Source organism: Candoia aspera, chromosome 3 (genome assembly GCF_035149785.1).
Source record: "Candoia aspera isolate rCanAsp1 chromosome 3, rCanAsp1.hap2, whole genome shotgun sequence".
Lineage (NCBI taxonomy): Eukaryota > Metazoa > Chordata > Lepidosauria > Squamata > Boidae > Candoia > Candoia aspera.
Window position 1 is genome coordinate 9382727 of NC_086155.1, and position 238173 is coordinate 9620899.

Consider the following 238173-nt stretch of genomic DNA (forward strand, 5'->3'; position numbering starts at 1 on the left):
ACAGAATAACATGATTAATAAAATTCTGGTGGTGAAAGAATGATAAAGAGGGAAACTGCCTGGAAAAAAAACCCAGCATGTGGATGGCTAGAGCAGGAGTTTTCCAAGTTTTTCAGGCCGTGGAATCTGTCAAAAAAAAAAAAAAAACTTTCCCGAATCCCTGATTGAGGGGCAAGGCTCTAATGATAGAAAATTGGCTGTGTTGGCATGATTTTCTCCCTTAGTCTCCTAGAGAAGCCCATCAAGGTTTTCCAGAACTCTACAGGGACGCGGTGGCGCTGCGGGTTAAACCGCTGTCGATTGGAAGGTTGGCGGTTCGAAACCGTGCGGCGGGGTGAGCTCCCGTTGCTCGTCCCAGCTCCTGAACACCAAGCAGTTCGAAAACATGCCAATGTGAGTAGATCAATAGGTACCGCTTTGGCGGGAAGGTAACGGCGTTCCGTGTCGTCATGCTGGCCACATGACCCGGAAGTGTCTATGACAACGCCGGCTCCAAGGCTTAGAAACGGAGATGAGCACCGCCCCCTAGAGTCGGACACGACTGGACTTTACGTCAAGGGAAACCTTTACCTTTACCTTACAGCTCCACGGAACACTGTCTGAAAACTCTGGGCTAGAGGACTGTGGGGCAGCTGAATACCCCCCATGTTCTGGACCCCTTGATTTGTTTGCAGTTCACATACACACAATGAGAGACAACCAAAAAGGTTTCAATTTTATTTTCAGCTGCTTCATGCTTCTCCAGCCTTGGGTCATGGAAAAGGGTGTCCTGCAGCAAAGCTTTCTTTCCCCCCTGCTTAGCACAAACTTCAGCTCTTCCAAGTGGTATCAGTGTCACCAAGCGTTTTATTTTTTCCAGAAGGAAGTAACACCATGAATGTCATTTAAAAAAAAAAATCAGTAGAAGGAAATATAAAACCGTACCTGCAATCTGCTCGTAGTCTTCATAGTGAACAATGCCTACGTGAGGATTCAAGGTTGTGAATGGGTATGGAGCCACAGCGGGTCTTGCTCTGGAGATAGCTCGCAAGAGTGAAGATTTCCCAGCATTAGGGAACCCTATCTGGAATAAAGAGCCCAATTTGAAAGGGAGGCAGCTTTTGCCTTCAACCTTACATTTAATTCTACTGGAACAAATATTTAGCAGTTTTTTGTTTTTTCTAGTTTTGTCCACTGGAGTTGGGCAGCCAATACAAACAAACAAACAAACAGGCTAAACTTGGCTAAACAAGGCAAGGCCACCCACCTTCTCACTCCCAAGTTTTCAGGTTCTTGTTAGCCCAATCATCAACAATCTGTAAGCCAAGAATTTCAAGCAACACTCAAGCAGATGTCATTGATTACGTGCCATCAAGTCGCTGTCGACTCTTAGGGACCACACAGATAAATTTTCTCCACGATGACCTGTCCTTACCCTGGTCTTTCAGGTCTTCCAATTTGGGGGAGGGGGCACCTAAGTATTCCAAGTAGTGTATTTTTTAACATGCATACATCTCCCATGGTCCAACTTTCCTGACTTAACATGAAGGTTTGTTTCTTCGGAGTGAAATATACTGAAAAACAAGCAAACATACTCACCATCCCTGCATGGGCCACAGTCTTGAGCTCCAAGTGAAGAAACCTTTCTTGACCCGGTTCTCCTGAAGTAGCAGTTGTTGGTGCTCGGTTGTCATTAGCCAGAAAGAAACGGTTGCCTTTCCCCCCAGCTCCACCATACGCTGCAACGTATTCTTCACCGTGATGGTTGAGATCAGCTACAAGGTTGCTGCCTTCCTTAACTATGGTACCAATGGGAACCTACAAAATAAAGATAAATTTAAGTAAAATACAGCTAAGGGTTTACAACCGTTGGCTGTTTGCTCCATCTGTGGGCAAAGAGGTGCTCAGCAGATCTTCCAAATGCGGGACATTAGCCATTCAGCTAAGACTCAACATTTTGACAAAAGGATGTAAGCTAACAAGGATCAACAACTTACCTTAATGTAAAGGCATCTGCCAGCTGATCCATAACAGTTTTTGCTTCCCCCCCTTTCCCCACTGAAACCTTTATAAAATGGATGGAGGTAGGCCAAGGATTTGACTTGCTGATCCACTGTAAAAATAAAATATATTACAATTCAAGATGCTAAAGATGAATTTTTTAAAAAAAAAAACTGTGCTAATTATGAATTGACAAACTGTTTTCTGGATGAGAGCACACCACAAATGCCAAACCTTGTGTTTTTATTTGGTACCAGATGCTGATATATTGGGAGCAATCTGCAGCTGTTCCTTTGCCTAAATGACAAAAGCGCTAATAATATACGTATGTATGTATGTATGTATGTATGTGTGTGTGTATATATATATATATATATATATATATATATATATATATATATATATATTAAAAAAAAACTTTGCAAAGATAACTTTACGACACCAACTTTGAAATATTTAAATTTTAGGCAAATTGCAATTAATATTTTATTGTATTTGCTAGCAATTCTCATTATTTTCAACAATAATATAATTACAGTTCTTCATTGTCCCATTGTTTCAGTAGTTAAATTCTCAACATTCATTCTTTTTTGTGTGGGAATTAAACCAAAGTACGTGCTTTACTACATACGTTGATTCGTTCTTTTATTTTACCTTACTTACCTATTTATATATTTATAAATATATAGAGGGCTTATAGGCCACTCTAATCAGAACTGACTCTGAGCAGTTTTATTATTTGGATTAATGGATTTTTAAAATCAGGCCTCCTTTTTCTCATCCTGTTTTATCTTGCCTTTTTGTAATTCATCATGTTTATTGTGGGGGTGCAAATATGATCATGCTATTTTCGTTTGAATTATTTGCTTTTATAATTTTTTAAAAATTTCACATTCCCTTTCACTGATTTGGATCCCAAGAACTTTGTCAGCAGAAGGCACTTCTATTCCCATTATTGATATGTGTTTCTGTGTATGGTCCACCTCCACACTCAGAATGGCAAACTTAAAACTGGCTCCAGAGGATTGAGGGAAGCTTGAAGGAGATGCTAGTATATGGACAACAGATAACTTCAAATGATTTTGCTTGATCTGCCTATGTTAAGAATCCACAAATCAAGCTCACAACAACAGGAATGGTTGCCACTGCCTTCTTCCAGGATAACTTTTGACTTCCCTATCTAACTAGAGTCCAGGGATTCCTTGGTGGTCTCCCATCCAAACCCAGAAAGGCCTGTACTCTGATTTCTGAAAAATATTCTACAAAGTCTCCCCATGAGATTTTAGTAGAGAATAGATGGCAAGAAACAGGCTGGAACTATGCTACTATTAAATAGATGCAGAGCTGCTTATATGATCACACTCAACAGATACATGCTAATGGATTCACACCAGGTTGGGAGTTTCAAAGTGGTGTACCACACAGGGCTCCACTGTAGGCCTTGTGCTATTCAATGTATTAATAAATGGCTTGGACAAAGGAATAGAAAATAGGATTATCAAATCCGCAGATGACACCAAGATAGGGGTTAGGGATAGCTTCGAGAACAGGATCAAGATTCAGGACAGAAACCAGCAACCTGATTTTCAACAAGGACAAAGTGCTACATTTGGGCAGGAAAAGTTAAAGGCACGAAATAGAGGAGGGGAAGAGGGAGCTTACTGTTCAGCAGAACATGCAAAAAGAATGTATTAGCATGCAGTTTTGATCCTTGAATGTTGGTATTGAACAGAATCTTCAAAAGGGAGAACTTTTGGAGGGGAATGAAGAGAGGAGATCCCTACTAATAGCTGACTGCCAGTGCTCAGTGTTCTCCTTGGCTTCCTAAGAGCTATCACAGAGCTGATAATTCAGAACAGTTCAAAGGATGGGCATCGATATTCCATTCCTTTGTCTGTTCTGGTCCCAGCTAATCAGGGGAAACTGGATCACTCTTCCAAGCTGTGAAATCCATTTCAGTAGGTTTGCTTCAAAACCCAGGATGACTGTGCTACCAAAAGCCTTGGAGTGCAATGTACTTGAAGAGTTGGGTTCAGCTCCTATAAGATCCAGCAATGTCACTGGAGCTGTAACTTTAAGTTCAATTCAGTGGAGGACTCTAACAGGCCTCTGTCCACTAGCACTCAGACCAGCTGAGCTCAAGTCCAGCCCATGAGCAGATCTGGCCTTAAAGGGTCAAAGGATTTTCTCTCTGTAATAAGAAAAAGACTGACTAGTGGTGGCAGGAAGACCTCCGGGTTGGCTGACTCACTCTGTTCTTCTGTGTGACTTCGGCTCTTGATGGAGAGGAAAGACTTCAAGTGAGGCTTGCCAAAGGTTTCTAACCTGAGCCGAAAGTATTGCTAGTCTAGATAGGTCTGAGAAAAATGGGAGCCAAAATAGGTAGACTATTTTAACAAAAGAAAGCCAGGAAGAGACAAAAAGGAGAAAAGATTAGAACACATAACTAGGTTGGGTAAATAGCTCTCCTCCTGGCCTGAACAAATTAAGTTATCAAAAGATTGATGACCCCGAAAAGGCTTCCCATACTCCTTTTGATTATCAAAATAATTTTGGAGGCAGAGCTGATGAGGCATTAAAAAGTATATGCTTATTGCTCTGAGTAACCAAAGGGAAGAGTTCATTATTCTGGCAACATTACTTTATGCAGATATGCTTTTGCTACCTCCACCACTGTTTTACTAAGACTCAGAAAATAAGCAATAAAAATAGCAACAACTGAGTGGGTCGCTTCCGAAATCTTAGTTTAGAAAGGACATCCTGTGGTGGCCTTATCAGTTTACTACAAAAGGGAAATATTTCTTGCAATCAGTGTTTGTGAACTGTTAGTTTAACCACACTGAAGTTAGCTTTAGGGTAAAATTTAACAAGAGGAGCAAATCCGGGAACACTAAGCACCAAACAAGTAAATGAAACTTAACATGCTTTTTTTTTTTTTTTTTGCATATAGAACTTTATTATTTTTTCAAAATATAGTTAAGATACAAACCAAAGAGAATATAGAACAGATAGAAAACAGAACTAAAGAAAAAAGAACAAACCATAAAAGTGTCAGTAGAAAGAAAAAAGAAAAGGAAAGCGACTTCCGACTTTCTCCGATACAGATACAGATGAGTTTACAAATCTAATCTCTTACAATTAATTAACCTATCTTAACATTATTTCTATTAGAGCAAACCATTTAATCTCTGAAATTTAACATGCAATCTCAAGTGCAGGCAGGCATCAACTGTACGGTATTTCAAGATTATTGAGTCAAAGATACTTCACTGAGTCAAAGTTACTTCCTTATAGGAATAAAACACCGAACGGTCCAAAAGCACTATAATATACAAAACAAATGCTTTAACAGATGGAACGTAACTGTTTTGATCTATTCTGTTCCCATTTTTTAAGAACACATATTTTAAGAGCTTCTTTCAGAAGACTTGCCTTGCTAAATTCAGCTAGTAAAACCAACATGCAGCTACCAGACTCTTTTTAAGTGTGTTCAGAATGGAATCTTATGAAGATTTGTTAAATTTAGGTACTTATGCCATTCTGAACTCCAAAGTGTACTCTCAAGGTAAAATGAAAGATGGAGGAATGTTATTGACTTCCATGCAAAACAAAGTTAGAGACAAGATATTTTTCTTGTAACCATTTTCTAGCGTTTCTACAACTACAGCAAATATAACCAATTCAATATTATTCTCACTGTTATTAATTTGGATCAGGGTTTCTCAACCAGGGTTCCATGGCACCCTAGGGTTCCATGAGAGGTCACCAGGGGTTCCCTGGGAGATCGTGATTTATTTAAAAAAATATTTCAAATTTGGGCAACTTCACATGAAAGAGGTAAGCTTCATTGTTTATTTTTAGCTTAAGAACACTGTTAGTGCATATATACAGGCCTACTCGTGAAACAAATATAATAATTTTGTAACTTCTGGTCTATATTTGAGCCTGAATGTGCAGGGGTTCCCTGAGGCCTGGAAAATATTTCAAGGGTTCCTCCAGGGTCAAAAGGCTGAGAAAGGCTGATTCAGGTACTATCTTCTTTCTTATAGTGATATACCCCAAATAATACATACTAACTTGCACCTTGCCTACAATTCTGATATTTTGCTTCAAGTGTTAACAGCTGCTCAGAGATAATTACTATTTCATAAGACTACGATCACTATATAATACAATTACAGAATTATAGAAACATAGGAGGATGATGGGACTGATGGGCTGCTTGTCAAATTTGCTCATGACAAAAATGGTGTGGCAAACATCCAGGATGATAGAATGAGATTGTAGTCTAATGTGGACAGGTTAAAAGACTGGGCTTAGGGGAACAAGATGTCCTTCAACAGGAAGAAATGCAAAGTATTATTATTATTAATTTTATTTTATTAAATTTATGTAAATTTAAATTAAATTATTTAATACATTTATTTAAATTAGTTACATTTAAAAAAGAAAAACGTCAGGGATTCATGACTTGAAAGGACTGAAAATTCACTTGGCGTGGTCACTGACAACAAGCTGAATATGAGCCAGCAGTTAAGACAGCTGCTTGATGGGCTATTGCAGTTCTGTGACGTGTTAGAAGTGGCACTGTATCAAAGGCATGGGAGGTTCTTATTCCCCTCCAGGAGTCTCTCTTGGCACAAAGATATTTATCTTTTTTTACATATAAACTTTATTAAAAGTTTTAAAGAGAACATAAAAACTAACACAAATTAATACAAAAGAGAAAGAGAAAGGAAAGAGAAAAGAAAAAACAAAAGTGCAATGAAAAATAAAAAGAAATAAAGAAGCTTCCAATTTCCTCTGCAGCAAATATATTTACAAAGTTATCTCTTACTCTACAACTAAAAAAAAACTGTTTTCTATTATCCACTTTTTTTCCTAATCATCAAAAGTACAAACCTAAATGCATTTTTTCCCGTTTCATGAAAAAAGTCTACAAGGGGTTTCCAGTCAACCATAAATGTAGTTATTTTTTCTCTGATCCAGGAAGTTAATTTAGCCATCTCTGCAAGCTCCATCATCTTCACCAACCATTCCTCCAATGTAAGGTAAAGGTAAAGGTTTCCCTTGACATTAAGTCCGGTCATGTCCGACTCTAGGGGGCGGTGCTCACCTCCGTTTCAAAGCCGAAGAGCCGGCGTTTGTCCGTAGACACTTCCATGGTCATGTGGCCGGCATGACTACACGGAACGCCGTTACCTGCCTGCCGAAGCGGTGCCTATTAATCTACTCACATTGGCATGTTTTTGAACTGCTAGGTTGGCAGGAGCTGGGACTAGCAACGGGAGCTCACCCCGTCACGCGGATTCAAACCGACGACCTTCCGATCGGCAAGCTCAGCTCAGCGGTTTAACCCGCAGCGCCACAGCATCCTCCATTGTGGGTAGGCACAAACACATTTATCAATTCCATTACCCAAACTCAACTTGCTGCAGGAGAGGTTAGCAAAGAATTTAGACAACTCTCCATCTCATAAAATTGTCTTAAAACTGAAAAGGTGTGTACGAGATATAATAATCTTACCTTTAAATATAATATGTCCCCCATCTCCTCCATCTCCTCCATCGGGACCTCCAAATTCTTTTCTAGGTTCACTGAGAAAACAAGCAATTCCATCCCCTCCTTTCCCTCCTACCACATGTACCTTTCGATGATCGACAAAATATCGACTCTGAAATGGGGAGAAGCATTATTCAGAGAAGCTAATTATTTGTGAAATCCGAAGTTTCAAAGGCTTTCAGTTCTAAACATACTAATTTCTGTTCAATTCTAGGAGAAACATGTAGGGTTCATTCTGGGGATTGATCTGATGAATACTGTGATCCAGCTTTTTTATTCAGGAAAAATACTTAAAGTTGAGAGAAACATACTGTGGTGGCCTGCAATCCAGAGGTAGTTTTGTCTTTCTCCTGAATTCTACCAATTATTCAGTAAGAATAAAAGCTGCTATCACTTTCCATTTTTCTGAATTCATGAGTACAGCTTGCTTTTTTCCCCATACAGTACCCCTGGGAACAAGCCTCATATTCCTCACAAAGGATGTGCACAGCCTTATTTTTAAGGCATAGTAATTGGGCTGTGTACAAACCCAAGCCCTGACTTGTCTTTTAAAGGAACACAAAATCATTTAAAAGAGGACACAGTGATCCCAAATAAGGATGACAATTTTTTTTTTTCATACAATCTTGCATATTACTTATTCAATACTAAACATTCCTCAAAAACCCATCCCTACCTTTAGGTTCATTCTCCACCCAATGTTGAGAAATCTAGTGAAGTTGAAATTTCAATATTAATCTCAGGTTCAATACCTGACATCTCCAGATAAGAACTCCCTAAAACTAACCCTGACCATTTAAAAAACAGTAAAAAAAGCCCCAATATATTCTCTCCTAGAAGTAACAAACACTAGCAATCCCCAAAACACTGAAAAAATGGTTATGATAAAGACACCCAGTTTGTTCCTGCTTTCATTTTCAGCCCTTCTACCTTGCTACAATATAAGAAAAAAGTCACTTCTGAGGTGTTTTGTTCCTTCTTTAAAAAAAAAAAAAGCTGAACCAGCTCAGTGTTTGTTAACATGACAATTAGACAAAAAAGCTGCTGAAAAATTCTTCTGGATTTTTAAAAGAATGCTGGCTTGTCACATGAACAAAATACAGATGGCCAGCTATATGCTTCTGTGATACTTTCTAAGAAATATCTTAAACATAACCTTGAGAAAGTTTGCATAGCATCACCACGTGGTTACACTGAAAATTGCTACAGCATACAGTATTACCTAGAGCAGCGTTTCTCTACCATGGTTCCGTGAGAGGTCACTAGGGGTCCCTAGGAGACCACGATTTATTTTAAAAATTATTGCAAATTTGAGCAACTTCACATTAAAGAGGTAAGTTTCATTCTTTATTTTTAGTTTAAGAACACCGTTAATGTATGTATACAGGCCTACACAGGAAACGGATATAATTGTTTTGTAACTTCTGGCCTATATTTGAGCCTGTGAAGGGGTTCCCCAAAAATATTTCAAGGGTTCCTCCAGGGTCAAAAGGTTGAGAAAGGCTGAAGAGAGGATGCAAGAAATACCTCTTTGGTGTGCTTGCTGTTGCCAAAAGGATTTATAAAATAACGATCTGAAACCTCTCATATAAACAGAAATTCACTAAGAGACCTCTCTCCTGAGAAAGAGGGGATTTATTTAGTAATAATTTCCATTACCTCAGGACTCAGAAGAGATGTTTACATGTACTATCAGAAGGAACTAGTACTTCTTCTGACTAACAAATTTTATTAAAAGGCATAAGCTCTGAGACTGAATTGCAGCTCACAAAAGCATGCTTTTTAATAAAATGTGTTAGTTGGAAAAGGTGCTACTGTACTTCTGATTTTTGGCTACCACAGACTAACAGCTCTCCTGTGATATTCCGAAAGAAACAAACTTAGATTGTGAGCCAGCTACTTATTAGTGGATCTTATAAACCAATCACACATTCCAGCAACTAGAAGGAAAAAGTCTGACACTGATTTTTTACATTTCTTTTTTTTATATTTGAATACAAAAGCCAGGATATTATAGAACACTGTCAAGAAATGTTAACTGAATGCCAGATGGATAAATTTAGGCCATTCACCGTTACCCTATCTATTCTTTCATAATACTGCTGCAAGATTACAAGGAAGAAGAGAATATTGCATGTTACTCTGAGTTCCAAAGAAAAAGTATAGGATGCAAATTCAACAAATAATATTTAACACTAACCATTTTTATTCAAAGAAAAATCCCAAATTCAGTAAAATGTATTTATGTATGTGTAGAATTGAAGCCTTAAGTCTATCTACACAGTTCTACCATTTAAACACAGAACATTTGCATGCAACAGAGATATTGAAAAAACATGTCAGAATTCTCACCTAAATTCTTAAATCTTAATTCAATTATTTTTGTATTTTTTCTTAAATTTGTGCTTTCAGGAAGAGGAACAAGAGATTTTAAAGTAATTAAGAAAAGTCTTGCAAAGACATACAGTTCACATATTATTTGCAATTAATCTGAACATTTGTTTACTTTACCAGCTTCTTCTCAGATATATTTGCTTTACAGCTTCTCCGCTGAGATTTTGAACATTTTGTGCTGGTTATGCTAAGGCTCCTGTGCCAGTTTTTAACCTGCTTTTGTAATAAGCAGTTATGTATTTGGGAATACGCTGGCCTCCAGTGAATTTCCAACCAAGCTCTGACCATTATTTGTAACATATTTGCCTAGAAGAAAAAAGAAGATGGAGCAGACAGTGAGATGACTAAGATATGCCAAAGAGCATACATATTCAGTGCATAAGTAGCATGCCTGGAACAAAAAAAGAGCAGAGTTACTTCTTAGAAAGATCAGCTGCTCCCATTTTTGACCTTCAGTGGTTGTAAAAGGATTAGAAAACTTTTCAGAATGCATTCTCAACACTATTAATGTTATTGTTGTGGAAGTTCACATAGAAAAAAAACCCAGGCCTGCCATTCTGTGTGTAAAATACATTTTTTAAAAAATCCTTTTCATACAGCTCAAGAAGTGCATAGGATCAAATTTATGCTGGACATAATAAAGTCTTATGGAAGTGGCAAAAGAGCTGCTCCAATATTGTCACTTCTGCATGGGACCAAGCAGCAGAAGCTGTAACAGAGAAATGAAGATAAATGGACAGATTTGACTTGAAGTTCGTTGGTTCGAAAGGAGAAAAGCAGGTTTATTTCTCACTTTGTGGTGTGGGTCAAGCGAATCCCTTTTTTCCCCTCTCATTCACATGTATACTATTACTAGGTGACAGGGCTCTAGGTTCCTCAGACAGATTATTTCAGCTATGTTTACAGCCCTACAAGGTAGACCAGTGTTTCTCAACCTCAGCAACTTTAAAATGTGTGGGCTTGAAGTCCATCCATCTTAAAGCTGCTGAGGTTGGGAAACTCTGATAGGCCAATGTTACTATGGTCAACCCAGGGAGCCTCAAATTACAGAAGAGGCTGCCTCTAAATTAAAACATGGGGGATTAAGCGAGGCCGAGGGGGAAGCACGCGTCTGACAGCTTCTCACCTCCACACGCGCTGCCTCGTCCCTGGGACCCCTGGACACCCGAAACGAAGATTCAGATCCTGCCCCCGCACCCTTCCCTTGGCTTACTAGAGCTACTCTGCCTTCAGGGCCTCAATTTCTTTCCCGCTCCCCCCTCCATAGGACGTAGGGGGGGGACACGAGACTGCCAACGTAAGAAGCCTCATTCACAGGCAGCGCCTTCTTGCCCGCTGCAGGGTTCGGCGTCGCGCGCCCTGACGTCACAGTAGGGCGCCGAGGAGGAGGCAGCGGCGGCCCAGAAAGAGAGAGTCCGAGCGGCGACCTTAGCGGCGCGGATGTTTCTGCGCAGGCGCAACCCCAAAGCACTCGAGGAAGCGCGGCCCTGGAGTCGGTATAACGCGTGCGCAGGCGCGGCTCTCGGCCAAACGTTTCAAACGTCGCGCGAGGCTGCCTTTCCTCCTTCTCTTCCCCCGCCTCTCTGGGGGAACGGGATTGGAGGGCAAGAAGCAGGCGCGGCGTTGTGAGTGGCTGAGAACGCATCGGGGGTGGGACTAGCAGAAGTGAGGAGGAGCTTTTTCAAGGTGGAGGCTGGTTATTTTGCTTCAGGAGGGGAATCTTCGCGGAAGTAGGGGGATTTTAGTAGCAAAGCAAACACTAAGCCTTTCCCATTGATTACGTACATTTGCCTATTTAATTTTTTTGTGTATGAATACCTTTAGACACTCCAGCTAGATGGCACACCGTTGTGACCTAGTTGTGAGAAAGCTAGCAATTACTTGGATAGGAGACCACCAGGAAATCCCAAGGATGGGATTCCCCTACACAGGGAAGTCAGTAAATATCCTGGAAGAAAGCAGTGGCAAACTACTGACTTCCTTGCAATGGAGTGCCTTGCAGATATTTTGGACCAACTCCCAAAATTCTCATGCTACATCCACAAACTAGCATGTTAGGTGAAGGCCACCAATGTTACTTTATGGTTCAGAGGCTGTATTTGGATAACATGCTAACCTGTGGTTAAGCAAGATGTACTGAACTCAACCTAATTGATTGCACTAATTATACTTGCTGGGTTTGCACAAAGACACAGAGCAGCATGTAATCAAAGTTAGTTGTCCAGGAACTCAAACAACACAGCAAGCACCCCTTTCGCTCATTTGGAATTAGCAGATGGTATGTACTCTGCTCTTCAGCAAAGGATCGTTACCTTGTTGTGGTGCTGGAGCTTGAGCACCTCAATGATGCCATGAGCTAAACTATGAAGGGCCACCCAAGACGGGAAGGTCATGACAGAGAGGTCAGACTAAATGCGATCCCTGGGGAAGGTAATGGCAACCCACCTCAGTATTCTTGCCGTGAAAACTAAATGGATCAGTACAACCAGAGATATGTCGGTATACCATCGGAAGGTGAGACCCCCAGGTCGGAAGATGGTCAAAATGCTACTGGGGAGGAACAGAGGATGAGTTCAACTAGCCCCAGACGTGATGACGCAGCTAGCTCAAAGCCGAAAGGACGGCTAGCGGCTGACGGTGCTGGTGGTGAACAGCGAATCTGATGTTCTAAGGGTCAACACACCATTGGAACCTGGAATGTAAGATCTATGAGCCAGGGCAAACTGGATGTAGTTATTGGTGAGATGTCAAGATTAAAGATAGACATTTTGGGCGTCAGTGAACTGAAATGGACTGGAATGGGCCACTTCACATCAAATGACCACCAGATCTACTACTGTGGACAAGAGGACCACAGAAGAAATGGAGTAGCCTTCCTAATTAATAGCAAAGTGGCTAAAGCAGTGCTTGGATACAACCCAAAAAAAAATAGAATGATCTCAATTCGAATTCAGGGCAAGCCATCTAACATCACAGTGATCCAAATATACGCCCCAACCACAGATGCTGAAGAAGCTGAAGTAGAGCAGTTCTATGAGCATCTGCAGCACCTACTGGACAACACGCCTAAAAGAGATGTTATTTTCATCACGGGAGACTGGAATGCTAAGGTGGGCAGTCAAATGACACCTGGAATTACAGGTAAGCATGGCCTGGGAGAACAAAACGAAGCAGGACACAGGCTGATAGAATTTGGCCAAGACAACTCACTCTGCATAACAAACACTCTCTTCCAACAACCTAAGAGACGGCTTTATACATGGACTTCCCCAGATGGACAACACTGAAATCAGATTGACTACATCCTTTGCAGCCAAAGGTGGTGGACATCTATACAGTCAGTAAAAACAAGACCTGGAGCTGACTGTAGTTCAGATCACGAACTTCTTGCACAATTTAGGATCAGACTAAAGAGATTAGGGAAGACCCACAGATCAGCTAGATATGAGCTCACTAATATTCCTAAGTAATATGCAGTGGAGGTGAAGAATAGATTTAAGGGACTGGACTTAGTAGATAGGGTCCCGGAAGAACTATGGACAGAAGTTCGCAACATTGTTCAGGAGGCGGCAACAAAATACATCCCAAAGAAAGAGAAAACCAAGAAGGCAAAATGGCTGTCTGCTGAGACACTAGAAGTAGCCCAAGAAAGAAGGAAAGCAAAAGGCAACAGTGATAGGGGGAGATATGCCCAATTAAATGCGAAATTCCAGAGGTTAGCCAGACGAGATAAGGAATTATTTTTAAACAAGCAATGTGTGGAAGTGGAAGACAATAGAATAGGAAGGACAAGAGACCTCTTCCAGAAAATTAGAAACATCAGAGGTAAATCCCAGGCCAAAATGGGTATGATCAAAAACAAAGATGGCAAGGACCTAACAGAAGAAGAAGAGATCAAGAAAAGGTGGCAGGAATATACGGAAGACCTGTATAGGAAGGATAACAATATCGGGGATAGCTTTGACTGTGTGGTCAGTGAGCTAGAGCCAGACATCCTGAAGAGTGAGGTTGAATGGGCCTTAAGAAGCATTGCTAATAACAAGGCAGCAGGAGACGACGGCATCCCAGCTGAACTGTTCAAAATCGTGCGAGATGATGCTGTCAAGGTAATGCATGCTATATGCCAGCAAATTTGGAAAACACAAGAATGGCCATCAGATTGGAAAAAATCAACTTATATCCCCCATACCAAAAAAGGGAAACACTAAAGAATGTTCAAACTATCGAACAGTGGCACTCATTTCACATGCCAGTAAGGTAATGCTCAAGATCCTGCAAGGTAGACTTCAGCAATTCATGGAGTGAGAATTGCCAGATGTACAAGCTGGGTTTAGAAAAGGCAGAGGAACTAGGGACCAAATTGCCAATATCCACTGGATAATGGAAAAAAACAGGGAGTTTCAGAAAAACATCTATTTCTGTTTTATTGACTATTCTAAAGCCTTGGACTCTGTGGACCATAACAAATTGTGGCAAGTTCTTAGCGGTATGGGGATACCAAGTCATCTTGTCTGCCTCCTGAAGAATCTGTATAACGACCAAGTAGCAACAGTAAGAACAGACCAGGGAACAATGGACTGGTTTAAGATTGGGAAAGGAGTATGGCAGGGCTGTATACTCTCACCCTACCTATTCAACTTGTACGCAGAACACATCATGCGACAAGCTGGCCTTGAGGAATCCAAGGCTGGAGTTAAAATCACTGGAAGAAACATTAACAATCTCAGATATGCAGATGATACCACTTTGATGACTGAAAGCGAAGAGGAACTGAGGAGCCTTATGATGAAGGTGAAAGAAGAAAGTGCAAAAGCTGGTTTGCAGCTAAACCTCAAAAAAACCAAGATTATGGCAACCAGCCTGATTGATAACTGGCAAATAGAGGGAGAAAACGTAGAGGCAGTGAAAGACTTTGTATTTCTAGGTGCGAAGATTACTGCAGATGCTGATTGCAGTCAGGAAATCAGAAGACGCTTAATCCTTGGGAGAAGAGCAATGACAAATCTCGATAAAATAGTTAAGAGCAGAGACATCACACTGACAGCAAAGGTCCGCATAGTTAAAGCAATGGTGTCCCCCGTAGTAACATTTGGCTGTGAGAGCTGGACCATAAGGAAGGCTGAGAGAAGGAAGATAGATGCTTTGGAACTGTGGTGTTGGAGGAAACTTCTGAGAGTGCCTTGGACTGCAAGAAGATCAAACCAGTCCATCCTCCAGGAAATAAAGCCAGACTGCTCACGTGAGGGAATGATATGAAAGGCAAAACTGAAATACTTTGGCCACATCATGAGAAGACAGGACACCCTGGAGAAGATGCTGATGCTAGGGAGAGTGGAAGGCAAAAGGAAGAGGGGCTGACCAAGGGCAAGGTGGATGGATGATATTCTAGAGGTGATGGACTCATCCCTGGGGGAGCTGGGGGTGTTGACGACCGACAGGAAGCTCTGGCGTGGGCTGGTCCATGAAGTCATGAAGAGTCGGAAGCGACTAAACGAATAAACAACATGCACTCTGCCAGTGTTGTTTACCAACCACAAGTAAACTATGGCTTAGTATCAGATCACAGTTTGATAAACCATTATAAAACAAAGCATGGCTTGGCATGTTGTATGAATACACCCACTGATACTTTTCCACTAGGTATATTGGTGAAGGCAAGAAAAGGCAGCTGAAAGCAGCATAGGATAGAGATCTTGCATTTCAACAACCTGGCTGGGGCAGATCTGCAAATATAGTGGGAATTGTAGGCTGCATAAAGGACCAAAGAGAGAAATCCTGATCATTCCACTTCACTCAGCACTTAGGGCTGATCCACAATTGCCCCATGTGAGGACAGCCCACCAACCATTTCTCGAGGGGAGGAATGCACAATTGGCCTCAAACCACCCCCAGCCGACTGCAAAGGCTATCTCCATCTTTCTTCTATTGTTTTTGTTGTGCCGCATCAGATGTGCTGTTTGCCCACTTCACACTTCACTTGGCCTGTCTCTGAGGAACTGCTGGAGGAAAAAGTTTTCTTTAATGTTCGCAGGTGGCTGCCCAAGAATGCACTGAGCTGCTCACGCAGTAGTTTCATCAACTGGGGCTGTATTTGAAAAAGATGGATCACTCCCGTACTACGCCTCCCAGCTGGGCTAAGGTAATCAATCTTTAAAAGAACAGTTGTTCCAGTATGTGTTGCCAAGATCCTAGTATGAACAAGGGCAATTTCTCGAACCTACCACAATACTGCTTCCAGTTCTCCTGGTACTGTATGAGTATCTGCAACGACCAGGTGATCTGCAGGAAAACAGATCTATATGAATTTAAATTGATGACGACAACCATCCATTCAACCCTGTAATGAATTAAGACCCAACTGGCAGGTGACAAAGGCCATTATGGTTATGGACTAGAATTCCCTCCCTTACTCTGCTTAGACACTACTCTTACAAATCAGTTGTGTTCTACAATCCTTTCTATGTATCGTTCTTACTCCTACATCCTGCCTTAAGACTTCTTCCTCTGGCACATCTTCTACTTTGATCATTCTTCAGCAAGGCCTTTGGACAGTTTTTATACACGAAGGCAATATATACAAATAAATCAGTTAAATAATGCAGAGAAAGGCCCTTCACACCAGTGTTTTTCAAACTTGGCGACTTTGAGATGTGTGGATTTCAACTCCCAGAATTCCCCAGCCAGCACACTAGCTGGGGAATTCTGGGAGTTGAAGTCCACACATCTCAAAGTTGCTGAGGTTGAGACTGCTTTACACCAAGTGCAACCCCATGGTCAGTGCAGGAATCAAAGCATCCCAAACAGCTATCTGTCTAGCCTCCATTTGAAAGAATCTTACCTTTCCCTGAAAATATGACTAGTGATTCTTCTGTCACTGTGCAGAGATATTAAAAATTCTTGAAATGCAATTTTTCTATTCCAGATCACACTTCTAAAAGTTATTCTCACACAAAAGAGAAATGCTGAAGCCTGACCTCGATAATTACAATTTTACATTTTGAAAAGTGACATTAATGCTTTTTCTCATGCAATGATCTTTACTTGAAATATTTCTCATTATAAATAGAATGTAGTTTATGTATCATTTTCATTAAACCTGCAATTTAAAAAACCAAAACTAAAACAGACTTCAAATACGATTACACCAGTCCTTTTAAAAGTCTTTCCATCATATGAAAACGTGCCATTCCTTGGCTTAACAATCAAGTCTTTTTAACCTAAAGTGTATTTTAACATTCTGTATTACAAAACAGAAAATATGGTACAAGGAATGAAAATGTTAAAATGCTGGCATTGCCTTGTTTTCACACCAATACATAAAAATCACCACAGGTTAGATATCTTATTATTAACAGTTAGAAATATTAACACTAAATATCAAGTATAAATTAGGAAATAATGTACAAACTATTTCCAAAGCGCATTTTCAAATACAATTTATATACAACATTCAAGAAATTCTTAATGTAAGACATTTCCAACAGATGCTATGTTGCTGTTTGTAGACGTTAAAATGCTGCTGTGGCTTTTTCCAAAATGATTTTCAGCGATGATTAAAAAAAATACCCATAGAAGAAACAAATATCAAAGCTGGTAAAAAGCAATGTGGGGTGCATCCTTCTGGATATCCACAACTCCAACGTAAAGGCAGCCATGTTCCTACTATTCCCCTGGTGATATTTAAGAAGCATAGTCCACAGCAGTATTTCTCAAACTTGGCAACTTTTAAAATGTGTGAACTGCAGCTCCCAGAATTCCCCAGTCAGGCTGGCTGGAGAATTCTGGGAGCTGAAGTCCGCACATCTTAAAGTTGCCAAGTTTGAGAAACACTGGTCCACAGTATCAGGCCATCTCCACTCAAGTGGTGGTACCTACCCAACCTTGGCTGATCTTGAAAAATTAAGCAGGGTTGGACTTGAGTAGTACATGGAAAGGAGAGGACCAGAAAATTCCAGGCTGATAATCTATACTGAGAATTTGATAAAACCATCCTGAAAGAAGGCAATGCAAACACTCCCATATGGTTGCCAAGAAAACAACATGGAGCTGTCCATGAAGTCATCCAGAATTTAGCTCAACTGGAGGAGTGCTCTGTTTTGACTAAATAATGGTGCAGTTTTCATCCCCTCCCTTCAGTACAAATACCCAAGACAAATGGTAGCAGAAGCTGCAGGTTACTACATTCAATTGCCTTTTTGAACAACTTTTAGAGGGCACTGCCCATGGCTAGGACAGTGCAGCAATTGCAGTAGAAGGAGCCAGGTGTCATCCACCCAGTTTGCGTATATAGCAGCATACAGGTAGTCCTCGTTTAATGACCACAATTGAGGCTGGAATTTCAGTTGCTAAGTGAAGCAGTCATTAAGCAAATCTGACCCAATTTTATGACCTTTTTGTGATGGTCATTAAGTGAATCACTGCGCCCGTTAAGTGAACGTGGTTCCCCATTAATTTTGCTTGCCAGAAGCTGGCCAGGAAGGACAAAAAAGTGGCCACAGGATGCTGTGACAGTCATAAATGCCAACTGGTTGCCAAGCACCCAAATTGTGATCATGTGACTGTGAGGACGCTGCGATGGTCATAAGTGTGAGCACTGGTTATAAGTCAGTTTTTTCAGCACTATTGTAAGTCTGAACCATCACTAAACAAATGGTGATTAAGTGAGGACTACCTGTATATTAGAGTGTTTCAGCTGTCCCTAGTGGAAACTTATTTTTTAAGGGTAGGAAAAAAAATAAAATAAAAATTAGGAACACATTATTCCAGCTATCAAAATGTCAGTTTTCTTGGGGGTTTATAGTTTTTTTTATATGTTTGATTTCTATTAGTAGCACTAGATATACTGGAGTTCTTTTAACTGATGAGTTTTTAATTGGTTGTTAATATATATATTGGTCCATCCTTATTTTGTAAGCTCCTTTGGCTAAAAAGGAGAGAAAAAAATTGAACATTTGGCAAGGGCTATCTTGCACAGCACCTTTACTTAGTATCTGTATAAAGAGTTTTGCCATTGACATTCTTAACTGCAGATGCGTCTATAACATCCCATTGTTTCTATAAATGTTTAAGTGTTGAGATTTTTGGGGGGGGGTCTCATCTCTATTTTCTGAAGATTCATTTTTTTCCACGTACCTTGTGGCACAGTCTAAAACACCCAGAGATGTAAATGAGAGCATACTGAAAGTAAGGCTTTAAAGAATATGATGGGCTACATTCTTCCACACCAAGTGAGCAAATTTGGCCTACCTGTAGAAACAGATTTTTCACAGCACTGGATAAACCAGGATACAAAGATTATATATGAGAGATAAGTGATAATCAGTAGTACAGCAAGTCTGGATTATACTGCATCTCAGTCTGTTCTGTTATGTAGGTCTGTTCTGCTTCCTTGTACCAAGCTGGCCAGCAGGATGGTGGGTATTGTAGTCATCCTGGCTGGGAATTTTGGAGCTGCAGTCCCAGGACAATTGGAAGACGTGACAGTGGGGAAAGCTGGCGTGCCATGGTTCTTCCTACGGTTCTCTGGATGTTTAAATTAATCTCTATTGAATTAATCTCTTAATTTAGCAATCCCTTTGGGACAGTTCCAGTCACTTTGAATGGACTAGTTAAGTATCTCACCCACTTTAGGAATGTAACTAGTTAAGATAGGGCACCTAGAATCAAGTCACAGTTGCACCATAATGCTAGGATTATACGATGGGCTGAGCAATGTCTGGGGCAGGGTACATGGATGGTTGCCTTTTGAACATGAAGGTGAAAAGGCGAAAATGAAAAGGTGTTGCAGGAGAGGATGTGTAGCCACTATAGAAAATGTAGTTATTCACCCAGAGGCTTTTGGTGTGCTGTGAACTATGCAAGTTGATTAAAGAGACTGAGATTACAGAACTGGTTGGGTCCCTCTAAACCAGTGTTTCTCAACCATGGCAGCTTGAAGATGTGTGGACATCAACTCCCAGAATTCGGCAAGTCACAGTCATGGCCTACACACTGCATTAAACCATAATGTGTTTTATTTAATAATTTACCATAGGGGTGACCCAAGCCATTGTGGTTTCCTTAACAAACCATGGTTGAAAGAAACATAGCTATGCAGTCTTTTCCTTCAGCTTTAGCCTTTAATGCAGTGTTTTTCAACCTTGGCAGCTTGAAGATGTGTCAGCCAGCAAGGGGAATTCTGGGAGTTGAACTCCACACATCTTCAAGCTGCCAAGGTTGAGAAATGCCGCTCTAGAGTGGCAGTCCCTATTCACTAACCATATTGTGTTCACCTATAATGCTAAGCCACAATTCTTTAACCATGGTTTGTTGAACCCGCTTCGTATGTCTTCTGAGGGTACAACAAACAAACTACACTAAGCCAAATTTATATATACCAGTTGACGACTCAGTTCACCCACTACGCTAAACAAAGGTTGGGCAACTTTTCTTGGGTTGGGGAGCCATTTTTTAAAAAACTGCATTTTGGCCTCCCAGGGTTCAAAAGATATGTTCTGGTGGTATCACTGGCTGGCAGAAAAAAATTAGTGGGGGGTTTTTTGGGTGGGGTGTTATCTAAGGTGAAAATGCATGTGGTAGATGGCTTAACAATTTTAATTTGCTGGGGAAAAAAAGCCAAAATCACAGTACTGAAAATCAAGCAGTCCTTCCTAGAGGTTCAATATACATTCCTCGTAATGTTTGCCAATGTTTCTGCAGATAAACGCTTCCTTGGTATTGACCTGTTATGAGCTATAAGGCCATCGTACATCCCATCACCGGGTCTGTTCCAATGTTAATTCAAGAATAAATTCCAGCTATCAAATAACAAATAGAGGATTAGTTACTGCTGTGCAAAATTCCTGCTGCACATAAAGAATATTGAGCAAATCTCAAATTTATATCCCTGCATCTCCGTAGCTGTGGTTCAAATCATAAATCAATTAAGTATATTTTTAAATACATTGAGGCCAGTTAGGATCCAATGAAGACCAATGCATTTCAGAGGAAGTTCACCCAGATTAACTGAAACACATCTGGGTTGGGATCTTCCAGTGCCAAGCCAGCTGGGTGGGCAGAAAACAAAAGATATATTCAGTTACATGCTTGGCATAGGACCCTCTTCAGAGAAACACCTTCCAGCTGGGTGGTGGTGAAATGTGACCTCTGTTGATTTCTAAAATGAGTTTAATACATCAAAAGAGGAGGTGGGAACAAGTGACGGAAGAACCTCTGGAAGTATTATTCACAGCACCAAAACGTACCAAACCATTCAAACGTTGCCTTGTTACCAGGAATGCACTGTTTCATATCCAGCATGAAATGAATACTATTTCACATACAAACGCTTCTTTGTGCTACAGCGGTATCCAACATCTTATGATCCATCCATCAATCATTTAAAAAAAAAGAAAAAAAAACTTGCCCATACATCCAAGTTCCAAAAATGGACATAAACATTGAAACAAATCTGACACAGGCGCTTGTCATTTTATTGCTGATAGTTTCCATACTGGCCCTGTTAAACAATGGGAAAGGGAATAAGAGAGAAAAATTAATGTAATAATTCATGCCTACACACAATATAGAGCATGGCTTCCTTTTTCCATTACAGAAGTCAAGGAAGCTGGAGGCAAACTTTTGAAAAAATTGTCAGATCATCCCAGCAACAACCAGGACTGGAGAAGAAGAGCAAAGACACAATCCTCTCTGAGCTTAGATGAGTAAGATTAGGAAAAATATTGGAAGGGAGAACAGAAGAATTCCAGCAAGGAACTTTGTTTTCAAAGGTGGAGCCTATTTATAGGCAATTCAACACCATTAGCCATTCTGGCTACCTTCCTCCCTTGTTTCAGGGGCATCCACAGGAAAGGAGTCAAAGTCAATGCATGTGAAAATGAAAACGTGGCAGAGCTTCAATCACATGGTTGCAACCCCCAAGTTGACTTTTTTCAACTCATCCCTATGGATGCTCCTCCTTTTGGTACATCACAGAAGACAGCAATCTGTTCTAAGGAGGTGGGCTAGTCTGCCCTTAGGTTTAATTTACATAATGGTTACTAGCTATGTTATCAGCGTTAAGGATGATCTTTCTCCACTACTGTGCTAAAGTGCCATCGGCTGTTGTGGCAATGCAGAAGACCATTGTATTTTGAGGAGTTTAAGTGACATCTCCTGCATATTAAGAAGTTCAGAGCTCATTCTGTGCTATGTTTAACCTGCTTGTTTTTCCCTTTTGCTTGAAAAGTGGGGAGGCTTCTTTACACAGTGGTGGGAAGACCTCAAGATGGTTTAGGATAGCACTGTCTTATCTGTATAGTTCTCAAACATTCCAGGGTTTTATTAGTTTGCATGATGAGCAGGTGTACCATCTAGTCAAGGTCAGGTCCTGCAGCAGTGGTTCTCAACCTTGGCCACTTTAAGAAGTGTGGACTTCAACTCCCAGAATTCCCCAGCCAGCTTGAAATCCACACATCTTAAAGTGGCCATGGTTGAGAAACACTATCCTGCAGTCTCGGGACCAGGGAAACAGGATTGTGAGGTTTGATAAAAACCTTAAGATTGTCTCTTGAGTTTTGAGCTTGGGCACAGACCTAGCACTGGGTGCTGTGCAAAACTGCCTTGGGGACTCTCCACTGTTATTCACTGGGGCTCCAGACAGCTGAGGTAAGATTTGTTATCATCTGGCTTGGTATGTTGTGCTATGTTTTCATGTTTCTGTTTAATCTGCCTGCTAAAGTCCTCCTAAAGAAGGAGATATCTTCTGCATCTCCTTACCTACTGGTGTGTTCACTGTCTCTGGATTCTAAAAGAACCAATTGTTCTAAAAGAACCTGGACACTTGGCAAAACATCAGCACATCCTTAGGTTGGTCTAAACCACTGCTGGCTTAAAATTTGCTGCCCAAAATTTGCCAATCCCTATGTCGACTCTACTGTGTCTGTTCCAAATCACTGCCAAAAAGGTGTTGCCCTGACGTGTTCCTCTGCCACTCATTATGGACAAAGTCTTTGGTCTTCTGCTCTACCTTTGCTGTGTCCACATTCAGTATGTTGACAGCCAGAAGCAAAACAATCCACCAATCCGGACACTGCAGCATGGATGTGGAAGGACTGAGCTTGGGGTTTTTCCACGCTGATTTGCCTCAGCCAGCACCGTAGTTGAGGAATCCCCAACTTAAAATAATGTGAAACAAACAAGCTTATGGGAAGAAGACACCAAAGCAGAAACGACCCAAGAGAGGAGGGAGGCAGATGCTGCTATAATTATGCAAGCAAGTGCCCACAGAGTGGGAGAAGTGAAACCAACTAGCTGTTAAATAACCAGCATTCTCTAACTTTAGAGCAGTGTTTTTCAAACTGGTCAACTTTAAGATGTGTGGACTTCAACTCCCAGAATTCTCCAGCCAGCATGGTTGGCTGGGGAATTCTGGGAGTTGAAGTCCACACACCTTAAAGTTACCAAGTTTGAAAAACACTGCTTTAGGAGAAGAATGACAGAAACTGACAAAGAAAGGGAAACTGGCAGGTAAGCAACAAAAGCAGAGCTCAGCATCTCTGGTTATTTTCTGGTCTCTGCAGTGAGGAAAAACAGGCTGCTGAATCTTGAAGGTACATTTCAGAATACGGTTAAAGTGCGCTAATGCAAAAACTCCTCCTAGTCTTCTTCCAACGGATGGAATAGTGGAGATTTGTTCTCATTACCTTGTTGGAAATCTGGAGAGAAGCTGGTGTCAGAACAGAAAGCTCGGGGGAGGATGTTCAGGAACTAAACTCCAAAAACTCCGAAGTGCTAAAGGAGAAGGCAAATTTTGCAGTACCAATGGCTGTGGTGGGGGCAGACTGGTGACCAGACCTGGACTTGTAGATCTGTACTTCCCCTGTACTTCCCCACATTCCCAAAACACACCTCAGTCACACCCAAAAGAGGCCATCTGATGTCACTTCCAAGATAATAGATAGCAAAGAATCGCAGATGTTATGCAGCTTGAAGTTGTATTTGGATGGTGTTGGAATAAGGAAGAAGATACCTCTTCAATAAAATACAGCTAAGAATGACTCAAAGCTTTCTCATTCCTGGGCTGGGGATGGGACAAAGGCAATTTCATGGGCATAAGGGGGGAAACTGGGTTGCCAGAGCATGACTGGGCCATAGTTAAGTGCAACTGAGGCCAGGGCCAAAGACATCTAATACTGGTAATTTTTCAAATACCAGGCTTCATCTCTGATGATACATGTGCCGAAAAAGACATTTTTTTTACTTTAAAAAAAATACTCAAAATGTCATTAGAACTTGGTAATTCCTTTCTCAAGAAACCTCGTATGTTTTCATCCATTTTTATTTTCTAAGAAGTATTTCTGGTTTAGTTTTGGAAGCTCACAGACCCCCTATTGGACTATGGTGGGTGCAGTGCTGTTGACCCCTGACTAAATTTCACTAAATATTTCAGAGGAAACATGGGATTACCTTAAAAATACAGTAGAGGTGCTCACAACACAGATTCTCTGCCCTGAAAACAAGCAGTTCAAGCAAAGATGTCTTATTTCCCAACCATTTCCGTTCTGGAAGAAACTCCCCGTTCCTGGAGCCTTCCCAATGCTTTTTGGTCCATGATTCTCATTTTGCCCAGCCCAGTGTTTCTCCTGTCAGCTCAGTACCTTCCCAGCTTACCTGCTCATAGCCATAAGATCTCTGTTGCTGCGCGGCTGGTCCAGTCTGTGAAGCCCTGTAGCTTCCATACTGTTGGCCCTGTCCTTGTTGGTAACTAGAATACTGTGATGAAGTTCCTTGGGCAGGACCTGGAAAAAAAACAGCGGACGTCTGGGCAAGAGTTCAGAAGACAGAGATCAAATCCCAGCTTGTGTGTTCTTGGTTTGCGGGTTTCCTGCGACCAGGTTTTACGTATTTAGCAATCAGGAGTTTAGCAGAAGGAAATGGACAGTCTTTGATGGCCAGGAGTTTCCCTCCAACCTTTGAAATAGGTTGAGTGTAGGGCCAGGGAGAGGAAAGTTGAAAAAAAGGAGAACATTTTAGTTGAAGCTGTAAAACTGAAGCACTCTTTACTTGGCAGGAAACAAAGCAGAGTCAAAGTTGGTTTATACTTACTCTTCTGTTGCAAAGAAAACCACCGAGGCACATCTATGGTGTCCCCGAAAGTTACGCCTGACCTGAAGCCTTCTTCAAAATTTAAAAATGTTAGAAACCCCAGGGCAAGCTTGTCTGTTGTCCAACGCAACCATTTCCAGAAGACAGCAGTGTATAATCTGTTGCTGTGGGTCTAACGAAGAGTCTTGTGCACTCTTAAAGAAATGGACTTAGGCTATGGAAGGAGGTAGTATGTTTGTACAGCTTCAAAACAACACAACACCCTTGCTCCAAATCTGATAGTCTGCTTTAAATTGATCACACGGCTTTATTACACCGTCGTCATTATAATGAGACGTCATACAAGGCAACACCCCCAGAACTCTCAGCTAGTATGCATATCGGCTAGGAATTCCGGGAATGTTCGTACCGCTTCTTCTTGAGAGCACCGTAATGGAGAAGGCAGGCTTCCCATGCTGCTTTTGTGGTTCTCCGTGAATTAATGGATCCCTGAGAAGAATGCCTGGATGGTGCCACGTTATGGTCTCCTCAGATTCTGAACCCGGAGGGGAGATTCTGGCGGATTGACGGGCTGTATCTGGAGCCCGCTAGGACTGTTCCTAATGCCTTAGACTCGGTGCAGGTGGATGCTGACTCATATCAGAGGCAATTAGATTCTGGCCCTGACTGAGGGCCAAGAACTAAACCAAGACAGTTAAAAACAGTGAGCAGAGGAGAACGGTGCATCCCAAGAGGAAAGGGTGTACAGTACACAAAGCCAGAACTCTTGCTCCTTAGGAGCATCTTCTTGCTGGAAACAGCTCTCCTGCTTCCTGACCTGTCTTTCTTCAGCTCCTAGCTCCTCTTGTGGAGCCATCCCTGGCTTTTGATGGCTGGCCTGGATTTCAGCTCTGGAATAATGGACTTCCTCCTATGCTCCTCAAGCTGTCTGCCCTTCAGGCTCCTCCCAAAAATTTGACATGCTTTTTGTTCCAGTTGAGGAAATGCTACATTTTTAACTTGGTTTTTGCATCTAACTATTACAGCGTGCCTGAAAGCATCCTAGATATTGGAGACTGCTGAGATGCGCCGAACTCTTAGAGACCCCTTGCCCTCTTTTACAAACTGCGGACTCATTTTGCGTGAAAGCCTCTGTCTGAGTTACATCCATTAGCTAGTGTGTTAACTCTCTTTATGTACTGGACTCATTCACAGCCAAGCTGTCATGACCTCGTTGCAAGGCACAAAGAGCCTCACAACGTAGATCATGATCATCAAGGAATAGAGGAAGAAGATAATCAGAATAGGGATTAAAACAAGCACCCAAAGCACCCACACCCACGGACCCATATGCAGCTGAAAAGAAGGACATCGGATGAACAGAGATAAGCCGCACCTGGTGCCCTGGAGGACACACCAGAATCGAGAAGACAAGAGAAGACACCGGGAAAACGCCCAGGCAGCAATCAAGGGTCCCATCAAGAGGGATTGGGACAATGAAGGGTGGAGGAGCCCGGGGTCATACAAGAGGGTATAAAATGGGCACCTCCACACCACACACCCCATTCCCGTTTTTCGTTCTGTCAGCCATCATTCCAATAAACCAGAAATCCTTAATACCCATTAAGTGAGTCTGTCTTATTGGGAAGCGAGACTGACCCTGACACAAGCTAATTACAGCAGTTAGAACCAATGTGCTAATTCACTTGCGTCTGGTCACCCCTCCGCCTTGAACTAAAAGTGCAGTAACTAGGGTGTTTGATTTAGTCTGACTGGGGTGGAAGTCCCCACTCAGGTACCAGTCTTCCTGGGTAACCTGCAGGCCAGTTGAGATGGGATGAACCATGGATTATTGAATACATCACCATTGGATAGCAACATGCCAAACCACCAAGAAACAAACCACATCTGAATCTGGTCAGCCTTTTTCAGCACCATCTGGTGGGAAGACACAAGGGTTCTGGGGATAGATCCTGCTCAGAATTTCTCCCAGCTCCCCACCCCCCCAAAACTGAAACATTTTCTGATTAGGAGACCAACAAAAACCACAGGGTAGAGATGTTCTCACCATATCCTTGCTGTTGTCCTGGATAACTTTGTTGGTTTGAGTATTGCTGCTGGGAATATGTTTGCTGCTGGGCAGCTCCTTGCTGGTATCCGGCTTGCTGCTGGCTGTACTGAGAATTCCCTAAAGACCACAGATCAGCACAATGGATTGGCAGTATTATAATATACAGAAGGGAGGTTAGAACACACTAACTTAGTGGTTAGTACACACTAGAGCAGGGTTCCTCAACCTTGCTGGCTGAGGGATTCTGGGAGTTGAAGTCCGCACAGCTTAGAGTTGCCAAGGTTGAGGGACTCTGCACTAGGGGGTTGGACTAGATGACCTCCAAGGTCCCTATGATTCTATGATAGACACATTCTTTTTCTCTGTTGCAACATAGGAAAGTCTATTTTAAATATGTTGCATTTTAAAAACAAATGTTAGGGATGTTTGCCTTGGGTGAACTTTTATTCTTTTCCCACTTATTTAAGGCATTTACGCATGCAGGAGAGAAGGGTAGTGTGGCATGTAGCTGTGGACTGCCCACCCCTGCAACATGGAGAAAATGTACCTTCATACTGCTAGTAAACATGTGCATGCATTTTTCCAAACTTGATACGATTTGCAAGATCACTCATCCCCATACCTCCTTCGTAGTAGTGCTGTGTGGAATCCTCAAATGATCGATCATAGCTTTGCTCAGAATAAGACGACTGCTGATACGCATAATCACCATGGCCTATTCTCAGGTCGTGAAACATAAAAGACAGCTAGGTCAGAAACAGTTTAAAGAAAACAATATATGCATTACAGGCAGTCCTCACTTAACAACCATTCATTTAGTGACAGTTCAGACTTACGACCTTGCTGAAAAAGCCAACTTATGACTGGTCCTCACACTTACAACCGTCGCAGCATCCCTGCAGTCACATGATCACGATTTGGGCACTTGACAACCAGTTCACATTTAGGACCATTGCAGTGTCCTGTGGTCACGTGATTGCCATTTTCGACCTTCCTGGTCGGCTTCTGCCAAGCAAAATCAATGGGGAACTGCACGATTCACTTAACAACCACGGTTCACTTAACGCCCACTGTGATTTGTTTAATGACTGCTGCAAAAAAGGTTGTGAAATTGGGTCGGATTCACTTAATGACCACTTAACTTAGCAACAGAAATTCTGGTTCCAATTGTGATCGTAAAGTGAGGACTACCTGTAGAAAAGAAAGAGAAGTGTATCGCAAACAGTGTAAAACGGAGAGGGTACCCTGAATGCTACATTTTTATCTTGGTTTTTGCATCAAACTATTACATCTTGCCTGAAAGCATCCCAGACATTGGAGACTGCTGAGATGCTTCAAACTCTTAGAAGCCCTTTGCCCTCTTTTACAACTGCCGCTCTCCATAGGAGAAGGAAAGGTTGCACCTTAGGCCTGAAAGCCGGCTGGGTGACCTTGGGCCAGTCCCTCTCTCTCAGCCCAACTCACCTCACAGGGTTGTTGTTGTGGGGAAAAGAGGAGGAGGAAGGAGTATTTAGGTATGTTCCCCACCTTGAGTTACAGTATTTATACAAATAATAAAGGCAGGATTAATTTTTTTTAAAAAAAAGCTAATAAATTCCTCCAGTTCCGTATAGTGAAATGACCAAGGGATACCTGGATGAAACCACTTTGATTGGTGAGGAAAAAGATAGCAGATCCTAATTTCTGAAATAAGGCGTGTCAGAGACTTCAAAGTGATTTTAAGTGTCTGAATTTTAGAGTGGTGAAGTTCACACCTAATGAGAAAAAGTTTCCCTTATGAAATCTCCAGGGGCAGAGAAAATACAGTAGGGCAGTGTTTCTCAACCTTGGCCACTTTAACATGTGTGGACTTCAGCTCCCAGAATTCTCCAGCCAACATGGCTGGCTGGGGAATTCTGGGAGCTGAAGTCCACACATCTTAGAGTGGCCAAGATTGAGAAACACTGCAATAGGGCTGTTCCTTATAGGTCTCTGCCCCTTTTTAATCAACTAGACAACTTCACTGCCTCCAGTGCAATTTACCCACATTTACTTTCACCAACTCAGGACTGTGATGCACATTAAAAGGGCAGGACTTCAATCACATGGTTATGGCCACCATCTTGACTTTTTTGGTCCCCTCCCTGCAGGCACCCCATACCCACTCTGCATGCATCATAAGAGATCACACATGATATTGCATGGGATAGGACTACTCAGAGGAGGTGATAAGGTGCTTTCCAGGGAGGCCACGCAGTCTCCGTATCAGACGCCATGTCCCTAACCTAGCACCTTCTAGATGTGTTGCGACAATTCACAGTCAGGGATGTCTGCAGCAAGCTGGAATTTTGTGCAGATCACTAAATGTGCATTGTGACGTCACAGTGCAAACTCCATACTTGCATGTGATGTCATAACCCAAGTACAAAGGAGTGGAGCTCCTTAATTTAATCGAGGATTAAAATTTTTGAATACTGGAGTCCACAGGGAAGGTGCGGGGACAAGTAACAAAATGTGCATTTTGTTATTTGCCCCCGCACCTTCCCTGTGGACTCCAGTACCCAAAATCCCCCAACTAGCACGGCCAATGGCAATTTGGGGGATTATGGGAGTGGATGATTAAAAGAATACAGAAGTTACGAAGGGAATTAAATGTGCCATTAAAATCAATGATATTTCAGTCACATAGCTAAAAAGATCATTTTGACTTGGTGGAAGTTTTAATTGGTTCCACCTGATTTAAAATCCCGGTTTGATGTATATTCACTCCCTAGCTACATGTCTGTCCATCCTCCTGAAATTGCTGAGTAAAGCCATAACCAGGAAGTGGGGATGGTGGTACAGGTTAACATACTGTATCCTCCGTGCTGGTGACCTCTAAGTCTGTCAATGCACAAAGTTTAGATTAAAATCAGCAATATTGAGGTCAAAGCTTCAGAGCATGAGAACTAGCTTCTAGGTTATCATTTTGTTTTAGATGTCCAAAGCCTCTTGAAGTTCAGTGGCATGTGGGAATATGTCTCCCACTGTTCAGCACCATTACCATCAGGATAATATTGCTGGTTCATGGGTTCTGATGACCCTTGTCCATGACTGTATTGCTCACTATAATATTCCTCCTGACCCATGTACTGCTGAGAAGAACCTGAAAAACACAGAAAATATGGGCAGCATTAGCAGCACTGAAAATTCCTTCATTTTGGTTACCATAGTATTGAAAAGAAATTCTTACAGCTCTAAACGTAGCCTATTTTTGTAGACAACTGAAGAGGATTGTTAAGTCAGATGATGGAACTTTGTGAGAAATTTGGAATGAAGAGTTGACATATCCTGTGGTAACATAAATGGGTTAATGGTTTTAAAACGGTTCAATGCATGACTTAGAACCTTTAGATGAGATTGCGTTTACAAAATATTATTTTTCAAGTTTATTGGGCATCCAGGAGGATGTTCAGGAAGGGCTTGATATCAGATTCAGTAAGCTGGAAGTATAAAATTAGCCAGGGAAATATAGGACCAATGAAGCGACTCATGATCCAGTTCTCCCATCTTGGTCTAGGATCCTTGAATTTGTTAATATGGTGTTGAGGTGTTGAGTGATACATCAAATTCAATCTATGTATGAAAAACGTCGGTTATTAATGCAGCAGATTGTTTTACGTTGTTTGTGGAGGTGAGCAGCTGTATACATTTCATTAATAAATAAATACATTTATAAACAGACTGTGCTTTTATCATGCATTCATAATCCCCCAGCTGGCATGGCCAATAGCAATCCGGGAGATTAAAGAATACAGCAATTTTGAGGGGAATTAAATTAAGCGCCATCAAAATCCCATGTATTAGAGTTATGGCTGGAGCATAGCTAAAAATATCATTTTAAAATTTGTTAGAAATTTTAAGTGGTTCCACCTGATTTAAAATCCTGGTTTGAAATGTATTCACTCCCTAGCAACAGTCACATAAATATAAGTGATATAAGTGAACCTAAGCTTCTCCACGCTGTTGACCTCTAAGTGTGTCAGTACGATTTTGATGGTCCTAATTTGCATGGCTATACAATGCTGGTTGGAGTTGCAAGCTAACAGAATGGAGGGCATTGCTCTCCAATACAGTGGCCTTAATCTGAATGTCACCTCTCTGCAGCGGCAACTGTAGTAAGCAAGCAAGTACAGGTAGTCCTCGCTTAACAACCATACAATGCTGGTTGGAGTTGCAAGCTAACAGAATGGAGGGCATTGCTCTCCAATACAGTGGCCTTAATCTGAATGTCACCTCTCTGCAGCGGCAACTGTAGTAAGCAAGCAAGTACAGGTAGTCCTCGCTTAACAACCATTAGTTCAGCAGCTGTTTGAAGTTACAATGGCACTGAAAAAAGTGACTTGACCAGTCCTCATACTAACGACCATCACAGCATCCCCACAGTCACATGATTGTGGTTTGGGCACTTGGCAACCATCGTGCATTTACGATGTTCACAGCATTCTGTGGTCACATGATCATTATTTGTAACCTTCCCAGTCAGCTTCCAACAAGCAAAGTCAATGGGGAAGCCAGCAGGCAGTCGCAAGTCGCAGTCATGTGACATCTCGCTTAACGACCATGGGTGATTTGCTTAACAACCACAACAAGACTGCCGGAACTGCCGTCACTAAGCGCTTAATAACCGCTTCACTTAGCAACGGAGTTGCCGTTCCCAATTAGAGTTGTTAAGTGAGGACTACCTGTAAATAAATAAACATTTTTTAAAAAAGCACGCACAAGACTTTTTAGCAGAAACCCATCCGATCTAGTTGAAGTTTGAAAGAGACCTATGCTGCATTGTGTAAGTCCTTACTGTCAAGCCTCTGGGCAGCTGCTCGAGCTAAAAGTGATTCTTTTCAAGTACGATTTTCAGAGTATTCTTTAGCAAGATTTATTGAGATAAAAGGGGTGAGGTCACATGAATTCTGCCAACCGAACCAATCAATACATCAGACTGTCTGTTATTTTCTTTCCAACAGCCTTCCTGTCATGCACTGCCTACCGCTGAGTAAAGCACAGACACTGGTTCGGTTGAAGCAGGTTCTGTTTTATTCATCACGTAGTGTCAGTTGTGGAAAAAAGCTGAGAGTGAAGGGAGCGCGTCGGTGCGGGGTTTAAATACCCCGCGCCCGTCAGCGCCCCCTCTCCTTAGGTTACGTCACCCGCCCTTTGTCCTGCATCCTTTCGTGCCGGTAGGTGTAGGGTTGCAGGGCCCCTGCGGGTGCCCCGGGATCACCCATCATCGGTCTCCTCCTTCAGCCGATGATTGCTGTCTGCTGGGTGATCTCCGTGGCGCTCCTGCTAATAGCTTGGGTGTGCCTCGTGATCCGCCTTGTCTTTGTCTTCTTTTCCTTCTCTTTGTGTCGTGATGGCTTTGCGTGCTATGCTTATTTTGTGTCCCTTCCTTCTGCTTCCTTGTCTTTGTCATGTGTGCCGATGTGCTGATGTCTTCAGCTCATCGGCACTCATGACACTTCCTGTGGGCTGGCAGACAGGGGTCCTCATGGGTAGCTGAGAAGCTTGCTGCTTGCTGTTTACACAACAGTCTCTTGGATCTTTATCAATCTGGGAACCAATTCTTACACTCACCTTGCTGTGAAGCCCGATAAGTGCCCATTGGCCGCTGCCCCATGAGGCTGTTTCCTTGATTACTCTGGCTCATCATGGCAATGGAAGACTGCCCTTGGTAATGTTGTGTTCCTGCTTGTGGAGAGTTGTAATGTGATGTTGCTGCTTGTTGGTGAATCATGGAAACTGCAACACAAAAAATACAGGTTGGGTTCCCACGACATGCTTCACTTGGCTGCTGAATTGACCCAGTTTCTGAGTTTGCACAAAATCCCAAACCATTAACTAACACCACTAATTAACCAAAACAGCCTGGGTTCACCAAACATGTTAAGCCCCAGAGAAATGAAGCAAGGTCAATATTAAGGAAGCCTAGTAGGTTGTGTCAGTGGTCTGCTAGAGCTTTACCTGACTGGCTATGACACATGTAAACATAATCATGCATTCTCCTGTTTTCCTGAAAGCTTGCGTACAGCCTGCAGAGTCCTTCTCAAATTTGCCACCCCACTGTAATTTTTAATGTGATCGAAGAAAACATGATTACACACATGGGGAAGCAAGCCTATCAACTGTGTTTAATTAATTTGAATTAATGTAAATGAAGTGAAACCAAATTATCCTGGTATTACTCTTCCCACCTACTCTTGAGTGTCGTTATCTTTGAGGGCCTGGACTCAGAAGAAGCTGGGCCTCCAGGCTCTTTGGGACTGCTCGCCTGAGCCATGAGAAAATAAAATAACTACATAAAATTGAAGAAGAATAAAGTCCTAATATCTTCCTGCAGCTTTCCCCAGATTGGTGCCCTCCAGAAATGTTGGACCAAGCTTGCAAAGTTATCATGGGAGGCGACCAGGTTGGGAAAAGTTTGTTAACTAAGTAAATAATTGCATGTGTTATGCATTTCTAGTCCTCTTGTCTCTATTTCTATCAGTACTATTGAAGTATATGTGTACCTGTACTAAATAAATAAACAGTGAAAACATCAGTATGCAGACTTTGGAGTTCCTCAAGTTTCCTTCAACAGTCCTGCTCCAATGTTGATTCCCTAGTAGTAATGACCTCCCTGGTCCTGAATCTGTAGTACAAAGATCAGAAATATGGTACGTGGTATCTATGGACACCAAAACATCTAAGATACCCCAAAATGGAATCCATAAATTTTCAAAATAAAAAAAAATGGTACAGGTAGTCCTCGCTTAATGACCATTTGTTTAGCAATGGCTCAGCCTTACAACAGTGCTTAAAACCCGACGTGTGGCCAGTCCTCACACTTATGGCTGTCACAGCATCCCCGCAGTCACGTGATCATGATTCAGGCACTTGGCATACAGTTTGCATTTATGACAGTCGCATGATCACCATTTTCAATCTTCTCAGCTGGCATCCAGCAAGCAAAATCAATGCGGAACCATGTGACTCGCTTAATGACCACGCAATTTGCTTAAGGGCCATGTGATTTGCTTAATGACTACATCGCTTAGCGACCAAAATTCCAGTCCCAGTTGTGGCTGTTAAGCGAGGACTACCTGTAGTAATTTAAAAATGGCAGAAACGTTGCAAAATTACCACGTTTCAGGTGAAAGTGTGGCATGCAGCCTACCAGTGGTTCAGCGCAAGACTGCCAAACTGAGATCAATCACATCAGATCAATCACTACTGCAATAGTTATCCATCTCTTAATAATCCAGACAGCTTTTTAAAAAACAGGAAGGAGTTTTAAAGGTGGGCAGTTCACTTTGCCATTCTCTGCTATAATGAGAGCCTGAAGACCAAGGTAGCTGCTGACACTTGATACGAGGGCAAAGGTTAAGTCAACTGTACCTGGGTTGGACTGCATGCTGAGATTCGCTCGCGAGACGTAGTTGCCGATCGATCCCTGGCCTTGCATGGCGACGCTCTGAGATGCAGGCACTGTGTGGCTATAAGTGGGCCCAGTTCCATGGCTACTGAGACTCATGCTCAGGGAAGTCGTGGGCATGGTATTCTGGCCCGACTGCTGCATAGATACATGGTTGGGACCTAGGTAGAAAGAAGCAAGAAAAGGATGCTCCAGTCCGCAAAACATGCCCTTTGATCAATCACAGTGTCTGCAGAGAAGAGGCCAACAAAGTCTTGACAGCGTTCACTACCATGTGGTCAAAACCCTGCCTTTCCTTCACACGCCTTGCGATGCACATAACTGTACTCAAATGTTCTGCTGAATTGTGTATGGTATGGAATGTTGATCTGTGGCCCCCAATCAATAAGGGATCATTATATAATATCAGTCATGAAAGAAAAATCAGGCTACCAAAGGATATTAGATGTTATGCTCATTTTCCACCTTTGGCATTTTTTAAAAGATTTTTTTATCCCTTATTTGAGTTATACAAATAACTCAAGGAAGGGAATAGACCTAATACTCCTTCCTCCTCCTATTTTCCCCACAACAACCACCCTGTGAGGTGAGCTGGGCTGAGAGCGCGCGACTGGCCCAAGGTCACCCAGCCGGCTTTCAGGCCTAAGGCGGGACTAGAACTCTCATACCACGCCTTATTGGTTCTTGGGCTGAGAGTGAGTGACTGGCCCAAGGTCACCCAGCCGGCTTTCATGCCTCAGGCGGGACTAGAACTCTCATACCACGCCTGATTGGCTCTTGGGCTGAGAGCGGGACTGGCCCAAAGTCACCCAGCCAGCTTTCATGCCTCAGGCGGGACTAGAACTCTCATACCACGCCTGATTGGCTCTTGGGCTGAGAGAGGGACTGGCCCAAGGTCACCAAGCCGGCTTTCAGGCCTAAGGCGGGACTAGAACTCTCATACCACGCCTGATTGGCTCTTGGGCTGAGAGAGGGACTGGCCCAAGGTCACCAAGCCGGCTTTCAGGCCTAAGGCGGGACTAGAACTCTCATACCACGCCTGATTGGCTCTTGGGCTGAGAGAGGGACTGGCCCAAGGTCACCAAGCCGGCTTTCATGCCTCAGGCGGGACTAGAACTCTCATACCACGCCTGATTGGCTCTTGGGCTGAGAGAGGGACTGGCCCAAGGTCACCAAGCCGGCTTTCAGGCCTAAGGCGGGACTAGAACTCTCATACCACGCCTGATTGGCTCTTGGGCTGAGAGAGGGACTGGCCCAAGGTCACCAAGCCGGCTTTCAGGCCTAAGGCGGGACTAGAACTCTCATACCACGCCTGATTGGCTCTTGGGCTGAGAGAGGGACTGGCCCAAGGTCACCAAGCCGGCTTTCAGGCCTAAGGCGGGACTAGAACTCTCATACCACGCCTGATTGGCTCTTGGGCTGAGAGAGGGACTGGCCCAAGGTCACCAAGCCGGCTTTCAGGCCTAAGGCGGGACTAGAACTCTCATACCACGCCTGATTGGCTCTTGGGCTGAGAGAGGGACTGGCCCAAGGTCACCAAGCCGGCTTTCAGGCCTAAGGCGGGACTAGAACTCTCATACCACGCCTGATTGGCTCTTGGGCTGAGAGAGGGACTGGCCCAAGGTCACCCAGCCAGCTTTCATGCCTCAGGCGGGACTAGAACTCTCATACCACGCCTGATTGGCTCTTGGGCTGAGAGCGGGACTGGCCCAAAGTCACCCAGCCAGCTTTCATGCCTCAGGCGGGACTAGAACTCTCATACCACGCCTGATTGGCTCTTGGGCTGAGAGAGGGACTGGCCCAAGGTCACCAAGCCGGCTTTCAGGCCTAAGGCGGGACTAGAACTCTCATACCACGCCTGATTGGCTCTTGGGCTGAGAGAGGGACTGGCCCAAGGTCACCAAGCCGGCTTTCAGGCCTAAGGCGGGACTAGAACTCTCATACCACGCCTGATTGGCTCTTGGGCTGAGAGAGGGACTGGCCCAAGGTCACCCAGCCAGCTTTCATGCCTCAGGCGGGACTAGAACTCTCATACCACGCCTGATTGGCTCTTGGGCTGAGAGAGGGACCGGCCCAAGGTCACCAAGCCGGCTTTCAGGCCTAAGGCGGGACTAGAACTCTCATACCACACCTGATTGGCTCTTGGGCTGAGAGAGGGACCGGCCCAAGGTCACCAAGCCGGCTTTCAGGCCTAAGGCGGGACTAGAACTCTCATACCACGCCTGATTGGCTCTTGGGCTGAGAGAGGGACTGGCCCAAGGTCACCAAGCCGGCTTTCAGGCCTAAGGCGGGACTAGAACTCTCATACCACGCCTGATTGGCTCTTGGGCTGAGAGAGGGACTGGCCCAAGGTCACCAAGCCGGCTTTCAGGCCTAAGGCGGGACTAGAACTCTCATACCACGCCTGATTGGCTCTTGGGCTGAGAGAGGGACTGGCCCAAGGTCACCAAGCCGGCTTTCAGGCCTAAGGCGGGACTAGAACTCATGATCTCCCGGTTTCTAGCCTGGTGCCTTCACTGCTAGATCAAACTGGCTCTCTTAAATGTTTCAATCTCAAAACACCCAATTTCAGCTTTGAAATAGCTTTTCTCATCTTACTAAAAACCTTCTAGTGCTGCCATAGCCATTCCATGAGTGTTTCTTAGTTCCAAAAGGCACTATTTTTCACTCAGAATACTTCCAAAGTGGTTGGAGCAATGCTGGAGCAGCTGAGGTAAGGCTGGAAATATATCTGCTTCAGGCTTGAAGAGTTTGAAGCATTCTCCACACTCAAGCCCAAAGGCACCGTTTTTTGAGAGTAACGCTCTGTGAACAAGGGCAGGATCTACCCTTAAATCGATCTGCATCATGCCAAATGTAGCTTTCCTGTTTTGAATGGAGTTGTTCTTCTTGTAAGTTAATGTTCAGTATTACAAAATGCTATTGGCCCCCCAGCATACATTTAGCGGGATCTAAGTCTCATGGAATTCAGTGAAACTTTCTTCAATGAGGGTAGCATTTATGTGCCCCACTCCCTTAATGTCACAACTAACGTATAGGAAAATTATTAGTGGAAACACTCAAAGCTTCTAGGATAGGATAGGTGAAGAGATCCTTATTTTTCAGCACCTACCAGGTATGAGATACCTTTAGGCATGGGGAGAGTGACTTTGGAATAAATAGTACTGGTACTGTAAAGAGGAAAAAAAATAGCTTAACGATCTCTATTTGGGAATAAAGTGCAATAAAAATACTGGCTTTGTTTGCAATTATACCAAGCCATGGTTTGTTTAGTCATGGTTTAATTAAATAGCCCTGACTCTATTGATTAAACTTTCACTGGCTATGTTACGCACACCATGCTAAGCCAAAACAGTCCATATTATGCCCTTATTATGTCTTTGTCTGTTGTGTGAACCCAGCCATTAATTCATACCTACAAGTAAGCATCGCTGTGTTAGTCCTTTGAAGGAAAATCAAAAACCTTGTGTCACTTTCTCTGGATCTGCCCCAATTCTTTGTTAACTCAATCCTTGCTGAGTTGAGGGACCTAACCTCACAGCTCACTTTTTAAAAGCCCTTAAATGCACATCTCTTAGACAGACTTATAATTATTTGTAATCTAAATGCATTCTTAATGTTCTTAGTTGCATGATTTTATCTTTTTATTGTAAATGGCAAGTAACTTGGGTAGACATGTACCCAAGATGTACATGTCTTCTTCCTTCTTTTGTTTCTTACTTTGTGATGTTAGATGTCCAGAGTTGTTTGGGAATTGGGAAGCCTCTAAATCCAACCAATAAATAAATAGTAATAACAACAAAACAGTGACAATAACATCCTATGGCTGTGATCCATGAAAGCTTATGCAATAACAAATTGTTAAACCTTCCTAATTTGATTTGCCACCACTTTTCTTCCATATTACACACACGCTTTCATGAATGTTCTTTCTGTCTTTGAAAGCTTGCAATGATAGGAGAAGTGGCACAGCACAGATTTGAGGCTGGCTCAACATTCCCAGGCTTAGCTTTCCCCGTTCTGGGCATCCTGCAACAATGGGAAAAGTCATGGTTGCAGAATCCTAACAGCTGCAAACAACATCCAAGCTTTTTCCCTGCTTTTTCCCATGCGTTAGGCTCTAAACACCCAGCCCTGGTTAGCTTTAAAGCCCGCTCCAAGCATCCGTGATTCAGTTGCCAGGCAACCGTGGAAATCTTACCATTGCTAATCTGACTCTGCATGAGAGAGGAAGGTGGAAGCCCTGTGCTGATGGCATCACTGAGGTTGCTCTGCGAATGGAGGGACTGATTGGAGGCACTCTGACTCATTCCAGCTGGGCCGAGGTTCATGTTTTGTGTTGGTGGCTGTGAGATAGGAACAAGGAGACAAGGTGTTTCTTATAGGAGCAGATGTGTTTTCTTTCTGGATGGATGGAGGGACTGATACAATTGATACAGCTGCCCATCTCACCATAGTGACGCTAGATGGCTTACAAAAAAATTAAAGCCAAAAGAACAAAACAACAGTGTAAACAATATACAAACCATCATCACATTCTATTTTTAATTTGTGGTCAGAAGAAAAGAAATGTGGGCACATCCAGATCTTTAGCAGCTTATGGAAGGCCAACAGGGTCAGGGACCACCAGATTTCAGGAGGGATGCTGTTTCACAGGGCTGGTGGGGCAACAGAGGAGGCACCACTGCTATGAGCCACTAGATGGCACTGTCTAATAGATGGGACCCAGAGCATGTCAACTGACAGTTCTGGTGGGGCCAGCAGAGACCACCATAGACAGCTGGTCCTGCAAATAACCTGGTTCTGGGCCACATAGGGCTTTATAGGTGACCACCAGGACCTTGAATTGCACCTGGAAGCCAGTGCAGCTCACAAAGCAGAGGTGTTGAACAGTTATATTGTGAAGTGCCCATCACTGCCCACCCCTGCTCTGGACCATCTGCAGCTTCTGAATGTTCTTCAAGGGCAGCCCCATGTAGCCCACACTATAGTAATCTAGCCTGAGAATGGGTTCAGGGGAATTCCAGACATTATTTTTATTAAGAAGAAGTATTAGTACAAATACTACTTTTAATTCATGAATGACAGGCGTCAAGAATGAATTAACACAGTTTTGGTAGCAGGGGTCACCATTACATCTTATTGTAGGAAGAGAATAATCACTTTGGGCTTTTCTTTAAAAAAAAAAGGTAAAAGACAGAGGTATTTTGAAAACATTGGAAACCAGATTGGAAAGTTAACCAATTGAACTGGGAGAAATTCTAAAGCCTGTTGAATAATGATACTCTGCTACTTTGTAATCTATTTTAATTAGCAGTCAGCTAATCAGGGAAGTCTGAAACAAATAAACCAGCATTTTCCTTTTTATTTATAAATAAAACTAATGCCAGAACACCATAAAACAGCTTTAGGGAGTAATTATCAGAAGTAATCCAATATTAATTACATAAAAATATGTTAGTGTGCTAAATAAAAGCCTGAACTTCATCTTCTGGTGAATGGAATTTATTCTGTTTAGAACCAATATTTTCCCATGACCAAATTCAATACCGGCCAGGCTCAGGTTCAGAATATGCATCTAGCATAAGCTTATCAAAGTTACTGTTGTAAAACTCACTTAACAATGCCAAGGATATTATGGTTTTGCTTAGACACAGCATAAAAGATATCTTGCTATCTTTTATACTTTATTGATTTTACTGTAATTTCTTTGTTTGATTATTGTGAGCTGCCCAGAGTTGTTGGGAGTCGGGCAGCTCATAAGTCTAATAAATTATTATTACTACCATTATTGTATCTTATCATTCAGTTAGGTTAAAAGAGAAAAGTCCCCCGAGACCAACTTTGCATCTTTAATTAAATGATACCTGTACCTGTTAGTAAGCACTGATAATGTTTTACTAGGAGTGGAAGTCTTACTATGCATTCCCCATCCAGATCTAGCCTAGCAGCTATCCACTTTGACTTAGGAAATGGATTCCATTACAGTCTACTCCTTATCTGCAAAACAGAAAGATGGGCCACTGGGAAAGTTACTCCCTTATTGCTACAGCGATCTAAATTAACTCACTCTTATCTCCCAAACGGAGCGAAGCGATGCTAGAGGGACAGGACATAAATATGAGATTAAGTCAGCCTTTCCCGGAGTCCTTCTTCCAGATATGTTGGACATCAGTCCTTACAACCTCTGCATATCTCAAAGTATTGGGTGGAGAAGTTGAGCCTAGAGCCCAAGACTGTTATTGCAGCAGATAGGTCCTTACTCTATCTCAAGAATACTGCTTTCCCCCAGAAGTCTTGCGAGGAAAAAGGAAAAAAAAAAAAAACGAAGAAAGGAAATCTTTCACTTCCCATTTAAGAGGTTCAATTTTAATATAATATTCTAGAGCAGCTCAGGCCCATATGGAAATGTTATTCTGGAAGCCCTTTCCTTCTAACGGCACATTAAGTCTACATCAGTGTTTCTCAACTGCAGCAACTTGAAGATGGGTGGATTTCAACTCCCAGAATTCCTCAGGCAGCCACGTTGGCTGGGGAATTTTGGAAGTTGAAGTCCACCCATCTTAAAGTGGCTGAGGTTGAGAAACACTGCTGTGGAAGAATGAATGAATTCTAGATGGTCTCCTTTCAGTTGCAAGTTGCGAGACAAAAGTGTTAAAACTTTCCTCCATGCAAAACACAACCTCCCACCTCCCAAAATCAGATTTATTGAAGGGCAAGATTCTGCTGTCTTACTACCACCCAGTTTTTTAAAATAGTACACCATTCAGAAATGTAATACCGTGCCTGCAGTCTACGTTGGAAATGTCGCCGTTTGCTGGTATCCAAACCCTACACCATTTCTTCCAGTTTCATCCTGATGCAGGTAAATGGTAAAGACAGTTTCTCTCAGCCCTGTTTCTCAATCTCAGTGACTTTAAGATGTGCCACTGCAACTCCCAGAGTTCCCCAGTCAGCATGCTTGGGAATTCTGGGAACTGGAGTTCACACATCTTGAAGTGGCTGAGGTTGAAAAACACTTACCTGCACAATATCACAATAAAGTTTTCCTGGAAGCAATAGAGAAGTGGGTTGCTATGCCTTCTCCAACGGGCCAAGTTCAATTGTGTGCTGTCAGCTGCTCCAATTTACAGGTGTAAATCACTCCCCAAATGTCTTCGTCCCACAACACAAAAGATCAATGCCAGTCCAACCTATATCAGATGAGTTTCTGGTTTCTTTCCCCACATTCACACCTCCCGTAAAGCACCACCAAATGATTCTGCTCAAACTAATGGACTTCTTTTAATTGGCTCATTCAATGTGCAATAAAGTAGGTTTGATTTACATGCAGATACTTACAGCAGGCAGTAAGGACTGCATATTCTGATTAGAGTCTGCTATGGTGGCCAAGTAAACCAGATTTCTGTGTAAGATTTGTTGGTATCTGTAGACAAAGGAAAATAGCATATATCTGAGAAAAAGAAACTGTGTTGGAATAATATCTCCTTTTAAACCTGCATCTGATCTGGGTGCTTTCTTCTGTAAAATCCCAAACATTTTTGCAGCCATCAAATCCGAGGTATCCCTTACCTACTTAACTCTAATAAGCAGCAATAAGGTAGCATTTATTCTGAAACTGCTAAAATGTTGCTCCAAGAACCAAAAGTGTAAGGTGCATTTTTGATGCTTGCAACACCTTTATCCTTGCACCAAAACTGTTATCGGACACACATCCTCCTCTTGCATTGCATGGCATTAAAGCTACAGAGCCAATTAATAAGGACAGACGTTGCCTTGCACCAAATCAGACAGAGCATTGATGCATCCACTTCAACAGCCTTTTCCAAAATACATTGCATTTCAAGAGTGATTCAGGGTTTAAAAGGGGGCTGAATATTCCTGGATGATTCCAGTCCCTGGAATGAAATCACTGGGTGTGCGTGCATGCGTGCGCACAAGGAGGACAGGAAAAGCACCAGAAATTTCTGCAGTTTGAAAGATGTAGGCTTTGGTCCCTGAATGGGATGAACCAGCTTGTCTCTGTATTTATTTACACTGCACTTTGCTGTCTACTGAACCCAAGTGGAATTTGCACTGCCTCTTAGCCTAGCCCAATGTTTCTCAACCTTGGCAACTTTAAGCTGTGTGGACTTCAACTCCCAGAATTGGAGGCGGGGGAATTCTGGGAGTTGAAGTCCACACAGCTTAAGGTTGCCAAGGTTGAGAAACACCGGGCTAGGCTAACACTGGGTTGGGCAGTTAGGGGTTCAGCTTTGGTTGAGAACTTAGTTGTTGCTTTAACATGTTGGGTGACCCAAACTCTCATGTTAAAGCCTGAATTTCATTTACAGGGGTGGCATGAATGCAACACGAGTGTCAGGCTAAGCCAGTTTTAGGGTTTTGTGAGTTGTGTGAACGCACTCAAGATGTCCCCCCAGATAGGAAACCAGAAATCAGAGAGAAGAGGCTAGCTGTCTTCTACCTGATATGATGGTGTTCAAACATGTGAGCCCATGGTACAGTTTGGCAGGTTTATCCCCTCAAGAAAAACCTGGGGATTTTCACCTGTGGCAACTTTCAGATGGGTGGACTTCAATCATGCTGGCTGGGGAATTCTGGGAGTCCACTCATCTGAAAGTTGCCAAGGTTGAGAAACACTGCTTTAGAGCTAACTTTCTTTGGTTGATGTAGGAGCTAAAGGCTGTGTACAATACATTGTGCTCTCTCCTATTTTTCCCCACAATAACCCTGTGAGGTAAGTTGGTCTGAGAGAGAGTGAGAGGCTTGAAGGCCCCCAGGGAATTTCTGTGGATATTGGTGAGTCCCTCTACTCTTAATCCTGCACCTTCACCACCATACCACCCTGGTTATACCAGCATGAAATTTTCTATGCCCACTGACTCTCTTCTGCTTCTCTTCACAATCACTGTAGCTTCCTGACCTCTCCAAGGAAATGGGTAATAAAGTGTAATAGATTTGATACATCTTCAGACTGCCCTTCTATGGTGTTGGAATAAGAGGGAACATACTACTTGAACATGGACACAGCTAAGGCTGATTTAACTGGCTTTTTCATGGGCTAGGTGCAAAATGAAGGCAGTGTCACAGGGACAGAGCAGAGAAGAGATGGGCTTGGGCTGTAGTTATGGAAAAGTGAGAAAATGTCAGCCTTGCGAGGTAGTCCAGACAAGAAGCACACCTAGAAGAACTAGCTCTAATTTTATTGTAAGGTTACGTTAATAGAATCTTGCAAGTCTGAAAGTACATCTCTCCTCCCTCACTTTTACAATCCAAGAATTTAGGGAGGGTCCCTTTGGAGATGTTTGCCATGCCCACATTCCTTCTGCGGATGCAGCTGCCGCTTACCAGATGTTGCCTAGTCTGCAGCTCTTCCTCCTGTCTCCCAGGGTCTTTCCCAAATACCTTTATATAAAAACTCTTTGACAAAAATTGAAATGTGGCCAGGAGATGGGATATCATTCCTTTATTTGCTGTTATTAGGAACCTGATGTGGGATTAAAAATGGTCTCTCCTAAACTGACAATGGTGACAACATGGTTGAAAAGAAGACAGTGACTGTTAGAGAGAAATGTGTTACAGGCCAGGGGTGTCTGTACCGGCAGTAAAAGAAATTAAGATAGTTGCCATAGCATATATAAGGAATGGGGCTTTTATGATGTGGTTGCAGCCACCATCTTGACTTTTTGGACATCCCCCCTGCCTCACTCTAAAAGGAACAATGTGAAGATCCTGCCTTGAGACGAGGAAGCAGCTGTGGATGTTCTCCACATTACAATAATGACATGATTCTTTTCATCTGCTGGCAGTTGGCCAAGATATGACAAACTCAGTATATTACAGCATCAACCTATAAATTTATACTCACTGAGTACATTCTGCTGTTTTGCCCTTGCTCTGATAGTCCATAATGCACTGTATCAGATGATGATTTTCATCCAACATCTGGGTTTAAAAGGGACAAAAGAGATCAAGCCATTACTGAGAGAAAAGTAGCTGAGAAGAGTGTTCCTTCATCCCTCTGTTTGGTCCTGCTAAAACTTTTGATAAGTCACACTCCTTGCACACTCTTCATGCATTAAGTACTATGAAATCTAAACAAGCAGTTAGCAAAGGCAGTGGAATAATATATGCATCAGTGGAAGTGAAATGTCTCACCGTCCTCCAAATTAATTTTTATTTTTTTATTTGACTTATTCTGCTTTTATCTCTTGTCAGCTCAAGGCAGCGTGCATACTTAATGCTCCGATCTCCTATTTTCACCACAACAACCCTTTGAGGTGGGTTGGGCTGAGAGAGAGGGACTGGCATTTGAAGCATTCTCACTGCTACTGGTCAATAAGGCCTCACTAGGTCAGAATCTTCTCCAGGTCCTACAGTATGAGATCGTTTCAGCAGCAGATGCCAAAATTGAACCTAGGGTTGTTTTAAAGGTATGCTCCAAACTTATAGGCAAATCATATTTATAGGTCCTCTCCACCTTCCAAATGGCTCCTGTAATTTTTTTGCAAAATGCAAACCTGATTCAGAGGTATCTGCCGGGAGAGGGTCAAAAATGTCAGCATGGCGATCATGCTATCAAAACCCCACCCCTTTTTTATCAGCATCACGACGCATGTAAAAAAAAGGGGCAGAGCTTCAGTCGTATGGTGGTGGCCACCATGTTGACTTTTTTGTCTCCCTCCTGTGGACACTCGTGAACGCACTGATTATAGCCATTGTAGCGTGTCCTCTAGTTTATGGTTTGATGCACTGTACCTTATTTATGAGAGTCAGTTTGGTCTAGTGGTTAAGGTGATGAGCTAGAAACCAGGAGGCTGTGAGTTCTAGTCCCGCCTTAGGCCTGAAAGCCGGCTGGGTGACTTTGGGCCAGTCCCTCTCTCTCAGCCCAAGAGCCAATGAGGCGTGGTATGAGAGTTCTAGTCCCGCCTTAGGCCTGAAAGCTGGCTGGGTGACCTTGGCCACTCCCTCTCTCTCAGCCCAACTCACCTCACAGGGTTGCTGTTGTGGGGAAAATAGGAGGAGGAAAGAGTATTAGCTATGTTCGCCGTCTTGAGTTATTATAAAAATAATAAAGGCGGGATAAAAATAAAATAAAAATAAATAAAATATGGCTCAAAAAATGGTGATTTATCAGATTGTGTGACCTGATTTAAGCATTGCACCAAACCATGGTGAACAAATCACAATGGCTGAGTTCACACATTGGATTAAACCAGAGCCAAAGCCAACTACTAGATTCACTCATGGCCTTAATATCCTTTGTTTGATTTTGGATGGATATGTTGTAGGAAGTCAGCCAAATGTGTTAACCATGTTAAACAAGCTAAGGTTTAGCATAAAAGCAAAATGTATATAAAACACACCCCTAAATTGTTAGAGGGATGAATATGAATAAAATACAGAAAAAAAACTGCTTGAAGAAAGCAACCAGAATTCTTATTAAATCCAAGGTCATTATCCTAGTTTAATACAATGGCTGCATTCACAGGACACACTGAATAACAAGCTAAAGGTTTAGATTCCAGTATTTCAGCCTAGTATGTTAAGCTCCAGCTGAGGTGATTAAGTTACTGGGTGTTGTGTCATGGGAAGCAAGAAAAATGTGTTAGTTCCATAAATCATAGTTGAGTTAACCAAACAGGTCAGAGCAGTGTTTCTCAACCTCGGCAACTTTAAGCTGTGTGGACTTCAACTCCCAGAATTCCCTAGTCAGCCTTGCTGGCTGGGGAATTCTGGGAGTTGAAGTCCACGCAGCTTAAAGTTGTTGAGGTTGAGAAACACTGGGTTAGTGTGTGTGCAAACACAGCCTATGTGTATACCCAAACAATGTATAGTAATAATTGATCAATTTGCCACTTTGGTGTCATCCTTAAGAGCCACGCTTCCTTCTACTTTGATGGTCAACGGAGCTATTTATTTACATCCGAGAAAATAAGAGGATTCCCCTGGAGTCTTCAGTGGGATTGGGATGAGCTGTCCCCAGTGTCTGAGATGAATAGAATTCTGACCTTTTTAACAATACTCATTGCAATCTATTCATTTTGGCTAACAAAATGTGACTAAGGACACCTAGGAAATGAAGCATGGGCCTTCTTTATAATTCCAGTTCACACCTTCTGGGGTTGAACATGAGTGTGATAGAGTGTCAGACATTCTTGAGTCATCACCTCCCAAAGCATAGAAGAATATCCTTTACCCATATTTCAACAAAGCAGAGGTATCCAAAATGATTGATGCCAAAGAAGTAATTACTTATCTTTATTTGGATATATGTGTATGCCTTCAAGGTGGTGTTGACTCCTGGTTACTGCCTGGACAAATCCTGCAGTTTTCTTGGCAAGTTTTTGGAAGTGGTTTGCCATTGCCTGCTTCCTAGGGCTGAGAGAAAGCAACTGGCCCAAGGTTACCCTGCTGGCTTTGTGCCTAAGGCAGGACTAGAACTCACAGTCCCCCGGTTTCTCGCCCAGTGCCTTAACCTAGTGTTTCTCAACCTTGGGAACTTTAAGATGCTGGCTGGGGAATTCTGGGAGTTGAAGTCCACACATCTTAAAGTTGCCAAGGTTGAGAAACACTGCCTTAACCACTATACCAAACTGGCTATTTTTTTTATATACAGTATTGATGGAACATAATCAATCAATCAATATTGCTATTGATGCATCAATAGAAACTTTGTATGTTTTTTTATATGCAGTGGTAGTATATGTTTGAATGTCAGCCTCCACTCATAGGTAATGCAAAACTAACATTTGGCATTGGTCTGATATGCATATAACACTAAACTATAATTGGTAGGTACACACATCACACCCAACCATAATCACAAACCGAGGGATGATTTAGCATAATTTGTGACCCAAGTGTGAGGCACCTCATCACTTTTATGTCCTGCTGGGCTTAAGCCACAATGATTTGTGCTTAATCCCTGTTTTACTTGAACAAAATCCCCTTGCTTCCATTGGGAAGAGTTTGCGCAGCACCACAATCTTTGGAAGGGCTCAGCTTTAACTAGGCCATTCCCCAATCTATCTTCAGAGGGAAGCAGCGGGTCTATTTGTGAGAAAGAGGAAGAGGGAGGGAGAGTAAATGTGGGTGCCACTGTGGTGCAACATTTAAGATGGTGAACTAGGAGTGGGAAGACCAGGGTTCTAGTTCTAGCATAGGCACAGAAATTGGATGGGTGAGTTGGGGCAAGTCTCCCCTTCTCAGCTGTGAACTAGGAAATTAAATATATATATCTGCCAACCACACTAGACCAGCATGGTAGATTACAATCACCTTCAGTGAAGACGGCTTCATCCTGCACTAGACTGATTCTAGCTGATAATATTAAGAATTGTATCTATCTAGCTGGGATGATTTTTCTTTTAAGTGCATTTTGCAACACGGGGGAAAATCGGTCTGAGGATGTTTGCCGACTGTGTGAGCTATTAAACAGTGGATCAGCCCGCTTCCTGGAGTCATGGGTGCTACATCACTGGAAATTTTCAAGAAAAGATTTGACGGGCATTTGTCCAGGATGGTATGAGGATTCCTGTACTGGGCAGAGGGTTGGACTAGAAGACCTTCAAGGTCCCTCCCAACCAGATGCTCCATCCCCTTCTCACGTTCCTCAACCTCCTGGTCAAACAGACTGATCAAAACGTCGGATGTTCTGGACCTTCTGCCGAAACACCCTCTTGGGTCTTGACCGAGGATCCTGGGAGATGTAGTCCCGACACATCTGAAGAGCGCCCAGTGGACCATAATTGCTTCGGGGAAGGGGGCGGCCGGCGGGCGGGCGCGTTGGAAATCCCGGGTATTGTTTAAGCGTCCGCAGATTCAGGCTGGCCAGTAGCTTCCAATTTCCAGCTCCTTCCCCGTGAAAGGGGGGGGGGGGCTGGAGAAGCCCTCGGAGGGACCCTGCTTTGCTGTCCCAAACTCGCCCAGGGGGAGCACCTGCCTTGTGGTTTCCTTACTCCGATTAGGAGGGGCTCAGTTCCCATCCATAAGTACACCCACCCCCGGTCGACACTCCCTCCCAACCATCCTTCAGGGATTGCCCCGGAATGAATGAATGAAAGAACGAAGGCAGCATCAAAGGGAATATTGCCCGACTCCCCCCGGCAGACGCTCGCCACCCGGGCACACGTTTCCTTCCGCAAACAATAATAACGCCCCCCCTTCCGACAAACGGCGCGCCGCGCGGCTCCCCGAGAAACCCTCCGAGCCAAGTCGCCCCCCAAGGAAGCAGGTCGGGGGAGAAACCCCGACCGACGAGCCGCCGCCGCGGGCGGAAAGGGCCGCCTCTTCCCGCCGCCCCCGGCCTTTCTCCCCCGCGGCTGGAGCGCTGTCAGAGAGACGTCCGGCTCCGGCGCGCGGCTGAGCCGCGGTCCGCAATGCGCCCCCGCGAGCCTCGCAGGCTCCGCTCTCCGGGGCCGGGAAGGACTCAGCCCAGGCGGGGAAGGGCGGTTTGCACGGGCCGCCTCGCGGGCTTCGCCCGCCGCGGAGCCCCTTCGCTTTGTTCTGCCGCCCGCCGTCCCTCCGGCAGCCCAGCCTTCTCCGCAAACGCCAGCTCAGCCGGAGCCTCGGCTAGAGCAAAGCGCGGCCTCTCCGGCCGCCGGCGGGGCGCGGGGAAACGGGACCGACGGACGGACGCACGCCCCCTCCGCCGCCCTGTGACACACACACACACACACACACACACACACAGAACCCGTCCCTACTGAAGCGCCCCCCCTCCCTTCCCCTGCCCTGCCTTTTCTTTGCCTATTTTCATTACCTTCTGGATAGTCTGCTGGGTGACCTCTCCTTTGCCTCTCGGGCGAGCAGAAGCAAAGGCAACCGACATGGCGGGGTGGCGTTTGCTTGCCTTGTTTTAAAAGACGGGCCGGTCATGCAGAGGTTCCCGGGCTGTAATAATATTGTTATTATCCAGCCGCTGTTGCCGTGCAAAGGGGCAGCGTTCGCCGCAGTGCACGAGGAGGGGAGCCTGAGGAAATGGTACAATCTGCGCCTCGCAACCAGCCTGCGGCATTGCACCACGAACCTCCGCGCACCCCCTTTACCTGGACGCTTCTGCGCGCAACGCGAGGCGGAGAGCCAGCGGCTGAGCTGGAGCGGCGGGAGAGGCGGCCGAGCCACCTGAGCGGCTCTGCCTCCTCCTCCTCCTCCTCCTCTCCCCCTGCCTTCTCCAAATCCACCTTCCCCTCCTCCCCTTCGCCTTGCACATGGTGCATCCCTGTTGTTGGGTTTCCTGTCGCGAGCGAATCGCCTCTCTCCCTGCTTTTGCCAATGAGAGCATCTCGGTGCGCCAAGTGCGTAGGAAAAAGAGGCAGCGTTACGCCAAGTGCGTGGGAGCAGCAGGTGGAAAGTCTGGGAGAGAAGACGCGGGCCAACCCGCGCGTGCGTCACATGCGTAGCGCCAGCCAGCTGCCCGGCCGCTTGCCCCGTTGCCTTACCTAAGCTATTAGAGTACGAGGAAGCCCAATCGCTTCCTTATGTATTGGGCTGACAAGGTGTGTTACGCGCCGGCCGGCTAGCCAATCCCGTTCCCCGTTGCGGCCGGCCAAGAGCGTTCGCGACGGGGATAGGTCGAGCCGTCTACGGCTGCGAGTACGTGCTTGACGTAGCGTCCTCTCTTTCCTCCCCCGTTTGAGGGTAGCGCCTCTGATAAAAGCGGCGGAGTCGGCGTACGAGCGTTGCGTGAATAGTGGGTCGCGCGCGGCGTAGGGAAGCGTTGGCGCATGCGCACTGAGGGAAGGTGACGGTGCTGTTTTGAGGGAGACTTCGCGCGGCTGCTGCTGCCTCACATTCCCGGGTCCGGACGGCGCTCTTTGTCGCCTCGCCGCTGCCATGAGCTACGACCGGGCGATCACCGTTTTTTCCCCCGATGGGCACCTCTTCCAGGTCGAATACGCCCAGGAGGCCGTGAAGAAAGGCTCCACCGCGGTAAAGAAAAGGCGCCTGAGGGGGGGCGGGAGGGAAGGGCCGCCGCGGATCGGAAGCGGAGCATGGACGCGTTGGACTCCAGAGCCCACCACCCCCAGCCAGCAGGGCCCGCAGCCAGCACCGGCCCAACCGTTTTCCGGTTCCAGCACCGGGCCTCGACCTCGTCCCGCTGCCGGCGTGGGCCAGGCCAAGCGCGTCCGACCGCTCGGCCGAACCTTCCCGTTGATTTGTTTAGGAAATGGGCTAATCCCGAGGCTCTTAGGTGGATAGGATGATGCTGCCCTTAAAAATAAGACACCAGAAGCTCTTGGTGAAAAGACGCCCTCTGCACCCGCTCCTGAACTGTGACAAGGAGGGGCCGCTTCATCTCCCCAATAAAGTCCCCTTTCGGGGCTGGGTAAGATGGGCCTCCCCGGGCGGTCTGCGCAGCCACTTTGGGGTTCGATTTCCCAGAATGCTTAGCAAGTAGGTCCGGGAATTCTGGGTGCAGTCGGCTGCACCCATCTGGGAGAGGGGGACCAGCTTGGGGAAAGGTGATTTGATAGTGTTCAGCACATATATGTACATATATAGCTCGGCTCATGCAGTATACAGTGCCGCAATGTGATTGTGGCTTAGTCTGTTGTGTGCATCTAATGCAGCCTTTCTCAACTTTTTGACCCCATGAAATATTTTTCAGACCTCGGGGAACCCCTGCACATTCAGGCTCAAAGATAGGCCAGAAGTTACAAAATTATTATATGCATTTCACGTGTAGGCCTGTATATATGCATTGACAGGTTTGTTAAACTAAAAATAAAGAATGAAACTTATCTCTTTAATGTGAAGTTGCCCAAATTTGAAATAATTTTTTAAATAAATCATGATCTCCCAGGGAACCCCTAGGGACCTCTCAAGAAACCCCGATCTAATGAATTGTCTGAATTTTGGTTTAATGTTATATGAGCTCAGCTAATTGGGGTTATTTAATAAACTGTGATGTAGAACATTGTGGCTTGGTGTGATGTTACAGGTTAGAGAAAAGCAGGGGCTATACTCTTTTGTTTCTTTTGGCTCATCCTCTGAGGTGGATATTGTTTTATGTTGGAGGGGTTAGGTAAAGTTAGGCTTCTTGTGTCTGTGGTCTGCCCCATTTTATATCCTGTAGAGAACTCAGGATTGTTCTCCAAAGCTAAATAACTTAATGGGAAACATAGAAAGTGAAACAAGGACACTTGGTGAAGCTTTCCATGTCAGGCAAGAACTTTTAAATTTTTCCAGTGCTGTACTTTATAAAAATGCTGTTTGCTAATGTTTTAAGCATCGTGTATAACATGTATATATTTTTTAATCTATAAGCCTTCCAGAAATGGAAGGGTAGGATCCTTATCTAATGATAAATTAAATAAATTAATAATAAATTAAACAATAAAAAGTGATGTAAGGCCCAGAAATGAGCACAAAATAGTTCATTTGAGATTTATGTGGTGGGACTAACCTAAATAATCCATAGAAAGGATTGTTAGAAAAGAATTGTTTGACTGAAGGAGACTAGAAAAGAGATTGTAGTTGCAAAATTAAGGAACAGGAATTTCAGATTGGGGGGGCAATCTGAGAGGCCATGTTTTTCAAGCAGTTAGAGGCATTGGAGACATTCTATAAGTCATTGGTCTGGGTATGAAGAATGTAGAACAGTTCTGGTAAAGAGTTGGGAGAATGGAAACCTGTAGTTACAGAAGGAGGGGCTTTAAAGAGTTATCCTTGTTTAATTGGTGAAGAAGAAATATGAAAAGGCAAGGTAAATGTTGCTGTGTGAAATAAAATATTTGTGACTTCAACAAGCAATTGAATTGCTGGATGGGAGCAAACAGATATAGCAGGTGTGAATATGCATTCCTGCTCAGACATTGTCTCATTATGTGCTGGGGTTTTTTTAGGACAAAGAAAAATAACCAGGCAGGTTGCCTCAGAGTAACAAGATGGGCCTGAATGTAGGAAGATGGAATTTTGAACGAAATTCATTTTGGATCAAATCACTATATTCCTTGCATAGTTGCTTTCTTTACTTGAGAAGTCATACTGGACACAACTTTATACCAGGGAATTAAAGAGAACCACAGAAGCTTCTAGGACCTGAATGCTCATTATTTTCCTCAGTCTCTCTCAAAGAAAAAGCTGGGAGGTATATCTCAAGGGTGGGTAATAAAACTGCTGGGGAGATCACAAAAGTTTTGAAGTGGGAAACAAGGTTAAATTAAAATTCAGGGAAAGGGAGATGCTGTTCCTAAATAAGACAATGCACTGGGATTAACATTCAGCATGTTTGGATGGGAAAAGTGTTCAGCTGTCACTATATTCTCTTGGGAGATGTTTGCCATTAAAGGCAGTACACTAGCTGCAAACCTTCCTGAATCAGTCAGATCTGGCAAATGTTGTGCATGCTTTGGTGATTTCTTCTCTTGACTACTGTGCCATGTTCTATCAGGGACTGTCCTTGAAAAGGGTCTGAAAATTTGCCGTGGGTGAAAAATGGGGCAATGAAGCTGCTAGCCGCTGGGAGATACAGGAGTCACAGAATGATTATACAGGACATTGTGTGTCAGTTGCTTGTTGCTTACCAGGCACAATTTAAAGAGTTGGTGTAAATCTTTGAAGTCCTAAACAGTTTAGTATCTAACTGCTAAGCGATCTGTCATTACAAACCTCTCCTGTGAGGTTACAGTGGAGAGGGCTCTTTGAGGGTGTCCCCATGTTCAGAGGTATATCTTCCTTGCTTATGGTAGATAGCCGTCTTTACGTTGTTCCCGGGCTGTGGAATGCACTCCTTTAAGGAGATGTGTTGGGGCCCTATTCTCTTGGTATTTAGAAAATCTGTAAAGGCACCCGTCTCTGAAGAGAGGTGCCTTCATCTTAAGTTTTTCTGTCTTTTTCTGTTCTTTTGGTTGTTTTTAAAAATTTGCCTTGAGTATTCACTATACTTGAAAAGTATGATATACAACAAGTATATAAATAAAGGTAGTGCCCTCTAAATGGAATAGGTGGCTGCTGCAGTTCTTTTTAATTGGCAGTGCTGTCTGGGGCTGATGGGAATTGAACTCCATACCGGGGCGGGGGGGCACACATAACATTGCCTAATCCACATAGTGCTTTCATAGGGATAGTTTTGTTTCAGTGTATTTGACTGAAACGTTTTATTGTGCATATCTGTTAGAAACATTGATCTGTTGTCGAACGCTTATGTCGAAGTGCACATTTTCATATCAGATCATGTTTAGCAACAGCCTCATGTGGTGCAGAGGGGTGGGCGGCAGTATTGCAACTGAAACTCTCCCCACGACCTGAGTTTGATCCCAGCGGAAGCTGGATCCTCGGGTGGCCGGCTCAGGTCGACTTAGTCTTCTGTCCTCCGGAGGTTGGTAAAATGAGCGCCCAGCTTGCTGGGGAAGGTGACGACTGGGGAAGGCAATGGCAAAGCACCCCGCTCTATAGTCTGCCCAGAAAACTTTGCGAAAGCGGCGCCCCCCCCCCCCCAAGTGTCAGACATGACTCGGTGCTGGCACAGGGAATCTTTCACCTTTCAGTATTTAGCAACAAAGCTATACTTTGGTTCAACTTTTGCTCTGGATACAGAAAGTTCCAGGTTCAATCTAAGTGGGCATCCCCAGGGTAGAATCTGGAATGATTCTAGTCTGAAATTACGAAAAGGCATATTTTTTTGCTGTTGACATTTTTTAAAAAAAAGTAATATACAGGGAAAGTGTTCGATACGGTACTTTGACATGGTGAACTCTCCTTGTAATTTCATATTACAGGTTGGAGTACGAGGAAGAGACATCGTTGTCCTTGGAGTGGAGAAAAAATCAGTGGCAAAACTTCAGGATGAGAGAACTGTCCGAAAGATCTGTGCCCTCGACGACAACGTTTGCATGGCTTTTGCAGGTACTCAGAGGATGGATTTTCTTAGTACAGACTTTCCCCAATTTCGCTTTTTCCAGATCTGTTGAGACTGTAAATCTGAGAGCAAACCTGAGGCTGTGCAATCTTTGCTACAAACACTGGGAATTACTGGTCCAGTGGATCTTCTTTATTTGCAAAGAGTGTCAACAAATTAAAAATATTGAGGCTAGGAAAAAGAATCTCTGGGGATCCTCCTCTTCAGTTTGAATGTTCAATGTTTTGAAAATGTCTTTATGAAGGACTGTTTTCCTTTACCACACAGGTCAATTTTAAATCTCTTATTAAAAAATACAGTACTTTAAAATTAATTATTCTGTTTAGTTTTTGAAATCCAAATCTCTATGAGTGAACAGTATTCTACTTTGAATGTTGAGAAAAAAATTACAAATGGTTCAGAAATGTCATTTTTCTATTAATGGAAAGTTAATCTATTTTGAGTTGATTATGACAATCTCATTCTTTGGCAAATATTGTTCTAGTAGCAGTGTTTTATTCCCTATTTCACTCCCCCTAGTACTCCTCCCAGGTGGTGGGGGCAGATAAAATAGGATTAAAACTCTGCTATTGGCACACTATCTACTCTAGAAGACTGGGAGATTCTTGAAATTAAGTTTTCCTGATTTTACTGATCAGGTTACCCAGCCCTGCAAGTCAGAGTTCTATAGCTCTGATTGATTTTTTATTTAAGAATCAGGTTTAGTAGTATAGCACTCCTTGTTTTGTTTCTTTTTCTAAACCAAAAGCTGCCTTAACAATCTGAGCAGAAGAACTGCAATCACAAGCTGTCAGGTTAATCTTTCCTCTGTCCTTTTCCACTCAAAATCATTATGGGGAGACTCATTAGACACCACACCTCTAGTATGTTGGGAACACACATAAGATATATCCACCTCAAGAGAATATTTTTTCTGGAACATAGGATGAGCGTGTGCATAAAAGCAAATTATATCTCTATTCATTTAGCAAGTTTACTAAGGTAGGAATATTTCTATTTGTCCACTTTACTAAAGGCAAATTTTGATACTTTGAACTCTTGTTTACAGGTCTCACAGCAGATGCCAGGATAGTTATAAATAGAGCTCGAGTGGAATGTCAGAGCCACAGACTTACAGTGGAAGATCCTGTCACTGTGGAATATATTACACGATATATTGCTAGCCTGAAGCAGGTATGTACATTTTTTTTAAAGTGGCCATATTCATTGCTTGGTTTTATTGCAAACCCTTGGTGGACTCTGGGCAAAAATGGAATATAACGTGGTTGCTTTTGTTGGCCAAAAATAAAATCTAGGTTTTCCCCAAAGGTAGTGGAAGATGGTAGGAAATAATGTTTGCTACTCTACATATTAGAAATTGTTTAATTTTTGCAGCTTTATATACTTGCTTTTGTCTTTGCCAAATCAATGATTTTATTTTAGTTAAATTGTACAATAAGACCCACAAGAATGATTTTCGGTACTTAAAAATGCATTTGGAAAAAGCTCAAAATTCCAGTCTCTTTCTAATAGATTAATGAGCAAGTATTGACAGATGTTTAAAGCATTAATTGTTCAACATCTTTTTGGTCACAAGTAAATTTAGTTTTCCAGTAAATGTAAAGTACCGCTTTGTAATTTTCAAAAAGGTTTGAGTTCAGAATGCTATTTTGAGTTTGAAGCAGCTGTTCTGTACTTGCCGGAAGTATTTCAGTGCTGTTTTGACCATTCAGAAGTTTTGCGTCCCTGAAATGGGGCTGTTTTAATCTCAGACTGGAAGAGTCTGTTTTGAACTCAGAACTGCTGTCTGAAACAGGGAGTTTTGAGCTTAAAAAGTTTTGAATTTGAAACATTTTGCCCACAGCCCTTCAGAACATATTCTGATTTCTTGGTGGTTAGGTACTTATTCAGAAATTTTAATGTCTCCTGGTATACAGTTATGGTAGTTCTACTTTTATAAAACCTTTTTGTTTCTTTCTGCTCAGCGGTACACCCAGAGTAATGGCCGCAGACCTTTTGGTATCTCTGCCCTTATTGTAGGGTTTGACTTTGATGGAACTCCAAGGCTATATCAGACTGATCCCTCTGGCACATACCATGCTTGGAAGGTGAGTTGACCTCCTAGGTTTGTGTAGGTAAAATGAAAGAGCACTTAAATCATATGAGTAAATCCTACCTACAGATTAGTTCAGTCTCTCGTAATCTATAGAAGGTCAGAAAGTATTAAACACAGTTTTACCTAACCTTGTTTTCCCTATTCCTTTGCCCCCAATTCTGCATTAGATATAATTCCCTTTTTAAAAACTGTTTTAATGGTACCGTGATTCAAAGTAGTACATTCCCTGTTATTGATAATATACATGTTTTTGTGCATTTAATTATATGGAGAAATCAGAGTTAGGCTTATTTTGTTCATTGTACTAACCATAATGTGATTGGTTTGGTTTAGCAAGATATGTGAACCCTGCAAAATGAAACATGGTTAAGCAAACTAGTTCACTGCTTTGCTTGGGGTTTAACAGACCACTAGAAAACTGTATTTTAAAATGAAGGTTGACCAATGGTGAGTGATAGTGGAAGCAATAGCTAGGTCATCACCTGATTTATGGCCCCTATTTTGTTAACAGAAAGCAAATGGCAGTAGAATTTTATTTTTAGGAGTGGTCCTGTTACAGTAGTCTTTTTGATATTTATAGCACTGTAGAACTTTCCAGTCAACAGTTGGAATTATCTCATTCTTGTTAAAAATGGTTATTTATTTAGATGTTGAAAACTCATGTGTTTGCCCATCTTACATGTGAACTCTGGATAGCAACAGTGAAGAAGAGCAATACAGTAATTTTTATAAATCAACCCCCCTTCCAAAGAATTAAAAGAATCATAGTATAATAACAGAGGCACAATAAAACAAACTGAACCACACAAACCACACCTGCATTGGGCTCCCCTAACAACCTGGACCAGTGCTTGGGGGAAAAGCCAGGTATTTGCAGCCTTCCAGAAGGCCACGAGAATTGGGGCCTTCTTAGCTTTTGGGTGGAAGCTGTTACATAGGACAGGCACCACAACATTGTGGTCCTGTCTTGCTGCTGAACACTTTTGTCTTGACTGATTTCCCTAGATCTAGAAATATGGAGTAGAATATTAATATTATGTTGAGGTATGCAGTAATTGGACTTTGGAGTTTAGCTGTCAATAGGCTGTTGTCACTTTGGAAAAAAAGAACTGTTACAGCTTTCAGTAAGAATATTGCCTTTTGGGTTCTCTTCATTTTAACTGGGTCCAGTCACTTGCAGTTTGGTTTCATGGTGGCTGATCACTCACTGTTAAATATTACTGGGGGGGGTTTTTTAGGCTATCAGATGAAACATTTAAATATGTAAATATGTAAATATTTTGTTGACATTTTCCATTAGTTTGCCAAGTATATTTCTTATCCTAGGCTAATGCAATTGGCAGAGGAGCAAAGTCTGTGCGGGAATTTCTGGAGAAAAACTACACTGATGAAGCCATTGAAACTGATGATCTGACAATTAAACTTGTTATCAAAGCCCTTCTTGAAGTAAGCGTCAACATTTGTTCCTAACCTATTTTGATAATAAACAAGCTAAATAGTGCCCTAATAATTTTAATATATTTTAATATCATTCAGTAAAATTAAGAGCCAGAATTTTTTACCTGGTTCTAAGATTGATTTAGAAGAAATGCATTTTTGGTGGGTGTTCTAAATTTAATGTTTAAATTTAAAATTTAATGAATTGAAGCAGTCTTGGATGTGTCCTGCAGTTCAAATGGGATGTCACCTTCTTTCGTTGGAAAAAAATCCTTGTTGGTAACACATTTGTAACAAAGTCTTTTTCTGAATTTTCACAATTTAAGGTTGTACAGTCTGGTGGGAAAAATATTGAGCTGGCTGTTATGAGAAGAAACCAACCTCTCAAGGTAAACTCTTAAGTAAACTAGTTTTTTTGTTTTGAGGATTGTTGCTGTATCATGGTCTTTCATTGCTTGCAAAGGAGCTCTGCATTTGAAATCTGATGTCTTCCTAATAAATAATATAGATAATTGGCATCTATACACCATACTTCTGAAGCCTAATTAAGGAAATCGTTCATTTCAAGCCATTCTGTTTCACTCACTCCATTCCTATATTCATACATACACTATAGAAGTGTTTTTCAAACTTGGCAACTTTTAAGATATGTGGACTTCAACCCTCAGAATTCCCCAGCCAATTCCCCAGAATTCTGGGAGTTGAAGCCCATATATCTTAAAGTTGCCAAGTTTGAGAAACACTGCAATATAGAACATTACAAATGCAATGTAAAACGAATTAGGCTCTTCCCTCAACTTCCAAGGGTGAAAAAAAATAATTGTGCACTGACTTCACATTTAGTAGCAGCTGCATCCATGACCCAGGAGGACTAGAAAAGATGGGGGGTGGGTAAGAACAGGAAATGGATTCATTTCTTTCTCCCTTACCTGGCTTGTTTAACTGCACTGTTACTCTCTGCTGTCCGTTACCAGTGAGTGTCCTTCAGAGGTTGAGAGAATTTGTTTTGGGGAAGAGGATACGCTGAAAACCCTGGTTATATATGCTTTAAGGTGGCCAACTGATTGTAATCTCATCACTTCCCTACAGATACTGAGCCCTGATGAAATTGAAAAATACGTTGCTGAAATTGAGAGAGAGAAAGAAGAGAATGAGAAGAAGAAACAGAAGAAAACTACAACATGATGAATTTCTTTAGTTTGGGTTTTTAAATCAATCATGAGTCTGTATAAATATGTAAGCATTCTGTTTTCTTGTTCTGTGCCCCTTTTAAGAGGTCCACAATAAACCATCTGTTTTTTAAGCTTGTTACTAGAAGAGGTTCCATTCTTGTGTGTTTGTGTGTGTGTATATGCACACACACACACCACACTGCAATTGTAACGCTGCAGTTTTTCTAAACAAAAATAGAAAATGTTTTCATAACTCGTTAGGAATCCACAATTTGATATGGGACTTTATTACTACTGTTCTATTACTCTTTATCACCACTGCTGCATTGCTGATGTTTATGTTCCAATCTGTTATAATTCATCAGGGTAATCATGACAAAGCCAAGATTTGCTGAATCTTCACTCCAGCATAATGTGGGAATGGCTCATATTTAAGTTAGGCACTTAAAAATGAAATTTAAAATTTAAACATGGGATCTGTTGAATTTTTGACAGTAGATCTATATACGTGAATTGATTCTCTAACTGCATGGCAGTAAATTTATTTCAATAAAATCATTTTGGCAGGCAGTCGTAGAAATTCTTAATAGATTCAGGATGGGACCACGGTTGTAATGTTACCCTGAAATTATGAAATTAATCTTGCTCTTTCAAAAATATATTGGCCTTGAGCACTTACCTTTCTTGCAAGCTAATCTGGTTTTCCTCTTTGTCAATCCCAGGCAATCATCAGATTGTGGGAGTTAAATGAAAAACATCTTGGAAAGTACAGTATTTGGCAAACATACACGCCAAATAGTGTATTTCGGGGGGGAAGGATGCAGTATATTGAAAAGTATTTGCATATAGAACAGTTGGAAAATAGTGGCTATTACCTTGAGTCATTAGAAAAAGGGGGATTTCTGTAGCTTAGAGCTAAAGAATCCGGGTGAGAACAGACGAGGTTTTTTTTAAAGCTCTTTTCCTTACCAACATAGTGTTTCCTTGCGTTTTTGCAGCCCAGATTGGATAATCTAAGGTAGAAGTTAGGTCAGGGCTAAGTCAAGGTTCACAGGACAGGTCTAAACTACTGGAAGTATATGTAACTACCCCTGTGGCAGTGTGCGTGTTCTGGGGAATGTCTGAAGAGGTAGCACAGTAGTGCAAACTTCACAAAGATCAAATTCAAGTGATAGGGAGACTGAGTTCTAATGAATAGAAAAGCAATTCTTCCGGATCAGTATAGGTGTTCCACGTGATTTAAAAACTGAAGAAACTTGTCTTCTTAAGACATGGCAGAATACTTTTAACACCAGTGATGCTTTCAGAGCAAGAACTTTCAAAGGGTGTGTTTATACTGGAATTTTCATTTATTGGTATAAATACTTGAGCTGATTACCAAACGCAAGGGAAGCTGGCCTTTCTAACATAATAAACCTCCAAGTGTCGCTTTATCAGGGCAGCCTAATCTCTAAAGCTCAAATTAGTATGTGTTAGCAGCATCATGCAAGAAAGAGGCTACTGGTCTGCTGTAAGCACGCTGCACAGATCCCCATTGCAGAATCTCACATCTAGCCAGGACTGGAGAGTTGGTATGAAATATGGCAGAACCAGTGACAATAGTCTATGGGGCGCAGAGGTTGGATTCTTTCCAAGGTAAATTACTATGTTCACAGAACATCCACGGATGTGTAACTCACCCAAGATCTAATTTGAATTTGGTTAAAAGGCTGATTTGCAAAACAATTTAGCCACTTTAAAAATTTGGTGAGTGCGTACACAAACCCATCAAAATTTCTGATCAGTTCAATGTATCTTGCCCATTTCTTTCAATTATATGCTAGTTTGTGCTTTGCAAGAACATTTTCTCTTTTAAACCACCATTTTGCCCTTCTTTCAGATTGTCCTTGGGAACTGCAGTGTGTAGTATAGCAGTATGTTTGATAGGACAGAAATGTTAAGTATTTAAAGATGCCCAACTTTGGAGGCTTCAGATTGGTTGCCCTACAAGGGCACCCAATCCCATTTTTCATGGATGCAATTTTTTTTTCACCAAGCCTTTCAGCATCTCTTCCACTTACCCAGATGGAAATATTTACATTTCAAAATGGAGACTAAGGAGCAAGTCATCAGGCTCACAGGAGAAAATGTTGAAACTTCAGCAGTAAAGAATAAACTAGCTGACATGTGGTTAACATCGTATTCATATGAAAGTACTTTTGAAATAAGCGGACAATTGTTGTCTGTGTGCACGAGTTTTTTTTTTATTAACAGCATTTGAGCATCAAATTCAGGGCATCCTCCTAAATACAGCATCACCCTGGTTTGCAAGTCATTGCCCAACCCTTTTGATTGAAAAATTACGAAAATAGGCAAAAGAAAAAGCTGAGAATGGTTAAACATTTACATGTTTATTTATAATTACAATTTACATGACTCCATAACGTGACCTCACCACAATGTGTAACCCTTTGTGATGAAGGCCTACAAAAGAAACTAAAGCTTTACACCAACTTAACGCATGACCTAGGGGAGCCATGGGGGTGGGGGTGGGGGGAGGGAGGGGGGAGAGAGCATCCACTACGGAAGCCTTTCAACAGAATATTCCTACAGATAACAAAAGTGGCACAAACCTATTACTAAAGGCTTTACCCATTTCCATGCAAGTTTATAATCCCTGCGCGCTCATCCTCAACTATTTTAAAAACACAAAAAAGTTGAACTATTTATAAAGTTGGGGGAGATTAAGAAGAGCAACTGAACATACTGATTGCCCAAGCTTCCTGTAAGACATCATGTTTTGCATTTTGAGAGAACGTAAATGCTTGAAGCTTGGGCTTTCCCCTTTAAATCAGAGAGAAAAAATATCCCTCGAAATTTGCTGCAAGGGCATTATGTAAGTTTTAGCCTCCTCCACATACAGAAAACTTGCAGTGACAGAATGGCTCATCATTAGGAAGTTGAGAATGGCATTTATCCTGGATCAGTTGAGATACTAGTTCTTTTGAGAGGGGTGACCAGCACTCCACGCAACTCTGCAATGTAATTCTCCAGAGCAGTGTTTCTCAACCTTGGCAGTTTTAAGACGTGTGGACTTCAACTCCCAGAATTCCCCCGCCAGCCATGTTGGCTAAGGAATTCCGGGAGTTGAAAGTCCCCACGTCTTAAAGTCACTAAGGTTGACAAAAGCTGCTCCAGAGAAATCGTATTTCTCAAGTGGCAAGTCAGAATTACAGATACATGGTCAGCAACAAATCCCATCACCACATCACACACACAACATTTTTGCACTAGAATTTGTTTCTAGACATCAAAACAATCTGCTTGAATAGGGGCAGGGAGGTGAAGAGAAAGGCATAGAAGTCAGAACAAAAGGACACCAGGAGACATTTGGCTCTCCGGATTAAGCTGCTGGTTTCATTTTTGAAGAATTTAGAATTGCGTTGCTTTCTTTAGAACAAGCATTCCCTGTGTTCAACTACAACAGCGGCTGGAACTTAGAAGCAGCACAGGTCTCTTGCACTACTTTTAAAAAGACCCCCATCCACCAAAAAGAAAAATCCAAAAAGAAAAGTACTTCTTGAACCAGAGGTGGTTTCTGAGCACTCCTGAAGTAATTCCAGTGCTCCAATCCTGCTGTGACACTTTAGCAGTAATCTCCTCGGAATTCAGGCTTGTGAACGTAATGTTTCATTCACCCATCCTTTAAGTGCAGCAGTTTTTATTGTTCCCTCCTTCCTATGTACATGGATTCATAGCAATGTGATTGAAAACTCTAAAATAAAACACAGAGGCATGTTTAACAACGATGCAATAAATTTACCTATTACTCTGCTGGATGCTCATTTACTCCAAGTCACTTAAAAAAGTGCACTGAAAGTATTAAGGTCCTGAAGGTTAACTACACACAAAGCCCTTGAAAAACTGTGCGTGAGAGCTGCCGCTGCCATAAAAGCAAACATTTCACTAGCTTAAGTACCCCCAGGCGTCTAATTAGTTGGTTTTGAGGAATACACTCATTATAAGCAGACAATTTGGTTTTCTTTATTCATCCCAGCTGCTCTAAGAAAGCTGAACCTAAAATGCTGTGATTTTGTGACTTGCCTGCAGGATTCAAACTCTTCCAGTGCCAACCCTGGGAGTAGCCTGACTTCGCCGCACAGCTCCAGACCCCCTTCCACCACGAAATCCCCCACGAAAACTGCGGCCACGGAGAAATCGCCCAGATACGCCAAAGGTCTCTGTGTTGAGCTTCCGTTCTTCGGCCCACGTTGTACGCCGTGAACTAAAGAACAAGTTACCAGTTTTCCTGTTAGAGTCACGTTCTCTATAACTTCATGCTGTAAAACTCTGTCTCAGGCAAAAAACAAGACTAAGGCCATCACATCATTTTCCCATACAAAGCGTGTCACAAAATATACCATGAAATGTGTTTTATGGATGTAATTTTCCAAATCATACTGCTGTGGCTGAGTTTTCTAAACCATGTAGGCTTTAACCAATGGGATTTATGATTAAAACATGTCAAGTAATTCATAAGGATGAATTAAGGATGAAGGGTTCAGTAATCAAGCAGCAGTACTTATAGGCTAGCTTTTGCCAAGAATATGATATATACATTTGACCTCTTTTTTTCTCTCTCATTAAAATACTAACTGAAGCCAGAACTCCGCAGAAGCTAAAAAACAGGGATATTAAGGCAAAGAGTCCCAAAGAATACTGTTTCTAAACATTTAGGACTCCCATCACAAAAAAAGGCTCAAGGCTGAAATCCTAGGGTTCCTATGAAGAGTGTGGTTGAGCAGGTTCTTCTGGTCTCGGATTTCTTCCTCACCCCCCATCTATGACTGCTTACCAAACATTAAACCCTTTTTTTTATTTAAGAATTTTATTAAGTTTGAAACTATGATAGAAACTACAAAAAAGGAAAAAAGGAAAACTAAGAAAGTGGGAAACACAAGAAAAAAGAATTTTAAAGATTACATACAGAGGTGACTTCCAACCTTCAACAGCAAGAATATACAGCAATTTCCATAATCAATCCCTTAACTCTGTATCAAACCAAAATCACATTTCTATAAATCCTTCCATTAACACATATACAAATCACTAATGCAATTGCTCCTTCCCAATATATACATATACACACACACACACAAATTTCTAAATGAACTTCCCTCCACCATAAAACAACATCCATTTAATTATTTCCTTCCTACCCCAAACATTAAACCTTAAGTACCACAGAAGTCAAAGTTTTTTGAGCTTTAGAGACCTGCTTTGAGAACTCTACTTTGATGGGCTACCATTCTGGCATCTGAAAAATGAGCTTACTTTTAGTGCCTTTCAAGCATGGCTTCTGTAATCAGGGAAGGACTGTAGATAAAATCTACAATATAGTACAGAAATTGGGAAAGGCATTCATTTGCAACTGAGAAAGGACAAGATTTAAGGACATTCATTTGTTGAAAGGCAAACTTCTGCTCAATATTGGAGTAAAGAAAAGGGGACTGGGCAAAAACAGCACTAAACCAATAGAACTAGTGTGAAAGAGCGAAAATAAAGCTCTTAGAGTTCTGTTACCTAGACTTCAGTTCTGATGAGATGTTGTCAAAGAAGGATTTTGTTTTGTCATAATAACAGTTTGGCCCCAGCAGATCTTCATCTGGATTGCCATCACAGTTTTCAGCAGCCACCGCAGGCTCGCCCTTTTCTTCTCCCATGTCAACTTTATCATCTGAAGAGGAACGGGGTAAATCATTATTTTTAAATGTGCATAAGTAACGAGCTACATTGGTACTAGATGTTTTCTTTCATTCATATCAAGGAGGAGGGACTGGCATACTACACTGTGTGCACAATTATTAGGCAAGTTGTATTTTTGAGGATGAATTTCATTATTGAACAACTACAGTGCTCTCGGTCAATCTTAATAAACCTCAAACCTGAATATTTAAGTAAAAGGAGGTTTTGGCTTTCTTAGGAGCATATCTGTGTGTGCACAATTATTGGGCAACTATTAGCGTGCAGAATTATTATGTAACTAAATGAAAAACGAAAATTCCCCCATCTCACTCGTTTATTTTCATCTGTTAAAGTGAGAAGAAACGAACTCAAAATTTACAAATAAACATTTCTGACATTTCAAACAAAAAATCAGTGACCAATATAGCCACCCTTCTTTGCAATAACAGTCATAAGCCTTCCATTTGTGGAGTCTGTCAGTTTCTTGATCTGCTGACGATCACCTTTTTGTGCAGCAGCAACCACAGCCTCCCAGACACTGTTCAGAGAGGTGTACTGTTTTCCTTCACCGTACATCTCCCGTTTGAGAAGGGCCCACAAGTTCTCAGTAGGGTTTAGGTCAGGTGAGGAAGGGGCCATCTCATTATTCTTTCATCTTGGAGGCCTTTACTGGCTAGCCACGCAGTGGAGTACTTCGATGCATGCGATGGAGCATTGTCCTGCATAAACATCATGGTCTTCTTGAAAGATGCAGACTTTTTCCTGTACCACTGCTTGAAGAAAGTGTCTTCTAAAAACCGGCAGTAGGTTTGGGAGTTGATTTTGAGTCCATCTTCAACCTGAAAAGGTCCAGCTAGCTCATCTTTAATCATACCAGCCCATGCCAGTACCCCACCTCCACCTTGCTGGCGTCTGAGTCGAAGTGGAGCTCTGTGCCCGTTACTGATCCAGCCACGGGCCCATCCATCTGGTCCGTCAAGAGTCACTCTCATCTCATCAGTCCATAAAACCTTTGAAAAATCTGTCTTCAGATATTTCTTGGCCCAGTCTTGCCATTTCAACTTATGCGTCTTGTTCAGTGGTGGTCGAGTTTCAGCCTTCCTTACCTTGGCCATGTCTCTGAGCACTGAACACCTTGTACTTCTGGGCACTCCAGGTAGGTTGCAGTTCTGGAATATGACAGCACTAGAGGATAATGGGTTCCTGGTAGCTTCTCGTTTGATTCTTCTCAAATCTTTGGCAGTTAATTTGCGTCTTTTTTTCTCAAAACATTTCTTGTGACCCTGTTGACTATTTGCAACAAAACGTTTGATGGTTCTGTGGTCACGCCCCAATATCTTAGCAATTTCAAGAGTGCTGCATCCCTCTGAAAGACTTATAATTTTTGACTTTTCAGAGTCAGTTAAATCTTTTTTTGGCCCATTTTGCCTGAGGAAAAGCTGCTGCCTAATAATTATGCATACCTTGATATAGGGTGTTGATCTCCTTAGGCCACACCCTCCCTCATTACATAAATACACCTCACCTGATATGCTTATATCCAATAAGCATTCAGGTTTATACAGCTTGGAGGTGGAAAATATGCATAAAAATGATATGGTCAAAATACTCACTTGCCTAATAATTGTGCACACAGTGTAATCATACTAGAAACAGCAAAAGTACTAACCTTTGAAATTAAGTTTCTTCCTGAATTCTTTATCCAACTCTTCTCGGTTGAACTGTGCATTGGCGCTTTCAAAATCAAAGTCACCTTCAAACTTTATTGTATTCTCTTTCACGGTAGCTGGCCGATTCTGTCCTCTGGAACGATTCCTAGTTCTTCTATTTCCTGAATGGAAGATGTTACAATCTTCTAGTGAGAATTCATTTAATTCTAGACCAAGCAAGGCTGACCTCACATGCTCCTTGCTTAAGGCAATGCATGATGCTGAGTTTCTCAACATCATTTGAATTCCACAAAAGTGATGCCAGCACGCTGGCTGTTCTGGTACTTCTCATTTTATTAATGCTTGAATGGTATGAATGTCTAGAATTTGACAGAGATCTCCTCCCACACAGCAGAAGTCATCCATCAAATCATAAACTTCAAGAATTTTTGCTTCTCAATTTGCTGTATTCCAACATAGTGAAAATACTTCTAATTCAGAAATATTTTGCCCACTGAACTTCCAGGCCATTGAACTTTACAGAACGAAAGCAGTTTGCTATTCTTCCATTCTAATTCATTTTACATTTTGACTTAGATTTGAAATATTTCTCATAGACCAGCATAACTTCCTGGGCTAATGCTACCAAAGTCATATACTACATAAGACTTCAAGTCCTTTCACAGTAATTCTTTTAGTTCTTCATGCACAGAAACGTTGAACTCCACTAGTCTTCAACTTAGGTAGGAATACTCTTAATTAATTAGGAGTAATTAATCTTTGTTCTTCTATGAAAGTTTGTATTACGGAAGTAATGCAGAAGAGGGTAATTCAGTTGCTTAGGAGAATTTACAATCAGGTAACATACCTGATCTCCTCCTCTGGGGCCTTCTATTCTCATCATTCACCTGCCCTTGCGTTTGCACAGGTGGTGGTTCAACTATATCTAAGACAAAATAGGAAAGCCTGTTCACTCAATATAGTCAAGATGCTGAAAGATAACAGCAGATGGTAGTTCTAATTATTGCTTTAAAACACTGGCATATATCTGAAGGAAAAGATTTCAGTACCATTTGTCTTGTTATTCTGTTGAATCTGACGTGTGTTGCGTTGAATCGCAGGTGGAGCTTTGACTGTCTTTTTGGGATTCAAGCTGTTATCGAGAGGTCCGGTCTGAACAGCTTGCTCCACCATTGGGCTTTTGCGCACTGAATGAACAGATGGAAAAGCAGCACCTGAGAGAAACCAAGCAATGTCAGTAACCACTGCATTTGTTCTGACCAAACTTGATTTGTGCTCAGAGACCTTGGCTTCCCTCATCCTGTCAAAAGAATTTGAAAGAGTGTTCTCCTGAAAGAGGGTTACTCCAGGAAGCATTAGCAATTGATCAGGGACACCCATGTGGAAATGCTACAAGGAACAAATCTGATTTGACTATAGTCCCCAAATCATCAGCAAATTTCAACAGGCTTGTACAGTGATTACTGTGAATAACTTTGGCTGTGCATATTTCATTCCAAACCATACAGGCTCTCAGATTTAGATGAAAAACACACACTCTACCTACTCTGGATCTTTGAGAACAAAGTCTGAAAGTTAAGCTCTTTCACGCACAGATGTGCATATTATAACTGAAGGACCAAGTTCACACATCACACTAAACTTTAAGTGTGCTCTTTTGACTAACGTACAATTGGCTGGATATGTGCAGCATGCTAAGCCAAACAAGCCGTATTGCTTAGAATGATATATGAATGTACCCGCATTTACAACGGTTAGCTGTTTGATTGGTGGTGGATTTTGATCACTGATTCCTCACCGTACCAAATATTTCGACACAGGCAGCTAGTAGCAAAAATCCACCAATGCTCAAAGATATCAATGCAAAAGACGACCAACTTCAAACCTGTAGGACTTGCTAGCGGACTGGACCTGCCCTTCCAGTAAAAGTTAACAGCAGCAAATCTACACATTCCATGATCTGGTTCAATGGAAAACTTCGCTTTTCCTGGGAGAGTACACATTCAAACTTTTGCCAGAATCAGTGTATTTCAGAAAATCATTTAGACTTCTATCCATTTCTTTACCTGAGAAGAGAGTTTCAGATGCAGATGCCATAACACTTTATTTGAAAGCCACTCCACTCAAACACGCAAATTTAGATTAGTTATGAGAAATTTGTTACGAAAGGAAACTCAACAAGGCTTTCACAAGCAGAGAGACAAGGTTTCAGCCTCTCTTCCTGTAAAACAGTTAGGAGCTGACCGTGGGAAGGAAGGAACGAGCTGGTGACTTAGAAAAGCAACTACACAGTGCAGAGATTGTTTCTTGACTGATCTATCTCAAGGTGCTGATAGTTTCTCACGACAAGTATTAAGCTTTACACCCAGTCTTTTTTCTAGTTGTTTAACTCTGACAACAGCATGAAGATTCAATAGAAGCACGTGAGATCAAGGTTCTTGCTAAGGACACATCAAGCTTCTGTTTTGGAAGGCGAATAAAGCATGCAGACACATGGGTTCCCACAGCTCCAACTGCAGAATTCAGTTCACTGGATATATATCTCTGTTCTTTTGATCTATGATTAAGTTCATCTCCCCTTTCCCATCGAACATTCCATTACTGCGATGCTGGTTGAAACATCATATATTAGAAGTATTATATACAGTATGTCATAGGATTGTCCATATACCTTGTCTGTGTCTCATACATCTACCTTTATTTTTAAAAACCACACTGTAATGGTGTTCAAAACTAATTCACACAGTAAGCAACTGTATGGAGTAGATTATGTCTACTGTACATTTCAATTGTGTCTGATTCTCAGAGACTGCCTGGAGAAGTCCCTGCAGTTTTCTTGGCAAGGTTTTTTTCAGAAGTGGTTGGCCATTGCCTCCTTCCTAGGGCTGAAAGAGGGGGACTGGCCCAAGGTCACCCAGCTGGCTTTGTGCCTAAGGAGGGACTAGAACTCACAGCCTCCTCGTTTCTAGCCTGAAGCCTTAACCACCATACCAAACTGGCTCTCTATATGTTTACAGGCACATATATTTAGTTACTGCTTGATAACAGAAAAATATATTTTATCGAATGCTTGTGTTATGTCAAAGCCTCTTGAAACCTCACTTAAGTGGTAAAATAACCTCTTAGATGCTGAGTCACATTGCAAACAACTTGACAAAATACAATGCCCTTTCTGAATATCCACTGCAAGAAACTCAGATAACTTCTATCGCTACTTAAAAACCATTCACACAGCTTCCCCAGAATCCTCAAGTTGCAAGTATGATTCTGAGGAACTCTGCATCTTCAAACGGTTCTTCCTAGATCTCTGCATTAGAAAATCCAAAATTCCAAGGAATTTTGCACAAAGGAAACGTCACCTACCTACCAAGCATTAACTATGTTCAAGAGTAATCAAGAAAATGCGTGACTGCACTTAGACAAGTGTAGAAGAAACAACAACAACACCCTGACGAAAACTGTACTGTAGAAATGTTCAGTATTGAATGAAGAGACTGCCACCTATCCTCCCCTTCCCAATAGGCACTTTTGCCTGCCATTGCTGAACCCTGGCCTCACATGCTTGCCACAGGATTCAAGCAAGAGGAAACCACATGCCCATCAACTGGTTATGAGGCTGAATTCACCTGGCCATGCTCAATTCATCTGAGGGAGCTGTTTTACAAAACGCAAGCTGCTGCATTCCAAGGCCACTGAGGAATTCTTAAGAAGTGCCCAGGTACAACGGATTGTTTCGTGGGTGTCCTATCATCAGCCAATGTACTGAATTTTGCAGGATAGTTTTCCAGACTTTAATTTGTAATTTTTTCCTCTTCTTAGTTGCACAGGTAGGACTTTTTGCAAAGTGGAGGGCTTCCAAACCTGCAACAGGTCATTCTCCATGTGTTTATGCTACCGAATTTCTCTGGCTCTACTCTGCACCATTCCTTCACTCTAGTTTCACCTTAAAACGTTAAACGACTAGCTAGAAGTGAATTCCTGTCCATCCACCCATCCAATACCTGGAGCAGAAGCAAATGCACCAAGGCTTTCAGAAACAAGACAACTGCAGTATTTCTTGCAGATGTTACTCTGTTCAGGAGGAGGAAGGGGGGTTTAAAAAAAACAACAGAACTTTTGCAAACACCATGCAATTCTTCTAATACTTGGAATCCTCAAGCTGCTGTTACCCTTAGAAGACAGCAGATGTGGCTCTGATGACAAGTCAGGCTCTGAAACTGGCTGAGGAGATGAAGAAGTGCTAGGACTGGAAGCAGCTGCTGATGCTGGAGGGCTTACCAGCTTCTCTACAAAGACAGACAAGAGAGGAGAAGAAAAAGCAGAGAAGGAGACTGGTGAGACACACACAGCAATACCGGCATCCAGATGACTGGGGAAAGAAGGCTTAAGCAGCTAACATATTCTTAAAAGTTTTGAAACTTGGAAGAATTTGACCAGGAACAAGACAGATCTTGGTCAGGTTGCCCACCACCAGATGAACATGACATATCATGTGCTAACCCTAAGCTGAAATGCTTTAACAACCAGTAGAAATAAAGATGTGGACAAAAAAAATATTTATTTCGTATCTTAACATAGTATAATTCATTTTTCCTGAATGAATGTGAATCAGAATGCAATTACAGTGTGTATATAAAGAGAAAATTGTGCTTCAAAAAGTATATAAATATTCATGTAGAAAACAGTCCAAAATTCATCTACCCCTACAAAAACTTAAACACTTACTGCTCAGGTACACTGAAAAGAGGAAGAAGGAATCCTAGAAAGTTTTCAACTGATACTTATTACCAGCTCACACATTTTTACTCACACACAACCTCCCCAAACAAGATATATTGTGAACTTAAAAAACAAAACTAGAGTTTATCAATTAAGGTTGGGAAACAGCAACTGTAATTAATTCATGCCTTAAGTAGAGTCAGGCTTTCATCTTCAATCTAAATCACCTCATATGTCTCACACACTGAGGTAGCCTGCCTAAAAGTGGATTAGCTGAATAAGCTTCACTTTATAACCTAGTTTAAAACCTGTAAGCAGTTAAGTTAAAAAAAAATAACAAGCTTAACTTTGTTGAGACACTGGTTTTTGCAAAGCTATGCTTTCAACAACTCAAAAATGGTCCAAGTTCAGTGTATCTTTGGCCTAATTCTCACTCTACACAATCAGTCTGTGTCAAGGTGGGATGTCTTCAGATTAGAGTGTTATATAATGAATTGTTTTCCTCAAACATTCCAACACTTTGATAGAAATTATTTTAAAAATTCTTTCCCTGTTCATCAATATACATTTCCCCTTCAGAAGAATATTCTCCATGGACACGAACACCACCCTTAAATGGTGCAGCCCAGAGACTGACCATCTCAGTGACAAGCAGACCTCTGTTACTCACCTAAACCAAGGGACGCAGCATACTGTTGGCCAATTAAGGAACTGGCGGCAAGCTGACTATAGGATGGCATCCCTCTGAAGGGACTATAAGGCACATGAGGTTGAAAAGAAGATGCAGATGCAGAGCTCAGAGACGACTGCAAAAAATGAAGGTTAAAGAATTATGCTACTATGAACAAAAAGAAGAAAACAATACGGATGAGGGTACAAGCATTGTCATTAAATGTATGTTTTTAAGACATGCAAAGATTGAGTTAACACATTTTATGCCGTTGGTTTAGCTATGGTTTGTAAAGAAGCCAAACCTATCTGGCCTTGAATATGTTCAACATCAAGCTGATAGGAAATCTAAATATCTGGTCTATAACTTTATGTCTGATGATGCTGTGAAAAGAACAGCATCGCAAGAAAAAGGGAAAATCCCTGTAACCATCAATTTACCAATCAAGTGAGGAAATAATAGCTGTATAATAGGATCAATTCTCCACATAAAGTTGAAGATGGACATCATGCTATGGAAATAGTCATTATACCTTAAACAGCCGTTGTAGTTTGTTAACAATGGCTTGGTTTACCATGGTGTGTAAACACAAGCAGTGTCTGAAATTGTTAACATGCTAGCAAACAATTGCATCTTAGTCAAAAAATAGACAAAAAGTTTGGAAACCCTGAACACTCAGTTTCAGTATACACTTATTTTTTGTTTTCATTTGTATGCTGCTAAAACAAGCAAACTCCAGTATACATCTGCATTCAAACCTGAATGCCCAGGTTTCTGAAGTGGCAAATACTGCTTTTGCACAACTGAGACTAGTGGTCTAACCAAACCAATTTCCAAAACAGCTGTGGTGAAATATGCCCTAGTTACATCAGGTTTGGTAACTAATATGGATGATCTCTGGCGGGAGCGGGATGGAGGGAGTGCATCCATCCTGGCTCTCTTGGACCTCTCAGCGGCTTTCAATACCGTCGACCATGGTATCCTTCTGGGGTGGCTCAGGGGGTTGGGCGGTGTAGTTTTGTGCTGGTTCACCTCCCTCCTCCAGGGCCGTTCCCAATCAGTGGTGATGGGAGAGGAGAGATCCAGCCCTCGACCCCTCCATTGTGGGGTGCCGCAGGGTTCGGTACTCTCTCCTCTATTTAACATCTACATGAAACTGCTGGGTGAGCAGTTCCCATCTGTCACCATGGGATGAGGTATCATCGATATGCTGATGATACCCAGTTATATACCTCCATCCCGGGTGAAGTAAGTGATGCGGTCTCCACCCTCTCCAGGTGCCTGGGGCCTGTGGGGGCCTGAATGGGGAACAACAGGCTTCAACTGAACACTGGTAAGACAGAGTGGCTGTGGATTGATGGCTCCTCGGGTTCCAGGAAGTTGTCATCTCTGGCTCTGGATGAGGTGGCACTGCCCCATTCGGAACCAATTCGGAACCAATGCGGAACCTGGGGGTCCTCCTGGACTCGCGACTCCTACTCGAAGAGTGGCAGTCGCGGCCAGGAGGGCCTTTGCACATCTTCGGGCTGTGCGCCAGCTATGCCCATTCCTGGACCGAGATGCCCTCCGAACAGTCACTCATGCCCTTGTCATCTCCCATATAGACTACTGCAATGCGCTCTACGTGGGCTACCCTTGAAAAGTATTCGGAAGCTTCAGCTGGTCCAGAACGTGGCTGCGCGGACAGTTATTGGGGCTGTAAAATCAGCCCATGTGACACCACTGTTACGCGAGCTGCATTGGGTACCAGTTTGCTTCTGGGTCCAATTCAAGGTGTTGGTTATCACCTTTAAAGCCCTACATGGCATGGGACCAGGGTACCTGAGGGACCGCCTCGTCCCCATAACATCAACCCGTCCCACTCGGTCAGGCAGGGGGGGCATGCTACGGACCCCATCAGCGAAGGAACTTCACCTAGTGGGGTCCAGGAGGCGATCCTTCTCTGCAGTGTCGCCCGCCCTTTGGAATATCTTGCCCCCGGAGTTGAGACAGCTTTCCTCACTCTCGGACTTCCAGAAGAAACTGAAGACCTGGTTCTGCCGCCTTGCTTGGGAGGGGGAGAGTGATAGCTCCACCTGGGGATGGCTGGCGCCATAGCACCGCTTAGTGATCCATCTCCACTTGGATTTTGCGTTTGTTTTTATGTATATTTTTATGTAATTTTTATCTGGCTATGTTTTAATGCTATTTATTGTAAACCGCCCAGAGTCCCCCATTGGGGGAGATGGGCGGTGATATAAATTTAATAATAAATAAATAAATAATATTCTTCACTGAGAGCTAGTTTTCAAATGAGTTCAGAAACACCAGCCAAAGACTGACAGTAGCCAATTATAGGGAGCACATGACTTCCATGTCACAAATGATTCACTAACCTGTCCTAGTCAGGCTACCTAAAATATTTCCCCATAAGGATCTGTCTGAGTTGTAAATTCATTGGGAGAAGACCTCTTTTATACTTCACTACTGGGAACATCCTTGGTGGAAATGTGAGAATCTTCTCACACTTCCAGCCTTTCGGAATACCAGCCAGTTCCATTTCTGTTGTCATTGTACTAGAGCAAATAAACAGGTCTTAATATGATTACTAGTATACTATTGTGTTTAAGCAGTTTGTGTTCATGTTTTCATTTTATACTTCACTTGCAATTCTATTGTTATTCACCCTGAGCACTGTATTTAATAGAAAGACATTATACAAATTTAATGATTCACTTAGCAAACATAGCAAGCAATCATATAGTCATTTTTACTGAATTAGAATTTATCAGCTAAGCCCAGTTAGAATTTATATGCATAGCAAAAGTGGTTTTTACTGTTAGAAGTGCCCAAAGAAGTACACGGTGAAACTGTGATCTGTTCCAGATGGAATTACTTACTTGGACAATAGCAGGATCTTGGGGCAAATTATGCTGTGCTTTCGGAGGCTCACATACAGTGATATCTTTAATGTCACTCCCTCGAAAGATGATATACTCATAAACTTCTTCCCTTGGAGGAGCAGGGCGGTCTGTGGGACGATCTTCTGTTCCAAACGAGCGCACTTTGAGGAAAGACTTAAATGTTACTACTTGAACTCAACAGCTATTTTACACCATCTTTAGATAAATGGGTCTTTCAGCTATATATTTTGAGCTATACTATCAATTCTCAAAATGCAAGTTAGTATTTTTTAAGAACTTATACTGACCTGGCTACTGAGTGGTCCAAGTTGTTAGCACTTGTTGACCAATATTAAAGGCTGCCTCTTGCCTCCCTCTCCATTACACTGTATTGTTGCTTTGGAATTGAGATAACTCCTGCGAAGGAAAATTTATCAACTGGCAATTTCTCAAGTTTTTCTAATCCAAAGAGTAATGGAAGAGCACTTATTTCTCTTCCATGTGTCCTCCCCATCCACGAGGTGAGGCAAATTGTGGCTGGGTGACAGGATATTCCAGGTGTCCTGTTTAATTTTCCATTCAAGAAGCTTACCCGGCACTTATGCTGATAGAACGTGATAAATTTTTAAGCCACATTTTGAGAATATCCATTAAATGTCTTCAATTACTATTCATTGACGGTCTTTCACTTAACATGTCTAACTGTGCACTAAGAATTTGATAATGGCAACCAATTTTAGATTACATTTTACACCACCAGTCACAGAGATATCTTTCCTCTTATTACTGTTGCTAGAACCACGTATGAGATGATGTTATCATCCCCGTTTCCCATTTGAGGTTTCAGTTTGGCCACTGTGGGAATAAAATGCTGAATTAGATAGGCATTCTTAAGCCAGGATCCATCCAATATTTTTTCAGCATTAGCCAGAGACCTTTTATTTTCCAAAGCCTTTACATCTTGAATATTTTTTTTCCTGAACAGTAAGTATTTCATTACATAGTAAAGGTAAAGGTTTCCCTTGACATGAAGTCCAGTCGTGTCCGACTCTAGGGGGCGGTGCTCATCTCCGTCTCAAAGCCGAAGAGCCGGCGTTTGTCCGTAGACACTTCCGTGGACATGTGGCCGGCATGACTACACAGAACACCGTTACCTGCCCGCCAAAGCGGTACCTATTAATCTACTCACATTGGCGTGTTTTCGAACTGCTAGGTTGGCAGGAGCTGGGACTAGCAACGGGAGCTCACCCCGTCACGTGGATTCGAACCGCCGACCTTCCGATCGGCAAGCTCAGCAGCTCAGCGGTTTAACCCGCAGCGCCACCATGTCCTTCATTTCATTACATACTGTCCTCTTTAAAAAAACGAATTGGCGGGAAATACCTATTAAAGAATACTACATAAATTTATTAAATAAGCATTCAAAAGTACTGTTTTAACACAAGCAGCAGCATTACAAATGCTGTTTTATATGAGTGGTCCAGCAATGAAAACAGATCCAACTTCGTTCTCACGTTTCAAATAAGGAGTTGACTATTTGAAATTATATCGGAATGTTTGTTCACTAACATTGCTCACTTGCAGCAATGAAACCATATAACACGGGGCTGAAGAAAGAGAAGTAAACCGAATATTGAAGTAAGTCATCCCTCAGCTTCCTTTAAACCATGCCTAATCATCCCTACGGAATGGAGCAATTAACAAGGAATAGTTTGGTATGAGGACAAACAAAACATTTCTTATCCAACAGAAAGCAAAAAACTGATACTCTTTAGGACAGTAATTCTCAATCCAAAAACCTGTGTGATTTGCAATGGGGGATGAAGGAGAAAGATGACATTTGGACAGGAAGATCAAGAGTTGTTTCACACAAAACTAAGTATAGCCTAACGGTAGGATTCACTTTTTACAGGACAAAAATCACATGAATATTAAGCTGAACTGAATCAAATTAGTAGCGCATCGCTCTCAGGATAGTGTTTCCTTTGTTTTCACTACAGCTACTGACGGGCTTCCCCATTCATTCATATTTGTTGCTGCCAGATAAAAGCTAGAATTCTAGTTATATGTTCAAGATATTACTTCCTCTGTGCCAGCTAACACTGTGCACAACTCTTCTGACACAGCTAATTTTTAAAGCTGTACCTCTTTTATCTCCTTACTAAGCATAATCATAGTATGCTATTGCCTCTTCTTTTAGGAAAAACAACATCACGGGTACTCCATATTTAGTTGTTGAAGGCAGGCAAAAGCAAACTTATTACATCCAGTACAGACCAAGAACAAGATTAACAGAAACTCCACAACAGATTCCATCACAGGAAAGTTATGATACCCTTTCCAGTTCTCAAAGTGATGCAAGGAAAAGACTGGAAAAGAATTTTTATATTAGAGGAATGAATAAAGTATTTGAGGAGATTTAGATTTGAAGGTGCTCTAAACCCATTAAGGTTACTGAATGATCAATTGTCATTACCGAACTAGTTAGGCTATTAAAAGGCAAAAGATTACTGACCGGCAAGTACGTTTTTAAGGGCCCTGCACACTTTGAAAACAATTCAGAAGTACAGTCTCTCACCACTACTCATTAAACCAGCCCAATGATTTCACCCAAAAAGCAGTTTTCCTCTGTTTTAAGGAATTCAGGCATTAAAGTTAATGGAATCTTGAAGCAGACACAACTTTCTTTTCAGGATTGTGCAGAAGCCTGAAAATGACGTGCTGCTTTAATAAATTGGCCAGTGACATTCATTCAGTTGTTCATTTATAAGATTTATATGGCTGTTCCAGGGAGAGAGGGTCCCATAAGTAACCCAGCCCAAGCAATGAAGGGCTTTAAAGGTGACTACCAGCATCCTGATTGGCACCCAGAAGCCAGTGCAGTTTGCGGAGCAGTGGTGTCACACGTGCGAAATAATAAGCGCCCTTGACTGCCTGGGCCACCACATTCTGTACCAGCTGAAACCCCATGTAGAGTGTATTACAGTAGTCCAATTGGGAGGTCATTAGGGCATGAATGACCGTGACCAGGCCTCCTGGTCCAGGATAGGTACAACTGATAAACAACCCAAAGCTGTGCAAAAATCCTCCTAAGCATGGCTGCCTTCTTCTCCTCAAGCAGAAGCTGTGTGTCCAACAGGACCCCCAGACTGCACACTGGTTCTGTTTGAGGCAGAACAACATCATCCAGAACCAAAGATGGAAGGTCCCCAGAACCAGAGGGTCCAAAAACCCAAAGCCACTCCATCTTGTTCTTATGTGAGATCTAAAGTACATTACCCAAATCTTCGTTAAAGAGTGCATGGCCCTACCTTTTAATTGCTCTGATGAAAATACAGAATCAGAGTCTGCTGTTCTATTCCTGAGAAGTACAAGGTTTTCCCTTGCTATACAGAAGCATATGAGAATGACAGAAGCTCCCAATAATTCCATACCACATCTCAGAAGAGTTTCTCAGTGGCTGACATATATTGAGTAGCTCTCACACCTCTCTTTGATTATGGGAAATAAGAGAAGCTTACTATAGCTGAAATGGGTCTTGACCTCAACATCATCTCAAAATCTTCTGTCCCCACCCTCTCATAGTGGCAGGTGGTAATTGCTACATCTGATCCAGCTTGGGTTTGTTGACCTTTGGTTAACGGTACTGGATTTGTCAATTCACGGTAAATATATTTCTTGATATTATGAAGAACAATTCATTAAAATCAAAAGATAGCCTACTGTTGTAGGCCATCAAGGTTAAATGAGGATTTGCAAGCTTATTTGAGTATTCATCAGTGAGTTTACTTTACTTTTCCACACTCATTTTGTTGGGGAGTGGAGGTACAGACTTGAATCAATTTCTTGGCTTCTGTTAGGGGTGGGGGCTTCCAGTGGCACTGACAGTATTTGGCCACTAGAGGACTTTGCAGCATTCAGCATGAGATCTGCTTCTATTTTTCAAAAATAGGTAAATTTACAGCCCCACAGAATTCTTGTTTAGCAAAAACTAAGTGATTCTGGAATGTTTAAAGTAGTGCTAACCCAGCACACCCAGAAGATATAGTGAGGCTTTTTTTTTTTTTTTTTTTAAAGACAACTGTGGGGCTTCTTCCTTCCATTTCCATGGGACTTTATGCAGACTGATGTTACCACATTGCATTTCTCAGTGTTTGGATCTGCATCTTCTTTTAACCTATCTACGTTTTGCTTCTCACACATTATTAATCTTCAGAAAAGATTAATGGAAAGGAACTCTGGCTTTTCTTCTGCATCTGTGCTTTGGGTCTCAAGAACAGTTGTTTTTTTTAACTATGCAGAAGAGTTGTTCATTCTTTCCTTAGGGGAATTCTTTCTTTTCATCTTTTTGTAACAGAATCAACAATAGTTTCACTGGGAGAAGCTTCTTTAACAGTAAACCAAATGCTTTCCTGCCTGGAATGGATTCTTAGGCACAGATTTTTCCCCCCTCTTTAAGCTTTTTTTATAGCACTTCATTTTGGGGGATATTTTAGTGTTCAAATACTTATTAGACTGCATTAAGGATCCCAAATATCCTCTGTAGCTCAAAAGGTGCCTTTACTCCCTTTGCAAGACCCACAGGGAGCTGGGCATGATTAGCAAATTTCAGCCACTTCCTATAGGGAAGTGACTTTCTGCACTCCTGAAGCCAGTGCCTATGACAGGGACAATGTTTGTAAAGCTTTGCCTAGATTTAGCCTTGCCTATACTTCAATGAAGAAGGAGCTGTCCCTCAAATTGACCCATGTCCTCTCCAAGAGGCCCATGTCCTCTCCTTCCATGTAAAAGCCCTGTACTGATCAGACTGATTCCTTTTCTGGAAAAGAGAAGATCCTTGCCTATACAGTTGTGGGAATCTTTAATAAAGGGCAGAGGACCGATAATGCTGATTCATTCTGGTATGACATGGATGGTTGGGTTCTGGCATAAGTTACTATCTACACTGGTTCCAACAGATGGCTGGGCTCTTAATAGTTCTGTCTCTCTGAGCTGCTCATCCAGATCTACTTTAATCCAGTTACCATCTTATCCTATCCTGGGTATGGGATAAGCCCTCTTTGTCTAATCAACCCAGCATACTACACTTCCTTACAGGAAGCCAGCTGCAAGCAACTGGTGACTTAGGCAAACCATGCAATTAGTACCTCCAGCCCCAAGGGCAGTTTTTATTTTTAAAAAAAGGCACCTACTTAACTTGGCACCTTAGGTGACCATTCAGTTTACCTCTATGGATAGGCAGCTTCTGGCCACATCATAGTCCATTACTGTGAAATCGCAAGTTCGAACAGGCAGTAGGCAAAACTGCTAACAACTCTTTCCTACAAGGCTTCTGGAATTCAGGTGTGAGCCTCTGTAAAAATTGGTCTACCAGTATTACAACTAAGGATTAAAAGTCTTAAACAACGATTTCAACAACTCTTTTCTGGTATTTTAAATGGTGCCATCACAGACATTAACAGGTCAGGGAATCTGGGTCAAATCAATGCTGTCAGCCTTTAGATAAATTTGCCACAATTTTGAGAGCTAAGTAAATCATGACAGCCCCTCACAATTTAGGGGATTCATTTGTTCTGCAACAGCTTGAGCTTGACTTGGTCTGCACTTAGTCGTTTCTACAAAATTACATAAACAGTAGTAGTAGTATGCCCTATCAATCTGTCCACACCTGGAGCAACAGCCTAGCTAGGCCAACCTGCATTAACTGGATGTTCTGGCAAAGGCATCCACAGACAGTCCTTGCTCTGTCTCTGCAGAAAATCTAATTCAAAATCCTCAGTGCTTTCTAGGCACTTTCTTCAACTTGATCTTTGTGGCCTCCAAATCTGTTTCTGCCTTTCCTGAAACCATGTTGCATTTCTCCCTTTATCCTGAATGTATTTCAAATGAACAATTAATTTAAGTCTGTCTGAAGTTGCATTGCTTTTTTCTTCTCTACCACCTCCAATTTTTCATGCTACTCCTTCAACATTCCACTGGCAACATTCCATATATGCAAACCACAAACGCCATGCTCCTTAAACATGATTTTTTTTTTGCTCCTACGTGGCTTCATTTTAATGCAATATCCAAAAATGCTTCCTTCATTGAGGGCTATGGGGTTGTTTTAGGCCTTGAGTTTCCTACAGACATGTACTCTTTTTCAAGAGCCATTTTTTCCATTTGAATTTTGTTTTGCTCTAACATCAATTATGGCGAATGCTTTTGTGGTTGCTTCTGAACCAAGCCAGGTCACCTCAGCTTTTCCTCACTGGAACAAAAGGAAACCAGTATTACTACACAAAAATGCTTCACAACTCTGGGTACTTCCACCCAAACAGCAGAGCTACAAACTGCAAGGCTTCACAACTCCGGATATTCCTTTCTAGTGGCAAGACTACAAACATTCTAGAATGCTATAAACATCCCCACCCATACATCACAGTTCAAAACAGTTCCCCACCTCTCTCCAACATATACCCTGCAGCTAATTGTTAAGGCCACAGCTGCTAAAATCAAAAGCTCTGAATTTTATTTTTTTCCTACTCCTAGGTATAATCTGAATTTTCCAAGAGCTCTTGCCTTAACCAAGCAAAAGGGGAAATGGAGTACTGTGCCTTAGGCATCTTACCCTCTTCTCTCAGAACAGGGCACTAAGGAACCCAACTGCCAAAGGGAAACAGAGCAGCAAATTGGAGACAGGGAATACAGTTTAGGAAAGCCACACATTACTCAAACAGACTCAAAGTCAGAGTGAGTTAATCAAGTGGTTAATCCAGACCTCTGCCCTGAATGACTTTCTAATGTTACCTGGTAAAGTTTAAAACTGATCTGAAAATAATCAAAGAAGAGGGAAGAAGCAATACTTTCTAGGGATGGCCTAACTAAAGAATATTCTCAAAGCCTCTGACGTTCTGCCTGACTTTTTCACACAGACTTTAGACCAGCCGTTCTCAACCTTTTGACCCTGAAGGAACCCTTGAAATATTTTTCAGGTCTTGGGGAACCCCTGCACATTCAGGCTCAAATCTAGGCCAGAAATTAAAAATTATATTCATTTAATGGGTAGGCCTGAATACATGCATTAACAGCGTTCTTAAACTAAACATAAAGAATGAAACTTACCTCTTTAATGTGAAGTTGCCCCAATTGAAAATGAATTTGTAAAGTCATGATCTCCCAGGGAACCCCTAGTGACCTCTCGCAGAACCCGAGGGTGCAATGGAACCCTGGCTGAGAAACCCTGCTTTAGACCCAAAAAGCCATTCTAGCAAACCTAGCAATCAAAACTATCGGCAACAACAAAACAATTTCCATTTTTTTTCCAAAATTACTAGATACATCAGCACATCAAAGACAGAACAAGGCAAGTTTCAACATTCAGCATTGTCAACACAACTACCCTCTCTGCTCATGTATATAAAGCACGCATGAATCAGTATGCAGGGTTTGCTGGTATTCTCCAAAGAACTTTACTAAATATACTCAGGAGCACAGTTCAAACTTTATTCTAGGCCACAAAATAATAAAACTGGCTCAAAATGGCTAACTCAACACTACAAAGCTTTGGACCCCTTATCCTGCCTCTCCTTGGGTGTGACTTCAAAGCTACATTGTGCCTTTGTACTGCAATCTTTGAGAAAAATCCCTTCAACTCCAGCTGTTTACTCCACTGGGCAGGAACAACAATATTGGAGAAAAATTGAAATTTCTCTCTAATCTACAGGAATCTTGTCACCAAGCCTTCCATGAAATCAGAGTCCAAGGCCTTCTCACAGTTCCCCTGATTTTCTCTGGAAAGGGAGGGGAAGGAGCTGAATGAAACAAAATACTCATTTCTGTTTAGCTAACTTTATGGGGCTCCCAAACAGAGCAAACGGATAAATGGCCAACTACTGCTTTCGGGAGAGTGCAGTTACCGAATTCACAGTGGAACAAGGGCTGGCAACAGACATAGGCTAGCTCATTATTTTCCAGAATAAAATGTATTTTTATATAACGTATTTTAGAAATACATAAAAACCATTTTAACAGGGTGAAACTCTTGCACAAAGCACATCTCTTGACTCTCTGGATTCAGTTAATGCCATTTTCACCCGTTCCGAGTGCCCTTTTTTAGAGCCAGGATGGAGAAAATCACTCCCTTTTTAATTCCAATATTTCATATACGTACCGAGTGATTCTTTAGAAAAGGAGCACTGTGCAATATTTCCATGCTGAATTGTAAGCCCAGAGTGACTTTCTTCTCCAGTCTAATCTCACTGTAGTTTTTTGCAGAATATACCTTTCCCCAGAACATTTTATATCTTAATTTCTCAGTATCATAAACCAAGCGGTATCCGATTTAGCATATACATTAGTTTTTATAGGTAACCAGTCCACCTATAGTGTGAATATCTTGTCACATACCATGCTTTCCAGGGACATTTTTATCTCAACTCCGAAACTGCCCAACATGAATAGCATTATAACCATTCAGTGTGGAACATCCATACTTTTTGAAAAAGAAACATTCTATACAAAAAATGCGGAATGGAAAATTTTCCAGTGCTACAATTGCTTTTACTGAAGTCAAACAACACAAGGATCCAGCGAGCTTATAAGACTGGGAACAGTGAAAAGTTAAGAGTTGCTCACACAAGCTTGCCCGTTAACAAAATTGCAGTTCAATGAAGCAACGCACCTGCTTATATTTACATGACAGACTGAACCCTACGCCATTCAGAAGGATTGGATCCATATATTACCAAAGGCCAAAATGGGATTGCCCCTGCTGTCACCAACAGCTCCTACTACACTTCGTTTTACAAATCCAAAACAATCCCTTTTCCACAAATTGGTCGGGGGATAGTGGAAGCTCAGTGGGTTGCAGCTATTTCTCCACTCCTCACGCCCAGGAGAGTAAAAAGCTGAGCCGGCAAGGAACTGCAGCACCTCTGCACTATCTTCCCGGCCCTCCCCAAAAGTGACTTTCGAAATCAGACTCGAGAAGCAAGTTGCAGCGGGGGCGGAGGGGGGGTGTTGTTCAAAAATTAGCCCTAGAAAGATGCCCCCGCTTTTTGCATCTGACAGCCCACGGAATCAAACCACCTTCTCCCTTCCCGGCATCAATCTGCGAGGTCTCGTTTATGGCTTTGGGGTCGCTCCACCACCTCCGGAAGGTCTGAAAGGGGGTCCTGAGGGAAGGTGGGAGGGGGGGAGGGGGTGAACAGAAGCCGCCCCCTCCCCGCGCCCGGGCTACCCCCGGGCCGCTGCCTCCTTTGGAAAGCGCGGCACCCGCTCCCTCTGCAGGTCGGCGGCGCGCGTGTCCCTTTAAAGAGATGCGCACCGGGAGCCCGGCGCCCGCCCCGCCCCGCGCCCTCCTCCCCCTTTTGGAAGCAGCTGCTGCCCTCCCGCGCCCAAGCCCCAACCACCTCCAGCAGCGCTCGCGTGTCCCCCCCCCGCTTCCCCCCCGGGCAAGGGGAGAAGAAGGGGCCGCGCGAGGAAGGGAAGCCAAACCCCACGTCCTGCGCCGCCGGCGCTCCCCCCCGGCCCCTCGGGGGCACCGGGCGCAGGCGGGGCCCGCGCCCTCGGTATTGTGGGCGGCGGGAGGCCGAGGAAAAGGCGTCCCCGCGCCCCCGCCGCCGCCGCGCCCCCCCTCCGGCCCTACCCTTGGCGAGGGCGACGGTGGAGTTGTCGGTGTCGATGGTGTAGAGGATGCCCTCGTAGCGGATCTGCGCCTTGGAGATGAGGCTGATCTTGCTCCCGATATACGGCGTGCCCGAGCTCATGGCGCCTGTGCGGAGGGGGGAGGCGGCCGCGCGGGCAGGGGAGGGAAGGCCTCGAAGGCGGCCCCGACGCAGCCCGGCGGCCGGGCCAGACGAGCTGGGACCGCTGAGGGGGGATGCCGCCGCCGCCCGCAGAGGACGACCCAGGGAAGGCCCTCAGACCAGGACGGAGCAAGGCGTCGCCCGCGTCGCCGCCGCCGTCGTCGTCCCTCTCCTCCTCCGTCGCACCCGCGGCTGCCGGGCTGTCTCGGTAGCGCGCGCTCCCCCGGGAGAGGCACCGCCGCTCGCCTCCGCAGCGGACTGAGGGAGAGACCCCCCGCCGGCCGCCCTTTTTATAGGCCACGGGCAGATTGGGGCGGGGAGGGGGATGGAGGAGCGGCGCGAGGCAGAGAAAGGAACGAGGTGAACACGGCGCGGGGGGGCCGGGAGGCGGAGGCGGAGGGCGGGGCCAAGCAGGCGCCGCGGGTTCTGCGCGCGCGCCGGGCGGCTGGCGAGGGAAGGGAAGGGAAGGGAAAGGGGCGGCGAGGAGCGGATGGGCGGGGTCGTTTCGGAGGGCTCGATGGTCCCGCCGCTGCCCAGCTGCTGCTATTGTAACGCGCGTGGTGGGGGCGGGAAAGGAAAGGAGCTGGGCTGGGTCCTTTCGGAGTAAGGTCGCGCTTGCGTTCGCAGGGAGCGCACGGACTGGCCGCGGAACGATTGGACCTCCGCGAGCCCAGCCCCCCGGTTCTTCCTTGCACGCCAAGCACTGTGCACCCCCAAAACCCAGCACACAAGTTTCGCATGTGCGGTGAACGGCACGGGCTAAACACGTTAGGAGACCGTGGGCTTCAGCAACTGGATTAGCCCGAGGTGCTTCCCTGTGGTTGACCGAAACATGGGCTGTTCGGTCAACCCACATTTCTGGATCTGCCTGATGCAGCCCGAATGCGGGCCAGATTTGCACAACCTGCGAGGCCAAAATGCTTAGTTGGTTTGCGGCTGGGTGGTTGTCCTGCGCTGGTGTTCAGGTGAAGGGAGTTTGTCAGGGTCTGCCGGAAAAATAAAAAGGTGGGGTAGGTGGTGGTGTAGTTTTGGATTGATTCATAGCTTATGCCTGCTAGCGTTGAATTTTCTATGAAACTCTCCACTCAAATGTAGTTTAACATTTCCTCTTCCAAATAATGACTGGGATAATAACATATTAAATATATATTTTGCCAGAGTCCCAGCCACTCTGGGCAGTTTACATGTTAAACTAAATATAATACAACTTCTTTTAGCATACTGGAATTGTCAACTATTGTTATGGCTTACTGGGTTGAGCAAACTCAGTCAACTGTCGATTATTTAACACAGTTAAACAAGTTAATTTACTCCAATCAACATGTTTCACATTAAGAATCAGTTATAATTAATATTTAGAGTAGGTCAGAAATGAAGGATATCCTCTGGCAGTTGCAAAAGTAGAACCAAACATTCTGGAAGTCATTACTAAAAAACAATCTTTTGTCATTAGAACAAACTTAATCATAACAGTATTGTTGGATTTTTATCCTGCTTTTGTTTATTTACAAATCTGTCTACCTCAAGATAGCAAACATACCTAAGACTCCTCCTTCCTTCTATTTTCCCCACAACAACTCCATGAGGTGGGTTGGGCTGAAAGAGAGTAACTGGCCCAAGGTCACAGACTCCTGGTTTCTAAAGCAGCCCCTTCACCACTATATCAAACTGGTGCTCAACCTACTTATTGACCACAAACCATATTTTGCTTCAGCGGATGACCTATGAACACGTACAACATTCTTAACATTATTTTTTTATTTTATAATGATTTCATCTGGCAGGGTCCAGGAAGTGGGCCTTCTCCGCAGTAGCTCCCGCCCTGTGGAACAAGCTGCCCCTGGAGGTGAGATTGGCCCCATCGCTCCTGGCCTTTCGGCGGGGTCTGAAGACCTGGTTCTGCCGCCTCGCTTGGGGTGGAGAGGGGAATAGATCTACATGGGGATGGTTGCTATAGACCACTCCTCCCACACTTGGACTGTTTTAGATTCTTCACCACTTGGATTCTTTATTTTTACCTCTATTTATATTATTTATTACTGTATTTTATTCTGTGTATTTATGGCTATGGTTTTTAATCGATTGTTGTAAACCGCCCAGAGTCCCCCGGCCAGAGGAGATGGGCGGGGATAAATTAGATAGATAGATAAATAAATAAATATTTTTTTAAAATCATCAGTGGAATTTGAAGCTGTTTCACATTAATTGATTCCCAAAGAATATATATTGTTACATTGTAATAAGATAATGTTCTATGACACATGTTGGTATATAGACAGCTGGGATTGTCTAATCAGGTACAAATATATAACATCCCCACCCACCCAAAAGAAATTAAGTTTAGCTGGAGGTAAGATCTGTAATGTCCAATTTCTAAAGGGTAGTTGTGTTAATCTTTTGCAGGAACACTATCTTGTGGCACTTTAAATACTAATTCAGAAGAAAACCTTTTGTGGATTGTGCATAATAAACAGCCGGGCATATTGGCTGTGTTCACCCAGCATGCTAACTATAAAGTGTGATTAATAAACACGTGTGATTCCATGCTATATTTTCTCTCACACCTCTGTATACACAGCTCTTTCAATGAAGTTTGCCATTTACTTAGTTCTGCAGATCCAAAGTGACATGACAGGCTTTACCACAATTCTCAGTGCAAAAAGCCACATGTGGGGAACATGTGGGTGTCTGTGTATTTGTCACTAAGCTTTTACGGGTTGCAAATCCCTTAAGATCCAAAGTGAACAATTGGGCTGAGATTGCCAATTCTACTGTATGTGGAAAAGGAAGTGTTATATGCATGTGCAAACATTTGTCAATCAATTTGGAACCACCTGATTTGATCTGACATATCAAATCAATTCAGCTTAAGATTTGCTTTGAAGGGATGATTCAGTCAAACTGTCTTTGAATCAAATCTTTGCACTGCCCTAGAAGTTTTACAACGTGCCATGCAAATACAGCTAGTGGGATGGATCCAGCTTTAATATGTTTAGAAAGGTACATTGACATCAATGGGATTTAAGTAAGGAATGTCTTCAACCGTGGCTTAGCATTAGGTGCAAACCAAGTCATTATCTTGGTTTATTTCAGGAAAAATGCCAACGCTGTCTTAGTAACTGCAACAGAGGGACAAAATAGTTTTCTCTGAAAAAATAATAAAAAATAACTATTTCAGTGGGTTAGAAAAACAGCATGAGCTTTGCCACTAGCCAAGGAACCAAAGCTTTTGTTCAAAAAGGCTGTCACCAGCCTGTTCTCTTCTCAAATCCTTTTACTGGATGGATGAACATACTAGATTGGTGGTCTGTTTTTGCAACATATTTTTCAAAGCTTTCTGGAGTACCACTTACATATTTCTTTGGGTTGTATCTAGTGTTCGCCAGGTGTATTGGGCCTGAGACTCTGAGAATTGAAATCCAAGACGTCTGCAGAGTGACAGATTGGAGAAGGGTGCTGTAGAAAATACCACTGCCCTTGAAGAGTTAGCTGACTGCCTGGCTCTCAACGGCAGAACAGAAGACTCATTAAGTCACGTCTTGGGTGGCAGCTTCTGTTCACCCTGCCGCGCAGACCTGGGCTCCTTGGGTTAAATGGAATCTAAGAGGGCAAGAGTGGCAATGCACCTGTCCTATAGACAGCAGACCACATCATAACCCCTCTTAAATCGGTTATTTGGCAGCAGAGACAGTGGCCAAGAGACTTTTGTCTTCCATCCATTAACATCTGTGAAGCAGATGGTGAGAGACTAATGGTAGAGCAGATCCCTCTCTCTCTCTCTCTAATAAGTTCCGTCTGTAGCAGTAAGTTGCCCTGACGTCTCCAGTTATAAAAATAATAAAGACGGGATAGTAAATAAATAAATAAATAAATAAATAATAGTGAAATCAGTGTTGTAAAAAACAACAGTTAAAAGCTAGTCGCAGAGATGCATCTGACAATTTCCTAAACACTGAGAGAGTGGGGGTTAAGTGTCCCTCCCTGAACGTTCTATTGCCTGGGGACCAGCCAGGAGAAGACCTCTTCCGTCTACCAGGGGACATTTTCAGAAGGGGCTCTTTTGCTGATCTAAGTACCTGGGCAGGCTCATAGTAGACGAGGCAATCCCGCAGATAGTCAGGTCCTACACCGCTTAGAATCTAAAGGTGCATACAAATGCCTTAAATTGTGCCTGGCAGGCAGCCAACAAGCAGTGCAAATTTTAGTTCCCAAGATCATGTCTTTGCTGTACACTTAGTTCCCAAAATCATGTCTTTGGTTAACAACTTGGCCACTGCATTTTTCACTGCTTGTAATTTAAAACTCCTCAAGGCTAGCCCCATGAGGAATACATTACAGTAGTCAAGAACTTGATTGAGATGTTGATGATATCAAAATAAGGATCAATGCATTGCCTGTTGATCCATATATTATCTATTTGTAAGGATAATTTTGAGACCCTGAGAGAAATTCACATGTGGACCAGCTGGGCATTTCTCACTTACCTTTCTCACTAAGTTCTCACTGAGGCTATGAGAAGAAAGACTGAAAAAGTCTCTGTGTTAGCAACCTGGGAGATAAATTGGATTCCCAAGTAAAGCAATCGAGGTGCTGAGATTTCTGTAACTTTTTCCTAGCCTCTTTCAATAAATCTTGTTGAAAAAAACTCTGAGAGAATCTTGCTCTTGGCTAAAGTGGGTTGCCAACAGTTTGACACTAGAGCTATGGAGAGTAGAACAATCAGGTAACATATGGGTTGATTTAATATCTGCTGAAAACATGCACGGTGCGGCTTCTAGAATTCTTTCCAGTCCCTTAATAATTGCTGCATTCTGGGTCATGTGACTGGGAAAAAAGAGGAAGGGGTCTTAGAATGGAGGAATCTTCAACATCCTGAGACACTGTCCAACTGCCTCCCCCATACAGTGATCTACCGTATAGTATTCTGTGTCTTTTTCTCTGCAGCACCTGGAATAATCCAAGCCATTTCTTAATTTGATTTTACATATGCTGGCATATCCTCCCGTATGAAATTTAGTTCCATTCTGTTCTGGGAGAGCCAGTCTGCTAAGGAACAGGTGGACTGACCGACATACAAATTTCAAAGCCCCTTTACATAATTTGTCTCCAAAATTCTGTTGGGTTGCAAAGAATAAAAAACAGCTGGAAGAAACGAACTACTGATAACTGGAGTTGCTAATGAGAAGTTGGGCTTATACGCCGGTGGGGACATGGCAGACTGAACAGCTGTGCCTGTGGCTTTGTGGGCAGAACTGACAACGTGGCAGTTTTTTCAGGCTCAGGCAAGTTTTTCCTGAAGCCCAGGAGTGTTTTTCTGGGAAAAGGAAAACACCTGGAATCACCCTATCTGTCCTCTGGATGGCTGCTTGCAGCCAGAAGATCACAAACAGCATTTGCGTTCGACTGGTAAGAGTTAGCCAGGAGGCTGGGACATCACCATTTCCAAGCCGCGCTGTAGCCTTAAAGGGACACTAAGACCGGCCACCCCATTTCTAAAACACCCAATTTATATTTCTTTTAAGTATGCGTCCCCCAAGAGAGGCTTTCTACAGCAAGGAGAAACTCCAAGGGTTTTCTTGGTGTTTAACGTTATTTTGTTTTCCGTCCAAATATTAAGGAGGATTGAGAGTAAATAACTGTCTCCCTGTTATTATTATTTTTGTACTAAATTTGAAGATTAGCATTTTGCTACACGTTGAATCGGCTGTTTTGAACTTTCAGTTTTCTGCTTCTACTTTCCCTGGGAAACTGTCTGCATATCTCACTTTCACTTGTGTAAACACATTCCGGAATTCTTTCATATCTTTGACTTTCGCTGGTTAAGCTCCTTGGGGGTGCCATAGTCTACTACGTGGGGCATGGAGGATTTTAAACAGACTTTCTCTGACTTCCATCAAGATTTTAAACAGATTCTTTCTGATTCCTATCAAGTTTTCATGCAAGGCATTCAGGACATTGTGGAAAATATGAGGGATAAAATGTGTCATGTGGTTGGGGATGTCATGGATGAAACAGGAATTTAGCAGTGACAGAAATGTCTCTTCTAAGAGTGAAATAGGGATTTCTGTTGAAATGCTGGATGAAGATCGGATAGACAAGTTGGAGAAATTTAAGGGAGAGATTGAGTGGCAAGCCACAAGTGAAATTGATCTTCTGGTGGAATGTGTCCATACTCATGACAGAATGCCATGGAAAAGAAGGGGTTATTACAAATGGGAGGTCTCCTGAAGAGAAGTTCGAGTTTTTGAGGGGGGCAGTTGGGCTGTTCGATTTTTTTTAAAGAAAAAAGCTCTGTGCGCATTGTGGGAATATGTAAATGCTCTGGTTTATTTTGAAGTGGGATAAGGGTTTAAGAATATCTATCTGGATTGCTTTTAGGGTTTGAGTGATTTCTTTTACTTTTAACTATTTGGATTAAGATTATTAAGGTGTAATTAAAATGTCTGGTTTTAGGTTTAATATGATTAAGATTATTAAAATTGTTGTATTAACAAGTACAGTGGCAGACAATTTATATGTTTTTTAGTTTGATCTTTATTATAACAAACAGGAATGTATAGAATAGTAATAGGAAATAAATAAATGTTATCTTTGGGGGGAAGTTTAGGAGGTGTGTGTGTGTGTGTGTGTGTGTGTGTATATTCTTTTAATATAAGGGGAGGGAGAAACTGTATTTAGTGATTTTTATAATGTGCCAATGGAATGATTTATAGAAATAATGTGATTTTGGTTTAATATAGAGTAAGGGATTGATTATGGAAAATTGTTGTATATCCTTGCTGTTAAAAGTCAGAAGTCACCTCTTTTTGTAATTTTGAAAATTTTTCTCTTGTGTTTCTACACTTTTTTAGTTTTTTCTTTGTTTTCTTTGTAGTTTTTTGTTTTTCTGTAGGTTTTATCTTTGCTTGAAACTTAATAGAACTCTACAAAGATAAAGGAAAAAAAGGATTAAAAAAAGAAAAGTTGGGCTTATACAACATGGTTGGTTAAAATGTGTTGCCTAGTTTGTAGTTCCAAGTGTCATGAAAGCCTAGATAGTGTGTTTAGTTTGTGTTTACCTGGTTGTGTGAATCTGGGCAATTGTCTTTATTCAATAAACCATGGTACTGTTAACCATGAATTAATGTGTTATTCAAACAGAGCCAGAGAGTTTTCAAAACATATATTATTTTGGCTGTTTAATGCAAATGTATAGACTATGTCATCTTATCCCCTCACCCATTTGATTCCTTAACCATAATTAGTAGCTATTGTATGATTAGGCATGATTGTAATTGCTGGTAAGTCCTCACAATAATTTGAAACCATGGCTATTTCTTGGTGTCCAGTACTATTTAATATTAAATAGAAATGGTGGCCACCAGGTTCAGGTAACAACCACAGAAAAACCACTTGCCCTGGTTTAGCAGCCATGTGGAGTAATAAGGAGGTAGGGCAGAATGATTCAACATGTCTTGCAAGCACATTCAGTCTGCCATTTTAAATTCTCAGGATTCCCAAGAATCTCAAAATAGTGGTTATCCTATCCTCTCTCAGCAGATAAGTTGTTAACCCTTGACAGCTGTCAAGAAAGTTAGTAATTTCACATCTCAAATATATTTGGGCAAATAGGTCCCATCTTGGGAGAGACAACCCAAGAGATATTACGGCCTGATAGCAGGAAATCAAAACAGCTCCTATGTGGTAGTAAATTACCATGCTTAGCAAAATTATTCATTGTTTAATTACACTCCCAAATACAGTTTGCCATTATAAGGAGACTGGTAGGACAAGCTCTGCTTCCTGATCCTTCACAATTATAAGTACAGTAAAGCAATGGCTGAAGTTGATGATCTGCGATTGGAAATGGATGACAGAAGTTATAATCTGATTATGTTATTAGGCCTTTCCAAGATATGCAAGATCATAAGGCTTTAATGATGTGACAGGTGGGTCCAACATGTTGATGAAAGTGGAAATGGAAATATGTTTGCTTCTCAGGTAAAGTATATTCAAAATCCAGGGGAAAAACAGCATTATTACAGGGAAGGTGCTCTTAACACCTTTCCTATCCCTCTTGTGTTTATAATTGCTATAACTGATATATAAGGTTGACTCTGTGCTATCAAACTGGTGTCAACTGTTAGTGACCACATAGGTGGACCTTCTCCAGTGTGGTCTGTCCCCAACCTGGTCCTTCATGTCTTCCACCAGTGCATCCATTACTGCTGTAATGAAGTCCCTTTACCTTGCTGTTGGTCATTCGCTTCCTCTCTTTCCTTCTACTTTTCCCAGCATTATAAACTTCCCAGCGTTGTAGACTCATCAGATATTACAGACTCATCCACCTTTCCCATCGTTACAGACTTCCTGATAAGGTCTTTGCATAATGAGTCCAAGATATCATAATTTGAGCTTGACATGTGGGCTTGGAGTGAGAACTCTGGATTAATTTGTTCTGTGATCCATTTATTGGTTTTCTTGGCTATCTATAGTATTCTCAGGAAAATACAACACAAAGATTCAAAGCACCAATACTCTTTCTATCCTGCTTTTTCAAAGTTCACTTGCATAGGGTGTCACAGGGAAAGCCATTGCCTGTACAAATGAGATCTTTGTAAGTACAGACATGCCACGTGTCTGAATACCTTGCCCAAGGCCTTCGTGGCTGCTGTACCAAGTACTAGTCTGCAGTGTATTTTTTGACTCTTAGTTCCTTTGCTGTTGATAGTTAATCCTACATGGCAGAAGCTGACCACCACTTCTGTATCTTAATTGTCAAATCTAAGGCTGGTTGCAGTTTTTGCTGTTACTAGCTTGGTCATCTTAGTCTCATTTTTTTCCACTGTGCTCCTTGACATTCATTGTTACAGCTTCCAGATCATTTATGTTTTTGGTTACTGGAATAGTGTCATCATCATAGCACAGGTTATTGATGCTTCTTCCTACAATTTTAAAACCACACTTGTATTCTTCCTATCTAGCCTTCCTGTATGCTCAATATGTATGCAACATATAGGTGAATAAATAAGGGGAGAGTATGCAGCCTCGTTTCACTTTTTTTGCTGACCTGGAGCCAGCGTGTTCCATCATGTTCCATCTGGACCGTGGCTTCCTGTCCTGTGTATAAATTTCATATGAGGAAAATAAAATGTTCTGGGATTCCCATTTTCCTAAGCATATTCCACAGCCTGAAGCGGTCAACATAATCAAGGGCCTTCCTAAAATCAATGAAAAACATATTAACTTCTTTTGGGGTTTTGGCTTTCTCAATTATCCAGTGTGCATCAGCAATAATTTATTTTGTTCCTCAGCCCTTTTGTAAAATCAGCTTGAATATCTAGCATCTTCCTTTGCAAGTAGAATTCTAATCTGCATTGGATGATCCTGAATTTTATTTTGCTAGCATGTGAAGCTAAGAATATTATACAATAGTTTGCACTTTCTTTTAAGACTTCTTCTTTAATATTGGTATGTAGACCAATCTTCTGGCCACTGTGTCATTCCCTAGATTTGCTGGCATAGTTTGCTTAGAACCTTTACTGGTTTTTCTTATGTTACCTGCCATATTTCTGCAAATATTTCATCAATTCCTGTAGCCTTTTGAGTTGGTAATGACTGAAGTGCTGATCTAACTTTATCTTCTAGTGTAGGGGAAATTGGGAATATCTTCTAAGATATCTTGGATGTTGAAATTCAGTGTACTCCTTCCATCTCTGGATAAAATATGTGTGTGTGCTTGCATATTCTCCCATTTTCTCACCTATGATTTGCTTTTGAAGTACATATGAAGTTTTCCTAGGTTGCCTTGAGGGATCGAACTGGTATGAATGTTGCTATGGAGACTCAGGTCTGTATCACTGTATGTCATCATTGTTGTGGGTCATTTCCCTCCATTTCCCAGGGAATGTTATTGGGTACCTTTTTGTAGGGACTTCTGGTAGAGGTGTGGAGACCAGAGAGGGGCCTTCCCTCCAAATTTAATTAAGCAGAACTGGAGGGACAACTTAACATCTCTCCTGTTGCTTCTGATAAATGGGATTTTTCTCTCTTCCCACCCACATTGCATTATTTGAACGTGCCAGTAAAAAGAGTTTTATATCCATAGACAGTATGCATTTTGCTACTCATAACAAAATGTTACGAACATTATTAATCATGCCCTCAAATATTAAGATTTTTTTTAAGTACTATATTTTTGGCCTTATCTTTAACATGTTGTTGTTTATTCGTTTAGTCGCTTCCAACTCTTCGTGACTTCATGGACCAGCCCACGCCAGAGCTTCCTGTCGGTCGTCAACAACCCCAGCTCCCCCAGGGACGAGTCCGTCACCTCTAGAATATCATCCATCCACCTTGCCCTTGGTCGGCCCCTCTTCCTTTTGCCCTCCACTCTCCCCAGCATCAGCATCTTCTCCAGGGTGTCCTGTCTTCTCATGATGTGGCCAAAGTATTTCAGTTTTGCCTTTAATATCGTTCCCTCAAGTGAGCAGTCTGGCTTTATTTCCTGGAGGATGGACTGGTTTGATCTTCTGGCAGTCCAAGGCACTCTCAGAATTTTCATCTAATACCACTTTCTTTAACTTATACCTTTATCTTTATATATATCTTTATATATATCTTTATATATCTTTAATATATCTTTAATATAATTTGTATTAATTTTAAAAAATCAAACTGATTAATTCATAAGGCTTATTTTCTTTTATTAAGCATCAGTTGGATTTCCCACATATTCATTTGACTTTTAGTCATGATTATATCATTGAAATTCCAATTATTAATAAGCATTATAAGAAACAAACATAGATCAAATTTATTATGCTAGAGATTACACATAGCAACATTATACCACTACATTGTTCCCTTTTTCTGTCTGCTATTAAATGATTTTTTAAAAAGATCTCTCTTCTACACAGCTTTAGTTGCATATTGCTTGGCCACTGGAAGTATTGTGATAAATCAAATAACCCAACTGAAAAAGAAAGGAAAGAGATTTACATATCTTGAACAATCAATGCTAGAAGTGATTTCTGCTAGTGCTAATGAGTACAATAAAGTAGCATTAAATAAAACTATATTTCTATGTCAGCTTATTTTGGTCAGCTAAGAGATGATAGGCTGGCCAGTTTTGTATCTCTGCAATTGTTGGCTTCATTGGTAAAAGTAACAGTATTTAATTTAGATGTAGATTTTAATGTCTTTTTTTAGGTATTTACATGGATTAATCTGTTGGAGGAAAATTCTGAGAGTGCCTTGGACTGCAAGAAGATCAAACCAGTCCATCCTCCAGGAAATAAAGCCAGACTGCTCACCTGAGGGAATGATATTAAAGGCAAAACTGAAATACTTTGGCCACATAATGAGAAGATAGGCCACCCTGGAGAAGATGCTGATGCTAGGGAGAGTGGAGGGCAAAAGGAAGAGGGGCCGACCAAGGGCAAGGTGGATGGATGATATTCTAGAGGTGATAGACTCGTCCCTGGGGGAGCTGGGGGTGTTGACGACTGGCAGGAAGCTCTGGCGTGGGCTGGTCCATGAAGTCACGAAGAGTCGGAAGCGACTAAATGAATAAACAACAACATGGATTAATCAAGTTATTATTTTTTTTAAAAAGGCAAGGTATAAAAAAGTGAACTAAAATACCAATCACCTATAATTCTTAACAAAACCATGGGCTTACCTCTTGCACAAGAGGGGTATCACAGCCACCAACATTGCATAGCAAGGGGATAAGGTTTCTGCTCCATTCATCTGATTGGCGGCTTTGATAAAAAGAGGTCAGGCAGAACTTTGTCATATTTGACTCCACGGCCAGATTCTTTCCCAGTTCTGAGAACTGCTGCCTCTTGCTAGCATAAATGACTATTAAAGGAGAGAGGCAGAACTGGAAGATTGAAGTTGGCTATCTCTGGGGCTGAAGGACCCACGTCCACATTGTCCCTGCTCTGAGAAAGAAGGGAGCTGGAAATTTTTTTCTCCTTAGAAAAAAAGTCTGCTTTGCTTGTGGATGCTCCAAGGTTTGATCTGAAGCATCTCCAGATAAGGTCTGGAGAATCCCATTGAGAGCTGTGATCCAGAATGAGTTCACACATCCCACAAAACCAAATAATTTTTCCTTTGGTTGGCTTTGCAGGTTGCGCCAGCTGATTCCATTGTGGCTTGTAAATGATGGTTTATGACCTAATGTGTGGTTTGACAGCCAATTGTGACTTGTTCAATAATTCATGCTGAAAACAAAGAATAGCTTAGTGGGACATGGGAATCAAGCTAGCATGAGGTATCTTCCTATATTTCCATCTTCTTTTCTCATCTTGCCTTATGGGAAATAGTTCTGTTGCAGACCATCTAAGCAATGAAGAGTCACCAAGATCCTCATTAGGGTGGAATTGGGGACTTGGGACAATTATTCTGCTAGGAAATAGGAGATTCTTGCCAGAAGAGAGGTTGCTGATAGACAATTTATGCTGTTAAGATTCAAAACTTAACAAATCAGTTCTGTTCCTTCTCCTGCCTGCCGTAATTGTGAAAACATGCGGTGTACTTTGTCTTTTCTGCATGTGCTGTGGTTCTATGTAAACATCTGAATTATGTGCAAAGAAAAGGGATGCTATAGGCATAAACAATGTTTATGTATTTTGCGGCTGCAGCAATCTGTGGCTAAGGAAGTAAGAGAGAGAAACTTGGTACAGTTTGGTGTGTTTCTGCTTGAAAGGAATAAAAGAATCCCTGGGTCAGTAAGCACTAATGTTTGGTGTTGGCCTTGCATGTTGAGTTGTTGTCCTTTTTACATAATGGTTTAGTATAAAAAGTAAGATTTAAACTTAGACAATTGTGACTTATTCCACAATGTTTTAGTGTACTATTGTTGTTTATTCGTTCAGTCGCTTCCGACTCTTCGTGACTTCATGGACCAGCCCACGCCAGAGCTTCCTGTCGGTCGTCGACACCCCCACCTCCCCCAGGGACGAGTCTGTCACCTCTAGAATACCATCCATCCACCTTGCCCTTGGTCGGCCCCTCTTCCTTTTGCCTTCCACTCTCCCCAGCATCAGCATCTTCTCCAGGGTGTCCTGTCTTCTCATTATGTGGCCAAAGTATTTCAGTTTTGCCCTTAATATCATTCCCTCAAGTGAGCAGTCTGGCTTTATTTCCTGGAGGATGGACTGGTTTGATCTTCTTGCAGTCCAAGGCACTCTCAGAATTTTCCTCCAACACCACAGTTCAAAAGCATCGATCTTCCTTTGCTCAGCCTTCCTTACGGTCCAGCTCTCGCAGCGATATGTTACATGAACCTAATCTTACCATATCTGAACTGCAAGATCCAGATGACCATTAGGTGGCACAAAAAAGATGACTTTTGCTGTTTTCTAGTGGTCATCTGGATTTTTGCAGCCCAGATTTTTGCAGCTCTGGTTGTTGGCTGCATTACTTCCAGTGGCTGGTGTGTCTATGGGTAACTTTTTATAAGCTGAATTCACACTAGGCTAAAAGGAAGTTGGCTAGCTTGTATTCCCATGAGGTATGGTTCAGTATGCTGTGCAAACCCAAAGAATTGGGTGAATTAATAAACTAGTTTAGTTACATTACATGAGGTGGTTAGTTGTGGAATCACAGCCATAGTATTAATCATGGGATTGCATGGTAAATATATATAATTAGACCTGTATGTTTATATAACTTTGCTCATTTCCTTGAGTTATGTATTCCATATGTCCATTATTTTCTTTTTCCTAATTAAAACACACTTGTAAGGGTTATTACAGTCAGCTTTTTACATGGTATCTGTTCAGTGCTGCTTTTAGTTTGAGGTTTTTAAGAATATATGAGGTTTTAAAATGGAGTTGGATATCTGTTTGATGGAAAGTTTGCATATAAATAAATTCAATAAATAATTGAAGAAATCTGAGCCTATAATAGTAATCTATCTAAAAATTTAAAAAATGTACTGGGTTACAGCATGTTGTGATTTGTGTTGGTTGTATATTATAAAAACAGCTTTTATGCTGTCTGGTATATGACAACATTTATTGATCTGGCTCTGTTAAAACATAAGGTATGTGGCTTCATTTTCTTTATTCCAATTAATTATTGTTCATACATTGTTGCAATCTATCTTATTGGGATTTGTTTATGGGGTTTTATGTGCCCCACCATCTTCTGAATGTATTGTTGTTTCATTCTAACTTAGAACTGGGATCTACCAAACCCACAGAAGAAGAAAGTTAGATAAATATGCACTGGGTGGAATGATGTTAGGTGGCTCAAAGGCTGTTTTTCAGCTATTTCTTATCAAAGCCAATGGAGACTTTGTGTTGGGTGCCATTAGATTCAGCCCTGGGCCTTCTATTTTTCATTAATAATTTGGATGACAAATCATTAACACAATTTACAAATGGTGGAAAGGTTCTTGGGAATGTAGTTGATAATAAGCTGAATATGAATCAACAGTGTGACATTGTTGTAGCAAAAAAGTCAAATTGTATTATTAAACTTGTATGCTGCCTGACTCTCAACGACTTTAGTTCCATTCTGTTTGCCGCAGGTTAGATTCTGCATACAAAGTGGGCACAATTGCAAAGGAGATTAGAAATAAAGTCCTCCAAGGAGTGATTGTAGGAAGGACTATGTTTAATCTTGAGAAAAAGCAATTGAGAGAGGATATGGTAGGCTTTTTCAAGAATGCAAAAGGAGATCATGCAGAAGAGATGATGACCTGGACTTCATTGTCCCACAGTGCAGGATACAGAATGATCTTGTTACAGAAATACGGATTCTCAATGAAGGTCAAGGAGAACTTCCTAAGACAGTAGTTCAGCAGTGGATCAATTATCTAGTGAAGTGATGTTGCCCCACTTCTCAGGATGCGGGCAAACAGAGAGTGGGAAATTTTAATTCAGATTTCAGCAGAGCAGGGGATTGGGCGGGCATGTGAAATTTCTCCAATTGTTTGATGTGTTGTCATCATTGGTATAGAGTCCAGGACTCACATCATATAGGGGAGAAGGGATAACCACAGCTCTGTAGCCTTTCAGCTTTGTGGAGATATGGACGTTGTGTTGATTGAGCACTCTAGTATGCAGCTGCCCCAGAACCTGGCTGGCCTTGCTGATCCTGGAGTCAATTTCTTTGTCCAAAGACTCATCACTTGAGATGATGTTTCCCAGGGTATTTGAAGCTGTTTACATTTGTCAGCTGGGTGTCGTCAACAGTGATTTTTGGTTCTAGGGGATTGGTATTTGGCACGGGCTGGTAAAGTATTTCAGTCTTGTTCAGGCTAATAGTCAGGCCAAAGAGCATAGCAGCATCTGAGAATTTGTCCAGCATCAACTATAGCTCACGGTCTTTGTGTACCAGGAGTGTACAATTATCAGCAAAGAGGGTTTCTTGAATGACTGTATGGAAGCACTTTGTCCCAGCATTCAAGTGGTGAAGGTCAAAGAGAGAGCCATCCAATCGGTACCTGATGTACACTCCCTCCTTCAGACCCTGGACAGCACTTGACAATATGCAAGCAAAGAACAGATTGAACAGGACTAGGGCTAGCATACAACCTTGCTTCACCCCATTGGAAATGGCAAATGCAGCTGATGTATCACCCTTGTAAAGGACCTGTCCTGTCATTCCATCATGGAGTAGCTGAATCAACTTCATGAATTTCCTTGGGCATCCATAACGTCTCAGGATGGTCCAGAGAGCCTCCCTGTTTACAGTGTTAAATGCCTTTGTCAGGCCAATGAAGACAGAGTAAAGAGGTTTGTTCTGCTCAATGCACTTTTCCTGGACTTGTCTCATGGCAAACACTGTGTCTGCTGTACTCCGTTCTGTCCGAAAGCCACACTGCACCTCTGGGAGGTTCCTTTCTGAGACAGTGACAAGTCTGTTCAGTAGAGTGTAGGCAAAAATCTTGCCTGCAATGGATAGCAGTGAGATACCCCTATAGTTTCTGCAGTCTGAGTTGCTTTCCTTATAGGGAGCCACAATGAGGGCATCGTGGAAGTTGTCAGGCATCTCCTCTGTGAACCAGATGTCTTCCAAGACGTCTTGGAACACCTGTAAGGCATTTGAGTCTAGTGCTTTGTAGATCTTAGCAGGAACGCCATCCTGCCCTGTTGCTTTATTTGAGTTCATCTGCAAGACCACTTTCTTGATCTCATCAGTAGAGGAAGGCAGGTCCAGGGCATCCAAGACTGGCAGCTGAAGAATCTCCTGCAAGACATCAGGATCAACTGTGGGTGGCCTACTGAGTAGGTTGGAAATGTATTCAGCCCAGTGGTTTTTCAGTCCTTCCTGGCTCATCTCATCAGATGACAGCAAGAGGGAGCACCCTGATTTAGAAGGACCATAAACTGGCTTTATGGCGCTGAAGAACTCTCTGGTGGCATGCATGTCTGCATAGTGTTCCACCTGCTCAGCCCTTCTCTGCCACCAGCCGTCCTGCATTTCTCGCAGTTCTACCTGTACTTTGAACTGCAGCTGTTTAAACTTGTCTTTCTTTGAGACTGGTAATGGATCATTCTGTCAGTCTGCATAGTGTTGTTCTTGGCCTGGAGGGCTGCTGAAATGGTCTTGTGGTTTTCAGCAAACCAGTCTTGATATGCCCGGGTTTTCAGTCTGATTACAGTTGTTGCAGTCTGCCTGATGACATCTTTAAACTGCATCCCCTTTTCAGAACAGTTTCCTACAAGCAGTAAATTGCCGGAGAGTTTTTCATTAGGTACATCTTTAAAACGTTGGACGTGGCCTGGATCTTGTAGTCTGCTGATGTTGAATGACATTCTGACAGTCCTTGGTTGCTTCCAATGTAAAGGGGCTATGTGCAGGTTGAGGACTGATCAGACCAGCCTGTGATCTGTCCAGCACTCAGCACCTCGCATGGCCCGGGTGATGGTGACGTCCTTAAGTTTGCACTGACATACTATGACATAGTCAAGTAGGTGCCAGTGTTTGGATCTGGGATGCATCCAGGTTGTTTACCTGTTTGCAAGTCTAAACATCACATTAGTGATGCACAGGTTGTGCTCGGCACACTTGCTCAGAAGCAGCAGGCTGTTACTGTTTTGTTTTCACACCCTATGCCTCCCAAGGACTCTGTCCCAGTTGTCGCTGTCTGTCCCCACCCTAGTGTTGAAGTCACCCAGTATGATGAGTTTGTTGCTGTTGGGGATTGTTTGAATAATCTGGTCCAGGTCCCCGTAGAAACCTTCCTTGTCTTCATCTGGACCCGTGAGAGTTGGTGCGTAGGCACCGACAATGGTGATGTACTGGGACTTGCTGAGAGGAAAGTGGAACTTCATAATACGTTCATTTGTTCCAGTGCGTAGAGTAGAGATGTTCTTTAGCAGCGCTGTTTTGATTGCAAAACCTACTCGGTGAGTCCTGTTGTCAGTCTGTGGTTTCCCTTTCCAAAAGATTGTACATCCATTTGCTGCTTTCTGTAATGAACCCCTGTCTAAGCCTGGTCTCACTGAGTGCAGCAGTGCCGATGCTATAACAGCAAAGTCTGCTGTTATGGGTATGAGTGCTGTTCATCTTTCAGGCCTTGACACCTTGTCTCTATCCAGCATTGTGCAGAGTTCCAGGCTCTGAAGTTGAGTTTTTCTTTGATTTGTTTTTCTTGATACTCGACCACTAAGGAAATGATCTGCTAGCCGCGGTTAGCTAGCCACATATTGTGGGGCAGGCAATGCTTAGGGTACCTTTTCTAACCCCCTCCCTCATGTGAGGGTGGGCAGTGCTATCCTAGAAAGGGCTGCCCAGTCACTGTGAACACTGCTGGACATCTCTGCTGCCCCGGGTAGTGAGACAAATGACCACTGGTCCAAGGGCCATCTATGTGCAGATTTGTGACCTCAACTGCCGGTGGTCATCTCCACCTGTTGCTTCACCACTCCCTCATCACCTCAGGGCTCAACGCATTAGGTTTGGACTAAGATGAATTGCACAACAGAAACCTCTGCATGATGGAGTTTTAAGTGGAACAGGGGCAGTCCCACTCTCTCAGCATAGGAGACCTTGATCCAGTGGCACGAGAACCACTGTGGCTGGAGACCTCTCCTGCTGCAGTGGATGTCCAGGACATCTAAGTGTCTTGTCATCCTCTTAGTGCTCCACAATGCCTGCTGGGCCTGCCTTCTTGACTGTTGGACCATTGATTGGTCTCCTCTGCTCCATCTGCCAGGGCCACATTTCAAAGGCTGGGATAGACAAATCCCCTATCTCACCAAGGGTTGAAGACCCGTCAGCTACCTTCACCTGGTATGGCCTGTCTGCCAAGACGGTTGCTGGGTATGTGGCTGCTGTGCATGTTACAGCTACTTGGAGCCACAGGTGAGAGTCGAGTTCCAGGTGGGGACCAAAGGTGAATGAGCAGCCCTAAAAAGAGCATGGCAGGCCCCTCCACCAGAGGTTCTACCTCTCCCTGGACACCCTATATACCCCAAACCCACAGTAGTGCTATGCTAGGACAGTCTTCCCCAATCCTTGCCCTCTAGATGCTCATCTATAACCCTTCAGACAGCAAGAATTATGGGAGTTGAAGTCCAAATGCTGGAGGGCAGTAGGTGGTGGAAGGCTGTTCCTTCACTTCATTTGTGTGTACGTGTGGTGTAGATATTAGGTGGTCTCAGTCTGTGTGGGACCCAGAAAGCCTGTTGGTCTTCATAATGAGGTCCAGCAGTTTAAATGGAAAAATGCCTCAAGTGATGGCTTCTCTAATGTTGCTAGCTTCAAAGAGAGCAGAAACAAGTGTTCAAATTCAGATATATTGTTTTGGGAGAGGGATACATATTTAAGTCTGGAATTTCACAGGGAAGCATTGGAGAATAAAGTTCTGCACTGAGCTAGTTAAAGATGAAAAGAAATAATTTAGGTGCATGTTAGTAGTGTCATAGGAGATTGCTCCTGCTGTAGGAAGCTACTTTTTAGAATACAGATATATTCTAGAGTTAAGAAAAAAGAATGCATTGCCTTAAAAATATTAACTTGGCAGAGGAGAGCAAAAACAGAGAAATAAAATCTGCAGGATGTGTGGGAATAAATAGGCTGGAGTCCATATGTATATGAGGGGCAATACCCATTTAAAAAACCTATTGAACGATGCGTAATTATAATTGCAGTTTTAAAAGGACAGTGGATAATGATAAGGATTTCAAACACGATAATTACTGTGCTGCACATTCCGCTGGGGTGGCATGTTTAAAGAGCTGCTTCTTACTCTGCAAGCAGATACTAAACCCATATCATGTGACTTTGGGCATTGTGAATTTGTATACAATGATTGCATCCAATGTTTACGGGTATGTAAGTACTGTAAAGATCTACTGATGTGTTAGAAGCAGCCATCTTAAATAAGGCAGGTCTGCTAATTCCAGGTACAATCTGCTCACAGATTTCAGATTTTATGTATTTTATGTATTTATTTAATGTGCATGCTGCCAAACAATTTCAGACCAAGCGGGTTACAGGAACAATCTCCAGCCAGCCAAAAATTATGAGAAGTCTAGAATCACTAATTAGGAGGAATGTATATCCATGCCAAATTCTGCTCCAAGCTGTACCTGTTCAAAAAGTGAGGGTGCTTCTCAAGACGCTGATGCTGATCAACCCATCTGGGTTAGATGTACCATGCAGAAGAAGGTGGATCAATTGCTCAAATAGTGTAAAACACCTGTAGGGAAAACACTGTGTTGAAATCGAGTTCTTTCCTGTCACCGCCTGTCCAGCATAACTGGTTCATGTGGTTTAAATGGGGGACTATAGTCCGTAGTGAGTAGATAGCCAATTTGTTACAGCAAGAGGTCTCATATAGTGTATACTTCGAAAGGAAAATGTCAGTAGTCATACTGAACTTGATAGAAGACTACCTAGTCTTTAGAGCTACATGTATAAGGGACAGTAGTTAAGGCATTGGACTGGTACTGAGAATGAAGTTCCACTGCAGAAACTCATGGGTGACTTGAGTTTGGCCCAAGCATTCTCTTACAGCCCAGTCTACCTCACAGGGTTGTTATAGTGTGGGACTGTGAAAGTAGGGAGCAATATATGTGCTTCCTTGAGCATCTGAGCAAAAGGTGTGATATTAATCTAATGAATAAGTAAATGGTTTTTGGAATCATTTTTGATGTAGACACACTGATTTGGTTCCCATGTCATGAGAAATCTAATGTAGTTCTTTGACTCTGGTTTAGAAACTAAGTTCTCACTGTAGGGTCAATATGTTTGTATTATCTCCCTTGGCTCCTGCCTACCTGAATATGAATGAATGGAATAAAGAAATTGAGTCTGTCTGTCTGTCTGTCTGTCTATCTATCTATCATCTATCAAGCAAAGCACCAGATCCAAGCACCACACCTTTTTCCATGGATGCCCCTTAAATTCTAGTCCCATACTAAAAATCATATTGCAGATTCAGTTTATTAATAGTTTCAAACCATAAGTCTGCATTTGTGACGTATCTGACTCCATTACTGCACAGCTAGATTGCATGTCTCTCACGTAGCCTCAGGGCATGACTTGTATTTCCCTATTCTCTTTGTACTCACTCCCCCGCCCTGATAGAACTGCTGAATAAAAGGAGGTGGGGGCGTGGCACCAGGAGGCAGTACCAGCAACCTCCTGAGATGTAGCGTCACTCACCACCACAAAAGAATCCTGTGCCTACCGTTGTTTTTTCGACCTCACCCTTGCGAGGGAATCGTTGGCTCATTCCCCCCCAGGGAATCCCATAGACCGAAGGGCGAAGGACTGGTCGCGTGACGCGACAACTGGGGGCTCGTCCGGGATCCCTTCGGTCTCACGGTGTGATCTCTGTCTAGAGGTGCACTGCCTTCACTCTCGTTACTACGCACCTGGAAAAGGCTCTGCAATCGTAAGTAATGGGCTCCCCACTCTCCAAAGTTTCGTCAGTTCATAGGGACGAACTTTATGATTTAGTGAAGAAGGCTAACTCTTGTCAAAAGGCTAACGGTACGACCATCTTTCCCATTTCAAAAAAATCGGTGACTCAACTCCTACTGTACATGGACAGACACTGCCCTGTCTATCCTTCAGAGGGGTCGCTCAAAGCATCCACTTGGGAAAGGATAGGAAAATATTTTCATGATACCCCACGAGCACCCGTGCCTATTCTGACTGCCTGGAAGGCTGTTATGGCGGCCATCAACACTCTTTACCCTCCCCCGTCTTCCCCGGAAACTTGCCCTTCTCCTCCCGGCCCAAAAACCCCACCCCCTCTTGCCGCCCATCTCGATGCTGCCTCACCACCACCCCCTCCATACCCAGCCGTTCCTCCTCCCCCTTCAGCTCCAACCCCCGGATCCCCTCAACACCACCCCCTAGGAGGCGCCATCACTGAACTCCTCTCCTCCCCCCTCTCGTTGGAAATGGAGAGTCCCTCTGCCTTTCCCATGACCATCGGCCTAGGGGCGGCGGGAGGAAATTTGTATAACAATATTGAACTTAAGGTTTTGAAACAAATCAAAGATGCTGTAACCACCTACGGCTTGCACTCTCCTTTTACTAGGGGAGTTTTAGACTCTTTAGTTACTGCTAACACTGTTATGTTATTGTATGATTGGAAAATGCTTTTTTCTATGCTTATGACCCCGGCGCAATACGTTGTGTGGCAATCTGAATACGACAAAGGGGTGGAAGTAGAAATTAGAAGAGGTCTTCCCGCAGGGGTGACCGCAAATCAATTATTAGGAAAGGGACAATTCGCAACCTTAGTCCAGCAACAGAACTCCCCCCGTCGTTGTTTTGCTATTATTCACATGTGCGCCATGAATGCTCTCAAAAGAGTGGATGATTCCGACTCTCAATCCACCCAAACGTTTTTGAAAATAATGCAAGAACCAAATGAACCATATGCTTCCTTCATAAGTCGCCTTCAGATTGCTTTAGACCGACAAATTGATAATGCCACGGCTAAACATGAGCTGCTAATGAAACTTGCTTTCTCTAACGCTAATCATGACTGCCAGACCATTCTGCAACCCGCAGTCAATCAACCGGGTGTAAAGCTTGCAGACTTCCTGCAACTCTGCAGAATCGTTGGTACCACCTCTCACAAAGTGAGCGCTCTCGCTGCCGCCATTACCACCTCGCTGCCTTCTACTAACCCCTCCCCTCAGCTCCATTCCCCGGAAGCCCTCGCAATCACTCGTCATGGAAATTGCTTCAATTGTGGGAAGCCGGGCCACTTTAAGAATCAATGCCGTGCACCCGGGGGAGGTGGGGCGCCCCCTTCCACTCAAAGGGGGCCGCCCCCCCCCTCCAAACCTAAAACTCCTTGTCCCAGGTGCCGCAAAGGCTTTCATTGGGCCTCGCAATGTCGCAATAACTCCTCCCCTCACCAGCCTTCGGAAAACTAGATCGGGGGTTGTCAGCTAACCCCGCCCCAAAGGCTGAATTACCCATCACCAGCTTCCCTGTGGAGTTGGCAGAGGATCTTTTGTATGACGATCCGGGGGCTGTCCTTTCCCTTCCTCTTGTTGTCACGCTGCATAAACCCCTCCCTCCTCTTACCCCTGCTTTGCTTATTCCCAACTCCTCGCTTACGCTTGAGGGAATGGTTGCTGCTCCCTATTTGTATGATTCATCAGATTTGACACAAATTGCTCTGGCAGGAGTGGGAGATAGGTGCTTTTCCTTAAATAAAGGAACAATTGTCGCCACGCTCATACTTCTCCCTTCTCCTGATATGCCATCATTGTTTGCCTTGCAGCAACCAGTCCAAACCTCTAAACCCACCCTCCTTGTCACACTAAATGGTCGCTCTTTCGAAGGCTTGATTGACACCGGCGCCGACGTCTCTGTCATTCGTTCCGCTGAATGGCCCTCCTCCTGGCCTATCGCTGAAGCCTCCTCGGTGCAAGGAGTAGGCGGAGCACAGGCCGCTAAGGTCAGCTCTCATTGGCTTTCTGCTGTGACTGCTCATTCTCATATTACAGCTTATCTAAAGCCTTATATCTTGCCTTTGCACTGTAACCTATGGGGCCGTGACTTGCTTTCACAGTTCCACGCTTTTATTCAACTTCCCTAATGGCTTTACAGGACCCTTCAGGGTCTCTCTCTCTCTCTCTCAAAACCTCTGTGCCGGTATGGGTTGATCAATGGCCACTCACCAAAGAGAAACTGGACGCCTTACATATCTTGGTCCAACAGCAGTTAATTGAAGGCCATATCGAAACCTCCACCAGCCCATACAATACTCCGGTATTTGTCATCAAAAAGAAGTCTGGCAAATGGCGCCTCCTACAGGATCTTAGGGCTATCAACACCATCCTTCAGCCCATGGGACCTTTGCAGTGTGGACTTCCCAACCCCAACTTGATTCCGGAAGGACACGACCTTATTGTAATAGACCTCAAGGATTGTTTTTTTTCCATACCTTTGGCACAAAAGGACAGAATTATTTTCGCATTTACGGTACCGGAACTTAACAATTCAAAGCCTACTGCTCGGTACCAGTGGAAGGTCCTCCCACAAGGCATGTTGAACTCACCCACAATGTGCCAATTTTTTGTCGATAAAGCATTGCAACCCTATAGATCCCAATTTCCGCATTTTCTTGTGTATCATTATATGGATGACATTTTAGTCGCTGCTGAGGGCCCGAAAGGGACAGTTCAAAAAACTTTTCCTATTCTTTTAGCCACCCTAGCAACGGCAGGGTTGCACGTTGCACCAGAAAAGGTCCAGTCTCGTTATCCAATGCAATATCTAGGCCACAAAGTTTTAGCCTCCACTGCTGCCCCACTTCTACCTATGCTCACGCTTCCCCAGCCGACCACCTTGGTCCAATTACAACAATGTCTGGGGGTCATTAATTGGGCCCGCGCATACCTTGCTTTAACTACACCCATGTTATCACCTTTATTCCAAGCGCTAGTGGGTTTGACAAACCCAGCTGACAAGGTATACCTTACAGAACAACAATTGCACGCCCTACAACAGGTCAATGCCGTCCTTACGACCCAATGGGTGGACCGTGCGCTCACTGACAAACCACCCTCTCTTGCCATTCTTTCAACACATCAATTATTAACTGCCATCATTGTCCAAACGTCTGATAACAAACATCTACATATTTTAGAATGGCTACACTTGCCACACACACCTAAGACATCCATCATCACCAGAGCAGCACAAATGGCCTCTCTTGTTGAGAAAGGCCGGAAGAGGATTAGAGCCCTAATGGGACTGGATGTTTCCACCCTGTACATTCCCCTTAAGGTTACTCAATGGGAACCCCTCCTACAAAACTCCACTGCACTGCAGGATGCCTTGGAGGACTGGTGTGGCCAGGTGTCATGCCATCTTCCCCCTGATCCTCGATTGCAACTGTTGCGAACAGTACCCTTTACACTAACCTCGCCGTTCGTTCAGCAGCCACTCAAGGAAGCCCTCACTGTTTTTACAGACGGCTCCAAAACCATAGGGGCTTGTACATGGCAAAATAATTGCAAATGGCATAAACGCCTAACAGGCCCACAAGCATCTGCCCAACAGGCTGAGTTAGCCGCCTTTTTGCTAGCCTTGTCCCTTTTCCCAGAACAGCCTTTGAATGTTATATTAGATAGTATGTATGTCACTCAAATGGCTGTGGCCATGTTTGATGCATATATTTCCCCTGTTACCCCCCCCTCTCTCATGACGCTTTTTTTGCAGCTTCAAACTCTCCTGAAGGACAGAACATCCCCTTTGTTTGTAGCGCATATTAGAAGCCACCAACAGCTACCCGGTTTCCTGTCCGAAGGCAACCACATGGCAGATGAGGCTTGCAAAATTATGGCCTCTTCCCCTCTTCCTCCGCCACTTTCAGCAGGGGACAGCCATGCTTATTTCCATCAAAATAAAAAAGCCTTGGTGCGCCAATTTGGCATTACATATCAAGAAGCTACCGCCATTCTTCAACAATGTCCAACCTGCAGTTTGCAGGCAAAGTGCATCCCTGAGGGAGTTAATCCCAGGGGTGTCCAAGCTTGTGACACATGGCAGATGGATGTCACTCATTATCCCTCTTTTGCACCTTGGAAGTATATCCATGTATCTGTGGATACCTATTCGGGATTCATCCTGGCAACTTTGCAAAGAGGAGAAGCCACGAAAAACGTAATCAATCATTGTATTCGCACTTTCGTCACATCGGGATGTCCCAAAACTTTGAAAACTGACAATGGCCCCGCTTACGTCAGCACTCCCTTTGCTGAGTTTTGCCGTAAGTGGTCCATTACTCACAGATTCGGTATACCATTCAACAGCCAAGGTCAGGCTATTGTGGAAAGGGCTAACCAGACCCTAAAGAATGCCCTTGATCGGCAAACGGGGAAAAAGGCCTTAGGCCCCCCAAGCCTCCCGATGTTACAAAATATCCTTAATCTCACCTTGTTTACCTTGAATTTCCTTAATCTTACCGGTACCCCCCCTGCTACGGCTGCATCTCGACACTTTTCCAAGCCAGTAGTTCCCTCTTCCCGTCCCCTTGTTTATTTTAGGCAACTGCCCAGCCCTGAGTGGAAAGGCCCTGCGCAACTCGTCACCTGGGGAAAAGGCTACGCTGCTGTGCAACTTCCTGATCGAGTGCTCTGGGTTCCTGCTCGCTGCATCCGGCCATATCATGGGCAGTCTCCTGACAAGCACCTTCTTGACCCTCCTTCTCTGTTATCTCTCTTCCATCTCTGCTCCCCTCACAACGAACCCTAAAACAACCTCTCTCATTCGAACCCATCGTTTACGCTACCCTGCCACCATTGGCCGCAGCTCAGCATCCAACGCCATGGAATGTCTTCAACGCTCTCCCATCAAAAGAAAAGGCACCTTCTGGCGCTGGTTTCGCAACAACACTCTTCTCCAAGATGGCGATTCCTACTCCATCACTTATCACTTTCGCCAAACTACCCTTGCTATCACCAACGTACAGTTGACCGATCTAGGACAATATCACTGTGAAATAACAAAATTAATTAAGGGGTTCGCCACCTCATCTCGCCTTACGCTCACCTTATTTTTACTCTCCCTTCCTGAGCCCGCCCGTTGGCAGGGACGACGCCTACTGGCATTTGACGCCCAGGGATCGCATCGCCCTTACAATATCACCTGGACAATCCGCGATGCCTTGGGACAGATCCTGAATACCTCCTTTTGTTATAGCCCAATTATATCTTGTTTCCCTAACCTGTATTTTGACTTTTCAGAAATGCTCTTAGGAGTGACAGCCTACAGGAGGCTGGCCGGCTTCCCAGAGCCCAGCCACTCCACCGTTAAAAGGTATCCCCTGTATGTGTGCCCAGGACATGACACCAGCCCTGATCACGTGCACGACTGCGGAGGCATAGCAGATTACTTTTGCAAATCTTGGTCCTGCGTTTCCACTGGCTACATCTACTGGACCCCTCCATATAAGACTGATTACATCACCCTCACTCGGTTGAGAAAGGACATTAGGTGCACCGCAACCAAAAAGAATGCGGCAGGACAGGGGGGTTGGAATAGATGTAATCCGGTTATTGTACAATTCACTGCTGCAGGAAAAGCTCAGGGGAATGCCTGGGACTCAGGTGTAAAATGGGGAGGTCGTATGTATGCCAGATGGCCCGGGTTTCATTATGGCAACATGTTCTACATTCAACGACAGGTCACTCTCCCTCAGTCCCCACCTGTTGGGCCCAATGCCGACGACATTCACTCCACCTTTCTTAAACCCCTCACCAAACAAAAAAAACCCCTTGTCTCTCTTCTTAACTCCTCCTTTTCCCTTGTTCACACCGCTTCTAACACATCTCGATGTTGGCTTTGTTTGTCTTCCTCTCCACCATTCTATGAAGCAGTCGGTTCTCCTGACCCTATCCGAAACTCTACCTCAGCCGCCTCCTGCCGCTGGCAAAACACCACGTTGACTATCACCTCTATAATAGGGCAGGGCTGCTGCCTTGGCCGTGTTCCTGCTAACTATATTCAATATTGCCTTAATTCTTCTCATGATCACTGTGCCCTCTATCTTCCAAAGAATCGCTTGAACATCAACGGTCACACCGGCCATGGTGGCTACGGTGTACTCTACACTACCTCTGGTAATATCTCTGCCCGATTGACAGGGCAATACTTTATCCCTGGGAACAACTCTGTTTGGGCATGTTCTTCTGGCCTCACCGCATGTGTATATGGTGATACCTTGTTACAAACTAACGCCTTTTGTATTCAGGTGCTCCTACTCCCCAAGATTTCTATCTATTCCCCTGACGAACTTCTCTCCATTTTAGAGCCCCCTCATTATCCCCTCAAGGCTAAGCGCGAAGTAGTGACTGCTGTAACTTTATCAGTCCTACTGGGCTTAGGTGCGGCTGGAGCCGCCACTGGTGTGTCAGCCCTTGTTGTCAATGATCAGAACCTGCGTCACCTTAGCGTTATCATTGACACTGACCTTCGCGCCATCGAACAATCTATTGTGGCGCTACAAGATTCCCTTACCTCTCTATCCGAAGTGGTTTTGCAAAATCGTAGGGGTCTCGACCTTCTGTTCCTCAAACAAGGGGGTCTGTGTGTTGCTCTAAAGGAAGACTGCTGTTTTTATGCCGACAACTCAGGAGTAGTATTGGACTCTATGAAAGAGCTCAATTCCCGTTTAAAAACAAGGGAATTGGAGCGCCAACAATCCATGTCATGGTATCAAAATATGTTTAGCATTTCTCCATGGCTAACCACACTGTTGTCCGCTCTGTTGGGGCCCCTCCTGTTATTGATTCTCGTATGCACCATAGGCCCCTGTGTGCTGGGTCGCGTTCTCCGCTTCTTAAAGCAGAGACTTCATACATTGGACTCAGAGGTATCCGAGACAAAGCTTGCTGTTCAACACCTAGTCACTGCTGTAGGTATGGAGAAAACACCACTCTTGGAATGGTCCTCCGATAGTGAATCGGAAGTGGAAAAGGACCCCCGGTCACACTACCCCCCGAGAGAGGACGCTGGGATGGGTCTCCTTGGACTGAAGAGTCCCTGGCTCCCCGACTCAGACCCTCTGGGGGAGGAACAAAATTAAATAAAAAAGGTGGAATTGTGACGTATCTGACTCCATTACTGCACAGCTAGATTGCATGTCTCTCACGTAGCCTCAGGGCATGACTTGTATTTCCCTATTCTCTTTGTACTCACTCCCCCGCCCTGATAGAACTGCTGAATAAAAGGAGGTGGGGGCGTGGCACCAGGAGGCAGTACCAGCAACCTCCTGAGATGTAGCGTCACTCACCACCACAAAAGAATCCTGTGCCTACCGTTGTTTTTTCGACCTCACCCTTGCGAGGGAATCGTTGGCTCATTCCCCCCCAGGGAATCCCATAGACCGAAGGGCGAAGGACTGGTCGCGTGACGCGACATGCATTCATTTGCTATATTAGGTGTGTTTGCCTGCTGCCCAAATCCATTGTTAACTCAAAGATGGTTTATAGAATTAACATTTTAATATAGCATGTTTTGCAAACCTAGCCACTAAAGAATGCATCTAGAATATGCATCTGTATGGGTACTTCCAACGAGGACCCAGGATTGCTGTATATTGGCAAATCTGGGGTGTACTTATTAACACAGAGTTCCTATTTGTATGACAAAACAAACTGAGCCTTGCACTAGTTTTAAATAACTGATTTACTCAGTGGTCCAGTGGTGGGCAAATGAAAGGATCAAGGGCTACCCTGGTTAAATTGGGAGCAGCCATATTGGCTGATATCCCAGCCACTCCTGTGGTAGACATCTCTGTATTTTGTTTTTTCCCCACATTTATTCCTAGAGATGGGGGAATGGGAATTCTATTACTTTTTGTGCCTATAGTATTCAAATTCCTTTGTTATATATCTGCAGGGGGATAAAAATACCAGAAATAGGGCAGTCCCATTTTTAGGGGTCTACTCTAGCGTCTCCTCCTGGGCGTGTTTGGAAGAGAAGAGTAAATGTAAATCTTTCTTCTGGATTCAGATGACATGTGTTAGGACATGTGTTAGGACATTTACCTAATGACCATTCTTAGGTGTTTTTGTATTGTACTTTCTCATTCTTGAACCTAACCAAGAAATGACTGGATTTTTTGGAAGGTCTCTGGCAAGGGTGGGATGGGGGTTGTGCATCCATTCTCGCCCTACTTGACCTCTCTGAGGCTTTCAATACCATTGACCATGGTATTCTTCTGGATTGGCTCAGAGGATTGGGGATTGGTGGCATGGTGTTGTGCTGGTTTACCTCCTTTCTCCAGGGTTGATTCCTGTTGGTGGTAGTTGGGGAGGAGAGATCCCGCCCTTGGCCCCTACTATGTGGGGTGCTGCAGGGTTTGGTGCTCTCCCCATTCCTATTTAACATCTACATGAGGCCACTGGGTGAGCTCATCCGTCGCCGTGGGGTGAGGTATCATCAGTACGCTGATGATACCCAATTATACATCTCTGCCCCTGGCAAATTAAGCGATGCCATGAACGTCTTATCCCTGTGCCTGGAGAAACAACAGGCTTCAATCAGCTGAACCCTAGCAAGACTGAGTGTAATGATTGCCTATTCAAAATCACCATCAGACTCACACAAGGCTTTCATGGATATCTGATTTCATAATGAATAGTATGCAGGATCACAAGCAAAGCTGAGAATAGTAAAAGGGCAGGATGTCTCCCAATAAAACCCCAAGCAACTCCCAGTCCCTCCCCCCAGAGTCAGCACAATTCCATGCCCCAGGTGCCCCTAACAGTTCCTGCCAGCCTGCGGGAAAAGTCCGTGACAAGGCAAAATAACCCAAACATGCATTCTTCACTCCTCGCATCGCAGCCTGGTACAAGGAACAAGAGCAGCCCCCTCCTGTACAGCAACTTGTGTCAGCCCCATGGCATGGGAACCCGTTATGATGTTTTCCAGGAACATTGGAACAGTAACCATGACACTGAGTGGCTGAGGGTTTTGCAGCCTTCTGGTTCTAGGACTATGCCAACTTTGGTGCTGGATGGGGTGGCACTGCCCCAGACAGACCTGGTGTGCAATTTGGGGATCCTCCTGGACTCACAACTCCTGCTCGAAGAGCAGGTAGCAGTTGTGGCTAGGAGGGCCTTTGCACAACTTTGTGTTGTGCACCAGTTGAGCCCGTTCTTGAATCGGGGGGCTCAGCTCACAGTCACTCATGCCCTAGTCACCTCCAGATTGGACTACATGTAATGTGCTCTTCATATACTGTAGCTGCCCTTGAAGTGTATCTGGAAGCTTCAGCTGGTGCAAAATGCAGTGGCACGGGCAGTTATGTGTGCCCCTAGAATTGCACATGTTAGACCTCTGTTCCGCAAGCTGCATTGGTTGCCAGGTTGCTTCCAGGTCCAATTCAAGGTGCTGGTTTCAACCTTTAAAGCCCTCCATGGCATGGGGCCAGCCTATCTGGGGGACCGCCTCTCCCCCGTTATACCTGCCCATGCCACCAGATCTGGCAGAGAAGACATGCTGCAGGTACTATACCATCTGCTAGGGACTTATGCTTGGCTGGTCCCAGAAGGCAGTCCTTCTCTGCCATAGGGCCCACCTTATGGAATCTTCTCCCCTGGAAATGGGGTTAGCTCCATCCTTCTTAACACTCCGCAGGTCCCTCAAAACCTGGCTATGCCTTCAGGCCTGAGGGTCCCAGGGGACCGAGGAGATCTTGCAATGGCACCCTTACTGCGGCTAACACCATCCTCTCTTGTTCTTGTGCTTTTTTTATAGTTTCTAAAAATGAATGCTTTTATATATTTATTGGTTTTTTTAATTAAGTGTTATACGCCATCCAGAGTCACTTTTCTGTGAGATGGGCAGTTGTTCAAATTTTATAGATAGATAAATAAATAAATAAATGTATGGTAAACAAAATACTTCAATACAATGGAATTTAAAAATTAGTTCAAAACATTGCAGAATATTTTTATTGCTTTCATCTGTAAACTTAGTACAGGTAATCCTCATTTAACGACCACAATTGGGATTGGAATTTCAGTTCATAAGTGAAGTGGTCATTAAGTGATTCTGACCTATTTTACAATCTTTTTTGTGGCAGTTGTTAAGCGAATCACTGCCAGCATTAAGTGAACCACATGGTTGTTAAGCGAATTGCATGTTTCCCCATTGAATTTGCTTGCCAGAAGCCAGCCATGAAGGTCAAAAATGGTGATTGCGTGACCATTGGATGCTGCGATAGTCATAAATGCAAACTGATTGCCAAGATGCAGTCAAATGCATCTGCATAAGCCAATTATCCAGTCTCTTTGGCAGCCTAAGACAGAATGTCCATGGAAGGTAGTTCCCAGTGGCCGGAGGGAAGCAGACATACCTCAGTAATGAACAGGAGCTAAAATGATGCTTGTTTGTGCTGCAGTTAGGACTGTGTGAGGATGAACCTATAAACCAGTGTTTCTCAACCTTGACAACTTGAAAATGTGTGGACTTCAACTCCCAGAATTCTCCAGCCAGCATGGCTGGTTGGAGAATTCTGGGAGGTGAAATTCACAAATCTTCAAGTTGCCAAGGTTGAGAAACACTGCTATAAACTGATTTATCAAACATTTAATGTTTCTTATTCCTCTACCCCCAGTCATTAAGTACCTTATACCTACATATAAAAAACCTGTACTTTACTCCTTCTTTCCTGATTTTCTTCAACTTTTGCATCTGCTCTCCCTGTATGGATTCAATGCTTACATAAGATTACACCCTTTATTTTTTCTAATATCTTGAAATGTACTGTGGAAGGATGTTAGCCATTTGGACATCTTGGAGAATAACTGCCTTGTTTTATATATAACTAGTATCTACATATTTCTTGCAGGGGTATGTGTATATATTAACTAACAGTTTGTCATTTGACAAACAAGAATACTGTTATGATTCCAGAATTCTTGGAGAATAGATATTTCCTAAAATTAATTCAAAATATCTATGTTGCCTCCTTTTATTGTTTAGCTCTAAACAGCCTACAGCATCTAAAATTCAATTTAAAAAAGACATTTCAAACAGAGTAACAATCAAAATCATTGAAACGCAGCAGCAAAAAAGAAAAAACAACCTCTAAATGAAAAGGTCTAGGTGTGTTTTTGGCCTCATCCTAAGTTGTAAAAAAAAGTTTTGGAGGGGGGCAACTTCAGTTCCAATAGCCAGCTGTTCTACAATTCTGGCCTGCCCCAAAAAGCAGAAATAATTCTTGATTTTAGATGTATCCATGGCAGGATACAAAAAGGGTTGAAAATCTAACAGCATGGATCAATTGGATGGCTTAGGAAATCCTGCAACTCTCAGCATAAGCCATACTGTGTAAGGTTTTAACATACTGTGCCTCAGTGAGCATCTTGGTTTGGGCCCTTGTAGCAACTAGTCATCTGCAGCTGTTTCAACATGGGATTGATGTGGCACTTCATAAAAACATTACTCACCAGTTCTGTTATCCCATTTGGTCTTCTTGCAGTTTCCAGACTGTGTAATGGTATGTGGGAATGACCTTGGGAGACTGGGCTCAGAGATGCTGCCTAGGGAATGGTCAGATAACAGACAGCATAGCCCGCAGCTGGATAGTGGGATGGGCAAGAGGCTCAGAAGGGACCCTCCCTAATTTCTTGGACTGTAAAGGGGATGGGGGAGAATTGTCCTTTCAGATTCTGTTAATGTAGCCTTACAATAAAGTAGAATTAGCTCATCTGGTTGTGTTTCCTATCTGGTCCACCTGGGAAGGCTGACAGCTGTCTTTAAGGGCCATTCCACAAAGAGGAGAGGAGGCCATGGATACCTCTAACATCTATCTATCTATCTATCTATCTATCTATCTATCTATCTATCTATCTATCTATCTATCTATCTATCTATCTATCTTTGGCAGGGCCTGTACCGCAGAACAATTTGCCACTGGAGCTGCAATAACAATCAAAGCCAGGACTCATTTCTCTAGGAATGGATACACTTGGGTTATCACCCAAGATGATAAAAGATCTTTCCCTGTGACAGCCCCTGCCCTCTGGAATGAGGTTCTCCCTGAGATCCGGATGGCTCCTACACTGATGCCAATCCAGAAAACCTTAAAGACCTGGCTGTTCTCCCAGGCCTTGTGTTAGGGTGGCTGGTGCTCCTCTGGTCAGATGTCAGTTGCTGGTAGGATGTTTTGGAGTTTGCCATTTTGCTCTTTCTTCTTCTTGGTCCAAGTCTGTGGTTTGTTAGTCCCTGTTAAATTGTTTCGATATTATTTTGGTGTATTGTGAGCCACCCAGGGTTGTTGGGAGTTGGTCGGCATAAAAATTGAATAACTAAATAAGTAATGCTTAAAAAATGCTTTGAGGCTGTGATGAATGCCAAAAAAACCTGAAGCTGAATCCATTTAAGACAGAGGTACCGTGGATAGGTAGTTCTCAGGCCTGGGAATTAGGAGGGTTGCGTATTGTAGATGAGGTAGCATTTCCCCTGAAGGAGCACCAGGTGTACTGAAGAAAGCTTCAACTTAATTTTGGGCAGGTGAGAACCAGATACCTTGGACTAGAATAGCCTGGCCTCAGTGATCCATACCCTAATGACTTCACAATTGGAATTACTGCAATATACTTTATATGGAACTACTTTAAAAAATGGTCCAGAAGCTCCAAAAACAGTGCAGAACATGCCTGTTGGAATGTTGAGTAGGATCTTAAATAGGACCATCCAGAACCAGTTCAGAAAGTGCTGCAGTACAGGACTTTCAGAACTGTAAGTACAATACATCTTAACTAATGAGCCCAAGTTAAGATGCTGACATTGACAAGCAGCCTTAAAGCGAATGGGGTCCAGGTACTTATAAGATTACTTCTCTCAATGCCACCCACAAAGACCAACGGAAGAGGACCTCTTTATGGTCCCACAAGTTGGTTTGGCCTGTACTGTGGTGACCAGGAGTAAGGCCCTCATGGCAGAATCCTAGTTACAAAACTTTCTGCCAGAGGAAACTTGGCTTCCCATCTTACAGTCTTCTTTTAGATAACAATTGAAGACTTACCTATCAATCCAGAGATTTGCATGGGGAAGTTTCCAAAACTAAACTATCCTTTAGGTCACCACTTACATGATAATTTTTTCCTTGTGAAGATTTTGTATTTTTCTAAATAATAAAATTAGTAAAATAGTAACAACGGCACACCTAGCAAGTTGCAAAATGTGTCTGTCTGCAAGCCCCTAAAATATACTGTTCACTATTATAAAGGTATGAGCATATTACACTACTGTACTGTACTTACACAAACTGCATTTATGAGAGAAGACATAAAAACAAATAAGAAAATGACACAATCCACCAGAAGTAAACACACAGTTCATTTTAGTAAACTCTATAGTTAGGCTGACCATACGTTCCGTTTTGAACAGGGGAGTCCCGTTTTTTTAACATTTCCAGACCATCCCGTCATTTTAATATAAAGGTCCATTTTGTCCCGTTTTCTTAAAAACCTTACTTAACATTTTGAAAGTTCCTGCGAACTTGTCAGAAGGCAGTCTGACTTTGAGTGGAAGGAGGGGGAGCTCAGCAGAGACGGCGGGGAAAAAGCCGCAGAGCTCAACCCGGCGGGAAACCTAAAAAGAAAAGAACAGGATTGGCTGATAGGCAGTGATCAAAGGGTGAGCCGATTGGCTCCTGCCTTGAAAGGGCGGGAAGAAAAGAACGTAAAAGCACAGCCAGAGGAGGAACGGCTTGTCAGGGACAACCGTTCACTAGACTCTCCAGCCCAGCCTTGCCTCTCGCAAACAAAGGAATCCGAAGATTCCCAGCCTGAGAAAACCGGAGAAGTTCCTGCCTGCGGATCCAGCCCATCACCCAGCCCTGCCCTGTTTTGCTATCCCAATGTCCTGTTTTTAACCCCGTCCTGTTTTGCCATCCCAATGTCCTGTTTTTAACCCTGTCCTGTTTTGCCATCCCAATGTCCTGTTTTTGTCTCAAGGAAATATGGTCAGCCTATCTATAGTAAAACTATTCATTTTAATAAGATTAAACATGCTTAATTCTGGCTAGGTTCACACAACATGCTCAAATAGGATTCGCTAGTTTATGGCTCACTGTGTTAGATGAACCTAACCATTATCTTAGTATGTTGTGTTAACTAGTCCATCGTGCTAAACCGGTGTAGTTTGTTCATTTGGGCATAGCACCGGCCAATTCTAGTTTCGGAGTTCCTTTTTTCATCTTCTTGATAGCTTGCACCTAGATTTAATCTGCAGAATGAGGTAGCAGAATTCTGAACTATATTATTTCAAGTGAACTTTTTTTTAACCCTCTACCAGAAGTTTAAAATGCACAGTGTAGAATTCTGTCTCCTCATCTTGCATACAGTGTAGACCTTCATGTATGGCTCAGCTGTCAATGCTCATTGTGCTAAGAATAAGGGATTTACCTCTCTTGACATGGCTTCTCTCTGTAAGGCTGAACGATGTTAGAGTCTTCACAGGAGTTTGCATTATCACTTCTTCCTCCTGGCAATATCACCATTCTTAGATTTGGTGTGATACTGGCCTATCTACATTTTCCTGTGTACTCCAGATCATACCCTCTTACCAGGATGCTCTGGGAATAAGCTATGTTCCTGTAGCTCTGTATGCTCAGCATAACATAAGGACATGCCAGAGGCCATGTTGTCCGTAACTCCAACAACTCAACAAAAATTACTTCATGTTACTACATGATCACTTTAAATCTATAAGTGCTTTGATTCATTTTAAAAGAAGACAGTGATCATATGTATTAGAGACATTTTAATTTTGACAGGTCCAAATGGCTAAAATGAAATAAGAAATAAAGAATTTAGGGAACGTGCTTCCTAATCTTGAAGGGTATTTAGGTAGGACAAATATTTCACTTATTTTTATTCTAAACAATATTTAAGGCATTGCACTGTAGCAAACCTAGATTTTTTGCCTGTTGTCCAAATATGCTCCCTATTTAAGTATAATACACATATATTTGTAAATACGTATACTAATCAAAATTCTAGGAATAACTTCTTATGTGGCTGTCTCATTGTGAATGAGCTTTTAAATTGTGAGGTGAAAATAAGTAAAATCATCTATTTATGTTTAGACTTGGGGTAAGCCTGAGATAGATTGAATTCAGTTATATGGAAGATAGATAGGACAATTTTTTTTTAAAGTACAAAGCAAAAATACATATTCAGGAAGAGCTTTCCTGGAGCAAACCAAATAACCCATCATTCACTGCAACTCTCCCAATGAGTGGCAAGCATCTGCTTTGCCCGATTTTTTTCCAATGAGTTCTAGATTCTTTGCACTAAATAGAAGCTGACATGAGGCAAAGCACCAACCAAGCATTAATTAATTTTCTTGAAGGCTTCCAGCCTCAAACTCCAGAGGCACACCTAGAAAATAAAAATGGTGGACAGCTACAACCCAGTGTTGATGGGGAATGTGCATACTTACCCAGAGAAAAGACAAAATACAGATGTTGTGGTTACAGAAAACCAGTGACAGGAAGCAACCTGACCTCTTTGCCTTCTAGCAAATGGATATTTTGTGACTAGCTATGGCTACATAGCTGTGATGCCGCGTTGTGATAACCAAGCTCTTCCCTAGCAGCCATATGGAGAGAATGCCAGAACAAGCTCTTCCTATTCCAAATGCCTGCACAGCCCTCAAGCTATTGCTTCTCCGTGATATCAGAAATGGACAGGGGAGCACATGCAGACCGTGGTCCATCTTCTGCTTATATCTGAACTACTTTGTCTTGACAGTGGATTGGACTTTGAGCAGCAATTGTAAGTGTGCCTATTATCATATCATTGCTGCTGTCTAAGCTACAGTTAGTCTGTTTATGAAGTATTATGTATCATGTAAACATTTTTTTTTTCTGTACTGAGGACTGATTAAAATGTTAGCACTAATTATTCCACTTACATTGCAAGTGTCAGAAGAAGCAGATTTTTTTTAGTTTGGAAGCTTAGTAGTAGTTTTGTAGCAAAAGCAGATAGGACAAAGGTAAAAGCAAGCTTAAATAAGGAAGTTGATGTACAACGTATTAGGAAGGAATGACTGGTAACTTGTAACTTGTTCCCTGTCAACCTGGACTTTGGTAAATTACATACTGCCTATTTATTTGTATTATCTCTATCACAGCTATTTTAATTCATTTGAATTTACTCAATGGTCTCTACTAATATAAAACCCCGGTAGTTACTTAGCAAAATGTCTAATTATCCAAGTGGTAAGAGGGCAAATGTAGACTAGATTGCAAGGTGGACAATGATTTCTGTGACCGCAACATCTTTCCTTTCTTTTCTGTGGGTATCCACTCTGAAGGAGGCTATGAAACATTCCCTATTAAAAACTTGATATTTAAGATTGGAAGTAGGTGTGCAATATATTTTATTTTCAGCTTTGACATCCAAGTTGGATTATATACCATGTGGGCATTACTTCGTATGTTGGTGGTCAAAACTGTGGAACTGGTAATTCTTCTCTCTCTCTAGCTATTGAAGCAGATTTGGTAAGTTTTATTTTAATTATCCTTTGCTGGGAAGAGTTAATATCTGTTCCCTGATTGACTAGGGCCTGGGCAGGTGGAAGGACCTAACCCATCTCGAACTAGTACTATTTGTATGGGAGACCACCTGCAAATCTTGGTGTTGGCTAGAACAGGAAGTCAAAACGAATCTTGAAAGATATCAGTGGCACTCTCCCCTGCTTCATGTTCCCAAGAAATTACATTGACACAACTTATCAACTCAGCAGGAGTCAAGCTTTACTCAGCTTGAGGGTTTTCCTGGACTTGCAGCTTCTGCTTAAGGAACAAGTTGAAGCCATGGCCAGAAAAGCCTTTGCACAGATTCATCATGTAGGTCAATTTTGCCATTTCCTGGATCAGGAGGCCCTTCTCATGGCCATTCATACCTTGGTCACTCATTTGTGGATTACTGTAATGTGCTCTACATGAGGCTGCCCTTGAAGAATACTCAGAAGCTGTAGCAAGTCCAGAATGCAGCAATGTGTGCACTTATCGGTACGCCTTGGTACGCCCATTAACTCTTCTGCTACCTGCGTTGCACTGGTTACCAGCGGGCCTCACAGTCCAATTCAAGGTGCTGGTGAATATCTGTAAAGCACAGGACATTCGCAGGACTGCCTTTTTCAAGGACGGTTTGTGCTGTCCCATAAGATCTGACAGGGTTGGTGTACTTTAGGTCCCATGTATTCAACAATGTCATCTCATGGTACCTGGGGGACATGTTTTCTCTGTTGCTGTTCCTGCTGCCTAGAATACCACTTCCTCCCAGAAGTTCATGCAGTCTCTTCTTTTTCTACAGAAATGCACTGAAACCCTGGTTCTTCCCACAGGCAGCGGGCCAGGATGATGTATGAATCTGTTGAAACTGAAGCAATTATATTTGTTCCCCTGAGCCCCCCCACCCGCAGCATGGCCATTTTCTATTTATTGTTTTTATCTAACTATTTTTAATCCTTGGTAAGTCACCCAGAGTAGTTAGCAAGCAGGTGGCGTTAGACACTGAATGAATGAATAAATACATAAATAGGTGTATTTCCCTTTTATGATACTTAGGCATTCTATTTTTTTTTTACTGTGACTTTTCAGGATATTCTTAATAGCTGTTTTCATGGTTTTTTTCCTTTTCAATGGCATCTCTTCCTTAGTTTTATATCCTACCTCTCCTCCAGGATTTCAACCCAATAAATTGCAAGCAACAGTCACTACATTATAGAGCAACTGTCTGTTTATGGAATCAAGTTCGTAAAATCTAAATTCTAATATTTATTTATTGGACTTATATCTCACCTTTTTATTCAAAAGCAGAACGGAGCATACCTATACTCCCTCTCCTATTTTCCCCTCATAAGCAAGTGAGCCGAGAGCAAAACTAGGTCCAGATCACCCAGGAAGGTTCTGTGGCTGAGGGTCAGCTAGCTCGATCTCCCCATTCCTAGTCCCCCAGTGCCTTAAATGCTATACCATGCTAGCTCTCAATGTCTGCAAAAAGGACAAAAGGCAACAGCACAAGAGTTAGTGGCTCCTTTGTATATGTGTTCATTATCCTTAGCCAATTTTTAATCAGAAACCGATCAATATGCCTCCTGCAAGGATTACAGACCTCTCCAGTTGCCTAACTAGACCTTTACAATCCCTGCTGTGCAGTGCCACAGTAAGCCTCGGTCCTATTACTACTTTTTAAAATAAAACAAGAAAACTCCCTCTCTTTGTCTTAGCAATGGGACTGATTTCAATTCTTCAAGAGCTTAACATTCCATAATTTTTTTTAAAAAATCCACTCTGCACTGATTTTTAAAGTAAACTATCAATTTAAATAGACGTTTTCTTCTCTTCTAATTTGCACCATTTTAAAAGCCTCACTAGGGGCATAAATTATAAAGTATTGCCACCCAATCTGAGCCCTCAGGATGAGGTGGGTTACAAGATAGAAATAATTAATAAAGGGCAAAAGAAACATAAGGTATCTCTGCAAGGGAGATAGTGATTATAACAACTGAAATGTTTTTCAATTTCATTCTTATAAAAGGGAAAAGAAGGGGAAGGAATACAAAGAGTCTCCTGAATGATCTATTATTCAATTGATCTGACATTGTGAAATATTGATTTTGCATTCCTGCTTGTCTGGAGAAGGGAGGAGACAGTGGGGACCAGAATAGACAATTTTAGAAGATAACCTAACATTTTTTTAAAGGATGTTATTAGAGAAGGTTTTGTTCATGCAAAGGGATCCCTGAAAATATTTTTGCAGAGTTGTTTGATAAAATGCTGAAAAATCAGGTTGGCATTAGCAGAAAAGGGTGTATGCCAGAAGCTGAGGAAAACAAAATGCCAAAATAAACAATTTCAGAGAGAAAATAATTACATGCAGAAAAAAAAAAGATGCTCCCTCCCCTCCTTTTGGCGGACACTTCTCAAGACATCTACCCTTCCTCTCCCTAAAATAAGACCTATAAACAGCTGTACCTTATCTCTGCACAACGGAATCTATTTTTGACTCCCTGTGAAAGAGAAGGTAGGAAGACATGGCTGCGACACGCATTTTCAGCTGCTCGCAACTAGTCCCTAAAGTGTGCAAGTATGTATATGCCATAAATAAAAAAGGCGGTTGGCCGCGTAAGCGATGCTTGACGGAAAAGAAGGAAGTAGCTGAGCGCTTGAAAATGAAAGGCGGGAGAGGACGCTGTTTTGACACCAGCAGCTCCGTCGAAACGGGAGCCGCTTTTCTTTTGTGGAGAACAGAGCAGGGTTACTGGGGGGGACGGGGCAGAGCCAAGATGAAAGAGAGGTGGGGGGCAAGGGGACCACGGGGGTGCGCGGGGCCCCGTCCGGCAGAACCGGCCACCCAAACTTTGGCACAACTGCGGCGGCGAGGCGGAGGAAAAGCCCCGCTCCGCCAAGCCAACGCGGAGGCGCGCTCAGGCCGGGCTCAAGGGCGCGGCGAAACCCTGACTTCTTTCCCGGCCCGCGCCCCGGGGCGGTCAGCGAGGAGGGCGCAGGTCTCTTCCGGCGAGGCCCGCCTGGCCACGGACGGGCGTCGGGGAACGCCCGCCAGGTCGAGCCCCCGCGACGGCGGGACGGGGGTGGCCGGCCTGTCCGCGCGCCAGGCCGCCGCGCCCCGCACCCTGCGCCAGCCCTCCTCGTCCCGCGGGCGGGTCGTTTTCGGCGGCTGGCACAGGTGCGGGGCGCCCTTTAGGCTCGAGCCGGCCAGGGAGACCCGCGCGCTGGCAAGAGGCGCCCCAGCCGCCGCCGCGGAGCATGCAGCCATTTTGGGCTTCGCCAGACAAAGGACGACAGCGACCGCCGCGGCCGGCCCCGAGGCGGCGGCGGCCGCGACCCATGGCACCGCCTCCGCGTCCCCTCATCGACCCCTCGGCCGGCACCCCGCGCGTGCGGCCGGCCCGACTTTCGGCGGCCGGCCCCTCTCGCTAGGCCGCAGCCGGGCCCTCGCCGCCCGTTCCCTCTCTGAGCGCTCGCAGCCATTTGCCTCAATATTTATAGCCGGCTGCCGGCCAATCAGGAGCCGACGGAATCCCTCTCCGGCCGCTGAGGTGACGCCTCGGCGGCCCCCCTCCCCGCCCCGCTCGCGCGGAGTTCTCGGCGCGCATGCTCGGTGGCGGAGGCCGAGGCGGGAGGGGAGCGCAGCGTATGTGTAAAATGAGTGAGTGAGGGGGGGAGAGCAGGAGGAGGGCGGAGGAGGAGGAGGGCAGAGGGAGGAGTGAAGGGGGGGGGCCGGCGGGCGGGAGGGAGCCGCTCGCCAGGAACCCTCCGAAAAAAGATGGCGGCGGGCTCGGATTTGCTGGATGAGGTTTTCCTAAACGCTGAGGTGGATGAGAAGGTGGTGAGCGACCTGGTAGGCTCCCTGGAGTCTCAGCTGGCGGCCTCGGGCCACCACCACCCGCACCACAAGGCGCAGGAGCCCCTCAGGGTCGCCGGGGGGCTGCTGGGGAACCATGTTGTGAGCAGCGGCAGCAGCAGCAGCAACAGCCCTAGCCCTAGCCCAGGAGGAGGAGGAGGAGGAGGAGTAGGAGGCAATGCTAATGTCCAAACAGAGAGCCCCGGCAGCCGCACCACCGGCAGCAGCAGCACCAGCAGCACCACCGCCACCGCCGCCGCCGCCGCCAAGATGGGACTCAGTGGCCCGGAGATCACCAAGCCAGGTAACCTGGCGAGGCAAGCCGGGGCGGGGGGGGCTGCCTCCTCTTCTTCATCTTGTCCTTCCTCAGGAACGGGGTCTCCCTTCTCGGGGGTCTCTCCCTTTCTTTCTCCCCTGCCCCCCCGTCCCCTTCCCCTGGTGGGGGCAGCAACTGGAGGCTGCCAGGGGGTGGCATGGAGTTGGGGAGGGGGAGACGGTGAGAGAGGCCTTCCTCAAATGCCAACCCTATTCCTCCCCCCCAACACCCTATTTTTGGCCAGGACGGTTTCCCTCCTGCCTCTGCTGCACCTAGAGCAGGGGCAGATGGGGGGGGAGTGTTGTGGTCAGGGAGTGTGTGTATGTCTTTAGGGAAGGGGAATGCGCTCCCTTGCTAGGGTTCCCCTCCTCACCTCGGTATTTGCTCTTAATTCTGTCATCTGCCTGCCTTCCGAGAGCTGGAGCGTTTGGGGGGGCTCCTGAGGATGAGGAAGGAAGAGACGCTTACCTTTGGACTTCTGTACCACCTTCTCCCGCGTTCCTGGAGTCGGAATCAGAAATGGTGCCCCTGCCCTCCTTATCCATTTCTCTATTCCGTAGCTGTCTTGAATTCTTTGCCCTCCCTGCCTGAAGTGCATGGGGGGAGGAATGTTATTAATCACAGCAGCAGCTTCCCCTGGGAAGAGGAAGTGATGGGGGACCTGAGGGTCAGGAACCCCTTTTAAATATATCTCTTTGCAAATACGGGGCTGCTTAGCTGCTGCTCCTCTGTTGTTGTAGGGGTTATGCCCCGAACCTTTTGCTTTTCCTCTTTCTCTTGGAATAATATGCCAGGCTGGGGTATGTAGAGAGTCACAGCACAACGTCTATTGCCCTGTGGGACTGGAAGAATGACAGTCCATCTGTAAATGTTTTCCCCCTTCTAACAAGACCGTGGACTCTGAAGGAGTATGCCAACGCAGGGTCCTGCCTTTCTGTGCAAGCAGAGAGGGCATTTTAAGAAAAGAAAGGCAATTCTGGTCCTTTTACCCCAGCACAATTCCATCCTCTGTATATAATTTTCCCCCTTGCTTTCGAGTTGCTGGAATATTACAAGGACACTGTTGCTTGTCATGACACCAGGTTAATGAAAGGGGGTGGGGTTTCAGAGAAATAACCTTCTCTTAGTCCTGATTTTTGTGACCCCATGTTTCTGACTTCAGTCCTTCTATTTGTGTTTACTAAATGCAGAGCCTGCGGAGTCATGGCTGATTTAAGTGACACTGGCAGACTTTGGTAGGGATATTTGCTTTCTGGGGGCAACAAGAAAAAAAACCCCTCCTTTTTACTTGTATTTGTTTTCCTTTGAAAGCACAGCAATCAAACAGCAGGATTTAATGTGTGTGTGTTTTAAGAGGGAGGATGAAGTCCCCTAACTACCATGCAATCTTTTCACTTACGTCACTTGTCTACTACTTCAGCCCCACTTTTTCATGTTGTTTCATTAGTCAAGAAACATAAAAGCTTTTAATTTTTTGTACGAAAGATAAGGAGATGAAATGGAAGGGTTAGAGACCTTGGTGCTTTCCTACTTTTACTTTTCCCTGTTTGCCTCCCCTCCCCCCGTTTTTTTCCCATCCTGACACAGTTGCAAGAGTGGTCTTGCAGTAAGATGTCATTTAATGTGGTGTTAGAAACATCCAAAGAGGGGAAAATATTCCTGAAAAGTTTATTTTTTGCTGCGTGTCTATGCGATTTTTATTTATTTGTGGGACTACTTGGCTGTTAATGGAAGAGAATTATAACCATCAGTAGAGAGGGGGAACAGTGGCAAACTCTTAACTCCTGTAGTAAGATTTTCTCCCTTTTTCAGAAGTTATTTTTATACTGGGGATGGCTTGACATAGGGGGAATATAGTTTGTTCCGGACTTACCTAACCTTAGAATCCTTTGTTTTTCTTTTCTCACCTTTTATAGTCTTGTAATTAAACTTTGTTTTATTTGCAGGAACAGGTGGAGTGCAAGGGAGTGTTATCAATCATAATGCTAGGTCCCAGGGTTCTACGTTGGATGGGACCACTACAACTAGCAGCAGCACCACTACAACTGTCCAAGGTGGCTCTGAAGCTGCTATCACCCCAGGGACCCTCAATCAGGGCAAATCAGTGGTAATCAGTACCATGGCAACAGCTTTATCTACCAGGAACGGCAAAATTGGGACCACTGCAGTGCAGACTTTGAATGGAAGTAATGTGGTGATGAATTCCCATGCTTCTTTCTCGGCCACTCCTGTAACAGCAAATCCCACCGTTGTCCCTGCTGTTGCCCCTCTCGTTAACAATGGACCTGGAAATATTGGAAAAGTCAACACCGTTAATGCTGTCTTGCCATCTGCTTCAAATACTGTCATCCAGACTTCTTTCCTTGGCACTGGAGTGTCCTCTGCCTCTTCACCCTCACCTACAGTGATCTCTTCACAACAGCCCCCGAATATTGGGACTGGGGGGCCAACAGTAGCATTGGTAAGGCCGCCCATTCACACAGCAGGACCCTCATTGGCTGCCGCCACCCAAAATGGGAGCAATACTGTGATCAATTCAACCATCAATGTGGGAGGCTTTCCGACTGCGGCCGTTGCTGCTGCCACTGTTGGGTCAGGGGTGTCCCTCCAGTCCTCTCTTGTGAACAGCCAGCCAGGCTCTGGGGTATCAGCTGCACCCACCACCCAGGTCATCAAATCAGAGTCTCCTAAAACTATTGTGCAAGCAGTAACCCAACAGCAAACTCTGGCTGCAGCTGGCCAGCCTAGTACTACAGGGGGTAATATGATCATTGGGCAAACTATGCAAGCTGGCCTGCCCAACGTGGCTCCTAATCCCGGTGGAGTACCTCCTGCACCTCCAGGTACTCCCACAGGTCTGGCTAAGGGTGCTGCCAATACAGTGGCACAGAGCCTGCCCAGGACTGCAACAGCAACCACAAGTGGAATCAGAGCAACATTGACTCCCACTGTTTTAGCACCTCGTCTGCCTCAGCCTTCTCAGAATCCAACAAATATTCAGAACTTTCAGTTGCCGCCAGGTAAGGAAAGACTGGAGAGAAATTCCTCTTTTACCCCCATTTTGTGTAGCATTGAAATCTCTTGCTTAAACAGAAGTAAATGTTTGGGATTCCGCTGTGAGAAGGGTTGGACAGCTTATGCTACGAGGTGCCTTTGAATTTGGGCTATACTTTGTTCTGCAGTCGATTGTAACTGGTGTGAAATAGGTAGTAGCACAGGAACCAATCAGAGATCTTGTATTTATTTCACAGCATTTTTAATTGGACATTGTTCTTAGATATTTTTGAAGGTAGAGGCTAGATTCTGAGTTTTTCTCCAGTATCTTTAGTCTATTAGTTTTCTCTTTAAATTCATCTGTGTAAGCATGCACGAGGGCTAGAAACACAACTTGGTTAAGAAGTGAAAGCTGAGGTTATTCGGATTCTAAGCGAGTGTCTATGAGCCTCACAGCTGTAAATCGTACTGATGTTTTTTTCAGAGTGGCGTGTGTCATCCTCAGAGTTTAAGGGTTTCAGGTGCACATTGGCTTAAATCTTTTAAGCCAATGCATGGCATGATAGATTTTTCCATGAGTGATCAAAGCAGCAAATCTATAGTAAAACGAAGTGTTATGCTGATACATTCAGGGAAGATGAGGTGTCCTAGGATGTGTCTAGGTCCTCATACTTCTCTGTTTTAGCTTGATGCTGTTTCCACAGAAGCAGCGAAGAGCAAGTACAATTTGCTACTCTTGAAAGATTTCTGTCAGTTGAAAATTATCAGGGACTATATGACATGTCTACAGTAACATTCCAATTACATTCTGTCCTCACCTCACCTCATTTTGTGTAATGCTGTAGCACATGCAGTCACTAAGATCATGTTTGAAGACCAAGATAAACATAGGTAGGAGTTTCTGAGTCCAAACCTAATTGGGTTGCATTAGTTTCATTGATTCCATGTGATCTCAAAGGTGATATATTGAAACTGCAGATTTAGTGACTGTTAACAGAGATCTTCTAATTAATAGTAAACGTAATTTTCCAGGTACATGTTCTTACTGGCAACTTTCTCACATTTTGAGAAGTATCTGGCTGACGCTCTTTTGTACTTCAGAAAGATGATGGCGAGGATCTGAATGCTCTCTCAGAGCCTTACACCTGCTAATTTTATCTCAGTTTGGGTGTCTGTGGAGTAGCTGAAAGTAGGATGTTAGGTTTTTCCACAGCCTCTTTGCAAGGTGAAGTAGTATGGCGCAAAACACATCTAATTAAAACTTTATTATCAATAGTTAATGAAATCAGTGGGGGGCATATATTTTATGTACTTCTTTCAAGTACCTTTGAGTAGCAAAACTAGTATTTGCTTGAACTATACTCTGCAAAATGCTTAGATTGATAGGCATATCATATAAGAAAGACTAGAAGGGCTTTTACATTGCTTATGCTATAGTCTTTTAAAACAGTATTTTGTATGCAGTATCTGATAATCTCTGGATACCCTGCAGATTGTAACAGGTTACCTAGCTAGCTTTTGTAGACATTCAGAAAGCTTTGGCTATTTCCATTGTTAAAATCTTCCTGCACTGCATGTTGCCTATTGAAACACAAAGTGATGCTCCAGTGAATTTGGTGTTCTTGAAGAAACTAATCATAAAAACGACAGTTACACAAGACCACTAGTGCCCTTTTTGTAAAACGAAGTGTTTTTTTTTCATGTAAAAAGTTGCTAGTTTTCAAAAATGTGCTTTAAATATGACCCAATGGGTGGCTTGCTCTCTAGAACATTTGGACTTGTGGCCCGGACAAAAAACCAAAAATACCTTAAGAGGAAAATTAAGGCCATTACTGTAGAGGAAGCTCCATTGTACTCACTGAAATGGACTGCTTCAGTAAACATGCAGAGAATTAGGCTTTGTATCTCTTACGTTGCATCTCTTGTACTGTATGCAAAAGACATAATTTTATAGCAGAAATATTCTTGTCTACTCACTTTGCACGTGTTAGGCAGTCAGTTTTGTTGTTTAAATACTATATATAATCAACACTTTTTGTGAAAATGCCCAATGTGACATGTAACTGTCTTTTAAATATGAAGTTTAAATTTGTAAGAGAATAATGCAAAAAGAATAAAACTAGTAGAAAATTGCAATATCAGGGCTAAAAGTCAGATAATATTAAAGTACCAGTGCTTTTTAACTTCCACGATCAGGATAACCCCCAACTCTGAACAAGATCCTCCCCAAATTTGGCGAGGGTCCAGAGTTTAATGTTAGAGCACCCGATTTGCTTGCACAAGGCCCTAGATTCTGTCTTAAGAGGCTATACAGGTAGTCCTCATTTAGTGATTGTTCGAAGTTATGGTGATGAACAAGTAACTTTACGACCAATCCTCACATTTACAACCTTTGCAGGTCTGTAAAGCAAAAGGAAAGCTGAAATAAGATCATAAGCACAGTTGAGGTTTCACTTAGAGACTGCTTTGCTTAATGACTGAGTTGCTGGTTCCAATTGTGGTCACTAAATGAGGACTACCTATAGTTGAACGAACTAGGAATTGTGAAGATGTCAGATTGAGGGTTATTTTGGGAATGATACAGAGGAATATACTTTTGTGCTTTTGGCACCTGAAAAGAACTATCATTTAAGAAAAACTGAAAAAAGATTAATGGATGTTTCAACATGAAGAGGGTATTGCAAGTTAGACCTTTACGAGAATCTTCAGTGATGGAAGGTGCCCCATCACTATTATGGCAGTTTAGCAAGCCTAAATTCTTAACTGAAATATTTCATATAGGCTTCCTCACTGAGGAATATTTCAGTGAAGACATTAATTACTATTGAGTTTTATAATGTGAAGTGCTTCTACCGTATTAGGAAGTCCAGATGAGGGTGAGGATAGGAGCATGATGGAGATTTCAGAAAGCAGTGCAGCTCTTTTGCCTAATTGAATAGCAGAAAGTGCTAGGTAGTGTCTATTTAGTGTATTGATAAATGTGTGAGAGATGGGCTGTACAGCTAAGGTAAACAAGTTAAACTGTGTTCACAATAGGTGGAGTACAGTCTTTTATGCCCCAGTGGTGCAGGTACTTAAAAATGATGAAGAGGTTAGGAAAAATGTTACTGAGAATTGCTGATTTTCAAAATAAGATTCAAGATTTACTCAACCCTGGACATTTATTGGGATTTAAGAAAAATAAGGTGACTGTGACTGGAGCTTTGTGCCTCTGTCCCTTCCCAAATTACTGCTAGCTAACTATCTGTAATTAGTGCAGAATGCAGCAGTTAAGTTGCTCAGTAGGGTTCCTTACCATATGTATGATGCATCTATGTCTGAGCTTTTACCTCAGTGCCATGTTCCTATGATGATTATTGGTTTATAAGGCCCTAAACAGTTTATGGCCAGGTTATCTAGGCTGCGTTCACTCACTGCACTAACGTGACTTGTTCGGTCTGACTTTAAATAGGTTGTGTGAATGCAGTCTTGTGGTTTATAAGTCATGGGTTATATTTCAATGTGTTGTGTGCCTGCTGTAAATTGTGGCTTATGCAATGAACCCAAGCTAAGCAAACAAGTGTGTGAACTAGATTACTATCTTGTTAGATTTTGTGTTCTATGGCAGACGTTTTGCTTATCATGCAGTGACCTGCTTGTGTTCATTTAACTGTAATGTGGAGAAAGACAGCCTTCCTTGTGATGCTTCTGTGGAATTGTCTTCCCCAGGAGAGTAGGTAGGTTCCCAGAATAAAGCCCCATCAACGATCAAAATATGCATTTTTTTTAAGCCTGGGGTTCTTGACTATGTCATTACCGGATCCCCCAAGCAATTCGTTTATTTAATTCAATTTAGACGCCGTCCAAATCCAAACTGATTCTGGATGTTGATCATATGATTTAATTTTTTGATGGAATTTTATTGAATGTTAACCTATTATATAGCTATATCTTTGATTTCACTATAATCTATTCTAAGATAGAGGATAAGTTTCAAATGCAAATCAGTATCTTTTTTTGTCACTGAAAGTACTTAAGTATTGAATTAAAAAAGGACATCATTTCAAATATGTATTTAATGGAAATAATTCCATTAAAAAAATGGCCATCTTGCCTTACATTGCCCAGGTTCATCCCCAAAATATTTTTGATATGAATATCCTTCACCTTAAAACAAAGACGAAAGATAATGGGCTTGCGGTAGGGGCTGATAATATCTTAGAAATGATTAATGGTGAATTTTGCTTTTGGTGGGATCCAGCTGAATAAACTGCCCATTTCTTTGTCTTTTGGTATCTTTTTTATAGCATGGAGTTTAGGTGAGCTGCTTTAGACAGTTTGCATTTCATTTGTCAGATTCTGGCACTGGAATGTTTCCCTCTTCCTCTGTGAGAGCCTTTATTTTGGAGGATGTGAATTATGTGTTTGGGGCTGTGCTGTGTTGCCCATATGAGGTGTATATAATTCTGCTTTTTGTAGGAAGTAGGTTGGTCATTCTTTAAGTTTTGGTAAATGTAAAGCTGCAGGATACTTGAGGGCAGCAAATGAAACTGTAAATAGGATTTGTGTCTAATTCCTCAGTTGTGCAGAGCAGGTTCATATGTTTGTACAAAGCAGCATTCAAGCTCTTTCCCCCTGCCCCCCCCCGCCCCAAATCCCTTATACCCATTATTTCTAGAACTGTGATTAAGTATCCTTGTATATCTTATTGTACTTTCGAGAGTACAATAAGTTTTGGGACTTCAGCTCATTAATTCAACAGCTGTCAGTTCTGTGCACTCCAGAGGAGAAAGCATTGCTTCTTAGACATCCTTATAATAAAAATCCTGAAGGACTGGGCTCTGAAGCATTAGAATATTTTAACCAGGGATATTGATGTTAATAGAATGCTGTTGAGTCTCAAAGAAAACTGTTCGTTGGTTCACCTGTATCAGGACTTCCCATCTTATGCAGAAGTTACCCATTTATTAATGTTCTAAACATTCAATCGTTTTGCCTTTATTTCTTGCTGTTCCCTGTACTCCAGCGCTACCATTCTGCAGCCTAATGATGCACATGGGGGAAAAAATGGAACTCTGTGGCTGACTTCATATTATATTAGGTCCTCAGTTTCATGTGCAGTGTTCACCCATGGGTGGGGTTTGTGTAGCATTATGATTCTTATTTGGGTCATAAGTTTCTCTTGTGTTAAAACTGTATGTATGAAAGAAGATCTACTTAAATGACATGATGTTGGTGTGGAATGCTGGAGAATTCCAGGAGATCATGGCTATTTAGTGTCACTTGTACAGAGATGCTCTTACATACCTTCCGCTCATGCCTGAAAGTGGTTTGGTTGGTTGAAGCTTAGTCTGTTATATAAACCCAGTCATTGTGGTTAGCATAGGTGAATCCAACTATTTGTGGCTTAATATAAAATAATGATTAAGTGAATCCTGTCTTGGGCAGAGGGTTGGACTAGAAGACCTCTGAGATCCTTCCCAACTCTAGGTTTCTAGGATTCTAAGTAAATTGTGGCATAGTGCAGCCAGTAAACTATATGCTTAATTGTGACTGAATTTGTCTGTATTCATTTCCTATTTTTTGGCCTTCTCTTCCTTCTCCTCTTTGCTCTTTTCGTTGCCAACATTTCATTCATGAGCTGCTTATTCAACTGTCTTGTCTTTTTTTCTTGAATAGTTTTGTAACACATCATGCAGAGAAATGACATTACTTAAACTATCCTAACTATAAGTGTATTTTTAAGACCTAGGTTAAAAAGTTTAACCTTGCCTCCCAAAAGAAAAGTTTGTTACTAAAACCCCCTATCTCACCCCCCTTTTGTATGTATGTATGTATGTATGTATGTATGTATATATTTGCTGTCAAGTAAAGCTCTACAAAGAGATTAGAGGCCTGGTCTCATAAGCTTCTAGTGGCTTGCTCAGGGAAACTGGTTTCTAAAAAAGTGAATGATTCCTAGATACTGCAAATACTTATTCCTAGATTCCTAGATACTCAGATCTGAACAAAGGAAGATTGTGAATCTTCCATCTTTGGGAAGAAAAATAAAAGCTGTCAGTTATTGTGACAGTGTTCACAGCCTGAGATATAGTAGCCAAAGTACAGACTTTTCATTAGATTGTACATAGATTATGACAGCGCCACCTTTCTTTTCTCCTTTCTGTCCCTCATCACTAACCCAGCTGAATTACCAAACCAGTCCAGAACTACTTCAAGATTTTTTTAAAAAATTGATAGATTCTTGGGATGGCGAGGGAAGATATAAAAGACCAGAGGAACTTGGGTAGATAATCTCTATTTTGTTACAATCAAGAAGGACTTGACTCTCATGTGGGTGGTGGTGTGTCATTAACAACACTTTAAAAGGTCACCCATTTTGTGTTTGTGTAGGGTTTTTTTTTTTTTTTGGTTAGTGTGGTTATTTTTATATACCCGCTGCAGTTCTGATATTTCCCTGAGAAATTAAATAAATATCTTTTGCTATTGATGGTTTATATTTTACTCTCTCTCTCTCTCTTTTTTTTGTCTTAAGCAAAGGCCCAAGAATGTTCAAAAACTGATAAGCAGTTATACAAAGTACCAGTAGAGGTACGGAAATAGTTCCTCAGTTTTACATTTAAATCTCGAGAAGATTTAGGGTTACCTATTATTTCTTGGTTGCTGTCAACCACACTGTCAGGTTAATTAATGTCTCTGTCACCCCATTTTCTTTTAATTTTAATTTTTATCAAAGAGGTTTTTTTAGAAAAACTAATATAAAGTAAGAAAAAGAAAAGAAAAAAGAAACAAAGAGCTAAAGAGAAAGCTAAAGGTGCAAGAAAGGGGAAAAAAGTAAAAGAAAAATAGAAAAGAAAGAAAAAAGATACAGAGAGGTAGCTTCCAATGTTCTTTACAGCATTATAAACTTACCTCTTACTCTATGGTTACAACATAACTCTCTTCTTTCTATTATCTTTCCTGTCTAATCATGAAAACCATAAATCATAAGTTCATTTTTTTCTGTTTCACGCAAAAAGTCTATAAGGGGTTTCAGTCACATATTGTCTTTTTTTCTGAGCAAAGTTGTCAATTTAGCCATCTCAGCAAGTTCCATCGTCTTCACCGACGGTTCCTCCTTTGCGGGTAGTGCTGAATCTTTCCATCTTTGCACATACAATAATCTCACTGCAGTTACCATGTGCAAAAACAAAGTTCCATAACTTCTTTCCAACTGTCCATCAATCCCAAAAGAAAAACTTCTGGTTTCAACTGCACATTAATCTTTAAAATCCTCTGAATCAGCATATGTATTTGAATCCAGAATTTTCTAGCTTTTTCTCATGTCCATCAAACATGGTAAAATGTCCCTGATAAAATTTCCAACATAAATTTGAAGTGCCTTTATACATTCTAGGCAATTTCTGTGGTGACATATACCAATGGTATATCATTTTATAAAAATTCTCTTTAAGTTTATAACATAGTGTAAATTTCATTCTTTTCAGCCACATATTTTCCCATTGTTCCATTTGTATATTATAACCAAATTTTTTTGCCCACTTTATCATACATTCTTTCACTTGTTCTTCTTCTGTTTCAAATTTCAATAAAAGTTTATACATTTTAGCAATTACACGTTCATCATTTGTACACAGTTCTACTTCAAACTCAGTCTTACAATGTTCAAAACCATAAATTATTTTGTCTACTTTAAATCTTTCTAATAAATGTAAATAAAAGAACCATTGACAACTATATGCCTCTGCCATCAGTTCTTCTCTTGATTTTATTTTACGTTCTCTATTACATTACATTATTTTATACTTATTTTACATTACATTTACGATTCTAGTATCTCATGAAAAGTTAACCATTTGTGTTTGCCTATTATTTCTCGTCTATAAAATGCTTCTTGTGCTGAGAGCCGCAAAGGTATTTTTGGGGCAAACCTGGGTTTGTATCTATTCCATATTCTCAATATGGCACATCTAACATAATGGTTTTTAAAATCACATTAACTTGAGTTTATCATATCACAAATATCCATCCCATCCAAATCTCAGGTCATGTCCTCCTAACTCCAAAAGCCTTCTGTGTCTCAGCAACACCCACTCTTTCATTTAAACCAAATGGCAAGCTGCAAAGCACAATTTCAAATCAGGTAAACCCAGTCCTCCTCTTTCCTTTGCATCTTGTAACACCTTATATTTAACTCGTGGTTTTTTACCCTGCCACACAAATTTAGATATATCCTTATGCCACTGTTTAAATGGTGCATCAGTTGTCAAAACAGGTATTGTCTGAAACAAAAACAACATTCTAGGCAAGACATTCATTTTTATTACAGAAATTCTCCCCAGCAATGACAGTTGTAGTTTCTCCTATCTTAACATGTCTTTTAAAACTTCATTCCATGACTTAACATAGTTATTTTGAAATAACATACAATTCATATTTGTCATAGTGATACCCAGATATCTGCCATCCCATTTTCTGAGTGTGCATGTGTGTTTATATATATGTTTTCTGAATGACTGGTGAAGAACCAAGGGGTGACATTCTTTAAACATATTAGCATCTGCATGAAAGCAAACTACAGGAATGCATAAAAGGTGCCTAAAAATCTTCCTTCATTTGCCTCTTGATTGCAGGTGCCCTATTTCATATTAGTGACTGACAGAAATGAGAACTTACAGGTTAAGAGCAGCCTGTCTCTAATTTAATTAGCGTCAAGCAAAAATATTCTGAGGTCAGATTAATATAACCCAGGTTCTGTAGTAAATGCTGCACGGATGATTTCTATATTGATTGTTTTTGCAGGTAGTTATCTGATAGATTTCCTTTAACACCAAGTTGTGAATCAAAAAGTAGTAATATGGATAGCAGCAAGTTTCTTAAAACTACATTGAAAGGTTTATTTTTGTACTATAGTTCATTGATTTCCTGAATAACTGGATATGGTCATTTTTAAAGTGTACCATATTGGGTTTCAGTTTATTCCTGTGATGCATATTATTGGATCATTTGACTTGGAAGGAGAGCATGATGAGCTGTCAGATTGAATAGAACATTTCCATTCAGATGTACAGGAATGTCTTACTCCTTAACATTAAAAAAAAAGTATCTTGGTCAAGTGATAAAAAGTTATGAGAACTTCTTTGAATCCTGCTCACCTTCTTTGAGAGCCAATGCAGGAAGTTTTATGATAACTGTATTTGCTTTTATAGCAGAGGTCTATTGATATTTCAAGTTGTCTTTTTCTCCAAGAGCTCAATAGAAGAACCAACGAGCTACAGACCAGTCACCAGCGTGACCCCTAACACTTAGAGCGGTTTAGCAGTGGATTCATTTACTCAAGAGGTGGTAGTTTCTCTTCGGTGGATATGTTCAAGTGAAGGCTAGACAGATGTCAGTCTGGGGTGCTTTAGTTTGCATTCCTGTACTAAATGAGGGATGGACCCCATAGCTGACATGGCCCTTATAACTATGATTCTGGGTGATCTTTTTGTAAAAAATATTCTGACGGGCTGGGTTCATACACTGTGCTAAGTTGTTTGGTTTTGCTGCAGTATTTAAGCCCAGGTGTTGTATTTATAAGTTATGGTTCATGTAATAGCTGGCTGGGTGACCTTGGGCCAGTCCCTCTCTCAGCCCAAGAGCCAATCAGGTGTGGTATGAGAGTTCTAGTCCCGCCTTAGGCCTGAAAGCCGGCTGGGTGACCTTGGGCCAGTCGTGCTCTCTCTCAGCCCAACCCACCTCACAGGGTTGTTGTTGTGGGGGAAAGAGGAGGAGGAAGGAGTGTTAGGTATGTTTGCTGCCTTGAGTTATTTATAAAAATAACAAAGGTGGGCTAGAAAATGAATGAATGAATGAATGAATAGCCGACGCATTTATGTGTAATTTATTTATTTATTAAGCAAATAATTATGGCTGCCTGACTCACACATGGTGACTCTGGATGGCTTACAGAATTAAAAGTCCATAATACAAAAAAAAACAATAAACCCCCCCACCTCACCCCACCCCACCCCATCCCTGTGGCTTGGAACAAGATACTAGGGCTCGTTTAGCAAATCATGATTAAAGTAAACCATCAGTTAGGGTGATGTGACCCAGCCAATGGCTGATTCCGCAATATCGGCCTACATGCATAGCAGCTGGCTGTGTCCCATTAACCAGAAAAAAGGGATTTGAACTGCTGCTCTCCAAATCTAGTCCGGTGCACTAACTACTTGGTCACCCCGGTTGTCTGGTGAGAAAGCATTTTATGTATCATACATGCATGGATGTTTGGTAGCCAGAGAGATGGTGAACTTTTGTAAATACTTCAAGAAACATTAGGCCCGGCTGCTCTGAGATGTTACATGCTAGAGATTTGTTTGTGCTTCTGCATGCTCCGAAGCACCTTGTGCAAATCAGATGTGAAGTGCCGTATAGTCCTAATGTGAAGTATGGAGCAGACAGCCAGTGTAATACAGTGCTAAGGCGTTGCACTATTACCTGAGGGACTCAGAATCAAGTTTACCTTCGGCCAGGGAAGCTGACTGAATTAACAAAATTCTGCTGTTGACAAAATTGGACAGAAGAGCGCTGTGTGTGTCACTGTGAGGTCCTGGAGGAAAGGTGGGATAGACATCGAAGAAATAGTTAAGTATAAAAATAGGCTGAATTGTTTGTTGACATATATTGTTAAAGCTAGTTAGGTTTTGCAAAGTTGTATACATGCACTTCACTAATCAGAAATGATGTTCTCTGGAAAGCCTTTAAAAAAAAAACTAAAACAAACAAACAAACAAATTGAAGTCTTAAATTATTGTTTCCAGAGACCAGGATTTTGCTTAGTAGAGTACACTTTTTCTTTTTATAATACTGGATTTACACTTCGAAAATGTGTAAAGCTGTAAATCTACTACCTGAGATTTCCTTAAATTAGCAGTTGAAAATTCAGAGAAATCCCTTCATATTATTTGTATATTAACTGTTTATTAAACATCTATGATGGGTCTCAGTTTTGTTTCCGGAGGAAAATTAAAGTTGGAATGGGGGTCTCAATTATTGGTTTTACATTCATCCTTTCAGTGAGCTGCCCAAATGCTGGGTATCCAAGATCAAGACTTAACTTCTTAAATGTCCCCACCTATTACGACAGTGACCAGCAGTAGGGAGAAGGAAAACGCAAGTATCTTGTAGAAACATCTTCAACAACGGCAGCTTTTCAATCTTCAGGCTCTTAGAGTTTCTGTCTAAATGCCAGAGATGGACATTGTTTTCAGCATCCAGGCTTGTTAGAATTGTACATTAATGAAAGGGTGGCGATTTGAGTATTTGCCAAATGTAATTTTAAGAATTTTCCCAACATTTTCTAATAATGTATTCTGACTATCAGTTTCTGGATATATTGCTTCTGTTTTGATCTGTGCTTTCAAAGTAGAGCCTAAAGAGGAAGGGGAGTAAGGCAGAGTAATGATCACTAACGAGAGGGAGGCTTCTACTTATATAAGAACACAGTGAGAGTCAAAATGACCTTCCATTTTCCCTTCTGTACCCCCTCCCCCCATATATATGATTTCAAGTGCCTTCAGTATAACAGGCATAACATGCACAATCTTCTGGAGCACTTAAAGCATACTGTAGGAGAAGAGCAGATCGTTTGTCTTGTATATTTGATGCTTGACCCTTAAGATAATAAATGGAGCAGAGAGAGACCAGAACCTTGTTCATTTGCAGTTTTCAATAAAACACAACTGGCCATACTTCATATAGAGAAGATTCTCCAGTACTCTTACAAGCATTCATTTAAAGCACTGTGCCCTGAAACATGCTAGAGAAATATGTTAGTTGCAATAAAGTGCAGAAAATACCCATGGTCTATCCTCGATAGGTACTCACACTGTGAAGAAGTATCTAAATGGAGAGGGGAAAAAGGCCACCAACATTCCTGAGACATGGGTGGCTTCATTCATTGCACTTAACTTATAATTTGGTGTGTTTGGATTTGGATTAAAGCGTTGTATGAACCTGGCTGTTGTGGTTTGCTAGCTGTTGTTAGCTTGTTACGCAAACTCAGACAATTGTAGTTGGTTCAGTTAACCATAGTTAAATATAGTAGACTAAATCGGAACCTCCAAGGCCCCCCCAGAGACCTCCAAAATATGATACCAGTTTGTAATTTTTAATGCGATAGAAGAGGAAGATTGTTAAATACATTACTAGAATGTAATCATAGTATTTATATTTAAATTTAATTGTAAATGAAATTAATTTTTATTTTTATCCTGATCATATCAAGTCCATTCAGCAGTGTCATCCCCAACATGCCACTTAAAACTGAGGTGTGGCCCTTGGCTAGGGAAGTACCCCCAGCTTAGGAGTACATGTATCTAATTGCTGGGTAAGAAGGTGACATTTTGTCCAATGTCAAGAAGGTGGGTGGTGTGTTCCCTAGCTTGAAACTAAAAGTTACTGTGTTGTACCTTGACCTTGGAGGATATTATAGTAACTCTTATTGAAATGCACCATTATATAGTGTCTTTGTTATTACTAGAGAGTGAATAAGCATAGGGCTTGGTTACATCAGGGAATGTCTGTCTCCCATAGCATCTGTCTGGCCAATTTGATCCTGCAGGGTTGGCGCACCCTGGGTTCCTTCGATTAAACAAAGTCATCTCTCAGGAACCTGGAAGCATGCCTTCTCTGTAACCGTGCCTTCCCTCTGGTACGAAGTTACCCCCAAGATCTGGATGCCCCCCAGCCTACTGTTGTTTAGAAGAACCGTGAACTCCTGGCTTTTTGGTGGGGGAGACTGAGCCCCCTCGCTTCATTGCACTTGCCATCTTTTTTCTTTATCTCTTATCTTTTTATTTATTAAATGAAGTTCAACCATCTTACCATAGCATGGGTGTCATGTTCACTGTTTCAATGTGCACTGTACATCGTAACATTTCGCATGCCATGGCACTGATGCGCGTTTCTGTTTAGGAGGGAGCTGCTGTGAAACCTTGTGCCAAGCTCTGTATCTATGTTCATTTCAATGGAATGTGTTTGGGTTATGTTCTCTGTTCAAGGACTTTTCCCGCAGACCATCAGAAGCCGTTAGGAGCACCTGGGATTGTGAGTTTGGGAAGATTCTACGGGGGGAGGGATCTCATTTGTACCGAGGGTTTTTAGTTTGCATTTGGCACGCTTTTATCATTCTCAGCTTTCTTTGTGATCCTGCATACTATTCTTTAATAAATCAGATATCTTTGCATTCCTGCTCATGAGTCTGAGAGTGTTTTAGAATAGGCATTCATTACAATGGGCTCCAGACTAGTATCAGGGCCAAGTAACAGTGGACTGACCCTTCGTCTAAAGCCATCTGTGATCAGCTTGCAGGAAGACAGGCAAAGATCTGCTCAGTGCCTGCTGAGCAATTTTTATCTCTGGGGAATCAGGCCAATTGTTGCTGAGCTTCAAATACAGTTGCTCCAGTTTGCTTCCACATTTTTAGCCATTAAAAGTCTGGACTTCTGGAGTCTGGACTTCCGGGGAAGAAATGGCGAACTGAAGTGTTGCTGATGACCGTGGTGGAATGAAGGGCCGGCGAGTAGACCGGCTCTTTGTAATTCGTCTCTGGACAAGGAGAGGATGTCATGAGTACGGATGGTGAACAGGAGGAGGCCCCTATCCAGGAGGGAAAACGCATGTGTAGTTTAGAGACTTTGAACTGTCATTCAAAGAAACCCAGAACAGACCCGCCTTGAGTTTTGGGGTTTATCTGTCTGGGTTTTCCCACACTTCTTCAGTTTGGTAGGATTTTCTGTCTACTATAGCAGTTAAATAAAACACTAGAGACTTTCTATTCGTCTTGGCGTGGTCTTTGCTTAAACCAGGACAGAGGATTTGAGATCACCCACAAGTGCTCCATGCAGTTGCTCCTTGTGAGGACCCTGCAAGACAGCGATCTCTGGTGGGTTTAGAGCTCTGGGAGACGAGGGAATAGCCATCTTGCTCAAACTGCAGTTGGTGCCTTTAAGGACACTGTTTTCGCACGTGTAACCACTTTCAGAAATTGCTTGTTAACTGCTTTTTAGCTATTAGCAACCTTTGGATCAACAAGTTTTACAGAATCGGGTGAGTTTCCTTCAATCCTTAGTGAAAGAAATTTTAACTACAAGTTTAAGGACTTAATTTCCCCCCCCCCCGGGAATAAACAGCAAAAGGGCGATTAAAACTTTGATTTTAGAAAGTTACAAACAGACTAAGAGTACAGATAAATTTGAAATAAGATTTTGGAATTAATTTTAAGAATTGTTCCTGTGGGAAAATGCTTTTGTTTTGAATTTTTTTTTAAATGATAGGATGGGACTTTGAAGGTTGAACACTAGAGGGAACCAGAAGGAACTAAAGATTACAATTAAAGGAAAAGAACAATTAAATTGGACTTACTAATACAGAATGGAGCAAAATATTTTAACATTGGACATATTGGAGGATATTTTTGAACAATGGACTCAGAAGTTAATTTCAGAGTGTCTGCCTCTATAGATAAGACTATATTTAAAAGATGTTATAGAAGAGAAACAAGTTTTACCGGACAAAACTGAGACTGATCTGAAAGTAGATTTAAAAATGACAAGATACAAGAATGATATGGAAAAAGATGCTACACTGGACATACCAAACTCCCCCCCAAAAAACTGACTGATGTCTTAATAATTAACAGAGATATACAACTAACAAACCTGGATAATCTTCCTATTTTGGATTTACCAAAGAGGCTTGTTAAAGCTTTGAAGAATTTTGTGAGAAGGGACAAAGAAAAAATGAAAAGAAATGAAGTTTTAGGACATTATTTGAAGGGACTAAAGATCAAGATTGTTACAAATAAAAGGAAGGAATATAAAGTTGGTTTGTGGAGTCCTTGGTGCTCTCTGAGCTTGGGTGTTTGCTTGCAGACATTTCATTACCCGACTAGGTAACATCATCAGTGCTGATGCAAGGCTCCACAGTTCAACCCTGAGCTACATGTATTCTCTTCTATTGAAAGCTGGTTTATTTGATCAAAGTTAAAATAGGTATGTTGTTATCTCTGGTAACCCTTACTGAACTTTTGCTGATCAGGACTGAAATAGGTAAGACGTGGCATATGGGAAGAAGAGATCATTTGTTGTATTTTAAGAGAAGGTGATAAGTTACTAAAATTGTTTATACTTGTGCTGAGGTGGGAAGTCATTTGTGTGTGTGTACACACACACACACACACACACTTACTATATTCTTATTTTTTTCTTTCCTAATTATCTTTCCTGCACCTTCTATTTTTTATTTTTTTAGTTTGTATTAGTTTTTTTATCACTGTAATTTTTAATAAAATTACAATAAAAACACATTAGAGTCTCATTAACTATTGATTTGGCAAAGTCTCCAAATGGTTTGACACTAGTTCACATGAGAAAAGTTGAAGATAAGCACATTATTTATAATGATTTGTATAGTATGGTGAAGTTTGCTCTGCCTTAGATTTTGCCATTGCCATCCTATTTGTCTTCCCATTGGTAAAACTCTGCTGAAACATTTGAGTTCTATATCCATGGATTAGAAAAAGAATCTCTGTTTATATCTTGTTCAGGTATGGCAGGCTTGTTCACAACAAAAGAATGGAAAACTTCACTGCTAAGTGAAAGCTTTAACATATAAATGAATTAACTGGATTAATCATAGCTATATTGTCGCAACTTGCTAAATGTTAGTGCTAACATTGGTTAGGATTTTTTCTGCTTGGCTTAGTGTATTGTGTGAACCAAGCCAGTTTATGGTCCAGTCTATTGTGTGAACCCAGTGGGTTAACTCAGGCTAAGAGTGTTATGTGAACAAAGTTATAAAGTAGAATTCTTACCTCTGATCCATGGCTACCCCATTTCCCCTCAGAAGGAAGATAAATTCTAGGCTCCCATCTGGCCCTGAGACATCAGTGTAGGAGATACATATTTTCTCATAGCTGAAGCATTACAGTTTATGCATACCGGGAAGTGTTCCATAGGCTTAAAGAATGTTAGGATTTGGAGAAATAAAATTTATTTTTTGAAAACAGCTCCAAGAGGGCAAAGAAATCGGAGTATACTCAGTGACCATGCAATGCTGGCTAACATGAGAAATGTGGGAATTGAATGGGTTATCCTAGAAGAGATGATTAGGTATGTGTCAGAACAGAAGCATTCCATACAGCAGCAATTTGTTGTAGTTCCCAGCTGTCCTGCCCTCAAATGCAAAGATTGAAAAAATGGTTTACACGCTGGGCTAAACTTTTTTTTGTTTGTTTATTTATGGTTTATTGAATAAATAATTGGTTGGATTAGTACAGCACACGAAGCCAAAACCCACTGTTTACCAATCAGAGTAGCTGGATGACATAACACTTTAAAGCGAAATCAAGCAAACATATGGTGGCTAGTGTGATCTGTGACCTGAGTCACTGATTCAGCTGTTGACTCCTACTAATATCTGCTGCTCAGAGTTTCCAGAATGAGGTTTTTTTTGTTTTTCAGCATTACCTGGGAGTTTTTGCAAGAAGGCCATGTGTTCTACAATTGAGGTATTGCTCCTTCAATTCTCTCCTTCTGCAGATTACTACCTGCTTTTTAAATCCATGAATTAAAATTCACTCAACCATTGTGGCCTCTTCCTTCACAAATTTGCATCTCGGTGTTTTTTTTTTAGTCAGTGTTCTCTTCTGTCAAAGAAGCAGTAATTGCAATGATACGATACGGTAGAGTTTGCTTTCTTTGCGGGTTTGCAAAGGCCATTGGGGAATAAGGGAAAACATGAGGGAATCTTTTCAACTGCCTCAGGGCAGCTCTGTTTCCATAAAAGTATACTATGAACAAGTACAGGTAGTCCTCAGTTAATGACCATACTTGGGACTGGGAACAATCATGTGACTATGCTGACTCATGATAGCAGTTCCAGTTGTAGTTGTTAAGTGAATCATACACGGTTGTTAAGCGCAACATCATGTGGCAGCTGGCTTCCCCACTGACTTTGCTTGTCGGAAGCTGGCAGTAAAGGTCATAAATGGTGATCATGTGACCATGGGAAGCGGTGACCGTCGTAATTGTGAGCTGGTTGCCAAGTGCCTGAATCACAATCATGTGACTGTGGGGATGCTGCAATGGCCACAATTTCAAGGATTGGCCATAAGGCTCCTTGTTAGCACTGTTGTAACTTTGAATGGTCGCTGAACGAGTGGTCGCTAAGTGAGAACTACCTGTATAATCAAAAGCCCTTCCCTGTCTTTAATGGTTGACAAAGCATAGTGACACCTGATGAGTGAGAAAAGAAAATATGCTTTCTTGAGCTCTGGTGACCAAATCTGAGGCTTTCTATAATATTTCTAGACAGATAAGGGGAAAATATTGAACCTGTGCTAAATTTATTTATTTTGGTTTTTTAAGTCATATTAATTGCAGGAATTCTGTTAGCCCAGGTTCCCCTCTCCTCTCCCTCTGTCAAAATCAACTGTTTTCTTTAGAAATTTGGCTTTTGAGTGCTGCGTGTAGCTATATAGTGGGTGCCTTTGAGAGGTTAGCCATTGGCCTGAGTGTCTATGAATGTGTTATTTTGAGGTGGAAACAGTACACAAAAACATTAATAGAACACTGAATGTTGAAAATGTACCACACTTCAACTATTAACGAATCTGTAAGTTCATATGTTCATTTCTGTTAAGTGGTTGTTTTAAATTCTGCTGCTGCTGCTCACTGCTATTTGTGCTTCCTATAAAGTTCAGTTGTATTTTAGAAGTAGGGATTTTTTAGTTCAGTCTAAAAGCAGTTCTTTTTCATACCTTTTACTTGAAAACTATGTCACTATGTCTTTATTTATTTATTTCATTGCTCCTTCGAACTGGTTGGTGTCATTAGGCCATAGCAAAACCAGTTTGAGAATTATACCCCCACGTGTAGGGAACAATACACACAGCTTTGAGACCTAGGTTCAAATCCCTGCTCATTTGTGAAGTTTACTGTCTGCTCTTGGACAGTTAACTCTTTCCTTAATCTACTTCACAGTGATGATGCTATGATGTGTGTGAAGTCTCATGAGTTCCATCAGAGAAATAACCTTATTTATCACAATTGGCAAATTTAGGAATCGTATGTCAAGTAGTCCTAATCCACTAAGCTTTTGTTTGTACCTGTATTAACTGCATATTGTAGCAAGCCTTTTTAGTTTCCTGCCTGTATAACACAGCGTCCTTTTGATTATGGGAGTTTTTTTCAAGGGACTGAAAAAAAGTTGCTTCTCGTGTGGCTGGAAAAGTTCAAAACTACTTCAAAAAGAACAAAAGCTTCCTCTATATTGTACTCACAATTCTTTCTCCATATTTCTCTGAATATGGGCCCAACTGTCTTCATATTGAACAAAATGATGGAGTTGGCTTCAGTTCTAAAGGGTTGATTTTCTTGTGGATCCAACAGCATGTGTTAGTGGAACAGAATAGCTTCTGTAGCTATTGGGTAAGGTCATTTTATTCAGTGCCAGGTGAGTGTCTGGGTATGTGCGTGTGTGTGTCCTAGCTCTCTCATTACTGGGGGGGGGGGGCAATAGGACATTAATATACCTATATGTTATCAAAACAAAGCTATTGTCTCATGTCCCAGTTATTGCATTTGGTAAAGTAAGCAACTAGGATGAATTAATCCAAAAAAATTGTATTGACATAAGACTCTGTATACATAGTTAAATCTACTCCTGAGCATGGTGAAATGAAGATCACCATGTAACTTGGCAGATCTCCTAGTAATTAAGCCTACTGAGTAAACCTGACCAGGAAAAGTATATTAGGGGGCAGGAAATGATTATGTTGATGCTAAAGGGTCTCATTGAGTGGTTTGGAATGGTTGGTCTTTCTTGGACAAAGTGGTACCACATGACCAGAATCACTAGATGAAAAACTGCTGTTGCCTTGGCTTCTCATAATATCGTTCTGGGCAGTTCATCATAATGTTTTGACAAGTAAGGTACAGTATATAAAATAGATAGACTGGGAAGCTACAGGGTAACACTAGATTTTTTTAAAATTCTATTTTTTTTTTGTTCCAGAGGTTGAATTTAAGTCCTCTCTAAATGAGAAAATGAATTTAGTTTTAGATATAGTTGTCGATTTAGATTTAAATTAATTATAATAGGTTAGGCAAAGCCATGACATATCATGTAACAGTGGCTAAATCGCTATACTAGGTTTATTTATTTATTTACTGTATTTATTATCTTAATTTTGGGTGATGTACAACAAAGTAAAAATAAAGTAAAAACAGAACCATCACTACATAATAAATTGTACAAATACTTAGTTACATAAACATACCGATGCATTCATCAATTGCCGCAGCCACTCAAGAGGAGCTGAACGCTGGATGAAATAAGAGCATTTTAACACATTTCCAAAACATTAGACTTTAGGCTTCCGGAGAAAAACATTTCCATAATACAGGGCCTGCTAGACAAAAGGCCTGCCATCTTGTCCAAGTGCCATGAGCCTAACAAGCGGAATTCTCAGTAGGCCTTTTCAAGATGATTGGACTGGATGGATGGAGTAGACTTTGGCAAGGCAATGCTCAGTACATCGCAGTGCTGCTAGGTTTGAGCCGGCTTAAGTAGTAAGTACATACTGTTAATTGCTGTCTTAAATAGGGTTGAAATGCACGTATGTCTTCAATTCCTCTTGTAGAAGTACAGAGTTGTAATAATAATAGGAGTAACCAACTAAAAGTAGTAAGCTTCTTGTAAAAAATTTACTTTGCTATGAAATCCATAGATCTATATTTCCTTGGTCAGGAAAGAAGAAAACATGTTAATACTGCACCAGGAAAGTCCAGTTCAAGCAAAACACTGATTTATATGGCTCTAGTATCCCAACTATATCTCTGTGAGGGTGCATATAGAGCAGATTTTTTTCTTTATGTAGAATAAACAAGTTTTTATCTGGTGGTAACAGAGAAATAATATTGGCTACATACATATGCCTCTGAAGAAACTTACGTTGTAGGAAAAATCTGTAATTGTTGTCTATCTACAATTAGAAACTGGGTATCTGGACAAGAAATAATCTTAAGCAATGGGAAAATTCATATGGAAGATCCAGTCAAAGTATAAATCTGAAATGATGAGGCTTGAAGTCCTTATTTCACGAGGTTTTAATTAGATAACTCAGTGCTAAGTATTATAGGAGTAAGGGATTGGAAATAAAACTGCCAGCCTGATAACACTGTTATATAAATGTGATGCAATTCAGTGGACAGAGGAAAGACCAAGAAAAAACAACCATTCCAAATAGCCCTGATTGCCTCATCCCAAGCAGGTTGTCATAGACTTGAGAAATAAAAATGGTTAGGTGGTATGTTGCACTTTAGCCATACAAAAAAGCTAAATACAGTTGGAATTGGGAGGGGGGGGAGCCAATCTAGGAATAAGGTAGATTTATAAAGCTATGAAGTGTACAGAAAAGAGGCATAAAGAGAATTTTTGCATAATACTTAGGTATTGCGCAATGAAAATAATCACAATAAGTCAAGGACGGGAAAAAAAGTACTGCTTTTCTCAATATATTATTCTGTAGAATTCATAGCTGCATTAAGTGACGATGGGCATTGACTTGCATGACTTTAATGGGTTACCTCTAAAAACCATATCACTAGTGTGATCATCTTTGGGAGAGAATACTCATGAGTATTAGTTTGTGGGACATATAGTGGGAGCCACTGTGCCTCATTTATGGGTTTTCTGGAAAAAGTTGTCTGTCTACTGTTGGTTTTAAGATTCTGAAATTGAAAAACCTTTGCCTGACCTAGTAGAGTTCAGTGTTACTATCACCCAAGTTAGTGCGGCAGTTTTACATTTACTGCAAGTTATTCTAGAAAAATGGTTTTGTTGATATCAAGACCTGTGCTGACTATCAGCTTCACAATATTTGTCCATTTATCTAGGCTTGTAACTGAGTACTGTTTTCAAGGGTGACTTTTGAGGTCACTTGTCCTGTTACATATATAAAAAAAGTTGAAACTAATTACAAGATATGCAAAGCTTTTCCTCTGTGCTATGCTTGAAGTGCGGATAATAAACCAAACATAAAAAGAAATGTTAATAGACTGTGTGGTCCATTTTCATAACTGGAACAATAATGCAGTATGTCAGTATGAATCTATCATACCATTTTTTTGCACTTCCATTAAAAGCTCTGACCAGATATTTAAGTCCTAGCAAGTAAAGGCTAGCATGAAATACCTTTTTCACATATGTTTACTTGCAGTAAGTAAAACAAAAAATATTAAGGTCTATGGTTACTTAATAAACCCATAGTATGGTGAACTAATTTTCATATAATTCTTGATAGATGGGGGATTTACTTGTGGAAGTGAACTATTTGAGTGCAGTGGTTTGTGTAGCATCCATGAACTATTTCTTCTATATTTTGGAAAACGGATTTAGAGACGTGTGATGCATAAATGCCAGGGAAACTATTTCTGTGTGCAGCCCATTTACACATTGCCAGGCTTGTGGTAATGTCCGTAGTAAGAAACTGTAATTCGTTAGCCAAATATTGTTGGCGATATGTTTTGATGAAGGTAATATTTTTTCTTTGAATGGTCAGACATTCTTTCTGATCTATAAATGCATTCCAGATAATAAATGTCCCTCTGATGTATTGTTCTTCCCCAGTATGAGAAATAAGTGGGCTGATCTTCGAAAATATTTGTCAAACTGGAGACACAGAGAAGTTTAAGAACAGCATCCCAATAAGATACTCTACAGCAGCGTTTCTTAAAGTGTGGCCCTAGGACCCCTTGGGGTCCCCCAGTGCCCTCTCAAGGGTCTGCAAAATCAAAATTGTTTGCCAGCCTATGTTGAAAAACAATACAATATTAAAATGCTATCAAACAATTGTGAGTAGCGGCAGCAAATATGTCATTTTAAATTTTTAATACTGTAAATATGGATAAATGTATCCCATTCAAACAAAAGCTCTTTTGGGGTCCTTCATAATTTTTAAAAGTGGGAAAGGGTCCTGAGAGAAAATGGTTTAAGAAACAATGCTCCATACTATATATTGACCTCCTATTTGGGCTGTTCAGACAGCATGATGAGGTTAGCAGAAACTTACCTGGAATCATAGGGGGGGACCTGCTGAGCAAAACAGCACCTTTGTATTCTGTTCTCCCCATCTTTTTGCCATTCATAATTACTTTTAGTTTTCCCTGCTCCATAATGAAAAGCATGGACAAGAAAATGCTCAACTTAATGATATCACTGCATAGTGCAATTAATTACATAACAAATGAGAACTGGAGATGTTTTGAGCAGCAGCTTTGTGTGTATCATAGTATGAAGTTTTGGTCTTTAAATTTTTGTATAGGCTTTCTAGGCCTTGCAGCTACTAAACGAGCAGTTAATAGAAAACCATTAATCTACATGCTCTTGTGAGCAGGAAGGGGATGATATAATGGAGGCAGACACTTGATGATGAGAGGGCAAGTCAATAGTATCTTATACTCAGCTATAAACTATATGCCTCATCTTTACATAATCAGGCAACTTAGTATATCCCTAATGTGCTTATTCTATGGCAGGTGGCGGCATTTAGTTGATCTTTGCTAACTTCTGCTTAGTACTTGGATGGGAGGTTACCAGGAAATCCCTTTTTAGGGTGGGGCCGAGAGCCTGGGTGGCAGGGGTGGTCCAATGGCTGCCCCACTCCTTGGCCTGCAGACCTGCCAACCGCACCTGCAGAAGCAAGGAGGGGTAGGATCTGGCCCTTTACTGAGGAAGTGTGCCACCCCTGCTCTAGATTAAAGAATGCTACCTTTCATTTTTTATATTTTGAATTTCGTCCCCGCCCATCTTGCTCAAAGAGTGACTCTGGAACAGTATGTGCGTGCTTGGGGTAAAACTGAGCTTTGGTTGTACCTATGGCAACATGGCCAAAATGTGCCCAAAGCAACTGGTACTGTCCTTACCATTAGCAAAGAATGCTACATGTGTCATGAGTAAAACCAAGGCTGGAAACTTAGTCAATAACTCCTCGGTTTTACTAAAAAGCATTATGTGCACAGTTGAACAAGTCATGATGGACAGCAGAAGGCAGTACCTGTAGAACCATCTGGTGATGACCACGGCATATGGAAAACTGAAACTTAGAATATAAGAAGAGTAACCAATGAATGAAATGAAGTGAAGGAAAATAGCAATGTTGTATTTCTGTGAAACCAAGAGAAAAGGGGAGTATGTAATAGAGCTGAATGGGAAATTAAATATGAATGAAACCTTTAAAATGTATGCCAGAAAGGATGAACTGGTATCATCTAGGTTATATGAGGGAGCGTATGAAAGTGAGAATCCATAGACTTGTAACACCTCTATGTTACATTCCTGTGAATGGTGATAGTGGAAGAATCAGTAGTGAATTGTGCAACATTCTGAATGAATGTGATCCAAGGGGAAAGGTTATTCTGTTAGTTGACATAAATGGATAGGTGGGAATGAGATAAGGTGTGCCGAAAAAGTGACTGGGCATTTAGAGATCCAAGAAAGACTGCGAATGGTGAATGGTGCATATCTGCTTAGAAAAGGTTCTGGTGTCCCCCCACCAATATGATTTAAATTTTCAAAGGTACACATGGCAAAGAAGGAATGGCTACAAATCTAAAGACATGATTCAGACAATAGCGAATAAAGGTGATGAGAGGTTCTGAGTGTGGGACAGACCGCTGTCTGATATTGATGAGAGTGGATTTTGTGGGGAAATGGACATGGAAGAAAAGGAAAGTGAAAGAAAAAAGTCGAAGTAGAATGACTACAGGAAGGGAAAGAATGAGTCCAGTATGAAAAAAAAGTTTTAGAAGGTAGATTAATTTCTTAACAGAAGGAATGGAAAATAGAAGTCAGGAAAGAGGATGTAGCGGATTTTTTGAACCGAATGAAAAATTTATTAGAAATATTATTTTTTACTCTTACTTATTACTGTAATTTTATACTGTGTATTTTATTCATTGTATGATTGTTGTTTTAACTGATTACTGTAAACTTCCCAGAGTCCCCTGAAGGGAGGAGATGGGCGGGGAAAAATTGGATAAATAAATAAAATAAATATATTTCAAAGTGGTAATGGGAAATACGAAAAAGGATGCTTGGTGGCATGAGGAAACAAAAGAGCCTGCGGATGAGGAAAAATGCAAGTATGAAGATAATTGATGCAACAAGGTATTTGGAGCAGGCTTGGGGGTGTTCGCAGCACCTTCTTAAATGTATATTTTCCTGCGATCACACATCTTTTGTGTGTAGCTATGTTTACTACAAAGCATCTCTTCATCTTTGGATCAAGCATAGCACGTATCTAGTATAACTAGATTTAGATGTAGTTTTCTTCTCTCATACTTTTAATTCCTTTAGCTTACTATTTCTCACTCTTTATTCAGTTTGCATTGTATTGTTTATCGCGAAAGAGAAGAGTATGATGTGTCTGTACATATATAGGCAAAGGAACCAATAACAAACCACTTGCATGCTGTTGCAAAGTTAATAATAGGGATGTGTCCACGTAGCCATCAAGAATTAAGTTTGGCTCGAGGTAGATTTTACTTCAGCATGCTTTTTTTTTTTTTTGTAATAGCCTCAGTTGGGATAGGAATAAAATAAAGAGCAGGAGGGCAAACTTCTTATTTATGAAGTTAGTCCATGTGAATGCTACAAGCCCTGGGTTCAGGCATCTCTTTCAAATGAATCTCCTTCTACCACATATTTGCTGCTCCGTTACTGATAAGCAGAATAAAAGAAGCCTATATTATTATTTGATATCAGTGAGCATGACATTCTTTAGTGAGAAAATATTGCCATCTGTTAAAACATATGTGATCAACATATGAAATTACGGGGATAGAATAGGGCAGTGTTTCTCAAGCTTTGCAACTTTAAGCTGTGTGGACTTCAACTCCCAGAATTCCTCAGCCAGCAGTGCTGGCTGAGGAATTCTGGGAGTTGAAGTCCACACAGCTTAAAGTTGCAAAGCTTGAGAAACACTGGAATAGGGGTAGTTCCAAATTTTAAAAAGCAGTTTCCAATTATGAACGTCCACAAATTCAGTCTCTCAGACAAGCTTTTCTCGAGTTATGCATTAAATCAATTTATATTTTACTGACTCTTAAGACAACATTTTAAAACTTTTTACTCTGTGCTTGAAAGATGACTTTGACTTCTTGGTACCTCCTCTGAAAAACTCTGTTTCTGTGTTAGTAGTTCCTTCCTGCACAGTCCTCTTAATTTTGGCCTGCAGCGTTGCTGTGCTAGATGTATTGGAGCTTCACCTGCTGGATAGCTAGCATAACAACATAAGTAGACTGTCAGTGCAACATTCCTTCTCTTCTTCATCTGATTGCTGCATTTCTGTGCTAAACACATAGAAAAATGCTTCTGCATGTCTGATATGGAAATGTAGTCAGCTGCCAGCAACTGACTTGGCTTCTGTTGTGAACGCTAAGGAGGAAAAGGGTCCTTCCTTATATTCAACACAAATGCAACAGACTGTCAGCAGATGGATCAAAAGAGCTCTGCCTCTTCTGGAAAGCTTCCTCATTCACTTGAATGAAATTCCTAACTACTTGTGACCAGATGAAAGCTCAAAAATCCTCTGATATAATTGCTTTATTTAGAAAATGAAAACATTTTTTTTACATTCTTTCAAAAGAGTGACAGGTATCTGAGCAAGTCATCTCTTCCTTCTACTAGTTGCTGGCCAGCTGTTAATTCCATTTGTTTTCTTCGTATCTACAGTAATGCAAACCAATGAAATACTGACATTGGTGTCACAAATAAATAGAAGTTTTAAGCAAAGATCCTGAAGTAGCATGATAGCCAAATGAAACAGAGTGTAATAATACCAAATGTGTTCAATCCATTATTTTCCCCCTTATAAAAGTCTTGGTAAATATTAATTTGGAAGAGACACTCATTTTTAGGTTATAAATAGAAGATGAAGAGACAGAAGCTTTTCTGTAAACATATGGAGCAAAAGAGAAACAACTGCTAAGTTAGAAGTGAAGAACCTAAAGTTGATTTTTTTCTTTTTTCATGAACAATAACTGGTATATTTAGTTGCTTTAAAAAAAATTGATAGTACCTAGAAGAAATGGAGGATTGACCTTGGCATCTAGCTAATAAATTTTGCACAGAGTGTGAGCTGAAAACCTATAGAAACTTGGAACATAGAAGCTCAATTGGAACACCGAAACTCGTGTGTAACTGTGGTGCATCAGACAAATTTACACTAAGACAGTCACAATAACTAGGCTATAATCAGTCAACTGTTCAACTCCTGTTGAGCTGTAGAATATTAGGAGTGTTCTACAAACTATCAATATTGTTGGGTGCAGTGATTTCTCTGCAATCATTCACATTTAAAACCACTGCTTTTAGCACTGGATTTTGGCATTAGGAAATAGTTAGTTTTAAGTAAAGGCTGGTAAAGATAAGAAACTGCTAGTGGACTTAAGACCATAGAGCTATGTTGCATTAAGTTTAAAAAAATCCATCTTTTTTCCATAGTGGTTAATCAGATGTTTCTGAGAAATCTCAAGAAATGCATGAAGGCAATATTTTTTCCCTGCTATTGTCCTCCAGCAGCTGGATTTCAGCAACAAATCACTTTCCAACCTAGATATTCCAAGCATATATTACAGAAAGTAGAAGTTTATAGACTTTTATTTAAATTTGCCTAAAACTGATCTTTATTTGAAATAATAATAAATTGTGAAAAAATAGATGTCATAAATTAATGATTCTGTTGCAGTTACTGCAAATCACTTTGCTACTAGTTATATGAAAGAGGGAAAAATATCTCTCTATATTTTATCTAAGCTATACATAGCTTTATCAGTTATGTTTTACAGCTCATCCCTAAATTCCAGATGCATTAATGAACATATTAAAAAAAAACCCAGGCATATACAACTGCAGAGGTTTCTCCAGTGAAAAACCTTCCAGGTGTGATGAAAATTTCAACTGCAATTGGTACAAAGTGCTATTGGCTCAGTTTGTGGCAGGTGTTAAGTGCTGCAAGTGTATCTTTAACATCTACATGAGAGCGCTGGGAGAGGTCAACTGGCAGTGGTATCTCCACTCTGACTGAGTGCTGTTGTCCTGGTGCTGGTCCAGTGCCTGGAGGCTGTAAGAGTTTGGATGGGGAGGAATTGGTTGTGACTCAACCCTAGCAAGATGGAATGGCTCTAGGTTTTTGGTCCTCCTGGTTCAGGTGAGATACCATCTCTGATTCTTGCCAGGGTTGCGCTTCCCCAGGTGGAGTTGGTATGCAATTTAGGGGTGATCCTGGACTTGTGGCTCCTGCTTAAAGAGCAGGTGGTAGCTGTGGCCAGAGGGGCCTTTGTACAGATTCATCTTGTGTGCCAGTTGTGCCCATTCCTGGACTGGAAGGCCTTGCTCATGGTCACTCATGCCCAGGTCACTTTCTGGCTGGATTACTGCAATGTGCTCTACATGTGGGCTGCCCTTAAAGACCATCCAGAAATTACAACTAATCCAGAATGTAGCAGCACCCACAGTTTTGGGCACTCCACAGTTTGCCCATGTTACACCCCTGCTGCGGGAGCTGCATTGGCTTCCAGTTTCTTTCCAGGTGTAATTCAAAGTGCTAGTTATTACCTTTAAAGCCATAAGTGGCACAGGACCAAGTTATCTGTGAGACTGGCATTCCCTGAGGGTATCCTCCCACTCTACTAGATCTGGCAGGGTGGGCAGGTCCCTTCCCTCAAATGTTGCCACCTATGGGGCCTAGGCAGCCTGCCTTCTCAGTGGCAGCCCCTGCCCTTTGGAACACCCTTCTCCATGAGATCTGGCAGGCCCCTGTCGCGTCGCGCGACCAGTCCTTCGCCCTTCGGTCTATGGGATTCCCTGGGGGGGAATGAGCCAACGATTCCCTCGCAAGGGTGAGGTCGAAAAAACAACGGTAGGTACAGGATTCTTTTGTGATGAGAGACGCCACATCTCAGGAGGTTGCTGGTACTGCCTCCTGGGGCCACGCCCCCACCTCCTTTTATTCAGCAGTTCTATCAGGGCGGGGGAGTGAGTACAAAGAGAATAGGGAAATACAAGTCATGCCCTTATAAGGGAATATACAGCATTCTGAGGCTACGTGAGAGACATGCAATCTAGCTGTGCAGTAATGGAGTCAGGTTCGTCACATTTCCACCTTTTTTATTTAATTTTGTCCTCCCCCCAGAGGGTCTGAGTCGGGGAGCCAGGGACTCTTCAGTCCAAGGAGACCCATCCCAGCGTCCTCTCTCGGGGGGTAGTGTGACTGGGGGTCCTTGTCCATTTCCGATTCACTATCAGAGGACCATCCCAAGAGTGGTGTTTTCTCCATACCTACAGCAGTGACCAGGTGTTGAACAGCAAGCTTTGTCTCGGATACCTCTGAGTCCAATGTATGAAGTCTCTGCTTTAAGAAGCGGAGAACGCGACCCAGCACACAGGGGCCTATGGTGCATACGAGAATCAATAACAGGAGGGGCCCCAACAGAGTGGACAACAGTGTGGTTAGCCATGGAGAAATGCTAAACATATTTTGATACCATGACATGGATTGTTGGCGCTCCAATTCCCTTGTTTTTAAACGGGAATTGAGCTCTTTCATAGAGTCCAATACTACTCCTGAGTTGTCGGCATAAAAACAGCAGTCTTCCTTTAGAGCAACACACAGTCCCCCTTGTTTGAGGAACAGAAGGTCGAGACCCCTACGATTTTGCAAAACCACTTCGGATAGAGAGGTAAGGGAATCTTGTAGCGCCACAATAGATTGTTCGATGGCGCGAAGGTCAGTGTCAATGATAGCACTAAGGTGACGCAGGTTCTGATCATTGACAACAAGGGCTGACACACCGGTGGCGGCTCCGGCCGCACCTAAGCCCAGTAGGACTGATAAAGTTACAGCAGTCACTACTTCGCGCTTAGCCTTGAGGGGGTAATGAGGGGGCTCTAAAATGGAGATAAGTTCGTCAGGGGAATAGATAGAGATTTTGGGGAGTAGGAGCACCTGAATACAAAAGGCGTTAGTTCGTAACAAAGTATCACCATATACACATGCGGTGAGGCCAGAAGAACATGCCCAAACAGAGTTGTTCCCAGGGATAAAGTATTGCCCTGTCAATCGGGCAGAGATATTACCAGAGGTAGTGTAGAGTACACCGTAGCCACCATGGCCGGTGTAACCGTTGATGTTCAAGCGATTATGTGGAAGATAGAGGGCACAGTGATCATGAGAAGAATTAAGGCAATATTGAGTATAGTTAGCAGGAACACGGCCAAGGCAGCAGCCCTGCCCTATTATAGAGGTGATAGTCAACGTGGTGTTTTGCCAGCGGCAGGAGGAGGCTGAGGTAGAGTTTCGGACAGGGTCAGGAGAACCGACTGCTTCATAGAATGGTGGAGAGGAAGACAAACAAAGCCAACATCGAGATGTGTTAGAAGCGGTGTGAACAAGGGAAAAGGAGGAGTTAAGAAGAGAGACAAGGGGGTTTTTTTGTTTGGTGAGGGGTTTAAGAAAGGTGGAGTGAATGTCGTCGGCATTGGGCCCAACAGGTGGGGACTGAGGGAGAGTGACCTGTCGTTGAATGTAGAATATGTTGCCATAATGAAACCCGGGCCATCCGGCATATATACGACCTCCCCATTTTACACCTGAGTCCCAGGCATTCCCCTGAGCTTTTCCTGCAGCAGTGAATTGTACAATAACCGGATTACATTTATTCCAACCCTGATTGGTCGCGGTGCACTCAATGTCCTCTCTCAACCGAGTGAGAGTGATGTAATCAGTCTTATACGGAGGGGTCCAGTAGATGTGGCCGGTGGAAACGCAGGACCAAGACTTGCAAAAGTAATCTGCTAAGCCTCCGCATTCGTGCACGTGGTCAGGGCGGGTGTCATGTCCTGGGCACACATACAGGGGAAAGCTTTTAACGGTGGAGTGGCTGGGCTCTGGGAAGCCGTCCAGCCTCCTGTAGGCTGTCACTCCTAGAAGCATTTCTGCGAAGTCAAAATACAGGTTAGGAAAACAAGATATAATTGGGCTATAACAGGAGGAGGTATTCAGGGTCTGACCCAAGGCATCGCGGATTGTCCAGGTGATACTGTAAGGGCGATGCGATTCCTGGGCGTCGGATGCCAGCAGGCGTCGTCCCTGCCAACGGGCGGGCTCAGGAAGGGAGAGTTGAAACAAGGTGAGCGTAAGGCGAGATGAGGTGGCGAACCCCTTAATTAATTTTGTTATTTCACAGTGATATTGTCCTAGATCGGTCAACTGTACGTTGGTGATAGCAAGGGTAGTTTGGCGAAAGTGATAAGTGATGGAGTAGGAATCGCCATCTTGGAGAAGAGTGTTGTTGCGAAACCAGCGCCAGAAGGTGCCTTTTCTTTTGATGGGAGAGCGTTGAAGACATTCCATGGCGTTGGATGCTGAGCTGCGGCCGATGGTGGCAGGGTAGCGTAAACGATGGGTTCGAATGAGAGAGGTTGTTTTAGGGTTCGTTGTGAGGGGAGCAAAGATGGAAGAGAGATAACAGAGAAGGAGGGTCAAGGAGGTGCTTGTCAGGAGGCTGCCCATGATATGGCCGAACACAGCGAGCAGGAACCCAGAGCACTCGATCAGGAAGTTGCACAGCAGCGTAGCCTTTTCCCCAGGTGACGAGTTGCGCAGGGCCTTTCCACTCAGGGCTGGGCAGTTGCCTAAAATAAACAAGGGGACGGGAAGAGGGAACTACTGGCTTAGAAAAGTGTCGAGATGCAGCCGTAGCAGGGGGGGTACCGGTAAGATTAAGGAAATTTAAGGTAAACAAGGTGAGATTAAGGATATTTTGTAACATCGGGAGGCTTGGGGGGCCTAAGGCCTTTTTCCCCGTTTGCCGATCAAGGGCATTCTTTAGGGTCTGGTTAGCCCTTTCCACAATAGCCTGACCTTGGCTGTTGAATGGTATACCGAATCTGTGGGTAATGGACCACTTACGGCAAAACTCAGCAAAGGGAGTGCTGACGTAAGCAGGGCCATTGTCAGTTTTCAAAGTTTTGGGACATCCCGATGTGACGAAAGTGCGAATACAATGATTGATTACGTTTTTCGTGGCTTCTCCTCTTTGCAAAGTTGCCAGGATGAATCCCGAATAAGTATCCACAGATACATGGATATACTTCCAAGGTGCAAAAGAGGGATAATGAGTGACATCCATCTGCCATGTGTCACAAGCTTGGATACCCCTGGGATTAACTCCCTCAGGGATGCACTTTGCCTGCAAACTGCAGGTTGGACATTGTTGAAGAATGGCGGTAGCTTCTTGATATGTAATGCCAAATTGGCGCACCAATGCTTTTTTATTTTGGTGGAAATAAGCATGGCTGTCCCCTGCTAAAAGCTGCGGAGGAAGAGGGGAAGAGGCCATAATTTTGCAAGCCTCATCTGCCATGTGGTTGCCTTCGGACAGGAAACCGGGTAGCTGTTGGTGGCTTCTAATATGCGCTACAAACAAAGGGGATGTTCTGTCCTTCAGGAGAGTTTGAAGCTGCAAAAAAAGCGTCATGAGAGAGGGGGGGGTAACAGGGGAAATATATGCATCAAACATGGCCACAGCCATTTGAGTGACATACATACTATCTAATATAACATTCAAAGGCTGTTCTGGGAAAAGGGACAAGGCTAACAGAAAAGCGGCTAACTCAGCCTGTTGGGCAGATGCTTGTGGGCCTGTTAGGCGTTTATGCCATTTGCAATTATTTTGCCATGTACAAGCCCCTATGGTTTTGGAGCCGTCTGTAAAAACAGTGAGGGCTTCCTTGAGTGGCTGCTGAACGAACGGTGAGGTTAGTGTGAAGGGTACTGTTCGCAACAGTTGCAATCGAGGATCAGGGGGAAGATGGCATGACACCTGGCCACACCAGTCCTCCAAGGCATCCTGCAGTGCAGTGGAGTTTTGTAGGAGGGGTTCCCATTGAGTAACCTTAAGGGGAATGTACAGGGTGGAAACATCCAGTCCCATTAGGGCTCTAATCCTCTTCCGGCCTTTCTCAACAAGAGAGGCCATTTGTGCTGCTCTGGTGATGATGGATGTCTTAGGTGTGTGTGGCAAGTGTAGCCATTCTAAAATATGTAGGTGTTTGTTATCAGACGTTTGGACAATGATGGCAGTTAATAATTGATGTGTTGAAAGAATGGCAAGAGAGGGTGATTTGTCAGTGAGCGCACGGTCCACCCATTGGGTCGTAAGGACGGCATTGACCTGTTGTAGGGCATGTAATTGTTGTTCTGTAAGGTACACCTTGTCAGCTGGGTTTGTCAAACCCACTAACGCTTGGAATAAAGGTGATAACATGGGTGTAGTCAAAGCGAGGTATGCGCGGGCCCAGTTAATGACCCCCAGACATTGTTGTAATTGGACCAAGGTGGTCGGCTGGGGAAGCGTGAGCATAGGTAGAAGTGGGGCAGCCGTGGAGGCTAAAACTTTGTGGCCTAGATATTGCATTGGATAACGAGACTGGACCTTTTCTGGTGCAACGTGCAACCCTGCCGTTGCTAGGGTGGCTAAAAGAATAGGAAAAGTTTTTTGAACTGTCCCTTTCGGGCCCTCAGCAGCGACTAAAATGTCATCCATATAATGATACACAAGAAAATGCGGAAATTGGGATCTATAGGGTTGCAATGCTTTATCGACAAAAAATTGGCACATTGTGGGTGAGTTCAACATGCCTTGTGGGAGGACCTTCCACTGGTACCGAGCAGTAGGCTTTGAATTGTTAAGTTCCGGTACCGTAAATGCGAAAATAATTCTGTCCTTTTGTGCCAAAGGTATGGAAAAAAAACAATCCTTGAGGTCTATTACAATAAGGTCGTGTCCTTCCGGAATCAAGTTGGGGTTGGGAAGTCCACACTGCAAAGGTCCCATGGGCTGAAGGATGGTGTTGATAGCCCTAAGATCCTGTAGGAGGCGCCATTTGCCAGACTTCTTTTTGATGACAAATACCGGAGTATTGTATGGGCTGGTGGAGGTTTCGATATGGCCTTCAATTAACTGCTGTTGGACCAAGATATGTAAGGCGTCCAGTTTCTCTTTGGTGAGTGGCCATTGATCAACCCATACCGGCACAGAGGTTTTGAGAGAGAGAGAGAGAGACCCTAAAGGGTCCTGTAAAGCCATTAGGGAAGTTGAATAAAAGCGTGGAACTGTGAAAGCAAGTCACGGCCCCATAGGTTACAGTGCAAAGGCAAGATATAAGGCTTTAGATAAGCTGTAATATGAGAATGAGCAGTCACAGCAGAAAGCCAATGAGAGCTGACCTTAGCGGCCTGTGCTCCGCCTACTCCTTGCACCGAGGAGGCTTCGGCGATAGGCCAGGAGGAGGGCCATTCAGCGGAACGAATGACAGAGACGTCGGCGCCGGTGTCAATCAAGCCTTCGAAAGAGCGACCATTTAGTGTGACAAGGAGGGTGGGTTTAGAGGTTTGGACTGGTTGCTGCAAGGCAAACAATGATGGCATATCAGGAGAAGGGAGAAGTATGAGCGTGGCGACAATTGTTCCTTTATCTAAGGAAAAGCACCTATCTCCCACTCCTGCCAAAGCAATTTGTGTCAAATCTGACGAGTCATACAAATAGGGAGCAGCAACCATTCCCTCAAGCGTGAGCGAGGAGTTGGGAATAAGCAAAGCAGGGGTAAAAGGAGGGAGGGGTTTATGCAGCGTGACAACAAGAGGAAGGGAAAGGACAGCCCCCGGATCGTCATACAAAAGATCCTCTGCCAACTCCACAGGGAAGCTGGTGATGGGTAATTCAGCCTTTGGGGCGGGGTTAGCTGACAACCCCCGATCTAGTTTTCCGAAGGCTGGTGAGGGGAGGAGTTGTTGCGACATTGCGAGGCCCAATGATAGCCTTAGAAAAAAGCATTTTCCAATCATACAATAACATAACAGTGTTAGCAGTAACTAAAGAGTCTAAAACTCCCCTAGTAAAAGGAGAGTGCAAGCCGTAGGTGGTTACAGCATCTTTGATTTGTTTCAAAACCTTAAGTTCAATATTGTTATACAAATTTCCTCCCGCCGCCCCTAGGCCGATGGTCATGGGAAAGGCAGAGGGACTCTCCATTTCCAATGAGAGGGGGGAGGAGAGGAGTTCAGTGATGGCGCCTCCTAGGGGGTGGTGTTGAGGGGAGTCGGGGGTTGGAGCTGAAGGGGGAGGAGGAACGGCTGGGTATGGAGGGGGTGGTGGTGAGGCAGCATCGAGATGGGCGGCAAGAGGGGGTGGGGTTTTTGGGCCGGGAGGAGAAGGGCAAGTTTCCGGGGAAGACGGGGGAGGGTAAAGAGTGTTGATGGCCGCCATAACAGCCTTCCAGGCAGTCAGAATAGGCACGGGTGCTCGTGGGGTATCATGAAAATATTTTCCTATCCTTTCCCAAGTGGATGCTTTGAGCGACCCTTCTGAAGGATAGACAGGGCAGTGTCTCTCCATGTACAGTAGGAGTTGAGTCACCGAATTTTTTGAAATGGGAAAGATGGTCGTACCGTTAGCCTTTTGACAAGAGTTAGCCTTCTTCACTAAATCATAAAGTTCGTCCCTATGAACTGACGAAACTTTGGAGAGTGGGGAGCCCATTACTTACGATTGCAGAGCCTTTGCCAGGTGCGTAGTAACGAGAGTGAAGGCAGTGCACCTCTAGACAGAGATCACACTGTGAGACCGAAGGGATCCCGGACGAGCCCCCAGTTGTCGCGTCGCGCGACCAGTCCTTCGCCCTTCGGTCTATGGGATTCCCTGGGGGGGAATGAGCCAACGATTCCCTCGCAAGGGTGAGGTCGAAAAAACAACGGTAGGTACAGGATTCTTTTGTGATGAGAGACGCCACATCTCAGGAGGTTGCTGGTACTGCCTCCTGGGGCCACGCCCCCACCTCCTTTTATTCAGCAGTTCTATCAGGGCGGGGGAGTGAGTACAAAGAGAATAGGGAAATACAAGTCATGCCCTTATAAGGGAATATACAGCATTCTGAGGCTACGTGAGAGACATGCAATCTAGCTGTGCAGTAATGGAGTCAGGTTCGTCACAGGCCCCTACACTCCTGTAAAGCCCTGATTTTTCCCACAGGTTTAAGAGACTGGACACAGGGAAGCTGTACAGTTTGTTTGGATATGTGGAGATGTGTTGAGCTTGGGGTGTTGGGAAGGCTTTCTTGTTGGTTTTTATGCTTTTTACTGTTTTACTGTTTTATTACTGTTCGTGAGCTACCCAGGGTTATGCTATTTAAGATAGGTGTCTATATAAATTTTAAATGAATAAAATATTGCCCCTGTTCTCAAGGCCCCATGCTGACTGTCAGTAGGGCTCTACAATGGAAAATACTGTTTTTTCTTTTCTTTTTGAAATGTATACATAACCTCAATCCTATTGGACTCTAGGTGGTTTACAACATTTATAATAAAATGCAATAATAATTCAACAATACAACTAATCTAACAATATATAATGATGGTAAAACAAAACTTACATTGATGGCTCCAGAATCAGTCCCTAAAGACCCTCTGGAAAAACCAAGCCATACAGTATACAACTTGGTATCAAGATGTCTTCAGGACTATCTTCTTCAGTCAGAATTGACTTGTTTGATACATTTATCACAGGAGAAACTCTTAATAGTCCCATATTTTCATGAAGTATAATAGCCTCCCTTTCATATTAACTAGCCACCATGGTGACAACTTTCCAGAAAGCAGGAAAACTTGAACTTTTCCAGCAGGCCTTTAAAATGGAGTGTCATCTTGTATGTAATCATGGGATTGTTCTGTGTGGATTTCACTGGAACTTTTTATAGCTAATGATGATGATCATCCTGGAGAAGGTCTATCTGTGTGATCTCTAAGAGTCAATACTGACTTGATGGCACATAATCATAGCTAATATTAATTTAAGTGTGTGATTGATGTTATGCATTTTGCTTCTTATGAATGTTCTGTCATACTGTCCAGAAGGCATATTTTATTGTTATATTCTTGTCACAAATGTTTTAATGTTACATTATTTCATTGATATTTTTATTGTTTTGTAAGCTGCCATGAGATGAAATAGATTGACACATACAAATTCAATAAATAATGATAAATCTTGAAGGCATCTAGTTGGGACTAGGGTTATAGAATACCTGATTTGAACTAAAGAGACCCATATTGAAATTTAGCTGTGAAGACTAATTGGTAAACCTTGAGTCTTGTGAGGGTAAAAGGTAAGGAAATAATCTGTGTTCTAAAACCTTGGAGAAAGGACATGATAAACATGTGATTGAAGTTTGGGCTGTGTATCACTAAAGACTGACTTTTTAAAAATCACTTTAGAGCATGAACATAGCACTTGTGTGCACCTATTTAAAGCAGCCTTGCAATCCTAGGAAAAGATGCAGCTGCTTTAAGGAATGGCATACAGGTGCTGTGCACACAACCCTGCATGCTCTAATATACTTTTTTGGAACTGACTCCAAAGCTCTGCTAGGTGCACTGAAAAACAACAAAATACTTCCTCTGAAGCTTTTTCATTGCTCTTCAGACATTTCTGTGGAACTCTATGTAGGGATACAGAACATTGATTGCTCAAAATTATCAGTCTTAAGGAGAGATAGAAAACAAATATGTTTTACATGAGCTGATAGAAAAGATCAGGATACAAAATCAATGGTGTGTGCATTACTGGATTTATAAAACAGTTTGAAAGAAGAAATCAACACATTTAGTATTCACATATGAGATCATGGAATATTTATGTATTAAATAGTTGGATCTTTAGTTTCTAACACTTTTCATTTCTCTCACATGAGCTGTATATTTCAACATAATTTAACAATTTAAATTCTTACCATATTCATGTTTTAGTATTATTCAGTGTTAATGTCTTATATCTATTCTGATCTCAGACACTGTATATATTAAACCACCATGGACTGCTATTGCAATGGTCAGACTGCACAAATAAAAATGTACACAGTGGTATTTAAAGGTTTGTGAACCCTTGTGAATTTTCAGTATTTCTGCATGAATGTGACCTAAAACATAATCTGTTCTCCAAACAAGTCCTAAAACTAGATAAAGAGAACTCAGTTAAATACATGAGTCAATAGTTAAACATATGAGTCAAAAACGTTATACTTGTTCATTGATTTATTGAGGAAAATGATCCAAAGCTACATACTGGTATGTGGCAGAGGTATGTGAACCATTGCTTTCAGTAACTGGTGTGTCCCCAGTTACTGGTGTGTTCTTCAGTCCCCAGTAACTGTTGTGTTCTTCAGTCAGAACTGACTTGTTTGGTGCAATTATCACAGGAGAAACTCTTGATAGTCCCATATTTTCATGAAGTAAAACAGCCTCCCTTTCATATTAACTAGACCCTATGGTGACAGCTTTCCAGACTTGAACTTTTCCAGCAGGGCTTTAAAATGGAGTGTCAACTTGTATGTAATCATGGAATTGTTCTGTGTGGATTTCACTGGAACTTTTTATAGCTAATGATGATGATCATTAAGTTTGGCCTCTTTCTGAATAGTTTGGCCTCTTTCTGAATATCAGAAAGACCAAACTCATGACAACTGCAAGGAATGGAAACATCAGAATAGTAATTGATGAGAGAGGAGGTGGAATGTGTGGAAGAATTCACCTTTTTAGGATCACTGGTCAATCATAATGGCAAATGCAGCCAGGAAATTAAACTCCGAATCATGCTGGGTCACACAGCAATGATGAGTATGAATCAAATTTGGAAAAACAAGGATGTCAGCTTGACGACTAAGTATAGACTAGTCTGCACTATCATGTTCCCCATAACTACATATGGCTGTGAAAGTTGGACAATGAAAAAGTTGGATAGAAGGAAAATTGATTTGTTTGAACTATGGTGTTGGAGGAGGCTCTTGTGCATCCCTTGGACTGCAAAGATAGATAAAGTGTTGAAGTGCATAAAACCGGTCATGTCACTAGAAGGAAAAAATAACAAAACAGACTTAGTTACTTTGGTCATGTCATGAGATCAACACCGTTGGAGAAAGACCTTATGCTTGGAATGGTCAGTGGCAAAAGACGAGGATGCCAAAGAATGTGCTGGTTGGATGTAATCAAAGTAGACACAGGCCAAAATATAAAGCAACTGAAAGAAGCTGTACAAGATTGGAAATCATGGAGAGAGCTGGCTTATGGAATTGCCAAGAGTTGGATACGACTGAATGGATGATTCAATTCGATTTGAACTGCAACTAAACATTTCTGATAATTGTTGATCAGTCCTGCTCATCGGCTTGGAGGAATTTTAGCCCATTCCTCCTTACAGAACAGCTTCAACTCAGGGATGTTGGTGGGCTTTCTCATAGAATTGCTTGCTTCAAGTCCTTCCATAACATTTCTGTAGGATTATGGTTAGAGCTTTGACTTGGCCATTCCAAAACATTCTTCTGTTTTAGCCATTCTTTGGTTATACAACTTGTGTGTTTTGGGTTGTGGTCTTGCTGCATGATCCACTTTCTGTTGAGCTTCAGTCAGTGGGCAGATACCCTGACATTTTCCTGTAGAATTTGCTGGGATAATTCAGAATTCATAGTTCCATCAATGATGGCAAGCCATCCTGGCCCAGAGGCAGCAAAGCAGGCCCAAACCATGATACTGCCACCACCATTTTCATTGATGGGATAAGGTTCTTATGCTTAAATGCGGTCTTTGCCTTTTGCCAAACATAACACTTTTCATTCAAGCCAAAAAGTTCCTTATCTCATCTGTCTGAGTTATCCATGTGGTCTTTCACAAACTGTAGATGGGCAGTGATGTTCTTTTCGGAGAGTAGTAGCTTTCTCCTTGTAACCCTGCCATGCATATCAGTGTTGTTCAGTCTTCTGCTGATGGTGGTCTCATGAATTCTGACATTCACCAATGCAAGAGAGGCCTTTAGTTCCTTAGGCAGTGTTTTTCAACCTTAGCAACTTTAAGACATGTGGGCTTCAATTCCCAGAATTCCCCAGCCAGCCATGCTGGCTTAAAGTTGCTAAGGTTGAGAAACACTGTCCTTAGGTTCTTTGAGATCTCATGGAATATTACACCCCTTGCTCATGGTGTGATCTTGGTTGGGGATGGTAACAGTGGGGTTGAATTGCCTCCATTTGTACATGATCTGCCTGACAGTGGACTGGTGGAGTCCAGACTCTTTGGAAATAATTTTGTGACTTTTTCCAGTCTGGTGAGCATCAACAACCGTTTTTTGGAGATCCTCAGAAATCTCCTTTGTTCCAGCCATGTCACACTTCCACATACCTGTATTGTGAAAATCATACTTTGATAGTGAATGCCCAGAATTCTCAAACCTGATTATCATCCCAGTAATTGAAACACCTGACTCTAATTTCCCCTCCAAACGAACTGATAATCCTAGAGGTTCACATACTTTTGCCATACACAAATATGTAGCTTTGGATCACTTTCCTGAATAAATCAATGAACTAGTATAATGTTTTTGACTCATTTGTTTAATTAGGGTTTATTTATCTAGTTTTAGGACTTGGGTGGAGAATAGATTACATTTTAGATCATACTAATGCCAAAATACTAAAAATTCAAAAGGGTTCACAAACTTTTAAGCATCAGTGTATAGGCATACATCTACAGATACTGAAGTGGAAAGGAAGTGGAAGAATTTATACTCTTGCTGATAAGTACAATCCTTTATTCTTTTTTGACATGGCTAAGATCTCCCCCCTGCCCCCCAAATCATACCACAGTAAAACCTCAATTTAATCGACCATTTGAAAGGGGTGTCCATTAAATCTATATTTAATTGCTAGTTATGTAAATTGATGCAGATGACATAAAAATGTCAATTATACAGTGATGCAAATGATGTAAGTTACCTCAGTTTTCCAGACTGCTTCAGAAACAACATGTTCTGTCCATTCTTTCAAAGTGAAGTCCAAACTAAAATGTTGTCAATTGTATCTGACGTCTGTTGAATAGAGGTTTGACAATTTGAGGTTTTACTGTAATTCTGTATGTCCAAGAAGATTTGGAGTTTGCCTTTCTTGAATACCAAGTGCTTTCCTTCATTTTTCATACCTTGTAATATTTCAAGTTTGGGACTGAGAAGCCTTCAAAAAGAATGCATCTTCTGGAAGTGTGAATTGCTATTTGAAAAAGTAGTTAGTTCCATTGGGTATATTGAAGTAGCATTCTTTTGCTTGGCAATTTTATTTCCTGGGCTGTTGTTTCAGTGAGATCATGTGGATAAGCAAGAAGAGACTTTTAAGTCACTTGTAGTTGAATATAAAAGTGCTTTCAAGGAAGATAGCTCACCAAAAGTTTAATTTGTGAGCAAGCATTATTCCTGCTAGAGATTATGAGTGAGCATGTTCATGAGAAGTGGCATATCTTTTCCAGAGGGAAAGGGATGCATTAATGTAATCCATTGGTAAATTTAATGGATTTTCTGATAATTGTACTAAACCACAAGAATCTTTAAGCCAAGTGAAGCAAAGCTCTGGATTAATTTGTTTGGCATTTTTTTGTTTGTTTCTACTGAAGAATTTCTTAAGGCCACTGAGATGGTTAAATTCAATGAAAGAATAATATCTGACTTTCTCAACCGTGCAAATAAAGCCTCTCATGTCCATGCTAAAAAACAACAAAAAGAACCAAAAATTCCAACCCGTTGCATAAGCTCAAATTTTAATATTCAAATGTTTATAATCTGAAATGGTACAAGATGCCTTAGAGAGACAACTCAATTTGTAGATTTAATAATTTATTTTTTAAACTTGGTGTATGCTATATTTTCTGCATTTGCCTCTCAAAGACAAAATAATTTTATTTGTATGCCATATAAGTTCGTAGGATGGCAGCCCTAACATTCCTTTATTATATTTTAAGTATAGAGCTGATTATATTTTAGCAGTTCCTTAACTTTTTTGAAGTGTATACATGAAAGGCTTTGGGATACATACATTAGTTAGAAATTCAAATTCGTGAAGCTAGGATTAGAAGATTTAGGGACAGACCTGATATTTGTATTGTGTTATAACAAAAACATTATTGGGTTAAGGACTTTTTAATTGGATGGTGTTCTCTTTGTATAGCAGTTTAGAGAAGATTTTTCTCTAAAAATGTACAAACTGTTTCTTTACCTTAAATGCATTTTCTGAAGTTCTTTTTTCTCTCTGAATCATGTTCACCCTTGTCATAGTAAGTACAGGGTAACAAGGGAAGTGGAAACGATAAAGCAGAGCTGGACTACCCAGTGCTCTTGATATGTTTTAGATTTAGATTATACTTCTATAATCCTTTATTGTGCTGGATGGTAGTTCTTTATTTATTTATGAAATTTATACCCTGCATTAATTCAGTTGGCCCCTAGGAGTTTGATGATGATGATGATGATACGGTAGTATAAAATCTAAGCAATATACAAGGTGTATCAAAAGTCAGACCCCATAGGCCAATAGATGATCACATTAGAATTTGTGAACATCAGAAAAAATATTACTATACTTGGGAATGTTCAGTGGTCATGCATCAAATGAGCAAGGGAGTGTTTAGAAGAAAATGGCAACCAATTTGAACATTTAATGTAATTTATGTGATGAATTGTCTATGGGGCCTGAGTTTTGGTATTCCCTGTATGTTTATAATAAAATCTAAAGCTTACATTGTTGATTCCAGAATCAGTCTCAAAAGGTCCATTGGAAAAGTCAGAAGGTGGTAAGACATGTAACCATCTTTGCTTTAAAGGATCAACTGTTCCATAGGTGGGAAGCCTCTGCAGAGAGCACCATTTACAACATGTGTGTTATAGGCACAAACATCTGGATGACTCTTGGTTTGTAATGCCTGGATTGGACTATTGTATACTGTGTTACATAGGGAAATGAAGATTCAGTTTATACATGTGGCTCTAGAAGCAGTGGTTGCCTCTGGGAGGTTTCTTTCTCAGCTCAAAATGATTTTAAATGATTGTTGTGAAAGCAAAATGAGAAAGCTGCTCTCTGTGTAGAATACAGGTGTGACAAATTAAGTTTTGAAAACTGAACTACACTACTCCTTGAACAGCTTTCCAGGCTTTTATCAATTTGTTCATTAAATTTATATAGCCACCTATATCTCATATATATGACTCTGGGTGGCTTACGAACAATTAAAACAAATATAAAAACAGATAAGCAATACAATGATTTAAAAAACAAGAAAAAACAATATAAAAGCATATTAAAAAACACCATTAAAAATTCATAGCCAAGGTAGACACATCTAACAATGACATGGAAATATTTATGTATTTCTGTACGTATGTGTTTTGAGTCTCTAGCATGCTGCCTGTAGATATCAGTCTGCCTTGAGATACCTGTTCTGCTGCCTCATTTATTTCTGCCCCTGATTCTTTAACTAAGATTTTAAACTGTTATATTAAAAAATTAAAGATTGGAGAGGCTGGCATGCGGTAAAGTAAATTCCAGGCTCTACCATCATCTTTCCCCCCCTAAGAGTGCCTCTTTATAGAGGTCAAATAAATAGCAATGATAGATGGCCTCAGCTCAACAGTTTGTTCTGACGTGTGCCCAACCGCCAAGAAACCTCAGAAACGAGCAAAACCCAAAATGTAGGCTGGTAGACACTAGCACTGTTTTGGTGTGGTGGTGTGTGCTTTGCCTGTTTTACTTTTTGCTGTTTTTTAAGGTGGTGTGTGTGCTTATTTGAGCTTGAGCAGGTTTCTGTTGATGGTATTCTGCTATGCTATGTTGGACACTTACGTGGCTGATATTTGGAACTCAGACTCTACCTCTGCCTGCATGTGGTTTCGACCAAGATACTTGTTTTCATAAGTTGGCCTATTATGAAATGGGTGCTAAAGCTAAAAACTTGTGGGATCAAATGGGTGAGTAGCTTTTTGGTTTTGATCTTAGAAGCCAGATCTGCCTTGTATTTTTTTTTTTTTTTAATATGATTAGGTTCAGATAGCTGGAAGGCAAAGACAAACACTTCTGTATAACTGTACTGACAAGAGAATTATGTAGACATGTCCGTGGATGCCACCAGGAATCAAATTTGACTCAGAGCTTTATTATTTAAGATTGCATCCTAAAGTTAGTTAGCCTTCCTGTCCTCTTCCCTAGTACTATTGTATTTGAATCTCCCCACTTCCTAAATGTTTCTCATTGAGTTTATTTTAATATTTTAAAACTCTACATTTGACTGGCTTGGTTGCTAAGGCTTCTTCCTACTGGGTCTCTGGAATGTCAGTGGTCAAATACTTCACAACTAAAAGCAAAAGTCCCTCTTTTGGGGGAGATGGGCGGCAATTAAATTTGAATAATAAAATAAATAAATAAAATAAATTCACCCAACATACAACCGTTGATTTTGGAGGAGGAGGAGGAGAATGTGCTAGTGTGTCACTGCACATTGTTTACAATTGTAAACGGTTTTTACTCTGGGACTAAGGTGACAGCAGCCAGAATGAGCGTTATAGATAGAAGCAAAGCAATGGTGTGGGAAGGATAGAAGAAGAGGCAAAAGATCTGGGGTGGGGGGAGGATTGCATTGAACAGCCTGGGAGGCCGGTAGTTAATAATAACAATAGTAACAATATGCAGCACTTAGTTTCAGAGCAGTTTCAAACCCTTTAAATTGAATGTATGATATTGCAAGATTGTAGCCCATCGGTATGATCTTTTGTAGCAGTGTCTTGCCACCAGAACTACAATGTCTAGGACTGCTAGAATTCCCACCGAGCATGGCCAGAAGCCCAGCTTGTCTGGAGGGCATCAGCCAGTAAAAGGCTGTGCAATAATATTTTTTGTGGCACTGTTCAAAGTAAGTGGCAGCTGTTGTAATTATTAATGTTAACACTATTTTATAGCATCAGAGGGGATTTCAAGTGATGTATATTTGTCTCAGGAAACAGTCAAGAAAGAATTGTATTGTGACTTGCAGTAAGAGTGTTGTCAAAATTAAGTACCTGTCATCAGTAGTTCAGCATGGCTGAATGAACCATGTGATCATTCTGAAATGATTTCAGAAGGAAGAGAATGATACTTAAGGCAACTGGTTACGCTGTAAAAGAAACAGGTACTTGCCCAGAAAATTTGGATTAAGTGATCAATATTGGGCTAGAACTGAATGGTGGGTGAACACAAAACTTTAGCATCACGATTTCTTCGAATGTGCTCGTAAGCAAATTCATTTCAAATAAGTTGCATTGATTTCACTTATTCTGCACTACATGTGCTTAAAATTGTGATCTCAATCACTTATTGGAACTAAGAGTATAATCTTGTCATTTTTTATTATTACAGTTTCCCAGATACCTACTGCAGGTTGCATATAAGTGAGATTGGAGATATATTGTTCAACTTGGGAGATATTTTAATGAGTAGTTTTTGAGTACTGTTCTGAGGAATCCCAGAGTTTTTCAGTGAGAATACATGTAGTCCTCTGGTTACGATGGCAGATGGAACTGGGAGTGACGTACTGTAGCTAAGTGTTGCGGTTGTAAAGTGTGCTATCACGTGACCGCATTGTTTAGCGACAGCAATGCTGGCAGTCCAGGTTGCCACTGTAACCCCAAGACACGCAGAATCTTCTAGATCCTGAGCCATAAAGATACTGAATTATTGTGTGTCATGGGAGAGATGTATGCCTTACTTCGGAAGAATTCCTCATTTCTCTCGGAAACCTCAACATTGGTGACCAATTTTTGAAAGTGGCCCTTGATATATTGTTCTTAAGAGCAGAAGGTTTCCCCTTTCTGAGTGTGGCGAATCACTGTTTCAGAGTAAAGAAATGGGCAGAAAGTACCTTCCAATTTTATATGCACATGCTAGAACAAAGATGCCAGGTTTTGAAGTGAGAAGCTCTTGAATGTTTATAGTAACTCTCAACTTGTTGCCCTTAATAAGCGTAATGTAGTGAAGTAAAGTATTTCTGCGTCAAAATCTGGAATGGAAACATTTAACCATCAGTGTTTTGCTTCCAGTGGTAACTGAGACAGTGCAATTTCAGTTTGCCATATCCTAATGCAAAGGACTTGGCACAAAGCAGACCAGTTTTCCTTACACCTGTTAATGTCAATTTGCGTAATAATGTCATTTCTCAAATAATGCCTTTTAGATAATTTGTGTGAATATGTTATGCAACATATGATACAGTTTGCATCATGTTTGTAATTGTTATTTGTTATTGATTCATACTGTTATTGAAAGTTGTGATACAGATTGTCATGAGTACTGATGGTGAGCAGGAGGGGGCCCCTATCCAGGGGGGAAAACGCATGTGTGGTACTGAGAAGTTAAGCAGCCATTCAAAGACACAGAACAGACCCGCCTTAACCTTTGGGGTTTATCTGTCTGGGTTTTTCCCACGCTTCTTCAGTTTGTTAGGATTTTCTGTCTTATGTAGCAGCAATAAACACTAGAGACCTATTCCTCATCTCTGCGTGATTCCTGACTGTTAGGACACACATCTACGTAATAAATAAAAATGTAAATCCTAAACCCAGTATTTTTTTAAACTTATTTTTTACTTTTTCCTCAGGTTTCCAGTAGGCTAATTGTAGTTTATATTATTCAGCCAGTGTTAGAAAAAAGCAGTCACTCTAGTGACTTTCCAGGAAAATTAGTACATTTCTCTAGTGCAGCAAAACAAACAAAAATTATTGTTGTCAGCCGCCCAGAGTCACTTGCTGAGATGGGAGGCTATAGAAATCAATCAATCAATCAATCAATCAATCAAATAAATGGCCTTTTAATGAAGATTGTGTGTGTGTGTGTGTGTGTGTGTGTGTATATATATATATAATATTTTATTAAAGTTATATCACTTATTACTGAAGTCTCTCAGTGGTTTATATAAAGATAATAGCATAAGCTTTCATATACTGCCAAATAGTTTCATCAAGTGCATGACCTTTTATCAAGTGTGGGTAAGTGGTGAGAGTAATTTGTGAAGTCAGAGGAAAATTAAATGTAGAAGGTACAGATGTTTCTTGGATATTGGATATTTGAGATTTGAGATTTATGCTCATCTATCCTTTCACATAGAGATTAGCCAGTTTGCCTTACATATAAGGCAATGGAGTACTGTGATCAATTGATGGACTATATCATACTGGAAAATGAGTGGATGTATAAAGTACAGGTAGTCCTCCTTTAGCGACTGCCTTGTTTTGTGGCCATTAGAAGTTACAGTGGTAATGAAAAAGTAACTTTATGACCAATCCTCGCATTTACAACCTTTGCAGGTATGTAAAGGAAAGGAAAGCTGAAGCACAGCTTCATAAGCACAGTCGCAGTTTCACTTAACAATTGCTTCACTTAATGACTGAGTTTCCGGTCCCAATTGTGATTGCTAAATGAGGACTACCTGTATTGCTGTTATAGTGTTTAGGTGAAGATAGTAATGTTACGCAAGAGTAAAAATGCAGGCTTTAAGTCTGCTATCATGTTTGGTCCACATTTCTGAATTGCTGTTATGTTCTGTTCTTGCTGGTAAATAGCTGTTTTAAGAAATTAGTAGCTATGTTAAGTACCTGAGAATTTGAAATGTAACAAAATAGAAAATGCTGAATGCTATATATTTGGATCAAAATTTTAGCTTTACTGATCTCTTAAGCATTTCTTCAGTTTTATGGAGTAGAAGATTTAGTACATATTTTCAGGGATCCACAAATTATAGCTGAGCTTTTGGTAGGCAAGATTTAGTTTTTAAGGCCATCAAAAGTGCAACCTATGTTAAAGTGGCTTTCAACACATGCAAGATGCTTTCCCTTTACACTCCGCAAGCGGCAGCTTATCCTGTATCAGAATTAAGGATCCTGGCTAACTGTATAGACAATATTTCTGGCCATGTGCGGTCTCTTTCTGAAAATTAAATTTTGCCTATGCTTCTGTGGCAAGTCCTAGCCTAGAAAGCATCTCTTTTCAAAACCTAACTTAAAATGATAAACACAGTGTTTTTCCTTTCCCATAAAGAAATCCACTTCTTTCTTTTCTTTCGTTATTTCTTTCTTGCAGGAGCTCCCTTTCACAGCCCAGTCTTTTTTAGCTGGCATAGTTTCTGTTGTGGAATGTGTGGATGTTCTAAATATGTTCACACACATATATAAAGATAGAAACCTGCTGCATGTAGGGCTGGTGAATGTACATAAAATGCAGAGGTAAATGAGCAGGGGAATTAAGCAGACATAAGTGGAGAGGTACCAAAAGAAAGTTCAATCAAATGGATGGGAGAATCACAGTTAAGCAATTTATAAAACAAACTTGCTGCTATTCATTAAAAAAAAATCTATCCGCAATTATAATGAAGTGGCAGGAGTGTGCTGAGGGAGAGACCGAGCAAGAAGAAGTGTGGGCAGAGAAGAAAGAAGTGGCTACATGTGAAAAGCAGCTTTACATGCGCAGAGGGGAAAACAGAAATGCAATGTTAGATAAGAATTTGAAGGGCAATCATGCAGTAGGCATGACAGATTCTTTAGAGTTGTTTCAAAAGGCAGGACAAGAAAAAATGGGTCATATGCAATTGGGCAGCCATAGAAATGGAGCCTATTGAATAAATAAATAATTGACAGGGGAATAAGAGTTCACTTGGACATCAGAGAATAATTCCTAACAATAAGAGCTGTTCAACGATGAACAGCCTGCTAGAGGTGTTTAAATAGAGGCTGGATGGCTATCTGTCAGGAATGCTGTGTAGTGAATTCCTGCACCATGCATGGGGAGGGACTAGAAGGTCTTCAAGGTTCATTCCAACCCTTATATTACAGCTAGTTCTCAGTTAACAATGGCAACTGGGACCAGAATTGCTGTCACTAAGCAACACGGCCATAAAGTGTGACATCACATGACTGCACTGCTTAGCGACAGCAATTATGGCAGCCCCAGTTGTCATGGTTAAGTGAGGACTTTGCGGGTCATTACGCAAGGATCTCATGTGACCGTGAGTTCCAACTTCCTGCCAGCTTTCCCACTGACTGTCAGCCTTCCCACGTAGACCAGACAGGAAACATGACCAGATGTGCTAATTCTACTTTATTGTAAGGCTACATTAACGGAATCCTGCAAGTCTGAAAGTACAAATGTCCCACCGTCTCTTTTTACACCTGATAGGGGGGATCCTGAGTTTCTTTCTGTGCCCATTATGCAGCTGCAGGCTCCCCCCACGTTTATCTGATCATTCCTTAGGCAGCATCTCTTCCTTCCGTCTCCCAGGGTCATTCCCACATACCATTACATTGACTTTGCTTGTGGGAAGCTGGCAGGGAAGGTCACAAATAGCGATCATGTGACCATGGGGACACTCTTATGGCCAGAATTCTGAGGGCTGGTTGTAACTACACCTTGTTCAGCACCATTGTAAGTTTGAACAGTCGCTGAACGAGTGGTTATTAAATGAGGACCACCTGTATATGCTTCTATAAAACTCAAAAGCGACTGTTGTGCTTTCAAGAAGTTGAGCTTGAAATGGGGCTGTTTTGACCTTGGAGCACTGTCAGAAGTTAGGACATTCTAATTTCAATTCTCATAACCCCTTTCCTCCCCAGAGGATCTTATCAATAAAAGGACATTTTTAAAAATTCTAGCAAAAAAGTATTCAGCTGTCTCTCTTACTAATCATTTAGATTAAAAATGTGTTCATTCCAAAACGAAAGCAGATGTTCTTTTGGTATCAGTTTAGTTATCAGAGATCTGAGTTCTTCAGCGAAATGAATAGTTTCTCAATAGCCTGAAGATCTAGACTCTTGTTTGTACATACCTTTATGTACAAACACTGGATTAAATATATTAATTTTGTTGCACTCTAGTTTTGCTCATAGGAATTGGAGCCACTGCATGTACTTTAAGTTTCTCAACCTTCTGCTTGCCCACAACTGTGGTAGTGAGTTAAGTGTGCAGATCCATGAAGCTGAGCAGAGAATGGCAGCCTTATTTGCCTTCATTTTATTTTTCTTTGGGGATGTAATTCAGTGCTGCACCATCTGTTACAGATGCACTGGAGGCCAGTTATGGCTTTTATAACCACTTTTGTGACTAAATCTGTTATGGAAAATTAATTTAGAAGTTAGACAATTTGTGTTCCTATTTCTGAAACTTGCATTTAATTGGTTGGTTGCTTTTAAGGCTGATTGAATAGAATCATGTTCAGTGTCAGGTTTTTCCTTCAGCTGTTCTCTTCAGAGGTGAGTAATGGGTAGAAAAATGGGACAGTGTTCCAAGACAAATAACTTTACATTACAAAATATGGTGAGCTGTATGGTGGATGGCAAGAGTGGAATTTAAATCTACTAACACAAATCTACTTTGTCCCTCACCCAGGACTTTTCAACCATTCATCAACTTAAGCTATCTTGTGTGGTTGTTATGCAATTAATAGGGGTAGTTCTCATGTCTCTTGGCTTGAGCATCTTGAAAGTAGGATCACGTTCAGAGATGTAATTTTCCAAGAAAGAAGACCTCTCCAGTAAGCATTTCTTTGACAAAATTTTAGGTGTTCATATATGTATTTACATTTTTAAATGACTGTAGAACTTATATTGCTGCTGATAGGAGAGAGCTGATAAAGATTGTTGTCGACCATTGTTGCTACACAAACTCAGAATATATCAACATAAGCTTTGTGGCAGAAAACTTCTGTTTTCCTTAGAGCTGTCCAGCAGCTTTTAATCTTTTTCAGTTTTTGTTGACACTGGATCAAAATAAATTTTATATGCTTGCTTTCTAACTAAACACCATTTCCTTCCATATTATGAGGTGAAGTATAAAGTTTAAAGGACAAGTGAGTCTTTTTCTCCTCTGAACAGTGTGTTAACCCAGCTCAACCAGTCTTTCATGTAGCGACTTCAGAGACGTTTGTTGCATCTTCCTTGCTCCTCAGCCGGGGTTGACTTCCTTTCTAAAACCAATTCTGATGGGTGCTTTCTCTGTTTCCTGTCAGGCATGGTCATTGTACGTAGTGAGAGTGGCCAGTTATTGATGATCCCTCAACATGCTTTGGCGCAGATGCAAGCCCAAGCCCATGCACAGTCCCAGTCTCAAACTACCATGTCTCCTCGCCCTGCCACATCTACCAGTGCTTCTCCGGTCCAGCTCTCGACTGTGCAGGTCAGTTCCCTGAGAAATGTAAGTAAAATAACATCTTAAATTTTTTCTTATGATGAAGGTATCTGAGTGGGCTGTTTTCACTGCTTTGCTCTGCCTAGGACCCCCTGCCCACCTTGTTTTTATCCTAGTATCCCCTGCAAAGTATGCTGTGTGCTAGCCAAATATGGCCCTGTCCTGTAAAGTTCAAGCATTCTGCTTCTTGTCCTTCAGGAATCAAATGTTACATTTCTATCAGTAGTTTCATAGATACGGATTAAAAGATGTTATCCTTGAAAGCAAGCAGCTCACTGCTAGAACCTGCCTGTGTTCTTTCAATGTGCTTCCTGCATTAGAACCTCTGCAATTCTGCCAGAGGCGCTTGAAAATCCAACATCCGAACACAATGCCAAAGAAATAGTAAAGCTTCAATCCCAAAATAGAAATACCTGAATGTGTGGCAGAACGATGAAGACTTGTTTTGTGTGCATGCACAGTATTACTGCATAGCTGAATCTTCAGTTTCTCTCGTAGTGAGGGATTGCAAAATGTCTAAAAACATAGTGTGTGGGAATAAATGCTTATATTGATTATTATTGTACAAAAAATCCCACCTTCTTGACCACGTGAAATCTCCAGCAGATTATATTTATGGCTAGCACTCTCAGTCCATTTTGATTTTGACACAGAAATCATCCATCCGTCCTTTCTCCCTCTCATTAAAACTGAGGCCTTTTACAGGTTTTTGTGAATGCACCTTGATAATTTTTAGAAGGAAGTCAAACTAATCTCATTACCACTCTCAACATCAGTCCTTAAAGAAAACATTGATGTCTGAAAATGTGACCTTGTTTTAAATTCAGATAGTAACTGGTTTGAAATGGGAGTTACTTCAAAAAGAACTTTTAAATTTCTGGATGCTGACTTGGGTGCAAACAAGATATTACATGGGTGATGGGTGCTAAAGGTGGCTCGTATGTTTTGGTTAGGGTGTGCACAACGTGCTGTACTTCAAATTGAAAGCCAAACATCACATTCTGGAAGTTCTGCCAAAGTTCTGTTTCATATTGGCTATGGTTAAGCAGGAGCAAAACCCCAAACGTTTTGACGGTTTGGGTCTGGAGTGAAGCAAACCCAACAACTGGAGAGATCCAGGGTATTTGCAGGGCAAACCTGGTAACAAGGATATTTATTCCTTGTGATGTTGCTGTTGATTCCTGCCTTGCTGTTCTGTACTGGGATGGTCTCAGCAGCTCTCAGTGCAGGGTTGCACCAGCGCACCCTTGGTTATTCGAGCACCTGTCCACCTTCTACCTCTCCTCAACTACCACCAATGTCCATATCATGAAAAGAAAGAGGTCCAGGCTCTCTATGGCTTGTGTAAGTTGCACAAGTTTGGGGGGTTTGTTTTTAAACTTGTCAACTGCCTAGAGTCACTTGTGTGAGATGGGTGGCTGTATAAATGATATAAAGAAATAAATGACGCCTCCCCAATTCCATACCAGTGTGTGAGGGGTTCGTCCCTCCCCTTTCATCGTTCACTGCTTTCTGCCTTACCATTCGTGTGACATATACCAAAGAAATACAAAAAACTCAGCTATGGCTCTTTCCTACTCATACTTCTTCCTTCCTTGAAGCACTCTGGCCCAGAACAACAGTTTTTCAGTCCATATCTAGAAAGAAAATAACCAAAACAGGCATGTTTGGGTTCAGGCACTGAAATCCAGCTGTTCTATGCATGGAAGAGTTTATATATGGACTGTTTTGTACTTCCCTAGTTTTAGTATTAAGAGTAATTATATTATTATATATCATGTAATCATATAATATATATTATATTATATGATAATAATCCCTAGTTTTGATTGTTTTGCTTCTAATTTTAAATAAGTAAAAAAGAATCCTAGGAAGTTAACAGGAATAACTAAATAGCTTCCTCTTTTACTCTACCATCTCTCTCTGGATCTTTCAGAATTGCTTCCCTGATAATTTTCTATCTCTACCTGTGTGTGTGAGAGAGAGAAAGAGAGGGAGGGAGGGTGTGCAGGGTGTGCAGGGTGTGAAGGGAGTGTATCTTCAGCTCCTGGACAAGTGAAAAACTCAGTTTATGATACATGCATAGTTCTGAATAGAAAATTTCAGTGACGTGAAAGAGTTAAGAATTTCAGTGTCAGGCAGAGAAAGATGCTGTCTATTTTTGTGGACTGAAGATTTTATTTTCCAATTATTTTTAAAGATTATTTTGATTTAATTTTGGTAGCTGCTTTGGGAAAGCCTGTTGGTCATTGAAGATCAAGGCTTCAATCCCATTACTTAACCCCCCCTCCAGTTTATCTTGTAATTGCTTTTCAGTGATAATACTGAATAATAATTAGTAATAATGAATAATCAGAAGAACCAATTTGTGACATCCTGTTAGTACTTAGTTGGTGCTGAGAAATTGAGTTCAGATCTTCTGAGGCAAATTGCAGCCAAGAACTTTGAGAGTATTCCCTGCTGCTTTTAGTTTCTTCTCTGGTTTTTGTTTGTATATTGTGTCCTCTGCTTTTTACAGTCCAAGTTCTAAGTACATCCAAATTCCTCGAATGTACTCAAAATGTAAAAAAAAAAAAAAAAGTATTCACACACTGTCCTGTTTTTAACAATTCCATACACTGAAGATTTTAAATGTATTGGGATATTTGGCCATATCACAGGGTCATAAGCAGTTGCAAGTATTTGAGATGTGGATGGAAGCTAGGATGGATTACTTTAAGTACCTAGCTGAGAGTTTTGTGTTTAATAATTAAATGATGTTTCCTAGCTGCATCTCAGCTGTTTTCACTTTGAGTGTATATGGTGTTTATATTATTAATATAAAATAATAGCATCCTTACTTAATGTTAGGGCCATCACACTTCTTGCAGCCTGGAAAAGTGCTTTATGTCCATCAGTATCAAATTAATAGCTAATGGTCTCAGAATCAAGACAACATTTCTGTTAAAATCAGCTTTGGTCTTAAGTTTTAGATACAGGTTCTGGGATTTGATTGTTTAGAATTTAATGTTAAGATATTCTGGCAATCATGGACATTGCCTCATTCAGCTTTTATTCCAATTATAGCTTGGTTTTGATTACTTTCTTAGGGTCTCTTGCAACTTGTCATTTCCATTTTGGGGTTAGGATAATTTATTTGTTTAACACATTTATATGGCCGTCCATCTCACTGAACATGACTCTGGGTGGCATACAACCATAACAGGAGAATTCTACTAGAGGTCTGCTAAAAAGAAGTAACTGGCCATGGTATACTTTTTGCTCTCTGTTTACTTTTTGTCCTAGTTTTCTTGGTGGGCTGAAATTCTTCCTGATGGCTTTATTCTTCTAACCCTCTTTTTCCAGACGTATCTGAGAGCCCATCTGTGACACCAGCACAACTTTAAAAAAAAAAAAAAAACCAGTTGAAAGCTACTTTATCCCCATCACCACAATATCTCTTAGTGCATCTTTGAATATAGCTGTTCCTCCATTCTTAATATTCTTTATTATATTAGTTGTATTTAATGTTAAAAATAATTATTCAGTGACCTTTGGAATCCCAGTAGGAAAAAAAAAAGCTTCATTCAGATTTTAGCTTGCAAACTTGTAATGCTTATATGATGGTGTGGTTACAGGCAGTTTTTTATATGCAAGGACTTTTTTTTAACATTAGTGAAAAAAATGTGGACCAGGTTTGAAATGATGAATGTGCATCAGACACATCAGTTAGCTTTTACTGAATTAATCAGGCTGTAGGCATATTTTGAAGGAGAAGGAGCTGAAGAAATCACAAAGTTCTTTTAAGTCAAGTTTCATAAAATACTGTTTTCCCCTACCCCTCCCTCTGCTAAATTATTTTATTATCCAACTTGATTTAGTTATATTTAATTGCTTCTTGGTGAATGTACCTTTTTGCAGGCGCCCGGAACACCTATAATTGCTCGGCAGGTAGCACCAACCACTATAATCAAACAAGTGTCTCAGGCACAGACAACTGTACAACCCACAACAACATTACAGAGGCCGCCTGTAGTTCAGGTAAGTGATTTTGGTTTTGTTTTTAAAGCCAGCAGATATTCCTTCTGATATTGAAGGGAACAATTAGCCGAGTACTGAGATGCAGGCAGGGTAGCAGTCATCTTCCTGAAAATGGCAAATGAAGATGAGAAAACCACCACACGTTATTCACCACTTCATTGTTATCCATTACTGCATACAAACAATGTGAGTTATAGCAGGCTCCTATGTCTGCTAACAAGCCTCAATGAGATTCGTGGACATTCTCCCAGATGTATGGGTGAACCTTACTGTACAAAATGGGTTTATTTTTAAGTCATATACAAAGGATTGCAGACAACTTCTTTAAATATTAGTGGATCCCAAACAGTGGATTCCTTGGAAACATCTCCTGGACTCCTTGATTGGTAAAGGTCATAAGCTTCTCTGAAGAATGGGAAGCTGCACAGGATTGTTAGGCACTTTCTAGAGTGCAGTCTCAGATTTGTAAGATTATCCTCTTATGGCTGGCATTCCATACAAATCACAACTAATATTCCAGAAACCTCTCCTAGGTACTTGCTTTTAATTACCGTAAATCACGAAATCTTGTAATTTAGGTGGTATAAATGTAATAAAACAAGTAAATTAATATATGTGGGCATTGTGCGCAATAGATAAAGCTCTGTAGAACATATTTCCTGTAAATTGGAAGCTTGAAATCCATTGGAAAAATAGTAAACTTGGATTCATCTCTCTGTGTCAGGTTAATGCAGGCATGCTGTGACTGAATGGTTATCACCTAGTTTATCCATCCTCTGTTTCAGTCTGTCTATAAACAGTTGACTCCCTTTTTAAATTTCATTTCATGTATCTAAATGTTGCAAATGATTAATTGAATTAATTAAATGATCAATGCTCTTTTATTTATTTATTTATTTATCTGTCTATCAAGTTTTATCACCATCCATCTCCCCCCAAAAGGAGGGACTCTGGGCGGTTTACAATAAAAGCAAAGTATCAAATTCAATACAATTATAAATAACACAAATATAAATGTATTTCCTGGTACTTTGGACTTTGGATAGTTGTCAGGCAGTAGACCCAATGAAGAGGCTTTTAAAAAAAGAAGAAGCTACAAGTCTGAAAATATGTTTGAGCTCTTCTCTTAAATAATATCTTTTAACTGCCCAATACATTTTTATGCCGCAATAAAGTTACCCTTTTAGGCTACTGTTGGAACATGTAAGCAATCATTCCGCCCCCCCACTCCCCAATGATTAATGTCTTATACCTATTTGTTTGCCCAGCAAACCTATAATAATTGTGGGACATTCTTAAAAAGCAGAAGTGAAACAGGTTTATTGACTCTAGCAGTGAGCTATAACCAATTGCTTATACGTCTGTGTGCAGATTCTACTATCTTCTGCTTTTTAAGCGATGCTTTTTCAATTCCACTCCCAGAGTTTTCAGTCTTGAATGCATAGGATTTTGTGCCATCTGGTGGACCTTCTTTTAAATAGCACTAGACTCAGCCTTCCATCCTTCCGAGGTCAGTAAAATGAGTACCCAGCTTGTTTGCTGGGGAAGGTGACGACCGGGGAAGGCAATGGCAAACCACCCCACTCTATAGTCTGCCCAGAAAACTTTGCGAAAGCGGCGCCCCCCCCAAAAGGGTCAGACATGACTCGGTGCTTGCACAGGGGACCTTTCACTACCTTTCACCAGACAGTAGCAAAGCTTTATCTATTTTTGGAGACATACTGTGGAGGACAATCTGATCGTAATGAATTCTCCCTTATTTCTCTTCCCTCCTCTCCCCCCCCCAATCTAATATCTTTATGTTGCAGCCTCAGATTGTTCTGGGTAGTCCTGCACAAACAACAGCATTAGGAACAGCAACTGCTGTGCAGACTGGAACCCCTCAAAGAACAGTGCAAGGAGCCACAGCAACCTCAACCGCAGCCACAGTAAGACACTGATAGCTATTTGCTGCAAGTCAAAAGACAGATCTTGCTAGCTCACCAAGAACAGAATCTCTCCTCAAATAAATGTTCAGTATGGAACATAAGATTATTGGTACAGTCCTATAGACCATGACATACTTCCTAAGTATGAAACTACAGTACCTAAGTCAATTGATTATGCTGTGATCCTATAAATATCAGTAGGAGTAACAGTAAATGTTACTTGGCCACTTTGGGAACAAAATTCTTCACTAAAGTTGACCTACCATTTGTGTGAGCAAAATCAAAAGTTTATGATTTTATAAAAAGAAGTATATTACCTGTTTAAATGCCTGTGGGTTTAATTTTTGTTGTTGTTGTTGTTAAATTTACTCACTCCATTTTGTCCTTACTCATGGGGTGAGGGACAAAGAGCTGCACACAGCTATGCCGATCTCCTTAAGTGATTATTCAGTCTCCCTTTAGACTTCAGAGCCTGTTTTTCCGATTGTGACTTTTTAAAGCTGACCTGTTTACCTTATTTCTTTCAATAGGAAACCATGGAAAATGTGAAGAAATGCAAGAATTTTCTCTCTACGCTAATAAAACTGGCCTCTTCTGGAAAGCAGTCAACAGAGACTGCAGCTAATGTGAAAGAACTAGTCCAGAACCTGCTGGTAAGAGAATGATAGGATCTGTTTAGGTAATTATTAAAACCAAAATTCGGAATTTGAATTTTGGGAGTTGAAGTCTGGACATCTTAAAGTGGCTGAGGTTGAGGAACAGTGGCTTAGAACATACGATTTTAAGCAATATTGTGGATCTAGGACATTTTTTAAAAATTAAAACACAATGCCATTTAAAAATTACATTTTTAACCCTAACCCTAACCCTTACACAGTTTCATGGAAGAGCCAAATCTTGAAAATTTTCTGGGTTACCTTGTGAGATTTGCCTAGGCATCAGAAGGGATATGGTGCTGATCTGTGGATTAAAAAAAAACAAACCTGTGGTGGGTCACTCTCCTCCCCCCTCCAAACCTTTAACCTACCCAATAGTCCCTTTCTCCCTTTAGCAAAGCCCATAAGGTGTCACCCTTAAACAAAGGTAGATATTTAATTTAATTGATGTTATTGATGTTACTGTTTAACTTCTGAAACGTTACTGTGAAATACCACATTAAGGTATTTTTATTTGTGAACTTAAAACACATGAAGATTTAATATTGCAATTTATTGTCTAGAAAGTATGAGTATGAAATGTGTTTCACAGGATGGAAAAATCGAAGCAGAAGATTTCACCAGTAGATTGTACCGGGAACTTAATTCTTCACCTCAACCATACCTTGTGCCTTTTTTGAAGGTAATAATACCTTTTCATTATTTTTGCATTTCCTATGACAGTAAACTTGGTCCTTCCCAGTGAAGATACTGCAAACAAAGGAATTGGAAAAGGGTAATAAAAATGGCTAAATGATGAGTGGAAGATGAATTATTCTCTTCCTCTCTTCCTGGACAAGATTGCAGAGGACTCAGGAAGATTTGGTGATACAGAAAAACAGGAATATTAGAGAACAGAATATTAAAATAAAGTTCAGTTCATATAGTCGCTATTTGGAAGTGTGGTGTACTGGTTAGAGTAACAAGCCTGTAATGTAACTGGCATAGTGGATATTGTTGTGTGTATACATACAGTATACTTACTCCACTTTTTAAAAAGAGTATATGTGAGAGAGTCTGTGCAGAGAGTCTGTGTAAGAACAAGAGTTCTAGAACTGTATAATATATACTATGCAAGTTTGATACAACTTCCAGAGGGCAATTTTGTGAACTGTTCCTTGAGCAGTGTGGTATTGGCTCTAATTACAGTGCAAGATATGTTTCTATTTTAGTTTGAATCCTGCTAAAACTGTGATAAAATCCATAGTATTTCCAGGCTATCCTAAGAGATCCACATTGGAACACCAATGCTTATGTCCAGAAGCCATTCCTTGTCAGTAGCTGGAGCTACTTAGCATTTCCGTATGTGCAGGCTATAGAATTAGCTTGAGATTGATTCCAAATACCAGTTTTCATGTTGGGAATCCTGAAAAATGTGCACTTTTAGGTCAGGTTCAGAAAATAAAAATAAAAACAGTTAAAAAAGTATGGACGCATTAATTTTGTTCTGGTTTTTATTTCTTTATTTTTAAAATTGTCCATCACTTAGATGGCCCTAGTGGGTGGGAAAAAATATTTAGAAATATGTTAATAAGTTATCAGCTATGAGCAATCCCTTTAACACCATGAAAGTATGCATTAGTTAAAAAGGGATTAGTTATATGGGCAAATGTGTAATGAAAAAAACGAAATATTTTCTGGTGACTAATGCTTTGTTTATAAATAAAAGTATTCCAGTAATAAGTCGTGGTATTAATCTGTCCCGGTACTTGTTTAAATGTCTGCACCTTTCTGGTTAAGGATCTTAGGGTGTGGTTACGATGAGGTTTCAGCTGGTCTAAAACACAGCGGTGTGGGTAGTTACAACTATACCTCACTTCACCTGCGCAGCACCTTTGCTCTGCAAGTTGCGCTGATTCTGAGTGGACTTCCATGTGCAATTTGAGGTGCTGGTTATCACCTGTAAAGCCCCTTGTGGGCCAGGTTATTTGCAGGACTGCCTGTCTCCGATTGTTTGCTTGTCCCATGAAGTCTGGCAGGGTGGGCATCCTCTAGGTCCCTTCTGTCAAGCAGTGTCACCTAATTGGACCCTGGAGGTTGCCTTTTCTGCTATGGCACCTGCCCTGTGGAGCAACATACTCCTCAAGATTCAGATGGCCCTGATCTTGCCAGCCTTTAAGGCATTAAAGACTGGTTCTTCCTCTGGGCTTTGGGCCTGAGTATTGGGTGAGCTGCTTTAGGTTAGTGATCATGTTTTGCTCCATGCATGCAGTGTTCATTTAACTTGTCTTTATTGATTGTCGTGGTTGTTTTATTGATCGTTTGTTGCTCTCACATCAATTTGGACAGCCATATAAATCTATTTAATACATAAATAACACCAGCCGCATGACTTGAGAGAAGTGAGGAAGAGTGGTGATGATTCCCCCATTTCACCTTGTATCATTGGGACTAAATGGTTTTGCTGTCTGTTAGTCCTAGTGTATGGGAGACTAGCAAAACACCTGTTGTACTGACAATTTTGAATGCGGACCTTGAAACAGCATAGTTGACATGTTGGCTTTCTGAATTGCATTTATCCCTTCATTAATCTTCATACAATTTCCTCTCTTTGTGCTGATAATTAGGACTTTGCACTCTGAAACCTATTTGAAGCTTAGTCATGAAATGCTTCTTGTGATGGTTACTGTGGAATGGGTGCAGAAATCACTATGTGCTTTCGATTGGTAGGTGGGGCTAGTGGACGTGTGACTCCAGTCTGGTTCTTGCCGCAGAAGAAAACTTGTGTCTTGGTCGCTGAGATAGAGCTCGCATGAATGAATTTCCTCCCTGTAGAAAATCATGATATCAGAGATTAATGCTGTAATGAACTTCCTTTTTTTTTTTTTAATTTAGTATGATCTCTGAGCCCACACACTGTGGTTCGGAAATCATATTAAGTCAAAAAATAAAGGAAGCTCATTATTGGGGCGGGGGGTAAATTTTCAGAAAAGAATATAAGAGCTATTGAAAACCTTGGAGTTGAGGGCTGCGGACACTGCTGCTGAAAAGCATGGTTTGAGAGGGACTATGCCTGTTGAATGTTGGTAGATGCAGGTAGGAAATCAATTACATTTTATGAATGAGATACCTTATTTTCCAGGCAATTTATGTGGATTAGTAATTATCAGTTCAATTGATAATTGACTCTGACTTCCTTTAGAGCGTGGCTTCTGACAGGTGTGCCTCATGGCATTTATTTATAGGAGGTTATTGAGTAAAAGGTTGAAGTGAATTGAAAAATAACATGGGTGCAAACAAGGGACCCTTGAGTCACTTCTCTTATGAAAAAGTACAGCCAGGTTGTTGATTCAATTTAGAAAGAGTTTATTTTATTTACTTTATTTATTCATTCATCATATTTATATAGTCTCTAGAGAAAAATCCTGCTCTGTGAATTATTCAGTTCAGGAAGGATCCTGTTCCTTGTTCATTTATACACAGTTCTCTTCCCTCACCAAATAACAGCCTTAAATTAACTTCTGGTCCCTGACTGTACAGCAAACTTTATATTCCCTGCATGATGATACATTACATTAAAGTGCCATTTATGTAAGCTTTTGTTACTTGAACTACTAAATTTTTCAGATAGCCCCACTCTTGTTGGAATAAACAATGCATAAGGGGATTTTTTGGGGTGGGCGGGGTGAGTGATTTGAATTGTTCTCTGACTTGCTAAGAGGTGCTGCATCAGTTTCTCTTCTGATCTTACAGCGGAGCTTACCTGCCTTGAGACATCTGACTCCTGACTCGGCTGCCTTCATTCAGCAAAGCCAGCATCAGCAGCCCTTGACGCAGCCCACAACTGCTCTGACTGCTGTGATGCTGAGCAGCTCGGTACAGCGCACAGCGGGAAAGACCACTGCCACAGTGACGAGTACCTTGCAGCAGCCCGTCATCAGCCTAACGCAGCCAACCCAAGTTGGCGTTGGCAAGCAAGGGCAGCCCACGCAGGTGGTGTGTAAACCAAACTAGATTAATATTCCTGTTGGTCTCCCAGCACATAAAACCGTTCCCTTCCTAAAACTTGCCAGCAGTGCATATATAAATGCAATTTATATACAGTATGAAAGTAAGGAATTTCTGTATCCTGCATGTTCAGCATCAAATTAGGTATTACAGACGCTTAATTTACTTGGCTGTGGCCCTGCTTAGCCCCACACCTGGGAAAGCACATTGTCAGCAAAGACACACACAATTCACATTTTAATCTTTTCGCACCTGCTATATTTCTGCTGAAAAGTCATCTTGGCTATGTTCAAGAAGTGTACCAAGAAGGCAAAAATAGTGGTTCTTTCATTCATACGAACCCATTATGCTGTTCCCTCCCAGCTCAGCATCATTATGCAGAGTGCAGAAAAGGAATAGGTAATAGCAAGCCAAATAAATTAAACATGTAAGAAAAGAAAAGGAAATGCTTATAGCTGAACTCCGCTCACTGTACCTCTTCATAACTTTCTGACTTTGCAGACCAACACCAGTTTCCAGACACCAGTTCATACATAGCCTCTTTTTCTTTTAAATTCTTACCACTTTCTTTTTAAAGATCTCATTAACTCCATCCAATGATTGATCTTCCATTCACTCGCCATATATTTCTTTTACAATTTGCTCCATATGACCTAACCACCTCAACATCTTTTAATACTAATTCTCATTTTTGCAGCACTCTTTCTCTAATACACATTTTATACCTGTTCCAGGGTTCTGCTAATCACATAAGAAATATCCATGCAGCTTGTATATTTACTTTGCCTTAATTTAAACTCCATTTCTCCATTTGTCTGCTTTTACTTGAGAGTGTAGCTTCTTGATAGAAGAGCTCCAGAAATGCCATGTCCAATAAGTGCCATGCTTAGTCAACCACAGCTATTCTCAAGGAAGCTAGAGGGGGAGAAACTATGTCAAATCTCTTTAAAGCATCCTTTCTCAACCTTTTGACTCCGGAGGAACCCTTGAAATATTTTCCGGGCCTCGGGGAACCCCTGCACATTCAGGCTCAAATCTAGGCCAGAAGTTACAAAATTATTATATTCGTTTCAAGGGTAGGCCTGTATCTATGCATTAACAGTGTTCTTAAACTAAAAATAAAGAAACGTACTTTTTCAATGTGAAGTTGCCCAAATTTGAAATAATTTTTCAAATAAATTGCAATCTCCCAGGGAACCCCTAGTGACCTCTTGCGGAACCCTAGGGTGCCACGGAACCCTGGTTGAGAAACACGGTTTTAAAGACATACTTGTCCTCGTATAATTTAGTAAGACCAATTTTTGTTTCTTCAAACATTTCCAGGTTATTCAGCAGTCTCAGAAACAAGGCACATTAATTAGGCCTCCGCAGGTGACGTTGACCCAGACGCCCATGGTGGCCTTGCGGCCACCCCACAACCGTCTTATGCTCGCTGCTCCTCAACAAATTCAGCTGAATCCACTTCAGACAGGTAAGAGCAGAGCTAAGCGTTCTCAATGTGATGATGGGATTGAAAAAGAGAAAAACAAGCACAGACACTCCACCTGGTGTTCTCTGGTAAAACTGCACCTGGACATAGTGTTTGATTCATTAGCTGCTTGTAGGCCCATGGTTAGTTTTTGAGGAGTGATTTTTTTGGGCTGGAGTAAATAGAAATACGCTGCTAGAGAGATGGTTTGGGCTACTGACGAGCAGAATGCATTATGCACTATTTTTCCTAGCAGACCTTATGCTGAACTGTGTATTTAATGCCTTCGTTTCTTTCTTTTTCTTTCTTTTTCTTTTGTTTCCTTTTCTAAGAATAAATTTACAATCAGAATCTGCAGAAAAGGTGGTGGAGCAAATGCAAAGGATAACAAAAGAACAATTGGAGCTATAATTTTGTTAGCATCTCTTGTGGAGGTGTGTGTGTGAGAGAGAGCTATTTAAACTTTCCCCTTTTTTGATCCTTCTCCAAGCTAAGCTTGATTTTGTGAGCTACATAAATTATGAGTAATAAGCAAGTTTACATCTCTCCCCCTTATTTTGCATAGTTTTCTGCAGTTTTTGGTGTGCTAATCCTGCATTTAGGGCATTCATGCTGATTTCCTTTTCTTACAGTCCCCGTGGTAAAGCAAACAGTATTACCAGGAACCAAAGCTCTTTCTACTCTTTCAACCCAAGCAGCGATTGCTCAAAAAAATAAACTCAAAGAACCCGGGGGAGGTTCTTTTCGGTAAGTGATCTTATTTGTTCCTGCAGGAAAATCTGTGGTAGGGGAGGAGAGTGGTACTCCCTTTTCCTGATTTATTTTGCTTTCTCAGCAAGGGAGAGTTTGTAGCTCTAGGGAGTAAATATTGAACTTTTCAAAGACTTCTCATAAAAAGATACGGTTATGCTGTTTGTGTTCTGCTCCGCTCTTCAACATTTATTTTAACTTCTCTTGCTCTGGCTGTGTGGCATTGGGGCTATTGTCAATTCAGTAGTTCCTGGATGTGTTCTCTATCTTTGTCCCTGACTCATTTGAGAGTCTCTCGCAGCTTCCAGATGCTTTGGATTCCGTCTCCTGCTGTTCCAAGCCAAACTGGCTATGTTGAGTGGTAATTATAGAAGTTGTAGTCCAGTACATCTAGAGCAGTGTTTCTCAACCTTGGCAACTTGAAGATGTGTGGACTTCAACTCCCAGAATTCCCCGGCCAGCCATGCTTCAAGTTGTCGCCGTTGAGAAACACTGATCTAGAAGGTGCCAGGTTGCAGAAGGCTGGGTTAATTTGTGCTGTGATTGTGCATAAGGCCCTGGAGATTAGGGCAAAGGGATGCTAACCCCACAATTCCCTTTTCTCATATCTTCCCGTTGTTTTGAGACAGTTAAGGGACCCGTTGGGGGGCTGGGCGTGGGGGAATCAGTATATGTGGGCATGAGTATGTTTACTAAAAAAAGAGGGGTTTTTTGGTGGCATTGCCTAAATGCTATTTCTGATTTTAAAAGCCATTTTAAAATTGAGTAACTTTGGGAAGGAGGGTAGGAAGAAATCTCTTTTTACATACTTTTAGTAGGGTTCTCCAAACTTAGGGAGATCAGTATTGATGTGCTGCGCAGTATGTACAATGAGCCTGAGCTGCTGTTACCCCAAGAAATCCTTAAGTCTCTTTTTTGTTTTTATCCCGTTTATTCATTTTTGCATAAATGTGACACAACGTGGAAGCATTTCCCATCTCCAGCCACTGGAAATGGGGCTTCCCAGTAGGGAACAGCTGTACCTATCTTGTCTTCTCTTCCACTCATAAAGACCTCCTTGTCACTGTCACGTGAAATGAAAATTACTTATTTTGGCTACAGGAGGCATGTATGGAAGTAGGGAGTACGTCTTGGGTTGTTTTTCCCCATGCCAAGGGAAGAGAAGAGGAAGACGTTACCCTACTAATTAACGAGAAAGTGGGCTAGATGGTTTTTCTTTATGTTTTACTTTTCGTGTTAGGCAATAGCATCCCTTGTTGGGTGTTGAATAGTTTAGTGACCCCGATCCCCCTTATGCCCACCATTTCCCACACCCCAGACACTTTGAGAAGCGTCATTCCCGCTCGGCTTGTCTGATGCGAGGACCTGTGGATTCTGTTCTAACGCACGAGGAGTATTTTTCACTTCATGTCCTTGTCTGAACAGAAAAGCAGTATCAGTGATCAACTGAATGCCAAAGGGCACGATAGCCCTTCATTGAATTAATGGTCAGTATATTAACCATTTAATAATTGATGACATTCCTTTGTAAGGTTAGCCCTAGATGAACACGTAAAATGTTTATTTGCCCATTCATTTATAGTCACGTCCAGGTGAGGACTGTCATATTCTCAAATGAGGATTGTATGTGTTCTTGCCAGCCTGCTGGGGTAACCAGAGCTACAGTCCTAAAGCCCAGGAGCTTACTGATCAGCTATTTCTCTTGCAGTCTTCAGAAACCAAGCCGCATATAAACCAAAGTAATAAAACACACATTTAGGAGGGAAGACTGGGAGTGTAACATTAAGCCCTCCTTATTCTCATGTTCCCACCCAATAACTTATTAGCAGGGTTCCATCTTAGATTATCTGGTCAAACATGCATAACCTGTGCTACTCTGGTGGCATGTCACATGCTTAACCTGGGTACTGAATTAAGCCATTATCTGTGCTGGCACATTGCTTTGAGTCACACGGGCTGGTTTTGCATACCAGGCTACAAAAAAGTAACTAAGGTTAACAGTAATTAAGTGGAGCATGTTGTGCAAATGAAGTTGCTAGGTTTTAACTAAATCAGTTAAGCACATTAAATTACCCTCCCCCCCACCATGCATGTTTTGTTAGATAATTGCCTCTCCTCCTATTTTGTAGTATTATCCTTCATTGTCTATAGTTATAGCGCAAAAACTCAGTAAGCTTCCTTAACTAGAAAATGCACAAATCTCTGAAGCTTTCCACTGTATGCATTGGAGTGAAAGGGTTCTGTTTGTTTGCTTTCAATTTAATTCCTTCCTTGGGTTATTCAAGTTTTAGGTCTCAGGCAGTTTCTGTATTTCTAACCATCCCAAACTGCTTTTTGAGTTAGTATATCAGAAATAACTCCTGCTGGTACCTTGGGTTTCAGTTCTGTCTGCATTTCTCTTTGTTCTGAGTAATAGTCTATTAAGTATACATTAATTAAATTCTTCTGCATTTAGATTAGCTTCTGCCATTGTACTGTTTGAAAAACATCACTGACTTTAATTACCCTGTAGTCTCTTATGCAGACTATTGAATGCACTTTGTTAGTGGGTAGGGAAAGATGTTTATTTTAGCTTAGTCGCACTGAACTGTTTATAAATTCTTGGCACAGCGATAGCATTCTTTCTATTGATGTTAATAAGATGTTTTCTCTTTCTGAAGGGATGATGATGATATTAATGATGTTGCATCGATGGCGGGAGTCAATCTATCGGAAGAGAGTGCACGTATCCTGGCCACCAATTCTGAATTGGTGGGCACTTTAACAAGGTCGTGTAAAGATGAAACTTTCCTTCTGTCAACACTCTTGCAAAGAAGAATATTAGAAATCGGTGGGTCACTGCTAGAAGCATGATTCAGTAGATTATAGCAATCAGTGCTTTAATAGAAAATGTACTAAGCACTGTACCATTTATCTATTTGGGAGGCTGTTCTACATCTTACACCTAAACAAACATGCACTTGACAACAAATTCCCTTGATAAGAAGCTGAAGTCAGTCTTTACTGACTGATCAGTGTAACTCATGGTTGCAGACATTACAATTACGCCACATAGTTAATTTTCAGTTGAACAAGAATTGTGAAAATGTATGAAGTTTGAAATTACTCTTACATAGGCAGGCTGAATTAACAACAGACCTGATGAAATGGCCACCTGTTCTCCTTCCCTTTTGTAGCTGGATAACTAATTTTGTAGCTCATGCATTCATAAAATGCCATGTCATCAAATGAATAGTTTTGAAGTTGGAAATATTTCTGCCAGTATATGGACCCAAATGAAGATTTGAATAATCTAGGACTTCACGCTAGTTATGATTGTGTATGACAATGCTTTGGGCAGCAACTGTGAACATTAATGGACTCGACAAAGCTGTGGTAGTAGAAGAGACCAAAGAATGGGATTTACTGTGATGTGAATGAGATTGGGACAGGCTTTCCCATTACTGCATTATAGGCATTCATGTATTTCAGTGCATAAAAGAAGCTTTCATATGTTACTTATTCTCAGTGGTCTCTGGGCATCACAGATATGGGTCTCTGCACCTGCACAAGAAATCCTTCTGAGATGCTCAGATGTTTGGAAGAAGTCTGCTCTTCGCTTGCCATTGCACTGATGCACAACTGCGGCTTTAATCTCCTGCTTAGTTCTTCTGTCAATCACTCTAGATCAGCATTTCTCAACCTTGGCCACTTTAAGATGTCTGGACTTCAACTCCCAGAATTCCCCAGCCAACCATGCTGGCTGGGGAATTCTGGGAGTTGAAGTCCAAACATCTTGAAGTTGCTAAAGTTGAGAAACACTGCTCTAGACAAAATATTCACAATGTGTTAAAGGCCATGCATTCTTTGGGGCCAGCTCACCTGTCAGCTGCAACTCATGTAGAGAAAAACCAGTTCACACCGCTGCTGCTAAGAAGCTAGCTCTAATTCATCAGTGTGGGCTTATGTTCATTACCAAATGCCTTTGCTTTTCTTGGTAACTCAGGTAAAAAGCATGGAATAACGGAAATCCATCCTGACGTAGTTAGTTACGTATCGCATGCGACGCAACAAAGGTTACAAAATCTGGTTGAGAAAGTATCAGAGACTGCCCAGCAAAGGAATATTTCTTACAAGGTAACTGTTGTATTCTTTATTGTGGAAGTATTGGCGGTGCCTTAAAAACCACCATAAGAAAAATGCTCTGGCTAATGGCTTTCAGTGCAATCTGGGCTCAAAGAAATTATATTCTGTTTTAGGCACAGTTATTGCTTGTAAATGTCCTCAATACCTAATATATTTCAAAGCAACTTGACTAGCAATTTCAAAAATTAGCTTGAGCGATAGGAATGATTTTATTTTAATCAATGTGTCAGGAATTTTCAAGCATGTAAAATGTGCATATCAATTCTGCAAGCAAGCAGGGAGTTGTTTCCTTGGATTGTTGAAATTTGTTATCAAGTTAAATTCTCAGCCTCTGAAAACAATACAGGTAGCACTCGCTTAATGTCCACTCATTCAGTGACTGCAGTTATCACAGCACTGAACAAGGGGTACTTACAACCAGTCTTTGTAGTTGCAGCTGTTGCAGCATCCCCGCGGTCACGTGATCACAATTTGGGCAACCAGCTCGCAATTAGGACATTGCAGTGTCCTGTGGTCACGTGATCACCATTTGCCACCTTCACTGCCGGCTTCTGACAAGCAAAGTCAATGGGGAAGCCAGCAGGAGGTTGCAGATGGTGATCCCGTGACTGCAGGATGCTGTGACCACACAGGATTTGCCTAATGAAAGCAACTGGGACTGTCAGAACTGCTGCTGTAAGTCGGTGTGGTCATGTGATATTGCATCTTACAACTGCATCACATAGCAACAGAGTTCCTAGTCACAATTGCCGTTGGTAAGCGAGGACTACCTTTGGTATCTTTAAAACAGCCTCAGCTACTCAGGGTGACCTCTTGGGGTCTCACATGTCTAACAGGGAAAGATGCTGATGCTTGACCTAGGGGATCCTTTCCTAGTTAACAATCAAATGATACCTGTTGTGGTTCAGTGTGAAAATTTTCACTGGCAGATAAACTGTAGCAGGTTCAGATAAACTTCCTTCAAATCCCTAAGTATGCTGAACTTGCAGGATGATAAGGTGCTCTTCCTTAAAGCAAAATTTCTCAACAAAATATGGATACGGGGTTGGTTGGTTTGATTTTTGACTACCAAATTGGCTATACTTAACCAGTAATTGTACAATGGGATTTCAGTTCTTTATTTCCCCTGTGAAGTAGACAAATTAATAATTGCCGCTTGGAGTCTGGCCTTCTTTACCTAGACAGGCTGGACTCAGGGACACCACTCTGTGAAGAATCCAGGCATGCCCTTTATTCATTTTTAGAATGTTGTCAATATATATCAGTGAGCGGTGGCAGTGAATGCAACAGAAGATGGCCATCATGCTTACGTGAACATTTGGCCAATGTGATGGCTTCAGTTTTCAAGGACTGATGTGTCCTGACTTACTGTTTGAGTGTGGTTGTTGGACTCCTTGTTGAAGTACTGTGTGCCTGAAAATAGAAAGTTAATCCTCCACCCCATGTTCCTTCTAAGGTGTGCACAACTCATGGACACAACTCATGAAACCTGCACACAGAGTAAAAGATTGAGCACACACGAAGTCTAAAGAATAAATTTAGTCACCAATTGCCATAAAACTCCAGACTCATGAGGAATCTGGCACAACTTCTCCACCTTGGCTTAACTGAAGCAGCAAAGATCACTTGGCGATGCTGTGGACTGGACTGGACAGGACTGATAGGAGTTCCCGCTCAGCTGATACCGAGCTGCAGATAAGCCAAGGCAGTGAGTTTGTGCCTTTGCCTGGAACAGCAGTCCGTCTGCCCATTCTTTCCCAGCCTTGCAGTTGCAGATGATCTGCTCCGGACCTCAGACCTTCTTGAGCATGAAGGAGCACCTCCCCCACCCCAAAAGGTTTAATTCATTTCCCTCCTCCCTCCAGAAAGGGTTTAATTAATACCTGTTGAGTTTCGGGCCCCACAAGATCCATGACTGATGTCAACTTACAAAGATTTCAATTTTTACATTAATAACAAAGTTGAGCTAAGTTCAGAATACAGAGACGAAGGAAAGAATGGGGGGAAGATGAATGATTATAAAGCATGTATGTGACATACTATTATACTGTCTAGTTTGTCTACTTTAAGAAATATATAAGCATATTAACATGTCGCTATAACATGTATTTGCAATTTACTCATATTGTGGTGCACCAATTTGTACTTAGTTTGGGAAAAGTTACACAAACATTTTTTTCTGCACACAGCTTGTGAGAAATTGGAGGGAAATTGCCCCCTCCCCCAGCATAAAGGTATACCATGCAGCTCATTTTTGGTGGTATTTGGTGGACAGCAACAGCTTGCGGAAATACATAGCAACGGTACAAATGGGAATATAAACATCTCATTAATTGAGATGTTCAAGGCAGAGATTGCTTGTACTTAGAGAATTCCAAAACCTAATATTGCTTAATCCTGATATAAACTATTTCTTAATATCCTGCGTGCTGTTATATGCTTTCTCAAGAGGTCGGCTAGTATTTGTCCCAAAATAGAGGATCTGATGAGCCTTAAATTCAGCCTTCTCTAACACGCCCATGTAGTCTCAGCCTATCTGGAGGCCACCATTAAGCTCAGCTAGGGATGCTTAGATTTGGAAGGATGGAAATTCTTTAAGTTAAGAGAACAGTACATATTGGATACAATTTATTTGTCAGAATTTCATACAGTAAAAGAATTGTATTTTTAAATAAATATGTAGTGTATTTATTTTTGTATTCTTAAATAAATACGATCGAGAAATCTCCCTGGGGGGAGATGGGCGGTGATAAAATTTGATAATAAATAAAAGTTGAAAATCTTACCTTAAGCAATACCATTAAAAATGGGGAATAAAATAAAACACTTTAACCCATTTTAATTGTGTTAAATGGCTAAGTGAATATTTAGATATTATTCAGTAATTTGAGCCATAAAAGTCAATTAGGTTGAGAGATTCTGCCTCTAGGCTGGGAGTGACAGGTTCTACCAGCTTCCAGGTGTAGCAAAGGAGAATCTGTAGATCAGCTGGTTAATGCTAGTGTGTTCTAGAAGGGGCCTGGGGCTGTCTCCCTGTTTATTTAGTTCCTCTCCATAGATGTAATCGGGTTTTATAATATGGATAAGGAGAGTAATAAGGAACGGCAAGAGAAAGTTCCAGCGCTCCAGTGTTTCTCCTGATCTCAAATTATGACTCTTCCAGGAAACATTTACAGAGAGAAGTATGATTGTGAAAATAAGGAGTTTTCACATGTGTGATCTGAAGTTAAGATACCTAGGCAGTGATTCTTCCCTGTATATCCCAGGCACTGAAAGTTATACAGGTAGTCCTCGACCTACAACCATTCAGCAATCATTCAAAGTTATGACAGCACTGAACAAATGGTGGTTATGACTGATCCTCAGAGTTCTGGCCATCCCAGCACCCGTGTTCATGTGATCACGATCTGGGCACTTGGCAACCGGCTTGCACTTCTGACCTGTTTCAGTGCCCCACGATCATGTGATCACTATTTGCAACCTTCCCTGCTGTCCCACCCAGAAAGTCAATGGGGAAGCTGGCAGGGAAGATCACAAGTCGTTGGGGTGAGTCTCCCCCCTGTGCACCCTCCCCCAGCCCCTCTGCACTCACGCTGGCCACTCGTGCAACCCCGTGCACCCTTTCTGACCTGCGCTGCACCCCCACGCACCCTCCCCAACTACGCCATGCCTCTCATGGACCCCTCACACCCCCTCCCCAACCTGTGCCTCTTGCGCACACCCATGCACTCTCCCAGACCTGCACTATGCCTTTTGCCACCCCCTCACACCCTCCTTGACCCACGCTGCACCTCTCGCACACCCTTGCATACTCTCCCCGACCTGTGCCATGCCTGCCCCTCGCTCCCTCCCCCACCTGGCAGCAGCGGCTTACCTGCGGGCTGGCCGGGGTCTTGCAATGTCCTGCCAGCTTCCCCACTGACTTTGGTTATGGGAAGCTGGAAGGAAGTTGCCTTGCCTAACAACTGGGGGATTTGGTTAATGACGGCAACCAGGATGGCAGGGATTGCTGTTGCTAAGCAATGTGGTCTTGCTTTACGACCACATCACTTAGCGACAGAAATTCCGGTCCCAATTGTAGGTAGATATGGGAAGGATGCTGCCTGGAAAAGACTGCAGAAGAAACCTAGAATATCCCCTTCCGACGGGCATGGAAGAAACTCCTCACTCACCTATATTTTGGACTTAACTTGGTATTCCCAGAAAATCCCAGCTCATACACTCCTAACGTAAACTGGAAACAAGGGGAACTTTCTGAAAGGGGGGAGGTCCAGAGAAAAATGAAACCTGTGGCAGCTCTTTGTAGACTCAGGATTCAGCAGACTCATTACAGCTGATCTGGCACCTCCTCTCCCACGGAAGACTATGAAGGCAGGAGCAGCAGCAGCAGCTGCCTAAAGTCTCCTAATGCCAATTTAGCAGAGACTCCTTTTAGTTCTAGGAAGGTGATTCAAACCAAATCAGTCCCAATCTTTACATAACAACTATGAGAACTCATTTTGCTTTCAGCCTTATGTCATGTGACAAATTCTCAGCTGATGACAGACTGGTTGTGGTTAAAGGAAAGAGTCTTAGCTTTCAGGGTGGGATGTTAGGAGAGCTGTCTGCCTTGCTGTCTCACATGAAGCGATTCCTTGTGCAGCACCATAGCTTTCCCACTCAAGGTGCCATTAAGCTTTTGGGGGTGGCCTCTTTCAAGGTGTTAACTCTCAAGACCATCTTTCTAGTAGTATTTCTGCCAGGAAAGTGTTTGAGTTAGGGGTCCTATCCATGGCGAAGTTTTTTGCAGGATTTACAAGAACAAGGTGATCTTTAGCCCAGATCTGCCCCTCATCCTGAGAGTGAACTCCAAATTCTACAGGGTCCATGAACTAATAACAACCCCTAGAGAGAAGGAGTGGTATACATTAGGTGCTTGTTGGACCTTAAAACTAGAATGTAGAATGAGGCCATTCAGATAGGACAGTTCCCTATTTGTACCCTTGAAAACCACTCACCAAGCAAGACAGTGTCTACTGTCTTGTTGGATCAAGGAACACACAGCCTTTGCATGCTTGTCCCACAGTCTGGAAGCCATTCAACAGCTGCATTGGATACCTTTGGGAAATGGTTTCTCTGGAAGAAATCTGTAGAGCAAGCCCTCGTCCTCTATTCATACTGTTATTCAATACTTTCTTTTAAACTGAGATGAGCTTCAAAAAGTGAATCCTCTAGAAGTTCCTTAATCCTTAGCTCACTCTTGATAGCGAGGTCACTCAGGATCTACTGCTCTTGCACATGTTTGGCTACCTGGCCTCTTGGTGCAAGTAGGGAGAAGACAGCATAAATGTTCTTTTCTTACCGTGAATTTCTACACTGAGTGCACAAGTTGTATTTTTGGGGATGAATTTCATTATTGAACAACTACAGTGCTCTCGGTCAATCCAAAATGTTAATAAACCTCAAACCCGAATATTTAAGAAAGTAAAAGTGAGGTTTTGGCTTTCTTAGGAGCATATCTATGTGTGCACAATTATTGGGCAACTATTAGCGTGCAGAATTATTATGTAACTAAATGAAAAACGAAAATTCCCCCATCTCACTCGTTTATTTTCATCTGTTAAAGTGAGAATAAGAAACGAACTCAAAATTTACAAATAAACATTTCTGACATTTCAAACAAAAAATCAGTGACCAATATAGCCACCCTTCTTTGCAATAACAGTCATAAGCCTTCCATTCATGGAGTCTGTCAGTTTCTTGATCTGACGATCACCTTTTTGTGCAGCAGCAACCACAGCCTCCCAGACACTGTTCAGAGAGGTGTACTGTTTTCCTTCACCGTACATCTCCCGTTTGAGAAGGGCCCACAAGTTCTCAGTAGGGTTTAGGTCAGGTGAGGAAGGGGCCATCTCATTATTCTTTCATCTTGGAGGCCTTTACTGGCTAGCCACGCAGTGGAGTACTTCGATGCATGCGATGGAGCATTGTCCTGCATAAACATCATGGTCTTCTTGCAAGATGCAGACTTTTTCCTGTACCACTGCTTGAAGAAAGTGTCTTCTAAAAACTGGCAGTAGGTTTGGGAGTTGATTCTGAGTCCATCTTCAACCCGAAAAGGTCCAACTAGCTCATCTTTAATCATAGCAGCCCATACCAGTACCCCACCTCCACCTTGCTGGCGTCTGAGTCGAAGTGGAGCTCTGTGCCCGTTACTGATCCAGCCACGGGCCCATCCATCTGGTCCGTCAAGAGTCACTCTCATCAGTCCATAAAACCTTTGAAAAATCTGTCTTCAGATATTTCTTGGCCCAGTCTTGCCGTTTCAACATACGTGTCTTGTTCAGTGGTGGTCGAGTTTCAGCCTTCCTTACCTTGGCCATGTCTCTGAGCACTGAACACCTTGTACTTCTGGGCACTCCAGGTAGGTTGCAGTTCTGGAATATGACAGCACTAGAGGATAATGGGTTCCTGGTAGCTTCACGTTTGATTCTTCTCAAATCTTTGGCAGTTAATTTGCGTCTTCTTTTCTCAACACGTTTCTTGCGACCCTGTTGACTATTTGCAACAAAACGTTTGATGGTTCTGTGGTCACGCCCCAATATCTTAGCAATTTCAAGAGTGCTGCATCCCTCTGAAAGACTTTTTTACAATTTTTGACTTTTCAGAGTCAGTTACATCTCTTTTTTGGCCCATTTTGCCTGAGGAAAAGAAGCTGCCTAATAATTATGCACACCTTGATATAGGGTGTTGATCTCCTTAGGCCACACCCTCCCTCATTACACAAATACACATCACCTGATATGCTTATATCCAATAAGCATTCAGGTTTATACAGCTTGGAGGTGCAAAATATGCATAAAAATGATGATACGGTCAAAATACTCACTTGCCTAATAATTGTGCACACAGTGTATTTATCTTGAGCTGTAGTGATCAGCTAGGCTCACTGATCCATCAAAGTGGTCCGTGGAGGAAGGATTCCATTTAAATATCCCACTGGGGGTATTTGAATTAGTTGTTAATCTATAATTATGAGTTCCAACTGAGGAGTCTGATAGTCACACAGTGATAGGGGATGGCTCTTCCAGCCACAGCAGGTCACCATGGATAAGCACAAGGTTGAAAGGTTGGGCTGGTGTTCCAAGGATGCCTACGTGGAAGACCTAGGGGTCTATTATATTGATCTAACTCCAGGGCATTCCCAGCTGGTTGGCCTCAACTTTTGAGAAGAATGGGAATTCATAGTAAATGAAGTATTTCCATTCTTTTCTAACAATGTGGTAGAAATCCTGCTTTGTGATCTCTCTTGCCCATTTCTTATTTTTTGCAAATTATCTTGTTTTTCAGGATGATGAAAGATACGAACAAGCAAGTGATGTTCGGGCACAGCTCAAGTTCTTTGAACAACTTGATCAGATAGAAAAACAGCGGAAAGATGAACAAGAAAGGGAAATATTAATGCGTGCAGCAAAGGCAAGTGCTTTGGGGTGTTATCCTTGATAGATTGAACAAGTGTCACATTTGCCATTGGAAGAGCAGAGGCCCTTCTTTTGTATAGGATGTGAAAAGAGTGAGGAGGCTTTGTTTGCTTCAAACATAGATGGCAATGTTGTGATGTTGCTGTTTAGATGCCACTTACAATCCATTGCCATTGAAGATCTACAGGTAGTCCTCACTTAACAACCACAATTGAGACTGGAATTTCGGTTGCTAAGCGAAGTGGTCATTAAGTGAATCCAACCCGATTTTATGACCTTTCTTGCGGTGGTGGTTAAGCAAATCACTACAGACATTAAGCGAACCACCAGGTTGTTAAGTGAATCACAGGGTTCCCCACTGATTTTGCTTGCCAGAAACCGGGTGGGAAGGTTGAAAATGGCGATCACATGACCATGGGATGCTGCAATGGTCATAAATGCAAACTAGTTGCCATGCACCCAAATCACGATCACATGACCGCAGGGATGCTGCAATGGTCCTAAATGTGAGGACTGGCTGTAAGTCGGTTTTTCCAGCACCGTTGTAAGTCCGAACCATCACTAAATGAATGGTTGTTAAACAAGGAGTACCTGTACATAAGAAGCACATACTGTCAGATAGTATCCTGCACAGTCTGAAAGTTATTTTCAAACATTTTGAAAACTGCTTTCAGCAGCATGTGAAGCTGGATAATGTCAATGGAAGCCCTGTCCAAGTCTAAGGAAGTCCCAGAATATATAATTTCCTCCCCTAATACTCCTTCAGGCCGATTTACGTGTTTGTATACACTTTGACAGGGATATGGAATTGTATTTCATTTGTTGCCTCCTTTCCTATTTAAAATGAAAGAAGAAGAGAGAGAAATACAAACAAGGTGCAGATACATGGAGGCTGTTGGGGCCCCATACAATCTTGTAGCCTGGTCCCATTCAATCTGTATAGTCTCATGAGTCATGATTAACATAAATTCCTATTTTACTTCTGAATTTAAATGCTTTACATTTCAGAAATTGCAACCTAACTCATGCTAGAGGTGTTCTGCTATACCTCCACCATCTCTTTGGCCATCTTTGTTTAACATAAAATTCAGTCTGAAGGTTCTTATTATGGTTGCAGACTATTCTGAAACATGGATAAGTGTAATAAAAGTATTAAAATATCGTTTTTGTTTAGATATACTAAATAAAAGTTTGTTTTTTTTAAATCCGTTCAATTGTGTCCAATTCTTGGAGACTGCCTGGACGAGTCCCTGCAGTTTTCTTGGCAAGGTTTTTCAGAAGCAGTTTGCTATTGCCTTCTTCCTAGGGCTGAGATAGAGTGACTGGCCCAAGGTCACCCAGCTGGCTCATGGTCTCCCAGTTTCTAGCCTGATGCCTTAACCACACCAAACTGGCTCTACTAGTACAGTTAGAAACATTTTATTCCCGGTCTAACTCACTGGAAAGCTTGATCTTCTAGCTTTTTCAGTTTAAAATCATAAAAAATAACGAGTCACTTGTGAGCTGGGCAGCTATATAAATTGGGCAAATAAATAAATAAAAGTGATGACATTAATGCCTTTAGATTTTAAATTTTTCCTTTATTCAGTCTTCTGATATATCAGGCTGATTTATTTAAACTGTAAACCATCTGTTACAGAAAAAAGTTTTTCCTCTCCTCACTATTTTCATGCTCCCAGAAAAAGCATTCCTTCATTTTCTCCACGCGTGCATTCTGAAGCCTGAAAATGGTCAGACTATATCTCCAGTTCTCACTATGTAAAAGATGTGCAAAATGTTCCCTCTCCCCCCTGCTCTTTTTTAAGTGAAAATGCTTTCACTGCGTTTGGATCCCACAAATGCGTTCTTCCAGTTACTTCGTCGAAGTCTAGCCTACTCCATTGGCTTGTTGTGAAAAATAGTCCAGCCCTCCTGGATGCCTAGCTGGAAGGATGGGAAGGGAATTTGATGCACTGTCTAGCATTTGTTCTCATCCTAAAGCACTGGGCAAACTTGAGCGCCATTCGTTCTGAAGTTTGTTTGGGGAAAAGAAGACCACAATTTTATGTTGAATGGATCTGAAGCAAGCTGAATGCCAGAAAAAAAGATGATGGTGATGATGTTGATGAAGACAACTGGGCTGGTGGTCAGCTGGGAATCAGTTGGATCTGAATTTCCTTCCTCCCAGTTCAGCACTAGTGATATAATTGTTTTTAAATGTGCCATTAGTCTATTCTTAAAGCGCAAGGTATTCCATTCCATTTAATGATATGAATGGACATGGTTTATAAATGTATTGAATATTAGTAAAGCATACCATAATTTTAAAATGTTTCTTCATTCTCTTTCTTTCTCTCCTCTCCCCCATTCTCTTCCTCCATTTTTTTTTTAATCAACACAGTCTCGATCTAGACAAGAAGATCCAGAGCAGCTTAGGTTGAAACAAAAGGCCAAGGAGGTATGTTTAAACTATATTTACCATTTTAGAACCAGCACATATATGCAACTATGTAAGAGTGATTGCATTCCAAAAAAAAGTGTAAGTGAAAATAAAAACTGCAAGGAAATGACAATAATTTTTGTTTTGCCAAACCCAGATGCAACAACAAGAACTAGCACAAATGCGACAGAGGGATGCCAACTTGACTGCATTGGCTGCAATAGGGCCCAGAAGGAAAAGGAAAGTGGATTCTCCAGGTTCTGGATCAGGGACAGAGGTATGAGCAGAGAATTCTCTTTGAAAAAACCCACACCTTTATAAACATATTTTCAGTAGTTCAAGCCCATCTTCCTATCTTGAATTAAACTGAAAACTCAGTTTTACCCCTAGCAAAATTAATTATTACAGGCTTTTAAACATTTGCCGTTTTCTTTCCAGTCGCTGTGGGTTTAAGTTCTGATAGGCAGAAGCTTTTAAAGGGGTTTTACCTGTAAGGCTCTTCAGCGAAGTTGGCTCTGATAATTTCAAGATGGATCAGCGTTGAGATGGCTGCTTCTTTCGTATTCCTTTTGTAGTTTGCAGCTTTTTAAAAATGAATCAGGAAATGAAGTTGCAGTTATGTTTGCCAGATGTCACTTCTGCAGTGCTTGAGTATGTGTGTGGGGAGGAGGACTTGAATTAAAAGTGGGGGCAGTTGTCATCATGACTATTGGTCCCTTCCCTTTGTCCTCCTTTCAGCACCATACACAAGAAGGCTATCCACTACTCCTGCTTAATTCCCACCCCCCAATCAAATAAAATGAAGGTGGTTTCTGCCCCATTTTCAAAGAAAGGATTTCTTTTCCTTTGTTCCTGGAACTTGAGCAGTAGTATCCATTGTTAGATTAGAGGGGCAGCAGATCCTTCCTGTTAAATCAACTGAAGATTGTGATTTCTCCATGCTCTAAAGACAGAGTTCCACCTGGCCCAGGAATAGCCTTAGACCAGTGTTTCTCAACCTCGGCCACTTGAAGATGTGCGGACTTCAACTCCCAGAATTCCCCAGTCAGCAATGCTGGCTGCAGAATTCTGGGAGTTGAAGTCTGCACATCTTCAGGTAGCTGAGGTTGAGAAACACTGTTTTAGAAACTATGTTTCTGTGCTACGTGGTACCACCAGGAACTTGCGTGCCTGAGAGCTGTTTTTATATATGGCTCACCCCTGAGACACTGTTCCAGAGGTTTCTATCATTGTTCCTCTCCAGAGAAAAAACTGACCTGCATCGTCCTGCCCTTTATGTCATGCCTGAAGATAACTGTCATTTAAATAGAGAATAGCTGCATATTTCTCTGGTTTCAAATATTAGGGCTTGTTCAGAGTGCTGCTGAATCTGGATGCAGTCATGTGCACGTCTGTGCATACTGCCTGCACATGTTTAGTTTAACATCCCTTTTAAAAGCTCCAAATCTGTTTCTGATTCCACAGGAAGTCTTGCTTGCACTTCAACAAACTGATTAATTGAGTTTCTTTAAATTAATCGGTTACTGGATAGCCAAATCAAGTGCAGGCTGCCTGAATTGAAGCTTTTGTTTGCTTAATTAAGAACCAGCTGCTTTGGCTCTAATTAACTCACAGCTGTCTTGCTGCTGTTGCACACTGAGCTTCCCTTGTCTATCTTTATGGGCCTGTACATTTTTTGGCTTTTTTTTTTTTTTGCAGAGAAAGCATATTGCCAGTGATATGCTAATGTCCGAAGAATGTTAAGAATATACAAATCACCTTTAAGCAGGGCAATTCAGGATCTATTTAGCTACTAAATGAATGCCAACCAATCAGCCATGAAAAAGAGAATCCATTTTATTATGCAATTAACACACTGGCAAGATTTCAAATACGAGAGGGAACATGAAATACTGATTTTCTATCTTGGCAAATTAATTCCTTGTTCTTATGGTAGAAAGCTGGTTGTCTGAAATTTCTGTATACATATATAGTCCCTCATGCCTTTTGGGATATGCAACATTATGCAGAGTACAGAAAAGGTATAGGACTCCACACAAACACACAAATTAAAGGCATGCAATAAGAAGAACAGAAGGAAACGTAACTAAAACTAGGTTACACCAACACTGTTCACTGTTCCTCTTCATACCTTTCTATACGTGCAGAACATCCTTGCTTCCACTACATCCATTGCCTGTAGATTTTTTTAAACCTAACTTTTAAACTTTGGACCTCACCAACGCCACCCAATCACAACTTTCTCCGTATTCCCATTCGCTGATCTCCATTCATTCTCACTGTCTGAAAAAGCACCTCAGTATACTTTTTTCATACTGGCCACTCACCTTTGTATTCAGGCATTATTTATGCAGCACCCATTCATTCTGGACCCTGTGTCTTCCACTGCCATTGTATTCCATATTTCTCTTGACATATCCTGCTGTCACATAGACCAAAGTGGGCAGAATGATTCTTTCATGCACATGCTCACAGACACATTGCTATCCACTGTCTTTTCTGCCAGCGTTTGCCAACATCTTAAAATGTTACTATTTTTCCATCTTTAGCCAACATTCTACATAGGGACACAAATTCATCTACTTAATCTAATATTTTGTCATTTCTGTATAACTTGCAATAGTTAATTCTGTTTCCTGTCAAACAGAATTACTTCGGTCTTTGATACATTGATTTTCAGAACCATACTCCTCATCTTGAGGATCTTGATGGTTGCATCATACAGTCAGTCTAACATTCACTGCAAATCATTCAGTTTTTCAACCAGTTACATCTGCATGTAAAAGTACAAGTATATGCATATCCCTCATAAAGATGTCCTGTCCCACCCCGCCATGACAAAAGAGTTGTGAACTACCACCACAAATATTCTTTATATACTTTTCCATTAATACTTTAAACAACCAAGGAAACATCATGCATCCTTTTCTTACTTCCTGCTCAGCACTGAAACATTTCCTCAGCATTCCATTTTTTCCTCACATTTATTTTATTTCCATCATACAGGTAGTCCTCGCTTACTGACTGCCTCATTTAGCAACTATTTGAAGTTATGATGGTGTAAAAAAAAAAGCTTTGCAACCAATCCTCACATTTATGACTGTTGCAGCATCCCACGGTTACATGATTGCCATTCGGGCACTTCGCAACTGGCTTGCAACAAGCAGAGTTAAATAGAGTAGGCAGAAGTAAAATCATAAGTCGCAGTCATGTGATGCTTCGCATAGTGACCGCGGCACTTAGGGACGGAGTTGCTGGTCCCAGTTGTGATTCTTAAGTGGGGACTACCTGTATTGCCCTTTCCACATTCAGCAAGCAGCTTTCAGTTACATATTCACACAAAAAAACATAGTTCAGGCCTATTCATTCTACAGTACACTTTATTATACATTATATATTGCACACCACATAATGTGTGGAGAATTTTCCTTCTCACATTATACATTTTCTCAGCGTTCTGTTTAGGAGCAACCATCTGGCCTGCACACCCTCTGCCTGGTATAAAGCTACACTGCTCTCCTCAATTTTTTCTTATTGTCACCTCTTGCATACTGTACTTTCAATCCAAATTCTGCCGAACTGAGCCAACCAGTCCTGCTAGAGGTCTTTCATTCCCTCTTGCTGCTTTTCCTTTCGTATGGGAGGCTGGAGGCTTCTGTCAATATTGACTGTTCTGCCTCTTTGAATCTTAACCATTCCTTGCTCTCTTTAATTCCATTTTTTGCAACTGTCTTTTTTCACTATACACGCACTATGCAATATATGTATAGGGGGCATATAAATAGGTGCATAAAATAAGTATATAAACAATACTTCTCTCATCCTCGCTTTTTGAAAGTAGTTTTCCTACATGCATTATGTCTCATCTATAGCCTCTTTCACCTCACTCCATCACCCTTCTTCTTATTTCTTATTTCCTAGTAGTGTAACTCTATACGCTTCTGTTGCATTCTGTAACGTAATCCTTTGATCCAAGTAACCCATTCATGCTCGGTTCAATCTGTTGGTTGATTAGTCAATTTTCTTTCATACTGGGTTTGTACTTTCTCTTCCTACAGTTGTTCTACTTTCATTTTAGTTTATTTAATTTAGTGTACTAAACTAAAAAGCCAATCTCAATTTTCTATATTTTTTCACTCATTAACTTAGTGCTAATTACTCTTCTTGCATTCCAAATTGCAATCTGCCATATGCCATAGTTGTCCCTTGATGATCCCATAGATATAGACCTCTGCCACCCATCATGGCTTTGGTCAATGAAAGCTTTCACACAACACTTCTCAGTAGACAAGGTGTAGTTTACGTTACTAGCCTTAGTTATCCCCATGGCCTTTGCAGCATTCCCTGCAAACAGTAAGGGCAGGATTGATAACTTTTGACACATTTTAGATCAAGTTTCACCTCAAGCATGTTCAAACTATTCTATGCAAACTAGGCTCTCCAAACTAAAAACTACCTTGTTGCCCAGTTCCCACCATTTAGAAGATGCATGTACACTTAGGATACACAGTTAGAACATTTCTGCAGAGCTTACAAATACACTGTAAAAAAATAAAAGATCCCCAAATGACTTGGATTCCTACTGTATGTCTCATCACCTATTCCCCTCCAGATGGTTGGTCTACAAATCTTAAAAGTCCAGCTAGTACAACAGGAATTATGGGGATTATCATCCAAAATATGTGGATGATACCAAGTGGAAGAAGGGTGCTGGATAAGTTACCGGTAATACTTTTCCCCCTCTTGCCATTTTTGAGTATGCTTCAGTTGACCACAGAAATGATTTTTAAGAAAGATCAACCAAATGAAATGTTGTATATTCAGATGTTACCCAGTTGGGTAATGAAACATCTGCAGGCAAACTACCAAGCTCAGAGAGCATCACGGACTCCACGGTTTCTCATCATTACTGCTTCATGCCGTTTTGAAAGATCTGTATATTGCTTTTAGGAAAAAAAATCCTCATCTTCTTGTTTGGATGGTTGGTGGGGAAAGCAATAGTGGTTTCCAGACTGCTTTTATTCCATCCTGCACTTACTTTAAGGCAGACGCTCTCAACAATCTCACCAAGTTCATTCTCCTGGATTTCTGTGGAGATGTAGCTATTCTTAAAAGACAGTGAAATCCCATCTCAACTTCTCTTGCTTGGGTTCATTTTGACCAAGCTGTACCTTTCAGGTTTATTCCAGACAAGAGAATTATCCCACCAGTTCTCATTTGCACCTAGTCAGTCCTTTTTGCCTTTGTGTAATAGGAGTTCTACTTCACTGAGTTTATTTTATTAGCTTATTAAACTCTGAACATTAGTATATAGATCACAAAAACCATGAACTTTATGAGCAAATGTTCCTCCTGATTTTTAATTGGGTGTTTTAAGAGGCTCTAGTAACTCACTCACTTGCACCATGCATAAATTATTGGAAGTTTTTACTTCTGAATATCTTTAACTCCCACACTTTTTAAAAAGTCAAAATAGAAATTAGTTTTCTGGTCTTTATATGCCACCTGCTGGTTACAGATATTTACTGTCTGTCCATATATTTTTGTGGGAATGAAGAGACACTGCACGTCTACTTGTTTATTTTCTCTTATTAAGTCACTCCTATCCTTGTGGAATTTTTTGTTTCTTTTGCTTTGGCTAGTTAAATTAAATCTTCCTTTAATAGTCACTGCACTTATCAAAGGCAGTGATAAAAATTTATTTGGGCAATGTCTGAGTTGTTGAAAGCCTGGCTTCACAAAAGCCAATATCTTAGCAGAGTTAAATCAAAAGGTGTAGTTTGAGCTGACTTTACTAGGATTTATTGCTAGGACTTCTGTAACCGTGACATCATTAGACGAATCCTCTTCCTTTTTATCTTTGACTTTAATTACACAAAATGTTGATGTACAAAGGCACTTTTAGCTACCTGTGATAGCTGCAAACTTTATGGGTAGGAACCAGACAGCACTTTAATATGCAGAGAGTATTGTTCTTCATATGGTATCTATGTTTTAATAAAATATTATATGTAGATGAATGAATAGTCACCCAAATCAAAACAGAGCTTGCCATGGTGACAGATTGCAATTTAGTATCCAGAGATTAGTAAAGGTATTTTTTAAAGTGATGTAATTCTAGAGGTCTATACTGTAATTCTAGAGGTCTGTACCATACATGCAGATATTTTTAAAGAAAGTTTGAATACAGCACGATGGATTATATGAATGTAGATTAAATCCAGATCTCCCAGAGTAGGCAAAAAGATCATGGAGCTTGAACACATTGCCTATGAGAAAAAGCTAGAACATTTGAGATTCTTTTAGGCTGAAAGGTGACTGAGGAATTACATAATCAAAATTTATAAAATCATGGATGACTTGGAGAACATGCACAGGGAAGTTATTTTTCCTCTGTCAAAAGATCAGGAGCAAGGGTATTCAATGACAAAAGAAAGGAATTCTTTGCACAGCACACAATTGAACTGTGGAAATCATAACCATAAATTGTAGTGATGACTACTAACTTGGATGGATAAAAGAAGATAGAATAAACTCATGGTGGACAGGTCTGTCAAGAGCTATTGATCATGAAGATTCAGTATTGCTCTACATTGGGGGCAGCATGCCTCCAATTGCCAACTGCAGGGGAAAAGAATGGAAAAGTGGTGGACCTCCATCTTCGTTTGGGACCACTTCAGGCTCCGTTGGTTAGCTCACATAAGAAACAGAGGGCTGGTTTAAGTTCTTAGACTCATTCCTGGCACAAAATCTGGCATAATCCCTGACTGGGGTTGAATGGAGTTGTGGTCTCATTCATCTAGAGCAGTGTTTCTTAAAATGTGTTCCATGGACCCCTGGGAGTTTCCCAAGATTCTCTCAGGGGTCTGCAAAATCAACATTATTTGTCAGATACTGAAGATAGTTGCAAAAATTTAAAACAATGTCCCTCTTTTCATTATTATTATTATTATTTATTTTGTTTAAAAAGATAGGTTTTTTTCATGAAAAATATTTATGTTAATATCTAATGGACTTAATATTTTTACGTGATTCAATAAATATTCTATGAATGCATCAATTTTAATTTTTAATATGATAAATATTGATAAATATAACCCATACAAACAAAAGCTCTTTTGGGGTCCTCCATGATTTTTAAAGTGGGAAGGGGTCCTGAGAGCAAAAGGTTTAAGAAAACACTGATCTAGAGGATATCTGCTTGCCTCTTCCTAACAGGAGATATATTAATACACTAGAAAAGATTGTAGATTTAGGATAAGCCTTTAGAAATTTCTTTTTGAAAGGCCTTTGATTTTCAAATCCAAGGAAACTGATAAAACTTTCCATGATAGATGAGGCATGCTCTAGGGTTTTAACTGAAGCTTGTAGCTTATGTGTAAATGGCAATGACCCACCAGTAGGAATTTTTTACATGCTTCATTTGGATTATATTGAAAAATCTTTGCAATTTTCTCTAGATTAATTGTTAAAAGGAAGTCAAGAGGCTACAGACTACAGGTTAAAGATTTAGTGAAAAGAAAAGTTGGAAGACAAACTTTGAGAGACTGAGACAGGGAGGGGTTTTTGTACCAAAATGCTTTGGCCTCAATCAGACTGATATCCTATAATATAACATTAGTATCTTTGCTGTTGGAATATATTCAATTTACAACAATTCAGTGGAACCAGAACACTGTCTTTATTTTTATAGATCCTCAATCTAATTTGATGGGCATTTGAGGTTTCTGTTGCAGTTATAACATTTCCTGGTTTGGATTTTTGCTGTTGTTAATGCATTCACTTAGTGCATGTGGGAAACTTAGTTTTTAGAGTAGACCAGACCCTTCCCATCCCTTCTGATGTTCTAAGAACACTTTCATAGTAGAAGGCCTTTGTTATTCTTACCACCAGAAAAAAGAAATTTTAAGAGCAACTGCAGATGTCTTATGACATTCTGTGTGGTATTGTGGAGATTATTTTCATGGCATGAAACACCACAGTGCAGGTTAAAGTGACTGTTTTAACCAGGTTGTGCTAACCTGCATTTACCAGCACACTTGGCCACAGTTATCTCATAGATTCTAAGGCAGACTAGCATCATGCTAATGATACTATTTAACTCTGGTGAAAATAGTTTTGTTTAGGCAAACACTTAATATAGTTTTAGTAAGGTAAAGGTTTCCCTTGACATTAAGTCCAGTCGTGTCCGACTCTAGGGGGCGGTGCTCATCTCCGTTTCAAAGCCGAAGAGCTGGCGTTTGTCCGTAGACAGTTCCGTGGTCATGTGGCTGGCATGACTACACGGAACGCCGTTACCTGCCCGCCGAAGTGGTACCTATTAATCTACTCACATTGGCATGTTTTCGAACTGCTAGGTTAGCAGGAGCTGGGACTAGCAACAGGAGCTCACCCCGTCACGCGGATTCGAACCGCCGACCTTCCGATCGGCAAGCTCAGCAGCTCAGCGGTTTAACCCGCAGCGCCACCACATCCCTATAATATATATAGATTATTCATTGTCCCTCCTTGGGAGAAGAGCAATGACAAATCTCGATAAAATAGTTAAGAGCAGAGACATTACACTGACAACAAAGGCCCGCATAGTTAAAGCAATGGTGTTCCCCGTAGTAACATATGGCTGCGAGAGCTGGACCATAAGGAAGGCTGAGAGAAGGAAGATCGATGCTTTTGAACTGTGGTGTTGGAGGAAAATTCTGAGAGTGCCTTGGACTGCAAGAAGATCAAACCAGTCCATCCTCCAGGAAATAAAGCCAGACTGCTCACTTGAAGGAATGATATTAAAGGCAAAACTGAAATACTTTGGCCACATAATGAGAAGACCAGACACTCTGGAGAAGATGCTGATGCTAGGGAGAGTGGAAGGCAAAAGGAAGAGGGGCCGACCAAGGGCAAGATGGATAGATGATATTCTAGAGGTGACGGACCCGTCCCTGGGGGAGCTGGGGGTGTTGACGACCGACAGGAAGCTCTGGCGTGGGCTGGTCCATGAAGTCACAAAGAGTCAGGAGCGACTAAACGAATAAACAACAACAACAATTCATTGCCCCTATAAAACTATAATATAGTTTTACAAGACAGAAAAATAACCTATTACCTGCTGTATTCATTTTTCATTTTAATTCTATTTTAATAGATGTAATGGTTTATTATTTTGATAGTTCTTTCTCATTCTCATCTGCTTTAAGAGGCTCTCTTTTCAACTAGGCAATGCAGGATTATTAATATGGTTAATAATTAATATGAATTAATTAATATGCAAATTGTGTTGAATCCAGTTTTCTTAAAAGATCTCGGAGGACATGGGTGCTATCTGGGAAGTATGGGTCAAGGGCATCTGCTTGGCTTGGAGATGGTAAAAAAAGGAGAACCAGCAGCAATATGGAGATAGCACAAGGCTAAAGAGGTCAATGCCCTGGGAAGAAGAGGAAGAAGAAAGGAGAAACATAAAAGGCAAAGATGACAGCTGTAGATGCTCTGACCTTCCAGGGACCCAATAAATGAAACTCACATTTTAACCAACCGTGCTGGCTGGGCAATTCTGGGAGTTGAAGTCCTCACATCTTAAAGTTGCCAGGGTTGAGAAACACTGGTCTACAGCATCACCAGCTGGCAGAGCATCACCAGTATGACTAGTTAAAATGTGACTTGTATTTTAAAACATCTAGAAGGAATGATGCTGGGAAGAGGTCTACTTTAAGGACCTCTCCTAAATCCCAGGATTCTGGCATTGCTGAAACTGACAGCATATAAATAAATTAAATACTTACATAAAAAAGTTTAAGGTGGATTCCAGTTGAGAACATGCATGCAGAATATTGTTCTTCACTTCAGGTTCCAACCTGCATATAGTTCACCCCTTTTTAGTAGAGGTTATATGACGGCAGGAATGGCTCCAAAATCAAGCATTTCTTCCTTATTTATTGGGCCACCGAAAGGAAAGTTGACATCCACACATCTTAAGGTTGCCAGGGTTGAGAAACACGACGGTAGGTTAATATATTCAGCATAAAGCAGTTACCTATATTACAGCTGAAAGCCTCGTAAAGGCCCGAAGCCACATCTGGACCCTTGTGTGTGAGTGCAAGGACGATAGTGGTCAGGGCAGTGATGCATTGTGTCCATATCAAACATCTGGCCAATCTGCATCCGGTTCCTTTTTAATTAAGACAGTTTACACATGATTCTAACTCAACTATCTTTTTTGCTTGAAGAAATGTCTTGCTATCAAATCTTCCTGTTCTGTATTCAGTATGGGTTCGTCAGCTTTGCAAGGGGATTCTGCCTGAGGGATCAAAAACATCCTTTCTCCTCTCTTTTTTTCAGGGATCCAGTCCAAGTGTAGCAGTCCCAGGAAGCTCCGGAGTTGGAACAACCAGACAGTTTACACGGCAAAGGATAACGCGGGTGAACCTCAGGGACCTCATATTTTGTTTAGAAAATGAGCGAGAGACAAGCCATTCACTGTTGCTCTATAAAGCATTCCTTAAGTAAAAGTGGAGAAGATCAAGGTATTTTTGGCAAAGAAGACCCTGGGGACACTTTTTATATATATTTGCAGATCACGCCTTTTTGTAACAAGCATATGGGATATTGTTTTAAATCCAAATCAGAACACCCCATCAGCAGCCACCACCCTGAGACAGCCATCTCTTTGCAAGAAGCCGTTTTCTATTCCCATTGATTATAAAGCCTTTGACGTGAGAGAGATCCCTGTCTTTGACAGTAAGGAGATGTGGAAAGGCCTGAGGAGACAATACGCGGACAATTGAAAGTTTAACTCATCTCTTTGAGTGGCCTTCTTGCCAAACAAGCCATATTATAGAGACTGAGGGAACCATTAGCAAATAACCAGCTACTCTGTGTCAGATCCTGCAGCAGTTCAACATTAATTGTGCATTTTATTTCAGTTGTACTTAACTAAATCAATTTATCTAGGTATATGCCTACAGCAGATGACCTCATTTTATTTTAGGTTTTAAAAGAAGTCAGTTAGCAAAATAAACTTGATTTTAATAAATATTTATCTTTTCCTGCCCAAGATTGTTCAAATTCTACATTACATTTAATTTTAAGCATAACCTCAATTCTTTTAATCTTGTTATTTTTGCTTATTAGAGGCACCCCACCCAACTCTGAAGACTCGCAAAGGAGAGTTCCTTCTGAATGTTTTATCAGCATCTGTACAAAAAAATTAAAAAAGGAAAAAAAGAAATGCATTTATTTGCTATAGTTTGTAAAGCTGTAAAGTTTAAAACAAAAAAGGAAAAAGGAAAAAAAAAAAGAAAAACCTTTTCAGCATAAATATATTTTACTTGCACTGTGTTTTTTAGCGAAAGTGAAAGCTTAGATTAAATAAAAATCAGAGTTGAGAGGAATCATCAAAAAGGCAGTTTCTCAGTGTGAAATCAAGTGTTGAAAAATGGTTGGTGTATTTTGTCAGTAATTGTACATAATTTTTGGCACATAACATTAAAAATGGCTATGTAAACTATAATTATTTTGCTAAAAGACTGTATGCAAAGCTGTGGGCTTACTTTAAAGATGTCCAGAGCAAAATTCCCCCGTTTCTACCTATTTTTTTATTACAAATATACTAATTGGTTCTTTATATTTTCAGAGGTTATTGTATTAAACTGTCTATTGATAGTACTTTTATGACTGTAAATATGTCGGCTTTCTTTGTGTGAACTCTCATGTTAGATTTTTAAGGGCAGGGGCTTCCTGGAACCTTTCTTGTGCAAAACCAATTGGAATGAAAGTTTGCTGTGCACAAACTGGCATTGATTTGAAAAGAACCTTGTGCAAGAAGAGTTTCCGGTGCATTTGCACCTTTTATTCTTTTTGTGTGTAAACTGAATGCTGATCAGTATTTTTATCAACATCCAACAAGCTGTTACACCTTTTTATTTGTCTTTTAGGGAAAAAGAAATCCTGTCTTTCCATTTTTTTTTTATGTAAATTTTGCACAGTCCCTTGTTCATATGTAAATATTTTACTTTCAAAAATGAAGTTTTTAATTGCTATTGTTTTATATAGGATTGAAAGAAAATTAACTCCTTTATTAAAAACAAATTTATCTGTATCTGACTATGTATTTTTGATCTATAAACTATTTTCGTCTCTGGATTTATTTAAACCCTACCTTTTTTGCATTGCCACACAATCAAACTTCTAGAAGAACAGTGCTATTTTTTTTGAACAGTACAGAAAAAGCACAGCTTGGGAGCTCTGTGCCTAAATACAAATGCAAAATGCATTGAGGAAACTTAGCTTCTGCACTTGGAATAAATTTTACCAGTTATGTAAACCTTCAAACATGTACTTTGCCTAATTACTTCTGCATCTGAGGTTCAGTCAGCATGATATAGTGGTTAGAACATGGGTTGACAGTGCCCCAAAAGATGCTCTTGAGTTGTCAAAACCCTTGGAGATTACCAAAATTCCATAATAGCTTGACAGTCTCTGGAGATTTGGGAGAATTTGAGATTGGGGGGGGATAGAGTACCCTGGTCCAAGAAGTTCACTGACCCCCTAGGTTAGACTGTTGGACTTAGAGTTATGTGTTGAGATCTATATGAATGAATTGCTATGCCCAGTCACTGTTCCTCAGTGAAGCCCATCATGCAGTTTTTGGAGAGGACAGTTGGGGATGTTAGAGTACCATGTCAGCTGCTGTAAACTTGTGGAGCAGGCTAAAAATCTAATATCTAGTTTTTAAAAGTTTGTCTTGTATAGACTTATAAACTCTGCACTAGAAAAACCACTCAGCAATAACATCCCAGGATTTAACATCTTGAACTTATTTTCCTGTATTTGAATAACACTGAATCTGCTGATAGAGGCAGGCACAGCAATGTAGTTCCCCCCTCCTGAGCTTCTGAGCCAAGGGAATCCTGTTCTGTATCCCAAAGTCTGGCTGATTCCGTTTTGTATTTGCTGTCACATTTATCTTAAGGCTGCTAAAGTAAGTAAGGGAAAATGTTGTTGTAGCAGGGAACGATGAAGAAATGTTTAGAACCAGCATTCAGTTCAGGGATTTGTATCTGAGTCAAGGTACCTAGGAGTATAAAAATGATGGACGGGCTGTGCAATTTTCAGCCTGCTTCTGAGCATGTTTCCTCGGAAATAAGTTCTAATTTGCCTGGGGTGTTATGGCAGTCCCAAAACGTCTGGGAACAATTGCAGGAGACTATTTAATTCCTTTCCCATTTTGTCCACCACCAGCCATATGCTTGACAAACGTTTATAATATTAATTGCTCTTAAACTCTTTCAATGAGGATTATTACATTATTACATTCCCCCCCTAAATATTAAGTATATTGAATCTAAGATACTTAATATTTACATCAATGTCTAATTTAAAGTTAGTTATCAATCTAGTCTTCTGGGTAAAGTATGATTTAGGCACAAAAATCATCCAATGCATTAAAGTATCGAAACAAATGAAATGGTCATTCCTCCTGCCACAGATACGGACATCACAGCGGAAGTGCATTTCAGAGGGAGGATGCTCTCTAACAGGCTGTGCAAATCTGTAGAATTATATCACAGAATGTAAGGATTGGAAGTGTTCTTGGTAATAACCTAATCCAACTCACTACCCATTGCAGGAATCAATACTACATCAATATCCTGAAAGATGGCCGTTTAGCCTATGCTTGAACACATCAAGCAGAGTCCACCACCTCCTGAGAAAGTCCCTTCTGTTTCTGAGCAGCTCTTACATTATGAAAATTTTCCTAATACCTTAATGCCCTAATTTTCCTAATTCCTAAATCTGCATCCTCATAATTTAAGTCCGTTGTTTTTTTTATCCTGTCTTCTGGGACAACTTGGAACAAGTTTGCCCCACCTCCTACACGGCAGCCCTTCAGGTACACGAAGAGAGCTGTTGTGTCTCCTTAAAGTAGGCTGACCATATGTCCCGTTTTGAACGGGACAGTTCTGTTTTTTTAACATACCCCAACTGCCTCGTCGTTTTAACATAAATGTCAATTTTGTCCCGTTTTCTTAAAAACGGAGCCGTTATTGGGAAAAGCGGGAAAAAATTGAAATTGAAATTGGAAAGGAGGCTGACTTGGCAGTAATTCTCAATCTGGTGGGAAACCTAGAGCGGGAACGGCAGAAACAGCTGCTTGGCGGTAAGCAAAAGGAAGAGTCGCTGCTGCCAATCAGTGCAGTGGAAGCCAGTCGGAAAAGCGCACCCAGCAGAAAAGAAGCCAATTGGCTCTCAGGCCAAAATGGTGGGAAGAAAATAAAAGGGCGTGCCAGAGGAACAGGTTGTCGGGGACAACAGTCCATTAGACTCCTCCGTTCCTGTTCTTCTGCCCCAGCTCACTGCTGCCTTCAACTCTCCTGCGCTTCTCCAGCCTCCTGCCACCTCCTCCCTGTCCTCCCGTCCCAGCCCGCTGCCACCCTCAGCCCTCCTGCACCGTCTCCGCCCAACGCCACCCCTGCACCAGCCTCTCTGGACCCAACCACTGCCTCATCTCCCCCTCCTGCACCTTCCCAGCAAATGGATCTTAAAAACTCTTTAAACCTTTTTTTATCATCTTTTTCATGAATACAGAATATTACATAATATTACATAAGTTTAACCCCGTCCCATTTTGTCATCCCAATGTCCCATTTTTGTCTCAAGGAAATATGGTCAGCCTACCTTAAAGCCTTCTCCAGGCTAAATGTCTCTAACTTCCTCATAAGATTTTCCTCCCAGGCCTCTGATGATCTTAGCTGCTGTCTTCTAGATATGTGGGCAATTCATCAATGTCTTTTCTAAAATTTGCCCCGAAGAGATTCCTAGTAAGATGGTGATGTACTGAAACACGGTGGTTCTTCTAGTTGCTGGAAACATTATTTTGGGTGGCTTGTTAAATACAACTAGTAAGCAGAAACATTAATTGATCTATCTCTGGAAATTTGTTCCAGAGATAAGATGCTTGTAAGGCCCTCCCCACCTTAGGCAGCCTGTTTTGGTTCCTGCTTCTGATGAAGTGGCTGTTGAGCTGCAGATGTGGCTTTGAGTGAACAAGTAATTATTCTTCTCCAGAAGCAGAGGCCTTGGCTGATAGCTCACAAGAGTATCAGTTGGGAGATGTGCAGACAGCCATCTTAACCCCAGAGGCCTTTCCTGGAATTGCTATAAGAGATATTACAAACATACAAAAGAGATACTACAAATTTCAAACCTCATATTGCAGTCCTTGAAGCAGACATTATGCTTCAAAAGTGGAAGAAAGGGAATATGAAGCAATTAGTAAAATAAAATTGCTGTAGAGTCAAATGTAAAGAGAATTAAAAACCTGGAAGAGATAAACACAAACTGGAAAAAAGAGCCGAGAGCTTGCCAAAAGGAATTGGCTTGGATTCAGAGTCAAGCATGTCATAAAAAATTGTGAGTGCTGGATTTCCCTAAAGTTGGATGAGCAATCTCTTGTCACCGTGTAAAGAAATGTTTCCAGTTCCAGCTGTATATGGAGATTGGCTCAAAACAGCTTATCAAGCACCAGCCAGGTTCAAATCTATTTGCAGCCTGAGCCCATTTTCTTCAGAATGTGAAATATTTTGCAGTTATCCAAGAAGACAACTACTCGGGAATATACTGGGGGAAAATAAAGATATTTCCCAAGTTGCTTCAAGGGTTGTTAAAAAGGGTAAAGGATTTAACCAAGTTTGCCATACTGCCAGACAACAGAGTCCATTGGAGTTGGGTGGCTAATAAATTTGAATTAAAAAATAAACAGAACATAAATAATTTCTTTATTTGACAGTATTGGGTCTGTCCCTCAATGCTAATGTGAGGAAATGTTTGGGTCCAGAAGCTGCTGCCAACTACTTTAAACAATGGATGCAGACTCAAATTATGTTAAAAAGTTTATGGCAGGCCACTGACTAATAATTCAATTGTTTGGAGAGTATATAAGCTTATTCTGTATTTGTATGACTATATGAAGTTGACAGTGGTTTTCTGCAGTTCTTTTCTTTTGTTTTCACAGATTCAAAGGAAGTATGAAAGGTATATCTGTGGACAAGGCATCTCTTCACTGGAAATCTTTGTAGAAATAGTTAAAACAAAAATCACTTTCCTTACTTTTTTTACTTACATGCTTTCGCTATTATCTCTAAATGTTGTGAGTTTTAATTGTTTTGTTTTGTTTTATGATTAGTTGTAGGCATAGTGAGGATTCCTTTTTTTCATTTTCATATTTTTTTATAATTTCATGGTCCTATTTTACTTTCAGATCTTTCTTTTTTCCAGTTGATTATTTAGATAATCTCAGACTTCTTAATCTTTAAATTTTGTATTTTTATTTTAACCTTGATCAAATGGCCTTTTTCTTAATATATATTTTAAATGACACTTAAATGACCCTTATTGTACTGTGGAATGTAAAATTGTTGAAAAATATAAGAGGGAAAAGATTTTTTATAACTGAAGCTTCCAAAACGGGAAATTATTTTTTTCTGCAAGAAACTCACATTATATGCAATGAAAAATATACTTTTGTTAAAAAGTCGGTGGACCAGATTCATGTAAGCAGAAATACAAAAATGGTTAGCGGGGTGGCAATATTAATTAAGAAGTCTTCAAATTTTTTAGTTGCACAAAAAAGAAATTGGATACTGATGGGTTTTATGTAATTTTGTTGATTGATAATGGACCTAGTCAGATAGCTAGGACACACTTTTATGGTCCAATTAGAGATAAACCAAATATTTTATATAATTGTTTTGCAACTCTTTTTGGTTTGCTACTGGACCATATAATTGTAGCTGGGATTTTAATTTAGTCTTGGATCAATATAATTTTTTTTAAAGAAGTTATCCTCAGAGTTGGAGTGTTCTTGCAAATATGTGGAAATTTAATTTAGTTGATATATGGAGACAATTAAATTTAACTAAACAGGAATATATTTTCTGCCAACCATGGAGAAAATTTATGTGGTCGCTAAGAGTCAACAACAACTTGATGGCACATAATCAGTTAAAAAAAAATAATCCCACCCAGCACATGTTCTTATGTGGATTATTTCTAATACCTCAATCCATAACTAATTTAGTTGAGATGTGTTATGTTTGTTCAGTCAGGATTCCTGATCAGGCAATAATATTATTGTCTTTTGATTAAAAAAAATCAGAAGGTGGTCATATTGTAATATATCTTTGCTGGAAGACTCCCTCTTTGCTGAAGAAAAAGCAGAACAAAAAAATATTTTCCCCACAAATAATAGAGAATCAGCAAATGTAAGGATTGTCTTGAATGCGCTGAAAGCATTTGTGTGACATAAAACAATGGCCTACATTATTTGGAAGAATATACGTGCATATATACAGTACGTACACACATACTTCATCGTAGATAAGGATGTAAAGGAAGCCTTGAATGTTTATGCTAGAAATCACATTTTGGAATTGTATCATGCCTTTAGAACTCTCAGACTGGAGTTTGACCAATCATGTGCTTTGAATGTGGAATAGTCATCGGAGTATATTAAGCAAGTCTGTTGGGAGAATGGCCAATGATTGACCTCATCTGAAACAACTGAAACGAAGCAGTGTAATACTACTACTAAGAGAATTTATGGGGCCCATTTATAGGGATGATAAGGAAGTTAATTCTCAAGTTCTGGAGTTTTATTCAAGCTTATACTATGCAAGTGTAAGAATATCTAATAAGCAGATAGATGATTTTTTTTAATGGAATGACTCTTCCAAAAATTTCCTAACCCCATTCAAGCCCATTCAAGGGATTTAGCCACACCTCTAACTTGGCAGAAGATATTTGATACAACTGATGCAATTAAATCCTGAAAGGACCCACACCCTATTGAGTGATACAGAAAATTTAAGGAGAACTTGGTACCCATATTATTAGAGTTGTACTGAGATAAGGACTCTTGCCCTTATCATCTGAAGTAGGATAATTTGAGCCTGGTCATTTGTGCCTCGAGTAAGAACCCAGAATTTATTTGTTCACTGATCAATTTGTTTGTTTTCTTGGCTGTACATAGAATTCTCGGGAGTCTTCTCCAACACCAGAACCCAAAAGCATCAATATTCTTTCCCGCTTCTTCAAAGTTCAACTTTTACTTCCATAGAATGCCACAGGGAATATCATGGCTTGCATGATTCTGATCTTTGTAGGTATAGATACATCACAGCATCTGAATATCTTTTCCAAGGCCTACGTGGCTGCTCTACCAAGTGCTAGTCTGCAGTGTATTTCTTGATTGCAGTTACATATCTCCACAATGTGCATAGAGTTTTCCTTTTGAAAGAATCAAACAGCGCAACTGCCCCCCTCAAAGATTCCAGGTTCTTTTCATGGCATTCACCAGGAAATTGATTTTGCTTATGGCTTGCAGATCACTCTCTCCCTTAGATTCCTCCAACTCCACTATCCAATCTTCATCCAGCATCAGGATAAAAATCCCAACCTCACTCTTAAAAAAGACCTTTCTACGGCTCTTAAATTCCTCAGTTTCATCCACCACATCCCCAACCTGATGGCACATTTTAGATCTCATGTTTTCCACAGTGTCCTGGATATCTTGCATAAAAGCTTGATAGAAGTCAGAAGAAATCCGTTTAAAATCCTGGTGAAAGTCAGAAAGAATCTGTTTGAAATCCTCCATGTCTCACGCAGTAGATTATGGCGCCCCCAGGAGCTTAACCAGTGAAGGCTGAAGATATGGAAGAGTTCCAAAGTGTGTTTACTTAAAGTGAGAGTGAGATAGCAGACGGTTCTCGAGGGAAAGTGAAAACAGAAAGCTGAAAGTTCAAATCAGCCGATTCAATGTGTAGGAAAATGCTAATATATTCAAATATAATACAAAAATAATAACAGGAAGACAGCTGTTTACTTTCAATCCTCCTTTATATTTGGAAGGAAAATGAAATCCAAAACTTAATTTTTTTAAAAAAAAAGTAATCCCCAAAATAACGTTAAGCACCAAGAGAACCAGCTTCTCTTTGCTGTAGAAAGCCTCTCTTGGGGTACATATACTAAAAAAAAAAATTTAAAAAATGGTGATTTAGACATTGGGTGGCCAGTCTTAGTGTTCCTTTAAGGCTACCACAAGGCTTGGAAAATGATGAAGTCCCCATCTCCTAGCTGGCTCTTACCAGTTGAATGTGAAACGCTGTTTGTGATCTTCTGGCTGCAAGCAGCCATCCGGGGGATAGATGGGATGATTCCAGGTGTTCTCCTTTATCTGGAGAACACTTCTGGGCTTCAGGAAAGCCTGTCTGAGCCTGAAAAAGTTACCGCGTTGTCAGCTCCGCCTGCTAAACCCGTGGGCACAGCTGTTCAGTCCCTCATTCCCACCGGAAGCCAAACACTTTGTATATGAATAATTCAAACTGCGTTTAGATATTCTGTATTTTTAACATTCTTACATGTTTTCTTTTTTTATGCCAGACATAGTCTAAATCAACACATAATAGAGAGAAACAATGATTGCTCTTGATCTTGCCCTTACACATACCAGCTTGTCAAGATTTCATTCATTCGTTTGTTCATTCATCACATTTGCATAGCTGCCCATCTGGTGTAGTGACTCTGGGCAGCATACTTAATAGAACAAGATACATATAAACCATTAAAAACAACCAATTGAAAAAAAGCCAAAAACAAGATAAAAAACAAAATAGAAGACACAATGGCAGAAAAGCGTACAAAAGAGTGCATTCAATTAACAATCATACAGCCATCTAGCAGGCTCAACTCTGTCATGGGATCCCCAAGCTGGTTGGCAGAACTGCGATTTAAGGGCCTTCTGGAAGGGCAACAGGGTTGGGGCCAGCCTTACGTCTGGGGGGAATGATGATCCAGAGGGTGGGTGGAGGCCACAGCAGAAAAAGCTTTCCTCCTAGGTCCCATCTGATGAAACTGTCTGGCCGACAGAACCTGCAACATACCTCTCTTGATGGACCTGATGGGACAGGTAGATGTAACTGGGGAGAGGCAGTCCCTCAAATAACCTCCTGAATCTTCATAATGTCTACTAAAGAGTTTGCTATCTACCTGTAATGGTATGCAAGAAAGACCTTGAGAGATGGGGCAAAGAGATGTTCTGCCTAGGGAATGGTCAGATAAGAGAGGGCATAGTCCACAGCTGGTCAGTGGGTGGGGCAAGAGGCTCAGAAGGGTTAGGGGACAGTGGGAGATTTGTACTTTCAGACTTGCAAGATTCTGTTAATGTAGCTTTACAATAAAGTAGAATTAGCTCATCTGGTCGTGTTTCCTGTCTGGTCCACTTGGGAAGGCTGACGTCAATCTTGCAAGTCTGAAAATACAAATCTCCCACTGTCCCTTTTACAGTCTTAGAAGTTGGGGGGGGGGGTCCCTTCTAAGCCTCTTTCTGTACCCAAGAGGGCTCTGCCCTCTCTTATCTGACCATTCCCTAGGCAGCATCTCTTTGCTCCATCTCTCAAGGTCTTTCTGACATACCATTACATCACCCAATCTTTTTGTCATTACTGTAGGAACATGCTGCACATTGCTATCTTGGACTGTAGTTGCTCAAATCTGTTGTCATTGTCTGTTCTGGCTGGGATTGGAGTCTCAAACATCTGGAGAGCATTAGAGATGTGAACTATGAGCTAAGACGGTAACACTTCAGCACCAAGCTCATCAGCAGGAAGATGGGTTAGCCGCTTCTAACATCACGCAGATGCTTTTTACGAAACAAGGAGTTTTCACCAAAGCAAACACTTGATCATCTTTATTCATTTTTCTAGTAGATTTACACCCAGCCGGGTCTCAACACCTAGCTGAACTTAGCTGCTTTTGAAAAGCAAACTAGGAACTGATCTGGCTAGGGCTTGGATTGGAGACCACCAAGGGCTGTTGTCTAGGCTGGAGAGGAGAAAAACATCACTAGCAAGCATTTCTGTTTCACTGCCATGAACACTGCAGGGATGCATCTGTGAAGCCAGCAGAGTAGAGTTTGACTTGGAGGAGAAGTGGATTTATGGCTCTCTGTCTGACCCGTGTCCTGCACAATTAAAATGAAATCAGATCATTGCAAGAGGGACTTTATCTTCCACTCTTTTGAAAGACTGGAAACCTTATATGGACTTTTTGCTGAAGGAAGAAACAAATGAAATGATGATTTATGGATCTGAGGATTGAAAAAGATGTGGGTGAAATAAAGGGGTTGAAGGGATTTATGCACCATTCAAGAGGGAGGAGGGATGAAAAGTTTGTAAATATCTGTTCAGAAGGTCAGAAGTCATTTATTTTTTGCCTTTTGTTTTTCTTTCTATCTTTCTTACTTTTGTTTCTTGCACTTTTTCTCTTTTTCTTTCTTTTCTTCTGCTCTTTTTCTTTGGATTTATCTTTATTGTATGAAGAATTCTTGATAAAATTTATATATATATATGTATGTATGTGTATGTGTGTGTGTATGTGTATACACACACACACACACACACTGTATATATATATATTTAAATTCCCTTCTCTCCCCTATGGGTGGTATGTGCCTTCTTCAATCTCTCAGAGGCCTGGGAGTTTGAGGGTTCTGTGCAGTATCTTAGCTGTTCGTGGCACTGCACTCTTCTGGACAGAGAGCTCAGATGTTGCTCCTGGGGTCTGTTGGAGCCCCCTCCCAGGTTGGGAGTCACAGCCCTGAGTGCCCCCACCACCCCTGGGACCACTTTGGCCTTCACTTTCCACATCCTCCCTAGTTCCTCCTTCAGGCCCTGGTACTTCTCCAGCTTCTCATACTCCTTCTTCCTGATGTTGCTGTCACTTGGCACCCCTATATTTATCACCACCGCTGTCTTCTGGTCCTTGTCTACTACCACGATGTTTGGGTGATTGGCCAGTACCTGCCTGTCTGTCTGGATCTGGAAGTCCCACAGGATCTCAGCCCTGTCATTCTCCACAGCCTTCTGTGGAATCTCCCATCTGGACATGGGAGGGTCTAGCCCATACATCGTGCAGATGTTCCTGTACACAGTGCCAGCTACCTGGTTGTGCCATTCAGTGTATGCTGGTCCTGCCTGCATCTTACGCCCTGCCACTATGTGCTGGACTGTCTCTGAGGCCTCTCTCATCTCTTTCTCTCTCTCATCTATTGCTTCTCTCAAATATAAATAATATAAATTTAAATATATAAAGCAGGCATCTTATCTTATCTTATCTTATCTTATCTTATCTTATCTTATCTTATCTTATCTTATCTTATCTCATATCTTATCTTATCTTTAGTTCCAGGTGACATCACCTGGAAAAGGTGCCCTATTGGGGTCTTAAAAATGGATTGAAGAAGGGTAGGTCATCCCGCAGATTACTTGTGCTTAAGCATGGATAGCTATTATCGTTGTAATTGGTTTTGGGCTGAAGCATGGATAGTTATTATTGCTCTCATTGGTTTATTTGAAGCCCTGGAACTCTAGTTTTTAGCAAAAAGGGCACTCGTAGTGCTTACCCTTGTGAACCTTGAGAACAATCATATAAAGACACAGCATGGAAGGAAAAGCAGTGGGGATGGTAGAGGAGGAAAAAAAAGTAAACTCATGTGGTAGTTTTTAAGGAGCAATTCCTAATCACAACCAGCTGGGATGGAAACGGTTCTGTTAGGCCCATAGCCACAGAGATGACAGAGGTGGAGAGCCTAAAACAAATTATTTCTCTGCAGGGAAGATAAAATAGCTCTGCTTCTCTTCTCTTCCTGGATTGCACAAGGCAGTTGTGCGGCCCTGGATAAGTAGAGTTGATCAGACCTTTGCAACCCATATCTTGTAGCAGTGGATGTCAATCAAGAAGCTAGATGGGGATGATAATCAAGGCTGACAGCAGGGCTGACTTCTTAGGCTGATAATAGGGAGGATTCTCAAATATAGGCTGATCACCAAAAGCAAACCAATCACTTGTCAATTACATATCAGTAATTACCCAGGGTTAATAACTGGTAATTGCTAGTTACAACGGCTGTAGCTATTTCACTGGAGTGAATTACTCAATCACTCAATATATTAAGTCAGAAAAAGGGACCCGGTTTAGACAACAAAAACCCAACTGAGACCAACACTAGCATGTATATGAATTCTGCTGGGTCCTCACCTTGCACGAACGCAGCCACTATTTTTACCAGAAGGAGGTCTTTGCTTTTTAATGTGCGTACATAATAAATGTAATATATTTACGGCACTTCACATTTATGCCTCTAGTTCTTTAGTGCGCCGATAGGTGGTGCTATCAGCCCAGTTATTAAAAGCAAGGCTGTAAGCTGCCCAGCTGAGCGGAGAAGTTAACTTTCTTTGCAGAATTTTTATTCCCTGACTCCCTGTTGAATAAGCTACAGCTTTTCAAAAACAGAACAGAAAGTTGCTCTGCGGAAAAAAAAAAATCAATAAAACAAATTACTCTTATAAGGGAGGGATAGCCAGGCTTGTGGCATTTGGAAGCTATACCTAAGAGCTGGGAAGAAGATATGGTGGGAGGGATGCAAGGCAAAGTGGGTGAGGCCACATCAAACATAGGATCGGGGCTCTAATTTTCCATCTCTTCCTTTTCTGAGTTGGGGATGTTGGGGAGTTACGTCTTAACTTTTTAAAAAATGGTATTAAGCTTATCTGATGAATTTCCATCACAAAACGGCAAGAAACAGGGATTTCGGCACTTTATAGCAATTAGAAATTGGGTAGAATATGGAGAAAGTTTGGCATTGTAAGGGAGAGGCCTTCCTGAGGTTGATACTGAAAGAAAAACTCAGCAGGCGATCTTCTCTTTTAGAAGACCTGAATCAAACAAGACTCCTACACCATTGGTATGTGGTAACAGGCTTCAGCTGATGAGATGGGAAGCAGAGCCATTCCACTGGTTACAGTGAAGGATCATTTCCATCAAATTCCTCATTTTCCTGAATTGCTTCCATTTGGCCATCAATATAAGAATGATTATTGTTGAGAATCAGTGATTGAATTGGTTCCCCCCCTCCTTTTATTTCCTAACCTTTTTTCACGGTATATCTATACACCGTATATCTATACCCCCTCTTGAGGGGAGATGGGCGGTAATAGAAATGTGAATAATAAACAAACAAACAAACAAACAAATATCTCAAGCCTGGTCTACAAATTCTGCTGAGGCTATGTATATTTTTATTTTATTTTCTTTTATTTCTTGTTGTTGTTTATTCATTTAGTCGCTTCCGACTCTTCGTGACTTCATGGACCAGCCACGCCAGAGCTTCCTGTCAGTCGTCAGCACCCCCAGCTCCCCCAGGGATGAGTCCGTCACCTCTAGAATATCATCCATCCATTTTGCCCTTGGTCGGCCCCTCTTCCTTTTGCCTTCCACTCTCCCTAGCATCAGCATCTTCTCCAGGGTGTCCTGTCTTCTCATTATGTGGCCAAAGTATTTCAGTTTTGCCTTTCATATCATTCCCTCAAGAGAGCAGTCTGGCTTTATTTCCTGGAGGATGGACTGGTTTGATCTTCTTGCAGTCCAAGGCACTCTCAGAATTTTCCTCCAACACCACAGTTCAAAAGCATCGATCTTCCTTCTCTCAGCCTTCCTTATGGTCCAGCTCTTGCAGCCATATGTTACTACGGGGAACACCATTGCTTTAACTATGCGGGCCTTTGTTGTCAGTGTGATGTCTCTGCTCTTAACTATTTTATCAAGATTTGTCATTGCTCTTCTCCCAAGGATTAAGCGTCTTCTGATTTCCTGACTGCAGTCAGCATCTGCAGTAATCTTGGCACCTAGAAATACAAAGTCTTTCACTGCTTCTACATTTTCTCCCTCTCTTTGCCAGTTATCAATCAAGCTGGTTGCCCTAATCTTGGTTTTGTTGAGGTTTAGCTGCAAGTCAGCTTTTGCGCTTTCTTCTTTCACCTTCATCATAAGGCTCCTCAGTTCCTCTTCGCTTTCAGCCATCAAAGTGGTATCATCTGCATATCTGAGATGGTTAAAGTTTCTTCCAGCGATTTTAATCCAGCCTTGGATTCCTCAAGCCCAGCATGTCGCATGATGTGTTCTGCGTACAAGTTGAATAGGTAGGGTGAGAGTATACAGCCCTGCCGTACTCCTTTCCCAAACTTAAACCAGTCCGTTGTTCCGTGGTCTATTCTTACTGTTGCTACTTGGTCGTTATACAGATTCTTCAGAAGGCAGACAAGATGACTTGGTATCCCCATACCACTAAGAACTTGCCACAATTTGTTATGGTCCACACAGTCAAAGGCTTTAGAATAGTCAATAAAACAGAAATAGATGTTTTTCTGAAACTCCCTGGCTTTTTCCATTATCCAGCGGATATTGGCAATTTGGTCCCGAGTTCCTCTGCCTTTTCTAAACCCAGCTTGTACGTCTGGCAATTCTCGCTCCATGAATTGCTGAAGTCTACCTTGCAGGATCTTGAGCATTACCTTACTGGCATGTGAAATGAGTGCCACTGTTCGATAGTTTGAACATTCTTTAGTGTTTCCCTTTTTTGGTATGGGGATATAAGTTGATTTTTTCCAGTCTGATGGCCATTCTTGTGTTTTCCAAATTTGCTGGCATATAGCATGCATTACCTTGACAGCATCATCTTGCAAGATTTTGAACAGTTCAGCTGCGATGCCTTCGTCTCCTACTGCCTTGTTATTAGCAATGCTTCTTAAGGCCCACTCAACCTCACTCTTCAGGATGTCTGGCTCTAGCTCCCTGACCACACCGTCAAAGCTATCCCCGATGTTGTTATCCTTCCTATACAGGTCTTCTGTATATTCTTGCCACCTTTTCTTGATCTCTTCTTCTTCTGTTAGGTCCTTGCCATCTTGTTTTTGATCATACCCATTTTGGCCTGGAATTTACCCCGATGTTTCTAATTTTCTGGAAGAGGTCTCTTGTCCTTCCTATTCTATTGTCTTCTTCCACTTCCACACATTGCTTGTTTAAAAAAAATTCCTTATCTCTTCTGGCTAACCTCTGGAATTTTGCATTTAATTGGGCATATCTGTCATGAGTAAGGATGGCGAGCATGGGGCTCCCTTCCAGACTGTTAAGTGCATGCATAGCACTGAGGAATTGGTCAGCCATTCAAAGAGACACAGATCGGGACCGCCTTAACCTTTGGGGTTTATATGTCTGGGTTTTTCCCACGCTTCTTTAGTTTGTTAGGATTCCTGTTATGTACTAGCAATAAAACATTAGAGACCAGTTCCTGGTCTCAGCGTGTTTCCTGGCTGTTAGGACAATATCTCCCCCTATCACTGTTGCCTTTTGCTTTCCTTCTTTCTTGGGCTACTTCTAGTGTCTCAGCAGACAGCCATTTTGCCTTCTTGGTTTTCTCTTTCTTTGGGATGTATTTTGTTGCCGCCTCCTGAACAATGTTGTGAACTTCTGTCCATAGTTCTTCCCGGACCCTATCTACTAAGTCCAGTCCCTTAAATCTATTCTTCACCTCCACTGCATATTCCTTAGGAATATTAGTGAGCTCATATCTAGCTGATCTGTGGGTCTTCCCTAATCTCTTTAGTCTGATCCTAAATTGTGCAATAAGAAGTTTGTGATCGGAACTACAGTCAGCTCCAGGTCTTGTTTTTACTGACTGTATAGATGTCCACCACCTTTGGGTGCAAAAGATGTAGTCACTCTGATTTTGGTGTTGTCCATCTGGGGAAGTCCATGTATAAAGCCATCTCTTAGGTTGTTGGAAGAGAGTGTTTGTTATGCAGAGTGAGTTGTCTTGGCAAAATTCTATCAGCCTATGTCCTGCTTCGTTTTGTTCTCCCAGGCCATGCTTACCTGTAATTCCAGGTGTCATTTGACCACCCACCTTAGCATTCCAGTTTCCCGTGATGAAAATAACGTCTCTTTTAGGCATGTTGTCCAGTAGGTGCTACAGATCCTCATAGAACTGCTCTACCTCAGCTTCTTCAGCATCTGTGGTTGGGGCGTATATTTGGATCACTGTGATGTTAGATGGCTTGCCCTGAATTCGAATTGAGATCATTCTATCATTTTTTGGATTGTATCCAAGCACTGCTTTAGCCACTTGACTATTAATTATGAAGGCTACTCCATTTCTTCTGTGGTCCTCTTGTCCGCAGTAGTAGATCTGGTGGTCATTTGATGTGAAGTGGCCCATTCCAGTCCATTTCAGTTCACTGATACCCTGTAATGTTTGCCTACCCTAACAAAAGCAGACTCACAAGTAGAAGCTTAATGATATCTGATTTATCAAAGAATAGTGTGCAAATACAGAGAAAGCTGAGAATGAGGAAAAGCGCACCAAATACAAACTAAAAACCCTCGGCACAAACGTAATCCCTCCCCTCGCCCAACCGTTTCAAATTCCCCACCCCAGGTGCTGGTAACGAGTTCTGCTGATGTCCTGGGAAGAAAACCTTGAACACACTGGATAACCCAAACACATTCCAATCCTGCTGAATACAGATAACATCCCAGGAGACAGAGTCCTCCTCCCCTCCCAAGCGAAACACGCATCAGTGAAATGACATGCGAAACGTTACGATGCACCTTTAACATTGAAACGATGAACATGACATGCCCAAAATGTCTATCTTGAATCTTGACATCTCACCAATAACCACATCCAATTTGCCCTGGCTCATAGATCTTACATTCCAGGTTCCAATGGTGTGTTGATCCTTAGAACATCGGATTCGCCGTTCACCACCAGCACCGTCGGCCGCTAGCTGTCCTTTCGGCTTTGAGCTAGCTGCGTCATCACGTCTGGGGCTAGTTGAACTCATCCTCTGTTCCTCCCCAGTAGCATTTTGACCATCTTCCGACCTGGGGGTCTCATCTTCCGATGGTATACCGACATATCTCTGGTTGTACTGATCCATTTAGTTTTCACGGCAAGAATACTGGGGTGGGTTGCCATTACCTTCCCCAGGGATTGCATTTAGTCTGACCTCTCTGTCATGACCTTCCCTTCCCTTGGGTGGCCCTTCACGGATTAGCTCATGGCATTATTGAGGTGCTCAAGCTCCAGCACCATGACAAGGTAATGATCCTTTGCTGAAGCTGCCCACTATACCCAGATCCAAAACCTAACTGAAATGGGTGCGGATAATCTGTTTCCTCCAAGATCCTCTGTAACTTCTGTCCAACCTCCTTCTCCACAATCTTCTCCACAAAGGGCAGATTGGAGACTGGATGATAATCGTCCAGAATGGAGGGGTCCAGTGGTGGCCTCTTGAGGAGGGGGTATATCACCACCCCTCTCAAAGAGGCAGATACCATCTAATGGAACTATCTCTTGGTCACATCCTGGGCTACCTTAACAACCAAGGAGGGACCAGGATCTAACAAACAGGTGGCTGAACTAACAGACAGGAGGACCTTGTCCACTTCCTTGGGCATCAAAGAACTGAGGCAACTCACTTGGAGTTCTAGTGTTATTAGTGAATGTAAGACTTCTCAATTTATAATTAATCAAATGAAGAGATATATTTATTTATTTATCAAATTTATCACCGCCCATCTCCCCCACAAGGAGGGACTCCTATAGACTTTCTATTAGTAAATAAAGTAAAAAAATTGTGAGAGTGATCCATCTTGGCTTGTTGTCTAAAGGAAGAGAGAGAGGAGGCCAAACACAGTACCAAATGAGGGCATTTCATGACATGAGAGCAATCCAGGAGAAGGTCTTCTCCTGAGTGCCAGATGAATTTGCTTCTGACTGGGGTTCATCTTCAAAAGTCTCTTTCTTGCAGACTTTAAGAAGAGATAGCCTCTCAACTATTCAGGAAGATTGGGCTGAGATAGAACAACTGGCCCTGAGTCATCCACTGAGTTCCCATGTCTTAGGATAAACCTCAGCATGAATGTCTGCAATCCTAATCCAACATTTCAGCCACATATCCTTAGAGAACCACAACTTACTTCAAAACAATGATGCATTCCATTTTCCATTCCATTGTTGTGTGATTCTTTATTGCAAGGATATCTTGTTTTATCAAGATACATGAGAAATAATGCACCTCCTTCTGAGCTCCTTATTCTTTCACTCCCTGGGGAATAAAAGACCACACTAAATTACAACACTCAAGGCTTTTTTCTAATAAATAGATTGAAGCATTTTTCCAGCATGAAGGAAAGTAATGGAACAATCACCCTTTTTTTTTGTTGTGCTACCCTTTGTTAAAAGAGCTCCTTTGAAAGTTAATCTATTGGGAATATAATTGGCCTGTTTACTGGTGGAGGGGGACAAACCATCAAGTATTATTTCAAGATACTTAAAAGGTATAACATGCTCTAAAGTAGAAGCCAGCCTTTGGAATGGAAAGGTATTAATTAACTGAATGTTAATTTCTATGTGCTAATAGACAAAACAAGCTGTGGTTTTATCGAGTCTGACAGTGGGAGAGACGTTTATTAAGCTGGCTGATCTTACCTTATTGCAGAGAGGAAAGGTGTTAAAAAGCACAAGGAACTGTACTGGTAGTAAATGAAGGTGCAATGCCATCTGCACATGTAAGTCATCCCCACCAAATAGGAAACTTGGCGTTTTCTTCTGGATGGAGGAAGAGAAGGGTGCCCTATAGCTGAGGGCCAGGGGGCAGATGAGCAGGGGGATGACCAAGTAGTTTAAAAATAACCAAGAACACTGTGGGAGGAGGGACTCAATAGCTTGTACTATCTAGAGCCACTTCTGGGGTGAGACACAAGGATACACCCAAAGCACGCAGTCGTCCATGCTGTCACTTGGATATTTCAGGAAAGTTTCAGTAATGAGTGATTTGTTCTGCACAAACAGAGAGGTTGTAGGGACACTGACCTCTTCTTTGCCTTTGGAAGGCAACTACAAGATTGGGGAGGGGGACATGGGGACATTTCCAAATCTTCCCACTCCTTTAAAACACATCTCACCCAGGACAGGTTTCTTTCCTCATCTTTCCCTACCTGGTGGACCAGACTTCATCCTTTGACTTAAAAGGCTTGAGATAGACTGATGATCATGTGTCCTACACTGTACCAGTCTAAAACAGTTTTATACTGGACTTTATAAGCTTTTGGCTCTGGCAGGGTTAGTTTACTTTTCTTGAATTACTTAGGGTACAGAAAGCTTGGTGAATATTGGGCTAAAGGAATTCCAGATCAGCATGCAACATGGCACTTTCTCTCTTTCTCTGTTCACTGGAAAAGAGTCCCCCATTGGGGGAGATGGGCGGTGATATAAATTTAATAAAATAAATAAAATAAATAAAATAAAATGTTACCAGACTTTGGAAAATGAAGTGCCATTTTGACCTATGAATGTTGAGATAAGATTTGGTGGAAACCAGGCTGAAGGAAGTTATATACATACATACATACATATATAACCTCCTACTCTTCCTCTCTCCTTCCCGCCCCTGTCATAATTGATTGGGCATCAAAATATGATTTATTCATCCATGAGTTTGCCATTAATAGGTTTTAATTTCTAAAGACAGCCAGTTTGGTGTAGTGGGTAAGGCACTGGGCTAGAAACCAGGAGACCATGAGTTCTAGTCCTGCTTTAGGCACAAAACCAGCTGGTTGACCTTTGGCCAGTCACCCTCTCAGCTCCAGGAAGGAAGCAATGGCAAGCCACTTCTGAAAAATCTTGCCAAGAAAACTGCAGCGACTAGTCCAGGCAGTCACCAGGAGTCAACAATGACTCAGAGGCACCAAACATAAACAAACAAGCAAATAAATAAATAAATAAATATCCAAAACCCTGGAAGATGGATATAGTGGAAATTTCTCTGATGTTATCATAAGAGTAAAGAAAAACATGTAAGAGGTATTCTAAATGCTTAAATTTTAAAAGTCTAAAAATGTTTAAGGAACGTTATTTCCCAAAGATAAGAGAAATCTTAATGCTTTAATTCCACAAGATCAGAGTGGAATTTTAGGACTTTTCAATCTAAACCAGATAGAAAAGGCACCTGAGGTTGTGAAGAAGACTTTTTTCTCTCCGTTATCCACATGCTCTTAGAAGGATAAGCCCTAAGATCCTTTTGTATGGCCCCTGGTGTCCTCTCTGTCCACATTGTGAAATTTCAGCAGCCCAATTGCCAAAAATTGCCCATTTTTAGGCTGGAAACATGAAAAAACTAGTACAAGCTCTTAAATAGGCTTCACATAGTTAAACAAACAAACAAATGTACCCAAATGAAAATGGCTTTTTTCCCATTTGGCATCATTGTCCTACCAAAAATTTGCTTAATCCTGTGTTTCTTGGATGTGCTATATGTGATATTTCTCAAGGTACAGTATTTCAGAAACTTGACGTGATTTGGAATGCTGTCCAGGTACTTGTTGGGGTCAGGAAGTTGGTGAATATTACACTGAACATCAGAATGGCTGTGCTGGATCAGGCCAAGGCCCATCTTAATCCAGCATTTTGTTTCTCCTGGTGGCAACCAGGTGCCTCTGGATGTTCTTAAGCAGGAGATAATGCAGACAATAGTCCCATAGAAATGCCTTGTTGAAAGTTTTCATGAAGTTAGAATTAGTATGAAGGTATACCTGTGGTGTTAAGAAACAAGGACCTATGTCTTTGCCTTCTCTTCCCTAATTTTTCCTACTACAGTGGGATGCGGACAATTAGCAAAACCAATCCACCTAATTCAAAAGATTATGTGTCTTAGCAATGGTCATGCTAAGTAAACAATAAGTTTGAAAGGTTAGTAATAGGAACAGTGCCCTAGCAACACTCATGTTGGGGTCATGAGAAGCTACAAGAAAATGTCAAACTGTAGAAATAAGGACTTCCAAACTATTCCCAATCTTCTCCTCTCCTCTCCCTCCTTCACCCAAGCCTGCCTTCTGAAGTCCCAAGCCAGAGAAAGTCCCTGAATTTGAGCAAAGACCAACAGCCCTAAAAGAAACTTGTAACAATGGTGAGAGAGACCGGGCAATTTAAAACCCCTGAAGAGTTAGGGACCCATTCTTGCTAGGATGGATGTACCTTTCTCTTCCCCTTTTCACTCAAGTCCCTGCTTTAGCATAGAATGAAATAATGTGTAAACAGCAACCAAATTTAAAGTACAAAATGAATTTAGTTTAGAGCACCCGGACTGAGTATTAGCTTGTACACCTATGTTT

General features: G+C 41.7%; 5 protein-coding genes and 1 long non-coding RNA gene across 12 annotated transcripts in view; 2 read left to right on the plus strand and 4 right to left on the minus strand.

Moving 5' to 3' along the window:
• MTG2 (mitochondrial ribosome associated GTPase 2) overlaps positions 1-10263 on the minus strand; it is a 10976-nt gene extending 713 nt beyond the window's left edge. The window contains exons 1-5 of the mRNA XM_063296970.1: positions 10054-10263; positions 7507-7654; positions 1977-2092; positions 1579-1797; positions 925-1063 (exon numbers count right to left, since the gene is read on the minus strand). Of these exons, the coding sequence (XP_063153040.1) occupies positions 925-1063; positions 1579-1797; positions 1977-2092; positions 7507-7654; positions 10054-10236 (805 nt within the window). The 5' untranslated portion in view covers positions 10237-10263. The remainder of the gene's footprint in view (positions 1-924; positions 1064-1578; positions 1798-1976; positions 2093-7506; positions 7655-10053) is intronic.
• A 10821-nt stretch (positions 10264-21084) lies between these two features.
• On the minus strand, positions 21085-49569 carry SS18L1 (SS18L1 subunit of BAF chromatin remodeling complex). The gene is made up of 11 exons (XM_063296971.1): positions 49264-49569; positions 44368-44444; positions 41841-41925; positions 38701-38845; positions 34463-34660; positions 32663-32827; positions 30093-30194; positions 27693-27785; positions 27068-27187; positions 24586-24713; positions 21085-21433 (listed from the first exon to the last, which is right to left on the minus strand). Exons 1-11 carry the CDS (start codon positions 49330-49332, stop codon positions 21407-21409), a joined length of 1209 nt encoding a protein of 402 aa, XP_063153041.1. The 5' UTR covers positions 49333-49569; the 3' UTR covers positions 21085-21406.
• Positions 49570-50227: 658 nt separating this feature from the next.
• On the plus strand, positions 50228-59203 carry PSMA7 (proteasome 20S subunit alpha 7). The gene is made up of 7 exons (XM_063296975.1): positions 50228-50432; positions 54224-54350; positions 55412-55536; positions 56328-56450; positions 57785-57904; positions 58222-58284; positions 58985-59203. The coding sequence occupies exons 1-7, from the start codon at positions 50337-50339 to the stop codon at positions 59078-59080; spliced, it is 750 nt and encodes a 249-aa protein (XP_063153045.1). The 5' UTR covers positions 50228-50336; the 3' UTR covers positions 59081-59203.
• A 2238-nt stretch (positions 59204-61441) lies between these two features.
• Positions 61442-84865, minus strand: LSM14B (LSM family member 14B). 3 transcript variants are annotated; one of them, XM_063296972.1, is made up of 10 exons: positions 84361-84863; positions 74730-74893; positions 71851-71986; positions 70631-70747; positions 67511-67675; positions 67309-67386; positions 66461-66622; positions 64630-64783; positions 63151-63331; positions 61442-62821 (listed from the first exon to the last, which is right to left on the minus strand). In XM_063296972.1, the coding sequence occupies exons 1-9, from the start codon at positions 84479-84481 to the stop codon at positions 63160-63162; spliced, it is 1269 nt and encodes a 422-aa protein (XP_063153042.1). In that variant the 5' UTR covers positions 84482-84863; the 3' UTR covers positions 61442-62821; positions 63151-63159. The 3 variants fall into 3 exon arrangements, with proteins under 3 accessions (XP_063153042.1, XP_063153044.1, XP_063153043.1); XM_063296974.1 differs by lacking the exon at positions 70631-70747 and having other exon boundaries at positions 84361-84865; XM_063296973.1 differs by lacking the exon at positions 67309-67386 and having other exon boundaries at positions 84361-84865.
• Positions 84866-119625: 34760 nt separating this feature from the next.
• Positions 119626-121384, minus strand: LOC134492844 (uncharacterized). 2 transcript variants are annotated; one of them, XR_010067524.1, is made up of 3 exons: positions 120917-121241; positions 119783-119906; positions 119626-119698 (listed from the first exon to the last, which is right to left on the minus strand). It is a non-coding gene; the product is annotated as an uncharacterized LOC134492844 (long non-coding RNA). The 2 variants fall into 2 exon arrangements; XR_010067525.1 differs by lacking the exon at positions 119626-119698 and having other exon boundaries at positions 119781-119906; positions 120917-121384.
• A 4365-nt stretch (positions 121385-125749) lies between these two features.
• On the plus strand, positions 125750-218203 carry TAF4 (TATA-box binding protein associated factor 4). Of its 4 annotated transcripts, none has more exons than XM_063296977.1 (16): positions 125750-126154; positions 128113-129186; positions 179127-179311; positions 183206-183325; positions 185134-185253; positions 185784-185906; positions 186502-186591; positions 189642-189884; positions 191220-191367; positions 191997-192111; positions 194775-194944; positions 196100-196230; positions 203569-203694; positions 206080-206136; positions 206276-206395; positions 216445-218203. In XM_063296977.1, exons 1-16 carry the CDS (start codon positions 125773-125775, stop codon positions 216610-216612), a joined length of 3372 nt encoding a protein of 1123 aa, XP_063153047.1. In that variant the 5' UTR covers positions 125750-125772; the 3' UTR covers positions 216613-218203. The 4 variants fall into 4 exon arrangements, with proteins under 4 accessions (XP_063153047.1, XP_063153048.1, XP_063153050.1 ...); XM_063296978.1 differs by having other exon boundaries at positions 189642-189881; XM_063296980.1 differs by having other exon boundaries at positions 189642-189848.
• The last annotated feature ends 19970 nt before the right edge of the window (positions 218204-238173 follow it).

Excerpts from the sequence above, each read along its gene's own strand:
- SS18L1 (XM_063296971.1), bottom strand. The coding sequence starts at position 49,332 with ATGTCGGTTGCCTTTGCTTCTGCTCGCCCGAGAGGCAAAGGAGAGGTC. Across the intron at positions 41,926-44,367 it reads AAAACAGCAGAATGTACTCA|ATACCAACAAATCTTACACA; the intron begins GTGAGTATAAAT and ends CTTTGTCTACAG. Across the intron at positions 27,786-30,092 it reads CCAGCAATATTATCCTGATG|GCCATGGTGATTATGCGTAT; the intron begins GTAATGGTGCTG and ends ACCTGAGAATAG.
- PSMA7 (XM_063296975.1), top strand. The coding sequence starts at position 50,337 with ATGAGCTACGACCGGGCGATCACCGTTTTTTCCCCCGATGGGCACCTC. Across the intron at positions 55,537-56,327 it reads ATATTGCTAGCCTGAAGCAG|CGGTACACCCAGAGTAATGG; the intron begins GTATGTACATTT and ends CTTTCTGCTCAG. Across the intron at positions 56,451-57,784 it reads GCACATACCATGCTTGGAAG|GCTAATGCAATTGGCAGAGG; the intron begins GTGAGTTGACCT and ends TTCTTATCCTAG.
- LSM14B (XM_063296972.1), bottom strand. The coding sequence starts at position 84,481 with ATGAGCTCGGGCACGCCGTATATCGGGAGCAAGATCAGCCTCATCTCC. Across the intron at positions 71,987-74,729 it reads AAGATCCTGCTATTGTCCAA|TCGTCTCTGAGCTCTGCATC; the intron begins GTAAGTAATTCC and ends CATTTTTTGCAG. Across the intron at positions 67,387-67,510 it reads ACAGAATAACAAGACAAATG|ATATAGTTGAACCACCACCT; the intron begins GTACTGAAATCT and ends ATTTTGTCTTAG.
- TAF4 (XM_063296977.1), top strand. The coding sequence starts at position 125,773 with ATGGCGGCGGGCTCGGATTTGCTGGATGAGGTTTTCCTAAACGCTGAG. Across the intron at positions 129,187-179,126 it reads GAACTTTCAGTTGCCGCCAG|GCATGGTCATTGTACGTAGT; the intron begins GTAAGGAAAGAC and ends GTTTCCTGTCAG. Across the intron at positions 206,137-206,275 it reads TGAAACAAAAGGCCAAGGAG|ATGCAACAACAAGAACTAGC; the intron begins GTATGTTTAAAC and ends TGCCAAACCCAG.